This window comes from Microtus oregoni, unplaced genomic scaffold (genome assembly GCF_018167655.1).
Source record: "Microtus oregoni isolate MIOR12 unplaced genomic scaffold, Mior012 000022F_ref0000154, whole genome shotgun sequence".
Taxonomy (NCBI): Eukaryota; Metazoa; Chordata; class Mammalia; order Rodentia; family Cricetidae; genus Microtus; species Microtus oregoni.
In genome coordinates this window covers 8,441,043-8,722,880 of record NW_024543081.1, presented here as the reverse complement: position 1 = coordinate 8,722,880, position 281,838 = coordinate 8,441,043, and the positions used below count along the sequence as shown (strand labels likewise).

Sequence of the window (281,838 nt, the reverse complement as noted above, 5' to 3'; positions counted from 1 at the left end):
TTTTTTTCAGACAGTTGTTAAAATCGTAAACACGCTGGGTCAGTGTGACATAAGACGGTCATAACTACGCTGAGGAGATGGTGTTTCAGAACTCCCAGTTCCAGAGCTGGGGTCAACGTCTCGAAGTGGAGATTACGGCGGTGGAGTTTCCTGTCCTCATCAATTACTGTCGGGGGAGGGCGGGGGGCTTTGTGCCCTGCTGGGCGCTAGCACGCTAGCACGTTGCAAAGAGGCAGGGAGAAAGGGGGGCCTCCGTGTCAGAGTAAATGTGAATTGATGGCGACTCATAACTGACTCTTTCCATGGGTCACCAGGAAGGAGGGAAAAAAGGGAGGGAGAAACAAACAAACCAAAAAAAAAAAAAAAACAGGCTCACACAGTCAGAAATGCCCCTTCAGTGGGTGCCAACACTCTACACATTCCCTTTACCCCTCAGCAGCAGAAATCAGTTCCTCTCTCTCTCTCTCTCTCTCTCTCTCTCTCTCTCTCTCTCTCTCACACACACACACACACACACACACACACACACCAGAACACCAGTGTTGTTAGGGCTATATGCAGCGTGGGTCACAGATGACTAAGATGAGATCAGACTAGTTCCTCCCATTTCTGGGTTAGCCCCAGTTCAAGACAATGTCTCCCACTGCAGAAAGGAGCTGTATTAGCGCCTTTTATGTTGCTGCAATGAAACACCGTGCCAAAGGCCATTTCTAGAGCTGTGTACGTGTCAGGGCTTACTTTTCCAGAGGGATAAGAGTCCATCATGGCAGAGGAGAGGTGACAGAAACAGAAGCTAAGGGCTTACCTCTCCAACCACAAGCAGGAAACAAGAGAATGACCGGGGAATGTCCAGTTGAAACCGTCTGCCCCTGGTGATATTTCTTCCTCCAGTAGGGCCACACTTCTAAACCTACCCAAATAGCACCACCAACTTGGGATCATGTATTCAAACACCTGAGCTTATAGGGGACATTAGTACTCAAACCACCACAGGAGCTGTGCCGGATCCGGAACCAAGGTCCACGTCAAGACTGTGGAAGGGACAGTTGTCTGTAGATGAGCTACTATATACCCTGGCGTGCGACTCTGGTCGCCAGTGGTCATCCAAAGACTTGAACAGCACAACCTCTGCACACAACCTTTCAGGCTTCTAGCATCTGAAACATGCACTGAACATTCACCGAGCTGAGCCTAGAGCCCCTAACAGCAGTTCCAGACCCTGCTCCCCTCCCAGACCCACCCTGTCTCAAGGTCCCCTATCGCATGTACTCCTAGTCTTCCTGTGTATAGCAGGCAATGCATCTGGTTGCCATCTCTAGTTCCTGGTCCAGAGCTTCTATGATTCTTGACCTTTCCTGAGAAGAGTAAATGAATTCTGTCGTTCATTAGGATCCCCCTTAGTCTCAGCATAGCCTCGGGATCAGGCCAGGAACCAAGGCAGGAGTCCAGTCAAGTTCTGGAGCTGGCTCACAGTGGCTGCCCAGCTCTGCTTAGGGCATGAGGAAGGTACTACAGAGATCATGAGGGCTGGGACAAGGCAAAGGAGAAGCTGAGGACAGAGACAAGGAGTAGCTATCACACTGTGCTAGCCCAGGCTAGCCAGGCTTTCTCACCACACCACACTCAGTAGCTTGTCGTACTTTTACAAGCACGATAAACTCCAGTCCCAGCCACAATATTGCAAAGGATGTAATTCCTTTATTTTTGCAGCAGAATAAAACTCCATTGGGCATAACTACCACATTTCTTCATCCCTCCATGGCTAATTTTAAGACTTGGGTGGGCAGGTATTTCTGTACTAGTTGACTTGTATTTCTTCAAGTAAATAATTGGGAGTGGTACCCTGGGTTGCCCGGTTCTTCTGTTCTTGAAGAACTTCCATGCTGGTTTCCACACGAAAATGACACAATGTTAGGACGCAGGATTCAGAAACCAGAGACTCTGCTTCCGTGTCCCCAAGGATTTCTGGGAACTCTCCAGTGGCTAATGGCCCTTTCCAGTCAGCTGCCCAACAATATCTCAGAAGAGTGGATCTGTGGGGAGACACTGCAGGCCTGGCCTGTGCTACCATGTGGGGTGAGCGCCCGTGGCTGATGGGACCCCTGATGGTGACCCTGATGGTGACCCAACCACACAGCTGAGAGGGGATCTTCTGTGATGTCACAAAATATCTCTCTCTCCCTCTTCTCTTCTTTGTTCCCATCTTCCTTTTCATCTTTGTCATCGTCTTTGTGTATGGGGGGGGGGGGGACAGTTCCCGCTGGCGTGGAACTTGCTATGCAACAGAGGGTAATCTCAAATTCCTTCTGAGTGTTTGTCCTCATGCAGTGGTTCTCAGCCTTCCTAGTGCTGTGGCCCTTTGACACAGTTCCTCATGTTGTGGTGATCCCCTTGCTCCAACCATGAAATTATTTCCGTTACTACTTCATAACTATAATGTCGCTACTGCTGTGAATTGTTAGACAAATATTTGTGCTTTCCCATGCCTTAGGTGTCTCCCGTGAAAGGAGTCGAGAGCCACAGGTTGAGGTCACTGGACTGGAGGAATGTCCCACCTTGCCTGGTTCATGCGGTACTGGGGATTGAACCCAGGGCTTTGTGCTAGACAAGCCCTCCACCAACTGAGCTGTCTCCCTGCAGAGTCCTCTCCTGGTGCACGCATTCTATTATCTAAGACTCACGGTTTTGGATGGGCAGATTAGACGTGTAATTTCATGCTTAAATAAAAGCCAGCTTTTGTGCATTGCTGACTATGGCAGAGCTTGGCTCAGCCCCATCCTTTGAGCCATGTGGAGTTGATGTGTCATCCTGACACTGTAGAGTGACCACGGAGATGGAGCTTGACCTCTGTGTCACGTTGTTGAAACCTCATTTCCTGTGACAGCATAAGGACAAGGGAACTGAGGGTCAGAGATGGTAATGAGGGCCTCACCCTGCAGTGGCAGGCTGGTGGCAGAACAAATACGCAAGCTGTGACTGCTGTCTCTGCCATGCCCTGATGCTGTGTGGAAGAGCATGAGAGGTGGCTCTGAGGAACCCACCAGAGCCTGCCACCGACACTTCCTGCTCCTAGCGGGTGTCAGCATGAGGGGGCACAGGCAGAGAGATGAAGACCAGAACCGGGGAGGTGGTGGCTAAGTATGGGACTAAGATCTGGAGAGGGCATTTAAGGAAAGTAGTGGCAAGGACTTGGTAGAGTATGTTATGTGGTGGAAGGCTTGTCACAGACCTAGAGATGAGAATGCTCTACCCCTTTTACAGATGGAGCAACCAAGGCCACCCAGCCATGTGTTGGGCTGTATAGACCTGAATCCAGATTAGATACCAAAGCACAGGCTCTTTGAATTCAAGTGGTTCCTGAGCAAATGAAAGTAACCCTCGGGGTTGGGGGGCAGCAGGAGGGAGCAGGAGCTGCTTTCCCAGACCCAGCACGGGGTGGGCGGGAGGGAGTGACAGCAGGTCAGAGGCCAGGGGAGCCTGGCTGGTATAGGAATTTGGGGGATTTCTGATGTGAGGTGTGGCTATTACTACCTCACACAAACATCCTTCTCTCAAAGATGGCTGGCTTCTCAGTTTCTTTGGAGCAGAGAAAGCCCCAGGGGGAGAGGCCTCCATACCTCTGAATAACTGATCACCTTCAGAAACTGCAGCTGGGATTGGAAATCTGGCAGGCGCTGGAGGTTCCTTGCTTCTTTTCAGGAGTCTGGGTTTCCTCCTGGGTTCAAAAAAACAAAACAAAACAAAACAAAAAAACCAGTGTAGGCTGAGGAGATGAAGGGAGAAAATGGTTAAGGAGCACGAGTGAGGTACAGCCTTCCCGCCCCAGGGTCCCGCAGTAAGAGCCATGAAGCAGAAAAAACCCACCCCGCGCCACCTGAGGATGCTCTGTCCCTGGGGTTTTATTATTAGCAGACCACCCTAATTAGTCCTTTCACACGTACGTCATCATAGATCCCAAATCAGCTGCTCAGCTCGCTTTGGGAATGAGTCAATGTGTGGCATGGAGACGTGGGCCGCCCTTTAAAAGGAAAGGGACGTTAGCGGGAACACGTTGAGTCCCCACCCTCTCCCATCTTTGCACCTTGAAGCTGGCAGAGCAGGAAGAGTGGAGCCCGTTTGGGTTTTCCTTCCCACACTTCCCACTTTAAAAAAGCATGTGTGTGTGTGTGTGTGTGTGTGTGTGTGTGTGTGCGTGCGCATATGTGTGTGTTCACATGCATGCACAGCGTGTTTGTGGATATCAGAAGACAACTTTGGGGAGTCTGTCCTCTACTTTTACCTAGTGGGTCCCAGGACAGTCTTGACAGGCTTGACCGTTACCACCCATGGAGCCATCTTGACAGCCCTTAGTGACATTTTAACTTCTGGCCAATAGTAAACCTGACCCTGGGCCCCTTTTGCAGAGGAACAGTGAGATGCCTGCTCTCTGGTCCAGCCCTGAGCTGATTAGCAGTTCACCCTTCATGGAGTCATCCACAATGGTCCTGGGGAAACCACTGGGAAAGCCAGGAGGCAGACTAGCTTTTGTTCCAGCATCATCCCTTAGGTCTCCCCGTGTCTTCTGGAGTAGCCCTATCCACAGTCTGATGAGGACAGACAGTCGTCAGCCTTCATCTGACAGGACACTATTCAGGGATAAAGAGGGACAGAGTGACACCAGCTGGCCTTCCTCTCCATCATGTAATGAGCATTACACTCACCTAGAGGACAGAGAACACCATCGCCATTCTGCATCTAGAGAAACTGAGGCTTGGGGTAGATGGGTCACCTCTTGTCACTTGGCTGGTGAGTTTCAGCAAGGATTTAGCCTCGGTGATGTTGGCTTGAACTGGGACACTGCTGTTTCAATTGACAATGGGAGACCAGGACCACTGAACACACGGAAAATGCAGGGCACAGCAAACTTTGTTACTGTACTGGCTGGGTTTATGTCAACTTGACACAAGTTCCAGTCATCAGAGAAGAAGGAGCCTCAGCTGAGGAGATGCCTCCATGAGATCTCAATTAGTGCTTAACTGGGGAACACCCAGCCCACTGTGAGTGGTGCCATCCCTGGATTAGTTGTCTCGATTCTATAAGAAAGCGGGTTGAGCTAGCCAGGGGAAGCAAGCCAGTAAGTAGCACTTCACCACAGTCTCTGCATCAGCTCCTGCCTCCAGGTTCCAGCTCTGCTTGAGTTCCTGTTCTGACTTCCTCCAATGATGGGCTATGATCTGGAAGTGTAAACCAAATAAACCCCTTTCCTCCCCAGCTTGCTTTCTGGTAGTGGTGTTTCACTGAAACACTAAAACCCTAACTAAGATAGTGGGGTGGAAAAAGTGTGCCGTTAGGCTGTGATAGAGTATGACTGGACGTGGGGGAACACGGGGGCTTAGTTTGTGTTTAAGCCAGATGTAAATACTGAGCTACCATAGAGTGAAAGTCTAGGGAGGAGGTGACCCTAGCTAGGAGGTAACCCCAAACTAAGAGGCGACTCCAGTAGAGGTGACCCCAGAAAGTACCCAAAGAGTATGGGAAGCATGCGGAGAAGACAGAAAGGGTTTGCTGCTATATTTTGTAGACCGTGAAGGGTCATGTCCCTATGCAGGGCAGGCAGAAAGGGCAGTGGAGTTTGTGACCAGCCTTCCTTTGTGCTATCTTGCCTCCTTTCCTGCACCGAGTTCTGAGTCCACTCAAAAGTGACGGTCTGTCAAGCATGCTGGTGTGTAGCTGAAACTCCAGCTTCAGCAGGCTAAATTAGGAAGGTTCCTACAAGTTCAAGGCCAGCCTGGGCTGCATCTCAAGACTCTGTCTCAAAGCAAAAAGCAGAAATGAAGTCACACACCCTCAGCAAGCTTCAGCGCATCGCTTGATTCTGAAATAAAGTCATTCAGATGAATAAGTTCCAGCCAGTTCTTCCCAGGTCAGGTGGTCCCATAGGACAGAGAGACATAGGGAGAGCATTGCATGATAGCAGCTGTGGGGAAAGCCAAGGACCGGAGCAAGGTCGGAAGCTGAGAGAGAGGCCTGGTTCAAGCCCCAAACATTTCACATGGAGCACAGCTCTGCCTGCACACCCACTGTGGACTTCTGGCTTCCAGATACTGTATTGTTTTTACTGAGGCGCCCAGTTTGTAGCAGGAGACTGTTAGCTCAGCCTGAGGAAGCCAATGGCTCCTTACTCTTGCTCAGTCAGTACTCTTGTCTCCTTCTCTGAGGCATGGGATCAAAGCCCCCAATCTCTCTGCATGAGGGACAGTTTAAGATTATTTTGCCACTATCTGGCCACAAATCTAGGCCTTCATTACACCTGGCCTTTCCTCACTCTAGGAAGAATGGGCTGCACAATGGCAGGAGATGCCACCTTCAAACTCAAAGCGCTTATTCTCAAATCCTAGCACATCTACAGCTGTCTGTGCTTGCAGGCACAGAAAGTTGGTTCAAATGTTCATTCACAAGTGTAGACCTTTTTCCAGTAGTTCATTGAAAACTTTCAAAGACGTTTTAGGACAGGGTTTTTCCTGCGTAATAGCCCTGACTGTCCTGGAACTCATTCTGTAGACCAGGCTGGCCTTGAACTCACAGAGATCCACCTGCCTCTGCTTCCTGAGTTCTGGGATTAAAGGCATGAGCCACCACCATCCAACTTCAAAGACTTTTTTTTTCAAAGAAAGGCTCCTTTTTGTCTCTATTAGTTTTAATCAGCCACATACAGAAGCAAGAGAACAAAACCAGGTTTGGCTTCGTGTTTCTTGTCCTCTCCTTCCCCTATTCCTGTTTGTGCATACAGATCCAAGCTAAAGAGCATTCATCAAGGTCTTATTGGGTGGCCACCACACATCAGGTAACACTAAAGACACTTATCACCATCATCACCACCACCACCATCACCACCACCATCATTATCACCATCACCACCACCACCATCACCACCACCATCATTATCACCATCACCACCACCACCATCATCATCACCACCACCACCATCACCATCACCACCACCACCACCATCATCATCATCACCACCACCATCATCATCACCACCACCACCACCACCACCATCATCATCACCACCACCACCATCATCATCACCACCACCACCACCATCATCATCATCACCACCACCACCATCATCATCACCATCACCACCATCATCATCACCATCACCACCACCACCACCATCATCATCACCACCACCACCACCATCATCATCATCACCACCACCACCATTATCACCATCATCATCACCACAACCACCACCATCATCATCACCACCACCACCATCATCATCATCATCACCATCATTATCACCATCATCATCACCATCATCAACAACAACATTTCTGTCTAACATTTGCTGAATGAGAATATATTAGATGTCATACATCATGTGTGGGGTCCCCTTTTTCCTTGAAGTCCACTGGCTTTGTCCATGAGGACAAAGGAGCAGAAGTAGTGACAGAGAGCTTTGTACAACCCATGAAAATGGTGGAAATAACCTTCCAGGAGACAGCTTCAGTGAGGCAGCTCGACTTTATTCCAGGGGATAGGGATATATAGGATTGGGGACGGTAGCTGGGGAATCACCTAATTTGCATTAAGTGGCACTCCTATCATATAACTGAACTAGTAGCAGCATGGCCCTATGGAAATAGCTAGAGCATGGGACCTAATTACCATATGGGCATCCAGGGAAGAGTGTCTGCAGGGAACTGTGTCAAGAGTCACACTAGAGATACGTCAGGCATCCAGGCCTAGCGACATTCTCCAGATACGGTCAGGTAGAGAACAGGAAGACCTCCCCAGTGGGAGGGAGTTCTCCATGTTGTCAAGCTCAGAAAGACCACCAGGTCGTGGCAGACTGCCACCTTTGACCAGCAGGGCCTCCAACAATCATCCACAATACTGTCTCTTTTTTTCATCTTTCTTAAAACCCACTATAATAGGTATCTTAGTTGGGTTTCTTCTGGTTTAATAAAATATCATGCCTGAAAGCAACTCGGGAGTCGGGGGAGGGTTGGTTTGGCTTACACTTCCACGTCATTGTTCATCATCATTGGAAATCAGAACAGGAACTCAAACAGGGCAGGAACCTAGAAGCAAAAGATGATGCAGAGGCCGTGGAGGGGTGCTGCTTACTAGCTTGCTCCTCATGGGTTGTTCAGCCTGCTTTCATAAAGAACCAGGACAATCAGCCCAGGGTGGTACCACCCACGGTGGGCTGGGCTCTCCCACATCGGTCACTGATTTTAAAAATGTTCAACAGACTAGCCTACAGTTCAATCTTATGGCAGCATTGTTCAAATTTAGGCTCCCTCCTCTCAGAGACTATAGTTTATGTTGTTGCCATATAACTAGCCAGCACAGTAGGTATCATTAACCCCTCATATACATGAGAACAATGGATGCTGGCTGATGTATCTAGAAGACCTTAACCACTAAGCCATCTCTTAACCACTGAGCCATCTCTCCAGCCCCACTTTTTCTTTTTTAACCTCTCTTCCATTCTGTATGTTCTACTTTCCTGCTTCCTCTGTGTCTGGCTGACTGGCCTCTGGTGTCTCCCTGTACTCTCTTTTTCTTTATTCCCCAAGCCTAAATTCCTCCTCCTACTTAATCTCCCTGCCCAGAAGTCCCACCTCTATCTCTTCCTTCTCTATTGGTCCTTCAGCTTTTTATTGGACCAATCAGGTGCCTTAGGCAGGCAAGGTAAAACAACACATCTTTAGATAATTAAACAAGCCCACAATTAAATGCTTTCAGAGAGAGAGAGAGAGAGAGAGAGAGAGAGAGAGAGAGAGACCCACTCTGCAGATGGAGAAGGAAGCAGAGGAAGAGGATGCTCCTGCAGAGACACAGGGAAAACAAGCTACTGCAACTTTCTTGGCTGCTTTGCTGCAGGAGCACTAAGCCTCGGTGTGTGGTATGTGCCCTGTAGGGAAGTTCAGGCCCCTCCCCATCCCCCTCACCCCAAGGCTCAGGGATGAAGTGAGAGGCAGCAGGAAAAGGTTCACTGTTCTGCACGAGGGAGAGAGAAAAGAGCTGTAGGCAATTGTTAGGTGGTAGAAGATGATTTTTAGGCACGTGGGATGGGCCCAGACACCAATGATGGCCCCGGACAAGGGACCTTGGGCTCCAGGGTGTTGCTGGGGTGTAGTCTCATCTATAGTGGGGAGCTTTCCTGGTTAATGGGGTCTCAGGATTAGGACAGGGACAAAACGGGCCCTTCTTTGGGGGATGGTCCCTGGGTTCACAGGGAATTCTGTAGACGTTCCCCTTTCACCCTGCTTCAGAAGGGAAAGATACCCTGAGAGGTGCCCATGTATCCAGGTGCCTTTTGGTGTCCTGAAGAAGTCACCTGAAGGGATGTCCCCAGGGAAACTCAGACAAGAAAAGGCTAACACTGAGGGAGACACGGGTCTGTTGGATGCATCACGTGTCGTCCCGGAAGCTGAGGGAAAGGTGGTATTTATAGGACTGAGTGATAAACTGGTTTTTATATCAGAGAAAAACACACAGATAGGAATGAGCGCCTCCGAAACGGGCCTGCTTATGGTTTTCCAAAAATAACACCAGGAAGCGGAGACCCAGATCTCCTTAGAGGAAAACTGGCTCGCCTGTGCAAAGCAGTTGATGCGGTGGTTCTCTTGCTTCATACGGATGGGATCTGTGCATCAGTAAGGTCGTTTTAAGGAAGTCGTACCTACTGACTGGTGGCGCACACCTTTAGTTCCAGCAGTCAGGAGGCAGAGGCAGGTGGGTTCGAGGCCAGCCTGGTCTACATGGAGCTGCTGCAGGTGAGTTTCATGCCAGCTAGGACGGGCAAGCAAAGACGCCATGCTTTTCCAAATCTAAGGTGATTTTTTTGTTTGTTTGTTTCTTGAGTGTTTGGGTTTTGTTGCTGAACCCAGAGCCTAGTGTGTGCTAGATGAACTCTACCACTGAACTACACCCCAGCTTCTGTATTACTTATTTGGTACAGTGTCTTTGCTAAGTTACCCAGACTCATAATGAGTTCACTCTGTAACCCGGCCTGGTCTTGAACCTGTAATCAACCTCCTGAGTAGCTGGGATTTTTCAGCCTTGTGCCCCTAGACCTGGCTTTGAGGGGGTGTTCTATTGGAATATTTAATGCAGGAAAGCCAGGGGTAAGGAACAGTGGTGGAGGGGGAAGAGATAAAGATGGCTGACGTGGTGGTGCTGCATGTGAACGGACAGGTGGAGTATGGAGAGGGGAAGGGGTCTCCTCGCTATCTGGGTGTTGAGATGTGCAGCAGACGTGGAATCGTCAGTGGTCTACCCTGAGGCCCTCCACACCCTCTGCCCTCCGTTCCCCACCCTCCACTCTTCGCCCTCTGCCCTCCCACCCTCTGCCCTCCGCTCCCCACAATCCGCCCTCTACCCTCTGTCCTCCGCCCTCTTCTACCCTCTGCCCTGTGGGAGGAGCAGCTCCCTTTCTTGCTTCAGCAGTGGCAGGGCTCTGAACTCCACCAGGGCTTTTTTCCCTGTGAGAACAACCCAGGATCATGGGCAGAGGAGGTGGGACTGAAGGACACGGGTCTGAGCCCCGGACCCAGAATTAAGCTCTAAGATGTCCTGTCCTTGCGATGCAGATGACCGAGATGGGTGACGACAGCCACTGGGTGGCAGAGCTGCAGGAAGGGACCGCGAGCTGTTTGCTTCTTCTCTGCCTGAAGTGATGTCCATTCCCGAGGAAGAACCAGGACATCTCTGCTACCACCATCACCTTAAGGGTGGATTTCAGCACTTAGAAGGGGAAAAGGGACAACAGAGCCAAGTGGTCCTTCCTCCCCACCCTAGTTCCTGCATGCGATCGTGGTCTCCTTAAACTTTTACTGTATCACAGAAAAAGGAGTATTAGGGTTCCCTGTTGATAGAGGCTACTCATTCATTTCTCAGCGTTCAGACCCAAATAATCACTCAGAAACTACATTAATTACAACATTGCTTGGCCTATTAGCTTATGCATATTTCTAGATAACGCTTACATCTTAAATTAACCCATTTCTATTATTTTATATTTTACCACAAGGCTCATGGTTTACTGGCAAGGTTCCAGGGCATCTGTCTCCTGTGGTGGCTATATGGCTTCTCACTGACTCTGCCTTCTTTCTCCCAGCATTCAGTTTAGTTTTCCTGACTAGCTCTATTCTGCCCTGTCATAGGCCCAAGCAGTTCTTAATTAACCAATGGCATTCACAGCATACAGAGGGGAATCCCACATCAGTTCCCAATTTTTTGTTATTGTTGTTTTGTTTGGGGATTGAGGTTTTTAAATAGAGCCCTATTCTATCGCCCAGGCTGAGTTTGAACTTGTGATCCTTGTGTGAGTCTTCTGAGCACCATTTACAGGTGTGTACCAATATGCCCAGTTGTTGGATCTGCCTTGTGTGGCTGTGAACACATGTGAGTACAGGTACATGCCCAGGCTCATTCAACAAGCTGTCAAAATCCAGCTCTTTGCCATCCTGTGTCCAGAGTCTGGGGTTTTTGCTGGGTGTCTGTCCCAAGTAGCTCTCAGCCCTGGGGGCTCTCACCACCAAAAGGCACCTGAGATCCTCAATGTTGGTTTAGACGACATCCTGTATAACAGGGTCAAACCAACCATGAGATACACATCTACCACCTTTACCCAATGACATAGCCCAGGAGCACCAGCATGTTCCTGCAATGAGAAGCATGCCATCAAGGGGCAGTGCATACCCAGGGTATCACCCAGGACTGTCTACTGTCATCTTGTGTGTCCTTCTACCATACAGATTCTCAAGTGTCCTCTCCTGAGCCTCGGTCCCAAGTCTTATCTGATAGGGAAAAACACTGTGACCACTGCAGAGACGGCTCCATGTGTCCTCTCAGTGAGGACGGTTCCCAGGGAGACAGCAGGTTTCTCCTGGGTCAGGTAACTACATGAGAGGCGCAGTGTGGGAGTCTCGCAGCAGCTCACTGGATGTGATGTTCCTGCCACAGTAGGAGGTACGTGGCTTCGTTTCTGTCAACAGTACACAAGTTACAGTCACCAGGAAAGAAGGAGTGTGTATTGTGTTGTGAGTGTGTTGCATGTGTCTGTGTGTGGTATGGTGTGTGTGTGTGGCATGTGTGTGAGGAGTGTGTATGTGTGTGATATAAGGTATGTATGTGGTGTGTGTATTGTGATGGGCCTCTGTAACACAATCTCCCAATTCAGGAATTCCAGGACTCTGCTTCTGGCCTGTGGCCCAGGTAGAACAGCAGGTCCCTCAGCCCACCTTCCCACCCCACTCGTGAAAGCGTTTTTAAATACCATGCATGCTCTGTGCTCTAAAGACACTGACGTATTTAGGCAGAAGCCATGAATCACGGTAGAGTTCTACAAATAGCACCCTACTGTTGACAGAGCAGTCCCATACCCCAATCTCACTGCCAGATCCTGGCTCCAGCACCTGTTGCCTTCTGCACTGGCCCCTCATCTACTAGGCATACCTGTAGTCCTGTCCCCAAGGGCTTGAGTGGGCAGTGTCCACAGAGGAGCCACAAGCATCATAGCTGACACCAGGACGAACATTGTGATATTCTATGAGAGACCCTGCCAATAAATAAATAAGAATAAAAATAAAATAAGATGAAGAAAACTAGAAGACAGTGCCCGAAGACGACCTCCGGTCTGCATATTCACACACAAACCTCCAGATGTGTCTGCTCTAATACAGCATAGTCGTTCTGTCTGTGTCCCTGCTTTGGCTTATGTCATAGACTGGATTCGTCCATCTCAGGAGTTCCATGTCAACTGAGCATGGAACCATCTGGCTTCCAGGCAATGTGATTTCTGGAACATCCATCTATATCCTGAGTATATTTAGGCCTTTTCCTAGTTGCTTCAAGACATGGCTGCTTGGGCCTAAGTTTCTAGAAGCCTGTGGCTGTATGACTTATGGATATCAGTGTCTAAGCACCTACACACTGTTCTCTTTGCTAACAGGAGCCATCTGTCTGGAGGGATCCCAGACCTTCAGAACCCAAGTGTACCCACTGAACTCAACCCTCCAGAGGACTCTGTGTACAAGAATAGTACAGTCACTACTGTAGGGATACTTGCTCTTTAGAGTCATTTCTATTCACCCCTGTAGAGGAGGCAACAACACAAGCACCAGTGAAGGGTGTTTACAGGAGCCTGGGTGACATGTGCAGCTGTGGTCCTCCAAGACTCCTCTCAGTGTGGGACTCCCAAAGCTACTCCCTGGAGGTCCCTGCCCAGTGTGCAGGCATCTAGACCACTAGAGACAGTCCTTGCCAGTTCCTTACTGTCAGGGAGGGATCTGGTGAGCTTAGTGAGCTTCCTTGGTCATGCACATTTCCTGTGAGTTTCCAGAGCTTTCCTCTCCCCTCAGGAGGAACTGTTTCAGCCAAGAGGGACATCTGAGGGATAATCTTTTACCAGCAGATGGATGCCAAAGCCAGAGGAGTTTCTGCAGATTATGAGGAAGTAGGAATTTCTTGCTTCCCATTCATTGGACAAGACCCAGACAAGAATAGGTCAGCAAAGTGTCATGGCTAGTTTAATGTCAACTTGACATAAGCTAGCGTCACTGAAGGAGAGCACACCTCAGTTGAGAAAGTTCTCTATAAGTTAAGGCTGTAGACAAGTGTGTAGGGTATTTTCTTAAGTAATGATTGATGGGGGAGGGCCCAGTCTATCCCTGTGGTGGTCCTGGGTTCTGTAAGAAAACAGGCTGAGCAAGCCATGTGGAGCAAACCAGTAAGCAACACTCTTCCATGGCCTCTGCATCAGCTTCTGCCACCAGGTTCCTGTCCTGTTTGAGTTCCTATTTTGATTTTCTCCAATGAAGTACAGTGACTTCCCAAAGAATAAGCAAAATAAACCCTTTCCTCCACATCTTGCCTTGGTCATGGTGTTTCATCACAGCAATAGTAGCCCTAACGACAACAGAAAGTCAGCAAATGTTGTCCAGTTAGCTGGCAAACAAAATTTCTCATTCACCCTGAAATGCAGCAGCCTGGGCTGCCATGGTATCCCCTCCATCAACAAGGGATGGAAGTAGATTTCAGTGTGGCTTATCTACTAATTGGCATGTCACTGGGATGACAGCAAGGTTTGTCATCCTAGCCTGGGGAAACTGGTTAGGCTTCTGACATGGAAACCCATACTAGCACCCACTTGTTGGTAGATGTTATCTAGTAATTCCCTCCTAGATAACACTGTCAATCTTGGAGGGAAGCTCCTTGAGACACAGGATATTCTAAATGGAGGTGAAACACTCCATCTTGCAAGGAAGCTCCTAAAGTTCAGGAAACAACTCAGAAGCTTCAGGAAGTCCATGAAACTAATCAGATTCACTAGGTCCCTCCCTCCCCAAGTCTATATAGCAGTAAGGACTACTGAGAGGGCTCAGCCAATTCCAGACACTCCCCAACCTGTTGAGCCTCCTGGTGGTTGTGCAGTGTGTTCTAGGTTTCCATCTTTAGTGAGCTGTTACCATGCTGAGGTGGCCTTTGGCACAGTTAAATGCCTTTGAGTCATTTCTGTTCTGTATGTAAGCCCTAAAAAACTCATTGATTCACCAAGCTGGACTCTGGTGAGTAAAGTCTCAGGAAGAGTGTCACACAACAGTAGGCAAGCAGTCCCAAGCCACATCACTTTCAGGGGAAGCCTTGTCTCCCACCACAGACAGACAGCTGTGGCTTCGTGTCGCTCACAGGCTGTATCGCCTGGGCCAATGTTTCTCTTTCTTGGAAAGTTTGGTAGGTGGGTGGTGACATTTTCGGCTGCTATTTTCATGCATCATTCTTAGTCACTGTGGGCAGCTGAAAGCCAGTAGAAAGCCCTCCCATTATCCAGGGCTGGCTCCTCCCCGCTCTCCTACCTTCAGGAGAAAGTGACAAGACTCAGTAAGGAGCCCCACAAAGACAGAACCGTGACATCTTCCAGATGAAAGAACGATAAACATAGTCTTCGTGATGGAGCTGAATCCAAGGTGACACCTGGCATTTTAGAAGATCTGATATAGAATCTATCTCTCTGAATCATCTAGAACATTCTTAAGATTCTCAAGTATGGGGTCTTATTCAAAATAGATGCTCAGAGACCATGTCCTAAGGTCTGTGTCCATAACTAATAAGGGCCCCTCAGGACCTAATCCACTCATTTGGACCTGATTTCATAACCCTGAACTTCTCACATGTGGTAGATTAAAAGCAAACAAATCCCAGGACTGGAGAGATGGCTCCGTGGTTAAGAGTGTTTTCTGTTCTTCCTGGAGAGTTCAGTTCAGTTCCCAGCACTGAGATTAGGTAATACATAAGCATCTGTAACTCCAACTCTGAAGGATCTGATGGCCCTTTCTGGACTCTGAGGGCAACTGCACTAATATGTGCATGCCCACACATAGACCTACATATATTGATGCAAAAATAAAAATCATAAAAATAAATATTTAAAAGCAACAATTCCTTAACATTTCCATTAGCATACCTGTTGTAGAAGTTATTAAAGAATTTCATGGCAGGGTCCTGATGAACCTAGAGGTCCCAAGCCTTCAGAATCTTCAGCCTGACAAGCTGTCCATAAAATCAGAATTTACATGGTGGTGTCCTACTTCACTGGGCACTGAGCAAACCAAACATTTCCACAAACATGATTTTTATTTTAGGAGCCATCTTAGTTGCTTTCCTATTGCTGTGATAGAAAAAAAAATACTACCATCCAGATAACTTAGAAAGGAAAGCATTTATTTAGGCTTATGATTTCAGAGGGTTGGAGTCCTTGATGGTGGAGCAAATGCATGGCAGATGGTAGAAACAAATGAGAGTCCACATCTCAGTTCATCAGCACAAGGTAGAGAGAGCACACAAGGAATGGCATTGGCTTTGGATACCTCAAAGCCCACCCCTGTGACACACTTCCTCCACAAGGCCACGCCTCCTCCTAGTCCTTCCCAAACAGTTCCACCAACTGTGAACCAAGCATTCAAATACATGAGTATATGGGGAGAGGGGACACTGGATATGTCAGTGGTTCTCAACCTGTGGGTTGCCACCTCTTTATGAATCATGAATCATATGTCCTGCATATCAGATATTTACAATATGATTCAGAACAGTAGCAAAATTACTTATGAAGTAACAATGAAATAATTTTATAGTTGCGGGGGCACCACAATAATTTTATAGTTGTATTAAAAGGTTGTGGCATTGGGAAGGTTGAGAGCCACTGAGATAGACTGTGAAGACACTGTAAGAACAGAAGGATGGACCAAAGGGGCACTGGCAAGGAGGATGGGCTAGGACACCGTGGGGACAGGAAGATGGGCCACAGAAACACTGTAGAAGGAAGGAGCTTTCATGAGAAACAAGGCCTAACCAACCAGCAGGTAGAAATAGACTTTGGGCAGTTGACTAAGTGTGGTGTCCCCACTCTTCTGAGAGGCAACAGGAAGCAACCTGGAGTTCATCCACCAGGCATACAGTAGGAAAGGTATCTGTGAAGAGGATGGCAGAACGCTGGGTCCCTGAGGATTTTCTTTTTTTTTAATTTTATTTATTTATTTATTATGTATACAATATTCTGTCTGTGTGTATCCCTGCAGGCCAGAAGAGGGCACCAGACCCCATTACAGATGGTTGTGAGCCACCATATGGTTGCTGGGAATCGAACTCAGGACCTTTGGAAGAGCAGGTAATGCTCTTAACCACTGTGCCATCTCTCCAGCCCCCCTGAGGATTTTCTTACTCTGTTTAGAAGTCCAGTCATATGTCCCCGGGATGACCTTCCATTGTTCTCAATCCCTCCTCTGTGTAGAGTCCTCTCCTTCCCATATATCTTAAACTTATGACACTGTTTTATCTAGTTCTAGCTGGCTGGGTGTGATTGGTGCACCTTTCATCCCAGCCCTTGGGAGACAAAGGCAGTCAGATCTCTGGAGTTCCAGGCAAGATGGTCTAAATAGGGAATTCTAAGTCAGCCAGGACTCCGTTTTGAAACCCTGTGTAAAAACAAAAATAAAATGAAAAACAAACTGAAACTAAACACTTGATCCCACTGAAGAGCGGCTTACTTTGTTCCAACTCAAAAGAGCGAGTCTTGACCGTCTTCACACATCCTTCCACTGAGGACAGGGCCAGTGAAGCTGTTCAAGGCACCTCTGGACTGTCTGAATGCAGCCAGAGGTGAGAGAAGCCTAGCTCCAGGATCTCCTCTTTCCACATTCTCCATCCCTTGTCTGACTTGGTCATCCCCAGAGCTCTTCTCTGGTTCCCCAGAACCTGACTCAAGTCAATTCAAATCACAAACAGGGAATGATGTCCGTCTGAGAAAGAATCCCAACCCTAGATCTCAAGGATCTCACTTCCCCCCAGGACACAGATGGAAGAGTCTAAGGGGGAGCTCAGCAGGAGGTACCTAGCACTCAAGAGCTGGCATTTCTGTGGAACCTACAGGGCTCCCATCCATTGAGGGTACAGAGTGATGATGATTTGGTAACACATCCTTCGATGTTCCACAGCAGTGCCAGCTCTGTCCTAAGCTCTGCCAGGCTCCAGCACTGCCGCTTGCTCGGCTGGACAGCATTTGCCAAGCCCAGCAGAGTCCCCAATAAGAACAAGGACGAGGTGCGTACAAACGAGTTGGCTTTTGTCTGTGTCTCGTGTTGCCTGAATCTGTGTCACCTCTGCTGCTTTTAGGGTGGGTCCCACTCTGAATCTAGGTTATGTCAATGCTGCTTTGGCTTTAAAACCATAAAAAATGAGGGTTTGGAGGCCAGAGGCATGGCTTGGTAAATAAGCCACGCGTTTCCAAGTCGGAGGACCCAAGTTTAATTAATGGTAATATGAAAGAAACAGCTCCTACAGGTTGTCCTATAAGCTCAAGTGTCCCCCACAACTAAAACACACAACTATGTTTTTAGGTTGATTTATTTTATGGGTTTCGCCTGCATTTATGTCTGCGTACAATGTGTGTGCCTGCTACTTGCAGAGATCAAAAGAGGGCATGGATCCTCTGGAACTGGAATTACATCCAACTGTGACCCACCATGCCTCTGTAATTCTTTTGAGTTTTGTGTGTGTGTGTGTGTGTGTGTGTGTGTGTGTGTGTGTATACAGATGCACATGTGTGTGTGCTCATGTGCACACATCTGTATGGAGGCTAGAGGATATCTGCAGGCATTGTTTCTCAAGAGAGCACCCCCACCTTTCGCTGTTGTTTCTCTTCTCTGTTTGTTTTGGAGACAGGGTCTCTCACTGGCCTGGAATTCACCCAGTAGGCCAGGCTGGTTGTGCAGTGAACCCAGGGATCTGCCTGTCTCTACCTCCTTGGTGCTGGGATCACAAGTGAGACTACAACACTTGGGTCTTGTTAACGCAGGTTCTAGGGATCGAACCTGGGTCCCAGTGCTTACCAAGCACAGTACTTTACTAGCTGAGCCACCTCCCCAACACTGCCTCTATCATCCTTAGCTGCAGGACAGGAAGGTCCGGTCATCCTGCTCACCTCCATCTGGGTTGTCATAAGCACCCCCTTTTCTCCACCTTTCTCCTTGCACAGGGATACTGATGCCCCTCCCATTGAGAACAATCTGTTTGCCACCCGTCCCTCAGATGTGGGCAAGGCCACCTGACTGCAGAAGCGACTGACTGTGTTAGTTCCAAGCCTGTGGATGCTCTGCCACTCCCATGGGAATCAGCTGTGATGGATGTCATATTCAGTCCAAGACTCGGAGACGTTAAGGGGCCTGTTTAAAGTTACATAGGAGGGGAGCCGGTATGAGATGGCCTAGTTCTCCCAAGCCCAAAGTGTAGGTATGAAGGACAAGAAAAGATGCTCATAGCTATGGGTGCACTGCAGCTGCTCAGAAACATTCAAGGAACCCAGCCAAGATGGAAAAAAAAATACCCAGCAGAGCCTCTGAGTCCCAAGGAATTGGGATGCTGCTGTGAGCCATTGAGGTATAGGGATGCTATTGGCAACAGCTGATGGAGCATGAATATAACTAGCTGGAACCTCAATGTGGTACTCTTCCAAAAGACAGCCAGTGTCATCCTGGTCCAGGACACAACAGGCAGAGGGTCTGCTGTTGGAGTCATACCGGGGTCCTGTCGGTGAACATGAAATGTGCTTTTTCCTGGGGATCATGTATATTTCAGCGAAGGAAGATTCTTTGAGAGCAGGGATGCAGGGAAAAGGGCTGTGATTAGGAGACTGCTGATCCAGTCCCAGCAAAGGCTGATGTCCTTTTGTGGAGGCAAGCCCCATTAAGAGAGGAGGATGGGAAGGGGAAGGAGATGAGGTTATCACCAGGCTGAGAATAAGGCTGGTCAGATTGCAGGTGAACGAACCAGAAGGTCAGGACTCAGCACTGGAACACTCAAGGCTGAAATCTTCATCTTCTGTGGCAGGAGCATCCTGGACACCAAAGGTGGGGGCAGCATCTCCAGGCTCTGCCTGTATCCCCTGCCCAACTATGATGACCAAAACTGTCTCTAATGTCTCCTGATGTTCCTGGGGACAGAATGATTGTCCTCTCCAACTCCGCAGTCCCTGGGGAGAAGGCAGACATGTTGATGGGGCTTGTCTCAGTTACCTGTCTCATTGCTGTGACAAAAACCAACAAGAGCAACATAAAAAGAAAGAAAAAGTTTCTTGTGACTCAAGCAGTCAACTTCAAAGTACTCAGATTCTCTTAGTGCCAAGAGAATCTCCTGGAGGAGGACTTACAGGAGTTTGTGAGCCGTCTGGTGTGGGTACTGGGAACCGACCTTGGTTCCTTCATCTGCCAGAGTCGCCAGTGTTCTTAACTGCTGTGCCACCTCTCCAGCAGCTTCAACATGGATCTTGGAGGGACACAGTTCTATCAAAAACATATAAAAATAGTAATATTATGTGCAATATATATGTTGGTATATATTTTTGAAATGAAAGAAAGTAGCTGGATTTGGTAGCCCATACCTACAATCTGTGTGCTTGGGAGATGGAGGCAGGAAGGTTGCCTTCAGTTCGAGGCCAGTTTGGGTTACACATTGAGTTCCAGCCCAGCCAGAACTACAAAGCGGGATCCTATCTCAAAACAGACCGGGACTGGAGTGATGACTCAGTGGTTAAGTTCCTCTTCCAAAGGACCACAGGTTTGATTCCTAGAACCTACACCGTGGCTCACAACCATCTCTAATTCCAGGGAATCAGACACCTGTGGTTCACAACCATCTCTAGTTCCAGGGGCTCAGACACCTTATTCTTGCTTCCACAGGCATCAGGCATGCATGTGGGGTATAGATATTATGCAGACAAAACACCCATAGGTATAAAATAAAAATAAACATAAACAAACCCCACAGAAAGCACGTTTTCCGCTGTGTAAAGTCCCCATCTCAGGAGTTCCATTGAGAAACGGGCTTGCCTGGGAAGGCGCGATCAGCCCACTGCTGCGAACGCAGCGTGTTTGCCAGCTGCTGGACGACGGCCAACGTTAGCTCCTCTTACTGTAACTGGATTAGCTCCATTAAAAGTGTTTTTAAAAATTAATCATAGAAATCTATTTGTACCCAGGGCACTGCGGTCTCATGGGCACGGAATTCTCATATGTTAATATAATCAGCGTTTATTAGATTCCGCGACACTAAAAGGAACAAATCGCCTTAGATTTTCCCTTTAGATCTTCACACACTTTCTTCCAGGTTCTTGACCGTCCTGCGAGGCCTTCCTACACGCTAACCTGCAGACCTCTGTGGAAAGACAGACGTCTGTTTTTCCTATTTATCAGGTAGAGGGGTGGGCATGTTTCTCCCAGCCATGCTGCTAGGGCAGCCCCACTGCGCCAGGTAAAGACATAGCTTCCAGCTAAGGAAACTCCTACAGGGCTAAAGCGGCTCCACTGGGCTCCCACCAGCCCATGCTGAGCAGACATGAAGAGGAAAGGAATCTGTCCCTGCCTCTCACAAATCCCAAGTCCGCTGATGGAGATAGCTCAGGCATAAACGCTTCAGCTTGGAAGGACACCTTGTTGGCCTGTCATAGAGATATTAGGAAGGGAGATGAACCAGGCGGTGGTGGTGGTGCACACCTTTAATCCCAGCACTCGGGAGGCAGAGGCAGGTGGATCCCTGTGAGTTCGGGGCCAGCCTGGTCTACAAGAGCTAGTTCCACGACAACCAGAACTGTAACCCAGAGAAAGCCTGTCTTGAAAAAAAACGGGGGGGAGGATGGCCCAACTATGAAGAAGACGCACGTCCATAAGAGAACACACACACAAAATGTTGTTCTAAGAAATTTAAATTACAAGGAAAATGTAAAAGTTAATTCTACAAATTATTATTATTGATGGTGAGGCTGGACAAATGGCTCGCAGTCACGATAACAGGATTCTTTCCTTCAGATACTGTCTGTGTGATGGTTAATCTTGATTCTCAGCTTGACTGGATCAAAAGACATCTAGATTAGTAAAGTCGAGCCCAGGCTGTGTCTGGAAGGGCATTTCTGACCTAAACCCTGGGTTAATCCATCAATGGGTTCAAAGACCTGAGTGGACTGTGGGGCGGTGGCAGAACTGTGGAAGGTGGGGGAAGTGGGTCTCTGGAGAGGGCGAGGGGTGCCCAGTAAGAGTATTTATAACTCACCTCTAGCCTCTTCCTGCTGATCCTCTTTGCTTCCTGGCTGCCACAAGGTGAGCAGCCCTGTGTCTCCAAATATTCCCACCTTCATAGATTCTGCCTCACCTCCCAGACAAAGCAACAGGGCCAAGGGGCCATTCCCTGAAAGCTTTGAAGCAGGGGGCCACACTAAGCCCTCCTCCCTTTGAAACTGCTTTTCTCAGGCATTTGTGATGTACCGCTCTCCCCTACCACAGGGGACTGGTTCACATCTAGACACCTGGGAGTGAGGAAAGGGTACCTCCTCAGATACAGGAGAGCACGCGCGCGCGCGCGCACACACACACACACACACACACACACACATACACGCGCACTCGCGCGCGTTGTTTCTAGCAGCCTCAGACTGGAAGCAACCCAAGAGTCCATCCACAGGGAAATGAGTTAGGAGAGGATGGTGTCGGAACACCGGGACGATGGATGAATCGGATGGAATGACGGATACACGCAGTCATGATGCTGAGAGCACATGGGGCCTGGCAGAAAGTGGCCTGGAGATGAGGGGCTGAGAGGGGTGGGAGGAGAACCAAAATGGGGCTTCGGAAACCAGGAAGTCGAGGTGTTCTGTTGCAGTAGAGAGGAGGTTCACAAGCTGAGGCACCAGGCTGGATAATGTGAACGGGTGCTGTGTGCTACACTCAGTAAAGTAATCGTCAAGCCACAGGGGCCAGATGCAGCGTCACACCTCCAATTCCAGCGTGGAAGGCAGGGAGGTCGAGAGTTCAAGGACAGCCTCTGCCACACCGCAAGGTGCTGTCTCAGGTAAACATAGACATTTAAAATGGAAGGGCAAAAGGAGGGAAAATAAAAACAGAATTTTTTTTTGAGGTGGTGTGTGTATGTGTGTGCTCAAATGTGTACATTTGCACATCTTTCTCTACATAGATGCCAGAGTTAACACGCTGGCTGTCTTGGCCAATCGCTCTCCATCCTGTGTGTTGAGTTAGGGCCTCTCTCGTGAAACCAGAGCTTGCTGATTTTGCCAGTCTAGCCGGATAACCTGTCTCCACTTCCCAAGTGCTGGGATTCCAGGTGGCCCACCACACCTGCCTAGCATTCGTGTGGGTTCTGGGGATCTGAACTCGTTCATTCTCATGCTTGCTTGGCGAGTACTTTACCGGTTGAGCCATCTGCTCGGCCCAAAGTAATAGTTAAAAAAAAAAAAATCTTAATTGAGGTGCAATAATATATTTTAAAACTGCATATTTGGTATCTCTAATTGGATGTTTTTATGAAGAAAGAATTCCCTGGGGATGGGCCTGGCAGATGGTAGGCGAGGGGGGGCATTTTATTCAGAAGTTGAGGGCAGTAGAGGCTGTACGAGACTCGGTGTTCTGTATGAGGGGGGCTTACTCTGTTAGAATGGGGTGGGGGGCTGCCCCTGGGAAGACCAGCGAGTTCAGGATAGGTTATCTTGTTCTCCTATACTGTGAGAAGTTAGGAAGTGAATGCAATGCATGTGTCACCCCTAAAATCTTGTTGAGACCATAATCCCCAATGTAACCACACATGGCGGTAGGGTCCTTTCAGGGATATTTGCAGTTAAATGAGATCATGAAGGTGGAGCCCTTGTAAAATAGGCTTAGTGTCCTCTCCAGAAGTCTGGAGTACTTGTGAGGACCAAAGGGTACAGTCTGCAAGCTGAGAAGAGAGACCTCCCAGGAGCCGGACCCTGTGACACCCCGACCTTTGTGATTTTTCAGGGAGGGTAATGGAGATGGGAAGGACCTCAAATGGCTTGTTGACGGACCTGGGATTTAAATGAAAGGTTTGCGGCAACGTCCCCAAAATTGACACACCCAGAACCATTTCTGCTCATTGCCAAACTGCAGAGGTTTGTCTACTAAAGGCATTTGAATCTATTGCCAAGTTGGAAGGTCACATGACCCAAGACAGGGACACGGAAAAGCCACCCCATTCCACCTAGCCTGAGTATCCTTCTCTAACCCAGAAGAGAAGACTCTAGCTTAGGCCAAATTCAAACTGCTCTCCAGCACCATCTGGTGGCCAGGAGGCATGCAGTTCAGGGTTTTGGGCTTGGCAATGGTCTGGAGGTGGCAGGAAGGAAGTCCTCAAAAGTCTCCACAGAGGCAGTCTGTCCCCATGGAGGTGGATCTTGGGGACAGTAGGAATTTACATGAATATTGAGCATCTCACTGAGGAAAAAAAAAGAAGGTAAGCCTGTGTGTGCATAGCAACACTACTTACAACAGCCGAAAGGTGGAATCTAGCTTAGACAAACTCCTGCAAGATGAAGAGGAGCATCTGTGGCCGGCCATCCAAGGGAATAAACTTGTCCTTAAATAGGAAGGGGATTCTGACACATCCTATAAGGACCCTGAGTCAGGTTACACAGGGACAAACACCACGTAATCTCACTTTTATAAAACAGGCATATCTGGGGATATGGTTTAGTGGTAGAACATTTGCCTAGCATGGGTGAGGCCCTGGGTTTAATCCCTAGCACAGCAAAAAAAAGGGGGGGTTGTTTTTTTTTAAACCTATAATCACATACAGTAAAACTGAGGTTTGCCAGGGAGGAAGAAATAAGAAATGGTGATTCCAGCAAGAGGGAGAAGAGGTGGGGCCAGGGGAAAGAGCTATTATTTAAATAAGGGGGGGCTTTCTGGCAGAGTGACATCTGGCATAGGGCCTTGGACATCAGGAGCCCTAGTCAGCTCCCACAGAGACTGCTGAAAACAGCCAAGCTGAGCCCCACCTCTAGAATACACCAAGGGACAATGTTGCTTGGGGCAGCCCTCACCAGAGCCCACATCACACACACCTTTTCCACTTGCGGTCTCAATAACCGTAGGATAAACAAACCCCTCTTCTTCATAAGTTAGCCTGCCTCAGGTGTTTCATTACAGTCCTGGAACCCGACTGACCCCACGTGCGATTCAGAGGCCAAGAACAATCACAAAGCCCCCGTCTCCTCTGGATGGAAACACAGAGCCCAGCCTGTCTACTGAGAAGGTTTGAACCCTGACAAACTGATCCAGACCACAGCACCGAACAGAGTGCCTGGACTGTGATCTTAAAGTTCAATTTCCACGAAAGAAGAAGAAGGAGAAGGAGAAGGAGAAGAAGAAGAAGAAGAAGAAGAAGAAGAAGAAGAAGAAGAAGGAGAAGGAGAAGGAGAAGGAGAAGGAGAAGGAGAAGAAGAAGAAGAAGAAGAAGGAAGAGGAGGAGGAAGACAGAAAGAAAGAAAAGAGGTTTGTTTTTTTTTTTTTTGAGACAGGGTTTCTCTGTTGCTTTGGTGCCTGTCCTGGAACTAGCTCTTTGTTTTTTTTTTTTTTGTTTTTTGGTTTTTTTGGTTTTTTGGGGGTTTTTTTGCTTTTGTTTTTCGAGACAGGGTTTCTCTGTGACTTTGGAGCCTGTCCTGGAACTAGCTCTGTAGACCAGGCTGGTCTCAAACTCACAGAGATCCACCTGCTTCTGCCTCCCGAGTGCTGGGACTAAAGGCGTGCGCCACCACCGCCCAGTGAAAAGAAGTATTCTTGAGGAAATAGATGATGAAGAAAAAAATCTTGTGCAAGAGAAGTGTGAACTGCTTTGTCACAGGAGACAGGCGGGAAACTGCTGGGTGGGGCTGAATCATGCTGAAAGGACTCAGAAGATGATGACATGATTTCCTCACTGCCTGGGGTGTCCAATTTGAACTTTGACTAAGGGGAACTGTGGCAGTGGATTGAGACCTGCAGAATACCTTACACTCATGAGCTCACCGTGGTTAAAGGAAAGCGTGTGATCACCTGTGGGACACTTGAATGGGGCCTCGTTTGTTACCACGAGACAACATGAGTGAGGGAAAGAATGGGGCATTTCCTACACAGACGTTACCACCAGGTACCTAAACAGGATGAATGGAGGAATCTGTTGTTAAATATTTTAATTTTTATTTTTAATTATGTCATGTGCACATGAGTGCAGGTGCCCAGAAGAGGGTATTCGATCCCCTGGAGCTGGAGTTGCATACAGGTAGTTGTAAACCATGCAGTGTGCATGCTGGGAACTGCACTCTGTCCCTCTGCAAGAGCAATACATGCTCCTAGCCACTGAGCCAGTTCCCAGTCCCAAGAGCTCCATCTCTTAATAGGAGGATGATACTCGCTAAAAGAATGATCAGATATTGATTGCCATATTGTAACACCAACTACTCGCAGATCTTGGCATCAATCAGTACCTGCCACTATCACCAAAAGAGACCCAGACGTTATGAACCCTCCAGTGGAAAATTAGCATGGACCCTCCAACAATAAGAAATGTGGCGGCTAATGCTTGTAATCCCAGCACTGAGGAAACTGAGACAGAGGAATCATGTGTCCCAGAAAAACCTGGACTACACAGAAAGATTTTACCTTGTAAACATGTGAAATGACTCAGTAGGTTAAGTCACTTGCCACCAAGCCTGGTGACCTGAGTTCAGTCCCCAGGACCCAATGGAGCCAACTTCCATAAATTGTCCTCTGACCTCCATGCATGTACATGTGACACACCTTCCTCCACATATGCACAAATTAATAAAATAAGATGTAATACATTTTTAAGGATTCTGTCTTCCAAAAAAAAAAAATGCCTGACGATTTTGTGCCCAGCGTCCTGTCAGAGGCACTGGAGGGAACTAGAGTCATGGCGAGGACTCGCAGGGAAGAGCGGGTAGATATGCAGAAAAGCCCTTGAGAGACCCATCTAGAAGTCCCAGGCAGGCTAGTAGCCCTAGCCCCCTGCAAAAGGGAAAAAATAAAATAGAAAGGAAAGTTGTAGATTAAAGACTCATTTCTATCTAGGCAAGCGTTACCTGTATGTTCTTGCTTGCTTTGGTGATAAAACAATTTAGAAACATTTCAATTCTACTTCCTGCTCTCTTCTGGAGACAAATGGATATCACTGGTTCCTTCTAATGCAACTATGACCAAACACCTGAGAGGACAGGGGAAAGGAGGGAAGATCTCTCTTGTCACACATATTAAAGGGTGTGGTCCTGGCCTCTTGGTCCTATGCACTTGGGCAGAGCATGGTGGTGCTAGGAACATGTGGAGGAGGCTGCTTACCTCATGGCGGGCAAGAAGCGGAACAGAGCAGCAACAGGAAGGGGCTGGGGCGAGATCCGGTACCCACACACACAGCCCCATAACCCACCTTCTCTAACCAGTGCCAATACCTTCAATAGTCTATTTGAAAGGTTTAGAAACGTTACTTGCTTTTTTATTGAGGCAGGATCTCAGCCTCACAATGGAGGAGGAGGCTAGCCTGAAACCACAGCAGGCTGGCCCGAACTCCTCAGCAACAGTTCTGCCCCAGCCTCCTAAATTGTTAGAATTACAGATTTGCATCACCACACCCAGCCTTACTTTTCTTTTTAATCCTGTGTCTATGTGGGTGCCTGTGCGTGAGTGCTGGTGCCTACAGAGGCCAGAAGATGGCGCTGAATCCCCCGGAGCTGGAGTTTCAGGCAGTTACAAGCTGCCTGCCATGGGTGCTAAGAGCTGTCTGCGAGCCGGGCGGTGGTGGCGCATGCCTTTAATCCCAGTACTCGGGAGGAAGAGGCAGGTGGATCTCTGTGAGTTCGAGACCAGCCTGGTGTACAAGAGCTAGTTCCAGGACAGGAACCAAAAGCTACGGAGAAACCCTGTCTCGAAAAATCAAAAAAAAAAAAAAAAAAAAAAAAAGAGAACCCCCACCCCAATACACTAGGGTGTTCCTATCTCCTAGACATCTTTCAAGCTAATCAAATTGACAATCAAGATTAATCTAGAAGTATATCCAGGCTTCATACTGGTCTTGGAGAGTTCAGATGGTTTATGGGGCCTTCTAGACTCCCTGGTCTGCTGTAGGCAATTGTGCTGAGGTCAAGAGCTCTTTTCCTCTCTTAGGAAACTCCTGCCTGTCCTTGTGCTAGGATGGGGATGCCATAGCAGCGTGAGCCTCTCACCGGGGTTCAAGAACCCACTGTGTGCCAGGCTCTGTACATGAACTTCCTCCTGCAGCCTAACAAAAGGCAGAGATCAAGGCCTCACCTCTCTCTTCCCAAGTTCTGTGGTGTATAGAATTGTTATCTGGTTTCTGCCCCTAGTCAGAGACTTCGGAGTGCTCTGGGTGCTAATGGATGTTGTGTTTTCTGCATCTGTTAGTGTTCTAGCACTGATCAAATGCCATGACCAAGGCAACTTACGGAAGGGTTTACTTGGCTTCTGAGACCAGAGGGTTCTGGTCCATCGTGGCAGCCAGAGCAGAAGCTGAGGGTTTATACTGTAAACTCTAAGTAGGAAGCGAGAGAAAGAGAGAGAGACTTGGGAATGGCATGTAGCTTTTGTAACTTCACAGCCCACCCTCAGTGACATCCTACCTCCAGCTAGACAACACTTATTAAATTTATTCAAACAGTACCACAAACTGGGACAAACTGGACCCTGGTCCAAGTCAGTTTACCTGAACCAAGTTTCTGCTGCCCTTCCAGAACTCTGGCTGATCGCCCCAGCCAGCTGACCCAGAGCCAGGCTCTGTGTTAGTCCTGCTGGTCCCCCAACTCCCACTCCAGTCTCTGGGGGCCCAGCCCTTGCAACTTCCCAGTCCAAAGCTCCCATTGTGACCCTCAACACACCCTTCCAGACATCCTCTTGCCTAATATGCCTCGATCTTCTTCCTCCTGACCACGTAGCTTCATATTTGTGGCAACTCTACCAATCTTGGGCGAGGCCAAAATGTTCCCACGAAGCAGATGAGAGCCAAAGAAGGGCCTGCCACTGTGCAATAAAAATCATTTTGCTGTCTGCTCGGTGGGGTCACTGCCAGGTGTTGAGTGTGAACTGAGCACTTACTCTAAATGTATGGGGGACAAGGGATGGCTCTTAGCTTTGAGACACGGGGAAGTTATCTGTAGAATTGGGAGCTAAGAGTCCCAGTGGGGATACAACTGCAAAGCCAGTTGCTATGACCCCTGAAGAGTCCCCTAGACTGCTGGGTAAGTGGCTAACTCTCAAGGCCTGTGATCTGGGTCTGGACCCTTGTTCTGCTTCTGACCAGGCTCATAGACAGGGAGAGTCACTTAACATCTCCTGCCTCAGTTCCCTCATTTACAGAATGGATCTTACGTTAGGGGGCTTCCCTCAGCACCCCATTGAACTACACTGGTTAACGTTTAGGATTTAGAAAGGGTTTCATAGCAGGTGGTCCATGGCCCACAGTCTGTGCCCAGCACATGTTGGCTGTCAGAGTGACAAGGGTTGCCACTGTCACTGGTAAGGAAGAGGGACAAGGAGAAGTATTGTCCACCAAGCAGCACTGTGGGGCTAACCTCTGGCTGTGTGCTGGATGGCATTCACAGCACAGTGCCCACTGACCCGACCTGCTGTTCCCCGGGGCGTTACAAAAAGCTTGCTGAGAGTGGGGTCTAGACGCCAGCCACACAGAAGGCTGTCGGTAGAGTCGTGGAAGAGGACTCGGTGATATTTACAAGCCCATTACGTGCAGAAGTGTTTAAGGGCTGGAGTTCCACTAAACTGTCTACCAATTTTCATCCTGCTGGGTTTGTGCAAGGCTGAGCCCTCCCCTTCTCCCCTCCGCTCCCTCCCTTCCCAAGCCCTGGACAGACTGCCAAGGTCTTAATGACTCTGGAGAGCTATTATGAGCTACGAGGTGAAAAAGAGGATTTTCTTTACAAAGTGGTGTATGTGCTTTTCACCACTGATGGCGAAAGCGGTTAAGAATCATCTGGGTCACCGTGTGCGTTAAACTTCTCCAAGCATGGACTTCCATGGTGGAGGCAAACAGCCTCCCAGGACCACTCTGCCCCACAGAGAAATCCTGAGCACTTTCAAAATCTCAGGCTGAGCACAGACCAGAGCCATTGCCCGGGGCCCACCAACTTCTGTCTGGGAGATGTGGGATTCAGACACTGTCTTCCCTCCTTCTGTGACAGCTCAGAGAAAGAGACACGAGGGGGTGACCAGCCCAGAAGGCATGCACCCTGCCTCTCCTACTGCATCATAGGACAGACAGGGCCAATAAAGCTGGGTGTTAGTGGAGCCAGTCCTGGCCCTCGATGCTATTGGTGCAGCCATAGGGTTATGGTCTTCTAGAAAAGTGGTTGGGGTTACAGTTTGACGGTGTTTTAGGATCCACCTGGCCCCTTGCCCTGTCATCTCCCTGTCCCCTGTGTGGAAGTCCCCAGGGCCATCATCACAGAGCCGCACTCAGCTCCAGAAGCTGGTTTGTCTTGTCTTGTCTTGAGGCAGACACTTTAGTGGGGCCCCTCATCAATTTCCCAATCACGGTTACTGGGACATCGACTCAGGTGGTGTGAGCCAAGCCAGGGATGAAGGGAAAAAGATGCCAGCTGCTGGGGTAGCTGGTGAGAGGCACAGCGCATGCCTGCTAGAGGGCCTCAGCAGAGATGCTTCTGTTCTTTTGCATTTCTTGGGTTTTCTGCAATAAGTTTGCACACACCAAAACAAAACAAACAAAAAAACCCACCCGATCTTAAGAAACAAATTCTGAGGCTGCACCAACCTCCTACTGCAGTAAGAAGACTCGGGTCTCAGCACAGCGTAAGCTGCCCATATCAAGATGGAGACATATGATGAGCGTAGCGGCGCACACCTTTAATCCCAGCACTTGGGAGGCAGAGGCAGGCGGATCTCTGAGTCTGAGGCCAGCCTGGTCTACAGAGTGAGTTCCAGGCCAGCCAGGGCTACATGGGGACATAACAGAACCTAGGATTTTTATCTCTCTCTTTTTAAAATTTATTTATTTAGTGATAATTTTCCAGAAGTTGGCTCTCTCTTTTCACCACGTGGGTCCCAGGAATCAAATGCTTGGCTTCAAGCACCAAACCCCAAGTATTTTGTTAAAAAGTGCAGGGGTGGGTCCTCAGGAGAAGGGGGAAGAGGGGAGGGAAGAGGCCAGTCAGTAAAATGCTTTGCCTTACAAACATGAGTCCTATCCTAGGAATCTGTGTTTTAAAAAAAGAAAAAAAAAAAAAAAACAAGAGTCAGGTGTAGTGACTTTTTATGCCGGTGCTGGGAGGTGGAGTTGGGGACATCCCTGGGGCTCTGTGGCCAGGCAGCCTCACCTACGTGGTGAGTTCCACATCAGCCAGACCCTGTCCTCTGTGGGCGAAAGAAGACACGAGGGTGTTCTCTGACCTCCACATGGACTTGCACACACGCACATGGACCCTCCCACAACATGGACCCTAAGCACAAACACGCACACACACAAATGTAAGGGAGAAAGGACACAGCTGAGAACCAGAGAGTCCTTGGGTTTCTGTCCCACGAGCAGAAGCCACTTGCTGATGCTTAATCTCATAAATCCTTACCTGTGTGCAAGTGCTGGCCCAACCTCCAGCACCCCCTTCAGTTTCCCTGCCCAGATCCCTTCTCTTTCCATTGGCCACTGCCCCTTGTCCTATCTCCCGCTCTGTCCATTTCTGTTTGGATGTCCCTATTCCTCCCAGGTCTAGTTGAGCTCAGGAACAGCTAAACTAGAGAAGGCACAAAAAGCCTGAAGTGGGTGGCACTAAAGAGTATAGGATATGGGGGTGGCTACTTTTGTGGGTCCCTAGGGAGAGCCTGTCTGAGGGTGAAGCCAGCAGGTGAAAACTGAGCAGAGATGAAGAGGAGGCTATCCCGGGGCTGTCACCAGAGCCTGAGCCCTATATCTATCCTGGATGACCCTTTGCAAGCCTTTCAGACCTCTTCTTTGCCTGAAGGAGTGTGGGGAACACGGGGAGCCATAAACAGAGGCTTATGACTTGTAATCCCAGAGTCGACATGGGACTGAATATTTAAGTCAACATGTTAAAGTCTGGATTTCTTCTAAAACAGTTCCCCTGGGAACCATACAGACAATCTGGTGACAGGAAGCCTGTGCCCTTCACAGTTCAGTCAGGGACCTGCCAGTGAACGGTCCCCCTAACTTCCCATTTCTCTCCCCATTGACACCTGTGACAGTCTGCTGGCATTCAGCTTGAGGTCTCAGTCTATCTTCTGGGGTAGTTTGTAGAGAGGCTTGCAAGCCTGTGCTAAGATGAAGACATGGCAGCAGCTTCTGCTTTAGAGGCTGTGCTCTGCACACAAGAGTTACATCTTTGCAGTCACAAGAGCTATGCTCTCCTAAACATTCCCCTCTTTGTTGAACTACACCTCCCAACACCATTGCATTGCGGCTCAAGCTTCCAGTACATCAATTTGGGGGCACATCCACACCATAGCAACACACACACCATAGCAACTTATACCATAACACTCCCCCACATATATTCACTCATATGCACACACATATTCACAGACATATACATGTGCCTACACATATACGCACATATATATTCACACACATATACACAGAGACACAAATATACACAGATGCATATATACACACATGCACATGTTCACAGACACACACATACACGTGCCTACACAATACACACAGGGACACAAGCATATGTAGACACATGTATACATACACAGACATACACATACGGACATATACACACAAGTATACACACATGAGCATGCACACATATACATACAAGGCACATATACACATACACACAAATACACACCCTTATTAGTTTTACTGAAGGCCACATATGAATCTGAACTATGAATTTTAATAAAAAAATTTTAATATTTTTGAGACAGGGTTTCTCTGTGCAGCCCTAACTATCCTGAAACTCTCTCTGTAGACCAAGCTAGCCTCAAACTCAGAGATCTGCCTTCCTCTGTCTCCCAAGTGCTAGGATTAAAGGTGTGTGCGCCACCACCACCTGGCATGAATTTTAACAAATGTTTAAATCTTTTTTTCTCCATAAGGATCTCTAAGATTCAATGACTGGGTCGTTCAGCAGCTAAGTTTTCCTGCCACCCTGATCTACAATTCCTTATGTCCTGCTACAGAGTCGGCTGCCCCAGACAGGGCACAGCCTTGTTGAGAATCTCTGAGGGTGCCAGCTGAGGAGGCTGCTAGCAGTCAGTCTCCCTGCAGCCTCTTAGTAGTCTCTCATGGAGACTGTCACTACAAACTGTTAAAATGTAGCCACTGGCATGGCATGAGGTCCACAGATCTCAGGACGATGGGGGCTGGCCAGCCATGAACCACAGATAGTGCCTCCAAGTTCTAATGGCATGGTCCGCTTCTGCGTCAGTACCCTCAGCAGGTGCTGGCATGGTATGTCTTGGAGGGAAGAGAACAAGGAGACCTTGGCCCTTTTTTCCTCAAAGGCCATCAGGTACTCCCCTGACAAACCCCTTCCTCATGGCTTTACCCCTGCCAGCCCCAGGGAACTGAACTGGCAACACACCTTGCTCTCCTCAGAAGTGATTAGAGCAAACCTACTCTCTGGGGAAGGTGATGAGGAGGGGAGAAGACAGACTAAGTATCTCAGGCTCGTCCCTGGAGAGGTAATTAGTCTATCTCGGCAATAGCTCATTTTTAACTCTGTCATCATTTTCGTCAGCAGGTTAAGCTGCTGAGAGAGAAGTAACAGCTATTAATTAGTATGCAGATTCATCAAGCAATATGAAACAGAAAAGAATTGGTTTGGGAGTTAAAGGTATAGATTATTCCAAGCTGCCTCCCACCCCAGGGTGATGGGTCTGGTGGCTGGACTTGAAGGAGGGTCAGTCTGCCATCCTCTCAGGCCTGGTGACAGCAAGACACACTGGTCACAGGATAGTGAAGGGTCAGCCTCCTGAGTTACAGTATTGCCAGCTTGGCCACAAGTCTTGAGATCTGTTATTCAGGGGGACACACTGTCCTATCCAGGTCCTGTTCCCTTCTATCATTGTTAAATGCATACTGATATTTAACTTGTCATTTAAATTTTTCTTTAAAAATGTATTATATTTGGAGAGAGAGAGAGAGAGCAGGTGTAGCCACAAGCACCTTCATCCACTAAGCCACCTCTCCAGACCTAAATAATATTTTTGGTGAGAATATAAACTTCAGGGTGAAATCCACAGGCACCTCAACCCAATTCAAAGTTGATTTTTTTTTTGGTTTGGTTTTTTTGAGAGGGGGTTTCTTTGTGTAGCCCTGGCTATTCTAGAACTCCCTCTGTAGACCAGGCTGGCTTTGGCTGCCTCTGCCTCCCAAGTGCTGGGATTAAAGACATGCACCACCGCTGCCAAGCTCTGAACTCTTATTCCAATGCTTACTGAAGTGTCTTTCGAACTTTGAGAGACACACACTTCATGGCCAGTGAGTGGGAAACTGTGTGTGGTAAGTTCCAGAGCAGAAGGAGGCTGTAGGGTAAAGAAGAACCAGAGGATGGGGAGCTCCCCTTGGAGACAACCTCGGGGCACTGGGACTCTGGAACCCCTCAGTGGCTCTCCGAGTATGGTGGAGGCGATGAAACGGTCTTCTATGCCTAGTTCTTCACCAATCTATTTGGACTCTCCTGAAACTTACTGTTTTGCCTCCCAATGCTCAGCAAGTCCTTCATGATGCGTTTGAGTCATGGGGTCACCTAGGGTCAGCTAGGGGAGAGATGCCAGTCTTCACAGGGCAGTGTCTTTGGGACCGGGTATTCAGTTAGCACTGAGTCTCTACCATGAACAACACATGGCGCTAACTCCTGTGTGGAGGGGGACGGACTGAACGGTGAAAAGGAGAACAGACAGGCAGAAGAATAAAGGTCAAACCCTGCTGACTGAAACTTGGGATGGGGATGGCAACAGCTTTAGCTAACAAGTAATTACAGTACAGTGGGGAACAATGAGAGGAAGGGCAGAGACAGGAGGATTCCAGACGCTCGTTGGCTAGTCAGCCTATCCAAAAGGGCAAGCTTCGGGTCACCTGGAGATGCTTTGTTTTTGAATAAGGGGAAGAATGATGTAATAAGACACTTAATGTTGATCTCTGACCACATGTACACACATGCATTTAACACACACATGCACACATGCATGCGGGCAAAAATTGTGTGGCTATACATAGAAAGGCAGTGGGAAAATTCATAAAAGCCAGAAAGTATACTAGAGGCTTCCAAGGTCTGGAAAAAGAGGGGCCATGGGCTATTGTCTAATGGGTAATGATTTCTTCTAGAAATCACCAGAAAGTTCTGGAAAAGGATAGTGATGGAGGCAGCATTTCCACTATGAATGTATTTAATGGCCCTGAACTGTGCACTGAGCCTTGAGTACTTAAACATGGCATCAGGACAGGACTGCCAGCTCATTCCACAAGACCAGTGGTCACTCTGAAACAAAACCCAGACGAAGGCAACACAAGAAAACAACCCTTCTGCATCTCTTCTGAATGCCGTGCTGCAGAAGTCAGCAAAATGCTAGCAGACTGTCCAGAAACCCATAGGGAGGCATTTGCACCGTGACCAAGTGGATTTGTCCTGGAATTCACAAGGATTCTTATCCTGGGGATGGAAATCTGGCTTAGCATCCAAAAATCAATTATGATATGCCACAGTAATAGGATAAAGGACAAAACCCCCAAGATCATCACAGCAAGAAAAGGCATTTGGCAACTCTCACAGCCTTTCACAAAAACGCTTGGCAAACAGGATATGGGAGGGGATGCCCTCAACTGGAGAGAGATGCTCCGTAAAAAGCTGGTTCCACTGCACTTCCTAACAAGAGGCTGAACCTCTCCCTCTCAGGTTGGGAACAGGATGAGAGTGTCTGCCCTCACCACTTACACTCAGAATGCCCCTGGAGGACCCAGTGGTGAGACAGTGCTAGAGACATGGAGCACCCAGATGTCACAGAGGGCTCGAGCCCAGGCACAGAAAATGGTAAGAGACTGGCAGCTATGGGGGAACAGGGAGCAGATTCTGCAGAGTTCCAGACTTCCAGATCAGGATCAAGTTCAACTGCATTTCTCCAGTGAGGTTGTGACACTGGGATAAAGGAGAGGATTCTGGTGACAACAGCTTCAGTAAGGATAGACGTTTAGGATGACACTGAACAGCAGTAAGGAGCTAGACACTAAAAACTACAAACACTTTTTTTTGTAAACAAGCACTTTATTTATTTATTTATTTATTATGTATACAATATTCTGTCTGCATGTATGCCTGAAGGCCAGAAGAGGGCGCCAGACCTCATTGCAGATGGTTGTGAGCCACCATGTGGTTGCTGGGAATTGAACTCAGGACCTTTGGAAGAGCAGGCAATGCTCTTAACCGCTGAGCCATCTCTCCAGCCCCCTACAAATATTTTTCATAAAAATTAAAAACCAAAGTCGTGTGTGGTGATGAATTCCTTTATCCTATTACTGTGGCATGCCATAATTGATTTTTGGATGCTAAGCCAGATTTCCACCCCCAGGATAAGAATCCTTGTGGAGTCCAGGACAAATCCACCTTGTCACAGTGTGAATACCTCCCTATAGGTTTCTGTACAGTCTGCTAGCATTTGGAAGGCAGAAGAAGGTGGATCTCTGAGTTTGAGGCCAGCCTGGTCTACATAGCAAATTCCAGACCAGCCAGAACTACATAATAAGACTGTCTCAAAAAGAAAGAAAGGAAAAAAGGAAGGAAGGCAAACAAAAAACTCAAACAGATAAAAAGTTATCCATGTTGGAGAATTTATTGTTTGGTGCTGTGGAATAATCCTTCTGTACACTGTGTGAATATATATCACTATGATTGGTTTAATAAACAAACTGTCTGGCCAATAGCTGAACAGTATAAAGTTAGGCGGGAAAACCAAACTGAGAATGATGGGATGAGGAAGGGCAGAGTCAGAGGAGTCTCCAAATAGATGGATAACGACTCAGACATACCAAATGGGATAGAGGTATAAGTCACAAGCCTTGGGCCAGCACATAGATTAATAGAAATGAGTTAAGTTGTAAGAGCTAGTTAGTCACAAGCCAGAGCTATTGGCTGAGCTTTATAATTTATATTAAGTCTCTGTACTGTGATGGTTATTTGGGAGCAGTCAGGACAGGAAAACTCCACCTACAAATGGCACCCAACATATGGCATAAATCTACATAAGACCTGAAAAGTTTTTAAAAGGTTCTAAACCCACAAAAATGGTGCCAGCCATAGCAGAGAGACGCATCTCCTGGCAGGTGCTGGTATACCATGAGCTAAGCCACATGGCAGCTCCCACAGTCTCTTACCCAGGCGGTGATACAGAGAGGCCTATTGATTCTGTTGCTGTTGCTGAAGAGAAGTCAGCAATACAGGCTGCTCCTTGGTCTCTGTGGGGAACTAAACTCCTTGGATGGTCCCTCTAGTTGGTCTTCTGTGTTAATAGCCTTCATGTTGTGGAATATTAACTATGTAAAGATGTGTGACATTTGTTTATGCTGTATTTGTTTAACAAAGTAAGGATGTGTGTTTATGCAAAACTGAGTTGCATTTGTTTCACCTTGCCTGCCTAAGGCACCTGATTGACCTAATAAAGAGCTGAATGGCCAATAGCTAGGCAGAGAAAGATAGGTAGGGTTGATGGGGAGAGACAAATAGGAGAAGTTTAGGCTGGGGAAGAATGAGGAGAAGGGAGGAGAGAACAAGGGAGATTCCCTGGGGGAAGAAGCCAAGCAGCCACCAGCTAGCAGATGGGAGAAGCAGTGAAAGTACAATATACAGAAAATAGGAAAAGTAAAAAGCTTCAAGGCAAGTGGTAGATAAAGAGAAACAGGTTAATTTAAGTTAAAAGTGCTAGCCGGACACGAGCCTAAACTGGCATGAACATTCATAATAAGTCTCCCTGTCATGATTTGGGAGCTGGTTGGTGGCCTAAAAGCAAAAGCCTGGTACACCTTCATATCCAGAATCCACCAACCATAGAAAGAAAATATGTTTAGATTCAGAGAACTGGCTGTACTCCACCCATAAAGTAGCTTTGGGAAAACTGGAACAGGTAGGTGTCACCTTAAGACCAGTGTCTGAAATCCTAGCTCTGTCCCTCTTCATTAAAGCCTTTTCCCGCCGGGCAGTGGTGGCGCACGCCTTTAATCCCAGCACTCGGGAGGCAGAGGCAGGTGGATCTCTGTGAGTTCGAGACCAGCCTGGTCTACAAGAGATAGTTCCAGGACAGACTCCAAAACCACAGAGAAACCCTGTCTCAAAACAAAACAAAAAAAAAGCCTTTTCCCTTGGGAAATCTGGACTACTGGAAGATGCTCAATTGGGCACTTCTGAGCTGCTTTAGATACACAAACAAGCACTCATCAAGTTGATCACGGAGGTCCTGTGCTCCGGGAATTTGCTCAAATGCTCTCTCCTGAATCCAGTCTCCCTGGAGCTCCCAGTCCGGGGCTGGCTTTTAGCTGGACTCAGTGGGACCCATCTCTAACAGGAGATATTTTCTGGTAAGCCATAGTCCATCCGGGGATATTTCAGGAACATTCTAAGTTCTGATGGAGCTCCTCTACCTTTGGTTCACAGAACAAAAATCTTCCTTCTTCAGAACACTGCCATTACAGGGCTTTAACGGGTTAAAACCAGGTTATATACATAATAGGCTTTTCGAAAAGGATTTGTTTTTATTTTATGTATATGTCTGTGTATATGCATGTGCACCACACACGCAATGCCTGTGGAGGCCAGCAAAGGGCCCCCCCTGGAACTGGGGTTACAACTGGTTGTGAGCCCTCATGTGGGTGCTGAGATGTGAAGTCACTCTTGGGAAGAGCAGCCAGCACTCTTAACCTCTGAGCCATCTCTTGGCCCCATGTATTAAGTTTTCAACGTACACTAATGAGAACAGTCGTGAGATGCTTGTGTAGAAATGGCTTTAACAAAACCGTGAATTCTTGCCAACAGACATTCCAGGACCCCAGACTTCCTGCTGTCATAACAACGAACACAATTTAGTTCTGATATAAATTCTGAATGGACCCACCTCCTGGAAGAACCCTAGAAATGCCAAGGAACTGAACGATCAATGACGGGTACTAGTCTGATGTGTAGGGACATTCAAGGGCAGACAGCAGCGCTCCGTTTCTCTCTGGAAATGTTTCCTCGTGGTAGAATGGAGTACTGCTCTCAGAAGAGGTAAAGATGCAGATGGCAGATGAATGCGCCAGATTTGGCATGTGTCACCTTTAGGTAGATGACAAAATGACCTCTTAGCTCTTCTTCCCTCATCGCTGGTCTTGGGATTCTGGAGGCCTTGCGCAGCCTGTCCTATGCCTGCTCCATGAGAAAAAGTTAAGGTGTCCCCGACCTTCAAGATAAAGGACACTAAGTTACTCAAGATTTACTCTAGAAATCCAAAATAATGATATAATTATGGCTTGCAGGGAAAATCAAGGCATTTCTATAAATGCGAGATCTAAAAATTTGGTATCACTCTGTGTTAGGCATTTTTCTATTGCTCGGATAAAACATGATGACCAAGGCAACTTATAGAAGGAAGCATTTATTTAGATTTACAGTTCCAGAGGGTAAGTGTCCATCATATCACGGGAGGGAAGTGTGACAGCTGGAAGGCGTGGCAACTGGAGCAACAAGCTAACAGCACACATCTTAAACGGCAAGGAACCTCCAAAGCTGGTGACATACTTCTTCTAGCAAGGCCGTACCTCCTAAATTTGCCCAGACAGTACCACTAACAGGAGACTAAGTGTTCAAATGCCTGAGTGTTTGGGGGGGGGGGAATCTCATTCAAATCACCACACGGCAAAATGCAATCAAGACGTTCAGGCCATGCTGTGCTGGCCAATGTTTAACAAGTGACTCTCTCAATAAAGTCTCAGTTTGCGATGTTTGCCAATTACGGTGGTGTAAACATGCCTATGATTACCAATTCAAACCAAGAGCTTGGTGTAATTACGTGAAGAGTGGAAGAGAGAGGTGCACAGCCAGTTTTATCATGAGAGCACACTCTGGTCTTAGGGGGACATGGGCCAAGGATGTGACTTGTAACCATATAAACGTAAATCAAGCGTCAATTGCATTTTGTCCTATTTGAAGGAATGCCGAATAGACTAAAGAAATGGCGACCATAGGAAACAGAAGAGGAAAGAATAAAGAGCTGAACTGGTCGTGCCTCTCTGGGCAACTCTCCAGGAAGAGGGAACCCCACCTGGGGACACAAGCTGCACCTCTCAGAGACACAGCCCATGCCCATGGTGGTTGCATGAAAAATGGAACTCTACTGGTACAGTTGAAGTCCCTGATCACCAGGCAACTTTCTGATTAGAACTTGTTCTCCTGAAGAGTCATGGATGTCCAGGGGAGAGAAGCCAGGTCCTATGAGCCAGCAGTTCACTCAACAGTTCGTTCCCTGTTCACCTTTCACTAATGACTGCCATTCGCAACCACGTTGTCCCTCACTCTTTGATCAGGCTGTGATCACTTTTGGGGAAGTACATTCTAGACATTCCAGGGTTCTCTACTATCTTGAGACTCCTCCCTGGGCAGCTCCTCCCTCTGCCTCCAGTGTCCACCCCCGCCCCCCCCTCCCCCGCATCCATGCGGATCAGCGGATACCTGGGGTGGGGGGAGCAAAGGCAACACCTTGGCTATGTGGTCAGCCATCAGTGCCTCCTAACAGGTGTTTTTCCTCCCCCATCAACTTTCGTGACTGTTCTAAGGAGGTGGGTCTGATACAAGGTACCTCTGAAAATACTTTTCTCCACACCAAAGATGTTTTTTAATGCCATGGCCTAGTTCAAATGACAGCCCTGTATGGTTTTTTCCTACACAGAAAGAATTGCTTCTGCAAAACCAGCTCCCCAATCTTCTTTCCTCCCCTGTGACAGGGAGGAAAAGTAAAATGGGTATGCAGAGGCTGCTTCAAACCTCCGGATGTTTTCTATTAACAGGCAAGAAGAGCAGGAGAGAGGTCGAGGAAGCCTAGCGATGAGACCTACCTTCAAAGTTAAAGTCCGGACGTGAGGCAACCTCTGCCCTCCTAACATTTAACTGCTTAAAATTGGACTCTGCTCTGTGTCAATGTTGCCACCTGCCATAGGGCCATGGTGCTTGCTGGGAGCCAGAGGGCACGTTAATTAGCTTTAATACCATTCATCTGGGCAACTTCAGCGTGCAAACACCAGAGTGGGCAGACGGACTGACAGCTGGGAATGGGAAGCACAGTCAAGACACAGCTTTAGAGAAGACCATTGTTCAATCAGCAGAATAAAACAGCCTGGTCCGTGCCCTCACCACCAACGCTGCTGGTGTGGTGACTCCTGCATATGAAGGTCTACGTGGTCCTGGATGGGAACACAAAGATAGGACAGCAACCTAATTCTGGGGACCCTTAAGAGACAGTGTAGAAGGACTTGTTTTTAAACATCCTGACACACTTGGCAATCAAACATTTCTCTTTGTTAAAATCCCAGGTCCTGACAAAGGCGATATGCAGCCGTAAATGACCCCCCAAATGAAAGGGCTCTTGGATCGCATTCATCCATCTTGCTTGTGTTAGTATTTTACACTTCAGCTTTCAAGTTCTTCTTTCCTTTGGAGAAAAGGTTTAATGTTTCCCAGTCTGGCCACAGACTCACTATGGAGCTCAAAGATGACCCTGAATCTCTCATCCTCCTGCTCCTACTTCCCAGGTGGTGGTACATCACAGGCAAGTGCCACCTGCCTGATGTATGTGATGCGGGGGGGGGGGCAGGGGTTGAACTCAGGACTTCATGCCTGGCAGCAAGCTCTCTTTGAACTGAGCTACATCCTCATCCTGGCTTTGAAACTCAACTGTCTTTTTTTTTTTTTTTTTATTTTTTTTTTTTATTTTTTTTATTTTTTTTTTAAACTTTTTTTTTTTTACTTATTTATTTAACTTTTTATTATGTTTGTTGGTGTGAAGGTGTCAGATCTCATGGAACTGCATTTTCAGACAGTTGTGAGCTGCCATGTGGGTGCTGGGAATCGAACCCGGGTCCTCTGGAAGAGCAGTCAGTGCTCTTAACCGCTGAGCCATCTCTCCAGCCCCAACTCAACTGTCTTTTATACCTTAATGACGATGGTGTGAAAACACCTGGAGACAGTGACCTCTCTCTACCTCTAACTCCCTCCATGAGCCTGTGGTCCATTGTTTGTGGGACCTCTGGATTCCTTCATCTTTGCGGTGTTGCACACACCACACATAAGAGAACCTTTCCTCATTCCATTGGGAGCCCCTGCTGCAGAAGAAAGGTCCTAAGTGACGGCTGCCTGTGTTTTCCTGCAGGAAGGTGCAGGGGCGTTCCAGTGTCTCCTTGGATACCTTCCCCACCGACAGCATCCCTTGTTTTGTGCAGACCAAGGGAAGGAAACTGTTCCTGAAAGTAAGCAGACGTGAGGATAACAGCATCCTGTGGCCACTGCCACCCTTCACTCACAGTGTACTCCAGTTGCTCCCCTATAATTTTTAATGTTAACCCCACCATGGGCATGTGTGTACATGTGCCCCGGTAAACCTCTGGCGGTCAAAGGACAAGCTGCTGGAATCTGTTCTATCCTCCTGCCACATGAAATTGATGTCAAGTTTGGCAGCGAGTGCTCCACTGACTGTCCCGTCTGTACACACTCGTTTTTTGAGACAGGGTCTCTTATTGAACCTGGAGCTTGTTTGCCTAGACAGGGCTGGGCAGTGAGCTGCAGGAACCCGCCTGCCTTTCACTAGCTCTAGGGTTACAGACATGCCTGTGTGAGACTTCCGTGTGAGTGCTGGGAATTAGAGCTCAGGTCCTCACGCTTGTGGGGTCAGCTGTCTACGGAATGAGCCGTCTCCCTGGCCCTCTTAGATGCTTCAAGAACTCTTTCACTGAACTTGACCTTTAACCATGCCATGCGCATATAAAGTGCATTACGATTGCTCACCCTTTCCCGTCGTTTTCCCACCCCTCTATCCCTGCACTCTACAAGTCTTTCCCGTAGTCATGTCTTTGATGATCTTTTTAACTGGGATCACTATGTGTATTTAGAACTATTACTGCTGAAGACAATAATTGCCACCCGCAGAATCCATCAATAGACAATAATTCAACGGGGGAGGGGGGCCCATGAGCCCTACCCCAATCCATAATTGACGGTTGAGAGGCCCAGTCTTGTGCAAGCCCACAGTAGCCTGTCACAGCTCCTGGAAGTCATGCTCAGCAGACAGCATTTCACTGCCCCCTCCTTAGTCTCCAGCTCCTACCTACATTCTTTCTGTCCCCTCTTCCACAACGACTCTTGAGTCTTAGAGGGGGTGGTATAAGTGACCTGGCTAGGGCTGAGCACTCAACCATTGCTCCTCCATAGCAGCTTTTGCAGCCATGTATCTCTGCCCTCACCATCATTCACAGCAAAAAGAAGCTTCTCTTAGACTGGGAATAGCGTTCGTCTATGGTATAAACATAAGCATCTAGCAGGCAGCTTAACACTGTGGCAATTTAGCTAGACCACAGTTATATGCTTGCCCCTAGGGCCTAAGACCTCCTTAGCTATAGGGTTTACAACCTGAGGCCTGAATTCCTTCTTAAGGAGCATAACTTAATTAAGAGTGCCACTCATTATTGCACCAGTGGGCACATCTTGCCTGGAAACTTTGTGCCGTGGTTTGTAGGGCTCACCTCTGGGTAAAGTGCCTGATGCTTTTTCTACCCCCACCCCACCCACCGAAACCTGTGTAGCATCTTCTGGTGCTATAACAGCTAGGTAGCAGTGCAAGATGTTTTTAGCTAAATAAAACTAAAGTCATTTTTGTCACATCCAGACAGAGCTTTCTGGATCGGTAATAAAACTTATAAGAACCCTTACAGGAGACCTCATGCTATACCCCAACCTGCTTTCTCCCCGCTCCCCACATCCGGCAAGCTGACCTATGGTGATGCCTACGACCTGCCCTGTTAGAACTCTCTGCATTGAGTTTTGTTATTTCCTTAACCTAGAATGTCATTCTGCCCCCGTGTTTCCACCAAACAAACTAATGAATGCTTCAAAGTCCGTCCTACATAGCCACTCACTGATTTATTCATAGCTTAGGCAGTCTTGGCACTGATTTAGATGGAGCCTAGTGGGATGGGGGAACATGACAGCAGAGGTGATGAGAATGCTCTGCTACTGTATTATTTAGTCAGGGCTGACAGAAACAGAACCAACACGGGTGCTCACAGCCATGTGTGGTCTAGTGGGTAGGGTTCTAGAAAGCAAGGGGTGGAAATGGGAGCAACATTACTATCTATTAACATTAGTGACTTGCAAAATTTTTGCTTCCTGTTCCTGCTGGCCTAGAGGTCTTTATCCCAAAGGCAAGACGCTTGGATGCTTCTACTGGGAATCACAACAGTTCCATTGAACCAGCAGCTATCATGTCTTGCATGTATACCAGGATGGTAGTGTAGGAATTGAAGGTATGAGCCATGATACCCCATTCTTATTGAATGTTAGTAAATGTACTGATTAGGAACAACCCTCTTAGATGTTCAGTATAGGAGTTACTTTTTAAGATCCTCAGTGTCAACAGGAAATTGGTTTTAGGAGTGTCCACATTTGAGGATCTTTGCAAATACCAAGGCCAGCAGAGTAACAATCCCTTGAGGTAAGATCCGATCCAATTCAGCAATCCATGTTGGTTCAAACTTCTAAGGAAGTTTATTTTGGGTATATTTACTTACAGTATAATTTGGGGAAAAGTAACACAATCCTGTATAACAATAAAGCTTCTGGCATAATTACATTGAGAAAAAAACTAAATTCTTTTCAAAGTACATGTCACCTTTTTCATGAAGATGGGATCCATAGATAGACTACATATGTTATCTTAATAACCTGGGGGAGTGATATAGATATGAATAATTTGCATTGGTATGGATCTTGGTTTATTGATACAAATTTAAGGTCAATTTTGGTATATGTTGGTACAACTTAAGTTTTAGATAGGGCAGGCAAGCAGAAAGTACTGTGTATACCATAGTAATGGCGCATCTTAAGTTTTAAGAGGCGCTTAGCATTTTAAAAAGCACTCCTGGGCCAGGCTGTGGTGGCACACGCCTTTAATCCCAGCATTTGGGAGTCAGAGGCGGATCTCTGTGAGTTTGAGGCCAGCCTGGTCTACAAGAGCTAGTTCCAGGACAGGCTTCAAAGCTACAGAGAAACCCTGTCTCTAAAAACAAAACAAAACAAAAAAGCGCTCCTGGACAGTAAAGAATTACAGATATGCAATAAAGACAAATCCAGATGAGTCATAGTGTTGGATAAATATACAAAGCTTGGACCTTGGACAAGAGAAGAAAAAGAATATAGAGAGTCATAAAGGTTAATGCTTAAAAAAAGGGTAAAGTCTTTAAAGAGACAGAGTACAGATAGTCATAGATTAAAAGGAGTAAAGAAAAATAAGCCACGTAAAAATGGAAAATTTACAGAGTCTGGATTATGTATATTATTATGTCATCTTGGAATTTTTTGACTGTGAATGAGCTAAGTACAGAGAGACATTTCATTATATGGGCTGCTAAGCTAAACCAGCATATATATTATAAAGGCATCATGACTTCCAAATTTGGGTCTGAGGATATGTTGCTTTGGAAAAGAGGTTCTTCTCTTGTTTCCAAAGAGGATGAGAACCTGTGGATTGCTTCTATACTGGTATGGTTTAATGAAACAAGACCCCCCTCCCCCAAAGGTCGCCGTGAACACTCCCAAAAATTACTATGCCCAACAATCAGCAGGAAGCAGTATGGAGAAAACTACACCCATATTCCCAAATATTGTCTATAAATGTTTGTTTACATTTAAAGGGGGATATGATATAGATATGAATAATTTTGCATTGGTATAGATCTTAGTTTACTGATACAAATTTAAGGTCAATCTTGTTATATATATATATATATATATTTCTGCTCTCAATTAAGGTGTTGTGTAGTTCATTTAAAAAATGTAATGTATAATTAAGAAATATAGGTTAAGCCGGGCGGTGGTGGCGCACGCCTTTAATCCCAGCACTCGGGAGGCAGAGGCAGGCGGATCTCTGTGAGTTCAAGGCCAGCCTGGTCTACAAGAGCTAGTTCCAGGACAGGAACCAAAAGCTACGGAGAAACCCTGTCTCGAAAAATCAAAAAAAAAAAAAAAGAAATATAGGTTAATAGATCATCATCTATAATAGTCAAGCTTGTACTAATGTTAGTTAGATTTTCTAGATGTATAGAGATGTATTTCAGTTAGAGAGGTATTCTTTAAATCTTTCAGAGACCATCAGAATATGGCATTTAAAATGTTTAAGAACTTAAGACTTTTCATGACAGTGAGACACATCTGCTCTTGGCAGCACCAGTTACTTCAAAAGGAAGATGGGCATCGAAGAGGCTCCTTATGGAGTTTGCCAGCCATTTGGGCAACAAACTGCTCTTGCCTGTACTACTTAACTGGGCAAGCAGGACCCACAGAGAAATGACTGCTTAACTTGCCTAAAAGTGAGATAATCCTTCAGGGTTCTTGATACATGAAAGAGTCTGCCAGACATTCTGCAGGGCACAGAAAAACCGACAAACTGCCAATATAGGCAGAACTGTCTTTGAAATTTCCTGCTTCATGGAAAAGCCTGCTGGATACTATGGGCCTGTAGGCTGAAGATGGATGTCCCAACAGTACAGACATTGGGCAACTGTCCAGGCAGTGAAATGTCTCTGTCAATTCTAGAATTTTGGAAGTTGGTTGCAATGCACTTCCTGTTTACTTAGGTAATAATAGCTTTCTGTAGTCTTTGACAGAGTTGAAGAATAGATAGTAATAATATAGTTTTCCCTAGTTATGATAAAAAATAAAATAGATATAACTAATTCTTGCTTGATACCTATTTTGTTATATGTAATTTTACTATGATAAAGTTAAAACCTTCCTTTTTTATTTAAACAGAAAAGGGGAGGTAATGTGGGATTTCCCTCTGTATGCTGTGATTACCATTAGTGAATGAAGAAAATTGGCTTGGCCTGTTGATAGGGCAGAATTTAGGTAAGCTGAATGCTGGGAGAAAGAAGGGTGGAGTCAGAGAGAAGCCATGGAGCCGTTGCCAGAGTCAAGCATGCCAAAACTTTGCCAGTAAGCCACTGCCATGTGGTGATACACAGATTAATAGAAATGGACTAAATTAATATGTAAGAGATTAGCCAATAAGAAGCTAGAGCTAATGGGCCAAGCAGTGATTTAATTAATACAGTTTCTATGTGATTATTTTAGTTCTGGGAGGCTGAGACAAACAAGTGGCACCCTCCTCCAACAGGGGAGGATCTGGTGTCATCTCTGGTCATACAGTTAGCACAAGGTCACTAGACTACTAGATACCTCCTGCTTATGAGGGTCTGCAAGGACCAAGTGTAGCCTGGCTGCACAAATAGCACAAAGGTCACCTAGGCTATTAATCACCTCCATTCACAGCCTTGAAGGTGGAAAACAGATTATACGTCTCTTCCTTTGAAGAGACAACCCTATATATTCACATTCCAGGTAATGCTTATGCAATGAGCCCAAGGACCTTTGTACCCACACCTGCAGATATACAATCTTAAGTTGTGTTGTCTCTCTTTTTCTAAATTTAGATTATTTGGAAGTATGAATGTTTTGAATTCCCAGAGAAGATGCTCAGACATGGATTTAAGCCAACAGAAAGTCTTTATTTGCTGACCATTGACTACGCTGAGTGTTCAGGATCCCACTGTAGCCCTGAGTTTTGCTCAGGGTGAGCTTTAAAACACAAAAACCATGCATTGGGTTGATGTACTTCAGTTAAGCAAGAATTGAACCCAGGTCCTCTAAAAGAACAAGTGCTTTCAAACACTGAGCCGTCTCTCCAGCCTGCTCAAGGCTCTTATATGAAGTGGCACAGTGTTCACATATGTACTTTACTTACAGGTTTATCTGTTGGAGAAAAGGACCTCACTTGATAGTTCAACATGGCCTTGAACTTGCAATCCTGTCCCAGTTCCCAGATTATAAACAGCTGGATTTCAATGTTTCCTAAAACTACTATGTAAGACTGCCCATAACCTGGACTGCAGGCAGGATTCACACTAACATCTAATGCCAATGAACCTGGCTTCCAGCCGGGCTTTTGTTCATCAATACTGAGTAGTGGAATTACAGGTGTGGGCCACCACCTCTAATTTACTTATGGCTTATGTTTGGTATTGGGGCTTGGATGTAGGGCCTCACAAGTATAGCAAGTGCTTTACCTCTGAGCTGTATCCCCAACTCTTTAGGTTAATTTTGCTATTGTTGTGTTTTAGAGACAGGGTCTTTTTGTGTAGCTCTGGCTGTCCTGGAACTAGGTAGATCAGGCTAGCCTGGAACTCACAGAGATCTGCCTACCTCTTAGTCCTCAAGTGCTGAGATTAAAAGGGTGCACCATCATGTCCAGCTCTGGTATGTATTACAGAAGAAAGAGAGGCGGTGGATCTCTATAATCCCAGCACTCAGGAGGCAGAGGCAGGTGGATCTCTGTGAGTTCAAGGCCAGCCTGGTCTACAGGCGTTAGTTCCAGGACAGGCACCAAAGCTACAGAGAAACCTTATCTCGAAGAGGGGTTTTGCATTTCTCAGGCTGAACTGGGTTGATCCTCTTGCCTCAGCCTTCCAAAAACTATGACTTTGGTTGGAAGTCAACATGACCTGACTGGTTTTAGATACTTTGGAGTATTTGTATTAGCGAATACAATGTTAATACAATGACATAGTTGAAATGTGTAGAGATTGATAAGAAAAATTCTACACACGTTCAACACAATTTTTCAGAATATGCTTAATTTGCAGTCAGTTGATTGCAGAACCCATGTAAGTAATAAGTGCAATCATTTTTTTCTTTCTTTCTGTGGCTTTGGGTTTGAATTTAGGATTTCCCATATGCTAGGCAAGTACTCTACCACTGTGCCAACTATTCTCTATTATTATGAGGGCGCTTGATCATTTCTGGCTGCTCAGCCCAGAATTAATTACACAGAATCTATATTATTTAAAACACTGCTCTAGCTTCTTATTGGCTAACTCTAACATATTAATGTAACCCATTTCTATTAATCTGTGTTTCTCCACATGGCTGTGGCTTTAACTGGCTCAAGTTCCCGTGTCTGTCTCTAGCGGGGCTACATGGCTTCTCTCCAACTCTACCCTTCTTTCTCCCTGCATTCAGTTTAGTTTTCCCCACCTACCTAAATTCTGCCCTATCAACAGACCAAGGCAGTTTCTTTATTCACCAGCGGTATTCACAGCATACAGAGGGGAATCCCATATCAATTATTTCTCTGTTCTTGTCAAGGGGTTGCTAGATGAAATAGCCTGAAACTAAGAGACTTGATTTCTGCTTGGAACCCTTTTTCTCCTCTCCTAAAAGTTAGGAACTGCTGCTCTAAAAATGCTTATTTTTCTGAAAATAATTTCTAGATGGTTAATGATGGGTCTAATGACAACAGTGTCTTCTGGTTGACATTCTCTTTAAACCTTAATCAGAAGAATTCGACCACCCGGAATCCCTTTGTGCAACTGAACCGCAGTCAGCTAAAAGCACAAAACCAGGAGTCCTAATGCAGGACGCAGGTGTTGGTCCCGCAGCCGAAGCATCCCCTGGGGGACTTCATCTCCTGTTGGCCCCAACTGGTCCTGCAGCTTTGGGGAATTGACTTCACCTCCACAGCTCCCAAGGAGGCAATCGGAGGATGTCTATCAGGTGACAGCAACGGGGGCAGGCGACTCGTGAGAACCTGTCCCTCGGGGATCTCCAGCCCCATGCAGCAACTTTCAGCTTCCACGCGCGCGCTGAGACGCCGCAGGGACATCCGCGGGAGAAGCACGCTGCACTCGCCTCCTCTTCCCCGGCCTCGATCCCGCTGCCTCGGCCGCCCAGCACAGCACCAGAGGCGTCCAGCAGAGTCACTGGCTGACCGCACGAGTCCTCCCACCCGCGCCTTGCCCGCGATTGGCGCGCGGACCGCCTCAAACCGGGAAGGCGGCCGACACGTGACCAACGTGTTTCACCCGCGCCGCCGAAGGCGCCGGCTCTATTCCCTCCCGCCCCGCCAACAGCCTGCGTCCCAGCGCCCCTGCGCGAAACTCATGCTCCTCCCAGCGGCCGTTTCCAAGGTGGGGGGGGGGTGCAGTACGCGCGAGCCACGTGACACGCCGCGGCCCTTAGGAAGCCGTGCTGGCTGCTGGGGCCCCGACGCGCTTGCGCAGTAGTTGGACGAGGGCGTTTCTGGCTTCCTCCTCTTTTTATTTTATTTTTTTCCCCTTTCGAATTGGTTCCGACGGGTATTTTCGAGTTACAAAATGGCGGCTCCGAGCGCTCTCTTCAGCGTTCAGTAGCGGCTTCCAGGCTGAGCGGATGTCTCTTCCCCTCAGTGTCGGACTCAAAGACGCACAGCTCCCAGGCCTGCTGACTACGAAGTCCTCGGAGGCGCTCAGGGCCCCGGAAGCTCCCCGCGGCCGCGACCGCCGCCTCGGCCCTGCTCGTCGCGGCGCCCGGCACCCGGCGCGATCTACGGCGGCCGCCCAAGAGGTGAGTGCCGGGCAGGCCGGGAGGGCGGGGCGGCGTTGGCCTTTGGCGACGCGGCCGGCTGTTTGTGAAGCCGGGCCTGCCCAGCGACCTGCGGCGTCCTCCTGGCCAGAGGAGGGCTCGGCGGGGCTCGGGCCCCGGCCGGGGCGGCGACGGTGGCGGCGTTAGGGCTGCCCTAACCCACCCCTGGCCTGCCTTCCTCACACGTCGTCCTCCGCCCGCCCCCGGCTGGCCCCGGTGACACCGCAGCGTTCCCAGGCCGTTGGTCACTCGCGTTCGTGCAGAGCCGGTTTTGAGGTTAGGGCTTCCCGGGCGGTTTCAGTGACCTCGATCTGCGCTTGGCTGTCGCGGATAGCCCACGTGAAGTTCCTCTCTGAGCACAAGACTGTACCCGGTGCACACGCTCACTGCAGGAAGCGATCGCTCACGAATAATGCGCTTCTCCGAATATCTACAGCGCTTCCTTCCGATCTAGAAAGCATTTCATAACTTGGTGCCATTTTAGCCACAAACGCGGACATTTGGCAAACTCTTCCTGGCTGCTGGTAACTCATTTGTTATGGGGATTAGATTTCCCCGGTATCACAGTGGTCGAAGGTTGGACTAGCACGGACCTGAGTTCCGTCCCCAGCACCCCCAAAGAAAAAAGTAAAAGCCTTAATAATAGCTATAATAGCTAGCAAGTAAGTCTCTAGCGCCAGGACGTGTTCCAAGTACTTCGCAAAGATGTCTTTTCGAAAGAGGAAAAGAACTTTTTGGAGGAATAAGTAGGTATTTGGTATCTATGTTTTTAAAGGCAAGGTTTTGCTATGTGTGGCTCCAGTGCTGTCCTTGAACTTGTGTGACTTAGACTGGCTTCAGCTCTCTCATCCTGCCTCAACCTCCCCATTGCCTTCACCCCGGTTGGGGAAATGTGTTTTAAAAGCTTAACCTATAGTTCGAGTTACTTTGTTTTCCCACACTACACCTTTTGGGTTTGGGAGTATAAATTTTAATCGAGCATGTTTATTTTTTACAAAGCACTTCCTGTGTTCCAGGCACCATTCTAAGCAGTGCTTTTTATCTACTTAGTAGTTTTTTGTAGCACTCCTTTCGTCCCACCAAACTCTGTCCTGGATCTTGTAATGCCACTCGTATCTTGTATTTTTCTCGGATATGTAATGCCTCAGATCACTGATGCAGCAACAGTTAGTCATGAGTCAAGCAGGGTTGGGACATTTGGAGTCATCAGTAAACCGAACTAAAATTCTTGCCTTCTGGTTTATCTGACTGAATAAATATGAAATGGCCTCAGCTTCATTAATTTGTTTTATTATGGCAGTTACTTTTTAGTTTCAAGTATGAGTTAGACGCTCAAGTTTTACTTAGTATTTTATATGCTTCCACCATCCATCCCTTTTGTCCACATCATGAAACAGTGACTCTAACTGGTCCACTGCCCGCCTCTTTTGCCCTCTGGTGTTGATGATAGGTAATGACTAGAAAATCTCCCGATGGATCCAGAGACCTTCCTTACCTGTGAAGAATTCTATGAAGTATGCTATTTCTGATTAGGTCAACTTTGCACTTGGGGGTTGGGGACGTAAAAGAAGAGGGTTCCCAGTTACTGGTGTTATCACAGCTCATGCTGTGTATTTTAGAATCTTCAATTTTAATCATTCGTTCTGTAATCAGAAAAAAGACGTACCTATAAGAGAAATGTAAAAGATTGGGATGTATTAAAAGCCAGAGCCCTCCCTGCATATCAGATTGTGAAGGGCTTTGGAAATCTCTGATTTAAAATGAATTCTGTAGTTGCTAATCTTCTGATAGAGAGCATTGGACGATGGGTAAGATGGGATCTAGTGTCTGTTCTAGGATGCCCACTGTGGTGGGTTGCTGTGCTGAGGGCAGGGGAATGGAGAAAGTGTCAGAAAGAGTCCTGACAGATACTGCCAGCCTGGACAGGTGCCCTGCTGCTGCTGCTGAGACTCGAAGAACCCACACAGCGCTTAGATCAAAGCCCTCAGTCAGATCTGATGGAGCCTAATTTTTTTTCCATTTTATTTGGTGTGTGTGTGTGTACACAGTACCTGTGAAGGCTAGAAGAGGGCACTGGATCCCCACAGCCTTTGAGCTGCTGGACATGGGTGCTGGAATAAAGCTCAGGTCCTCTGCAAGAGTAGTTTGTGTTCCGAACTGCTGAGCTCTCTCTTCAGCCTCTGTTGTTGCTATTGAATTCACAGAGATTCACCTACCTCTAACTCTAACCTTGAGGTTAAAGGTGTGTGCCACCACCATCCCTGGCTATTGCTGTCATCGTCATTATTATCATTATTAAAGATTTATTATTTGGGTAGTGCTTACTCAGCTGTGGAATCCAGAAGAGTTAGGTACCCCAGGAATTGGAGTTACGGGTACTTGTGAGTTTCTGGTGGGTGCTGGGGATCGTCCTCTACAGTACCAGCGCATTCCCTTACCTGCCAGGCCATCTTTCCCACCCTGAGGGTGTATTTTTGAAGCATGTTATTTTCTGAATTTGTGAGTAATGTCTTACCTTTTCACAATATGTAATTCAGAGCAATTAAATGTTAGTTGGAAGACATTTATATCAATTGTAGCCTTAAGAAAATTACTCATTGGCTGGAGAGGTGGCTCAGAGATTAAGATCACTGTCTGCTCTTCAAGAGGTCCTGAGTTCAATTCCCAGCAACCACATGGTGGCTCACAACTACTTTTAACAAGATAGGGTGGCCTCTTCTGGCATACAGACAGAATACTGTGTACATAATAAATAAATCTAAAAAAAAAGAAAAGAAAATTATTCATGTTACTAAAGTATTTCCAGTACATTATTAAATCCTTAATCCAAGAATAAACTTACGGATCATCTTTAAATTTTAAATATTAAAAATGTTTTGTTTATGACAAAAATATTTACTTTGACTTAAGGACTTTACTGTATGTATAATATACTGCATAAATATTGTAGATTTTGAAAGATCAATAGATGTTTCATCTAATCTTTCTGAATGGAGTTGGCTTCCTGTTCAGAAAGAGTGCCAGTGTTCCTCAGGTGTCTTTGCCTGCCTCTTCAAATAGAGATAGAGTACGCACCACTGGAGTCCCACAGCCTGACAGAGCTCTCACTGAAGCCGTTTCACTGCATCAGGAGCCTGCTTACCACATTCAGTGCTGGACTAGATTTTTTAAATTACTTGTAACGAAAAAATTAATTAAAAAAGTAAAATTAGCTTCTCTTAACTCCATATTTTCCTTAATTTCCTACTATATTTCCCTCCCTTTGAGCAAAGTCCTCTAAGTAAAGCTCATTGGCTTAAAACCAGTTAACTGCTTTTTCTTACGTTTCTCTATTTTGTGATTTTATTACAAAATAAATGAAGACAAAATTATTTGTAAGACCTATCTTGGTGCAGAAAAGCAAACATCTTATTTCTATTTTCTATAATCTAGGTTCACAAAAATGGCCAAAAGAATTGCTGAGAAGGAATTAACAGATAGGAATTGGGATCAAGAAGACGAAGCTGAAGAGGTACAGAGCCGTTCCCTTAGTGGTTTCTTGCTGTCCGCGTTTATGCTCATGTTGTGTTCCCCGTGAAGAATGTGGTAGAATTTTAAAGCCTTTAGGAATACACAGCAGGAGAGGTGATGCTTCCTCATGAGCTGTATGCATTTGCTGTAGGAACTTGTTCTTCATATGTGACTGTGCTTTTCTCCTAGTGTGTGCTCCTGATGAGTGTGGAGAAGTATCTTCCTGCAGAAATCAGACATTTGCAGCATCCTTTGCTGTGGTTTCGTGTGTTTTAGTCATGGAATTAGCAGTCTGTAGTTCTCACCTCAGTCTGCTCTCTCCATGCTCCCCCTCGCTCCTGTGTTTCTCATGCCCACTGTTTGCTGTTCAGATCCTAGCTCTGCGCCCCAGCAGTTGCACTGATTGGACTAGAATTTCTATCAGTGTTGTAGTTTCTTTGCTAGCAAAATTAAAGTTGTCTTTTGTGAGGAAATCTTTGCAGTTTTAGGTCTCTTGTGCAAGTTAATACTTGTAGGCCAGTTCACTAAGAAAATTTGTAGCAAAGCTAACTCCAGCTCTATAGCACACAGCTAGGTGGTAAGGGGAAAAGGAACGGAGCATAAACAGTGTTTTGCATAAACAGTGTTTTGCAGCTTTATTCATGGGGTCTTCCTTTTTGATACTGATATGTTTAGGAAAGCAAACCACTGGGAAGTTAATATTTTTCAGGACCTTTAACTGACTTGGTCTTTAATCAAGTCTTTGGTCTTAAGCACAGCCTTTGGGTGGAACAAGCTATACACTGCCATATAATTGTTTGTTTTGACACTAAAGTGTCTAATAGTGAAAAAACTCAACAGGATCTACTGAGTGAGTATGGAAATCAATTAGATTAATTGGGCAAATATAGCCAAATGGTCTTTGTTCTGGGTATGGAGGTCCTTTTTAATGTTGACACAATCCGAAATATCTGTAGATGAGGGTACTTTTGTTTTTGAGATAGTCCCACTTTGTAATTCATGCTGGACCAGAACTGTCTATCAGTCCTGCTGTCTCAGCCTGCTATGTGTAGGAGCTAATTGATTGGAGCTGACACACCTAGCTGGATGAGAATTTTGTACAGGAACTAGTTAGTTCTACCCTATAGGTGAGAGAATCGATGAGATAAAACTTTCAGCACATTCATCACACGGTGAAGAGCTATGGTTGGCTAGGGTCATTGTGACCGTGGTAAGGTGGGCAGGACCAGGACTGCTCTCCAAAACAGTGAGCGAAGGCTGTGGCTCAGTTGTAGAGCTTAGCACGTGCAGGATCCCAGTCTCTAAAGAAAAAGTGGATGCTATCTGTGTCAGCTTTTGTTTTGGTTTGGTTTTTGTTGCTTTGGGTTTTTCTCTTTTTCAAGACAGGGTTTCTCTGTGTAACAGCTCTGACTGTCCTGGAACTTGGCTTTGTAGACCAGGCTGGCCTCAAACTCACAGAGATCCACCTGCCTCTGCCTCCCAAGTGCTGGGATTAAAGGGGTGTGCTGGAGACAAACCCTGCCTACTCCCACTCTCTTACTTTCTGCCATTCTCTCTGAGGAGACATCTCTCAGTCTCTCTGTCTCTCTCATTCTCCCCTTCCCATTTCCTTTTTCTCAATAAACTTCACACTCAAAAAATAAAATAAAATAAAGGAATGTATCACTACTGCCCCACTTTCAACTTAATGTTTTTAAAAATGTAATAGTAAGGTTCAGGCTCCTGGTTTCACTGTCTACCGATCAGGAGCTTTTGGATGGTAGCTCTTATGTCTTGTTGATAGAAAATTTTACTGTGACCTTGTTAGTGCCCCCCCCCCCCCTTTTTTTAAGGACTATATGTCTAAGATGTGAGGAAACCAGCCATGACCATTAGCGCACCAGACATGCAGTGGTGTTTATCTTTTCAGAAATCACATTTCTATCTCTGGGTTGGAACTCAAAGTATGGATTTGTAGATTGCAAAAGATTCATAACACCTGACTAGAATTAAAATCTACAGAAATCTGTAGATATTAGATGTGAGCTATTTCTTAATGTGTTAGCAGTCAACTCTTAAGATCATCAATACCACATAAACGTGTCTGTTCTGGTATTTATATTTAGCTTTTAATCCTCTTTTGCACTTACTTTTCTGCTAATTTGTCTATTCTTGCAGGTGGGAACATTCTCAGTGGCCAGTGAGGAAGTCTTGAAGAATAGAGCCATTAAGAAGGCAAAGCGTAGGAACGTTGGATTTGAAGTGAGTGCTTCTTGCAGCTTTGGTGTCTTGCTAATTTAATCAAGAAGATGAATCACAGACTTGCCTATAGGAGGCATTCTCTCAGTTGGGGTTCCTTTTTCCAGATGACTCTAGCTTGTGTCAAATTGACAAAAACCAACCAGAACATGGACTGTCTAGGAAATTAAGAAGGTTTAGCTATGTGTGTGTGTCTGAATCTGTGTCAAATTTCATAAGGAATGTAAATTTCACAGCATCTCTGCTGACTGAACAGGCTAGCCAAGGGAAGAGCTTACTAAAGACAGAAATAAGGAAGCAGGAAGGAAAAGACAGATACTGCACTGGGTTGCTTAACAGTAAAAAGGCTGGAGTCTGCAGTGTGGTCTCCTCAGATTTCTGTAGGCTGAGAATAGCTTGGAAACCCAAAATTCTTGAGAAATTAGGTAAACAGTGAAATTTTTAATTAATCTAATTTTGTATTTCTAGAGCTTTTTTAGGCGAATGCTCTTTGAAAAAGATGCATGAGGTTTAATTGTATTGGGAATATTTCCAGTTATTCTGGAGCTCAGTGGCAGGTACATGAATATGTAATGTTTGAATATATGCAATGCCTTTAAATACAGATCTAGCGATTGCGACCATCTCTCCTGGCTATTCTAGGAAGGCAACTGTGAGAGCTTGTCCTTAGAAGCACTGCCTCTCCCTCGCTCCTGTCTGGGCTTTGTTAGTAGCTTCTCTTAGGGGCAGAGCCACCACTTCTGAGCTCTGTGCTCTTTCTGAGATCCTGTTGTCACTTATTTGAGGGTGGGAGGTCTACCTGTCTAAAATGTGCTTTCTTTATATTTCAGTCTGATAGTGGAGGAGCCTTTAAAGGTTTTAAAGGTTTGGTTGTGCCTTCTGGAGGAGGAGGAGGGTTTTCTGGATTTGGTAGTGGCGCTGGAGGGAAGCCTCTGGAAGGACTGACAAATGGAAACAGCACAGCCAGTGCCACACCCTTCTCCAGCTCAAAGGCAGCAGCAGTGGAGCCCAAGGCAGCATTTGGTGAGTAGCCCTCCCTCTCCGTCTCCCTCTGAAATAGATGCTGAAAGAGAACTCTGCTACCAGGTTGTTTATTTTTTTTTGTCTTTGGCCCAGGCTGATCTTGAATCCCGTTCTCCTCTTCCACCCTTCTGAATACTGGGATACTGTAGGTGTATGCTATCAGACCTAGCTGGGGAAATGTTTCTAGCACTGTGTCCTCAGGCAGCATAAAAGGATGAGACTCAGGGAGATGCATGGAGCAAGTGGGCCAGCAGAACACACCTTTGCACCAGCACACAGCGATTCTGTTCTCAGCTCCCCAGTTATTTTACTTTACCTCATTGTGCATTGTAGAAAATTTAAATATAATATAGACATATATTCAGTGAAAGGTATGATAGAGACAAAAATATTTATGAGGTAAAATCTTTCCTAAATTCTTTCTTCTTTCTGTCCCATGCCAGATGGCTCCTGATATGAGACAGAAACTCTGAATTTTTCTTTTAACAACATGCTTGGATTTAGAGAAGGATAGCCATTGTCCAACTTCAAAGTCAGCTTTAATTTTTAAGTAGAGATATATATGTGTTCAGGTAATGAAATTTTACCCTGCAGATATGTCATCAGAAGTCAGATTTCTCTTCTCTTGGAGATCCTTTCTGGATAGTTATCTTTTTTCCTTTAGGCATCTAGATGTCCAAGATCTCTGATATTCTGAAGATGAGTATTTTTCTGCAGACAAGAACAGAACTTTGCCCCAACCCTTATGAGGTTTCCTTACCACCTGTGTGATTGTCACCTCTGTGGATTGAGCTGTTACTTCTCTTTCTCAAGAGGTTTCTCTTTTTCAGACCAAATGTTTATTAATTTTTATGGTATCCATAGCTTTTCTTCTCCTGTGGAAATAAGAGTGAATACTGAATACCCAGTCCTGATTTGGATGAGCTAGTCAGCAACTTCTGGGACTCACATAGAGAACTGGCTCTAAAAGTATATGCTGCCTGGTGTTTGTGGGTTTGAGATGGGTTTTCAGCTCAGCTACAGAAATTCAGGCTGGCCTTTAGCTGGGTAGTGAGAATAACTTTGAACTCTGGATCCTCCTGCAGGCACCCACTCGCCTGTTTAGTCCTTACTAAGCAGAATGAACTTCTGCATTCAGCATTGGTTTATGATACAAGCTTGGTGAACAGTAGCAGGGAAAGCAGAGCATGATAATAGCCGTACAAAAACCTAGTTGTAGCTGAGCCTGGTGGCACACTCCTGTTGTCCCTGCTCAAGAAGTTGAAGCAGAGTGGTGAGTTCCAGCTTGTCTGGGCCTACATAGCAAGACTCTGTCTAAACACAGGAAAAACATGTAACCCCTAGGTGGTTTGATCAAACTGCTTTTAAAGTGTTTGGACTTTACCTTCTTACAGGTTCTTTTGCTGTGAATGGTCCTACTACCTTGGTTGATAAGCAGCAATGTAATAGCAGCAATCAGCTGTCCTCTGGCCCCGCTTCCAGTACAGCCTGCACTGGGAATACTTATCACAAGCAGTTGGCTGGCTTGAACTGCTCTGTCCGGGACTGGATAGTGAAGCACGTGAATACCAACCCACTTTGTGACCTGACGCCCATTTTTAAGGACTATGAGAGATACTTGGCAACGATTGAGAGGCAACTTGAGAATGGAGGCAGGAGCAGTCCTGAGAGCCAGACTGATAGGGCAGCGACTGGCATGCAGCCCCCCTCTCTTCTCAGTTCAGCAAAACCACAGCAAGAGTCACCGTTTCCGTTTCGTGACAACAAAGCAGAGGACACTTCTGCAAAGGTGGAGTTTACAGCAGAAAAGAAGTCAGACATAGCACAAGGAGCAACAAGTGCCTCATTCAATTTCGGCAAGAAAATTGAGAGCTCAGTTTTGGGCTCCTTAAGTTCTGGCTCCCTGACTGGGTTTTCATTCTCCCCTGGAAACTCTAGTTTATCTGCCCAAAGTAAAGCTGCCTCTTCACCATTTTCTGCATCAGAGAGTCAAGCAGGAGGCAGCAGCAGTGAATGCAGAGGTAAATACAAAGCCACTGGTTCATGTATGTGCAGCTCTAATGAGAACGTCGCTCCATTTTCTGTGTGTGTCACGGTTGCTTCATCCTTATCCTTAAAGTAGAGCAAGGCCTGTTTTATAGGGTGTTCAAAGCTCCCAGAGGGTGTGGTTCTTCAGGAGAGAGGTGACGTGGTGTGCTCCAGCAGCATAGCCTCTGTCTTCATGAGGTGGGTGGGGCTCCAGGTGCGTAGTGAAGGGCTGTGAACAGGTGGCTGCAGAGCAGGCTGAAGTTCTATCGTGCTGACTGGAAAGCGCTGGGCAAGTGGTGCTGTGTATAGAAGCAGCAGATTAAAAACAGTTTGAAAAGTTGACATTGTACTGAAAAAGCTCAACATCAATGCCCATTGGAGTTGACTGTATTTAGACCTGCTAAATTAATTAATGTTGGGGCCAGACCTGCTAAAAAGGAGGGTCACTCAACCCCGAAGGAAGGCTCTGCTGTTGTGAATCACACTAGTGTCCTTGGGCCTTTTGTACCCAGTGTGTCAGGTCTTGGCGATGGGCACAGTTGCAGGGTTTCTTCTGAGATTTGGTACCCGCAGTGCTCATGTTTGTTCTTCATAACACAGGACCAGTTAGTTCATTCAGTAACACTTTCTAAAATGATAGGTATGCCTACTGTGTGCGCTGTACAGTGTGTTGGTCACGAGCCATTCCTAGGCAGTGGGTACTTGCATTGGGACTAGTGGTGCTGAGGGATTACATTTCTAATTTTCAGGGGCAGGGATTTTGTTTTTGTTTTTCTTTATGTATCCCTGGCTGTCCAAGAGCTTGCTAAGGTAGACCAAGCTGCCCTTGAACTCACAGGGATCTTCCAGCTTCTATCTTCCAAGTGCTGTGATTAAAGTTGTGAGCCGCCACCACAGCCAGCAAGTTTCTAATTTTTGATAGAACTAGTTAAGTGTTTTAAATAGTTAAATGTCCCTCTGTGTAAATGAGAACCTTCCACTAGAACATGTCTGAGGGAGGGGAGACGACGACAAGAACAACGTTGGATGACCTGAGGCCACAGCAGAAGTAAAACGAGAGAAGCAATTGCATGAAGCCTAAAAGCCTCTGGACATCCAAGAACACAGTCGGCAGTGGAGATGCCTGTGGAACAGAGGGGACATCTCGAAGCTGAACAGCTGATGGCCCTGATGTCCAAAATATAAAAATGTGGGGCTGTTAAGAGCTCTCCTTGCTATTCCATAGGACCCATAGAACCCAAGTTTAGTTTCCAGCTGTAGAATTCTTCTGACTTCTGCAGGCTCCTGCACACACATGTGCACATACACTCACAAATGTGTAAATAATACAAAGATATAAGGAAATCAGTACAAGTAAACAAATAGTAAAAATAATTGTGAGGATGACATAATAGGGTTGGCTACTTTCCATGGCAACAGAACAAAGCCAGCGTTCCCCTCAGGTATGGATGTGGCCTTCCCTCCAGAAGGCTGCATTGCATCCTCTGGGTGACAGTTCTGCTGGGGTGCCTGAGCCTTGGGTAAAGTCAAACCTAGGGACCAAGTCCCAGCCAGCCCCTTGACTTCCTCTGCTCTTGGAGTAGGCCCTACCACTGAGTCATCAAGGACGCATGGTAATGTGCTGTTCTCCAGGGGAGCATACGTATGTTTGACTGCACCACTGCTGTCCAACCTGGGCCAGCCACCAGTGCTCCTTGTCTGAACTCCTCTTTAGTGTATGCACAGGCCCTCAGGGTAGATGGTCCAATAAGCACCACCTCCCTCCTTTTTTAAAAAAAAGATTCATTTATTATGTCAGAAGAGGGCACCAGATCTCATTACAGATGGTTGTGAGCCACCATGTGGTTGCTGGGAATTAAACTCAGGACCTCTGGAAGAGCAGGCAATGCTCTGAGCCGTATCTCCAGCCCCAAGTGACCCCCTTTTATTTCTCCTCCGCCTCTAAATAAGAGAGTCTCCCCATCATAGGCAGCTGTCTCATGCCCTATCCTGCACACTGCACCATCCGACACTGTTGCCATCTTGTGGTTACCATTAGAAAGACTTGGAATTTGTTGAAACTTCCCCAGTCCTGGGAGGCTCAGCTGAGTAATCAATTTGAAGCGTGCCAGGAGATAGATCCTCATGGTCTTTAGTTCAATCTTGGGATCCAAGTCCTCAGTATTGCTTTAGTCTGGCAGGTTTTACACGGCTGCCTTTCTTTTGAGGGTGTCCTTCCTGTTTGTGTGTCAGCAGTGTCTCAGTACCCCCTGTGGCTGAAGCTTTATTGGAAGAATGTGCCCTTCCTGCTGTCAGTGAGCCAGGTTCCTGTAGTGCAAGACCCTTGAGCTCTGTGACAGTTTAGTCAAAGCTTTGCAGCAGCTTCTCTAACAAGCTTGACCTGTAAAACAATCACTTTTGCCCTTTTGGCCATTGCTGATGCTGGTTATCCCTGAGCACAGTGTGGCTCTGGACACAAGAATATTGGCAAGGATGGTGTTGGGTGCTCTTTTTAGGTTAGATTCTCCACTGGGCAACCTGAGTATGTATAATTTTATACTTAAGTGTGTTTTGGTGAATGTCATAAGCAAGAATGGTTTTTATTCTAGAGTTTCCTACAAATTGGATGTAATTTTATAATAGAAATGGCTTACCATTAAATATTATTACGTCTGGTGAGACGGGCTCAGCAGGTAAAGGTTTTTGCCTCCCAGCCTGATGGCCTGAGTTTTATTTCAGGAAGCATCATGGTAGAAGGAAAGAACCAAACCCTACAAGGTACACACACAATAAATAAATTTAAAATTTCACAAAATAAAATCCAGCTGGCACCTCTTCCCGCAAAACAGTAAGGTGTTCACAGTCTTATTTACCAGCTTCCATGGATATTCCTGGATGATGTTCAGGGTGGGGAACAAGCGTCGCTGACTAAGTTGTTTCTGTGCCAGGTGGCGATGAAGAAGAGGATGATGAGCCGCCCAAGGTGGTGGTGACTGAAGTGAAGGAGGACGATGCTTTCTACTCCAAAAAGTGAGTGTGCTGGGGCTGCCCTCCAGCCACACTCTGAGCTGCAACAGGGAAGAATGATTGGCCTGTTTGGTTATTTTTGTTTTTTTCAAGGCAAGAGTTTCTCTGTATAGTCCTGGTCTTCCTGGAACTCACTCTGGCCTCCAACTCACAGAGATCAGTCTGCCTCTTCCTCTCAAGTGCTGGGATTAAAGGCGTGTGCCACTACCAGATGGCATAATATAGCCTTTTTGTTGTTTGTGTTTGCTTTGAGTGGGGGGGTCCTCTAAATTAGTGGCCTTGACTGACCTTGAATTTACAGACCCACCTGCCTCTGGCCACTTTTTCTTAATAACCTAAGTATCTGCGTTTAACATACTGGCTAGGAAAACAGCACACTACTTTATTCATAGTCACAGCTTATCCCAGATTTTCTCAGTATCTTAGGGGATCAAAAATGGAAGGTCAGAAGAAAATTTGAAAAAATAAAAAGGGGAAAGCAAGGTGGGAGAGAAGTAGGACAGACTGCTATGTCTGTACCTGTCCTTAAAGGGCCAGTCTGCTCTGCCACGCAGGACCAAGACACATGATTTGAAAGAGGGCAGAGAAGTGGATCAGCTGAGATGTTGACTGACTAAGGAAAGGTGGCCTCTGGTATTAAAAGGGTTTGGAGGGGACTGTGTTTAGCAGAGTTTGTGTAGCATGCCCAAGATCCTGGATTCCATGCCCGCACTACACAGAAAGGTCTGTGTATGGGGTAAATTGTAGAATAACTGTTTGGTTTTTAAACTCAGATACCATCAATCTGGTAAAGAAGGGTTTATTCTTTTAGCCACTGCAGTTGGCTTTCAGGAAGGTAAGCAATGGTTATCAGCAAGCTAACTTGTTGACTATCTGATCATAACTGTTGTTTTTCCACAGGTGTAAACTATTTTACAAGAAAGACAATGAATTTAAAGAGAAGGGAATGGGAACCTTGCATTTAAAACCCACGGCCAATCAGAAGACTCAGCTCTTGGTGCGGGCAGACACCAACCTAGGTGGGTGCACAACCATCACAGTTCCTGTAGAGAGTTTTGCCTTGACTCTGGTTCTTTGGATTTTGAAGCTCAATAATGAGGGGTTTGTTATGTCTTATGAAAGTGATCATGAGGTCAGATTTATCTTCTGGTTACTAATATGTGTGTGGTTTTTACTGTCTGGAACATTGTGTACACAGTATAGGTGTATTGTTAAAAGCTATAGTAGAAAAGTACCACAAAGGGTTTCATTTCCATATGCTGGAGTGTGACGAGTGGCATGTATGTGGGACAGTTTGATGAATACAAAGGAGAAATATACAGGTTTCAGTTTACGGGGGTCTTTGTGGGAGGAAGGATTTGTAGGTAAAGGCCCAAGGTTTTTAGGTCTCATTCCTCAGTCAATTTCTACCTTTATTTTTGGGACAGGATCTCACTAAACCTGAAGCTCACTGATTTTGGCTTGGCTGGCTGGCCAGTGAGTTTCAGGGATCTACCTGTTTGTGCCACAGCCCTCATTCCTACCCCCCCCCCCACACCCCTTCTCTAAGCTAAGATTACAGGAATGTGCTGCTCTCCCCAGCTTTTAGCATGTGTTCTGAGAATTGGAATTCGTCCTTGTGTTGCGTGCTTAGCAATGGGACCATCTCTCCAGCCCTGGGAATCTTTCTAGAACAAGAATGTCCCCTTTACCCCACTCAAGCTGATCCTTGCCACAGTCCTTTAGAAGAATAGCTGTGATAGCGGTGAGCCTGTGATGTGTGGTCAGTAGTGGGAGATTGCCGGGCAGCACCAAAAGACTCCTGGGGTTCTCTCTCTTAGGACTTGACTAGCTATGGCAGAATCACCATAATGTCATTCTGGCCTGGTGAGCAGTGCTGGTGAGAAGCACCGTATCTTTGCCGACCACTCATCCAAAGTTCCATGAAATGATGAAGATCTGGGCAAGCCAGTGCTGCTTTGAACAGGCTCCTGCCTGGGAGATTGTGGCGGAATGTGCCTGTCAGCCCCAGCTCCCCTCTTGCTTGTCACACCCCAGCATATAGGAAAATGAAAGCCTTTCTGGCCATAACTTTTAACACATTGAGAAGTTGTTTCATTGTTGAATCTTTAGCCTCTGAAAGAATCCTACAGTATTGATACATTTGTTTTTCTATGTTGTTTTGATAAATATTTTCCTTTGTTTATTTAAAGGCAACATACTGCTGAATGTTCTGATTCCACCCAATATGCCATGCACCCGAACAGGGAAAAACAATGTCCTCATTGTCTGTGTCCCCAACCCCCCACTTGATGAGAAGCAACCCACAGTCCCAGTCACCATGCTGATTCGGGTGAAGACGAGTGAGGATGCAGATGAACTACACAAGATCTTACTGCAGAAGAAGGGTGCCTGAGCACTGAAGCCGACCAAGGGATGTTACAGCCACATTGCTGCTTCTCCTCTGCCCCCAAACTTAGTCACATTCTTTCTTCTTCTTACTGTAACATTCTGAGAACTTCTAGGTAACGGGAAACTTCTGTGAGGAAGATTAAGGCCAATAAAACCTGGGTGTGTCAGCTCTTTTCCCTTCCTGAAAACTAAGCAAAATACATTCAAGTGAAAAATTTGGGAAGATTTTTTTAATGTTGGTTCATTGAGTAAACTAACCGAAGTGATTCTTAGTGGACTGCAGTCAGGGTACCAGTTAACACTCCAAAGGCTCCTGCAGGCAGCTGTGGGCTCTGCTCTCTTGACTGCCCCAGGAGACCCATGGCAGTGTCCCACAGCACCCCAGATGACACCCATCTGCTCCCCTCCTGTGGGCTTATCTGATCCGTGATAAGCACTCCTGCCAAACGCCACGCCGCCACACTGTGACCATGCTGAACTGTGGGTAAGATGTCTCTGTCATCAGCCTGTTGGCAGGTGATGGCCTCTGACCTGGGGCTGCTTGACTGATCTAGGAACTGCCTTTTCATGGAAAGGACATGAGTGGCTCGTTGGGAGCTGGCAGTGTAGATTGGGTTTTGTCGTTTTTATCCAGGAGGTGCTCTTTCTTTACCCTCCTCAGTTAATGTGGAAGGGGATGTCAGGAATAATGGATTTTAAAAGCACAAATTTGGTGACTTTTTAAATATCATTTCTATACCACAAATAAGCCTTTATTTTAAAAGAAAAAAAGTTGAAAGAGGATGTGTGCTCATGGCCGTTTTTGCCCTGGTGAGCCCCGTGGGCACAGTCTGAATGGAGTCCTCTCAGGAACCGTGCACTCAAAAGAAGAGTGTGGGAGTGGCGTTTGCCTGTTTGTCTTACAGCTTCAGACTGCAGCATGGTACTTGGCATCTGAAAACTTGTTTATTTTTTTTTTTTAAGGATGAGGTACTGAGTGTGTCCATTTGGAATAGAACCATGGTTCTGTGCGGGCCATTCATGTCACTACAGAGCAGTGAAGGTTACTAATACTTGTATTCTCTGAAGACCAGACTTCAATTAAATGCAAGCTTTGTTGCCTAGCTGGTAATCCCAGTGCTGGAGAAGCCAAGGCAGGAAGATGTTTGAGTTCACAGCAGCCTGAGTTACCTAGTAGCTCCCCCCCCCCCCCCCCCGCCCTTCAAAAAAGAGAGAGATTGAATGAAGTTGCACTCTGATTCCTCATAAAACCATTCATCACTAGGACCAGATCTTTTCTGAAGGCTCAGGGTCAGTGCCCAGGGTGCCAGAGTGCTCAGCTAGTCAATAAATAGACAGTGCTCTGACCTGGGCAGAGTCACGAAACCTGACATCACAGTTGCTCTCTCAAAACTGCACTGCTGTGAGTGAGAATGAAACCTAATTAACTTTTATTTAGGTAGCCATGGCTAACCTTGAACTCAGAGATCCGCCTGCCTCTGCCTGGGGGCAGGATAGGATTTATCACGTCACACCTCTGCTCAACGGGTTGGCACATGTCTGCAGATGGCCTGCTTGTGCTTGGGGGGGGGGGGGTGTGAACCTGGGGAGGTGCTGTGCATTTATTTGCCATTTAGCATTGAGAATTGGTTTCTAGCAAGCAATTTGCTACTTCTGTTATCACTGGCCTTGCTCTGTTCACATTGGGTTTGCCCAGCTTTCCAAAGATGAAATGAGGGGAACGCATTTCAGACAGTACCGTGTAGCCACATGCCCATGGGGCTGACCGGTGTCAGACTCTCAGGCACTTTCAGGAACTTGTCTATTCATGGTGGTGATGCTCCATGAGCATCTGCCCAAGCCTTGCATATTTACCAAAAGAATATAAGCAAAAAAGGTTGCGACTGGATTGCCTTCTAAGCTCCGTAGTCCATTTTAATTGTAAATTAGTGAGTCTGGCTTCCCTTTTCCTAACATTCCCAGCACATTTGCTGCTAAGACTATCACTTTTGGAAGCGAGAATTACAGGGGAGAGGTGGTGTGACCAGAACTCAGTGTGTCTTGTCTTTATGCTTTAGGAGCTCGCTCAGCATTCTGCACTTCACCCAAGTGTGAGTCACTATGAAGTCTGTCAGAGGAGGCCCCTGGAGGGCTCTCCGTTCTCCCTCCATTGTGTTAGTCGCTGGTTCCATGGCTTAAACTTCATTGATGTTTTAATGTGTTATAAATTTACCTATTGTGTGTTTAATGTGAATTGAGGTTTTTATCTCTAGTTTGAAAATTTCCCTGAGGAAGTGTGTGTTCTCTATGGTGAGGGTGCAGACTCCGAGCCTGGGCCTTCCCACACTGTATATCACACTTCCGCACATTCCCAGTCAGCAAAGTTTCAGCCCTGCGCGGTCTTCTTCAGAGAGCCACACTGTATAGACCGTGACTGTGTCAGCAACAGGTCCGACTGCTGATGGGCTGATTTCTGTTCTACAGTTTCAGTTCTAAATCCTATTTTTTACATGCTGCGTGCCAAAAATAATACCTGCTGCAGCGTAGGGGAAAATTCTACCTTGTCAGGGTTTTCCCTGAGAGCCTCCTCTACCTTTTGAAGGTTAAGGAGTCTGTTCTTGCCAGTTTGTTCATTATATTACTATTTCTGAAGATGAGAAATAGCCCCCTTTAGGCTACAGACTACCTGCTCAGACCAAGTCTAATTCCGGAAGTGGGATTTTTAAGGAAATGACCTGTTCTGTTACTCGTAGGTGAAGTTGGGAGCTCTTCAAGGCATCTTCTAGCCCCACGCTCTGCACAAGGCCACCATGTGCTCTCCAGAAGCAATTGCAAAACTGAGGACTGTCCTCTATGCAAACAGATTTGTAAAGGGGATGTAAGACTTCTTAACAATCACATAGAATAATCTGCTTTTTACCTGAAAGAGGAAATTGTTTTCTAAAGCTAAAATACTTGAATTGTCAGACAGTATAATCTCAGTGTGTGTGAGCTTTTGAATGGGCCTGTGAGGAAGTGTAACAATCCATGAAATGTGAATAAATGGAACGTTAAAAACTGGGCCTTTGACAGTTTTGTTTCTGTGATACTCTTGGCAGATCAGTGGAAGAAGAAGCTCATGGTGGTAGTGTACAGAAACATCTCTGAAGTGGGGGCTGCCAAGGAGAGCTGACGAGCAGCCTGCATTGAATTACAGTGGGGTACAGAGTCTTGTGCTGGGCAGTGTCCAGCCTCAGACTAGAGCTGGGGGGGAGGGGTAGCCTTCTACAGAAGTAACACTGAATTCTAGTCCATTCAGTGATGTGTTAGAGCTGTGTTCAGATTCTGAAATCCCCAGGGTTCTGAGCTGAGATTCCTAAGTGACAGGTGCCTCCTGAAGGGTAAGATTGTACCTGAGTCATTGGGGAGACTGGCTGATCTGGTGTGGGTTCCCAGTGTGGCCCTGGGGCTCCCACAGACTTTGTAGAACTGACACCTTTGGGGGCTACCATCCTAAAACCTCTGAAGCAGACCTTGGACTAAGTCTTTATTTGATATAGTTAGTGGTTTGTACAATCACACCATGTGTGAACAGGACTGGTGCACAGCCGTGCTTGAGCTCCACTGGCTGGCAAGTGCCCCCCCCCCCCCCCCCCCGTCATTCCAGGTATGGCCATGAAATGAAATACCCATGAGCACATCCCAAGAGGAAATGGCAGTGAGCACCAGCATTCCCAGAACTGCATGTCCTTGTCTAATGTCATTGTCAGGGACCCTGAAGGGATGGGTGTACTAGGTTTACCTTTGAAAAGCCTCAGGCTCTGGGTTTTGTGACATGGCTTGCTGAGGGGTCAGGTCTACATGGCCCTTTCCAGTGTACCCCTTGAATCACTCAACTTCAGTGGTTTCTGGAATTGGCTTAAATCTGGAGTAAAATTGTTTATTCAAAATATAATCAAAGCTCACCAGAAACAATGGTTATTTCAAACTGAGCAACCTAATTGCTTTATTAAAGTCAAATTCCAAAATGAAAGAGCCATCCACATAAAGAAGAGTCTTGATAGCCCGCTGGCTTACATGAGGCTGTAGGAGGCAAGTGAGTGACAGTGTAAGATCAGGGCCCTTTCCTTCATCGCCCACCCCCCAAGCACGCTTCCCCTTCCTCTCCCAGCTTTCTGTCACCTTTAACAAGCACAAAGTCCGATGTTTCCAGGTGACATGGTATATACAATGAGCTACAAGGAGTGCATTATTTTACATTGCTCTTTTTTCCATATGTTCTGCAAGGTTGTCCTTTTCAGGGAGAATTTTCTTCCAACCTAGGGCTGACAGGTGCTCCTAAAAGGTATGGATTTGCAGAACTGCCTTCCCAAGCATCTCCTGAGGGAGGCTACCCAGGGGTTGATGTGGATAGCAACCTGCTAAGCCGACGCCTCCTTCCCACCACCTTCAAGTTGGAGATACCAATTCAGAAAATTCTGGTCCTGCCGGGCAGTGGTGGCGCACGCCTTTAATCCCAGCACTCGGGAGGCAGAGGCAGGCGGATCTCTGTGAGTTCGAGGCCAGCCTGGTCTACAGAGCTAGTTCCAGGACAGGCTCCAAAGCCACAGAGAAACCCTGTCTCGAAAAAACCAAAAAAAAAAAAAAAAAAAGAAAATTCTGGTCCTGTGTTTCTAGGGTAGCAGCTGATTCCTTACTATGTCCTGTCAGAACCCCGTCCTCCACTGCAGTTCCCATCTCCAATGTATATAGTATATTAGGCCCAATTCCTTGTGACATAAGGAAGCCATTTGGCATGTTTCCTATGCATGAAATGTAGCTGTGATATTTTCAACCTGTGATGACTGCAGGTGCCTGCTCAGCAGCCCTCCGACACAGAGGTGCTGGGCCACAGGAACAGTATGGTCCCTGCCGGGATCTTTCCTAAACTCCCTAGGTTCCCAGCTTCTATTCCAGTTGTCTTCCCACTAATATAAGGGTTTTTATGGGATTTTCTTAGAAAAGCTTGGGAGGTTTCTGTCCAAACACTGCCAGGGTATATTTCATAGGAGCACAGAATTGAGCCCAAAAGGCAAATGTGATCAGCTTTGGAAATGCCTACACCTCTGGCCAGGATGGTCACTGTCCCCCCTCACAGGGTCTTCACAGACCAGCAGCCAGCAGGACAGCCAGTGCATGGAGTGGCCTGTCAACCCCAGCTGGAACCATTTCAGAACAGTATCTTGTGGCAATGCTTGCAGCAAATCAAGGCCATTCCCTTGACTTGCTATAGTGTCTTGTCTTAACCTGAAATGGATATTATTAAAAGAAACAGGTACAGGTCGGGGGCACTTGTAAGAAAACATTTTAAATGTCTCTAAATGCAAAGCAGTGTCTCAAAGAACCAGGAAGTCATAAAGCAAAATCAACAGCCGCCACAAAGCCTCCTGAGAGCCCTTGAGAGGCATTCTGTTGGGTTAGTCCCCACACTAACACGCTCATATACTCATGGCTTTGCTGAATTCATTTAATTACTCCTATGATAATTTTGGAAGAGGGAAATTTACTATTTGCATCTAAGTGTCCTGACCTACACAAAGTAAGGGGCTGAAGTCAAAAGAAGCTAAGAAAGGGCCGAGGGGTGCAGTCCAGCAGATAAGAGAGCCTGCCCAGGGGCACAAAGCCCTAGGTTCCACCAACACTGCATAACACCAGGCACAGTGGTGCAAGCCTGGAATCCCAGCACGTGGAGGTGGAGGCAGAAAGCTGTTAGATCGAGGTCATCCTTTGCTAATACAGGAAGTTTGAAACCAGCCTGGGCTATGTAGACACTGTCTCAAAACCAAAACAAACCCTATTGGTAGCTAATGGTCTGTCTTAACCTGAAACATGTATTATTAAAAGAATCAGGTACAGGTCGGGGGCACTTCTAAGAAAACACAGTTTAAATGTCTCTGAAATGCAAGGCAGTGTCTCAAAGAACCATGAAATCATACAGCCTTGGAAACAGAAACCCGTAAACACAAACTGTCAGCAGGCCATGGCTTCCTCCACTTCCGGGAATATATCTGCCGCAGATCTCAGATCCCTACCCCAGCTACGGGTTTGTCAGGTCACTTAGCTTGGTGTGGTGTTGCAAGCAGAGGCCTGGAGGCCCATGTCAACAATCCCATCGGTGAAGGCCTTTCAGGTACTGCCACTCCTCACCTAGAGGGACAGGCATTTTGGCTACTTCCCAGGAGGGCCATTACAGATGCCCCAAAAGGCTACTTCTGTTCAAGCTTAAGATCTGTACACTTGGTCTTGAGGCCCATCCAGGTGATGCCAGGGCTAGTGACTTCTGGGACGCATCCCATGGCACTTGCGTGCTCGTGTCCTTAGAGCCCTTAGTCCTTTTGGGTCCTATATTTACTTTTCAGGGTAGCTCCATCCAGAGGTGAGAGTGAGCCTGAACAGAGAAACCATGTGCTACCAAGATACTTGGATCTTGAAGCTGGACTGGACTAAATCATCAAAACTCATTATATCCAGAGTTTTGGGCAAAACTTAAAACTTATGACACTGCCAGAAAAAAAAAGATATAGTTAGTAAAATAGGCCCACTACACAGGGGCTGGAGTGCCTTTTAATGAAAATATTTTGTTTGAGACCGGGTCTCACTATGTAGCCCTAGCTGTCCTGAACTCACTACATAGACCAGGCTGTCCTTGAAGTCATAGAAATCCACCTACTTCTGCCTTCAAAGTGCTGGGATTAAAGGCATGTGCCACCACACCTGGCTTATTTTATTTTTCGCTTATGTTTTAAATAATAAGCTTTTGGAGTGGAAATGAGCCTGGGCTGCCTTTGTGGAGGCAGCTGGGATTCCAGCAAGATCTCAGGAGGTAAGGTGGACATTGCCTGAAGAAACAGGGACGCAAAGTGAACAGCGCTTTCTCCTTATTGTCCTAATACGTTGAATGAGGACAGGCATGTTCCCAGGAAAAAATTAAAGATGGCCTCAGAAGCCAAACTATCAACTCCAGGATTCTGGGGGGTGCGTCTGCCATTTGTCACTCTCAAACTTTGAGACGGGGTCTTGCTACGTAGCCTAGGCTGGCTGAGAACTCTGTCCTCCCTCAGCCTCAGGATTGTGATTTGTAGACACGTGCCACCATGTCTGGCCCACCAATGTCAGCTATTTGAAAAAGTAAACATCAGACTTCTATCCCAGTTTTCAAGAGCTTCTGAACATGCTTGCAACTCAAAAGTGCCCTTTGGAGAAAGCTGAAGGTTGACCAAATGTCTGGCTGTGTACCCAGCGACTGGGGCTCAGAACAAGCTTGCCTCCTTCCACTGTTCCTCATGGTTCAGTTTTGAATTCGCTCAGACTCTCTGGGGTGCTTTCCTCCTACAAAGGGATGGTGGTGCCGAAGCATTAGAAATGGGCCTGCGGATATCAGTTATTTCTGTGTGCCGCACAGAGCCAAGTTGCATGACACAGACTCTGTACTTTCCTATGGCCTGGGAAGCACTTGTCACAGTTACCCCAGCTTTGAGAAGCCAGCCTTGCCCAAGCCCAGCCAAGAGAGCACGGCTGAGCTCTGGGGGAGTGAGGCCAGAAAAGAGAAGCCATGGGATTGCCGTGGGTCTAGGACTCTCCCAGTCTTCCACAGAAGACACACCTGGCTCTGTTTCCCCCAAGATAGCAAGTTCAGAGTGTACAGACCACCAGAATGGCTGGGTCCTGAAGTGGCAGGATGCTATGACCTCCCTAGAAACAAACATGGGATCGGCATTCATGGGATCTGCAGAAGAAATGGTTATGCTAGACTGCAGGACCACACTCATAGACCTGAGGTACTCTGCATTCTAGGGCAGGCTGGGAGTCTGCTTCAATGGTTAGATTAGAACGTGACCCCAGGCTCCAGCAGATCAGTGTGTAAACTCACCCACTACTCATCCCTTTGGAAGGAGTTATTTCAGAGCAGGCCGCCTAACACCCACTCCTAAGACCCAGCCTGAGCTGTGCAGAATGACATGTGGTCTAGCCCAGACTCAGCCATGCACTTGAACCCTGGAGACTTCAGTGAGGTAGGTGGTATCAGCCCCATTTTACAGGTGGGCAAACTGAGGCAGAATGAAATGCAATAGCTCGCTTTTAATAACAACATACAAAATCTAGGGAAAGCCCCAAAGTAGTCCCCACTCCCAGAGACCAAGGAATGGAGCCGTGCTCCTGTGCCTGCTTTACAGCCCAGAGGAGCCAAGCTCTACATACACAGCTGAGTTCTCCGGAACCTGGGACACTAAACCCAACGACTACAGGGCCCAGCTTCCAGTTCATTCCAGTTGGGTAGTGGAGGCCTGAGCTAGAGCACACTGCCAGGGGAGCCCTGGGCGGCTGGCCTGTGGCCATTTGCACTCACTGAGGACAATGTCTGCTCCTCTGCTTAGGAAGCCAGGCTGAGGACAAGACCAGCATGCTGACCAAGCACGGGGCAGAAAGGACAGCACCAGCCTCGCTCTGAGCTCTGGCCCCAGGGTGGTTCTACCTGACACCTTCCTGTGAGGATTCCAATCCCTGTCCCCATCAGACATCCTCAGCGCAAGTTCCCTCCCACATTGCTTCAGAACCAAAATCTGCGTCCCGGGGTCAGAGGTGTGTGTGTTGGCGGTGTTCTTTGGATGGAAGCGAAGGCCGTTCTGGGGGATCGGGCCTGTCTGCCCAGCTGGAGCTTGAGACCCATTCTGAGCTGGGCATGGGGCGAGGTATTCCCAGCCGACAAACAGCTCATGTCCCCTGACTCCCAGCTGGAACCCACTGCAGCAAGTAACTGTGGGGGAGCAAGTTGGGGCTGACTCGCGAGCTGAAGTTTGTCAGTACTGCTTTACAAAATCTTCAACTGGCTTTGTGTAGGATGCGTGGACAGTGGCCTGGCACAGAGCCCCAGCAGGGGGACGGGAGGTGAGGTCGGGAGGTCTAAGAACATTCTGGAAACTGGCAGCCCCTCATGCTCTCTATGACCTCTTGGTGTCTCTGGCCCTCTGGGAGCAGAAGACTCTCCAGAGATGGGCTGAGGGGGCCGAGTGTAGGACAGGGTGAGAGCAGAGCCAGCAGAGGAGGAGGGCGAGGCACTTCAGTTTGGGCTGGTGTTCATGGAGTCGGCCCTGGCCCCAGGAGTCGAGTGGCCCTGCCTGGCTGTAGCTCCAGCGCTGGCTTGTCACAGAAGACCCCCGTGGTGGTGACAGGTAGGCACTTGGCAGCATTCCCAGGGCCAGGCGGGGCCGGGGCTCCGTGCAGGCTCCACACACACTAGGTCATCAAGATGGGTTTCTGTCGTACTTCCAGGATGTCTAGGATGACAGGAGGGGGCAGGCAGGGTGAGGACACTCTTGGGAGAGAGCCACAGCTGTCCTGTACACCCACCATCTCTGATCATGCCTCACAGGCTCCAAATACCAACACCACCCTGCACTCCCATGACCACTCGAAGAGGGGCCAGTGAGGACATCAGGGACACGTGGAGGGAAGCCACTGGCTATGGGAACTACAACCCACTAAAGCTGGGCAGGGAAGCCATGGAGGGCTCTGCCTTCACGTACCTGTTAAGATCCGATGTAGTGGCAAGGTGACGTAGGTCAAGTGTGCATAGAGAAGGAAGTTTCCATCAGCTCTGTTCAGCTTCAGCCAGGACCCAACCAGGGACCGTCCTGTGCCCGACAGGGATCGAGACCGCAGGTTGGTGGCATTGTGCAGGTCAGCTGCAGGGAAGAAGGGCAGGTCAGCCTCCCAGTCTGTGCCAGGGAGCGTGGGGGAGGGTTAACGAGACCTATGCCTCACTGGACTGATGCCACACTCACAGATGCTCCCCACCAATGTCCACACCCCCAACGCCCTGCTCCAGGCCCTCACACCCCCATCTGCCAGGCCTGGAAAGCACTCACGGTTCACCCTGGTAAAGTCTTTTCTCTTCCAGCCACTCACTACAACATAGAACTGACGTGGTACCAGCTCACGAGGGATGCTAGGCATTTCCCCCACCCCTGTTACCTGAACCCCATTTTCTCCAGAACTGATGGAGTGGCCAGTTTACCCACCAACCCCCAGCATTCCTGGTCCAAGACTGAAGAGTCCCGTTCCAGGCTGTACAAGTCCCCGGCAGTGACTGACCACTGGGGAGGGGGTTGTGCACACAGAGCAGATGAGTGGGTGGACCAAGGGTTTCAGGGACCTCTGGGCAGAAGGTCATTGGTGGGGCCACAGGAAGGATCTGGGAGTCAGCGTGACTCACGGGAAACCACGAGAGGTAACAGAGAAACCCTGCGGGTCACCCAGGACAGAAGTTTCTAGAATGAGGAGAGCTAGCCCAGGAAGCAGAAGAGGAAGAACAAGACAGTCCTTGTATGCACCCAGGTCAGCGGAAAGTTCCAGAGCCTCTGAATATGAGCTGGGTGAAAACAGGGCTCAGATGCAGACCCCCAATCTACACATAGCTTCACCGCAGCCCTGGGGCCAGCACTCTACCCCTGATGCGGCTCTCTAAGCGACACTGGGTGAGGGGTGGAGGCACAGGACACAGCCAGAGCAGGGACCATTAGCCACCTCCACTGTCGTCCTCTCTGAAGAACTCCTCACTGTCGTTGGCCGAGTGTGACTTCTTCATCTCCGCGATGCGGTTCCGGGGCACCTTCCTCTTGAGGGACGGAGAGAAGAAGGTGGGCCGGTTGTTTCGCTCCGGGGTGGGCGGCGTGCTAAAGGAGGTCACCTGGGAACAAGGAGCCCAAGTCACAAGTGTAGCAGGAGCAGACCCTGCCATGAGACCCCAAAGCCACCTGGATCAAAGCCAGCCCAAGCAGGGGCTGTAGTTATAGCTGCTGACCCTGACCATGGCCTGAGGGCCATCTGCCCTAGATGAGGGGGATGCTGGGCACTGGGGGCTCGCCACACACACAGCAGCCGGACCTGCCTAAGGAGGGAGCAGACTGCCACCAACACTGACAGAGGGGCCTCACTTCCACATCTCAAGACAAATGCCGGGTGATGGGCTGCGGGGTGTGGTTTAAGCACTGCCATGTTGCATGGGCCCATCTCACATCCAAGCAGGTAAGGCCCACAAACGGCCACCTTGACCTGCCTAAAGCCACTGGGACTACGCCCAGTCGCCCCCTGGACCTTTCCCTCTCACAAGCGCCAGACCGAGCAGCTTTCTGCCCCGTGTCTCCTCTCCTCCCTTCCAAGCACATTCAGTCCCAGCCACCAACATTCTCCACACTCACTTGGAGGTAAGGTGGGCACAGACAGGCACAAGACAGAGATCCCCTGCCCTCAAGGAGCTCACAGTCTGCTGGGGGTGACAGACTCAAGTGACATTCACAGACTGCATGCTGGTCACTGAGACAGAGAAAGGGAAGCACAGGACATGGAAGGAACAGTGGAAGGAGGGACAGACAGCCTGTGAAATCAGAGTAGGCTTCCTGGAGGAGGTGCTGCGTGAGCTGGGTCTTGAAGGACGAGTAGGAGTTCGCCAGGTGAAGAAGGGGGGGAAGGGCGTTCCAGGCATAGGGAACTTGGCCCATCCCCTCCCTCCTCCCCACGCAAACAAGAATCAGAGCAGCAAGATGAGCTGGGACCCAGACTTCGGGGCCCCATCAGCCTCCTCGTCATAGCTCCGACATCCACCAAAGTCCCGGCGGCTGCTGGGCTCCAGACGGTCCTCCCTCAAGTCAGGGAAGGTTTTAAAAGATAAAAACAAAACAAATACCAGAAACCACAATACACACAAGTCTGCATTTCTTGAACACTGGTTACAAGTGACCCCTAAGGACAAGAAGACAAGCAACAGTGTGTACATGGGCAGTGGACTTGAGTCCTGTGGTGACCTCACGACTCCTCCCCAGGGGTCCACACCTCCCTGCTATGAAGGGCATGGCTAGGGGCCATCTCATCCCTCATGGCCACTCCCACTTGGTAGGTGGGATGATCAAGGCTTGGGTGGGTCATCTGTGGGCACCCAGAGTTGCCCAGCTGGGCCCATATCTGCACACCTGTGCACACACACCTTTCAGTGTCCAAGTGCAACAGAACTGGGCAGAATCAGGCTGTCACCTGGAAGCTCGGAGTCCAAGCTACCTCCATTCCAAAAAGACGAGAGGTCTCCTGCCTGAGGTTCAACACTTCACAAAATCCCAGCATACTTGGCTTTGTTTGGCTTATAAAACACACTAATTATAGAAGATTCCAAAAGAAAGAAAAAGAGGCACCCAGGAACTAATGCAAACAGCAGTCGGGAAGGCACTGTCTGCTCTTGAAAGTCTCCTCCCATCAACTGTAGACAGTAACCACTGTGGCTGCCACTTGGGACACTTCACAGGGGCAAGCCCCACATAAGGCATGAGTAGTGCTCCTGGAAACCCCTCACTGCCCAGTGAGAAACAGAAGCATAGGGAAGGAAGGGACTCATCCAAGGTCACATGAGCAGCAGAGCCCTGGGTCTCTTGGACAAGGGCTGACTCACTCACCCAGCTCTGATTCCATGGGCAGAGCCTTTCTCGTGCCTGAGCCTGGGGTCTCTATGGCCACTGACATCAGCTCCCCACTGAGGACTGAGAGAGCTCAAAGGAAGCAAGAGTTGAGGCCCTATGCTGAGCCCTCAGAGCTGCGGCAGGGGCAGCACCCCAGACAGCATCCTTACGCCTGTCGGGGAATACTGCTAACAGATTGAGTACCCTGTTAACAGACTGAATAACAAACGACCAGGCCCAGAGCGAGCCTTGTGCTTGCTGGCTGTCCTTGTGGGACAACCCAGGATTCCGCCCCTCCTCATCCTATTGGCTCACGGCAGAAAGGCTGTGTGGTCATGGCTGACCAGCAGATCCAGGAGGCAGGCACCAGGCCTACTTCCTAGTCAACTTTTTTCTCTTCCTGGACCTAGGGACCTGGGGACTCAGCCTCGGGGAAGAGCAGCTCAGGGAAGCAGAATCAACCTCAGCCTGGGTATGAACCTCCCCTCTGAGGGCCTCAGGTTCCTCATCAGCAGTGGAGGGGGCTCCCTCACCTGGGAGCTGTGGGGTGAACGAGCCATGGGAAGAGAATCCAAGGGACAGGAGGTCCCTCCCGCAGTGCGCAGCCCTTACCCGCTCATGCATGGGCGAAGCTGGGCTTGAGTCTTCTTCGGTCCCACAGGGGGATGTGTCGCCTGTAGACACGCGACTGACTGCCATCTCAGCATGGCCCTTGCCCTGAGGCCCCTTCATGCGCACAAACTCCATGTTGTTGTACTTGTAGAAGCCAAATGACATCTTCTGGGCCATGCGGGCCGCCACACTCACCTGTGGTAGGTGGGAACAGTTAGTTTCACAGGCCCTCCCTCTAGAGACACAGCAGCCAGTATTACCTTCTCTGAGGCCATCTTGAGGGAGTCTGAGCCACAGGGAAGCCAGGGAGCCCAACAAACAGGCATGTGTTCCAGATCCCTGGCCAAGGCTGTTCTCACTGCCCTGAACGCTCACACTACTGACCAGGGCACTCACCCCAGGCCAGACAGCACCAGCTGCAGGAGAGTGGCCTGTCCATCTGGACTCCTGTCCCTGCTAAACTACTCAGGGGTCAATTCTGGGCGTGTCCCCAGTACTAGGGTGAGTATCCCTTACCAACTGGCTGGCACCTCACAGGGACATGGGTGGGAGGAGAAGTCCCCCTCCCGCACCTCAGACAGACACAGGTGGACCGGGATGAAGAACATGACAGAAGGGAGAGACTGTGGGCCCCAGAGGAGCGGATGCCCTGCTGTGGGGTGGTCTCAGCAAAGCAGGCCTGGGGGGGACATGTGAGGAAAGAAGGGTCAGGACCCCCCTGCTGTGGGGTGGTCTCAGCAAAGCAGGCCTGGGGGGACATGTGAGGAAAGAAGGGTCAGGACCCCCCCCCCCCCCGCAGCCCTGCACTCACGCGGTTGTCGTACACCTTCTTGAGCGCCTCGTAGCGGATGGACCCCTGAAAGATGACACCCTGGAACGTGTTAGTCTTGTCGCTAGCCACCAGCTCAACACAGACCATCTCTCCTTCCCCCACGGTCATGTCGCTGAACACCTGAGGGTGGGGAGGAAGAAATGGGGATATCAAACAAACATCAGCGCCACCACCCACACCATCCCCCGACCCGGCTGCCGGGAGGACTGCTGAAATCACTGAGTATGGGGCAGGCTGTAATCCTAGCACTACAGAGGCTGAGGCAGAAGGATCAGTATTTTGAGCTCAGCCTGGGGTGGACAGGGACAGTGTGTCTCAAGACAGGGAAGATGGGGAAGAAAAGGAGGAAGGGAATCGGGGAGGAGAAAGGAAGGACGGACAGGAAAGAACAAAAACAAAGGGGGTTCAATTTTACAGAAGAGGACGCTGAGAAGAGGCCAAACTACCTGTGCACAGCCACCCGCCGTCCACCGTCCCACCTCCAATCCTACCTGTGCACAGCCACCCGCCGTCCACCGTCCCACCTCCAATCCTACCTGTGCACAGCCACCCGTCGTCCACCGTCCCACCTCCAATCCTACCTGTGCACAGCCACCTGCTGTCCACCATCTCCCCTCCAATCCTACCTGTGCACAGCCACCCGCCGTCCACCGTCCCACCTCCAATCCTACCTGTGCACAGCCACCTGCTGTCCACCATCTCCCCTCCAATCCTACCTGTGCACAGCCACCCGCCGTCCACCATCTCCCCTCCAATCCTACCTGTGCACAGCCACCCGCCGTCCACCGTTCCACCTCCAATCCTTGCCATAGGTAGGAACATACTCCACCCCAAGCTGAACCACCAGCAAGACCCTTATCTGACTTCCTAATGCTGAGTTAAAGTTACAAGGACTCTAGGGACACTTGGGGACCTCCTTCATCACAGCTTGGTCCAGCCCACCTTCTTCTGAGCTTGGCTGTCCAAGCTAATGTGACTAATTGTGACTGCCTTCCTGGGAGAATACCACCCAAACACAGGCAGTGTGACCACACCCTGCCACATTCCTGAACTGCTGTTCCTAATAGCTGCCGGTTAGACATGAGCTTCCAGATGAGAGACTCTGGGCAAATGCGCGTGCAGTGTGAGCCCAGGGAGGCCCCATCTCCTTCCTGTGCTTTGGGTATTTTCAGACACCATCAGAGCCCAAGGGGACCTTGAAAGGCATGCCCAACTTCATGGGCCTTCCAAGAAAATCGTGGCTGATTCTGGGCAAGCACGCGCACACACACGCACACACACGCACACACACAAACTCTCCACCATCAGCCTTGGCAAACAAGCAGGAAGTGGAATGGCAGCTCCCTCCTCCGCTCCTCCCAGTACGGGTGAGCTAACGTGTCTGGAGCACATTTTACCAATCTTGAAACAAAAGCTTGGCCATAGAACTGACAGGGTAGAGGCAGTCACTCACAGAGCACCAGAGGATGACTCCTTGTCAGGCAGCACTCACTGTGATTGCACTCGCGCTCGGAGTCACACCCGCTTTACAGATGACTAAACCAAGGCCCATAGCAGGGAGAATGCACTTCTACGTCAATCACTGTGAAGAGGGGAGCCCCACTGGCTGTCACCGTGACCATCCCCTGCTCCTGCTACCAACATCTCCTGGGAGGCTTTGCAGGTCCTCAGCCTGACATCCCATCTGATCCCCAAGAGGAGAGGAAGGGGAACGTGGCCAGCGGTGAGCACTTACCTCCTCGAAGCTGTCAATCATGAAGAAGATGTTGGGGTAGCTCATCTTGGACTCTTCTCCTTTGCTGTCCATGGGGTGTTTGCTGGGGGATGCAAACACTTGCTAAAAGGGAAGCAGGAGGAAAGGGCTGAGAAGGCGGCCTCAACGGAAAAGTGATCTCAGATACGGCTGGGAGACCACACTGCTCAGAGCCGGGAATGTCCTCTTCAGGAGCCATGGGGAAGGCCGGGTGCATACATACGATGAGACTCCTAGAGTCAACCCCTCACCTCGGGGAAGGGAACATGAAAGGGGGATGTCTTACTAGAAGAGGCAACGGGTAGTTAGAGAGTATGGACAGCTAGCTAGTGGGAGGTGGGGCTCACCTGGGATTTCTTCCTGTGAATGTGGATGTCACCTCCATCAGCACGTGTGCACACAGCACAGGTCACCATATAGTCCAGCTAGAAGAGAATGCAGTAATGTGTGTTGTGGGGGGCAGGGGCTTGCTGTCTCCCAGACCCATGATCAGCCATCACCACCCACCCCATACCTTCTGCAGGATGAGGTTCAGGCAGACACTCTCTTCCCAGTCGATGTCAGGGTCTCCCAGGCCTGGAAGCTTCTTGGAGTCCCTCCGGTATACTTCCACCTCCACCTCAGGCTCGGCCTCGGCCTGTAGCACAGGATGGAGTGAGACCCTAGGGCCCACCGGGGCCTCCACTCCCTGACTGCTGTGCCAGGCAGACGGTAACATACAAAGACCCCATCCCTAGTGCCCACTCTTCTTCCTTTCCAGCCCCAGTTCTCTATAATTATGACATCGTATTTCCCAAGTTCCCAGTAACAGTGACATCTACTGGGCTCACAGGGGGCAGCAGAGGCTAGTCTACATGTTTTACAAATTACTAACCTTTTATCTGCAAGAAAGGAACCATTAATCCCACCGTAACTGATGATGAAGACATACCACACACTCATCAAAGAGAGAGCAGAGCCCCATCTACCCCTACTCCAGGCAGAAGAGGCAGAAGACATCAAAAGCAGGTTTGAAAGCAAGCTGTCCCTAGGGGTCCTGAGCCCAGATCCTAAGTAGGCCCAGGTGGGTTCCTATAGGGTCAGCTCCAAGAGGCAACAGTCACCTTCTGCTGGGCAGCTCTGGGGTTACTTGTAGGGGTGCTACAGGGGTGGGGCTCTTGTCTCCCATAGTCCATGTGGCTGTGGACATCACCCCGACTCCGAGCTAGGAGCCACCACACTGTCTGCCTTGTCTCACTCCACTGCCTGCTTGACTGTTCCATGCTTGGCACCCATCTTGTTTACTGTCCGGCTGGAGAAGCCACACAGGCAGGTGTTCAGTGCCACTGGCTCAGCACGGGGTGGGGAACACCCACAGCGCAACTGCACTCCTGTGTTAGGTCAGCAGGCTAACGGAACGGGTAGCTCATGTGTCACTAGAACACGCAGGGAACACTCAGACACCCACCCACAGCGGAGCAAGCAGGTGGTGGGAACAGTCAAGCAACAGCACCCAACAACCAAACTGAAAAATTACAGCCGCCTATGTCAACAGGCATGCTCCCGAGTAAAATTACAGCCGCCTATGTCAACAGGCATGCTCCCGAGTAAAGGACTGAGAAGCAGCCAGAGGATACACTGCAGCGCCACACATTAGCTCAGGGTGGGGAAAACCACCCGTGGCGAAAGTCCAGCTGAGCCCAGGGAGGGAGCGGCTGGAGGCCAAGGTCCCTTGAGCATACTAGTCATGTTGGATCTCTGGATCTTGAAGGCTGGTGACCCTAGCACTCACACACATAGAAGGTCATCAACCCAGACACCCTTGCATGTACATGACAATCAAGAAAGGCTACCAGCTGGATGTGGTGGTACCCATCTTTAATCCTAGGACTCAGGAGGCAGAGGCAGGCAGATCTCTGAGTTTGAGACCTGGCCTATACAGAATCCCAGGCCAGACGAAGCTACATAGTAACACACACACACACACACAAGAAAAGCTACCAAAAGAAAATATAAGACTGGTCTACATAGAGTTCCAGGCCATATATAGTGAGATACACACACACACACACACACACACACACACACACACACACACACCCCAAAAGAGTAAATATAAGACTAAACACTGTAGGACCAGAGAAACACCCTCGCTGCTCCCGAGTTCTGGTTTCTAAGTAGGTTTGGGGTAATCTCTACCCCAGGATCGCCGAGGATGTCAACAGGAGGCCACCAGCATAGATGAGGACACAAACAGATGCCAGTGCTCATCAGTGCCAAAGACAAAATGGGCTGCTGAGAACAGGGGTGGCATAACAAGACTGTGCAGAAAATCTAGGGCACACTGGGGAAACCAGATCCAAACCCCCATGGTGATCCTGAAGCAGGGTGTAAGAACTCAGCCCTATGCCCACCCACACTGCAGGTCTGGCTCTGACCACCCACCCTCCTCAGTTAGGCAGGGAGCCTAGCTGGTTGCCATGACAACCGGCATGAGCAGGCTGGGAAAGGGAGGGAGGCAGTGCGGTGCTTGCCGCAGAACACTTCTAGTGCGCAGGTGCTAGCGTCCACATCTCGGCAGCCCTGGCTTCTACTTCTTGGTATGTTGGGGTTCCTGGGTATATCCACAGCCTGCCCCTTACAGGTCACACTGCAGACTGCCAGGTTGGAAAAGATGTCCAGACTGGATGGACTTGAGTCTTGCCTGACCCTAGACTTGGTCCTCCAAACCCTGTGCCAGACACCACCAGTCAGCCCTTCCTGGGACCCATGTAGAGGTGCAGGAGGCCAACCAAGCACAAAGAGGATATGTGTGTGTGTGTGGGGGGGGGGTCCCTACTTTCCAACACCTATGCGAAGCCATCTGAGCAGCAAACTACGGTTACTCTTGGTGTCACTCCCCTGCACATATGGCCCTGAGGTCAGGTGCGCACCTGGCACTATGTTACAAACTGGGCCAAATGTGCACACAACCCTAGTCTACCACGCAGGTGCTATACCAGCCCCGGGGTGTGTCTCCAGTCGGCAGCTGCCCTGCAATCCTGGACACAGATGTCACCTCTTTTGTGACTGCCACTACACGATGCTGTCTGTCTGCCCGCTGAGGGCTTCCCAAAGGCAGGAGCAGCTGGGGTCACTGCTGTGCTTTCGGAGCCGAGAGCCAGCCTTGGGCTCACTGTTCTTCAGCAGGCCTGATAGATTCGGGCTGCCTCCACTGACCTCAACACCCATTAAAACGTTCAAGAGCGTCTCAGAACAACCCCAGGGACCCTCCTGCTGTAGACATCTCCATCTGGGCCCAGGGCTGCTTCTCTCAAGGAGTCTTCTTGCTTACTTCTCTTCCACCCAGATGCCATCAACTAATCATCCTGCTTTCCTCTCGACCTGGCCGCTCAACAGTGCACACTGGCCTGACCCCCTCTCCCAGAATCGCCATGCATGGTCCACCCGTAAGACAATGCCTCACATGTGCCTGTCTCAGAGATGACAGGCTGGAGGGAGTGGCTGGAGACAGAGATGGGGCTCCCAGTCCTGCTGCTCCAAGGACCTTCATCCCAAGGTATGAGTGAAAGCAATGCCTATGACCAGGGTGCACCGGTGCTGGATCACCAGCACGCAGAGGCTCTGTAGCACCTGTCCCTTCCTGCCAAGGGCATCTCTGTGGCCACATCACCCCAAACATTCCAGCCTCACATGTAGCCAATGGGAGGTTCAGCCTTGACTAAGTTCTAAGTTCCAGAGATGTCTGGGTCCGGGCCACAACCGTAATACTGATCAAGGGGAGAAAGCTGGACTCGATCGGTATACCAGACAGGAAGGGCATAAGGGGTAGGACCAAGGAGCCCAGGGCTGGTCCCCCTACTGAGGAAGTTCCTGCCTCACTGGTGCCACAACCAACAGATGCCAGATGGACCCACCAGTCGGGTCTCTGATTTAGCTTGTGCACAGAGCTTCTCCTGCCTCACCCACCTGTCACTCCTGGGCCCTAGTCCAGTCCACGCATCACATACGTCTCCAGATCTACCCTCCCCTGGTTAGTGGTTCATGGGCTCCTGCAGGCCCCTCCCACGCCAGCCTGGTAAGAGAGCCACCAAAGGTCTCCTTTGCAGCAAGTGCCCAGGTGACCACTCACAGCAAAAGCGCTATAGATGTGCAGCATGTGACAGGAAGGAGCTCCCGGCACTCAAGGGTGGGAGTCACGCCTGAGAAACCACAGAGCCTGAGCTGCTGGGCGCAGGGAAGCAGACTGGCTATTAGTCACAAACCAGCCTCAAACTCTGACCACTATTTATTCTTAAAGGTAAACACATTATCCCCATGCCTCACATGTGGGCTGCTTAAACTTCTATAGGCCACTAAGAATTCTGAAAAGAGAAGAAAGCATGCAAGATCTGTCTCAAGAACTCCACACTGACATACTTTTTTTTGACAGGGTTTCCCTGTGTAACAGTCCTAGTTGTCCTGGAACTCGCTTTGTAGACAGGCTGGCCTTGAATTCACAAAGAGGCCTGCCTCTGCCTCTGCCTCCCAAGAGCTGGGATTAAAGGCGTGCGCCACCACTTCCGAGCCACACTGCCACACTTAGAAGACGAAATGCCCTGGGTGAGTCGCTTCTCTCTAAGCCCTGTTTCCTCATCTGTCTATCTGCCCAGTTGCTTGGAATTTAGAAGACCAAGGACAGCCCTGAGTGATCCCCCTAGTTTACAGTAAGGACCAAGTCAGAGAAGGACACATTATCACCATCACTACCGTCCACCATCACCATCACTACCATCCGCCATCCGCCATCCCTACCGCCTGCCATCCGCCATCACCATCCCTACTGTCCGCCATCACCATCCCTACCATCTACCATCACTACCGTCTGCCGTCACCATCACCACCGTCCGCCGTCACCATCACCACCATCCAGCTACTGTCCTGTCCACTCCAGGAAGTGTCCCGGACTTGGGGCTCAAAGCCCTGTACCCCCATTTGCTCACTCACTCTAAGAGGCTAGTCACATCAGCTGGACCCCAAACCTCAGTTTTCTTTTAGCTACAATTACTGCCTTTTGGGGTCATGGCAAAAACAATTCAACAAACCCAGAAGAAGTCTCCTGGGTCCCTCCAATGTGCTGGGTACTCAGTGCGATCTTCCCTTCAGCTGTACATGAATGCTGCAGAGAGGAAGGAAACCCTACAGGATGTTCAGGGCACAGGTGGGGGGAGGTTGAGGGTGTCACCCACCTTCCTCCCGTCGATGCTGCTCTCACTGCTTGGGTAGGCTCGCTTCCTGCGCACGTAGAAAAGCATGTCGTCCTGCCTGGGGGCCAGTTTCTCCATGAAGTAGGTAGAAAACATCCAGGTCCAGAAGACGATCCGGTCATCCTTGAAGCACCCTACAGGAGGAGGCCAGAGGAGTGAGAAGGGGCCCTCCTGGTCAAGCCTGGTCCTCCCCCCTGCATTTCTGGTCAGAGATCTGACAGGGCTGGGATGCTCTGCCCCTTCTCCCTTGGAGCCCGCCACCCTGACCCACGGGTATCAGAGAGGCTGGGGATGCCTCCCTGGAGGCCAAGGACTCCACCCAGCAGCAGCCTGACAGCCAGGACTGCCAGGCCCTACTGCCTAGCCGATGAATCAGCGGCTTGTGAGGAGAGGAAAAGGGAAATCTAGAAGCGGTGAGGACGTCACTGGCGGGCTGGCTATGCTGCAAGGAGAAAGGCTTTGCTGGGGAAATCTTCACTGCAGACATCCTTAGCCCTCCCCCTCTGGCTGCGGTGGCAATCCCAAGGAGAACCCGACTTAAAGGGACAGCCAGTGCAGCTCAGCTGCAGGCAGGAAGGACCTGAGAGGACGCCAGACTGAGTCCCATTAGATTCCTTCAGATTTTTATTACAAAAGGTATTTCTGCATGATGAGTGAAATGTGAAGTCCTTTCCTGTACAAGACAGAAGAAACTCACCCTCCACATATTGCTAAGGAAAATCTGGGTTTCCTCTTCGGCTCTGCCACTTTATTATGTGACAGAGGACAGGTGCCTAAGCTGCTGAGCCACAAAGCTCCTTACATGAGGATGAACGGCCGGTGCTGGGCACACAGCATGTCAGCAAATGTGGGCTCGCTCTCTCTAGGTGGATCAACACAAATCATCACCCTGTGCTACTCAACACATTAAACTCCTGAGTTTTTCTCTTTCCCCATCTCCCCCCACCGACCATGGAGAGCTAGCCCTAGTGCCTTGCTTCTGGGAAGGCCTATGTAGTAAGACACCCTCCACCATCCTCCGAAGCAATCAGTGGCCAGACCAGGGACTGATGGCAAGCAGAAGGTGCCAGCCATCACAGAACCGGGACTTCTCCCCCACCCGCTGAGAGCAATGTGTGATCCTCCACGCCTGTCTGGTTCAACACACAGTGGGAGGGCTCAGGGTCAGCACACCTTGCCAGCCTCAAGTGAGGGGGTAGGGCACAGGCTCACAGGCAGGGGTGAGGGACACATCCATTGGCATTGGAAAGTCCTGCCTCCTTTCTGCACCAGGCAATGTCCAACTATGCACACACCATGAGATGAGGCAGAAGCATCTGTGGCCTGACAAACAGGGACCTGTGATTCAATCTAACCTGTGTCCCAGACAGGCAACTCACAGGTGTCAGTCACAGAGGAAAGTACTGCCCTTTCTCGAAAGGAAAGGTCACTTGTGTTCCCTAATACAAGTCAGCTGTGGGACCAGGCTACAACTCTGTGACCAAGCACTTGCTGAGCATGGGCAAGGTCAGGGGTTCTGTCCCCAGGACCACAAAAGGTCACCTGGTGGTAGCTTCTAGGGCATCCAGGCAATTTACAATATTAACAAAACAGAGATAATGACCTTGGCCACGAATGAGTTAGGCAAAGACCTGTGTGGCCTGTAACAGTAAACCCTCACTGTCACTCAATGTCCCCAACTAACAGAGGAAGCTAAAGGATGTGCCCAGAGCTGCCTCATGGCCACACTAGGGCCTCGGAAAACCCATGCTCATGGATTTGCTGAGGAGCCAATCACGGAAACTGGGCAGTTCCATGGCCCAAGGAGCAGAAGGTGGGAGAGCCCTTTTCAGGGAAAGGTTGTGGGGCCAGGCAGGCGCACGTAGTCCACATACTTCAACACTGGAGCTGGAGCCACGGCTTTTTCAGAGGACTGGGATTTGGTTCCCACATGAGTCGGCTAACAATCGCCTGTAACTCCAGCTCCAGGGGACCCAATGCCCTCTTCTGGCCTCTGTGGGTGCCTGCACGCATGTGCACAGACACACATAATTGAAAATAATAAATCTTTAGACCTACCCCTCATGATTCAGGGGTCCTTGGGCCTCTTTTTCTCCTAATCTTCACCATGTGGTCATATTGAATAAATGTCCTTTTCCTACTCCTCACCATTGTCTTTTTCTTAACGTGTATTTATCTGTGTCATGTATATGGGCATGTGTGCATCATGCCGTGGTGTATGTGGAAACTGGAGGACAACTGTGGGAGTCTGTTCTCTTCTTTCACCACGTGGGATCTGGGGGGGGGGGGTCACACTCAGGTCACCAGACTTCGGCTAAGTCATCTCGCTGCCCTACTTGTCTGTTTAATGGGACTTCTATCTCAGCTTCTCCAGTGCTCAGATTAGAGGTGTGAGCCAGCATGCCTGGCCTACATGGACATTTTATTTTATTCTATGTGTATATGTGTTTTACCTGTATGTATGCCTGGGCACCACATGTGTGCCTGGTATCTAGAGAAGTCAGTGAGAACATCAGATGCCCTGGGACTAGAGCTATGGGCGGCTGTGAGCCACCATGTTCAGTTTTGGGAATTGAACTCGGGTCTTCTGCAAGAGCTGTCTGTGTTCTTAACTACTGAAACATCTCTCCAGTATTCTGGGTGGTATGTTTAAAAAGAATTTATTTATTTTTATTTTATGTGCACTGGTGTATTGCCTGCATGTATGTCTGTGTGAGGATATCAGATCCCCTGGAATTGGAGTTACAGACAGTTGTGAGCTGTCCATGTGGGTGCTGGTATTGAACCTGGGTCCTCTGGAAGAGCAGCCAATGCTCTTAACCTCTGAGCCATCTTTATAGTCCCTCAAGTGGTATTTTTTGTTGTTATTTTTGTTTTGTTTTGGTTTGGTTTTTCTATTCAGGGTTTCTCTGTAGCTTTTGAGCCTGTCCTGGAACTAGCTCTTGTAGACCAGGCTGGCCTCGAACTCACAGAGATCTGTCTGTCTCTGCCTCCTGAGTACTGGAACTAAAGGCATGTGCCACCACTGCCTGGCGCCTAGTGGTGTTTTTAAAGGAAAAATTTGCCTTCTTAAAAATATCAGATTCAGCCAGGCAGTTGTGGTGCATGCCTTTAGTCCCAGCACTCAGGAGGCAGAGACAGACAGATCTCTGTGAGTTCGAGCCAGCCTGGTCTACAGAGCTAGTTCCAATACAAGCTCCAAAGCTACAGAGAAACTCTGTCTTGAAAAAGCAAAACAAAACAAAAAAGTAAGATTCCTATAAAGTCATAACTCAGTCCTCCCATGTCCAACTAGAGAACGAGGCGTGTATCCACAGAGAGGTTAGCACACACATGTGCACAGAGTTTTTCCTGAGAGCCCCTGTGGAAACTAGGAAAGTAGACACAGGAAACACAGCTGAACTGGCCAATGGCTTACAACTCCCCATAGCACCATGGGAGATCAGAATGATCACACACACAGGCCGGGCTCACAAGCCTAAATCCTGTGTGATTAAATTCATATGGTGTTTCAGAAAAAGGAAAAAGATTAAAGGCTAAAAAGCAGATGAAGCTGGATATAACCATATACACCTGTAACCCAGACTCCAGAGTTCAAGGTCATCTGGCTTATAAAAGATCTCATCTCAAAAAACAAAGAAACAAACAAACATCAAATGGGTGATTGTTTTAAAAAATAAAGTAACAGAAATGGAGAGAAGGCTCAGCAGTTAAAAGCACTGGCTGCTCTTGCAGAGGACCTGGATTCAGTTCCCAGCACCTGCAAAGAAGCTCACGACCATCTCTGTAACTCTGCTGCAGGGATCCAGCACCCTCTGTGAAGATCTAGCCTCCTTGGGCACTACACATATATGGGCACACTTACATACTTGCAGGCAGAACACTCATGCATGTAAAATAAAAATATGTAAACCTTAAAAAAGTAGAACAAAGCAAAACAAAATGTAACAAAAATAAACACACTGTTCTGTGGTAACGAGAGCAAATTAACAACTTTCAGAAGGTGGGAAGGATTCTGCAATTATTGGCATTTGCCAGTTATTAGGCAAATCACAGAATCACAGTATGTATGCTAAACCAAATGTCTGTTGACTATTTGATTATTAACTTACTTGAAGATCTGGGAACCAAACCAAGAGCCTCACTTGTGCTAAACAAGCCTTCTATTCTATTCCTAAGCCACACCCTCAGTCACACCTCCCTGTAAAGGCTGTGAAGACCACAAACAGACACAGGAATGTGGGCCACCAGGTAAAAAGGCAAAACTTAGCTGTAGACACACTGACTGCGCCACAAACCACAGGAAACCAGGAGCTGCAGGGACAGGACAGTGGGATCTGGTCAGCCTCCCCGCCTGTCTTCCCTTCTCCATAAACCTAATCTATGGTTTGGTGTCACAAGCCTGGAGAGCATCCAGGGGGAGGGAGAGAGTCCTCTTCACAGGGAGGGAAAGATAGACACAGAGATGTGTTCCATGCCCAGAAGCTGAGCAGGGTAGATCTGACATAGAATTGCTAACCCCTGGGGACACAGAGCAATGCAGGCTTTGAAATCCTACAACATGATCCTGGTCCCAACTGTTTCCCACTCGGACTGCTCCAGTAACCTTCCACCTTCCCAGAACCTTGGTGAGGAACTTGGATGCAGCTGCCCTGTGTGCCTCTCTGACCACACAGGGCAGATTGTAATGAATGACAATCTCCTGGCATCCTTTGGTCCTGTGGCACAGTAGCTGTCAGTGAACACACAAGAGGCAACTGAACTCTTGGCCTGCTGTTTCTCCCATAATAAGCGCTTCTTTCTTCTTTTCCCCAGGCCAGCCCAGCAAAAAATCCCTTGGGGGAGCTGCCTGGCTATCACAGACCTTTCTCCAGAACCCTATCTGTTCCCACCCTCCAGCCACCTCTGCTGGCAGAGGCTGCAGGTTTACCAACCAGAGTTCAGTGAGCGCAAGCCCCAGGGCAGCAGACACAGCCAGAAGCTGAGCCACTCACTCGGGCAGCACCACGGACAGCTCTCAGCCGCTGGGCTCTTCCCTCCCAAGCTGGAGTCCTGATGGGCAGTTTTCCTTGCTGGGTGGGAAATCAGTGAAAACTGATTTCTAGTTCCAGGAGAACTCGAGGGGCAGGCTAGGAGCGAGCAACTCTGCCCATGCTGTCATCAAGCAATCGATTCACAACCTTGCCTTATGATGGCTTCTGTCTAAGGCATTTTACTTAATGTGTCCTTGACTAACATCAGGTGCATTCAAGCCCAAACAGAACAGAGCCGTGAGCCTGACCTCTTTGACCTTTGTGGAATTCTGAGGTGTGTCTGTGAGCCAAAGACCAGCTGTCTGTCAGACAGCTCTGCTGTTTACTGTCTGAGGTCTGAAAAGCAAGAGCAGTGCCTGTCACCTTGTTCGGGCCCAGCTGGAGACCTGTTTGTCAGGTGATGGTTCTCAGCACTTTGCAATGTCTGTCTTTTGTCAGGAGAGCAGGGATGTGGGACCGGCAACAGACTCTCCCATGAATGATTAGGTTAAAAACTAACTCTAGCTGAAGGAGGAAATGGAGGTGGTAAGGATGGAGTAGCGAACTTGCTCAGGAAATACTGTTACACAAAAGTGAAATTTAACTAAGGGAGTGTGCCTCTCCCAGGCAGTTCAGAGACAACCTGGGCTGACAACACAAATTAAGCCCTGTGCCTCTTACTGGGAGGAGCATAGTTCTGCCAGGTGGGGAGGACAACCCTGGTACTGGCTCAGGAAAAGCAGCCTTGGTCTGTCTTGGGATAACTATGGCAGTATTTCTACATTGTAAATCTCCCCGTTTGTCCCGACAACCAGACCTTGAAGCGCTGTCTCTTGGAGCACATGTCACTGCTCCAAGTGTAACGGAGGCCATGCACCTATGTAGACAAAGATTCCCTCTCGGGGCCAGCTCCCTTTTGTGTATCAGCCAGAATAGGTTGTGTGCTTTTATTAAAGAGTTTTCCCTTTATTAGATCTCTGAGTGCTGGAATGACTTCTCACTGGGAAGGCATACAAATATTATAACACAATAGCCAGCTCCAAATAGGGCCGTCAAACAGCTGCCTTTCCTGCCCAGCAACTTCTGATTCTCCTGAACTGACAGGTGGAAAGGGCACACAGTGAGGAGCACCAGGCCTGGGCCTCCCTGAACCCTAACCCTTGAATTCTCTGCCTCTGCAGGTGCTCCACCTCACTATGCACTGTCATGGTGAAGAGGCGGGTGAGGGACCAGCAGCTCCACAGCACAGAGCTGAGCAGGATAATGGTGCCCCATGTTCTGTGGTTTATAAAGAACTTTGGCTCTTACCCTTCAGACCCCCTTGTCAACCTCAGGAGGATAACCTCAACATAATGTGAAGTCAGTCATTCAATATATGATATTGTGGGTGGCTGGGTGACATAGGATCTCTCTACAGAGCCCTGGCTGTCTTGAAACTTGCTATGTAGACCAGACTGTTCTTGAACTCACAAAGATCTGCCTGCCTCTGCCTCCCGGGTAATAGAATTAAAGGTATGCACCACAATGCCCAGCTTTTTTTTATTTTTATGAAGACACTGCTTATGTGGGCCAGGTTGACCTTCACATTGCTATGAACAGGGATGGCCTTGAACTCCCTCTACCTCACAAGTGCGAACATGACAGGCATATACCACTACACTGGGTTTATGTGGTCCTGGGGACCAAATTTAGGCCTTCATGCATACTACGTAAACACTCTACTAACTGAGCCACACTCCCAGCCCTAAACCTGCCCTTTTTTTCAACACGAGGCCTTAGTGGCAGACTGGAGAGCTGAGACTCAAACCCAGCTCCTCAAAAGAGAACTTGCTTTTTCCATCGTCCTACATAGAGACATGGGCAGAGCCAGGATCCTCCTAGCTGATAAATCATGAGACTAAGGAGCCCCCGAGGTCGTGTGAACGGCTGGCTCCTCCTCGCGCTCTGAGCCCCAAAGAACAGCTCTGCCCTCCCTGCCACTGTGTGAGTAGCCACAGCAGCCAATGTGCTCCGAAGTGCTTGGAGCTTCAAGGAACACAGAGAAATATGTGGGCAGGATGCTTCCTGTGCCAGGGTCTGCAGATCCACTTCTCTGCAGTGGACCAACTTACAGACTCCAGTTATCCTCCACAGAGATGGTTCTCAAACACTCAGTGAAAAGAAAGGGGACATGCTATCTCATGAGGCTTGTCATGCACAGGCCATCTCACTGCCAAGCTGGAGAAGCCTCTATGGGACCAGTTAGGATTGCTTTGGTCCACGCTCCTGCCTTCTGCCTGTCTGGGTAAGTGACCCAACCATCAGCAAGATTCCTGCAGTCGCCATGGAGAAGACCACACGAGGTGGTCAAGGACTGCTATGTTGCCGCAGTACTGACTCCATACACCCACAGGAGGGCAGTGCTGTCGGCTCACAGGCAACTCCAGCTTCTCACACATTACTAGAGCCCACAAAACCTGCACATTCTTTTTATGAGATAGACAACTGACTCCAAGACAACATGCCCAGGCACATATACTCAATAAAACCACATAGAGATCAACATTAAAACCTTAAACGCAGACCTGGTGTGACAGTTAGCAGCCATAATCCCAGCACAGGGGCAGGAGGATCGGAAGTTCAAGGTCATCCTCAGCTATGAATGAATATGAATTCAGGACCAGCAATAAATACATAAAACCCTGGCTCAAAACAGCAACAATAAATCTTAACTGAGGTACTAGACAGGATCCAGAAATCCACTAAGAACATGTTACTGCCTAAACAAGATTTAATTAGCAGTGCAAGAATAATCTTATATTAGGCTTACCAATGTATTCACATCTATTTATAGTTCAAGAGAGAAATAAGGCATGATCATAGATGCTGGGAGAATAGTCAAGTCCAATTCCCATTCCTGATGTTAAATGTAGTGTCCTTGTGCCTAGAGAGGAGGCTCAATGGTTAGGAGCACTGGCTGCTCTTGGATGACCCAGGTTACGTTCCCAGCACCCATACGACAGCTTACAACTGTCAGCTGGATCCAGGAGATCCAGTGTCCTCTTCTAGCCTCCAGCATCTGTGCTCTTATGATCATACCCACACAAGACATGGGCATACACATAATTAAAAATAATAAAAAAAAATCAATCTTTTAAAGTGAGAAAGGTGGAGAAAAATTGAGGAAAATCCTTAATATCAGTCTCTGGTTCCCACATGAATATACCCCCAAGTACACACACGTACACACTGCCACAGGAACATGTACGCACACATGCATAAACACATGTACACAAATATGCATACACACATACACGTTTTCAGTGTTTAAATAAATACAATTTGTGTGTTGTTGTTTTGGGTGTTAAGCTAGCTGTGCGGGAGCCGGGCGGGATGAAAAGCAGGCCTGCTCGCCTCCTCACTACAGCCTACAGAATGGGAAAAGATTTCACCAACCCCACATCGGACAGAGGACTGATCTTCAAAATATACAAAGAACTCAAGAAACTGGTCATCAAAAGAACAAATAATCCAATAAAAATTGGGGTACAGACCTAAACAGAGAACTCTCAAAGACGAATTTAAAATGGCTGAAAGACACATAAGGAAATGTTCAACATCCTTAGTCATCAGAGAAATGCAAATCAAAACAACTCTGAGATTCTGCCTTACACCTGTAAGAATGGCCAAGATCAAAAACACTGATGATAACTTATGCTGGAGAGGATGTGGGGTAAAGGGAACACTCCTCCATTGCTGGTGGGAGTACAAACTGGTACAACCCCTTTGGATATCAGTATAGCAATTTCTCAGAAAATTAGGAAACAACCTACCTCAAGACCACTTTTGGGTATATACCCACAAAGGATGCTCAGTCATACCACAAGGATATGTGTTCAACTATGTTCACAGCAGCATTACTTGTAATAGCCAGAACCTGGAAACAACCTAAACGCCCCTCGACTGAAGAATGGGTAAAGAAAATGTGGTACATTTACACAGCGGAATACTACACAGCAGAAAAAAATGACATCTTAAAATTTTCAGGCAAATGAATGGATCTAGAAAACACCATATTGAGTGAGGTAACCCAGACCCAGAAAGACAAATATCCTATGTACTCATTCATAAGTAACTTATAGACATAAAACAAAGAAACACCAGCCTCAATTCACAAGTCCAGAGAACCTAGACAAGAAAAAGGACCCTAAGAGAGACATACATGGATCCAATCTACATGGGAAGCAGAAAAAGACAGGATCTCCTGAGTAAACTGGGAGTGTGGGGATGATGGGAGAGGAGAGAAGGGAAGTGGGGAGGAAAGGAGGGGAGCAGAGAAAAAAATATAGCTCAATAAAAAATAATTGTCTTATATATTTTGAATTTTGTATCTTAAGTTGATTTACTGAAAAAAAAAATAACCAAAAATAGCTGAACATGATGCCCACATATGATCCCAACACTCAGGAGACTGAGGCAGGGGAACTGAGAATTGGAGGTCAGCCTTGACTGCTCAGTAAGATCCCCAATTCAGAAAACAAACAAAAGGAACCAAAACAGGGATTCTGGAGATGGCCCAGTGAAGTGACTGCCACAAAAGCCTGACAATGTCCCAGAACCCATGTGCATATGGAATGCCAGCACAGGGATGAGAGACAGGCTAATCTCCAGGGCTTGCTAACCAGCCAGCTAGTCTGGCCAGATCAGCCAGCCCAAGATTTAGTAAGAAACTCTGTCTCAAAAAATGAAGTGGAGGGAAACTGTGGAAGATACCCATTGTCAGCCTTAGGCTTCTACACAATACACATACACACACACAAAATAAAAACAAACCAAAGCACGCAAGCACGCACACACACAAATAAAAAGGAACCAAGACATTTTCAGCAGCTATAGTTAGCAAATGCCAGAATGTAATACAACTTAACGACTAGAAAATTACTTACATCAAGAGAGGGAGACAGAACACAGAAAGTGAACATATATAATACTTATAAGAACATGTTTTGTTTTGCTTTGCTTTTAAATGCCTACAAAGACTGAAAGAACGTATTCAAATGTCCAGAGTGATTCCGGAGCCATGGAGCTGAGGTTCCTTCCTGTTTCCCAGTTTTCTGTCCCAGATTTAGAAACACATTAAGGCTTCCTGAATGCCAGGCACCATGCTAAACTTCCCTCCCATCTCACAATTCCATCGGCAGGTGTTTTGTTTTTTGCTTTAATCAGACAGGGATGCTGCAGCAAGGAAAGGCTACCTAGGAGCACAGTTAGCCCCAGCTGGACTAAGAACTCAGCACCCACCCAGCACCTATCACTGCTGAGTGTGGAGCACTCCAAGTGCCCCCTGATCAGGCTGTTGGCAGATGGAGCCCACAGCTAGGCTAGGAGCAAGGGCTGGATGCAGGGTATGCGCCCTGGCCCACTGAGGGGAGTTCAGCTGGGGGCTCAGTGGAAACTGTAAGATCAGAAGGCAAAGAGGGAATAGAAGTGATTGGAGCAGCATTCAAGGTCATTGCAGGGGAACCTGGGCCAAGGGAGGACAGGAAAAGCCCAGAAGCCCAGCCTAGCCAGGAACTGGAGCTGGAGGAGCCGACCTCGGACACTCTGGCTGCCAGTCAGTGCTTACCCTCCAAGGATAAACCTCTGAACAGTCTGACAAGGGATGGTATCTCTCCACTGTGGCATGTGTATGCTAGCTTCTGGTCTGGACCCAATCACCCCATGGGTTGCACAGACAAGGTCCTCCCGAGAGCACACCTGGCTAGCAGTGGCTTCTACTGGGTTCTGGACGCCTCCCAAGAGCAGAGGCCAGGGAGTCAACTTTCTTTGACGAGAGTCCAAAGGGTGACCCTTGGTCCTCTGGGCAGGATGAATAGGCTTCTGTGGCCTCAATAGGCCTTTTATCATCTTGTGCCTGGGCGCTGAGGGCCCTTCCTCACTGGGACACAAAGCACAAAGCTGTCCTAGGAGGCCAGGCTGCCCTGATGAGGCCCTGGATGAAGAACTGGTCATTCAGGTCCCATGTGAGCAATCCCAAGGGAAGTCGGGGGTGTGGGTGATGTGGATGGTCAAATCAGGCTGAGCTGGTCAGGTATCTTCTTCAGGAAGTCCAGGCTCCCGTACCACATGAGCTACACTCTCCAGACAGCACCCACAAATCTGCCTTGCATTCCCTAAATGCAGTAGCCAGCTTTGGCCCAGTTCCCTGACCAAATACCTCCTCAGAGGCCACACCTCCCTGTGACAGCAGCTCTGGGCTCAGCTCCTGGGGTCCATCTGCACACTCATCTCCACACCAGGGTGCCTCTGACTGGCTACACCCTGGGGCTGGATCCCTTTTGAGCGCCCATTCTGATCTGATCTTCATTCATACGATGGGAAACTGAGGCACAAGGCCCGAATCACCAGTCAGGCATGCCATAGCAGCTTTGTGGCAGGATCAGACCACTGCCCACAGACATCTGCCTTCAAGGCCACCCCTTCGGCCCCTTCCCGCCTTGTCATAATGATTTCTCACTTCCCACCTATGAGGGTCCTTGTACCTGGCTAGACAGAGGTAGGCGGCCAGCAAATGTGATGTCAAACACATGAACACATGGTGTATACTTAGAGACACTAAGGCAAATTTACACACACACACACACACACACACACACACACACACCCCAAAACCACCATCCACAAGAACACAATGAAAATCCTCAGAACCCACTTCACAGTCAGGAAACCAAGTGCTGACTTCCAAGCTGCCTAGCAAGGTCAAACACTCTGCAGCCCTCCCCTTGCTAGGGAGGGTGTGAGATTCCTCTGGGGCAGCCTGTAGGATTCCAGGTCCCACAAAGCCATCCTTTATGCTCCCTGTGCAGCAGCAATGCCACAGAACCACCCATGTGACCAGCACGGCAGAGCAACTGCCACATCACCACCCACGGCCTGCCTCCAGACTGCTGTGATGTTCCCTGGCACATCTTGTCAACTGAGAGGTCTCCAGATGCAAACCCCCACCTCTGGGGTCACCACTATAGTGGCCTTCATCTAGTTCTATAACACTTCCCAGGGTGCCCTGACCCAATGGGAACTGTGGGCCTCCTGAGATAACCACCTAGCACCTCCATCTCTCCAGGCTGGAGGCTATTTTTCCACAGCCCGGTCCCTATCCCCCTCCTCTCATTTCCTTCCACTCATGCACTGCAGGGCAGGAGTTGAGTCCCAGGCCTCAGACACCAGAGCCTACCCTCCCCAGACTCTCCCTGACCAGTGCAGAGGTCAGCATTCAGGCTAGGAACTTCGACCTCACTATTCATTTATTCCTTCACCGTATGGTCTGTGCCAGGCACCAGTCAGGATCCAGGCACCCTAGCTCCTCCATCCATGTAGCTACACCTTGTCTACACTGGGCCCAGCACCAGCTAGCTGCAGGCTCTGCGGGCCCAGGTGTGCCCAAGTGCGCTAAGCTTTTCCCACGTGCTCAGATAAAGAACCAGTGCACAGAACAGGGCTCAGTGCACCTACAGGCCTGGGAAGACCCCAAGTGCTAACCAGCCCTGGTCTTCCCCTGACCTCACAGTCATCTAGGCACTCCCTTCGGGAACAAAACAAATCCAAACACGCCTTTCCCACTGCCAGGTGATCCTCCCTGCAGGCTCTTCATCTCTCGCTCCACACAGAGCTACTTCCTCCTCCTGGAATGGACCACTTCATCACCAAATCTCTTTCAGTTCCCTCTTCTGCTCTCACTTCTGCGACTACCCACCCTCTGGAAACCAGGGTCTGGTGCTTCCTCACGTGCCAATCCAGGACAGGGCTGTCCAGAAAAGAACAGAGCACCAAGGGGCAGCCTCCGATACAGCTGGGTCCAAGTGCGAGCATGGACAGCCACAGCTTCAAATCCAGGAGATTTAGGTTCCTGCCTACTGCTCCTGGGAGTGCCTGAGCAACCGCCTCAATCCCCCTAAGTCTCACTGGCTCCCTGTGCCAGCTGGGGTGGCACTCCCTACAGAAAGGGAACAGTGCAGGTAGCTGAGAGCTCTGCTGCTCAGAGCACTCTCCTGGGTGCGGGGCTCCCCTGACAGAGCCCTGGGAAAGAGGGTGACCTCAGCTGAGCACAGCTGCTGCACCAGCTGAGGCTGATTCATCCCACCAGGTTCCCTGCAGGGAGAGGACTCCCAGGAGAGCTGGGGGGAGGGGGCAGGAGTACTCTGAAATCCCAGCCCCACCTCCCTGACTGGCAGAATCTGGATCTTCTGAGTCAGCAGCCCTAGCAAGTCAACCGGGACTCTGTCTGAGGCTCCAAATGTGGAGTCCCAGCTCTCACAGGATGGTAAAACACCAAGGACTGAATTGCACCTCTAACTTGTCTTTCTTCCTTCGAGTCTGTTGTCCCGGAACCCAAGCACACACATGGTCCTACTGATGGCCTTAAGCAATGGCCCTGCTGGCCAACAGTACTTTCCACAGGGGGTGAGGTTTTTAGCAGTCTTTAAGAGCATAACAGGTAAACCGGGCAGCACACACCTTTAATCCCAGCACTCGGGAGGCAGAGGAGGCATATCTCTGTGAGTTCGAGGCCAGCTTGATCTACAGAGGAGTTCCAGGGTAGATTCTAAAGCTACACAAAGAAACCCTGTCTTGAAAAAACAACAAAACAAATGAGCATAACAGGATATCCTGGCAGTGGTGGCACACACCCTTAATCCCAGCACTGAGGAGGAAGAGACAGCAGGATCTCTCTGAATTTGAGCTCAGCCTTGTCTACAAAGTGTTTCAGGACAGTCAGGGATACACAGAGAAACCCTGTCTCAAAAAAACAAAACAAAAAATCAACAACAACAAAGAGAGAGAGAGAGAGAGAGAGAGAGAGAGAGAGAGAGAGAGAGAAATAGGCTTTGAGCAGATGTCCCAGAACTTCAGGGGGCAGTTGTGACTGGTTCCTCATTCACTTAAGAGGAAACCAAGAGTTGATGGGAAGGAACCATGCCCTGTCCCCACAGACCATCTCTGAGATGCCGCTGAGGCTAGTGTAGTTTACCCCTCATTCCCTGAAGATAGACACCCAAAGCCCAGCCCACCCTTAATCAAAGAAATCTCTTTTCCCACTGTGGCTCTGCTCAGAAGGAAGCCCCCGTCAAAGGCCTGCTCCCCAAGACCTGACACCCTCTCCACTCAAGAGGCCTCTTCCAACAAACCCCACACCCGATACAGCTCTACATCCCTCCCTGAGTAGATGGAGAGTGATGGCTCAGCAACACCACTGAAGTTGGCACTGCCCAGTGAACATAGGACAAGGAAGGCCATCTCTGGGCTTGTGGCCTAGGACATACTGAGGGTGCTGTGAGAACTCTCCCCATGGAAGAGGAAACACACTTCTATCCCTCCCTTCCTTATAGGTCCCAAGGCAAAGCCAAGGATGATTCCACCAAAGGCCAGCTTGGGGACCAATGAGTTAACCTGGCTTAATTACAAAGAGTAGTTGACCCCAAAGTAAGCGCACCACTGAGAAGTCTCACCCAGCATAGAGGACTTCTCCATGGCTGTGTGGATGGAATCCCCCCTCAGTTAGCTTCCGCACTCCACCACTTCCCAAGGCCAAGAGGCCACTGTCCGGACATCAATTCATCTATGCACAGGGCAGTGGAAAAGCCACAGGTGTGAAAGCTCAAGCTCTGCCCTCCTGCTCAGGCCTCTCCTTTCCAGTAAGCTCCATGCTCTTGGCGGCAGGGTGAATCATGGTTCAGCTCTACACGCTGGCTTCAGAAAACCATGAGTTGCACAACTCAGGCGACAGTGACAGCTGCACACACAGATGTGCACTGGAGAGGGGATAAGGCTCTGTAGGTAGAGTGTTGTGCTTATCGTTTGCAAAGCCTTGGGTTCCATCCTGGCAACATACAGGTCTCAGTGTGGTGGGTCACAGCTGTAAACCTAGCCCTCGGGAAGTAGAGAAGGATCATAAATTCAAAGTCATCCTCAACAATAGGGTGAGTTTGAGATTATGAGCCTGTCTAAAAACAAATGAACAAAAAGACATGGGCTGGACAGGCAGGAACTGCAAGAAGGTGAGACTCTCTCAAGCACAAAGGTCTCTTATGGTTCTTGCTGCAAAGGCACCTATGAAGCAAAGCTTTTAGAAAGATCTAGAAGACACAAGTCCAGCCCAAAGCCACCTCAAGCACACTGTCTATCACTGAATTTCTATGCCATCCACTACAGGAACAGCGACCTGGTAGTGAGGAGAGGTGAGTGTGGAGGTGAGAGCCTCTGGTGAAGATTAGGCTTCTCTCTGAGTCTACAGGCAATCCCAGATGTTGAGAGGAGAGAGCTTTGGGGTCTCCTTTCATCCCAAGTGTGGAAAGTATTGTCAACATTCAAATTCTGCCCAAACACTCGGGTTTCCATAGACAGGAACAACACCATCACCCAGCAGAGACCAAGACTACACTCTCCCTTCACACACACACACACACACACACACACACACACACACACACACACACCCTGCTTCAGGCGGACACTAGTCATTTGGCAGCAGCATTAAATAGTATTGAAGACATCAAGCCCATGTGTGGTTCACACCTGTAATCCCAGTCCTGTGCAGGATGAGGTGGGTGGCTTGCCATGAGATCAAGGGCAGCCGGCTCTCCATATATACCACAACCCTTTCTCATATAAATGAATAAGCCAGCTGGGGGTTTGTCTCATCCCTTGCCAGGGGAGAGGCTTTGGAGTTGAGGAGATGGCTCAGCTAGGAAAGTGCTTATTACAAAAAGATCTGAGTGCTGGGATTAAAGGCAGGAGCCACTGCCTCCTGGCTTCTGGGCTCCATTTTTTTTCTGTTAGTTTTTCTACAAAATGTGGAATCTGTTCTTATTTCTCAGGGAGTTACAAGGATGGAAAGAGACATGGCTTACAAGACTGCACACTTAGAAGCCCTGCTGGGTGTAAGTGTAACCAGGAGTAGAAGGGAGGGGCAGGTGCTGCTGGGTACTGGTAGGCATGCAGTGTGGGAGGGAGTCAAGTGGACATGCAGGTGTCATGGGGAGCCAGACGGGGCTGTGATCACAGGCCCAGCTCCCAGGGCTCAACATCCTTAGCTGGGAACAAAGGGCTCTGAGCACCAAGAAACAGGACAATCCAGAGATCCAAGGCAAAGCTCTCACAAGGGAACAGATTGAAAACTAACAGATCAACAGGGTGCCTGACTGTGAGCCTCATCTGGTGCCACTACTTTCTCAGCTCCTTGCACACACGATCTCTCAGTACACTCCTTCCTCAGCTCCTTGCACACACGATCTCACTACACTCCTTCCTCAGCTCCTTGCACACATGATCTCACTACACTCCTTCCTCAGCTCCTTGCACACATGATCTCACTACACTCCTTCCTCAGCTCCTTGCACACACGATCTCTCAGTACACTCCTTCCTCAGCTCCTTGCACACACGATCTCACTACACTCCTTCCTCAGCTCCTTGCACACACGATCTCACTACACTCCTTCCTCAGTTCCTTGCACACATGATCTCACTACACTCCTTCCTCAGCTCCTTGCACACATGATCTCTCAGTACACTCCTTCCTCAGCTCCTTGCACACATGATCTCAGTACACTCCTTCCTCAGCTCCTTGCACACATGATCTCACTACACTCCTTCCTCAGCTCCTTGCACACACGATCTCAGTACACTCCTTCCTCAGCTCCTTGCACACATGATCTCACTACATTCCTTCCTCAGCTCCTTGCACACACGATCTCAGTACACTCCTTCCTCAGCTCCTTGCACACATGATCTCACTACACTCCTTCCTCAGCTCCTTGCACACACGATCTCTCAGTACACTCCTTCCTCAGCTCCTTGCACACACGATCTCACTACACTCCTTCCTCAGCTCCTTGCACACACGATCTCACTACACTCCTTCCTCAGCTCCTTGCACACACGATCTCACTACACTCCTTCCTCAGCTCCTTGCACACATGATCTCTCAGTACACTCCTTCCTCAGCTCCTTGCACACACGATCTCTCAGTACACTCCTTCCTCAGCTCCTTGCACACACGATCTCACTACACTCCTTCCTCAGCTCCTTGCACACACGATCTCACTACACTCCTTCCTCAGCTCCTTGCACACACGATCTCACTACACTCCTTCCTCAGCTCCTTGCACACACGATCTCTCAGTACACTCCTTCCTCAGCTCCTTGCACACATGATCTCACTACACTCCTCCCTCAGCTCCTCGCACACACGATCTCAGTACACTCCCTCCTCAGCTCCTTGCACACACGATCTCTCAATGTGGGCTTCTTCCCAGGTTCCTTGCATGCACTACTACTCCCTACTTCAGTTCCCCTTCCTTTCTGTTTGGCGCCAATGTTTAAAAATTTTCCCTATGAATTTGGTGAGCATCTGTCCTCTAGCAATGGCCCTAGCCCAACCCTTGGAGGTCAGACTCTAGGCCAATATAGAAACCTATTTATGAAGCTGAGCTAAGTTACTAACAAGATAAAACCAATTAGATAAATTAAGTCACAGCCACTCAACTATTGTTGAGTTTTTAATACTTTTAAAGATTTATTTATTTGTTTGTTTGTTTATTATGTATACAGTGTATTGCCTGTACATATGCCTGCAGGTCAGAAAAGGGCACCAGATCTCATTATGGATGATTGTGAGCCACCATGTGGGTGCTGGGAATTGAACTCAGGACCTCTGGAAGAGTAGTCAGTGCTCTTAGCTGCTGAGCCATTTTCTCTAGCTCCTGGGTTTTTTAATTTAAAATGTTTGATGTTTACACAATTTTGAGACTGGGTCTCATAAGCAGCCCAGGCTATCTCAAAACACACTGTGTAGACTGGACAGGCCTCAAAGTCAAAGTGATCCTCCAGTGTTTGGGGAATACAGTTGCATATCACTGTATCCAGAAAAATTGCTTATCTTTTAAAAATTATTTTATTCATTCATTTATTCATTTGTTAGACAGGGTATCAATCACTATATAGCCCTGGCTGGTCTGAAACTCACAGACACCAACCTGCCTCTGCCTCCTGAGTGCTGGGATTAAAGGCACGTGCTAGCATAACAGCAAATTAGCTCTTTTTAATTGGCTAGCTTGTTTGGTGACTTGGAGCATGCTTTTTAAGAAGCGTCCCATGGAGCTAGCTTCTCAGTGGACTCCTGGCTCAGCTGATACTCAGGAGCTTTCCCAGCTCAGTGAAGGAGGAGGGAGCCTCTGCATCAGAAGCCTGAGGGTGGGAAATGACTCAGCCAAGCCACGGAGCAGGGCAGCACAGTATTGCCACCCAGGCCCGCGATGCCGAGAAGGCTGGCTGCAGATGGCCGTGCAGCTGTGACCACGGTCTCCTTAGAGCCCAAAGCCCAGAGTCCTCAGGTGTCCTCGAGGACACAGGGTTTCCACTTCACCAGTGCCTCAACATTGCTCCAGTCCTAGGACTAGCAGAAGGCGGAATCACAGGCCTGAAAATAGGTCCAGGAACGGAAAACAGTGTGCTACCACCCTGTACAGACACACTTCCTCCACCATGCTGGCCCACAACCAGTTAGCAGCCATCAGGTTGAAGAGCTGCCATCCCATGAAAGACCTGCCCAGTGACCGCAACACAGCCTGAACTTCGGAACAAGAAGCTGTCTCTTCAGAGGCTTTGCCCTCAGCTCACTAGCCCACCCCCATTCTTGGGACTACCTTCCCTTTCTTAGCAATCCTATGAGCAGACATTCCAAAGACGTCCTTACCCCGGGCATCAGCTCAGCCTGGGCTGGTCCACCAGAGCGTATGCTGGGCCGTTATACCATGGTTCATTTTCTACCTGCTGCTTTTCTTTCTTTTTTTTTTTTTTTTGGTTTTTCGAGACAGGGTTTCTCTGTGGTTTTGGAGCCTGTCCTGGAACTAGCTCTGTAGACCAGGCTGGCCTCGAACTCACAGAGATCCGCCTGCCTCTGCCTCCCGAGTGCTGGGATTAAAGGCATGCGCCACCACCGCCCGGCTACTTGCTGCTTTTCTATGTAATTCCAAAGTATCCACAGAGCCTGTCTCCCTGTTCAAAGTCAGGACATAGAGGTAGTGCTTGGCTGGGGTCCCATAGTCCTCTTCCCTTCCAGCCATACCTCCCACAGAATCCCCAGCCACCACTTAAATCCAGCTACATCTGCCTAGAAAAATGCCAGGTCAGCTGGGGTTGCACAGGGCCCACCCCAATTCAAAAGGTGATCCCAGGAACCTGGCACGTGAGAGCATTGCCTCCCTGAAGGCATAAGCTCCTCCGTCTTTCCTCAACCTTCTCCAGGTTGCCTCTCACTGGCCTCAGCTGGAGCTGTCCAGGCCTCCCAGCTCTGTGACTCCAGGAGAGCCCATCCCCTCTGAAGTGCAGCTTCCTTGCCTTGTGAAAGGGGGTGAAGGGAGAGCCAAGCTACAGAAAATGCTATAGATGCAAGAGCATCTGGCCTATGGCACAGTGGGTGCAGAGTTCCATACGGTAACACCTGCCCAGGCCCAAAGTCACACCTACAAAGCTCCCAGAAGCCAGGCCTGAGGAAGTACCAAATTATCAGACTCAACCCAACCACTGCTCCAGCCTTAACTCTCACAGCCCAAACGGGCCACCATCTCCTCCTCCATCCAGGCCCGCCCAGACTCAGGTCGGCCCAGGGGCCAACAACATTCACAAACCCCTCGCCTGGGTAGTCCAGTGACTTTAATTCTTGTGTCTATGACCCTTTCCCTTGGTCCATCTCAGCCAAGTAGCTGTATAGGCCAACTGCCAGACACTGGACATACTGGCATGATGAGGACAGGTCTGGGGGGGCTCTGATCTGTGCACAGCCTGACCTCAGGTATATCTCGCCACTTGTGGTTGAGGCACAATACCACCCCTCCACACCTGTGTTCCAGGCAGTGCCGTGAGACCTACCGCTTAGGTACACTTCAGGGGTAAACAGAAGGAACGAACATAAAGCACTCCCCCCGACCTGCAGCAATCTACACAATCTGCAGGGCAATGAAGCCCAACACTGGGGCATGAGGCCTCCAAAAGTACTCAGCCAAAACAGGGACAAAGGCAAGCAGCAAGACGTGGGCCCCAGCCCCTCCGAGAACCCACACTGGTTGGTGAAGCAAACTGCCTACTTGAGAAGGACCCTGCCTGTGTTGCCACCCAGGGCCCAGGAGAAGTCCCACCCCTACGAGAAGCAGTGGGCCTCTGGGTGGCTGCATCAGATGCGTGGGCACCAAACCACTCAGGGAAACCAGAGCTCCCTGGGAGCCATAAGGAGTTTCCTAGGGAAACATCAAAATCTTTTTTTTTTTTTTTAAAGACGATGGAGAAATATTTTTTATTTATTTATTATGTATACAGTGTTCTATATGCCTGCAGGCTGGAAGAAGGCACTATATCTCATCTTGGATGGTTGTGAGCCACCATGTGGTTGCTGGGAGTTGAACTCAGGACCTTTGGAAGAGCAGCCAGCCCTCTTAACCTCTGAGCCATCTCTCCAGCCCGAAACATCAAAATCTTATATGGGCAGCCACAACCTTGGCTGCTTGCAGCAGGGTTTTTACTTAACCTAGCAATCACCTATGCAGCTCTCTTCTCTCTCCCGAGAGACCGTGTCCTTGCAGTGAAGGAAGGACCAGCCTCAATCCCTGGCACACAGCAAATGCTCAAAAAATTATTTTGACTGAGACCATCATAAAAGAGAGTTTAAAAAAAAATCAGATTTGTATGTAGCTACAAGGTGCCTTTCATCCTGAGAGCCAAGTGACCATCCTTATGCAGGTAGGGCCAGCAATTTCATCCCAGCTCATAAACACACACCGACTCAGACAGGACAATAGCTGCCCCTGGACACCTCAGAACCACCTCAGGAGGAGGACACTTCAGCCTGAGAGGACACTGCATAGCTCTGAGTAACAAGCTTTACTTAAACACCTAGATTCATTTAGAATGGGCTGGGAGTGTCACTCAGTGATAAAGCATGTGTTTAGCACTAAGCATGAGGCTCTCAGTTCAATTCCCAACACCAATAAATTTATTAATAAACCCAACAGGTTGTCACAGCGGAAAAGTGAGGATAACAAGATGGAATCTGAGGTACAAAACTGAAACACAACAACCAAACAAAACTGCACTGCGACCCACAGGCTGAGCGGGCAACTGACTGCATGCCAGGTGTTGACTCAGACAGAGTTCCGAGTTCCTACCTTCTGAGCGTATGGGCCAAGCATCAGGCCTCTGATCGATAATCTCCACCATCAACTTGACGGCATCTAGAGTCTCTTAAAAAAACAAGCTTCTGGGCAAGTCTTCGAGGGATTATCTACATTGGGTTAATCAGTGTGGGGAAAGCCACAATGAATACGGGAAGACCTAACTCATGGGGTGGGGTCCTGGACTGAATAAAAAGGAGAACATGATCTGGGTGCCAGCGTTTATCCATCTCTCTCTGCTTCCGGTGCAGACCAGGGACCTCAAGCACCTGCTGCCACGATGAACTCTATCCTTGAATCTTGAGCCAAAACAAACCAGTCCTTCCCTACGTTGCTTTTGTTAGGTACTCCATCACAGCAACTCAAAAAGTACCTAATGCAAGGCTCTAACCCAACTGGGATGTAAGCCCCTATCAGGCTTGCCCCTTCCTCTCTGAACGTCAGAGTTCTCATGTGAAAAGAGCAGCCTCTTCTAAGAAGCAGAGGCTCTGTTCTCCTTGGCCATCCACACAGCAGGGAAATGCTTCATTTGTTCCCGACATGTTTACGGGGCTCGTGCTCTGTCTGTGTCCCCAAGTTAGGCACCAACAGAAGGACTGGGAAATGCCCTCCTGGCTCTTGACTGCCGAAGGGACAGCCACACAGCTCATTACAATGCCATAGTCGTGCCAATCATCTAGGGCAAAGGGGACAGGGCTGTAGGACTAGGTATGGAGGATGGGTTCCAGGCAACAGCAAGGAGCAAAGACTCAAAGGAGAACTTGCAGTGCACGACGGGCAAATGCGTAGGAACAGCTTCCCATGCAGCCGTCCCATGCAGCACACACAGACGTCCAGAACCTCAAAACACTAGTGTCTAAGAACGGGAGAGTGGAACAGTAGATGAGAGAGGACTGAAGGGTGGGGGAGGTGCCGGTCATTGTGCGAGCTAACAGGCACAGCGGGATGTGGGGAGGCTCTGGGGTCAGACTAGGCAGCGGTCAGTCAGCTGTGCCACTTCCTCCCTGGGTGCCCCTGAACAAGACTCCTTATATTCCTGCTTACCTAAGGCGGTACTGTGTCAGGGTTGAACTGACAGGACATGCACAGAGCACCTGGCATGTGGGGAGCTCCCAGGCCAGGCCAGGTGCTGGGCTTACTGCTCTTAAGAGAATGACCCTACAGGCTGTCCAGGGGTGAGTAGAGGCAGAGTGATGATGCCCTCAGGTCAAGAACAAGAGAGGTAGGTGTGTGCAGAGGGGAGTGTGACAGGGCTGAGGAGCTTGCAACAGATGGTCCCCCGGACCCTCCCCAATCCAGACATTCTGTGCCAAGTGACAGCTGCCTGTGACAGGCGGGCACACAGTAGGTGCTCAAATACACGTATACTGAATCCATTAATAAGGGTACTTCGATTAGCTACAAATCATTCTCTGAACACCTTTTGGAAGAAACCACTAAAAGCCACGTTTTCATTCATCCCCACCTCAGAAGACACCCCCAGGTGGCTGTACCTGCCTGACAAGAGAATTCCACTCAAGGTGCGCTGTGTTAGACCCCGCAGCTGAGAAGGCCAGGTGCCAAACAGGCCTTGTTTCAAAAAAGAATGAAAATCCACTTCCTGTCCTCACCAAGACTCCAGGGCGTGGCCTACCAAGGGACCTTGAGTGCCAGGCTTTACACTGTCCCTGCTACTCTGTGGCCTTCCCAAGGTGTACTTCCACTTTGGGGCATTAATACAATCTAGAAGGCTGTCACCCCCGCATCTCCATCCCTTCCCCACCCCACCCCCCAAAAAAAACTAAGTCAAGCCTACACTGGGAGGGTGGTTGGGGTGAGGGGACACTGACAACAGGGAATGAAGTCATTCCTTGCATGAAGAAGGGAGGGGTCTTTTTACAGAGAAAATGACAAGCTCGAGACTATAGTGGAGGGGGCTCCTCTACATGGGTAGAGGCAAATGTATCAGAAACGCATTACCTCGCGCCCAAGACGACCCCACCCACACCTACAGTCCCTTGCCCTTTCAAAAAATGAGACACCCCCACCCCAGCCAGCAGATGAATGATTCCTTTGACTAGAATCGGAGAGGCTTCAATAAGCCCTGATTCCTGTGCCAAGTAGGTGGGGTCAAGGGGCAGAGGCCCAACAGGTCCCTGGTAGAGCTAATGGACAAGAGGGCCTTTGGGTGCAGAAAGACAAAGGCTACAGCAAACAGGAGACACGGCCCTCCATGTGGGCTGGGAATGCGATTAGGGCACACTGTCTTATGCGCTGGACTAAAGACCTTCTGAAATCTCACGCCCACACTCCCCGCAGCAGCAGTGGGCTCCCCAGGTCTTCCTGGAGAAGACAGAGGAGTAGCAGAAACCCGAAGAGGAAGGAGGAACTGGGATAGACATCCTGACGGTCAGAGGGAGACAGAGAAGCAAAGACATAGGGCTCGGGGTTTTGTGGTAACGAAATGAGACTGAGACTTGGAGTCCCAAGAAATAGAGCGCAGAGCCGTGGGAACGCACGGAGGACAGGCAGCACAGGGGAGGCGCGGAGGTGGACACGCGCGGACATTCGCGCGCGCTCCCGGCACTGTCACTCACCCAGGCCGCAGACCTCGCGGCGCAGGTTGAGGCGACCGCGCTCCTCCGCTATGGCGCGCAGCATGTGCTGCAACGAGCGCTCCTCCGCTTCGGCGCCGTCCGCGGGCTCCCGGGAGGCGGCCGGCCCAGCCCGGAGCCCCGCGGGCGCGGACGCCGAGGCACAGGCCCGGCCCGGCGGCCGCGCGGAGGCCATGCCGGGCCCCGGCTCATCGCCCGCGCCGCGCCCGCGGGGGCCCCTGGCACGCCCCGCCGCCCGCGCCCCGCCGCCGCCCGCCGCGAGCACCAGTGAAGCCACAATCCGTTTTTATGCGCGTCGCCGTCACCACCACCGCAGCCGCCGACCTCGGAGCACAGCCCAGCACTGCGAGGCTCCGCTCCGCCGCCGCCCGCGCGCGCGCCCGCCGCCGCCCAGGCCACGCCCCTAATACGGGCACGCCCCCTACCCCGCCTCCGACACGCCCCGTATTCTCAAAACCCCGCCCCAATCTCCGGCTAAGGCGGTGAGTTGTCCCTGGTCCTGCCCCCTCTCCTAGCCCCGCCTACTTCCTTGCGGCCAGCTTCTGCCAACTTCGAACGCCCACCGTGGCCTCGCTACAACCTGTCGCGTCATGTCTACGCCACACCATTCTCATACCTTTCTTGGCCTCCAAACCTTCCCAGCTGCCCGTGTTCCCCCACCCTGCGCCCACCTTCTCCCGGCTCCGACTTCCCTCCACCAGAGTCACGCCTCTGAGCCTCCCCCTCTACACCACACCGATTTTGCGCTTTGTCACCGCCCTGTGCATTCCCTCTGTCTCCACCACACCAGCTTTGCTCGTTTCTTTCTGAACCTTCCACCGAGGTTCTGCTGGAAACTTGCTTCCCAGAACACAGCGAGAAGTAGCCACCTCCAAAAGGTGGTCGGTCTCCTGGGGGCCACGGTGTGGGATAGGAGGCCTCAGTTCCCACGGTGTGGGGAGGAGGGGGAGCTGGGGAGTTGTTCTCTATCAGCGCCTGTACTGAGACGGTATGTGGAGGCCAGAGGTGGATGAGGTCAGCTGACACGTGATTCTGATGAAGGCCAAGGTCCAGCTGGGCATCCATTCCTAAGCTGAGAGAGGAGGATCCAGGGAAGCAGCGGCCAGAGGTTGTCTTCTGACCTCACCCTGTGGTCCTTTCCCAGTACTGGGGTAAGTGGCTGTGTACTGCTGCTGTCTGCCAGCTGTGTCTCCAGTGTCAGCTCCCCCAGTTACACAAAGCGTTAAGCTCTGCCCCAACTCTCCACCCCACCTGGAGTGCCCTTCTCCCCAATTTCCTGTTGTTTTCTTCTTTCCTTTGGGTCACAGTGTCCTCAAGTACATTTACTGAAAACCCTACCTTGCCCGGTTCTCCTGTTCTTCTCCACATAGATGCACACTTACCCCTCCCGCCATTGCATTGCCTAGCTGCAGGAGGCTTTGAGGCCTCACCAGGAACCAAATCACCCAGCACCGTTACTTTCTTGAACTTGGCAGGCATCAGATGGTGAGAATGCAGCAAGCACCTGTTGTTTAAGCCGTGGTATTTTACCACAGCGACACTACGTGTTCTGCAAGCCTGTCTTCTGACAGCTGTATTCCCAGTGCCCAATAAACTCAGGCTACGTCACGGAGAACGGAGGAGAGAGGCCTGCCAAGGAAGAATGCCATGGGAGGTATGGCAGTAAAGTGGGTTGGGACCATGAGGTATGGAGACCACTCCAGAGTAGGAAATGGGCAGTTACGACTCACTGTTCAATCCTTGCCTGGAGATTTGTGTCTTCGTTCCCTAACACCCTCAGGGCAGGACCTGAGTCCGATTCTTTCCAAGGTCCCAGAATGACGTGTGTGTGTGTGGGGGGACCACACACGGGGACACGACTAGGTAGAAAGGTGTGCATGGAGGAAATTAATGGCTTTTTTGTTCTCTCCCCTGGGCCTGTGGCTGCCCCCACCCCCCATCTGCTAATGAGGACACAGCATGAATGTTGAGGTAACCAACTGTGAGTCTGGAGAGCTAAGATTTGGCTGTTGGGGAAGGGTATGGCCCTCAGCCAGCGTGTGCGAGGTCTCCAAAGCTGGCAGCGCTACACTTACTTCCGCGGAAGCCATGTCACCGTCTTCGCACCCCCACTGCCAGGCCAGGCTCTTGCCTGAAATCCTTGCTGCTTCAACACCATAATCACCTTCAAGGCTCACCTTCCCTGGGAAGCCTGCTGGGGAGTTTGGCCAAAGCACTGTGTCCTTAGCCACTTCGCAATCCCTCTCCCTTGACCCCGCACAGTCGCCTCCAAAGGGCCAGCATCAAATCAATTCATTCCAGTTTCCCTGGCATCCATTCCAGGACAGGTGCCAGAATGCATTTGTTGAATAAATACATGAACATTACTGGGGTTTTCTCATCAGTAATCTTCGTTGTCCACGTGGGGACTCCTCTGAGCAGCAGGTATAGGATATCTTGCATTGGATGAGTGAGTCACAGTTTCCCGGCTCCAAGACACTGTTTCTTGGTCTGGGTGCTAACCAGTTAGCCCATACTAAGTAAAACGAGTTGAATATGAGTGTGGTCAGTGCATGTTTCTAAGGTGGGAAAGCAACCTGGCTTGCTGGTGCACACCTGTAATCCCAGCACTCAAGATATGAGGGCTGTGGGCCAGTGAGATAACTCAGCTCATGTGCCTGCCACCAAGCTGACCATCTGAGTGAGTACGATGTGCAGGACCCACATGATGGGTGGGGAGAACCAGCTCTGACTAGTTTTCCTCTGACCTCCACATGGGTGTTGTGGTGTACACACACACACAAATATATACAAAACAAAAGGAGTGGGTGGACAATCAGCCTGGGTCAGTAAGACGTAAAGAAACCTGACCGTCAGAAAGACTTAATGATAAATTCCTTATTAGTCCAATGGGGCTCAGCTGGATTCCTAACCTATAATACATAATATAATATATAACACAATATAATACTCATAACTATGATAGTCTAGAACCATAAAACAGTAAATGTGTCTTAGTTGCATTCAATACTAATTTGTTGGGGGCAGAAAAGCAATAAAAAGTAAGTTATAGATAACCTGAATTCACCTTTGGCTGACCAGTCTCTTGTTTTTCTTTAGTTCTGCTCTCCACTTACGGAACACACCGAAGGGACTCCTACTGCCCTCAACTGTGGCTCTTCATTCCATGAAGTTTCAAACACCCTGGAAGAGTGAAGCCAAGGTTGACACAACTGGAAATCAACCACAAGTCACGCTCTTTAATGGGTCAGTTGCTTCATTTTTCATGTTATTGCCTAGATGCTGAGGTGACATCTATGCTTCCATTTTTAGCACTACCTGTTTGGGGATAATCTTACTCTAAGACCCTTCGGATCCTTTTCTCATGCTTTGAGTGACAGGGGTGGGGGGAAGCAGGAGACAGGCTAGCAACCTGTCAGAGAAGACCCTGGTTCAACTGAGATCCCCATGCCACCAGCTCTCTCCATCAGCCCTGTCTGCAGTCTGTACAATGAGGTGAGAAACTGAATAATCCCCATTGCCCTGACCTTACCATCCTGTGGGTCTATGATTGGGTCTCCAAGAGGGGAAAAAACAACAGTCAATGTTCAGAGTACAGAGTAGGGAGATTATAACCAGCCCACCAAGGAACAAGTTCAAGGGTTCTTCTGTTCTCCCCTGAAAATCTGCTAAAAGCAGATTTTAGTTTGCTAGGTGGTAGTGCACACTTCCAGCTTCCTGGCCAGACGTTCTCATGACCCAGGATTCTCCTACTTGCTCAGAACCTGTTCCTTGGCTTTGAACTCCTGATCCTCCTGCCTCTGTCTCCCACCACCACTAGACAGGGCTCCCCAGCCTCTGTTTCATCTGGGAAGTTAAATGCCTGCTAACCTTGCCGATCCTAGACTGCAAGGGTCCCTGTGATAGAACATTATTTTAACTAGGCAATGTTGTATTAAATTTGGTTACACCACAGAATATTCCTTTAACTGTGTAAAGGTGTGTTACTTTTGTTTATGCTGCATTTGTTTAATGATGTAAGGATGTGTGCTTAATTATGTAAAGATATGTTGCATCTGTTTCACCTTGCCTGCTAAGGCCAGTAGCTAGGCAGAGAAAGGATCGGCAGGGTTAGCAGGCAAAGAGAATAAATAGGATAAGAAATATAGGCTCAGAAAGAAGAAAGGAAGAAATAAGAGAGGAGGAGAGAATGAGGAGGATGCCACCATAGAGAGAAGCAGTGAAAATAAGAAAGGGAATTATACAGAAGTGAGAAAGGTAAAAATAGATGAAGAGAAACAGGTTAATTTAGGTTAAAAGAGCTAGCTAGAAATGAGCCTAAGCTAGGCCGAGCATTCAAAACTAGTAAGTCTCTGTGTCATGATTAGGGAGCTGGTTGGTGGCCCAAAGAAAAAGTCTAGTACAGGCCCTCCCTGCTGCAAGTGAAACAGTCACCTGTACAGTTTCTTTTGACTCCCTTCTCTCTTCCACTCCTTTTCTAAGGTCATGAGACAAAGAATATTCTCTTTGTGTGTGTGTGTGGTGTTTGTATGCATGTGTGTGCATGCTTGTATGTGCGCACTCGTATGTGTATGTATGAGTATGTAGCGAGCAGAGTGTATGCATGTGTGTGCATGCTCGTGTGTGTGCACTCATGTGTGTATGTATGACTATGTAGTAGACAGAGTGTATGTATGTGCATGTGTGTGTGCCCATGTGTGTATGTATGACTATGTAGCAGACAGTGTTTGTATGCATGTGTGTGCATGCTCATGTGTGTGCACTCATGTGTGTATGTATGACTATGTAGTAGACAGAGTGTATGCATGTGCATGTGTGTGTGCCCATGTGTGTATGTATAACTATGTAGCAGTGTTTGTATGCATGTGTGTGCATGCTCATGTGTGCATACTCATGTGTGTATGTACGACTCTGTAGCAGATAGAGGCTGATTTCAGGTATCTTATTGCTCTCCATCTTATTTTTTGAAAAATAGGTGACCCTAGAGCTCACTAATTATGCTAAACCATCTGGCCAGCCAGTCCCAGGGACATCTGCTCAGTGCTAGAACTGAAGGCATGTGCTACTGTGTCCAGTTTTAAAAATATATGGATTGTTATTATTTTATTGTATATTTTGTCTTCATGTATATCTGTGCACCACATGTGTGCCTGGTGCATGTGGAGGGCCATAAGAAGTTGTTGGAGCCATGGGAATTAAAGTTACAATGATGAACTGCCATGTGGATGCTGGAAATTGAACCTGGGTCCTTTGGAAGAGCAACCAGGACTCTTAACCACTGAGCCATCTCTCCAGCCCCTAAGTTTAGCTTTTTATGTGTGCGCTGGGATCTGAACTGAAGTCCTCATGTTTGTATGGCAAGCATTTTGCTGAGCTATCTCCCCAGCCTCCAAAGAATATTGTCCAGTGTTATCTAGAATTCTCTCATTGGCACTCTATTCTTTTAATAGCTCCTACTGAAACTGCCCTGGAGGGGACAAGCTTACAATTATAATTAGATACCCATGCCTTGGTAAGAAGGAAGGATTCACAGATTTTAAAAGCAACACCTTATAGACTTGAGATCAGGAAGATTTGGGATAACATTATTAAGCATTTGAGTCCAGGGGCTCAAACATGCTGGCAAGTGATCTTCCAATGAGCTCATTTTCCTCCGCCATTTTGGATGTTTTATTTTGAAACTGGATCTTGCTAATATACCCTAAATGAGCATGGAATGTTCTTGCCTACTCTAGGATTACAGACACAGACAGATGCACATAAATAAAATGTTTTTGTTTGTTTGGTTGGTTTTTGCTTTTTTTTTTTGTTTTTCGAGACAGGGTTTCTGTTCTCTGTGTAACAGCCTGAGTTGTTGCTGTCCTGGAACTCACTCTGTAGACCAGGCTGGCCTCAAACTCACAGAGCTCCACCTGCCTCCATTTCCCAAGTGCTGGGGTTAAAGGTGTGCACCACCACCCCTGGCTGGAGGGACTTTTTCAAAGCCCAAATCTGCATCCTTCCTATTCTGAAGGTGGGACCAGATACCCTGGGTCCCCTGCCTCTTCCTATTGTTATTTTGACATCTCTACTTGTTTCCATCCTTCCAGCCATGAACTCTTAGTGTTATTTCCTCTGTCTGGAACGTTCCTTCCCATCAAGTTCAGACATCATTTTCTCTAGGGAAGTGTTGAGAGTCTGTGACCCAGCTCCAGGTCTGGTTTTCCTTGATCTCTAAAAGCCAATTCCTGCCCAGAACCCCTGTGTCCTTCTAAGCCACTACAGCACTATATTGGAGAAAGAAGTGGACTAGTGAGGGGGGGGGAGGGCAGGGGGCGGGTAGTTCTTGGGTGTGATGCTGGACCCTCCAGGAAGAACACAGCTGTTTGCCTTCAGGAGCTGACACACAATAGGCCCTCTATAAATGCATGTGAACCCGTGAAAAGTAAGTGAACAAGAGAAGGATTGTAGAGGGCATGGGGGTCTTTGTACCCACAGATAAGCACTAGGGAAACCAGGAATGTTAGATATGCAAGCTTGTCTCTTCAATGGAAGGGTTGTGTACCTGTTTTCCACCCAGAAGGCTAGGGATGGATGTTGTTGATAGCCTGGTGATCTGTGCTATCTGTAGGGTCAGGCCACACTTGAATCCCCCAGACTGTTATGCTTGTCTCGGACCCTTCCTCCCTAGACCTTTATCTTGAGTATTGTTTCTCAGTCAATAGATCCCATCCCTGGGGAGACGTCAAACACGTCACATGTACTTTGTAGTTTGGTGACTGTGGTGGTTTAAAAGAAAATGGCCTCCCAAGGAAGGGGCACTAATGGGAGGTGTGGCCTTGTTGGAGTAGGTATGGTCTTATTGGAGGAAGTGTGTCACTGTGGAGGTGGGCTTTGAGGTCTCATATATGCCATGCCCAGTGAGACCGTCTACTTCCTATTGCTTGTGTATCACAGTGTAGTAGGTATCTATCTAGCACCTTGTCTACCTACGCACACCATGTCCTGCCATGATGATGATGATGGACTGAATCTCTGAACTATAAGCAAGCCACCACAATTAAATATTTTTGTTTTAAGGTCCTCTCTTACGTGGTATCTTTTCACAACAATAGAAACCCTGAGACAGTGACCTCTTGATGACCTAGGCCACACCAGATCCTCCCCTAGGCCCTTAAGCTATAGAACCTACCCTTCTAGAAGAGGTCATGCATACTTTACAAAGGATTTGATGGCTTCATTGAAATAATTGTTACCAGGAAACATGCTTCCAAAATTGCCCTGTCCACAAACATGCTTATAGTCAACAGCTCGGGGTCAGACTTTAGAAGTTTGAAACAATGCCAGCTAATTACTTTGTGTTGAACCAGATTTCCTTCTTGTCTCATGCAAATTGTTACCCTGCTGGCTGTGGTGTTTACAGTGACCCTCCTCTCCCCACACACACTGGGTGAGGCTAAAGCCACAGTCCCAAGATTGTGAAACCCCCTGCTGGCTGTAGGGGTGGCTGCTGGCTGTCAGTGACAGTCGAGGAGGTCACAAGAGGGACAGGTCAGCAGTGATATATTGTTCTAGGGGGTATGAGAGGCACCCTCATGTCCAAGGTCCCTCTCTAGGACACCTGGCTCCCTGACTGCTGTGGACCACAGCTGGACCTGGCAGAACAAGAGTCAGAAAAGGCACTTTCAGTGTAAGAAGCTATAGTAGGCTTTAGATAAAGAGACCTTAGCCTTCTCAACTTTCTCTGAGGAGCCCCCAGGTCATAGCTAGAGGGGCCAGCCTGAGGGTCGCGGAGCCTTGGTCAGGGGCAGTAGAAGAAGACGGCTGTAGATCAAGAACAGCAGAAAGAGCAGGGGCTTGGGTTCAAGTCTTATCCCCGCCCATCGTGCACAGTGACTGCCAGCCCCTTCCCTGCCACAGACCTCAGTTTCCCCTTGAGTCAAGAAGGAAGTGCACGTTAATGGAGTGTTTCTTCCTTCTAGGTTCTGACAGCCAGGAGGAACAGGGAAGTATCCTCCCCAGTTCTGCCAGTACCACCCCCTCCCCCCAAGAGGGAGCACAGCCCAGCCTCAGAGCCTCAGCGTCCTCCATTGCAAGCTGGGATGGAACTGGCAGCTCACATGGGACTCACATGGCCCTAGGCAGGCTCCATGGGAGGACACCTGGCAGCCCTTGAACACCTAGACTCTGTGTGGTCTCTGTATTCAGAAAAATAATGGTTTCGTTGGGTCCTCCTTTGCCCGCAGCCTGTCTTCTCCCAGCAGGTCCTTGAGGGCTGGATGTTGGTGAGACTGAGGGGAGTCGCCCCCATCCCACCCCACAACTGCAGACCCAGACTTCACATGCTCCTGACTGTTCTTATCCTAAGAAAAAGAACACATGCCTATGGAGAGGCCAGAGGGCTGGGTGCTGAGTGGGACCAGCAAGTGGACAGAGCTCTGGGTGATTGGAGGCCCTGGTCCTTCGCGGCTTCCAGTTGTGTTGGTGGCCTCATTGTTCCTGAAGAACAGCCGAAGATTGCAATCTGGCCAGTACCAGGCATTTCCAAGGCCTGACCAGACCGGATCCATCTGCCAAGTTCACCCTGGGCTTGGGCAGCAGAGACGGGACCTGATTTCACAAGTCGGGTTCTGCCCACGTCAGTGACTCACCCGTTGCTGCTAGGAGGAACCAGAGGCTAATTAAATTCAGGGTTTGAACCCAGCCCTCTTCCTCTTCCTCTCAAATGTAGTCAAACCTGAAGAGCCCTGAGTGGATGCAGAGGAAGGCTGGCAGCCTCATGGAGGATGCAGCCCTGCCTTCCTGAGATTCCAGAAGGAGGCCAACCATTGGGAACCTCTCTTCTCAACTCTACCATCAACACCAAAACCTTGTGCAGGACTGTCCTCCAAGCCCGCTGCCATCTTCAGGAGTTCTGCTGTGCCTGGGCAAAAAAAAAAAAAAAAAAAAAAAAAAAATACAGCTGATGGAGGGGGCAGGGAATGTCATGGGTCTCTCACCAAAGTGTCTAACCCCTCCCAAGCATCTGTATTTCCTAATTCTTCCCTAATTGCACAGGACTTAGGGGTCTTGGGGAGTTGGGGGAGGGGCTAAAGGATATAGGTGGGAGAGGGCTCCATTAATTCAGCTGTGGGAAAGTCATCGTTCCTGCTGCGCACACTGTCATGTGCAGCCCTTCACCAAGAAGCACCCACAGTCCTGCCAACAACCATCACCTCTGGGTTGTGAGTAAGCCCAGTAAACTCATTGGTGCTCCTTCGTGAACTTTGGTGGAATTGCTGGGATCTGAGGAGGAGGGGTAGGTGCGGGCCACATCTCCCCTTGGCAAGGAATTTTAGCAACAGGACTGCTTTGATAACTCGATAGGGTCCCAGGCCAGGGAGTGGTCATCCAGAGACCTGTGACTACCAAGCTTCCCTCTCCAGCCCTGCCTCCATGCTGCCCCCTTCTGTTCACTTGAGGCAGCACCCTGCGCCACACTCACCCAGGTTGGATCCACCAGAGGAAGAATTGAAGTGGCTCCTGTGTGGTAAGAGGCTGTCAACGCATCTGAATCTTGGACCCAATCTCTAGGGCACCATCTGGGCAGGGTCTTCCTCACAGAGAAGGAGGTGGCAGCTTCAGGGTGCTGAGGCCGAGCAGGCACAGCCTCTGCGTGGGAGGACAGGTGAAGCCCATACCACAAAGCCCAGGGTTCAACCCCAGGCATGGTGGTTCATGCCAGTCATCCGAGCACCCGGAAGGCAGGGGCAGGAGAGATAATTCAGCTGTTAAGGGTTCTTGCTCTTTGATCGTGAAGACCAGTTTGGGTCCCACAACCACATGCCAAACTCCCTCAAAGGAAAAGGCAGAGATATATATGTGGAGGACATCAGATACCCTCGTATGGCCTTTATGCGAGCACACATTCACAAATGCACACATACACACGCACACACACATGCATACACTAAACAGGAAATGTAGCATCGAGACTATAGAAACTCCTACAGACAGAAAGTAGGGAGACAAGCCGTTGTCGAACTGGAGTGCAGCTCAGCGGTAGAGCACATGCCGTGTGTGAGACTCGGTTCCATCCTCAGCACCACAAATAAAGCAGTCTTTTAGTAGCAGATTAGAATAAACTGGGCCCCAAGGCAATAAACTAGAAGCCTGCAAGAAGAGACTCAGCGTCCTTTAGCAGGGAGGGAGCTGTGTCCATGACACATGGCTACACCCACTTCAAAGCGTTCAGAAGTCAGACAGCATGACAAGTGTGGGTGGGTGTGTCGTGAGATTTTGAGGACTGAGACAAAATACCCAAGGAAACAGTTTTAAAGGGATAAAGGTTTGTTTGGGCTCCTGGTTTCCGAGGTGATGGCCCGCCACTCGCTGCTTTGTTGCTTTGGGTCTAAGGTAGAATGTCAGGTGGTGGGCATGCGTGGCAGAGGCAGCTCACCTCACAGCAACCAGGATTCAAAGAGCAAACAGAAGGGGCTGGGGACAAAATGTCCGTAGGGGAACACTCACAAGGACCTGCACTCCTCAGCAAGGTCCTACCTTCTAAGATCACGTTTTTTTTTTTTTTTCTCGCAGTAGCCTGTCAATGGGTCCACCTATGGGAGGGATCAGAGCCCTTCCGATCCAGGCACCACCTCCCCATCTGTGGACACTGCCACACTGGGAGCCAAGCCTTCAAAACACAGCTTCCCAACCATAGTGAGGGAGCACAGGGTGGGACTGGGGTTCTCAACACAGCAGCTGGGATGTAAGTGCCCGGGCACTTGGAGAATAATTCAGGGTTTTTGTTTTCATTATTGTTTCTGTTGTTGTTTTGTTTGTTTTTGAGACAGGGTCTCTCCAGGTAGCCCTGGCTGGCCTGGAACTCACTATGTAAACTAGCTTGGCCTCCCCAGTGCTAGGATTAGAGGGGTGCACCTTTAATAAAAGTCTGGCTTATGCCTCAGTTTCTTAAAAAGTGAAACTCATGTCTGCCCCATGACCCAGCCATTCTGCTTGTAGGTGCACAGAGACGATTGAAATGTGCACAGCAGTGTCACTAGTAACAGCTAAAGGAGAAATGCGTCCATTCGTGGACAGGTAAATGGGCCAACCGACTGCAGCTTTGTCGCCTGACAGTGCTGTCCTACTCAGGCATAAGAAGGAACAAACTGTCAATACCATGTAACAAAATGAATGAATTGCTAAACGATTTTGCTGAGTGTAAGAAGTCAGGCTCAGGCCGAAGGAGAGCTTTCTGTGTGGTTCTATTTACATGTAATTATGGAAAGTGCAACCTCAGGGCTGGAGAGATGGCTCAGTGGTTAAGAGCACTGGCTGCTCTTCTAGAGGTCTTAAGTTCAAGTCCCAGCAACCACATGATAGCTCACACCTTTCTGTAACGAGATCTGGTGCCCTCTTCTGGCCCGCAAACAAACATGCAGGCACAACACTATATTCATAATAAAAAAAAATCATGAATCAGAATAAACCTTTCATTAGGAAGAAAGGAAGAAAGAAAGAAAGAAAGAGCAACCTCAATCTAACCTGTATCCACAGAAGCAGACCTAAAACTGCCAAGGTGGAGATGAGCTGGGACAAAGAATGGGGAGAGGAAGAGGAAGAGGGATGAGAGTCCACCGTTATGGTTTATGTCTGTAATCCCAGCACTCAGACTCTGAGGCAGGAGGATTGCCATGAGTTTGAGGCCAGCTAGCAGATAAATTCAGACACACACACACACACACACACACACGTTGTGAGCTACCTGGCATGGGTGCTGGAAACCAAACTCTGGTCTTCCGCAAGAGCAGCCTATGCTCATAACCACTGAACCACCCCTACCAGGGCTTCAGCTTACTCTTAAAACTGTGTTTTTGGGCCGGGCGATGGTGGTGCACGCCTTTAATCCCAGCACTGGGGAGGCAGAGGCAGGTGGATCTCTGTGAATTCGAGACCAGCCTGGTCTACAGAGCTAGTTCCAGGACAGGCTCCAAAGCCACAGAGAAACCCTGTCTCGAAAAAGCAAAAAAAAAAAAAAAAAAAAAAAAAAAAACAAACCTGTGTTTTTGATTTTTCCCAGGGAGGAAAGACTGGCTCGTAACACTCTTTCTAACAGCATAGAGGTCCACCCAGTTCTTTGGGACCCGGGTTCATGATGGCATCAGTTTCTTAGCTCCACATGGTGGCCTGGTTGTAGAGCGAGCAGACGAGATGGAAGAGGCAGAGGATTTTGTTCCAGGCTCTGAACTTGGGTTCTTACACTTGCAGCAAGGAAGCATTTTACCCATGAATCACTTCTCCGGCCCCAAATTAAACTCTAAGGTTGAGTTGATATAAGGACAACTGGGTCAAAGTCATATGTTCAGGGGTCGGGGAGATGGTTTAGCTGGTGATGGCATTTGTCAAGCAAACTCTGAGTTCAACCCTGAAACCCACATGGAGGTGGAAAAGGAGAACAGACTCCATAAACTTGTCTTCTAACTTCTATATGTGTACTGTGATGTGGACATGCGTGCATACACACTCACAATTTAAAAACCTTTTAATTATATGTTAAACTGGTGTCATGGCACAAGCCTTTAATCCCAGAACTTCTGAAGTGGAGCAGTTATTGTAAGGTCATTCTTGACTACAAGGCCAGCCTTAGCTACATAAGATCTTGTATTTAGCCGGGCGGTGGTGGCGCACGCCTTTAATCCCAGCACTCGGGAGGCAGAGGCAGGCGGATCTCTGTGAGTTCGAGACCAGCCTGGTCTACAAGAGCTAGTTCCAGCACAGGCTCCAAAGCTACAGAGAAACCCTGTCTCGAAAAAAACCAAAAAAAAAAAAATCTTGTATTTAAAAAAAAAAATAGAAAACTCCTGGGCATGATGGTGCACCCCTTTAATCCTGTGTGCATAAGCAATGGATCTCTGAGTTTGAGGCCAACCTGGTCTATGTAGCAAGTTCAAGGATAGTCAGGTCCGTGTAACGAGGACCCTGTCTCAAAACAAAACAAAAAAACCCAGAAAACAAAGGATGTGTTTATGATGGTGGGTGTAAGTTGTCAGCACGACAGAATCTAGAATGACCTGGAAGTTGAGCCTCTTGGCATGGCTGTGGGGCACCATCTTGTGTTAACTGATGCAGAAGAGCCCATTTTAATTGTGGGTTGTCGCTTTCTCTGGGAAAGGGATTCTGGGACATATAAAGTGGAGACAGCGAGCGGAGCATAGCATGCATGTGTTCACTCCTGTCTCAGACTGAGGACGTGGAAGTGATGTAGCCAGTTGCTTCAAGCGCCCACTGCCTTGATGTCCCCATCGTGAAGGACTCGTACCTTGAGCTGTGAGCCCAAATAAGTCCTTCCTTAAGTTACGTTTGTCCGGGCATTTTAGCACAGCAGCAAGAAGGAAACTTAAGATAACGATAATTTTTCTATCGCAAAGCTTTCTTTTTCTAGTTCTGATAGAACTTAGGCGGACCACCACCCCTCCGTGGCCGCAGAGCCCATGAGCGCCGCCAGAGGGCGCTTGACACCTGCGCTGGGTGCGGGCGACGCAGGGACAACGCTGGTCAGGGAATTGCTGCCCAAGGGCCTGCAGTTCCCAACAAGCCTCCCGCACCCTGCACCCTGCTCTTCTCACCCCACTATAGCACAAGCAATTCCCTCTGCCAGGAACATTGACCTTCCTTGAGGCATCCTGCCTCCAGGGAGTCTTCCAGTCTTTCATTGCTGCACTGGCTGGCATTCATTGCTATCTTCTAAGAAACAGTGGTCAAAGAGTCACAGGCTGGAAATAAGATTGTATCACTCACCAGCCTGGAATGGTCCTCAGGGGATACCCCTGAGGCCCAGAGTGTTTTACAGCACTCTGATCCCTCTTGGTGGAGCCTTGCCTGTCAACCTTCACCTCGTCATGTGCCCAACCCAGGCTGTCTTGACCAACAGTCCCAGAAAAGGAGCCCTCCAGGCCTGCTCTAACAGGACCTTGGTGTCAAACCTTGGCCTTGCTTATATTATTTTTCAGAGGTTCCTTCCTCCTACTGAGACTCTACCTGCTGGGATGGAAGGTTCACTTGAGAAACAGGTCCTTGAGCAACAACAAGGCTCAGAGGTGCCTGAAAAGGAACACCTGCAGGACTAGGTGGCTTCCTGTCGTCTCTAGAAGAACCCATCTCTCAAGTTTGGGTTTGGATGTGCTATGGTTCTCAGCCGTAGGTCAGTGGTGGGCTTCCGCTCACACATGCGCAGTGAGGCTCAAGCCGAGCGTGAGATTGGATTCACATTCCAGCTTCAGTTCTCCACGGCTGTGTGACGTAGGCAAATGGTAAAAACCTAGCTGTGCCAAAATTCCCAGGGCTTGTGGCTCAGGTAAAGGTTAGATGTAGGCCCAAACTTTTCCCTTGGACCCACAAGCCATCACCACATGCCCAGGGAGATGGGAGAGGGAGGACAAAGTCGGCACGGACCTGGGATGGCCGTGGACTCTGAGAACTATGGGTAGTAATGGCCTAGGCTGTCCTTGCCTGTTCCTAGACGGACAACACCCGGGGGTATGAAGAGGGTCTGTCCTCTATCCTAGAGAGGACCCTGCCCAGGAGTCAGAGTTCAGTCCCTTTCCCCAGGACATAGGTGAGCCAAATGACCACTCGTAACAGGGCTGGGCCTTGGGCTTGGCTTCCCAGTCTTGGATCTAGACTGTGGCCCCTCTGCCCTGAGCCATGGCTGGTTCTCCCAGACTGCCCCATTCCTTGCCCAAATTTCGAAAGGTTTTGTCATCGTTTTTACAAACACACACACACACACACACACACACACACACACAAGTATGTGCACTGAGCACGGGTTCCCTTGGAGCTGGAGTCACTGGCGGTTGTGAGCCACCAGACTAGGGTACTGGGAACCAAGCCTGGATCCTCTGCAAGAGCAGCACAGTGTCTTAACCCGAGTCATCTTTCCAGCTCCCAAATTCTGACAGTGTGAGTGACCCCAAATTCATGAGTTGAAACCTCACCCCAGTGTGAGTGGTATTGGGGATGGGACCCCTGGGGAAATCGCTAAGGTTAGAGGAGGTCAAAGGGTGGGTGCTCAGATCAGTGCCCTTGTGTGGTAGAGATGACTAGGAACCTTTTGTTTTGAATGTCCCCTCCTGTCCCAAGTGTGCCATACGTGGACAGGATGAGGAGGTGTGTGGCACACGCTTAGAATTCCAGCTGCTGGGAGAGCAGAAGAAGCGGAGTGGAAGCTTCAGGGCCAGCCTGGGCTACTTAGTGAGACCCTGTCTTAGAATAAAAAGTAAGAGGGCTGGGGATGAAGCTGGGTGGTAGATTGCTTGCCTAGAAAGTGTGTAGTCCAGGGTCCCTGACCCAGCAGCAGGATTGTGTGGAGTTGGAGTCTACTCTGGGTTACTTAGCCAATCCCACACTAGTCTGGGCTACAGAGACGGCTCACACCACAATCATAGAAAATAGAACTGGGTGTGGTGGAGCATACCTTCAACACCCAGGAGGCAGAGTCAGGTGACCTCTGAAGTCAGGTCTAGCCTGGTCTATATATTGAGTTCAGGGTCAAAACTACACAGTGAGACCTTGTCTATATAAAAAGAAGGAGAAGGAAGAGGAGGGGGAGGAGGAAGAAGAGAAGGAGGAGGAGCAAGAGGAGAAGGAAAGGAGAAGAAGGAGAAGAAAAAAAGAAGAAATAAAGAAAAGAAAAAGAAAAAAAGGAAATTGGAAAGTTTAGAAATTAAGAAAAAAAAAGAAAAAGAAAAGAAAAGAAAAGGGTTCTTATAGCCCAGCCCCCCAGAGCTAAGAACTGCCATCTGCAGGTGTTTTATTTCTGAGTCAGTTCCCTACTGGCTACTGTACCAAATGTTATATGAGTAGTGGTTTAAAATAACACAACCTGATCCTCTCCCTTCTGCAGGTCAGAAGGCAGATCTGCTCAGTAGATGGAAGCTGGGCCTTGGTAGGGCTGGTTCCTTGAGGAGTTTCTGGGGGAAGATCCCTGTCTGAGGCATGTCTGTCTCTAGAGAGGGAGTTCCACTGTACCTCCAAAGTCCTTTCCGTGCACCCTGGATTCTGGGGAGACATGCGGCTCTGAGGGTGGGGGCTGCTTTTGCTCAGCTTTTCAGAAGTTTCTTTTCTCTGGTTGCAGCTTGTTTTCCTTGTGGTCTGGCCATGGTCCTGCTTGGCTTGAGACTTTTTTTTTTTTTTTTTTTTTTTACCTAGTTCTGTGCCTCCAATGGCCTCCAGGCTGGACCCCCAGCCTGAATTCTTGTGGACTAAACATCATTGCTGTCTCCTGGGAACTCCACATGCAAGGCCTCACCCTATCCCTACTCACCCTTCCCCTATCACTAGGCATCCTCGACCCTACTCCCACCACCCAGTCTCCCCTGAGTTCCCCAATTCCATTTCTTCCCTAGCTTCCCCCCAGCTTCCTTGCTCTTTCTTTCCTGGGTCCTTTTGTACTCACACTTCTTGGAAGGTTCTCTGAAGAGTTTCCCGTCTGCGGTGAGTGAGATGGCTCACCAGGTGTCTGCTGCCAAACCGGATGACCTGAGTTCAATCCCTGGGGCCCGTAGGTGAGGGGCGAGAACTGAGTCTCAGTGGTTGTCACCTCACCGTCACGCTTGAGCTGCGGTGTGTGTGCAGCCAGATATATACACCCATATATATATTAGCAAGCGTAGTTAAAAAGCGTGGCGAACAGAGTTCTGGGCTGCCCTACTTCTTTTGCTTTGCTTTCCCTCCTGGACCCTCCATTCAGCAGACCCCTGTTCTAGGTTCCCCACCGAGGCAGGAATATCATTCAAATCGTCCACTTTTTTGTTGTTGTTGTTGCTGTTTTTGGTTTTTCGAGATAGGGTTTCTCTGTGTAACAGCCCTGTCTGTCCTGGAACTCGATTTGTAGACCAGACTCTCCTCAAACTCACAGAGACCTGCTTGCCTCTGCCTCCCAAGTGCTGGGTTTAAAGGCGGCCATCGCTGCCCAGCTCACAGTCCTAACGTTTTGTGATCACCCCGAGCAGTTTGGTGCCAGGACATGAAGCCTAAAGTGGATCCAGATGCCACCAGCATCTCAGAGTTAACCTGCGTGACTCCCCAGTCTCTCTCCTAGGTGACAGAACACCAGATGTGCTGGTCCTGATGGACACGCACCCCATAAGAAGGCCCAGAGCTGAAGCAGGGGCCATTATGCTATCCACTCAGGTTGAGTTACACCACCCTCAGGGACCTTCCTGCCTTGCCACTAAGGTGGCAAGCCCAAATGATATTCTGGGGACTTATTCCTCCCCTCTTGTGGCTTTACACATATTTGTGTGATTATGTGATTATGTGACACCTCTGGTACAGTATCCTGAGGGCTGGCTCTCTATAGTAATTGCTAGGATAACAGCACATAGAAGGGCACTTCCTACATACTAGCTCAGTGATACTTTTGTTTTCTTTCTCTCTCTCTCTCTCTCTCTCTCTCTTTTTACAAAGCTAACATTTTTATTATTTTTAATGATAATCACAATAGAACAGCACTTAAAAATAAATCACGTTATGACTCAAACTAAAAACAATGTCTAAACGTGCTGCCTGCCCCTGGTCAGTGTACACGAATGTGCTCTACCATGAACCAGGCATGTAGATACAGGTGTTCCTTGCTCGCCTGTGAAAGTCTTAGTTAGCGCTTCTTCCAGGTGAACTTCCTTCTGGCACCCTCCTGGCCTGGCTTCTTCCTTTCTCTGATCCACGGGTCAGGAGTAAATAGTCCAGCTGGTCTCACCCACTCTATCTCGTCCTCGGTGATGAAGCCGCACAAAGTGCTGGCCATTGCCAAACGTACGGCTGCCGCATGCGCTGATCTCCCACCCCCGGAGATGGTGCAGGTTGCATTGTGTTTCTCCAGCCGGTCCAGGAAGTGGAAAGGGAACATCAGCTGTTCTCTGTCCTGTGTGACAGGAAAGGGAAGCCGATAATCAACTCCGTTCACAGAGATCTTCCCACTTCTGTGCCTGTGCTGTGGCGCTCTTCCTCCTGCCTTCGCTGGCGCGGCTCGATCACCTGCTTCTTTGATTGGACGGTTAGACTTTTGCGTAAATTCTGCATGAATTCTTCCTCGGCAGGACCATACGGCAATGTCAATAACTTTTCCAGCAGCCGAATGAAGTGCACATAATCTTGATCTGACAGTTTCCCCACTAACAGTTCTTCTAGTTCCTCCTTAATCAGCCATCTGCTGCCTATCAGGTGTTTGGACTCAGTTTTCTCTGAAAGTGGACTTCTGTGCGTTTCTAGCTGGAGGACCTTTCCACACACTTCATGCATTAATGAATAGTATGATTGGTCGACAGTGTAGAAGAGAAAATTAAATGGACGGCCATCTTTTCCCCAATGGATTGCTCTTTGTTTTGGAAAAATTTGTTCAGGATGCTTCATTATTGGCCTGGCTTGCTTCTCAAACAAACCACTTGGAAAAAGGTAAGCAATAGCTCTGTCAATATCCTCTTCGGTAAAAGTTTCCAGGTCTTCTCCCATCATGTTGGCTACGTGTCTCTTCCCTATGTTGAAGTCTTCAATCTGCTTTGTAATAAAATCCTCTGTCTATGATTCCTGTCTTGAGGCTTGGACATTCTTCTTTGTTGTTACAACTGCGGTACGGATTAGCTTTAATAGCTAGATCACAGTCGGTGTGGTGTGAAGTCAGAGGTGGTCCAGAATTAGTGCTCTTATGCAAGGAGCTTCAGAAACTTGCCGCCTTCCACCATGTGAAGATTCAGTGAGAAAGTCATTGTCTAAATACCCTCAATAGACACCGAATCTCCAGAAACCCTAACCGTGGACTTGCCAGGCCTCGGAACTTATTCTGCTTCGGCAGGCAGCTAACTTGTTCCAAGTGCGTTTCAACAAATTCCCCTATTGCTTCACCGTCCTCTGTGGTCTCTATGAAATCTCCAGACTGAAAGAAAGTGGTTTTGTTTTCTAAACTTATTCTTTGAAGGACTGGAGAGGTGGCTTGGGAGTTCAGAGAACCTGGGGCGAGTTTTCTGCACTCAAATGGTTTATAGTCATTCATAACTCCAGTTCCAGGGGATCTGCTGGCCTTTTTTTGACTTCCATGGGCACCAGATACACATGTGGTCTGCATACAAACATGCAGACAAAACACTTTAACACATAAACATACACACACACATACATATGTGTGTATTTGAAACAGGGATCTCTCTATGTGGTTCTGGCTGTCCTGGAACTTGCTCTGTAGGCCAGGCTGGCCTCAAACTCAGGAGGCCTGCCCCTGCTTCCTGAGTGCTGGGATAAAAGGCGTGCACCACTTACCACCCAACTCTACTTTTCATTTGTTTGCTTGTTTTAAATTACTTGTATGTGTATGTGCACATCAGTGCAGGTGCCCTGGGGGCATCAGATCTTCTCTGGCTACAGTTACAGGCAGTTGTGAACTGCCTGGTGTGGGTGCTGGGAACTGAACTCCATTGCTCTGCAAGAAAGGAATAGCATCCTCTAACCACTGAGCAACCTCTCTAGCCCAACTCCTTCATTTGAATTAGGGTTGCTGGCATGAGTATGGGATTATAGGCATGCACCGTCCTGCCCCACACATTATAAATCCAGCAGACCTCAAAGGAGACATGATGGTCATTTTAAAATAAGGACATTGCTCAGGAAAGTGTGGGGACTTGCCCGGGTCATTTATACATTCAGATGCCCCGTGCACAAGGGCCCTTGTTTAAGGGTTATAAGGGTATAGATGTTTGGCTGAGGACAAGGACATGAACTGGAGCTGGCATGGTGTTCTGACATCAGGAAGTAACTTCTCAGGGTTGCAACAGAAAGGATCAAGTCAGAGCTGATGTCTTGCACCTGAGCTGAGTGGATGGCAAGAGGGTCTGGGAGAAACCAAGGGAATGAAGGGGCAAGAACAAAGTTCTAAGCCCTCCTGCTAAAGTCCTACTTATTGGTTGGTTAGACAGCGTCTTCCCTCTGGGCCTCAGTTTCTCCACCAAACCACTATGGAGACAGTGGATCTAGAGATTCATGGAAACCCCTTGCAGACAGTCATGAAGTGACCCAGATGGACAGGGTGGGAACAATAGTCAAAGCACACAGAGTTCTGGGGACCCCCCTCCCCAACCATATTCTCTTTCCAGCTTGCCTAAGAACTTCAAAAACAGCCTTTGGAGATGGGAGTGCACAGAACCAAGCTGCAGCCTGGCACCAGATGCAGGCTCTCAAGAGTCTAAGAAGGTCACTGGGCACCAAATACAGGCTTTCAAGAATCTGGGGAGGTCACCGGGTACCAGATACAAGCACTCAAGATTCTAGGGCGGTCACTGTGTCATTTAGCCCAGTGAGGCCAGGGTGAGGCTCGTCGTCAGCCAGATTGTCTCATGGGGTTACTACAAGAGGCTCCCTAGAGCCTGCATTCATGCTCTTCCCCCCACCCCAAACTATAGCTGTTATTTATGTATATATCACCACAACCTTCAATTCTCTTTTTTTAATCTCAAAGCAAATTTTAGTTATTTTTTTCAGTCGAAGAATTTTTTTATACAATATATTCTGACCCTATTTTTCTCCTCCTCCAACTCCTCCTAGCCCCTCTCAACCTCCCCACCCACCCAATTCTATACCCTCTCTGTCTTTAAAAAACAAAAACCAGAAACGTCCACAGAACTTCCACAAAAGCACAAACATAGAAGCTAAAATATACAAGCAAAAGACCAGTAAGACAAAAAACGCCCAAATGATGCAAAACGCCTGCAAAATGCCTGCAAAACCACCCCTGAGTTCATTTTATGTTGGCCAACTACTCCTGGGCGTGCGACCTCCCCAGAAGTGTGCTTAATATACTCAGTGACACTCCACCGGAGAAAACTAGCTTTTCCTTTGCTCAGTGGTATCAATTGCACTTGGCATTTTGGTTAGGGGTGAGACCCTGCGTCTAGTTCCCCCTCTCAGTGTGGGGCCACCTCTGCCTTGAACCTGTGTCGGCCCTGTGCACGCGGCCATAGTGTCCGTGAGTTCATATATCTATCAGTTGCATTCATTCTTCTGGCTCTGACCCACTAGGGTGGGCCCAGGATGTGGGGGCTTGTGGGAACCTGGTGATGAGATTTAGTGGGAGATAGGGGGACAAGGGAGAGATCAGGAAAGGGTTTCCAGACCTCACAGATGACAGATAGAGCTGCGTCTGCTGCAGGCTTCATTCCAGGTGTTGAGAAACCAGTTTTGCCCTACTGACCCAGAAGAGCTAAGCTTTCTGCTGTGCTGTAGTCAAGCCTGCTGGTCCCGCCCACATGCCCTTCTGGATTGTCATGTAGGCTTCTCCAGGGCTCTGGTGAATCTGACATAGCTCAGCTCTCTGTGTCCAGCATGGGATGGGGCAGCAGGCAGGCCAGCGACATGTTGCCTAAAGTCAGGTTGTCAATCAGTGAATCGACCTGTGGCTGTCACTCATGAAGCTGCCTCCAGGGACTGCCCCTGCCTTGAGAATCAGATCCTGACCCAGATGGACACTGTCAGGAACAGGAAATCGCTGACCTCTGACCTCCCTCCTGACTTCAGGTCCTCTCCTGTAGTATGAAGGGGAGCAGTAGGCCTTGGATCCCCCTCCCTGGATCTGTAATTACCCCAGTCCTCTCTCAGTTGGCAGATTCCAGTTCCACCCTCTGACTCCTCCAGCCAGACCTGGATTCTCTAGATATCCATTCCCTTATTTTGACCCTACATCTAATGCATCAATGGTGACCTGTTAGCGTAACCTTCAAAATACACTTACAAACTTTCCTCTCTTCTGCTCCAGGGTCAGTCTGCACCAGTGTCCTATGGATCCTTCCAGGGTACCTTGTCTGGCATGACCTGAGATAAACTTGACACCCACAAAGAGCTTTTTATTCCCTTCTAAGCTATGTCATCTGTGAGGTCTGGAAACCCTTTCCTGATCACTCCCTTGTCCCCTATCTCCCACTAAATCTCATCACCTAAGATGAACTTGACACCCACAAAGAGCTTTTTTTTTCCCTTCTAAGCTATGTACACTGATTTGAAAGTCTATTTATAATTTGTTATGTGCATTCCATGTTTGGCCTACATTTTTTTCTACATGAGGGAGTCGGGGGACATTGGGACTTGAGTGACAGACAGTTGTGAGCTGCCACGTAGGTGCTGGGAATTGAACCCGGGTCCTCTGGAAGGGCAGCCAGTGCTATAACTGCTGAGCCACCTCTCCAGCCCCTTTAAAACCATATTCACTCATCTAGTATTAATAAGCTTACATACCACACAGGACATGGGGTCACTGTCACAAGCCCCTATCTCTACATCAGTGGGATTTTGCTCTTGGATGTGACTCCCCAGCAGGAGCTGCGTGGGACAGTAATGCCCCCTCTAGACGATGTTGACTCTCTCACGGCAGACAACAGAATGTGGGTCCTTTGTAAGAGCTGTACGTGGTTTTAAGTGCTGAGCTGTCAGACAGTTTCTGAATGTATTATGAAAGTTGAGCCCCAGGAGAGATGGGATTGTTTAGAGCCACTTGGAGATTCTCAGAGCAGGGGCAAGATGTGTGGCCATCAGAAGCCTGGGACTTTGGGTTTCTTCTGTTGAGTTGTAAGAAAGAAACAATTATAACCCATTTTCCACATGAGGTACAGTGAGATCAGAGAAGCAGGAGGCACCGGACCCCTGTCTTCTGTAGCTGGCTCCGCACATCTAGAAGCTCTGTAGTTATTCTAGGGTTCAAAGTCTCAGGCAATGGACTCTGTAACTGAGCCCATGATAAGAAAAAGCACAGATGTTGAGCCTCATCATATGCATTACGTAAGGCTTTGTGTGCTGAACCAATAGGATGGGGTCGCTGGGGAGGGGGCAATGCTAGAAACTCCCTGAAGAACTTAGCCAGTGTGGAATCCAAGCAGGAAGGGTAATGCATCAGGGATATAAGTACCAGTTCTACTCCAAAGGGACCCACCAGCCATTTTTGCCATTTCGATTTCCCTATTATGAGTCTCCAGTACACTTATTACAAAGTGAGGACTCCCATTTCCCACAGTGTCTTTCTGCTTACTTAGAGGGATGGAATCCCATAGCCTCCACGTCACCAGGGTCAAGAGACTAACACTGAAAGCCTTGTCCACCATTGCCGGCAGTCTCCCTAGCCTGTAAAACCCACCAGGCAGGTCTGTCTGGCCTCTTGGAAAAGCAGTTCAGGGGCAAGAATTTCTACCCCACAATCTGCCGATGTTGAACTTGAAAGAGGCCTGCACAGGGCTGGGCTGTTCTTCACCTTTCTCAGCACTGAACTTCCTGATGCCCTGACTCTGGTCCTGGAGGCCAGGGTTCAGAAAGCAGTTGACTGCATTCTGGTACACAAACCCAGATCACGAGTGCAATGAAGTTCAGCCACTTTCAGCCAGGCTCTGGTTGAAAAGGGAAAATTGGACTGAACTTCTGATCCTCCTGTCTCCAACTCCTGCCAGATTTATATCGGGCTGCTAGGTAAGTACGCTGTCAGAAGTTCAAGGCCATTCTCCATTACACACAGAAGTTTTTCTGTATTTTCTGTAATTTGAGGCCAGCCTGCTACTTGAGACCTGGGATTTGTCAGAAAAAAAGAAAATAAAAAAGAAAAAGCCTCAAAGAGAGAGAGAGAGAGAGAGAGAGAGAGAGAGAGAGAGAAAGAGAGAGAGAGAGACAGAGGCAGGAGAGACAGAGACAGGGGGATCTCTATGATGAGCTCAAGATCACACAGTGAGTTCTAGGCTACATAGTGAAACTCTCTCAGATGAAAACCACAATAAACCAAGATATTATTAACTTGCAAAAAGCTTTTGAAATGTTTACATGGGGCCTTGACCACCACAGGGGCATGGGCAGTATCAAGGCTGGTTCTTTGTCTTTTGCGATGTCTTCATTAGTCCCCCTTCCTTTGAGATCAGCACCAGTCATTCCCAAAGGAACTGGTTGACATCATTCCTCGTGAATCTCCTAGCCAAGTTCCAAAGCCAACAGGCTTTAAAGTGGAGACCTGACTACAAACACAAGGAGATTGTGTTTTATTTATCTTGCTGAGCATGTTTGGGCCCTTGGGAATTATTATTTAAACATTTCCCCCTTAATCGGACAAAGGGGGAGATGAGAAGATGTTGTGTTTGTTTTTCTCATAGGAAACAGCAGGCCTGGAGAAGTCATGGGATTGCAGGCCCGCTGTCTCTCACTAGCGGCTGCGCCAGTGACATCAATCCCCAGGACCCCCAGGAAAAACCCAGGTGCACAAACAATCACAAAGTCAGAAAAGCCAGCCAGTAAAAACTCTTGCAGGAAACTCCGCCCCTGCTCTGGAGCGCCTATGGCTGGGACTTTCTGGCTGCCTGGAATAAATTGTCTACCCAGCCAGTCAAAGCCCAGGGGTGTCCAACCCCACCCCATTCACAGAGGGAAACCGATTCCTAGAGAGGGGACAGTACAGAACAACCCCCAGCAACCCAGAGTCTCATGCGCGCTAGACAAGTGCTCTGTCCCTGAGCTACGTGCCCAGCCCTTCCCCTACATTTTTACACTGAAAAATGTCAAGCCTGTAGGAATGCCCTGTGCAAACTCATTTCCATTTACAACTGTTGACAAGACGCACACTTCCTTCACCCTTCATCCGCTCTCTCTTCCTGTCTGACTCAGGACGCTTCACCCTCGCTCCCGCCCCAGCCCTGCCCCCCAGCCTGCGTTGCCTTTTGCACAACCTCGTCACCACTATAAAAATTGAACTTCTTTAAAAGAATAAAGAAAAATTATTTTTCCTAGGCTTGGTGATGTACACCTTTAATCCCAGCACTCTAGGGGCAGAAGAAGCAGGAACTCTCTGAGTTCCAGGTCAGCCAAACATCACAAGTTCCAGGACAGCCAAAGTTACGTAGTGAGATCCTGTCTTAAACTTTTTTTTTCTTTTTTTCTTTCTTTGGGATAAGATATGTGTGTGTGTGTGTGTGTGTGTGTGTGTGTGTGTGTGCGCGCGCGCTCGCGCGCCACAGTGGTCTCATGGGAGGCAATTCTCTCCTTTTACTGTTACCAGATTTGGGGACACAGACTGTACTCCAACAAATCAGATTCAATCCTCTGTCAGTGATAAGGCATTTAAAGCTGCCCAATTAACATCAAAAGAGAGAAAATGATATTTATTCTACATGACGGTGGTAGGTAGAGGGACAAAGAGATTCAGGGGTTCCAGGTTTATCTTAGGGGCCATGATAAGAGGTTCAGGACTATACAGTTAAGCAGTGTGGGTCAAGCTATGGCCCCACACACCACTGATCCAACACTGTCTCTTCTCTAAGGTAGGCTGACAAGTTATGAACGTCTGTCTTGGAGAGAAATGTCTCCTCTGGTCAGCCCAGGCTTTGAGTTTTCTCTCCTCCCAAAGTGAGATTCCTGGTACAATTCTAGTGTCTTGGGATCCACCGTTCCTATAGTCCTACAGTCAAAGTGAAGGACCCCCGCCTCAATTTAGAATATCTGTATCCTGTCGGGTAGTGGAGGCACTGCACACCTTTAGTCCCAGCACTCTGAGACAGGCGGATCTCTGTGAGTTCAAGACCAGCCTGGTCTACAGAGGAAGTTCTAGTACAGTCAGGGCTATATAGAGAAAATCTGGGGGGGGGCTGGAGAGATGGCTCAGCGGTTAAGAGCACTGCCTGCTATTCCAAAGGTCCTGAGTTCAATTCCCAGCAACCACATGGTGGCTCACAACCATCTGTAATGAGATCTGGTACCCTCTTCTGGCCTGTAGACAGAATACTGAGAATACTGTATACATCATAAATAAATAAATCTTTTAAAAAAAAGAGAGAGAGAAAATCTGTTTCAAAAAAAAGAAAGAAAGAAAAAGAAAAAAAAAGCAATCATTCAATTAGAAATATCTGCATCCCTGGCAGATATAGATCCTGGGAATCAGACCCCGGGTTGTCAGACTTAGCAGCAAGCCCCTTTACCCACTGCTCAAGCCATCTCACTGGTCCAGAGATTTAATGTCTGTGCACTATTGCTATTTAATATGCATCACATGCTACTAGTTGCCCTTATTACAGAGATTATAACAGTGTGTGCTATGTGGTGTTCCATGTGTGCATCTGTGTGGCACCAGGGGCAGAACCCGGGTTTTGTGCCTGTTATCCAAAGTGCTCTACCACTGAACTGCAGTCCCAGCCCCTGGACCGGGAGACTCAGGCAGCTCAGGCTGGCCTCGAACTTGAGATTCTCCTCACTTCTCCGAAGTGCTGGGACTACAGGCCTCTGCCACTGTGCCTGGATAGACTGCTTGATTTTAGATGCATAAGCCGGAAGTTTGCTAAATGCAAACTCCGTATAAGCTCCATGCCCTTAGTCCCCCTGAGCTGGCCTCAGTTCTCAGTCTCTGTTTGACTTTCTTTTTCCTCTCTCAGGATGCTGACATTTGTAAAGCAGTGTGGCCGGTTGTTTGGCAGACAGGCCTCAGTTTGTGTCTGTTTGCTTCCTGCCGAGTAGACCCAGGTGAAACTTTGGGGGCAGAACACCGCATAGGTGCCTTTGGCTGCTGTAAGTCCAGGAAGCACATGCTGTCTGTCTGTTCAGGGATGCCTGGCTAGGTCACTGCATTAAGCTAGTATCTCTAGATCTCTGTACAGAATCAGTACTGACTCAAGGACTTGTATTTTATCAGATGGGCTAAATGTAAAATATTACCACCTTTGTTTATTTTGTGCTCAAAGTTACTCAGATTGGGTGACAGGTGCCTCTTCAAGCCGGTCTAGACTGGCTCCTTTGACATGTGTTCACCATTCTTTAGCAAATTTCAAAAGTCCAGCTTCTCCTGCCTTGCCCATCCCGGCCTGGAGTCAGCCCTTCTCCAGGGTCCAGGAGACCTTTGCCAGGAAGTAGATTTTAGAATGTAAGCATTTTACCTTTGCTGGGGTATGGGAGGGTAGGAGTGGGAAAACAGCTAGGCTCTTTAAGTGGTCAGAAAAGGTAAAAACAAAACAAAAACAAAAATACCAACATTTTGATTATTTATTTGTGTGTGTATGTGTGTTGTAAGCATGTGCATGTGTGTTTTTGTGTGCGTGTGTTTGTATGTACATGTGTGTTTGGGTGTATGTGTTTGCATGTGCATATATGTTTGTGCATGCGTGTGTGTTCATGTGTGTTTGTGTGCTTGCATGTGGGTTTAGTTGTATGTTTGCATGTGCATGTGTGTTTGTGTGTGCTTGTGTGTTTGCATGTGCAGGCCAGAGGTCAGCATCAGGTGTTTTCCTCTATAGACTGTATTTTTTTTTTTTGAGATAGTCTCTCACTGAAAGTCGAGCTCATCTTGACAAGACTACGTAGTCAGAGAATCCCAGGGTTCCTCTGTCTCTGCCTCCTTGGCACTGGAATTCTAGCTGTGCCTCTGCGCCTGGTTTCTCACCTGGGTGCCAGGGGTTTGAACTCAGGTCCTTATGCTTACAAGTCAAGCACTTTACTTGTCCTATCTTGCTCTATAGAGTTCTTTCTCTATCCCAAAACTTCCTCGTTCTCTAGCAAGCACAACTTCAGTGCTAGGGTACCACAGAATTTGCCTTCCCCTCCTCACCACCAACAAGTAAGGTCCTGGGTTCTAACTCAGGAATTGTATCCTTAGAGGTTTTTCCAAGAAGGGCCTGAGATAGTTGTTTGCACCTTTACTCAGATCCAGATTCCACACAGATGAACGTATTATCCATTCCACACTATATTAATTTGCTGGTCCTGCACCCATGCTTGTTGATCTGTATGCCTTACTTATAAAACTGATTTAAGACGCACTTGGAGTTGTGCACAGATTCCTGACCCTGGAGGGAACTGGTTAATTTAGGTGAAGACCCCATCCTTTCTCTCTTCCTTTTTCAAGCGCTGATCATTTATCTGTTCCTCTTAAACACTTACTTTGGCTGGACTCAGAAATAGAAGCTCTCGGCGAGGACAGCCCACGTCTCTTGGCAATCTGTTCCTAGGGTTTTTCTTTAATTTCCTTCATTCTCTTGGCCAAAAGTTTAGCACATTCTGCAGCCTCCTCCTTGTTTTCCTTAGTGTGTTGTTACGTTGGTGTTTGTGTTGCAGGATGTGTGGGTAACAAGATGCTGGTCTGCGTGCTTTGGTGTTAAGTCTCTTACCCTCTTCGTTTAAGGGCTTCCAGACAACATGTTCGTGGACATCATCTTCTTTAGAGAGAGCAGTGTTGGCAGATTTTTGCTAGCCCTTTTGGGTCCCAAGAGCAGAAGCACCCAGAAACACTGTAGTCTCTCTCTCTCTCTTTTACAGGAACATTCAGATTGGCATCCGTCCACAAGGCATCCTGTGAACACACTTGTGCTTCCTCTCTCCCGTTCTCCTTGGCTCACAACAAGAATACCCCATCCTCAACAGCAGGAGCTCTCTGCCATGGGTCAAGACTCTTCGCTTCACAGGAAAACCTTGCTTCTTGTTCCCACCACAGACTGGGAGCCGCTGTTCACCCAGGGCATACCCGGGGCATCAGCCCTCTTTCTGGGACCATGTGTTTCTCATTGTCAACAAGTTCTGACAACAGTGGCTGAGAAGACTGTTCAGCTTCATCTAGACAGACCCATCAGCTGAAGAGGCGCCAAGAAAAAGAGTGGGGTTTCTTCTCTCCCTCGTCCTTCAGTTCTGCTGGGGGAGGGGGAACAACCCAGGGTCCTACTTGGCCTAGGCAAGCATCTACCACTGAGTTGCACTCCAGTCCACCATCACTATTGTCCACTGATTCTCAGGAAGCAGTGAGGAGTTAAAGACTCTATTCCAATCATTTGAAGCAGCCCTTGTCTCTCTGGACCTGTCTTGCATGGTCTGAGAACAGAAAAGAACTATCATCCAGGACTTCATTTTTCCACGAGGGATAATTTTACCAGCATCTGGCACATAGTATGAGCTTATGCTTGTCGGAATTAGTGTCTCTACTTTACAGTGTTGAAACTGAGGTTCCAAAAATGAGGATGTCTCAGACCACTGTGAAAGCATCAGCTCAGCTTCAGCACGCAGTAGGAGTTTTGGGGAAGGGGCAGGGATAGTCCGGAGCTTTTTGGTTGAAGGTCCCCAAAACAGCACTGGAGGGAGGAGCCCAGGGCGTATGCAAATACAACACTGAGAGCCTTCGAGTTGTCCCGCTCCAGAGGGGCGGGGCGTGCCGTGAGGTTGCTGGTGGCAGGTGCTCAGGGTTGCGCAGGGCAAGGAGTGGCTCTGCAGGTTGAAGTGCCAGTTCGCTGAGGCTCATCTCAGGCAATGCTCCTGCTCTGGGCCCTGCTGGCCCTCGGATGCCTGCGGTGTGGCTGGAGTAAGCGGGGGATGAGAACACCGGGACGTGTCCAGGGAGGGCCAAGAGGAGCGAGCGGAGACATGGAGTGGCACTAGGAAGCTTATTTAGGAGGTCTATGATTCCAGCAATAGGGACATAGGTATTAGCTTCCATGGGCAGGCCTCGACCCCCTGAGGGGTGTTGCCGGAGAACATTATACTGCAGTGAGCAGACCCAGTCCTGTGGCTACCCCCGGACTGGGGGAGAAGGGACCAGTCCCTGGAGCGGGAGGGATGGCCCATCTTGGGATAGCATTAGAGGGAGCCTGCAGGGGCTGAAGCTGAGAGTAGACATGGAAGAGCCCTGAACTTCTGGACCTCACTGTTTTTCCTGAGAGACTGGACCTCCAGGGTCACCAAGGGTCCTAGAGGGAGGAAAATGGATGCGGTTTGCATGTTACAGTGGAGGGTTCAAGTGAAGAATTGGTGCGGTGGAGGGGGAAGGGTCCTGGGACAGAGAGAACTTATAGAGGCAGATAGAGGGCAGCTGGGTGGGTAGGGATGTGGGGTAGGATGTGCAGGGTGGGCACAGCAGCACTGATTATCTCCGAGAGAAGTTTGTGAATTGGCCCATCGGAAAGGCCAAGCTCAGGGCAGGACACGCAGTAAGTGTTCAGATACGCCTGTGCCCAGAGGTCAGCTCCAACCCTCATTGCCTTCACCAGCTGTGAACCTCCAGCCCCAACTGGCCAGCGTGACTTTTGCCACCAATAACCCCACCCTCACCACCGTGGCCTTGGAGAAACCTCTGTGCTTGTTCGATAGCTCGGAGCCACTCAGCGGTACTTACAACGTTTACCTCTATGCCATGGTAGACTCAGGTAAGGTCCTTGAAGGTCCACAGGGAGGAGAAGGGAGCTGGGTGATGGGACAGTGCATGCCTGGGAAGATCTAGGGCCCCTTTGCTCATCACTGTCCATGCATACACTGACACCACTGGGGCTGTGCCCCACACCTGCACTTGTGCTGGCATCCAGGCTGGTGGGGGAGACATCAAATTCTGAGTACCTGCCTAGCACCCGCTGCCCCGCCCACTTTAGAGTTGATGTCTGCAAGCAGCATGCTGGGCATTATGGCAGAACAGGGGATCAAGGCAAGAGTGTTGGGGGTCCTTCTCTGGGGTTCCTACAACTGCATTGTGATCTCACTGACTTTTAAACCTAGGTTGTTTCAGGGTTTTCCCCAGGATTGCGCCCCATGACCCAGCCCACAGCCCTTCAATGCAAGCTTCTGGGTTTGGGAACCAGGTACCCACTGACAGTCTCCTGAGATTTCCCAGCATTCCATCCTGTGAGCAGGTCTCTACAGCTACCTATGAGTGTCCAATCTGTAGGCATCTGGGATAATTTTCTGCCATTTCACAGAAGCCCAGAGGCCAGAGATATCAGGTGTTTGGTCCAAGTCACCCATATAGTAAAGAAGAAATGTGAAATCCAGTATGGGTCCAGTCACATGCACCTTGGCATTACCCCACCCCTTCCCATTTTACAGGGGAAAGAATCCAGGGCTGCCAGCTGCAAGTGGCAGATGTCTGTTGAGCTGGGGGTTACAGGGCATTGCCAGACAGAGCAAGTGAGAGATGAACCCACCACCTCACAGTGAAGCGCTCCTGTTCCCATCCCACTGAGTTTTCCCACATGCCAATCATCCTAGTGCCCGGAACCAACCTGGGCAGACTTGGGCTTGGGAGTGTTTGATGGGTGACTAAGCAGTTACCGCTGAGTTGGAGTGGCCAGGGACCTGACTCCCAGCATTGCCTCTGCAGCCAGCTCCAGGAATGTGTCTGTACAGAGCAGTGCCGGAACTCCACTCAACACCACCTCCCAGCAAACCCAGGGCGGGAGGTCGGGCCCCTACAAAGCTGTGGCCTTTGACCTGACCCCTTGCGGTGACTTGCCCAGCCTGGATGCTGTTGGAGATGTGACCCAGGCCTCAGAGATCCTGAACGCATACCTAGTCAGGGTGGGCGACAATGGGACCTGCCTTTGGGACCCCAACTTCCAGGGGCTCTGCAACCCACCCCTGACGGCAGCTACTGAGTACAGGTGGGTGTAAGCCTCTGTGGGAGGACAGGGGGCCCAAGGAGGGGATTGAATGAGGGAGGTCATACTACTCAGGGACCAGGTGTCCTGACCCCACCCATAGCTGTCTCCTGGAAGTCTTCCAGTGTGTACCCCATGGTTCTCCTCTCTTCTGTTTCCAGTGGCTGGGCACAAAGGATACATGAATGTCACTCTTAATCCATCTTCTTCCAGGTTCAAATACGTCCTGGTCAACATGTCCACAGGCTTGGTACAAGACGAGACTCTATGGTCGGATCCCATCCGTACCAACCGGCGTAAGTGCGTGCTGGGGGTGGTGGCAAGTCAGTCCTGGGATACTCCTTAAGGGACCCCAGCAGTGCAGGGCTAGGGATTGACCCAGAGGAGAGTTGACTGTCCCTGGGGAAAGTCTCCCAAACAACTGGCCACTGTGCTGTTGAGGACACTGCTTCTTGAGATACATTCATCGGAACCATCCCTTCCCTCTTCCATGCTTGAGATCAGTCCAGGCTGGGTGTATTAAAGTCAGGGTCACCTCTCTGGATTCAGAGACGGGTGGCCCTATGAATTCTCACAATAGCAAGCATCCCTGACAGCGCAGGATGGCAGCCCAAAGACGGGAGATTAGGTGGAAGAACTCAGGAAGAACCATGTCTCTCCTTGCCCAGAGTTTTTTTGAACCCCTGAGGCAGGCAGCAGGGGTGAGAAAACTGCAGAACAACCAAGGGTCATGCTTGCACCCCTAGTCCCACCCGAGTTCTCAGGAGGGAGTGCAGGGTCGCACAGACTTCCATGCAGGGAACATCCATGCTTTGTAGAGATAGACCTCATCTGATCATGACTGTGTGGGACCCCAGTGCAGAAACCTCTGCTTCCTACTTGTGCCCCAGCAGGAGGAGGGCCACTTGAGGCTCCAGAAGGTTGCCTGAGCTCACACACTAGTGAGGGACATGAAGGTGTGAGGGATCTTGATGGGTGGATGAATGTGTGAATGTACCTGACTGTGGGTATGACTGAATCACTTGTGAGTTCAAGCGTGTTGTGTGTGCCTGTGAGGCACACGGTGTGCGGCACACATCTATGAGTGTGTAATGAGTGTAGTGTGTTTAAGTATAGCCTATTTGCTGTATGTTGTATGTGGGTATATGAGGCATGCCTGTGCTGCTGGGTGATCCTACCCATGCTGCCTCCCCATCACGACTCCTGTGACATTCCCATCTATTGTGGTCTTGCAGAGAGCAGCCTTGAGATCCTTGGAGCTGAGTCCTGGCTCTAAGCCTGGTCTCTGTCCCTCACACAGGGGACACCTCCACCTCCTCGTCTGGCCAGTGTGGTGGAATCCCTCTAGGAACTCTGGTGGAGGCAGGAGGGCCAGCGCTCCTGAAGCTGGTCCTAAGGGTTAGCCTCCAGGTTTCAGTGTGGATGTGAGACTACCCAGACCTGGGGTACGGAAGTGGAGTGCGAACTCAGTCAGGTCTCCAGGGATCTGTGTAGGCAGTGCCACAAGTCCCTTGCTCACTGTAGGACCTTTCCGTTGTTTTCCAAGGGTGACACTGACCAGAAGGATTGAAAGCCACAACCCCTCTGAGCACTTTGCTCAGCTTTATTTTGTTTAGAATAAGTATGCCATCCATGTCACCAGAAGTCTTGAGTTAGTATATATCTAACCTTCTGCACGCAGAGAGAGTGACCAGGAACATGGAGGTTATGGAAGGGGATGAGGGGCAGGCAGGCTCTGGGTATGTAGGTCACCCTGGAGTTCAGGCAGCCAGAGCAGGGGATTCCTGTACTGGAAGAAGACCAGGGTGGGGCATTTTCTCGGGAGTAAGTGGTTTGTGGTCCTCGGCAGCTATCCCGTACTCAGCCATCGACACGTGGCCGGGCCGGCGGAGTGGAGGCATGATTGTCATCACTTCCATTCTGGGCTCCCTACCTTTCTTCCTGCTCGTGGGCTTTGCTGGAGCCATTGTCCTCAGCCTTGTGTGAGTACCGCCAGCTGAGAGGGAGGGCTGGAATCTGAGCAACACCCTCCCCAGGAAAGATTCAGTACTGGGTCCTTTGAGACTGGGCAGGGAATGGAAGCCAGGGGCTACTTGCAGTGGTCCGGTGAAAGCAAACAGAGCCCTAGGATTTCAAGGTCAGGCCATTTACCAGGGTTGAAGGAAGGGCTCAGGTGCACCCCAGGTTGTCGGAGTGGGCCCATTGATATCTCAATTTTTGGATGGGGAGTGTAGCTCAGTGCAGCACTTGCCCAGAATGTAGGAGGCTCTGGATGCAGTCTCAACATCCCCCACAAAAGACAGGCTTGAGCTGTGATGGAGTTTTGTGACCTCAGGAAGGCATACAGGTCCTTGGTTTCCCCATCTGGAAAATCAAGGTGACAATAACATGTACAATAGAATGGCAAAGGTCACCTGGAATTACTTCCGTGAAGCCCTCAGAGCAGTGCTTGGGAGCTGCTATTTAACTCACCCATTCCGGTGGGGAAACTGAGGCCTGGTAGAGGGGAGGATATCTCATGGTCAGAGCCTGGGCCTAGAACCCAGGTCTCAGACTGCAGAAGCCTGGGAGGGTGGAGCATGGCATGAATCAGCACCCTGCCACACACACACACACACACACACACACACACACTGCCACTCAGTGAGCCTGTAGTATGCTCACTGGGGAATCCGGAAGCATTGGGAGAGGGCTTGCAACAGCAGTAGGCTGCTTTCCTGGAGGAGGGTTGAGCAAGAGCAAGCTCCTTGCACAAGAGTGGATCCCAGCCCCACACAGTGTGCTCTTCAGCCCAGCCCTAGCAAGCCTGGAGAACTCAGAGGGGTTCGGGAGACTGGTAGGGGTTCTAGTGAGGGTGGGGAAGTAGATGGGAAAGCTTGTCTGAAATTGACTAGGTCCCAGAAGCTAGCCAGGCTAGAATGGGCTCAGAGAAGGGCAGTGAAATCCAAATATCCCCTGGCATTTAAGTTAAAGCATCTATGATAAATGACAGCAGCCAACAAAAGTCGCTGTCTTGTTAGCAGCTGGACCGTCTTTCTCTCCTTGCTTCATCCCCTAAGCCTCTTTCTACCCATGATCCTCCTTTAGGATCAGAGCATCTGCCCCCTCCTCCAGGAAGCCTCCCTCTTGGACTTGTCCACCCTGTGTGATCACTGTTGACTGTGATCTGTCCCCTTGATGATTAGGGCACTTTGAAGGCCTGGAACAATGGCCTCAGATTCTCGAGCTCACAGGCTTGAAGCTATCCTCATACTTTCAAGAAGGGTGACACTTCGTGGCCTTATTCCCGTGACCTTACACAACACAAGGGCTACAAAAATACTGTTGTTGAGATTACCTCCTCAAAGGCAATGGACTAAGTTAAGGCCTTGAGCAGCCGCAGGGTCCAGGTTTGCTCTGCTCCCCTAACCCTGGCTATCTCTCTTTCTCTGTCAGGGACATGGGCAACTCTGATGGGGAAACAGCACACGACTCACAGATCACCCAGGAGGCTGTCCCCAAGACCCTGGGGACCTCCGAGCCTTCCTACGCATCTGTGAACCGTGGCCCATCCCTAGACAGAGCTGAGGTGTTCACCAGCAAGCTCCAAGACTGAAACGAGTCCCCGTCCCAGGTGGTGGCCTCTTCTCAGCCTGGTTTTGCAGTCTGCGCTGATGGTGTTTATGTTCTTACCAGACCAAAGATGAAACAAAGGTTGTCGGTCCAACTTCATGAAAATCTGTAATAAAATCTTCAGTGGCGATATCTAGAATGAAAGCATAAGCACAAGATAGATATATGAGTGACATCGTATTGGGCATTGGACACTGGGTCTCAGGAGATGGGGACATTGTTGTCAAATGGTGCTGAGGGCATGCGAGTTACTCAGCTCTCAACCCCGAGTCTCACCATCTTCCCCGTCTGTTAAATGAGCCGCTGGATCTGGGCTGTTATGGGGGCAGCTTGACCTAGCTTCCTTAACTGCTTTCCCCGAGGGCATCATCATAGCCTCTGTAATGTACCTTCTGGAAAATGATCTCTGCTTTCAGTTTAGAGTGAGTGAGTTTATTAAGTAGATAGCAAACCCAAGTAAAAGATTAAATAGAAAGAAGTAGGTAGCTAGGGATGGATAGATGATAGACAGATGATAGATAGATAGATAGATAGATAGATAGATAGATGATAGATACATTATAGATGATGAATAGAGAGTTAGATGGATAGATAGATAGACAGACAGATAGATGGATGATAGGTAGATAGATAATAGGTAGATAGATGAGTGATAGGTAGATAGAAATTAAAGCGTTATCAAGTCAGGTGCTCAGTAACCCAGCAGGAATCCACTAGAGAAGCCCCTTTAAGCCGCCAGCTTGGGCTTCCCATGGAGAGTTCTGGGCAGAGGGGAGGACCCTTTCAGGTGAGGCTTCCAAGTGAAAGGACAAATAGCAAGAGAGCAAATGATGTCATCAAATTGGGCCCTCCCAATATCTAGCAGGAACTGATTAGGGAAGTTGTGGCAGTCAGCTGGAGCTCCCAACTGGCTCTTCTCTCCAAGGCTGAGCTGCCAGACTCCCTTTCCCACTGCAGCCATTTTTTTATACCTTGGGGTAAGCAGATGTAACCCCGGTGGCGTTGGTTTATGCTCTAGTCCTGCCCCATTTCTGTCACAGTTAGAGGGGCCTCGGAGGGTTCTCACTGGACTCTGAAGTAGGAAGGGGGTGACAGCCAGCTTGCAGAGTGTATATAGTGAATGTTGGACCCTAGGGTCCAATCACCAAGGAGGAGGAGGAGTCGCCCTAAGAGACCATCTCTCATCACAGCTGATGTAAAAGCATGAGGATTTTATAAATTCTGTCATGACAGGGTCTTCCAGCAGTCGGGAGGCTAGAAGACCCTGAATGTCTAGTACAGGCTATTTTTAAAGGGAAAAACCACAGAAGGGAGGGGTGTCTGGGGGTTGTTCTTTAACTATTATGATTGACCTATTCAAAATGGCTATTACCAATAATTGGCTGGAGAGTGGTTGCCAGATCAGATGAGGTAAAGGGAAACTTCTGAGGGTCACTTTGCCCCTTCCCAGGGACTAAGTCAAAACATCAGTAACTGAGTCAACATCTAAGGGTTATCATGCCCCTATTCAGGGAGATGGAAAGTTCCCAACATCTCAGTATGTGCATGCATAGCTGTTATGTCCTTGGTTCCCAGGGGAGGAGGGGAAGTACTGAGAGTTGTCAGAAATGGCTTCAGAATTGTCTTAAAGTTCTGCATGAGTACAAATAGCACATGGCATCTGAGCAGTGCAATGGAATTACGGGATCTCAGACCAGCAGGAAGACCAGGAGCCAGTGAATGTGACTGGTACAGAGCAAGCCCAAGAGGCTGCAGGATACACAGGGAGCAGGGAGGGCGCCGCGTTTGCCTGTGCTCATGCATGCATGGAAAGGCACTGTTCCTGTCCTGGGTCTTGGTTCAAGAGACTCATTTCTCTTTTCTGAGTCCCATACCAAGATGCTTCCCCTTTTGGGGTGTGCAAAACACGTCCCAGCCCACCCCTCATCACTGGAAGAGGAGCTCAGGAGCTGTTTATAGTAGAAAAGTTATAGCTGAAGGAAGGCCATGTTCTCTCTCTCTCTCTCTCTCTCTCTCTCTCTCTCACACACACACACACACACACACACACACACACACACACACTAGCAAATAGACTCTTCTTCCCAGGGCACTGCAGAACGATACAAGTCTGTGCCCCCCACCTCACTCTTAGTTGAAGTCTTGACTCTGGGGGGGGGTAATATTACCATGGGGCTTTTGAAACTTTTGCTGTTGAAGGTGGGGTCCTCACCACTGGGATCCATGTTCTTATAAAAGAGCCCAGAGCTGGTGTGGTGGCACATGCTCGTAGGTGTGGTGGCACATGCTTGTAATCCCGGCGCTCAGGAGGAAGAGGCAAGAAAATCAGGAGTTCAACATTGTCTTGGGTAACACAGTCAAGCTGAGGATAACCTTGGCTATACAAGAGACCTATTGAGAAATAGGGGTGGGTATTAGGAATTTTTCCTAACGTGAGCTCTCTGCCGACGCAAATTCCCAATCAAGCCAAATCAAGACAAGCCAAATTAAAAAATATCCAGGTTTGATGGGATTCCTGTGCTCTCAGGTGGCTATGAATGCGACCACGGGTGTGTGTGTGGGGGCGGGTGTGGAGGGTGGGGGTGTGGGGGTGTGAGGAGTGGAGGGTGGAGGGGATTGGGGGACCATGTGTTCCTCTTTTGGGAGTTCACTTTAATACTCTGTGGGAGTGGTCCTGACCTCTGATCCCCCCCCCCCCCAGGGAGGGGTCAGAACCTGGCATGCTGGGATTTGGAGTCCAGACCAATACAACTCTCAGGCCTGGGGGCTGGGATAGATGCAAGGGGCTGGGGTCTATGCTCCCAACTGAACAGTGGAGGAATGTAAGCACCAGCCCTGAAAGCTCCTGCCACAAAAGGATTTAAGGACTCAGTCTCAAAACACCTAGGCTAAGCGGGCATCTTGATCTCAGTTTCCCAAATCATAAAAAGTAGATTTCTGTCACTCATCAGCTACCCTGAGTGTAGTAGCTTATTACAAACATCCTGCACAGGCTTGTGCTGGTCCACTCATGGGTGTCAACCCAGACTGAGCCCCTGGAGGGCAGGAAGGCGCCAGGCTCATTTCTGTGTCCCCACCCCAGCACAATGCAAGGGGAGAAAGGAGTCTGGCAGCCTCAGCCCTTGGTTCACTATTCACTGGACAATGGGCACCTGCAGGAATGACTTCAGAGACAACACTTTGCCAGTGTTTGACACCCTCAAGGTCAGCAAGAGGGTGTGGCCTACTGGCTAAGAGATTGAGATAAATGAGGTCAGTGAGCCAGAGGCCTTGAGGCCTTCCACTGTGACACAGGCTTTTATTCTGAGTGTGATAAGCAGACCGTGGAGTAGTTTCAGGAGGAAATAAGCCTGACAAAGTCCACTTGGGTGCCCTGTGGTGGATGGATCATTGAACTTTCTGTTGTGATGACGAAATACCTGAGGGCATCAACTGAAAAGAGGGAATTTTTACTTTGTCTCTTCAGGAGTCTTAGCCCGTGGCTGCATCGGTCCCATGTGAGGAGGCAGAATATCGCAATGGAGAGGGCAATGTGGAGGGAGGACGCTACCTCGTGGTGGCAAAAAAGGACCGGGTGGGGGAGGATGGGGGAGGAAGGAGAAGAGAGACAGACACCAGGGACAGATGTCGTTCCAAAGAGCACACTCCAAAGATCTACTCCTTTAAACTATATCTCACTTCCAATACTGAGTCCCAGGAGCCCATCACAGTATGGACACATCAATGAATCAGTCCGGCAAGTCAGCTCCTCATGAGCCAATCACGTCTCAAAGTGCTGCCTTTGTTTGAGGATCAAGAGTTAACAATATGCCTTCAGGGGACATTTCTAGATTCAAACTGTAGTGGAAGTTTTGGGATGGGGAGACTCCCAAGACAAGCATAGATTCTGCAGTAACCCAGGCAGGAGGGATGAACAGCCAGCCCAGCGGGGAAGGGGGCAGGTGGGAGTCAGGTGAGGGTGTAACTCTGATGCGGGATGAAGAACATGCTAATGGACTGACCATGAGGTGGCAGGAAAAGGGGCGGGACTCGTGGATTCAGGAGTACTGGGGATGTGATAACGCCAGCTCAAGGTGGGTCGGGGGGGGGGGGGGGGGGGGAATTGGGCAAGCTCAATGTAGGCTGCTTAGGCTGCATCGGCAGAGCCAGCAGGAGTAAAGGATGTGGGAGCCCAGCACCCAGGGGAGGAAGGGAGACAGGTACATATCGGATTTTATCTGAGTGAGGAAGAGAGACCATGGCCCCCAGATACCCCTCAACCTTTACTGCGGAAGGATTTAGCTTACACCTCAGTGCCCTTGGGGACAAGTTGCAGCACGCCCGTGCATACCAAGGTGCGTCAAGGTGCAAATCCCTGTGTGCACATATTTGCATACGTTACTTGCACATGCCCTCCCATATCCTGTGTTATTCTCCGGGTGGGAGCCCAGGAGCTTGCACACGCTAGACAAGCATTCTACCTCTGAGTATACCCCAAGTACCTTCTGCATACTTTAAATTGCTGGTAGAGTACTTAATGCCTAAGACACGGTTATGTTTATTTGCCTTGAGACAGGGTCTCGCTGTGTCTCCCAGGTTCGGCTCAAACTCTTGGGCACAAGCGATCGTCTGCTTTCAGCCTCCTGAACAGCTGGGCAGCGGATGGGAAGCAGTGCGCTCAGCTTCTGTCTTGCACAGAGACTGTCTTAACAGTTGTGTTCAGAGAACAACAAGGGAAAAGCCTGTACGTCCTTAGCCACAGTTCTAGTAGCTATGCATACATGAGCAGGTGCTCCTGTCTAAGCATGCATAGACAGAGGCTGGAGGTCAATGTCACGTGTCTTTATCACTCTGCACCTTATATTTTAAAAATGTCCTTTTATGTTTCTTTATTTTGTGGCAGGGGATGTCTGGAGGTCAGAGAGCAACAATCAGGAGTCAGTTCTCTCCTTCCATCACATGGGCTTCAGGGATGATACCTTAGGCTGTCAGAGCATCCCTGACTGATGACTCGCTTGCAGCCCTCTCCACCTTTGTATTACTGTTATGGGGTCTTCTGTTTTCTCCTCCTCCTCTTTCTCCTCTTCCTCCTCCTTCTCTTTTCTTCTTCTTTTTTTTTAACTTTTTATTTAGTGATTTTCGAGTAGGGCTTCTCTGTGTAGCTCCGGTCATCCTGGAAATCACCCTGTAGACCAGGCTGGCCTCACCCTCAGAGATCTGCTGCCCTCTGCCTCCGGAAGCTACGATTAAAGGTGTGAGTTACCACACTCGGCTCAGCTTTTTTCCTTTTTTTTTTAAAATTATTTAATTCAATATACATTGGTGGAGGGTGTCAGGTCCCTTGGAACTGGAGTTACAGACAGTTGTGAACTGCCACATGGGTGCTTGGAATTAACCCAGGTCCTCAGGAAGAACAGACAGGGCTCTTAAGCACTGAACCGTTTCTCCAGCTCTTCTTTTTCCTTTTTTTGAGACAGGATCTCACTGTGTGACCCTGGCTGGGCCTGAAACTCATTCTGTAGACCAGGCTGGCCTCAAACTCACAGCGATCCACCTGCCTCTGCCTCCCGAGTGCTGGGGTTAACAGCACCACATCTGGCCTCTACCCCAGTCTGGAGTTACAGGTGTGCACAGCCACACCTCGCTTTTGCAAGTGAGTTGGGGATCTGGACTCAGGTCCTCATGATGGTACAGACAGCACTTTCCCCACCAAGCCATCTCTCCAGCTCTCCCTGAATCTGTTTGATCCACATTTGGTTGATCCATGGTTGAAGAATCCAGATATAAAGAGCCAGCAGTATACAGGCAGCCATCAGGCTGGCCCTCGAGGCGCTGGGGGCTACTTCTGAGGGGGGTTTAAGAGTTTTCCACGGTTGTGTTTGTTAACTTATTTTTTCCCCTATTCTAGAAAAGCAAGCCACTTCAGTCACGTGTGCAGCCCCTCCTCCATCCATCCGAAGAGCAACCCTGACCTCTCAACAGGAAATAAGCCCTGGCATTTTTATGGGCACTCCAGGACACTCCCTGGTGACCTGCCTCCCTGGCAGACTGCCACACAAGCCTCATGGACTGGGATTCCTCACCATCCATACTTGGCAGAAAGCTGCCGCTGTCCTGGGAGAGAGACAGGCAGAGATGGGACCCACTGCTCCAAAGCCCTGAACCCCATCTTCCTGGAAGTTGTGGTGACAGCCTTGTCCCAGCAGGTGTCCCACTTGGCATGGGTAAGCCACCTGTCCTCAGGAATGCAGGGGTGTGGGGACAACAGCTCTCATCTTTCCTTTGCTGACAAACTCTCTTTGGTCCACCTCCCCCCACCCGATGGGATCATTTACCTTGTCTTGAGAATCAAGCCTGGACAGCAATATGTACTAAAGGTTTTCTGATACCCAGAGCAAAGATGGAACTGGCGGATACCTCTCAAGCCAGGGCTGGAGATACAGCGAAGGTGACCCTGATGTAATTTGGGCAGAGGAATGAGTGAGGACACAAGAGAAAGATTGCCAGCCCCAACCCCGGTGGCTCACTGTAGGCCCTGCCGTTCTTTTCTTCCCTGAGCACCAGAACCTCTTAATCATCAGGATGACCCCTCTTCCCATCACATTTGAGAACAGAATAACCCGTGTGCATGGGTCTGTCTTGAGGGAGGAGGTCGCTGTGTGTCAACAGTAGCATAAAAAGAGCTAAATCTTCCAAGTACGGGGGAAAAAAAAAGAGCTAAATCTGGATTTGGGAGCTCTGTAGACTTAGAACCAGTTCTCTCCAAGCCTTGACTGTTGGAGCAGAGTGGGCCCTACTGGTGGGGAGAAGTGGGAAGAAGAAACATGCCCCACACTTAAATTATACAGTCTAGGGGCGGGAAGCCTGGGTGTTGGGAGTCAATGCATGGCTAGTAATGTCAATACAACCTCCCTGGGCCCCCGCCTCTTCTGTAGTTAATTGCAGTAAATGAAGTGCCATTCACCGGGTTGTTCTGAGGACAAAGGAACATTCAAAGACTCGGGTAGGTGCCCAGTACTGCATGGGAAACCACTGAAAGTCGTTAAGACCAGCGCCTATCACAAATGCAGTTTCCTTATGGGTTGGAGGAATGCTAATAGCAAACCCAGGTAGAAAAAATGAGGCAGAGAGAGAGGAAGTCCTAAAAACTTGCCTGGGTAGGGCGGATCCGGGAAGGTGGAGAGGAGGAAATGGGTTTTGGACTGACCTAACCTTATTTAGAGAAAGGAGAGGTGAAACCGGGTTTTTAGGTTCCCCAGGTTGAGTGCTCCAGCGCAGAGTCCACCCACGTGTGCCCCCCACTGTTCAGGGCGGGTTCACTGATTGACAGGCGCGGAACCTGGGCACAGGGGCTCCGAAGTCCCTGGACCCGAGCCTAAGCTGGACATGTCCAAGATAGACCCCGGGGCACACCGGGAGGGCCAGACGCCAGGCCTGGCACGAGGTGGGAGAGACGGTCACTGCGGGAAAGCAAGCTGAGCCCGGTAGGGGCACAGGCGGTGCAGCCTGTGGCTTGAGGTGCCGAGTGCCCGGCTGGACGCGGCTGCCGAGGGCTGGTTCCGACCGCGTTCGACAACCTTTCGCGTTTTCACAGGGCCGTCCAGGCGCGCAGACAGGAAAACTGAGGACGCAAAGCAGTGTAGGTGAGCCCAGCCACAAGCTCGTAGGTCGTTTAGTCCTCGCTCTCTCTACACACGACTGCGCAGACCGCCCGGTGGCAGCCTCTCTGGGGGGCGGGATGTACTATGGCCCCGCCCCCTATGGGCGGGACTTCCCGTTGCCGCGGGGCAGTTGATTTCAGGGCGGAACGTTCGCGCGGCGAGTGCGCGCGCGCGGGGGGAAGGCATTGAGGGGACGCTGCGGGTTCGTCTCGTCAGGCTCCGCGTGGTGCGCGCGCAGCGCCATCCGGCGCACCGCCCGGCGGCTCCACCCAGCCTGAGGGGCGCGGCCTGGGTGGGAGGCGGCAAGAGCGCGAGCGACACTTGGCGACTCTGCTGCGCGGCAGGTGAGGCGGCGGGTCGGGGCCGGGTGTCAGCACTCTGTGTCTTCCCAGCCCTCAGGACCCGCCCTGAGCGCTCGGGACCCTAGTTCTCTCTGATGTCCTGAGGACCCCTACCTCCGGCATCCCCTGGGACTGCCCGGATCCGCGGCCACCTATAGACTGGACCACCTTTTAATCCCGGGACCCCCTGACCCTCCAGTTTTCCCCTAGACTCATCACACGGAGGACCTCGGCGTCTTCAAGGCCTGAGACCCTGCCACCTTCTGCTCCACATGCCCAACCGAGTCCCCTCTGGCCCCGCCCCCAAACCTCCTCGGGGGGCGGGGGTCTCCCCGGCTGGTGGACTCCTCAACCTTTCTTGGGTGGAGGTCTTCAGGGCCATCTCTCCCCAGCGTCCTTCCTGGGATCTCCTGCCTCCTGCTCTCTAACTTGAGGTTCACAGACCCTTGCAGCTTCTCCTAGAGTGTCGTTGAGGTTTGTGATTTGTTAACAGGAATAAAAGTAGCAACATGCGACAGGTCAGCGGAGGGCCATGTATAACCAAAGAGGAGGTGAGATGTGCTCTCCGTGCGGTGGAGGCCAGTGTGGAACCGCGCTTTAACTCGTGAGACCCATATGGTAGAGAGGCATCACTGGGAGTGAAGGAGTTGGGGAGAAGAAGGCTCTTTTAGGTTGTGTCCTCAGTGCGCGGTAGTTTCTGTTACAACACACAGCCCACCAAACCAGTCCAAGAGAACAAGGCTTCATTATGGTGGCCTAGTTGCTAGGAAGGTGGCAACCTGAAGGACCATCCTGGGATCTTGATTTAGGGGTGGCTTCCATAGGACATGCAAGTCTGTGGCTGTCTTCCTCGAGGTGGAGGTTTGGGGCCAAATGGTACATGTGTCATCCTTTTCAGTCCTGGAACTCTAGAACAAAGATTACCATTTCCTCAGGCTAATGCAAGTCTGTGACTGTCTTCCGCGAGGTGGAGGTTTGGGACCAAATGGTACACGTGTTATCCTTTTCAGTCCTGGAACTCTCTAGAACAAAGATTACCATTTCCTCAGGCTATTGTCATTGATCAACAGGTATGGACTTGCGAAACAGTGGACAGTCTGGTGCCCTGAAGTACTGCTACAAAAAAGAACATACTTGATCTGATGCTTGTGAAAGACAAGGGTCAAACCTTGTTAAAGAGGGAGTGGGGTGCCCTATGTGATCCAGTGTGCTTTGTGCTGGAGGCAGAGGGCACAGCCCCAGCTGGTAAGGCTGGGAGGTGGGGATCATTGCCCAAGCTTGTGGTACATGGTACTTATGGTGCAATGACCTTAAAGGAAGCTGAGGTGGGATTACTTATTTATTTATTTATTTTGGTTTTTCAAGACAGGGTTTCTCTGTAGCTTTGAAGCCTGTCCTGGAACTAGCTCTTGTAGACCAGACTGGCCTCGAACTCATAGAAATCCGCTTGCCTCTGCCTCCCGAGTGCTGGGATTAAAGGCGTGTGCCACCACCGCCCGGCCTGGGGTGGGATTCTTGAGAATAGACTTTGGTGAAGGGAAGGGATGTGAGAAGTGAAAGAGAAGCCGACTCTCAGAGGCTGAGAAGTTGTTGAGGGTCATTTCAGGCAAAACGACAGAAGGGATGAAAAGTCAGAGAGATAGACCCAGCACACCAGATTTTAGAGCCTTGAGGAGTGGGGGGCAGAGCTTTGTCCTTGAACTGATGATAAACAGAACCTGGCATTGAGCTTCCTGTGCTGAGCAGAGGCCTGGGTGGTTTAGGGGAACAGGAAGCCATTAAAGGGCTTATGGAGGAGTAAAGTAGCTTGTATGTTTTTTGAATGCAACAGAACTCATATGAGAACTTTCCTGGGGAGGAGGGGTGCAGAGGTGTCCTCTGAGCAAGAGTGCAAGAAAGACTGTTGTGGAATATTCTTTTGTACTGTGTGAAAATGCATCACTGTGATTGGTTTAAAGTAGCTTGGTTTAATGTAGCTTGTATGATTTTGTTTTTGGTGTGTGTGTGTGCGTGCGTGCTCGCTCGCGTGTGTGTAGCAGGGTGGAGAGCAGGGGACAGCACTTACATCTGTGTGCTTGTGGAGGCCAGATGACAATCTTGGGCGTTGTTCCTCAGGTGCTGCCGCCTGTGTTATTTGGAGGCAGGGTCTCTCACTGGCCTAGAATTTACCAATTAGGCGAGGCTTGCTGGTTGAGCTCCAAGGACCTGCCAGTCTCTGCCGACCCAGCAGTGGATCACTAGTGTACACCAGCACAGGAGACGCTTTTTAAAAAGTTGTGGCGAGGATCAAACTCAGGCCCTATGTTTACAGGCCCAATGACTGACTGATGGAGCCATCTCCCTAGTCCTGGCTTACATATTTTCCCAATGGTCACTTTTGTTGTTGCAGAGACTTGCTTGTAGGAAGTGAGACAGACCCAGGTGGTGTGGTTCAAAAGCTCTTTAGGGCTTAACTAAGCTTCTGAAAACCCGGGCCCAGGACCGGGGCACTGGCGTGGGAACTTCTTAGGTGAGATTCGATCTGTTTGCTCTTAGGTCGTAGTCACCATAGTGTCTCTCCAGGATGACTGTCTGTTTCCCGCATAGGAGACATGCTTCCAACGGGGATGAGGGCCTAATTTGTAGAGGTCAGCTGGGGACCCTTGAAGGAAATGGAAAGGTGCTGAAGGGAACACACGTGGATGTGTCAGCGTTGTCCTCCGAGGGACTGGAGGGGCTGAAGCTGCAAAATCAGTGTCCAGACAAGCACTTTAAGGCAGGGACACAGTGTAGACTGTGGGTTTAGAGATCATGAAGAACAGGGGACAAAGCCTGGATTTGGGAGACAGAGAGGGAACTGGAGATAACCCGGTGCAGGGGGATTTTCTGTGGTAGAGTAATCGGACACCAGCCACACATGGGTGGCAGTCACTTAGAGTATGCCTACAGTAACAGGACTGGATTTTAATGGATTAAATCTAGGGGTCCTGCGAAGCGTGCGCTGAAAGTCTCTCTAGTGTTGTCCCATGGAATGCCTCTGGCTACCCGGGAGGTGCACACACGTCCTCTTTCACTGTCCAGGAACGGACTTAGGGCTGTGTAGGCTGTAGGCAGCACAGCACACCTATATTGACTGGTGCTTTCTGGGTTGCTTTCCTTTCCCCATAGCCTGAAGCCTGGAGCCTGGAGCCTTCTGCCTGGAAAAGTGGCCACACCTCTTCTCTTTTAGCCCTCCTTATCAGTTCTGCTAGGGTTACTGTAGGCTGCTGTGTGATAGCACTGTCTATGCTAGCTGACTGGCTGTGCATGTCTGTTCCTCCCAACTTCCCGGACGCCCTGTTTCTGGGGAATGACTGAAGGCCAGCAAGCTAAACAGAGCAGCCAACCCAGGAGCCCAGGTATGGGAATGAACATGACAGGGAGTCTTGGGGTTGCAGAGGTGCAGACAGTGCCTGGGATAGTCATAGGAGTCTGGGGTGCCAGCTAGGAGCGAGTTATTGCTGTCCCCAATGCCTGGGGAGATGTTGACCAAATTATTAGAGGCTCAGCTTTCACCTCAGAAAAATGAGGGCATTTGGCATTATATAAACCTTAAGATCCCTCCAGCTCTAAAATTTTGTGATTTTTAAGTTGCTTCTGCATCTTCCTGAGGTTAGGGGGGGTCATTTGGGCTCTGTTTGGGTGTTTTACCATTACTGACTTACTAAGTTAATACAAACAGCGGTGTTATGGGATGTGTCACCTCTGATGGGCAGACTAAAGCGGTGGGAGGCGGGTTCCTGGGAAAGCATCCTGTGTATTATTTGTCCTCCCAGCACTCTGGTGTGAGGATGAGCAAGACTGCAGCTTGGTGGATTGGACTCAGTGTGAGTCGTGCAGGAAAGAGCTGTTGGCACTGAAAGATGGAATGAGATTATGCATGCAGAGTGCTTCGTGTTTTGCCCTCAAAGCAGCAATAATCGATTTTTTTTTTTGGATATGCTCTCAAGTCCAGACTTGCCTTAAACTTAATATATAGCTAAGGATCACTTCCAACTCTAATCTCTAAAGTTCTGGGACTGCAGCTGTGTGCCAGCATGTCTGGATAATACTGTCCTCAGAAGGAACTGTGATCTTAAGCATTTTGGTTTTGGTACTGGTGGGATTTTTGCTTTTTCTTTATTAGAATTTATTCATTATTATGTGTGTGATACGTGTGAGTGCACGTGGCACAGCTGTGCAGAAGTGAGTGGACAACCTTGTGGAATCGTTTCTTGCACCCACCTGTTATGGGGGGTGAGTCAGGGTTTCTCTGTTATGCAGCTATTTCTTAATTTGGGCTCAAATATGTAAGCAGCTTGGGAGCACTGCTTTCAAGACGCCAGTTAGCACATTTTTGTTTTGTTTTGAGAAAGTGTCTACAGGGCCCTGGAACTCACAGAGATCACCAGCTTGGCCTTGAACTCACAGAGGTCCACCTACCTCTGCAGCCCAAGTGCTGAGATCAAAGGCGTGGGCTACTGCCCAGCTGTAGGTGGATTTTCTGTTGTTACTTCTTTTAACGATTGGTCTTGTGCTCAAGGTCAGGGTTTCTGTCTCCTGTCAATTGTTTTAAAGTGTGTGTTTGTGTTCCCCAGAGGCCAGGGGAAGGTGTCAGATGTCACTCTCTGCCTTATTCCTTATAAAATGGCTCTCACTGAATCAAGTTCCAGGAATCTTCCAGGCTCTGCCCCCTACAAAGGTGGGTGCTGGAGGTCCTAGTTCTTGTGCAGCAAGTAATTTTACCTACTGAGCCGTCCCCCCAGCCCCATTGTTTCTGTTTTAGGGTCTCACTTTGTAGCTTAGACTGGCCTGGAATTCACAATGTGGACCATGGTGGCCTTAATTTAAACTTTTGATATCTTTCTTCTGCTTAAGCTTCCTGGTTGCTAGAATTGCAGACATGAGCAACCATGCTTGGCTGTCTTTGTTGGGGGAGGGGACACATGAGCAACTATGCTTGGCTATCTTTGTGCGGGGGAGGGGATGGGGGTTGGAGGGGTGCTGAGGTCATCTCATGCTGTATGCCCAGACTGGCCTTTTACTCAGCAGATGGCCACAAGTGCCTGCTGCCTAGCTGCTGAGGTCTTGGTGTAGTGAATACACCAAGTGGCAGAGACCAGCTTCCTCTTCTCTTTTGCTTTTTTGAGATAAGGGCCTGCTTTGTCGCCTGGGCTGCCCTGGAACTCATTGTGTAGATAAGTCATTATCTTAAACTTGAAGTGATCCTTCTGCCTCTGCCCCCAAAGAGCTAGGATTAAAGGAATGGCCACCATGCTCGCTCCATGTTAACCTTCTCTGAGGACCTCCAGGCTTTGGGTCTATGGTGGTTTGAATAAAAATGGCCCCCGCAGGCTCATATATTTAATGGCTAGGCACCAGGGAGCTGCACCATTTGAGAAAGACTGGGAAGTGTAGTCTTGTTCTTGGGCCTTCAGAAGAGAGCTCATTGCTGGCCACACTAATCTTGTCTGACTGTAAGTGGTCCTTTTCTTGTGTCACGTTTGTTACAGACTGCAGATGATTTACAGGTCTGCGCTTGGCTGTGGTGCTGGGAGGCAGGGAAGGCATCATGGATGCTAGGCAGCTCTATCACTGAACTACCTCTCTCGCCATGTAAGGGTCTGTCCTCAGAGGCACTACTGCCTGCTCAGTGTTTAAATGTGATGCCTGCCCTCGCTGCTGGGGGAAGGGGGTAGGTTTTGAGTATCTGTTAACCTTCCCTTTGGTGTGATGGAACTGTGCAGCCTATGGCTGCACATGTTCCTGCAGGACTATGTGTGAGATGCTAGAATCTAGGGTTTTGAGCCTAGTGGGCAAGCCTTGATTACTGAGCTGTAACTTCCTGTATCTTTGTACTTAAAGCCTGTAGAATGCTTGTTTGGTGTAGCACTGGCTGGCCACAAACTCACAGAGATCCGCCTTCCTCTGCCTCCTGAGTGCCGAGGCTTGCACAGACTTGGACTTAATTTAGTTATTTGTTATGGCACTTTTAATGTAGCCCTCACACCCACCTCGCCTTATGGACACTCTCATGACGACTCTGACTTGTTCATTCTCCTCTCTGATCTTTGTGAGTGTAGAACCTTGGTGGTAGCCAGCCTTTAAAATAAGGCTGCTTGTATAAAGCTCCACCAGCCATACTGGGTAGCTCACACAGTGCTCTTGGACCTGAATGGTTCAGGGTCGCCTTGCTCCTCAGCTGGGTGACGCTCATTCTCCCAGGAGGCTGGTCCGGCTTTCCAGGGTTGAGTTGCAGAGGACAGGCTGCACAGTGCTTGTCAGACTTTCATTTGTATCCCATTTGGTGGTGTGCAAGTAGCCAAAGAAATCACAACCCTACAACCAGAGTCGTGTAGGGTGTGGCTAAGTGGAGGCTTGATGGGAATTGTCAGTGGTCCACCATGGTGGGTAGGAGGTGGGTTCCTCATCACAGCTGCATGAAGATGATCAGTTCCTTTTCTCTAGTCTGTCATCTTTTGGACTCTGATGAACATTGTAAAAAACTAAATGTTTTAAAAATTTATGTATTTAATGTGTATGTGTGTCAGTGTGGGAGTATATGCATATGAGGCAGGTGCCTGTGGAGGTCAGGTGTTAGAGCCACTAGAGCTGGGGATTCCTGCGAAAGTCTGTAAGAACAGTATATGCTCTTAAGCACTGAGCCATATCTCAGCCCTTCTAAATAGATGATGAACACATATTTAATGCTGGATGCCAAGGAATAAAATAAAAAAAAAATCAAGGCAGTTTAGCTACTACAGAATTCATTTGCGTAAAATAGCTGTGATTTCTTATTCTAGGCACAAAACATTCTGCTGAGACTTTGCTGAAGGTTTTAGATTAAAAAAAGGACAGTAACTGCTTCTAAGAGTCTGCTTTGGACCTGAATTTACATTTAGAAAACACTGGTAGGTTTTTATGAAAAAAAAAAAATGGGTTGCTATGATGACTTGGCTTTGAGACTGCAAACTGGTGACGACACGGTCACCTAGGAAACTGAAAGCTGCAGCATCCAAGAGGCCTCCGAAGGGTTTTGTTGCTGTTGTCTGGAATGTGATTGGCTTAGAGGAGTGGCCGTTGAGGAGGGAAAGGAACACCAGAGGTAGAATGGCCTCCAGAAACTTCTAGGCACAGATCAATCTGGGCAAATCTCCCGCTTGGGCCTTGGTCTAAAAACAAAGGGGAGATTTTGGGCACTCTGGATTATTATGAGTTTGGCGCTGATCTTTTGGCTGCTGAAAAACAGGAAATGAGGTAATGTCTTTAAGCATGTAGTGTTTATAAAGAACTGTAAATGTCTAAATATGGGCAGCTATGCAGTTTATAACCGCGCGGTTCCTGTACTGAGTCTAAGTGTCTTGTGCATCCCCTGCTGGTTGCTTTCATCCCTAGAGGCCCACAGCAGCCTAAAAGCCCAGAAGCCCCTCTCCCTGTCCAGGTGGGACTCCCTGTGAGACTGTGCACGGGCTGACTGCAGAGACCTCTCCAGACCACCTAACTCAGACCGAGACAGAGCCGAGCAGGAGCCAGCCACAGTGTGCCTGCCCAGAGCAGAGTTCTGTCCTGTGAGTGTCTCGTTCTCTCGGAGAACTTGAAATCGTTTGTTTTTGTGTTATTTTGCTGAGGTCTGGGTGAATGTGTTTGGATGTTAACTGTGATACCTACGGTGTATGAGAACAAAAGCAGTTGAACAGTAGGAAGGAGCTAGAGAGTTTTCAAGTTCAGGCTGTGTCATTTCTAAGGCATGCTGGCTGCTTGTGCCTGTTTGAGGTCCAGCTGTAAACTGCTGGGTAGAGGTGGTCCCCCAGGCAGGAGACATAACCACTCTGAAGACACCTTATTTTGGTGGCCTTGAGTGAGTCTGCTCCTGTTAACTTCAAACAGGAAGTGTAGCAGCATCTCGGTGTGCCGTCTTTCAGGGACTCCCCCCACTCCTCTCCTCTGCTCTCAGCTGTGGGGCACAGCTCAGTTGCTTGGTCCAGCAGTTTGGTTTGTAGAGCACTTTCCCTCTGGAGAAGACTGAGCTGGGAAGTTTGGCCAGTTATAGGAATCTGTACCTTAGAGTTGGTAACAGAATCGATGACTATGAATCTGCTCATTGGACTCTTGGGGTGGGACTTATGGGCTCTGTGTGCAGCGGACAGACAGGTTATGTGAGATGGAGTACTTGTGACTTGCTTTAGAAAATCTCTAATAGAGCTGGACAGTGGTGGTGCAGGCCTTTAATCCCAGCACTCAGGAGGCAGAGGCAGGCGGATCTCTGTGAGTTCGAGGCCAGCCTGGGCTACAAGAGCTAGTTCCAGGGCAGGCTCCAAAGCTACAGGTTTTTCCCTGTCTCGAAAAACCACTCCTCTCCCCACCAAAAAGAAAATCTCTAATAAGTCACAAAAACAAAGTAGACTCGGCCATGTGTGGGGACTGCAGTGAGGTGGGCACCCACACTCCGCCAGCCCTTCTTCCCTTGGGGCAGGTGGCATTCTCGTCAATTTCACTGCTTTGGTCCATGGACTAGTTTCTTAGCACTGAAGAAAGGTCAGGGACCCTGGGGGACTTTGGAAGCCGTGAGTGCCCCTCTCCATGGAGGGAGGATGGATGCATTCACATGTTTCTAGGGGTGACTGCAGGGTCCTATTCCTCCATCTTGAGGGTAGAACCTGTAGACCCATTGAGCTTTGTGGTTTCTCCTGGACAATTATTTTTGGTGCCCTAATTAAAGAGGAAAAAGATTAGAATGTGCACAACAGTTTTCAGTCTGGTGGGGGTTGGCAGGGCTGGTGTTCCTCCCACCGCTGACCCTCCGAGGAGCGCTGTTGCTGCGCGTGTGTGTGTGTGTGTGTGTGTGTGTGCGCGCGCGCGCGCGCTGATGAGTGGAGGGCTCCTTTTCCTCATTTGTTTTGAGCTGGAGTCTCTACTAGTTTAGGCAGGCCTTTAACTCAGGGTCCTTCTGCTTGTGCCCTTCTAACTGATGGGATCGTCGGTGTGCCCTGCTCATATCTCTAACTCAGCAAGCAGTTCTGCCGCTCAGAGGGCTGTCCTTGATGGGCAGGGTCAGAGTCATTACAAATTTTGCACACAAACTGCTCACTGTGCTCCTGGCATCTTGCATTAGTGAAGGACTATTGAAGATGGCGTTATCAGTCAGTATACTGTGATCCTACATGTGACTTACTTTGAATTTTGAATAGTTTCTGATAACACGGGACTAAAATTAGGATATGTACTAGGCTCTCAAATTACATGAAAAATATCAGTAAAAATCCTGGTAGAAAATGGGTAAATGTACCATAATTCTCAGTGATAGTAGGATGTAGGCCTTCAAACCAAATTCTCTGCATAGTTCCTTGTGTTTTTTTTTTTTTTTATAATGTATACATTGTATACAATGTTCTGTCTGTGTGTATGCCCGAAGGCCAGAAGAGGGCACCAGACCTCATTACAGATGGTTGTGAGCCACCATGTGGCTGCTGGGAATTGAACTCAGGACCTTTGGAAGAGCAGGCAGTGCTCTTAACCACTGAGCCATCTCTCCAGCCCCAGTTCCTTGTTTACAGTAAACATTAGTTCTAGAATCAAGGGAGTTGAGAAAAGTGTGGATGGTTTTTGTCTTAAAGAGACACAGGGTAGGGGCTGGAGAGATGGCTCAGTGGTTAAGAGCATTGCCTGCTCTTCCAAAGGTGCTGAGTTCAATTCCCAGCAACCACATGGTGGCTCACAGCCATCTGTAATGGGGTCTGGTGCTCTCTTCTGGCCTGCAGACATACACACAGACAGAATATTGTATACATAACAAATAAATAAATAAATACATATTTTAAAAAAAAAGAGACACAGGGTAAAAAACACAGTGTGGAACTAGCTCACAATAGCTGCTCACTCTGCCTGCTGTGTGACTCTTTCCTTTCTGTCTGCACGAGACACTCGAACCCTTGACCAGTGGAGGCCAGGCAAGGGTAGCAGTGGCGGTGGAGGAACTGTTTGCATGGATCTTTTCATAGATGGCATTTTTCAGGTATTCTATAGATGGAGAGTCAGGACCTTTGATTTCAACCCTATCCTTTACTGTCTTCCAGGGTACTTGTAAAAACTCTTTCCTCTGGGGAGTAGAAACTGGTCTAATGAATTTCTCTTTAGGATTCACAGATGGAGTCAGTGGAAAAGACAACGAACAGAAGTGAACAGAAATCAAGGTAAATAAAGTCAGTTAGGATATAGAGGGACTGTGCTGGGAGGAGAACCCAGAGCTGCCTACCATGGTTTCCTCCGACGCAAGAAACATACCAGAAGGTGGCTTTCTACTCACAGAAGCCTTCCGAGTCCCATCTCCAAACCAAGCAACATGAAACTGGAGGGTAGGGAGGGGCCGAGGACTGTGAGTGGCCAGCAGGTCCACTTACTGGCAAGCGATGCCGAATGAGCAGCTGCCCCTGGAGAACACAGTGGGTCTTCCATGGCAGAGAACCCGTATTTTGTCATTTGTTCTCACAGTGTTTACAAGCTACATTCAGCTTCACAGACACCATCACGTAAATGTCACAGTGGGCGACAGGGACTTTGTCTTCTGGCAGTGAGTGGAAGGGCAAATGTTTGACCTGAACATTCTAGATGTTTCTAGACTGGAGCTTGCAGTACTTCCAAGCTGACTGTTGTCTTCCTCCCTTGTTTTTAAATAGAAAGTTTTTAAAGAGCCTCATTAGGAAGCAACCTCAGGACCTGCTCCTGGTCATTGGGACTGGTGTGAGCGCAGCGGTGGCCCCCGGGATCCGCGCGCTCTGCTCTTGGAGGAGCTGTATTGAGGCAGTGATCGAGGCTGCAGAGCAGCTGGAGGTTCTGCACCCTGGGGACGTTGCTGAGTTCCGGAGGAAGGTGATGAAAGACCGGGACCTGCTGGTTGTGGCCCATGATCTGATCCGGAAAATGTCTCCTGTGAGTCTCAAACACAGGACTTGCTTTGGGGTCTAGGCCAGGTTGAACTCTAGGCCTCCATGAGCAGAGGCACTCATTTTTGTGTACTCATCCTAGAAGGTCACCATCCTTTTTTTTTTTTTTTTTTTTTTTTTTTTGAGACAGTGTAGCCCTGGCTGTCTTGGAACTCTTTCTGTAGACCAGGCTGGCCTTGAATGCGAGATCTGCCTACCTCTGCTTCCCAAGGTGTGCACCACCATGCCCAGCAGGATGCCACCCTTTTAACCCCCTCACATTGGGCTGCCTGCAGGTGCTGGATGTTGTCCTGCTGCACTGTTGGTGTGAGGTTTGTGAGGCGCTGTGAATGTGGCGTTGGCTAATCACACCTCTCTAGATGACAGTGGTCCTCAGAAGACATTTTCAGGTGGGGAGTCCGTGCTGTTTGCTAGTAGAAATGACACAGCAGAGCGGGAACATAGTCGGTGATGCAGGAGACAGTTAATGAGGTGCCGCCAGCTCGTGAGTTTCTGTGTCTGGTGGGTGTTGAGCACCGTGTGTGAAGCTGGAGTGGGCTGCTTCCCACTGGTCTGTGCGCCTGCCGTCAGTGTTTAGAGGAGGGGAGGAAACTGGAGGTGGGAGAACGTGAAATGGTCAGCGTAAAGGACGGGAGGTTCTGGGTTAGAAACACCCAAAGGGTGTGGTTTTATTATGTTAGTAACTCTCATTCGTACACTGAAACCTGGGGGTACAACCCAGGAGAGTGCAAGAGCTCCATGGTTTTGGGGACCTGGGCTCTGCCACCCTCAGCATGAAGTTCCCTGTCTTTGCACAAAGTCAGCTGCCTGACTCCCTGCTGCTCCTTTCAGTGGGCAGTGGGAGATGGGGCTGTCAGCCTTCACCCTTCCATGGCTTCCCTTGATTCCCTTGGTCAGTGTCTTCACGCCAGTGCTGACCTCACCTTCCCAGGCTGTGCCAGGTGTGAGTGTTCTGTTAATGAGGGGCAGCTGCCCTTGTAGGCAGGGGCTGGCCCAAACTGACCTGCTAGCCATTTTTATAAAGTTGTTTTGGCATGTGGCCTTACTCTCTTGCTGGCACACTGTCTATGGCTGCTTTCCTGTCCAGAGGAGTAGTTACAGTAGGAACTGTGGCCACAGGCCTAAAAGGTTGGTAGACAGCAGGTGCTGGCCCCTTCCTTATACTTGAAGATGAAAGCTAAACCTGTGGATGGTTGGGCAGCACTGAGGATGTGTGGCTCATGCAACGAGAGGCTGTCATGTTGATCATTGCTGGTCAGGAAATGTGTCTGAAGTGCCGTCTGTTACTTCTTAGCCTGTGCACTGTTCTCGATCTCCCAAGGAGTCAGGTGAGATGGTCAGCAGGCCTTTCCTGCTGTGCTGGCAGGTTTTTGAGGTGGGCTTTGGTGCCACGGATAAAGATAAGGGCTAGCAGGTACTGCAGGGGAGTGGCCACAGGAATGAGATTCCCCACAGCCTCCTAGGAGAAGCCGGTCTAAGGGAAGCTTGCCTGGTGGCTGTGACTTGCGGGCCTTTGAGGCAGTGCTGGTTGTGAGACTAAGTGCTGCTGCAGGAAGCTGTTCTTCTGGGGAGCGTGTGACCTCTTGACCCCATGTATGTCCACCTCAGCCCTATCACTCTGGTTCTCTACAGCAAACTCTGCTGCCACCACTTCTCCCTGCTCACGCCCTTAGCTCCCTTCCTTCTCTGCCCACTTGGGGAAAGTAGAGACTTTCCACGTACCTTATAACCTGGCTCTGGTTATCTGGTTATCCCCTGCTAATCTTTCCCCTCCCTCTCCTAGCCACACGTGGGCTCTTTTCTGACCTTGAACCCATTTTCACTAATACCCCCTGTGCCTTTGTACTTGCTCTGTGTGCTTATAACATTCCCATTCTCGTGGCTTTTCCACGAGGCCTATTGGGCCCTTGACTGCCCGCTCTGCCCCCAGGGCACCTACACCTCCTCTCTGCCTTGCTTTCCCATGGGATTTATTGCTGCAGTGCTGCATCCTGGCACATAAGCTGTCGTCCTCCTTGGAGGCTGCCTTCTTTCTCTCTTCTTGTAAGAATGTGCCCCTACTCATGTGCCATGTCTTTGTCACAGTCGAGCTCTGGTGTTCCTAACTTCTTTTTGTTGTTTTGAAACAGGGTCTCTCTGTGTAGACCTGGCTGGCCTGTATAATTCACTATGAAGACCAGATCGGTCTCAGACTCACAGAGATATGCCTGCTTCTGTCGTGTGCATTGCCACACCCAGCTTGTGTTCCTTTTTTTTTTTCCCCCCTGAGGTGGGGTTTCTCTTTGTAGTCCCTGGCTGTCCTGGAACTCACTCTGTACACTAGGCTAGTCTCAAACTCACAGAGATCCACCTGTCTCTGCCTCCCGAGTGCTGGGATTGAGGGCTTGCTTATCGTTTCAGAGGGTAAGCATGACAAAGGAAGGTGGGCAGGCATGGCACTGCTCTGCATGTGTTCCTAACTCTTGTCTACCCCTCCACAGCGCACAGGTGACACCAAGCCCAACTTCTTCCAGGATTGTCTAATGGAGGTTTTTGACAGCTTGGAACAGCACATCCAGAACCCTGTGGTGCTACAGTCCATCCTCAGCCTGATGGACAGGGGCACCATGGTGCTGACTACCAACTATGACAACTTGCTGGAGATCTTTGGGCAGCAGCAGAGCAAGCCCATGGAGTCCCTGGACTTGAAGGACAAGACAAAGGTATGGGCTAGGTGGGCAGGAGTCAGGGAAGTCATTGCTGTGGACATGTTGCTGGCGTCTGCATTGAAACAAGACTCTGGGGTCCTCCTAGATGCCACTCTGCCATTTCCTCCAGCAGCCTGGGAGTCGTGCCCTTCCCCTCTTGTGGTGCTTGCTTTTGTCCACTTGTACGCCCTTTTCATGGCCCGTCCTCTGCCCTGCCCCCGTTTCTCGTCTACATTAGTTTGCTAGCAGTCATGGTGGGAATATGGTGGTAAAGCAAGTGCAAAATGAAATGATTTTATTCCTCCCAGTGTGAATTTTTACCTGCACAATTGGGATTGCAATGTATATAAACATTTCAATCCTGCTTTCACTTTTTTCCCTTAATATTTATTTTGGAGACAGGGTCTTAACTGTATTGCTCAGGCAGATTTCATACCTGGGATCCACGTGCCTTTGCTTTCAAGTACTGGGGTTAAGATGCGTAGCACTGTGCCTTGCTTCCACTAGCTATGTAGTTGTAGCTGGGCTGCAGCTCAGTATATTGACCATGCTGGCTTTGAATTCATAGCAGTCCTTCTGCCTTTGCCTCCCAGGCTACTCCACGATGGCCAGCTTAATTAAGCTATTTGTCTTACTTACTGTGCTATTGCTGTGACGAGACACCATGACTAAGGTACCTTGTAGAAGAAAGCATTTATTTGAGGGCTTGCTTATAGTTCCAGAGGGTGAGTCTGTGACCGTCATGGTAGAGAGCATGGCAGAAGGCAGGCAGGCATTGCACTAAGCCCTAGCTCAGAGCTTACATCTGATCTACATATTGGAGGCAGAGACATACAGACAGACAGACTGGGCCTGGTGTGGGCTTTTGAAACCTTAAAGCTCAACCATCGTGACACACCTCTCCCAACAAAGCCACACCTAATCCTTTCCAAACAGTTTGAACTGGAGACCACGTATTCAAATATATGAGCCTATGAGAGCCATTCCCATTCAAACTGCATTATTTTTATTTTTAAAAGAACAAATACAGATTTATTAAGGAAAAGTGAGGAAGAATTCTGATAGCGTGTTCTAAGGGAGAAGTGCCCAGTTGTTGACAATGGTTTGGCCCTGGTGTGGTGGTACCTGTATCCTCGCGCTGGAAGGCCATCTTACGGCTCCAGCTCTGTGGAGCAGCCATGCTCTACCCCTTGCCAGCAGTAGAGTTCTTAAAGACAAAGCAAGCAGGCATTAGCGCTTTGGAGGCTGAGGTAGGAGGATCACTGTGAATTTGAGCCTGCCCCGAGCTACATAGTGAGTTTGAGGCAGTTCTGGGGACCTGTCTTAAATATAAACTAAAACAAAAAAGCCATGCATTTCCCTGTCTGGGAGGTAAAATCCTAGTTGTTTCCCCTCTGTTGCTGAGGTTGAACATAGTTTCACTTTAGGAGCCATTTTCATTTTTGGCATGCTTGTGCCTTTTGTGATGTGCTCATGTTGTGGGTTATTAGGGATTCCCATTGCCACCTGAGCTGGTGGATAGCTGAGCTGGTATTGTGGCTCAGGCTCTCGGCTTTAGAACACTTCATCTAGCATATGTGAAGGAGGACCTGGGTTTTACCTGTATCACCATGAAACAAAAATGGAAACAAACACAACAACAGCCCCTGCAACAACCCAGAACGATTAACTGCATAGAACTGCAGAAGGTCCCTTCCCCTGCATAGTCACAACAGCAGAGGTACACTCCTCAGACTGTCTTTAAAGATCTCGCTGAGTTCTGGAGCAGGAATAACTGCCAGCCACAGTTTGTTTTAAAGGTATGAGTGGAAACATTTACCTTTTCAGGTAGTTTTATTTTTTCTTGTTTGAAGTAACACCATGCTGTTTCTTTGTCTTGGTTTGTTTTTTGATAGGTCCTTCAGTGGGCAAGAGGCCACATCAAGTATGGTGTTCTTCATATTCATGGCTTGTACACAGACCCCTGTGGGATGGTCCTGGATCCATCGGGCTATAAAGACGTCACTCAAGATCCAGAAGTAATGGTATGCTAGTTTTCACTAAGTCTTGTGTACCTACCTGTTCTGGGGAGTCTCTGGTGGCAAGCAGCCGCCTAGCTATAGCTGAGTGTTTCCCAGGCACTGATTCTCTGTTGACCCTCCCTCCACATGGTTGCTGGGGATAGGACTATGTTTTCCTGTTCTTAGTTATGTTTCTGTGCCCTGAGATGATGCCTGCATTTTGAGTAGATGCTCAGGACATACTTGCTGGAAGAGGAAATGTGTGCTTCCTTAGAAAGTACAGAACTTCTCTCTTGGTGCCAGCACTAGCTCACAGTGATTGCTTTGCCAGGGACTTGGCAGGAACCTTGCTTGATGCTGGCAGTCTGTGGTCTTCCTCTCTGTTTTTCCCTGTCGGTCAATTTACGCAGGTGTTCAGTCTTCAGTCTTCACCTTCCTTACACAGCTGTCTCTTCAGCTTTCCAAACCTCATTTTAAAATTCGGCTAAGAATGGAGCTCTGGCTGAGCTCCTGCCCAGCATGTGCATGCCCTTAGTTCCATGCCAGCATGCATGGCAGACAAAACCAGTTAACACCTTGTTTTCAGGCAGCTTTTCTTCACTTTTGAAAGTTGTAGTTTTTTTTTTTAATATAGGGCCTCTCTATAGAGCCCTAGCTGTTCTGGAACTCACTAAGTAGGCCAAGCTGGCCTTGAACTCTCAGAGATCTGCCTGTTACTGACTCCTGAGTGCTGGAATTAAATGTATTTGCTACCACACCCAGATTTCTTAATTTTTTAAACAAAGAGTTGTGTGTGTGTGTGTATACATAGTAAGTGTAGGTGCCCCCAGAGGCATTGGAACCCTTGGAGCTGGAGTTACAGGTGGTTGAGCTACCTGCCATGAATGCTAGGAATTGAACGGGGTCCTCTAGGAGAGCTCCCATTGCTCCTTCCTAACTACCTGCAAGCCTTTTTTGATGTCCTCACAGATGTCCATGTCAAGTGTGTGGAAAAGCCCTGTCTTGGCAATGTTGCCAAGTTTTTCTGCCCTAGCCACCACCCTCCCTCATTTCTGAGATGGCGTCTCCTTTAGTCTATCTGACTTCAAACTTGCTAAGTATCTTTGAACTCTTGGTCTTCCTTCCTTTACCTCCCAAGTGCTGGAATTACAAGCATGTGCCATCATAGGCTATCTAGAACTCTGACTTGAGTCTGTGTTCACTTGTAATACTCCCTGGGTCAGGTACATGTTCCCCAGAGCTCTTCTCTGGACTCTGCAGCAGGGATGGTGTCAGCAGATGAGTGCTGGGCCGTTAAGAGTTGATGCTGCTGAGGCCCTCATCATAAGAAAGTGCTGTGCTGGTACTGGACCTTGCTGAGAGCCTTCCTGTTTGAGTGAGTGACCACTGCTGCTCTGAGTGACCCTCATAGTCTGTGCTTGGCTACTGTCTCTGTTCCTCTTTTGCTGTCACTCCCCAGAATTTATCTGCCTATGTCCTGCTGTGGGAGGCAGTTTATCCATATATTCATTGCTTTCAGGGTGTTGTATGTATACAACTTGGAACTGAGCAAAATTTTTTGAGATAGGGTCTTACTATGTAGCCCCACCTGGCCTGGTACTTGCTATGTAGACCAGGCTGGCCTGGAACTCACACAGAGATCCACCTGCTACTGCCTCCCTAGTGCTGTGATTAAAGGTGTATGCTACCATACCCAGTAGAACTGAGAACTTTTTAATGTTTTTGTTTCATGTTTTAGTAATTTCAGATCGTATGTAAGTCTAGGAATTGACTTGGGTGAGTCAATCTGGGGAGCCATAGGTGTACCATAGGCTGTCCTTGCTGTGAGATGCATTCGTGCTGGGCAGGTTGGCCAGTGCCCAGGCTCTGCTGGTTCTTTTCCTGGTCCCTCCGAAGAGGTGGATCTCAGCCTAGCTGCACTCTGGTTGCACAGATCACTGCATGGGGTCAACCTGAGTATGTCAAGAGCTCATAGCCTTTCAGAGCTCCTCAGGGTGGCTCTTGGGAAGCCTGGTGGGTACAGGATAGGATGTAAATGGATATATAGGTAGCTTTGTGTTAGCTGTGAGCTCCTGCTGTCTTCACAGAGGTGTCTTCCTTTGTTTATTGGCTTTCCCCAGGAAGTCCTGCAAAACCTGTACCGCACCAAGTCTTTCCTGTTTGTGGGCTGTGGAGAGACCCTGCGCGACCAGATATTCCAAGCTCTCTTCTTATACTCGGTGCCAAACAAGGTGGACTTAGAGCACTACATGGTAGTGCTCAAGGAAAACGAAGACCACTTCTTCAAGCATCAAGCAGACATGCTTCTGCATGGAATTAAAGTGGTGTCCTATGGGGGCTGTTTTGATCTTTTCCCAGGCTATGTGCAAGACCTTGCCACTCAGATCTGCAAACAGCGAAGTCCAGGTGTGGAGTTCTGTTGTTACTTTCCAAGCACGATTTTTGGCTTCTTCCTTCAGTTGTTCCTCCTCTCATATTATAAAACTTACCAGTTACCAATAATCTAGTTAGTTTTTAACGCTCTAAATTTGATGATTGGTATAATAGTGACAGTCTGTAAGTAGAACATGAGACTGCTCACAAATGTGGGACACACTGATTCCTATTTCAGGTCAGTTTTATTGGTTGTGATACATGTGTATTCACATGATACATAACATGTGAACAGCATAGACCTTTATCTTGTCACTCCATTTTAAAAGCTAAAGCTTGAAAAGCACAAAAAGTGTCTGGTGGCTTTGAGTTTTCTTTCCTCAGAGCACATCTCTGCTGGGTGAGGCGTGGCATGCATCTCATTTGTGCTCTTTGGCCTTTCTAGGGAATCGCAGCTCTGCCAGTTTAAACCACAGTAATGGCAAATACTGAGCGAGTCACTTTTACATGAGGGAACTAATGCTTTTGAATTCAATGTCATAAAACATTGAATGATAGCAAGCATGGAAAGTTCTGTATTGACTGGCCTTTCACGGTAACAGGAAACCCAGAGGCTTTCCACTTGGTGGAATGAGGTTAGCAGAGACCAGTGAGAGACAGCTGCACATAGTACAGGAGCCGTGCGTTTCTGCCATGGCGTTTCGGCTGTTAAATGATGAGTAGGTGTATACTTAGGGTAGTCGTCAGTTTCTCAGGGGGAGTAGGGACAAGACAATTCATGTTGTGGAGCGATGTCATGCACACCTACCAATTTTATATTTTTGCCATTATTATTTTTTTGAGACAGGGTCTCACTATTTTTCTCTGGCTGTCTAGGAACTCACAGAGATCTGCCTGCCTCTGCCTCCCATATGCTGGGATTAAAGGCGTGCACAACCATGCCCAGCTGCCCTTATTTTTTAATATCAGAACCTTTTGCTACTTAGATGATTGTAAGAGTTACCAGCTGAGGGAGGTGAGTATTTACCCAGTGTGTGCCAGAACTTTGAAGCTGGGATTTGATCCTGGACTAACAGAAATATCTTGGTTCCAGTTGTGTGCATGGGTCTTTAGAGACCTCTCTCATCCTGCCCACCTCTGTCCTGCCCACCACTTCTTCAGGCTCCCCAGCCATGACTCCCTAGAAGACAGCACCCAACCACTGAGCATGCTATATAGAGTAAGCAGCTAAATTGCTTCCCAGCCCCAGTGAAGCTTCTTTTCCAGAACCTGGTAGCTGAATGGACTCAGAGCTGCTAGAGAGTAAAAGGTCACTGAGGTTTTTATCTGTGCCTGTCATGAGTGTTCTCTCCTGATGGGCAGGGTTGCCTCCTGTTTCACTCCATGTGCCTGCAGCTTCAGTTGCTTCACGTGGTCATGCAGTGAGCTCTTGCAGCCATCCTGCCAGGTGAAGAAGGGAGTGACTCAGGCATTGCTTCATGGCTGGCATGCGATGCAATTGTTACAGAAGCCTGTCCCAAGCAATAGATGGCCGTGGGGTGGCCGGTGCCATCATTGCAGGCCTGAGGAGGAGTACTCCAAGTCTTGGCTTTGCTGACTGTTTCCTCTCTTCGCAGATGCTGAGCGAGTGGACAGCACCACTTTATTGGGTAAAGCAGATCTTTACTTTTGCTCACCTGACTTTTGCTTCCATATTCTACTGGTCACCATTGGTAAAATCATGAAAGTGTTCCTTACATTCAATAAGGTGATGTATTAAATAACACAGAAAGGACAGATACCAGTGCCTTCAGATGGTTCTTGTCATGGTAAAAGCACAAAAGTCCATCTCTCTCACTGGGAAGCACAGCCTAATAATGGGCTGTCTGCTGACACCGGAGAATAATTTCTGCCCCAGAACCAAGGGTTACAGGAAGTCAGAGCAATGCTCTTTTTGCATTATGTCATTCAGTGAAGGATCCAATAATCTAGGGTGACCTGCCCCTTACTTACACTTCTGTATAAATATATATTCTTTTAGTACTTGTTTGAAGTATGAATGCTCTTGTTGGGTTTGGTACTACCAATTTTTAAACTAACGAGTTAGCAGCTACCAGCATCTTCCAGTGGGCAGATTAAGTGGGAGTCAGCTGGGCTAAAAAAGATTCTAACCCGTGAATGCTCAGGAGCCTCTGTGTAACCTGCCATTGCTGCCTGTTGGGCCAGCTAGTACCCATCCATGTCAGTGGTGGAGTTGGCTCAGCCCAGGAGTGCTAAGAGCTGTCCTCTGCCTCCCATGTCATGTGAAAGGGTGTTACTTTTGCTGTGTTTTCCCTTTTAGTGTGAATCCAAGAATTATATTTTTCCTTTGAAAGCAGCAGTAACTCGGCTGATAAAATATGCAGTACCTGGCAGGGAATAGAATCAGATTCAGAAATTGACTCCTAGAAATAGATTCATCCGCCGGGCGGTGGTGGCGCACGCCTTTAATCCCAGCACTCGGGAGGCAGAGGCAGGCGGATCTCTGTGAGTTTGAGGCCAGCCTGGTCTACAAGAGCTAGTTCCAGGACAGGAACCAAAAGCTACGGAGAAACCCTGTCTTGAAAAATCAAAAAAAAAAAAAAAAAAGAAATAGATTCATCCTATAATAGTATGTTAGCACATGACAAAATATTTGAGAACACTCGAGGAAGAACTTGCCAATAGTTTCCGAGGTTTCAGCCCATGGTCACATGGCTCCCTTACTTCTGTCCTGTGCATGATAAGAGTACAGAGTACAGAGGAGGGGTGAGGAACAAGGCATGCTCCCAGTGACCTGTGTTCTCCAGCCATAGCCCACCTGATAGCCCATTCAGTAGAGGCTCAGTGCACATTGGCTGGGTTACAGTGAGAACATCTGTAGTTTGAATAGGATGTTCCCTGCAAGTCTTAGGCATTTGAATACTTGGTTTCCGGTTTGTGTTGTTGTCCTGGGAGGCTTAGGAAGTGTGGTCTTGCTGGAAGACGGGTGTCACTAGGTGATGAGTAGGTTTGGAGGCTTCAAAGCCACAGGCCATTCCCAGTTCTTCCTGCTCCTTCCTGCTTGCAGTTAGATGTGAGCTCTCAGCTTCTGCTCCAGCCACCATGCCAGCTCATTGCCATGCTTCCCTGCCATGATGTTTATAGACCCTAACACTTCAGAACTGTAAGCCCCCAAATCTACCCTTCCTTCTAGAAGTTGCCTTTGTCATGGTGCTTATCACAGCAATAGAAAAGTAGCTAATAGTAACAGTCTCAAAAACAGCAAAATCAGTAAAGGCCAAAGCCAGATTCTATTCTGACATGTGAGGTGACTTTTAGCTGCAATCTGTAAAAATTAAATAAAAGTGTACATGTTTCTAACATAGAGCTGGCAGAATAAACAGACATTTCTCATTCCAAAAGGAAGGAATTAGGTAATAAGAAGTAGCAATTAGACCAAAGGACCTAAATTCAGCAGGGCAAACATTAAATCCCATAGCTCCAGGTCTGATATATAGGGCACAAGGTACAAGGCTGACCCCAAATGGTTTAGGTAGCTGTTTTGTGACCTTGTCAACTACAGCTCATACGGCCTCTTCCTGGGCTGGCTCTGCTTGTCGCTGGTAGCTTTTCAAGCAGATATTTCATATTCCTGCCGTTTGGTTGCTTACATTACAGCTTCGCTCAGCTTCCTGCAACCACCCTGTCAATGGTGAGGGGCTCTGGCCCTTTCATATTGGCTCCTTTGACTTCATTATCAAATTTAGGTTGAAGTCTTCATGCACTCCATAACTCATGCAGCCTGTTTCTGCAAAACCAGACAGGAAACACTGTTTCCAGGAACAGCAGCAGTGCCAGGCCCAGCTGGCCCATGGTTGTAGTGACTTCTGTGTGCCTGCATGGGTGAGTGGAGCTTACCTAGGCACCCCAGAGCAACAGCCCTAGAGCCCTTCCCCCCCAGCCTGTGATTGATAGCCCTGCTTTCTGAGAGACATTCAGGGCATCTTTCCTGTTGTCTTAGTATAACAGCATGGGACTTGCTTTTAACGGTGCTAATCTTTTTTTTTTTCCTAAGATTTTATTTATTATGTATACAGTATTCTGTCTCCATGTACACCTGCAGGTCAGAAGAGGGCACCAGATCTCATAGATGGTTGTGAGCCACCATGTGGTTGCTGGGACTTGAACTCAGGACCTCTAGAAGAGCAGTCACTGCTCTTAACCTCTGAGCCATCTCTCCAGCGCCTTACAGTGCTAATCTTAATTGGCAGCCTTCCTTAATCCTAATTTTGAATGTCCTGCTTTTCTAGCCGAACTGTAAGGTTTCCAATTCTTTTCTGCTTTTTGCTTTTAACTCTCACTGTGAAGCTGGCTAAAAGCAGCTAGTAATGCCCATGCCAGAGCCTGAGTACCACCCAGCCTTGCAGTTTTCTTCACCAGATTATATTGTCAGTTGCTTTTAAATTCAACTTCCTACAAAATCTTGGCATAGACAAAATGTAGACTTTTAATTAATTAATTTATAACTTTTCTAGAGTGTGAAATGAATGCCTCTAGTCTAATCCCCTGGAGTTCTCATTTCACCAGATCCTATTAGTGGTCCTTACTGTTCGTATTCCCATCAGCATCCTGGGCTTCTGAATGCTCAGCATCTCTAAGCTTTTCCTAACATGGTTTTCTAAACTCGTAAGTCACTCCTGCATACTGGTTCTAAAGGTGTGCATGCTCACATAGAATCATGCCCTCACTTGTTAGCACTACTTCCCTACTGGCCTTTCTGTGACAAAATTCTGGAGAAAAAGCAAATTTGGCTCTCAGGCTTGGCCTTGATCACCTGGTTCCATTGTTTCTGGACCTGTGACGGGAGGGAGACAAGGCAGAAGAAAGCTGCTCACCTCAGAGTAGCAAGAGAGGGAAGGGGAGTGAGTGCAAGGGTCCAGGGCATGCCTCCAGTGACTGTCCAACAAGGCTGCCTTCCAGCAATGCTCCATTAGGTGGGAGACCTCAGGATCTAATCACTACCCCAACAGCCTAACTTTGAGGTTCTGTATTGGGGACCCAGCCTTTAACCCATGAGGTTTGAGGAATACTAAATATCTATACCATAAAAGTAGGCAAACTATATTTTCACCTATGGGCAATTTCAAGGCTATGCAAGGATAACAAGTGAATTCCCAGAGCACCCCCATCTGTTACCATCATGCTGCTTTTCTCCCTCCTGGACTATTTTAATGTAAATTCTTTTCAATTTATTTTTTAAAATTTCTTATTTTTTTAATAATTTTTTTAAAGGTAATGCATGTCAGGATTGTGCGAAGAGGAAGTTGGAAGAAAATGGAATTGAAGTTACAAAAAAAGTCAGACAGTCAGATACTGGTAGGTATTATTTGTTTTGTGGGGACCCATCTTAGCTCTGTACTGTAGTTAGTGCTTTGATAACACCCACCGCTGCCTCCTTTACTTCCCCTCTCCAGGTTTGGTAGTGTGTGTTTCTAGTTACTCAGTACCCCCGGGGAAGTTGGGTTTGAGTCTGATTGAGCTCTGAAGGGCTCTCCCTTCTCCTTCTCACTCCCCCAGCTCCAGCCCTTAATACTGCCAAAGTCAAGCATCTAGACACGGGATAAAAAGGAAGCAAGGCCTCTACTCTGTGGATTCTAAAAGGCGGAAAATAAAAGTGTTTCCTTTATTAAAGGCATCTGTATTCTTTCCTTTCGACTTGTTTATGGTGTTAGAAGGCCAAGGCTGTGACTTCTTAGTTGTAGGATGTGTGTTGACTGTCTTGTATTGACAGTTGTTTCTTCTTTGCATCTTCTCCTCTCCTCTTATGCTGGGAATCTCCTCCTGCTGCTTGGAGTCTCTTGGATTAGTTCCACTATCTTTTATGTTTCCTCTAATGGTTCTTTTGTATTTGTTTTTCGAAGCAGGGATTATCTGTGTAGCCCTGGCTGTCCTGGAACTCACCCAGTAGACCAGCCTGGCCTCAAAGTCACAGAGGTCCACCTGTCTCTGCCTCCCGAATGCCTGGATTAAAGGCGTGCGCCACCACTGCCTGGCTCCTTAGTGCTTCTTAATTTTCATTTTCAATCTCTATTAAAACACTTTGAGAAATTCTCAATATTATAGTTTTAGCCCTTAACTTTTGTTATTTTTGAGGGTATGGAGCTGGGGCTATAAAGCAGGGGCTTGTGCATGCCAGGCACAGTGAGCTACGTCTTCATCATCCAAATTTTTATTTGTCTTGAGATAGGGTTCTCACTGTTTCCTTGGCCGGCCTGGAACTCACCATGTATAAATCAGGCCGACCTCAAATTCAAGAAATCTACCTGCCTCAGCCTCTCGAACCTGGGACTAAAGGTATATGCCACCATGTCCAGCTTAAAATTCTTTTTTTTTAAATTTATTTATTTATTAAAGATTTCTGTCTCTTCCCCGCCACCGCCTCCCATTCCCCCCCCCCAGTTAGGTCCCCCCCCCATCAGCCCGAAGAGCAATCAGGGTTCCCTGCCCTGTGGGAAGTCCAAGGAACCCCCACCTCCATCCAGGTCTAGTAAGTTGAGCATCCAAACTGCCTAGGCTCCCACAAAGCCAGTACGTGCAGTAGGATCAGAAACCCATTGCCATTGTTCTTGAGTTCTCAGTAGTCCTCATTGTCCGCTATATTCAGAGAGTCCGGTTTTATCCAAAGGGCCAGCTTAAAATTCTTACATTAATAGTGTGACCTGAAGTTTCTGAGAGTTCTTCTCATTTTAATCTTGCTCCTATCATTTGTTGTATAGTGCTGTGATAAGTCTTTCAGATCTTTGGGGATCCCAGAGTCTGCTCTGATTATCTGTTACCACCTCATTCCTGAGGCCTTTTTTTTGGGGGGGGGGATAGATTTCGATTATAGGCGTTTTCCTACTAATAGAAAACTCAGGCTTCAGCACTATGGAATGCATCTCTAATCAGTCATAGCACATATGAGATTGAGGTTAGTCTGGACTATGTAAGAGCACTTGTCTCAAAAACAAGAGAGGAAAGGCAAGGAGAAGAAAAGTGAGGGCAGAGGTTAGGGAGAGAGAACACGACTTACATGTGGCTGAATACTACTTAAACACTTATGTAAGTCTTCTCTAATAATTTTCCAGAGCTATGGAACATTTAGCATATTGATGACATACTGAACATTTAAAGTTATAAAAAAATTGCCTGGTGTCTGATGAGCACTGTGACAGAGTTTCTTGAGCATTCCTAGTGTGAAATCCTCTCAAATTTAAACTTTTTGTTACTCAAAATTTTTAGATTTGGGGGAGAGATGATTTAGTGGTTAAGGGTGTTTGTTGCAGCCGGGCAGTGATGGCGGACACCTATAATCCCAGCACTCGGGAACCAGAGGCAGGCAGATCTTTCTGAGTTTGAGGCCAGCCTGGTCTACAAGAGCTAGTTCCAGGACAGGTATCAAAGCCACAGAGAAACCCTGTCTTTAAAAAAAAAAAGTGTTTATTGCTCTTGCAGAGGACCCTGAGTTTACTTCCCAGTACTCATGTGGCTCACAACCACCTAGCTCCAAGGAATTTGATGCCCTCTTTTGGCCTCTGCAGGCATCCTGTCTGTCTGTCTGTCTGAAGTCACCTGTTACTGAGTCACACTGAACACAGATAATCTAGTCAAATAAAACAAGACAACTTAAAAATATTATCTGCAGTGTGAATTATTCACACTAGGAGGTGGCAGGGGACCAGAGGCTGTGGAGGCTCACTGTCCAGAGGTATCCCAAGGGAGTGAGCAGAGGTCCTGGCATTGGCTGGAGACAGCTGCTGAGGCTGCATGCTTCCTTCAGATTTTGTGTAACTTTAGTGCATTTAGCAATGTTATCTTTAAAGGGAAATTTCATTTTTGGTTGTGTATGGACAAAATTCATTGGCATCTTTCATTTGGCTTGTATTTTTAGTTGGCAAGGACATCTATAAAACAGAACAGACTAGTTCTTTAATTGTTGCAGGTGTTTCTTTTCTGTTAGTCTCCTTAAATGGTCCTGGTTTTCCTCACATCTAGGCATCCTCCACCGTCTGCTGATGTCTAAGGTCTCAGTAACTGCTGTCAGTAGACAGTTGTGGGTTTTTGGTTTGTTTATTCTGTCATCACCTGTATACATGTAGGCTTGACATGTTCATCATCTCTCTGAATGCTGTTTGTTCAGGTGCCAGGGCTACTGCCTGGTAGACAGTGCCATAGAGCCAGAGATCTTTGATGCCCAGAAAGAGCTTTTCCCTGAGTAATAGCAACTGTATCAGCCTTGCATCTCCCTGGGCAGTCATGTTTGCTTGAGGAAATGCCTCTGGTCTCGAAAGTACAGAAAGCCTTGGTCTGTTCTGCATATGGGTGAGAAAGGCTAAAGGGTCCCCTTCTTAGTCCTGTTGTCTACACCTGCAGCCTAAAGGTCACCAGAGGAATGGAGTTTCTGGGTTGCAGTATTGTGTGTGCATCCTGAGTTTTCATTTTCTTATTCTACCTTCCTTTTTTTTCTTTCAGTTTTTCAAGACAGAGTTTCTCTGTAGCTTTGGAACCTATCCTGGAACTAGCTCTTGTAGACCAGGCCGGTCTCGAACTTAGATCTGCTTTCCTATGCCTCCCGAGTGCTGGGATTAAAGGTGTGTGCCACCACTGCCTGGCCTTTTCTTTTCTGATCTCTCTCTCATTTTTTTTTTTTGTACAAGTTTTCTCTATGCAGCCCTGGCTATCCTGGAATTTGTCCTGTAGACCAGGCTGGCCTTGAATTTACAGAAATCTGCCTGCCTCTGCCTCCCAGGTGCTGAGATTAAAGGTGTGTACCACCACCACTAGGCCTGAGCCATCATTTCATATCAATACATAAACAGGCTATTACTGCCTCTGTGATGAAAATACTGACTTGATTCTACCAGAAAACAGCACTGAAGTGCATGGGTAGATATTTCCGTAGGTCTCACACATACATTGGCTTGGTCCTTGGCAGTACTTATAGCTCAGCAAGGCCATTTCTAGACAGTGGCTGCTGTTCCTTTTATGGAAGGTTTTCAGAATTATCAGCATGTGAGGCAGTTTCTGAAACAGAAATCCTGATACAATTTTTAGTGAACTGAAACACTTTGGTATTTCTTATGTTTTAAACAGATGATGCTGGAGGGTCTTGAAGATTTTAAAACTTGAAACTTGAAAACCAGCCTTCTGTAACCACAGTGCCATGCCCGAGTGATGAGGAATGTACAGAGGACTCCATATGGATCTCTCAATAGAGAACTGTACATACCCCAAAAGAGCCATGTGGGTGTGTGGCCTTCGTGGTTGAATGACAGAGTTCCATTATGTGCTTAGCTGCTCAGGAGGTGACATGGACACACTTCAGGTATACTCTGTAAGGACTAATGGACAGCTACCTCAGGGACCATATTGGGAGGTGGGATGTACCTGGCATTGTTCCCTCTTCTTGTTTGACATGTTTTCTTATGTCAGGGTGTTATTTTTCCAATACATGGAGGAGAGTGAAGACTGTCCAAGCAACAGTAGTTGCCAAAGAGAAAATAAGACGTAAACATTATATTTTATACCTTTACGTAGAAACATCTTTTACTGTAGAAAGTTTTTTAAAGATGTGTTGGTTTCATTGTTAAATGGTAAAGAGTAAGTGGAAAGTAGAGACACTCAACCCACTAGAAAAAATGGTTGCTTTAAAGGGATTACTCAGTCAGCTGGGTTTCTTTGGAATTGTGACATTTTAGTAATTTCTCTTTCAAAGAAATGGCAGACTGCCTGGTAGGAAGCGTTAAGTCCAGAGTCTGAAGAACTTTTCAAAGTCTTCCATGCTATCTAGACCACTTAGTGACGTAGAAGTTAGGAGTAAAAGCGAAGCACAGCAAAGCTTTAACTTTCAGATCGTAAGTTCTAAGCTTTCCAAGTCTTGTTTCTTCTCTAGGATAAGGCCCATCTTTTCTGTTCTCCTCTTTCCATGGTTTCTATTAAGATTTACATGGAGTGGGGTAGGCAATACTTTGAAAGGGCTTGCCACATTTTAACTACATTCAAAGTTTCCTTCTGGAAAACACCCATGCTCAGAGTTCCTCTGATAGCGACGATGGCAAAGGCTCCCATGTTATGCAGAGTGGTCCTGAAAGGAAGACTCCTTACAAACAGGTCCTGCATGGCTCATTTGAGGCTACTAATCTTTGATATGATGGCAGGTTCTTTGATATCTTGCCAAACCCTGCCTGTCACATTGCATGGATGGCACTGTAGCTCCCAAGGGGACAGGGATAATTAAGAACAGGAAACATAGGTTGCGACAGGGAATGAGGGAGAAGCGAGAAACAGGCTAAAGACTCCCCCCCGCCCCATTTTTAAGTGTGGGAAAAAAACCTTTTATGTCACTGGTTATAAATAAAATTTTAAAGTCAACCCTGTGTGCTCAATTTTTTTTTATGACAAGATATGGTAATATAATGAGAATATTTAGTCACTGAACTGTGAAATCAAGCAAATGATTACTTTTGAATGTCTCTAATTAAAAAAAAACATGAATTTTTGAAAATTGTTTTTTGGGAGCTAGAGAGATGGCTTAGTAGTTAAGAGTACATACTGCTCTTGTAGAGGACCAAGTTTGGTTTCCAGCACCCACATCAGGTGATTCTCAACCACCCAGGGAATCTAATGTCCTCTTATAAATTCTGTGGGCACCTGTACTTATATATGCATAGACCCCAACAGAAAGAGATTTTTGTTATTTTGAGATAAAGTTTCACCTTGTAGGCCAGGCTGGCTTCTAACTCATGGCAGTTCTCCTGCTCAGCCGTTAAATGTGATTACAGGTTCAGCAGTGAAACTTCCTTTCTTAAACACATTGACAAAATGCAAGTGCTATCAGGGATAGCTAGATTAAATATTAAAGTTGATCTTTGTTTAGCAAAGTTTAGCAAAATTACATTCTGCTGGCTATAAAAGCAGGATGCAACAGATTCAACGCAATGCCCATCAAAATTCTTCACAGACCTCGAAAGAACGCTACTCAACTTCATATGGAAAAGCAAAAAACCCAGGATAGCCCAAACAATCCTGTACAATAAAAGAACTTCTGGAGGCATCACAATCCCTGACTTCAAACTCTACTACAGAGCTACAGTACTGAAAACAACCTGGTATTGGCATAAGAACAGACAAGAGGACCAATGGAACCAATTAGAAGACCCGGATATCAATCCACACACCTTCGAACACCTGATCTTTGATAAAGAAGCAAAAAATATCAAATGGAAAAAAAAAGCATATTTAACAAGTGGTGCTGGCATAACTGGATATCAACATGTAGAAGAATGAAAATAGATCCATATCACCATGCACAAAAAACTCAAGTCCAAATGGATCAAAGACCTCAACATAAAGCCAGCCACACTGAACCTTATAGAAGAGAAAGTGGGAATGCATTGGCACAGGGAACCACTTCCTAAATAGAACCGCAGCAGTACAGACACTGAGAGAAACTATTAATAAATGGGACCTCCTGAAACTGAAAAGCTTCTGTAAAGCAAAGGACACAGTCAACAAGACAAAATGACAGCCTACAGAATGGGAAAAGTTCTTTACTAACCCCACATCAGATAGAGGTCTGATCTCCAAAATACACAAAGAACTCAAGAAATTGGACACCAAAAGTTCACATAATCCATAGACCTAAACAGAGAACTCTCAACAGAGGAATCTAAAATGGCTGAAAGACACTTAAGGAAATGTTCAACATCCTTAAGTCATCAGAGAAATGCAAATCAAAACAACTCTGAGATTCCATCTTACACCTGTAAGAATGGCCAAGATCAAAAACACCGATGACAACTTATGCTGGAGAGGTTGTGGGGAAAAGGGAACACTCCTGCATTGCTACAACCCCTTTGGATGTCAGTGTGGCGATTTCTCAGAAAATTAGGAAACAACCTTCCTCAAGACCCAATAATACCACTTTTGGGTATATATCCAAAGGATGCTCAATTGTGCCACAAGGACATGTGCTCAACTATGTTCATAGCAGTTTTGTCTGTCATAGCCAGAACCTGGAAACAACCCAAATGTCCCTCGACCGAAGAATGGATAAGGAAAATGTGGTACATTTATACAATGGAGTACTACACAGCAGTAAAAAACGACATCTTGAATTTTGCAGGAAAATGGATGGGGCTAGAAAATATTATTTTGAGTGAGTTAACCCAGACACAGACAATTATCACGTACTCACTCATAAGTGGTTTTTAAACATAAAGCAAAGAAAGCCAGCTTACAAACCACAATCCCAGAGAACTTAGACAACCGTGCAGACAGTAAGAGAGACTTACATAGATCTAATTTACATGAGAAGTAGAAAGTAGAAAATGACAAAATCTCCTAAGTAAATTGGGAACATGGGGACCTTGTGGGAAGGGAGAGGCAGGGAGGGGAGCAGAGAAAAATGTAGAGCTCAGTAAATATAAAAAAAAATAATAAAAAAGCAGGATGCAAACTACAAAACTAATTCACAGCCCATCAGAAGCGTTAGTGTCACATTGAAGGATCTGAGTTTTCTTGCTATAATAAACTAATATAACTGTATTCAGTCTTTTGTTATGGTGTGTGTGTCTTTAATAGAAGAAAGCATTTAATGGGGCTTATAGTTTCAGAGGCTGACTCCATGACCATCATAACAGGGAACATTGGCAGAGGCCAGCAGGCAGGGCCCTAGAGCAGTAGCTAAGAACTTACATCTGATCCATAAGCAGGAGGCAGGGAGAGAGAAAGCTAATTGGGAAAGGTGTAGTCTGTTGAATTTCAAAGTCCACCCCTAGTGACACATCTCCAACAGGGTCACACCTCCTAATCTTTCTCACACAGTTCCATCAAACATATGACCCTACCAGAGCCATTCTCACTCCAGCCAGGTTTATAATTAAAAAGTCCTTTAACTTATTTTTTAAAAATTATTATTTGTGTGTGTCCATTCCCTCAGCCATACTGAAACCTGTCAGTTGTATGGTGTTTTTGGATGTTCTTTTATTCCAATATGATTCATGTGTTAGAAGGAAACAGTCTCAGCACAGGGTATTTGCTTCTCACTTCTGCTAGTGAGAAACACAAAGCTAGCCAACGAGCTCTGACCCTCTCTAGTGGTTACTGTCCAGAGCTCAAGAGTCAGGTAGTTCATATGAACTACTTGAGAACCTCATTATAGCCTCACTAAAGCTGGAAACTGGTCCTTCAAGAATCTTCTGATCTAAGTGGATGCTGCAGATCACACTCAGTTCCTTGGAACTGAGAATACCCTGAATCTTCATTCTGCAGCTCTCTAAAGCTCAGAGGCTCTCTAGCTCCCATGTGTACAATGAGCCTCCTCCACAGTAGACTGAGCTTCAGACATCCCTCTTCATACCCACTTTTCCCAAAGTTAACATCAGGGCTCTTTCAGGGTAAATTGACTTTTAATTATAGCATTTATGTATTTCATAGCTATTTAATGTATAAAACTCTTTGCTTTTCTAGGGGAGGTATATAGTTCAATAACATTACATTTTATTTTGTGTATGTTTGTGGGTATGTGTATGTGTGTGTATGTGGGGTGGAACTAAATCTTGTGACTCAGTCTACTAAGCAGTCATAGAGCATGTTCTGTTTACAAAAACCAAGTTCTGTTCAGAAGTGACCCTTGGCTTTAGGAGGCAGCTCCTGGGTTGGCAGTTGGACCAAATTTGACTTCCATGAAGATCTGCAGAGTCCTTCCATTCCACTTTGAAACAGGAACGAACACTGCTGAAAACTGTCCACATTCCTTCCTCCAAGCAACAGCATTTATATAAAGTTGCTGTTACCAGGCAGCGCCTTACAGTTCTGTACATCCTTAAGATAAACTAGATTTGGAAAAATTAGTATTATACTAAAGCAGATGATTCAGTTTCACCATCAGAAGTTTCCTGCTTTTAAAACTTGTGGAGGTTATTTTACCTGTTTTCAGTACTGACACACACTTCCTCTGAAATAATTTCCCATATAAGCCAGGTTCACTAGTTTACTAAACTGCACTATGATTGCTGTCTTTAAAAACCATTAAGGTTGGGGAGGTACTCAGTGGTAGAACACTTAAACAGGGATCTGGGTTTCATCTCTAGGACCACAAAAATAAAAACTCCAAACCAGCTGTTTCCCTTAAAGATAAATGCAAGGCAAGACCAGAGTACAGATGCTGCAGAGTTCAAAACTTTAAACCAATTTATTTCAAAACAGAAGTTCTTAAAAAAACAAAAACCACACACTTCATTCACTGCTGCTATAGGAAACTTATTGGAATGGGGCTGAGCACTCCTTAACCTGAGTGGGCTATCAACCTGTTTTACTAAAATTGTAGGAAATTTTCTCCCATGACACATGGGACCTAAACAGAGACTGACCTAACTCTACAGGGCCAGAGTACAGCTCCTATAGCTGGCAGCTGTTCAAAGACATGCTCATTTCTAACGAGACTGGGGGGACTGCGAGGACTGGGATGCTTGTGATGCTCTGGGCTTCCGGTGTCTCCTGCTGCCTTCTTGGTCTTCAGTCTCTGGATACTTTGAGAGGTCCAGAGTCAACACGTGACTGAACATGCATTCATTGTGCTGCAATGGAGGGAGGCCAGTTTTAGTCAACTCTCCTGCTTAGAGGAGAAGTATTTTTCAAAGTGAGGTCACTAGTTAATCTTGATTTACATTTAAAAGGGATTAGTTACTCTGTTTTTGATTCAGGGTTTCTCTACATTTCTCTGTCCTGGAACTCAGTACATAAGATCAGGCTGCTGAAATTTAGAGAAATTTGCCTGCTTCTGGCTCCTGGGTGCTGGGATTAAAGGCATGCATCACCACACCTGGCTCAGTAAATTAATTTTTATGTTAACTTAAAGGGGAACTGCCTAAAAACTGAAGGTCTTGAACTATTGCTCTACTCCCTTGCCTCAGGTTTTTAATTATTTAAAAATTTTATTTTGTGTATGTGTGTATGTGTCTGCAGGGTACAGATGTGAAGGTTAAAGGACAACTTGCAAGGCTTAGTTCTCTCCTTTCACTGTGCGTCTGGGTGATGGAGCTTACGTTGTCAGGCTTGGCAGCTGGCGCCTTTACCAGCTGAGCCATCTCAATGGCCTTACGCTCAATTTTTCAGTTAAAAAGTATTTGTTTGAATGGCTTTAAGACAGGTGTGTTGGCCAGGTGGTGGCGGTGCACGCCTTTAATCCCAGCACTTGGGAGGCAAAGGCAGGCAGATCTCTGTGAGTTAGCGGCCAGCCTGGTTTACCAGAGCTAGTTCCAGGACAGACTACACAGAGAAACCCTGTCTCGGGAAAAAAAAAAAAAAGACAGGTGTGTTGAAATTATAAAAGTTCCTGTACCCTTTGGAGCGCTGAGTGAACTTGTTTTTTTGATAATATTACATCTTTGCACTTCACAAGTTAGAAAGGAGAAACACAGTATTAACCGATGTTACAATGTACCACTGTTTGTAAAACACAACTACCACACTACCATGCCATTTTAAAGATACTTTTTACTATACATATTTGTGTGTGTGTAGGGGATGAGTTAGTTTTCTTTCTTGATCATGTGGGTCTGGAGGATCAAACTCAGGTCAACAAGCTTGGTAGAGCAAGTGCTGAGCCATCTGTGGCCATGCCCTACAGTTTTATTTTCCTTCTTTCACTTAAAATATCTTAAATCCGTTTCTGTAAAGGGGGGTGTCTGAGTAATTACTCACAAATACTACTCTTTAAAAGTCATTTGGTTTATATTTATCCACTATGGAGACCCAAGAGTGTCTGCAAATTCTTGAACTATATGGATGTGGAAAGAAATCCCAAGAATGGCAGGGCCTGAGGAGTTTATGGGGCCTGTCCTTGCCCCTGTTCTCTTACCTCTGGGTAGATGCCTATCAGGGCATCAGCTCTGGAGTAGAACTCTTCTTTCAGGGAAATGATTATCATCTGAAACTGTTCCTGACTCTGCTCTTTGATGTAACTTGAAACCTGGGAGGAAATAAAAAGCACACATTTCACCAGCCTCCTTTGAGCTCTGGGAACAATGATTCTCTTTCTTTTCCTTTTAGTTTTCAAAATCACATTTGAGTTGATAACTCAAAGGTTAAAGATTAGGAAAATGTGGAAAGTGTATACAGTTTCATAACCAAGTTTTGGTTAAATATGAATTCTAGCTCATTCAAGAAGCTCAATTCCAAGGAAATAAGTAAAATAATTGGGGTGTGGTGGTGCACACCTGTAATTTCAGAGAAGCAAAGGGTCTAAGGGAAGTCCTGGTATCCTCAAGGGAATACCTGGAACCACCTAACATCCTTCCACCTACCCTAACACCCTACCCTTTAAAGCTTCCTTTATGAAGCTCAATTGAAGAAAATCCATTCCCAGTGCCACAGGCTTTATGTGGGGGACATTTTATATCCAGACCACCACATAACATCTCTATTCCAAGACTTCCATTCCTGTATCATGGTTACTATCATGGCCCCTAAAACCAGAGTTCCTTCTGTGGATGTGGACTTTTAGTCTATCTCATTACTACACTGTAGATGGCACGTCAGAAACAAAGTTATTCTGAATTCAGAGCAGGTAGAACCAGTGTACTCTGACCCAGACCAATGGTAGGGATTTGGCAAGTACTATCTTAATAAAGTCTGAGTCTTAGTTCTCCTGCACCCAAGTTTTGAGTGGTTTGTTCATTTTATGTTGTTTGGCAAGCAAGGCATCAAATGGTCTAGCTTATGCTTGAGTGTTTGTCCTGACTTTCCTTAGTTATGGATTATGACCTAAAGTACAAATAAGTTCTTTTTCCACTAAGTTGTCTTTGGCCATGGTTTTGTCACAGGAACAGAAAAAAACTAGAACAAAAATGTTCTATTAGAAATTGAAAGCAGAAGCCCAAAGTGGGAGTGGAGGGTAGTGCACACCTTTAATCCCAGCACTCCAGGCGGCAGAGGCAGGCAGATCTCTGAGTTGGAGGCCAGCCTGGTCTACAGAGCAAGTTCCAGGATGGCCAAGACCACACAGAGAACACATTATCTTGAAAATCCAAAGGGTGGGAGTGGGGAAAAGAAATTGAAAGCAGAAAAAAACTTACTTTGCCAATGTTAGTATTGTCCAGGGCTGCATCTACTTCATCTAATACAAAGAATGGAGCAGGCCGAAAACTAGAAAAAAATGACACACATATGAGTAACTTCCTATTTGCTTTATGAAGACTTAGAGGCAGCTACTTGGAGTACACAAAACCTTTGTGAGACTCTGGGAGACTTTTGGTGCCATCATGCCCAGCTCCCACACATTTCAGGGAGTTCTCTTCTCACATGTCTGTATACTGGATTGCACATGAGTATTAAACCATCATCTCCCTCCCTTCCACCTCTTCTCTCCTGTGGGCAGTTAGTGGCAGCAGTTATTATAGTTATTTAGGCCAAAACCATGGAGTCATAACTGACACCTTCACATTCCATGCCTGTTTGTAACAATCTCTCTCTCTCTGTCTCTCGGTTTTTCAAAACAGAGTTTCTCTGTAGCTTTGAAGTCTGTTGTGACCAGGCTGGCTTCAAACTCAGAGATCCACCTGCCTCTGCCTCCTGAGTGCTGGGATTAAAGGCATGCACCACCACTGCCCAGCTCAACCTCTATCTCTCATACTGTCCCAAGCCACCACTACCTTTCACCTTGCTTGGTACAACAGCATCCTAACCCTGTGCCTATCACTCTACACATGCTAAGGCCACTTTGGACTCAGGGTTTTTGCACTTGCTATTCTTTATTATATCTATAGCATTCTTGCCTTAACTACACCCAAACAGCTTGTTTCCTTAATTCTTACCTATTCTAATTGTTTTATTGCTGTAAAGTGCTTCAGGGCCTCTCATATCTCCATCTCTTTATTTTTTTTTCCTATGGGATTTGTCATTTTCAAATATTCTCTATAGTAGGGAAATAGTTTACAAATATACTTTATCTCCTCCAATGAAAAAAAATTTTTTTTAAACAAATGTGTTTTCAACACCCCACAATGGTGTTGTAAATGAGCCTAAGATCTCATACTTGGGAGTACATGTACTCTATTGCTCCAGCAAAAATGAAATTTTTGTTTTGTTTTCCTTCTCTCTAACCCTGGCTGTCCTGGAACTCACTTCGCAGACCTGGCTGGCCTCAAATTCAGAGATCCACCTGCCTCTGCCTCCTGAGTGCTGAGATTAAAGGCGCACGCCATCAATGCTGGGAGTAATGAACTATTTACAGGAAAGACACTTTGTTTTGTTCACAGGAATCTCCAGAGTCTGCAACAGTACCTGAAAGTGTGAATATTTAGTAGAGTGAAGGGAAAGGGTGCTACCTAACGAGAATCGCATTCTGCTGTGATCCTGCATCTGGAGTCCCTCCCCAGCCCACATGGTTTTTCTCTGTACCTCTCCTGGGGAGCCTGTCCCATTCTTTTCTTGAGACCAGAAGTCAGATTCCTATGTTCTTTCTTAGTAATGGGAAGAGAGCGGCACTTACACTGATGCTGCCTACTGTGAATGCTGAAGGCTATAGTTTGTCTTAATTTTACCCAACTTTTATTTCTTGATTTATATTTCAAAGGAAACGGTATAACCATCATCAATGGAAATGAGAATGTTAAGCCCCCCTACTCTCTTTTTTAAGGGAAGAAATATTTTGCTTTTATTACACAGCAGAGCTCTGAGTAAAGTAATTTGTAAATTAGGTCATTGCTTATTGTTCATTTTTTGCAATCTTGAGATCATATTTAGATTATCCAAATACTTTCCTTTAAAAAATAAAACCAGAAAACTACTATCAACAACATTTTTCAAAGACTATACTTGAAGATTTTCTAACTTGCCATAGACCTAAATCAAACTTCAATTTATGACTGAAAAAATGGCTTTGGTAAATATTATTAAAGAAAATAATTATAGATTATTTTTTGTAGAAAGATGCCGTTGGTAACTTGTTGTGGTCTTACCTGTGTACAGCAAACAGAAGAGCCAAAGCAGCCACACACTTTTCTCCCCCTGACAAATTGTCCATAGGCATAAACCGTTTGCCTGGAGCCACACAGTTATAGCTAATTCCATCTAAATAAGGTTCTTCAGCATTCTCCGGGCTAAGAAATGCCTGAAACACATTTACTTAGCCATATTAGAAAAGTAAACCAATACATTTCAAATTGAGAGGCAACATATTTAAGTGAAAATATTCTTTCTCTTGGTTAGGTTTTCCTCAATTTAATGATAATACCTGTAAATACATTAAATTCTGCAATTAACCACAAACATCAAGGTTATCTGGGATGAGGGAAAGAGAATGTTCAAAATATCCAAGGCCCAGGCCTTTCCACCATAATTCCATTCAAACCTTAGCAGCAGAAGCCGCAGACTTACAAAAACAGTCTTCGTCAACTTACTTGTTACTCCATCTACCTGGTATTTACGATGGGCCACATATTGTAGGTATTTGTATGATTCCTGTTTTCAATGAGCTAATATGCTTATTTTACTAAAAATAAGTTATGTTTAGTTGAAATTCTAACATTCAGAATTAGTATCATCTCAGTCATAATGTACATATGATACATTTATGTATCAGCAGAGCTGGTACATAAATCCTGGCCTACATCTTTCCCCACACTCGATTCTACAAGTATTTGCTGTGGCTATTGATAATACAACTGGAGTGGATAATACAGTGGGCCAGAGATTTGATCCCACATTTTAGTCTTCTTTTGATGTGCTGATCATTACAACTATTTCTTCTACCCTGATCCCACCCACCTTTACCACAGAGACAAGTAGTTCCATAAAGTCAATTTAGTAACAGAGAATAGAATTTCAGTGTTTTTGTTTTTGTTTTTTTTTTTTTTTTAAAAAAAAACCTTAGAAATCAAATGATCCAACTCTACTCATGTTTCAATGGAAAAATAGACCCAAAGTGGCTCTAATTAGTCAGTGATGTCAGGATAGTGGTGGAATCCAGAACACATGTCTTGAGATGAGAAGTCTTCTAAATTGACTTTGTACCTATATCATTCAAGGACTATGCAGTGGTCATTTATTTCTCACCAGAAAACAACAGACACCATCAGTTACTCTAAGCTTCTGTGGTATTGAGGGTTGAAAAACACACCTGGGCACTGCTGTTCCTGCAGAGCTTCTTGTAGATTTGATCAATTGAGACTGAGATGTGCTCAAAGCACTGGCTGAAAGCATCATATCTCCGTCTTTTCACGTGTTCAAACTCTTGCCTACATACTCTGGCTTCCTTTCTGCTGGCTTCAAAAGCTAAGGGAAAAAAAATCAACATTCTTTATTTTTGAGACCATTGGGTGCTTCTCTTAAAATTTATTATGTAGAATATTTCAGAACTGTTTTTTGAGTTTGGCTGTCTTGAATATATCTACCTTCAAAATAACTGATACTGAGTTATAAGAAGACATCTTTTAAACTCAATGACACTTTTCCTGGTGGAACTAATGTCTAAATAATATTAGTAAATCCTGACAGTGTATTTAATATACTTTCTTGTATGAAAAATCTTAATTATAGCCGAGCGGTGGTGGCGCATGCCTTTAATCCTAGCACTCAGGAGGCAGAGGCAGGTGGATCTCTGTGAGTTCGAGACCATCCTGGTCTACAAGAGCTAGTTCCAGGACAGCTAAGACTGTTACACAGGGAAACCCTGTCTCGAAGAAAACCAAAACAAACAAAAAAACCAACCAAAAAAAAAAAAAGAAAGAAAAATCTTAATTATATGTTTTAAAATAGTAAGCCTACTTTTTTTTGTGAAGACAGAGTCTCATGTAGCCAGGCTAGTCTCAAACTCACTATGTGGTTGAGGGTGACCTTGAACTTCTGATGCGCCTGCCTCTATCTCCAAAGTTCTTGTATTATAGGTGGGTTCATGCTTCTAAACCAGTTTATGAGGATTCGGAAATGGAACCCATGTTTCATGTACATTAGATATTTGTCCAACAGAACTATATTCCCAATCCCCAATAACCTATTTTTAAAGTAAAGCAGAATGTTCTTCATGAAGGAAGACATTTTGTATTTCAGAATTAAACACATATTAATATAAGGCAACATAGAAAAATATATAATAAAATAAAGGTACAATTCAAGGAAGCTGCTGGCACATACAGAAATACAACATCCAAGCATATATTGCTAACAACTATAAACTCAATTTTACCATCTGCAGATTCTTGAAACTTGTCTCTGACAGCTTTTAAGTTCTCCTGTGCTCGTAAGTTTGGAGCTGCGGTCTTCAGTAGAGTATTTTCTTGGGATGCTACTTGCTCTAGAAGGAGTGTAAGGTGGTCCTTCACTTCCTTATCTGATTGTAGAGCCTATCATTAGCAAAGAACAACATTGACAGACATGCCTTTAACATTCAAAGGTAAGGCCTAAGTACAAGGCTTACCTTACCATTCTTTGTGTGTGGGAACATATCTCTGGAGGTGAGAGGACAATTTTTGGGACCGATTCTATTCTTCCATTATGTATGACCCAGGAATTGGACTCAAGTTCTTAGGTTGGTGGTAAGTGCCTTTATATGGGGAGACACTTTGCTGGCCTAATACTCCTGCTATTGCCCATCTGTCCATCATCTATTTTGGTTTCTTGAAATAGGGTCTTGCTATATATCCCTGGCTGATCGGGTATTCACCATGTAGCCTGGATAGGCATCAAACTTGTAGTAATCCTCCTGCTTCAGACTCCCAAATGCTGAGATTACAGGTGTGTAATCTACTTGCACCCTCTGCATCTCCTTGCTCCTACAGAAGCCATTCTGGGTTTGGTACTGCAGTCACACAGGCAGTGTCTGCAGCTGTGCCTTTCTTGCTCTAACACTGTATCATGCTGCTCTGGGAACATTCTTTACCTCCCTAGATTATGCCCAAAAATGTGAAAATTCATTTATCATTTGTTTTTTTGTTCATTAAAAATAATATTGGCCACCTATTATGGGTTAAATACTGAACTGTTAATCATGAAAATTATTCAGTCTTTGCCTTAAAATTGCCCACAGAGGTGTTGGAGAGATGGCTCAGTGGTTAAGAGCACTGTTTGCTCTTAGGACCTGAGTTTGATTTTTAACATCCACATGGCAGCTCACAACCATATCTGTAAACTCCAGTTCCAGGGAATCTGACACCTTCTGACCTCTGAGGGCACCAAGCATATGTATCAACAAAACACCCATATGCAAAAAACACTAAAAAAACCAACAACCACAGAGAAGTCAAAAATACAAACTGACATTTACACCGGGATGAAAAAGCCTCCTCACAGTATGAACATAGGTGCAACATGGCAGAGAGAAGAAATCCAAATGACCTAGAATGTGCAATGCTTAACTCCAAAGCCAATGAATAAGGAAGGGAAGGGGAAAGTGTAGCTATGTTCTTCCAGGAAAACTTTCTTGACTCCTAAAGTGGGTTAATTAATATATAATAAAGATAATATTTAACCTACTGAGAAAAGATTATTTGAAAACTGAATAAGTTGATTATCTGGGTGACTTGAAAAAATAACAATAAGGTAAATTTTAATTGAATGAGTATGATAGTTTCCTGCTGAAATACTATGCTTCCCAGCTTCTCTTGCAGACTATGGAGGTCATTTTCACCCTTATAAGAGACCCTTCATCCCATCTCCTTCTGTGGGCAATCTGGTCACCCATACACATGGGTGACAAAAGTGCCCCACAACTGTGAATAAACATGGCCCTGCCTAAGGTCAGAGCAAGCCTCTCTGTCTCTCTACAGCTGCCTTTAAATAATCTAACACACCGGTGCCAAAAGACCTAGGAAGGAATCTGGAGTTGGAAGTTGTCCCCAACCTCCCCTGACTGGCAGCTCCAGGCTTTATTTACTCTAGGACCTGAGGGCCTTTCTTTTCACTCTCCATCTCAGCCCTTTCTTTCACCTTGCTGTCTCACCGACAATTTGAACTTGGTGGATGGCCAAGATGGGACCAAAACACATATGCAACGTAACAAAATGCCAGGACAAGGTAATGGGTTACACTTAACTTAAAGGCCCCTAGTTAGGTCTGGGTGTTCACTTGAGCTTTCTTCTGCCTTAAGACCCACTGGGTCAAAGGCACCAGAGACTTTACATTGCCTGTGATGATCAGCCAAAAGCTCTGAGAAATTTCCACTAACCCTGTAGTTTCTTAATCCTGAAACTATAACATTTAGAGACACCCCCTTACTTTCTAGATGTATTTAGTTACTCCAAGACTTAGAAGATGCTCTATACACCTGTATTTGACCCATTTTTTTTTGTCCGTGTCCCTCATCTGCTTCAATTTTTTCTGTAGAATTTAAACTAGTGATTTTCTTTAGCCTTTTCATGCAAATCTGGCCTCAAAATACATTGGAGAAATAAATGACCACTGCTGGCTCATTTGGAGCTTTTGATTTTTAGTATCTAAAATGATTTAAATAATGGAATGGAAGCATGGTCTGAGGCTCCCTCCCCCATAAAACTCATAGTTAACTTTAATCTTTCTCAAGGTTCTGGCTTACAACCACACTCAGAATGTCTCCCACTGTTTCTTCTGCTTTTGGCCTAGCCTGTATCTCCCAAGCCTAGATAATCTTGTTTGTATCTTTTTTTTTTTTCAAGACAAGGTTTCTCTTTAGCTTTGGTGCTTGTCCTAGAACTAGCTCTTGTAGACCATGCTGGCTTGTTTGTATCTTCAAAGCTAAGAAGTAAGCATTTTTGATTGTCTGCCCCATCTGCAGATACATACAAACTGGTTATGGATATGTAGATCACTGGGTTCAGTCTTAAAGAGAACTGAATGTCCTTTTGGGTATGGATAACATTGAAAATTTTTTTCCTGGTCTACTCTACCAAAAAAGTGAGCTCTGGAGTTGGAATTTGTCCTGTCTGCTCTAGTCCCGGGCATGTTTAAAGTTTCTTCCAAAGTCTGTCCTAGGTAGGCTGGCCACCTGACTCTGTGACAGGAGGAGAGCAAACGAAAAGACACTTTGTTCTTGAGAACTAAGAAGAAAACTAGTTTCCTTAGAGGTTACAAATGACAAGGTGTTTTATTTTTAGCTTTTAAAGACAGGATTTCACTGTGTAGCTCTGGCTGTTCTGGAGCTCACTCTGTAGACCAGGCTGGCCTTGAACTCACAGAAAATCTGCCTAGAGCTAGGATTAAAGGTGTGCACTACCACTGCCCGGCAGAAGGAAAGATGTTTTAACTCCTTGAATTCACCCCACTTTTCCTTTGTTTTGTTTACTATCCTTTAAAGCTTTTGTTGAAAATTTAATTTTATGTATTTGAGGGCTTATAAATTCATTGAGTGTGATTTTAAAAGGATTTTAAAAGGATAATCTTAATTTGGTAGAATATACCATGCATGTAACTTGGAATCAACTCTTGTTCAGGAAAACGGTGTGTGCCTGACAGCTCACCTGGGAGTACAATGTGGCTTGCTAGAGTCAACAAATGATACTATTAAGTGATATCCCTTGATCCATAAGCCCTCAGGTTCATTAGGAAAGAGGGAGATTGTTTCTAACCTGGGCTCACCTGCACTGCTTTGAAAATATAATCTATTCTCTGCCCAGATAGAGTTCCAGGGCCAGAGCCTGCACTCTTACCTTGAAACCTTCAAGGAGTACACAGGCATTGGCAGTGATGCTTATGGATATTTTCTTAGAAATTCTAAAATCCAAAAGCTTATTAAATTTGGTTATCTTGCTTTAAAAATTATGCCTCTAAACAATCTATTTTTAAATAGAATGATGTTAAGATATGTTCTCTCTGCTGTTGATATGTGGTGATCTACAGATCATCAACAAAAGGAGTCAAGAGTTGGCCTTCTTTGTTAGTTCAGTACATGTTACATGTAAATTGTTACAGATTTGTCAAGACTGACTGCTTTCATCTTTCATCTATTGGTTCACTGTATGGAATAAAAATGTTATAACATTTTTACAAGGTTCTGTTAATAGGGTTAATTTTAGAAAACTATAAAATGAATCATTTACTCTTAACTAGGTAGTCCCTGTCTCTGGGAATACACTTTTTATTAAAAAATTAAAAATAATTTCTTTTGGGGAATACAATTTAGAATAAAAATGTCTCTTTAAAAAACCTAGCAATATAAAAATGTTTACAGTTTAATCCTGAAATATAGATATAACAATTTGATGTTAACAAAAATACTGTCATGTTTTCAAATACTAGATTTAGTCATTTAAGGTAACAGTTCCAACTTTATCAAATGGTTTCTAACTAGAACTTTTGTATTACTTTAGATACTGTTTTTGTTCATTAAATAATAGTTGGTACTGGAAAATTTGGTACATTTACACAATGGAGTACTACACAACAGAAAAAAATGACATCTTGAAATTTGCAGGCAAATGTATGGATCTAGAAAGCATCATATTGAGTGTGGTAACCCAGATCCAGAAAGACAAATATAATATGTACTCACTCATAAGTGGCTTTTAGACATAAAGCAAAGAAAAACCAGCCTAAAATTCATAACACTAGAGAACCTAGATAACAAAGAGGTGCTGTGGGACATTGATTTATATCCTGTCAATTATATTTTAAATAAACGCTGATTGGCCAGTAGCCAGGCAGGAAGTATAGGTGGGCAACCAGACAGGCAGTAGAGGCGGGTCAAGTAGAACAGGAGAATTCTGGGAAGACCCGACCAAAGAAGCAGCAAGATGTGACTGCCCCACTGAATAAGGTACTGAGCCACATGGCTAGCACAGATAAGAATAATGGGTTAATAATAGGCTATATAAGTTATAAGAGTTAATAAGAAGCCTGAGCTAATGGGCCAATCAGTTTATAACTAATGTAGACCTCTGTGTGATTTCTTTGGGACTTAACGATTGCGGGGACCGAGCAGAACAGAAACCTCTGACAACAAAGAGGACCCTAAGAGAGAAATACATGGATCTAATCTACATGGGAAGTAGAAAAAGACAAGATTTCCTGAGTAAATTGGGAACATGGGAACCATGGGAGAGGGTAGGAGGGGAGAGGATGGGGGGGGGAATGGAGAAAAATATATAGCTCAATAAAAACAATTAAAAAATATAAACAAGGTTCATCACATGTAAAAGCAAGGAATATCACTTAACACACTTTATGTTCAAATTCATTCCCTGGATGCTGACTTTAACTGACTTCACAGCCTCCGGGTCCTCGATCCTTATGCAGGAGTATAATGTAAACAAACAGCTAATTACAATCACCTCATTCTTCTACAGAATTCCAGTACATGGTTCAGTCAATTGTACAATTTCATTTAATCTTATGTTATATTGACGTAAAATTTCCATCATTAACCTACCTTTCTTCCTCCCTCCCTCCCTCCCTCCCTCCCTCCTTCCTTCCTTCCTAGTCAGGGTCTCTTTGTGTAGCTTTGGTGCCTGTCCTGGAACTTACTGTGTAGACCAGGCTGGCCTCAACTCCCAGAGATCTGCCTGCTTCTGTCTCCTGAGTGCTGGGATTAAAGGTGTGTGCCACCACTACCTGGCTAACTCTGTTTCTTGATATTCCCCACAAAATTGTAGTTATTACCCCCTAACTTATGTGCTGGATCTTTGGCAATAGTTAAGTTTTACTATGACCCCTTGGATGGCTGTTGCTCCCCTTGTCACCCTTCTGTGAGCCTTGAAGCAGTTACTGAGAGATCCACATTCCAAAACCCTTAAAAGCAGTTTGTGTGACCTCAAAAAGGGGCCTACTGGGCAATGAGCCATCCAAATTATTCCTCTTCTTGTCATTCTAGACATTTTTTTGGAGACTCAGAAGTAAAACAGTTGGACTTAATGAAGCCTTCTTTGCATCAATTAACCTCTCTGTTTCATCAGCTCAGAGCTCTGACTACTGAGTACTCCAAAATTAAAAAGTACTAGATCTGACTACTGGTAAGGATGGGATTTGTGCTCTCCTCAAACAATCCTGCTTCCATGCCAATAAATCCTAACTGGTTTAAAGTGGGGCCCAAAGCCACAGAAACCGAACAAAATTACTCTAGCTCCTCCCCCTTGATCACGTTTTCCTCCTTATTATCTTCATACCTATGTTTTTACCCTGTCTTTTATATGTTTTACTGAACTTCATTCTATACCCAAACAAAATGTTTCAGGTAAACTTGCGCAGTAACGTTCACTCCATTTGTTCCTGATCCATCTGCCAAAAGACCTTTTGGATGCCGTGGGAAAACTCTAGTTAAATGGACCTTCATCTCTTTCACCTCAGGCCAGATACAATCCTTTTACATTAGTCCTCTACTTTCCCCTGTCCCCTTTCTTTGATGCTCTGTAGCTTCCTACTACTTCTGCTAGCTTTGCTGATGCAACAGTCCCACCAATGTAACCGATCAGTCACTGTTATCTCGAATCAACATTTTCTCTCACTGGACTACTCTGTTCCTTCCTACCCCTTAACCTTCCCCCCAAATTTTCTTTTTCTTTTTTTTCTTTTCTTTTCCTTTTTTTTTTTTTTTTTTTTTTTTTGGTTTTTCGAGACAGGGTTTTTCTGTAGCTTTGGAGCCTGTCCTGGAATTAGCTCTTGTAGATTGTAGACCAGGCTGGCCTCGAACTCATAGAGATCTGCCTGCCTCTGCCTCCCAAGTGCTGGGATTAAAGGCATGCGCCACAACCACCCGGCTCTCAAAAAAATCTTTCAATTCTACTTTGTAATCACATCCTTACAGTCCTGTAATTATTTTTCAAGCCTCTTCAGAAATAAAAGATGGCAAATGCCTGATCCATCAAAGTCAATCAAATTAAGACACCCCCCCCACACCACATGACAAGAGGAACCCTTCTTCAATGGATCCAGTACTAATCCCTCTAACAAAGACCCTTTTCAGCAGAAAGCAGCTATAACATTCCTGCTGTGGATTTTTAAATATCCATTTTTAAATAGTTAAGAATGATAACTTCCTGCTGAAAGACTACACTTCCCAGTTCCCCTTAGGGGTTAAGGAAGTCATTTCCATCCCTATTAGGGCTGCATCCCATCTTCTGTAGGCATTTGGCCATCTACACACATGGGTGACAAGAGTGCCCCTTCACCATGAATAAACATGGTCCTTTCTAAGGTCAAACCAAACCTCTTTCTGCCTTCTGTCTCTATTCAGCTGTCTTTAAATATTCTAACAAAGTGGGCAAATGAAAACTAAAGAAAATATCTGCTGGGGATATAGTAGAGTGTTTTCCTAGTATGCACAAAGGCCTGGGTTCCATCCCTAGCATTCCCTACATTGGGTATAAGGAGGCATGCCTCTAAACTCAGTACTTGGGAAGTAGAAGCAAAAGTATCAGAAGTTCAAGGTCATCCTTAGTGAATTTGAGGCCAGCTTGGGTCACACAAGACCCTATCTCAAAAAACCCAAGAAAATAAAACTAAATAATCCAGAAAATCATCAACAAAAGGCAATTTACTGGATAATGAGGTAGAAAAGGACTTTTCTAAACTAATGTAAAATGAGAAAGCAGTAAATAAAAACTGTAGAGAAGACAAAAGCCACAATATAATCAAATAATCCAACAAGTCTCCCAAATACATTAACACATGTTTAAAGATGTGGGCTTTGTTACTCAGCATCGTTCTTGCATTTCAACATTGCCCATGCTTTGAAAAGGTGAGCCATTCTTTTTTTTAAAATTTATTATGTATAGTGTTCTGCCTGCATGTTTGCCTGCAGGCCAGAAGAGGACACCAGATCTCATTATAGATGGTTGTGAGCCACCATATGATTGCAGGGAATTGAACTTAGGACCTTTGGAAAAGCAACCAGTGCCATCTCTTCAGCCCCAAGGTGAGACATTTTTACTGTGGGATCGTGTTGAGGAATAGAAATGACTGACTCAGAGGAAGGCTATGTTCACTTTAGCTACTGGCTCAGGAATGAACATGTGACCTTGTTTAGGTCACAGTATAACCAGGGGATAATGGCTTAGGCTTTCTAGGAACAATTTTAGTTCTGGAACAGTACTACCCCAAAAGAAAGGTTCATTTCTCCAAAGATGCTGGCAGTGTAGGTAGGCAGCCTAGATGGCAGTAGTCACTGTGCCCAATGAGTTCAGGTCAGCCAGCCTAGAGCATGACTGTCTCATAAAAAAGAAAAAGGTTATCTATTTTCTGCTATTTATGAGAGGTACTCAGCATTTATCCTGCTCCAGGCTCAGAACTAACACTCTTAGCATTTACCCAGGGATGAGATGAAAGGAGCTACTACTTTTATTCAGTTTGCCCCTTTCAACTGTAATGAGGCAATGCTAATAAACTGACTTCTGAGGGATGAGAACTGATTGCTGATGTATCAAATGCGGTTAGAAGCTTATAACTTTTATCATGTCCTCTCTGGTAATGAAGAGAAATTATGGATTTAGTTTGATCACCAAAGTCACCAGCTGAATCAGTCATGCTCAGAGGAGGTGCATTCAGGTTGGTGGACACATGGACAGGCTGGCAGGGCAGCACACCTACAGGAGGCAGAATGCATGGGAGCTCTGTACCTCCTCCATTCCTGTCCTACGCATCTCTCTCACTTGGCTCTTCCCATGTTCTATTTTTCATAACAAATTGGTAAATGTATAATAAATTACCCTGAATTCTGTGTGTGATTCTAGCAAATTACTGCACTTGATGGTTAAGGCATCCTTAGGTGACTGGCATCTGAAGTGCTGGCAATATGTGGCCTGAATTTGTGGAATCTGATGCCACCCGAGACAGGCAATGCCAGACTGGAACTGAACTCTAACATTTCCAGCTGGTGTTCAGAGATCTAATACTGCTACTTCTCTGGTGTTGAAAACACTGTTAATATAGATATTTGGTGGTATATGCACATATTTGTGTGTGTGCCCATATATGTGTAGAGGCCAGAGGCTGACTTGGCTATCTTCTTCAGTTTCTCTCCATTTTATTTTATGTAATTAATTAATTAATTAAAAATGTTTTGCAAGCATTTTTGCCAGCATGTGTGTCTGTACACCACTTTTATGCAGTTCCATGGAGGACAGAAGAGGACATTGGATCCTTTGGAACTGAAGTTACAAATGCTTGTTAGCTGCCATGTGGGTAAAGGCAACAAAACCTGGGTCCTCTGGAAGAGCAGTCAGTACTCTTATCACAGAGTAATCAATCCTCCCTTAAAGGACTGTAGTCTACTTGGATGGATGCTTCTTTTTTCATAGATATCAGCTGTTATTGGGTACTTTCTGTTAAGTGAAAAAGACACTTGTAACCTCTACTCCAGTCACTTGAGTCACTCAGATCAAAAATTAACCCCATAGAGCAACCAAACGGGGTCATCTCTACAGCCCTCCACCTTATGTTTTGAGACAAGATCTGTCACTGAACTGGAGCTCACTACTGACTGGCTAGACTAGCTGGCCAGTGAGCTTCAGGGACCTACCTGTCTGACTCCCCAGTTCTGGGATTACAGACTTAAAACTGTGGCTTTTTTCTATGGGGGCTAGGTAGCCAAACTCAGGTTATTATGTTTGCTTGGCAAACACTTTACTGACCGAACCACCTCTGCAGCTCCTATTTCAGTTTTTGGAGACTGGGTTTCATGACACATGAGCTGACAGCCTTTTTCCCCTCTCCTGCCTCTATCTCCCAAGTGCTGGGATTGCAGACATTTGCAATCATCAAGGTAGCTTTCTTTTTTCCCTCTGATGTCTCTTCCCCCACAAAACAACAAACCCTACCAACCATCCACCCCAATATCTTAAAACTAACCATATTAAAATGATCCTATAATATTTTAATAGCCAATATTACTGTTAATCACAAACAAATCTTTAAATTACCTTCAAATCTTCCCTTAAAGGACTGTAGTCTACTTGGATGGATGCTTCTTTTTCATAGATATCAGCTGTTGCTTGGGTACTTTCTGTTTCAGTTAACTGAAAAAAAAAGGGGGGGACCCATGCCTGAATAGTAACCTCTACTCCAGCCACTTGAATCACTCAGATCAAAAGTTAACCCCATATAGCAACCAAACAGACACAAAGGCCTGGTCTCAGCCATTCCTGACATAATCATGCACCAGTGTCCTGTCAGCATACAACATTATTGACAAACTATCGGGAGCCACTCGGAGGGCTGACATACTTCCCTCTATCAGTGCAGCCCACCCTACATGATGCTCAATTCTTACCTCAGCTGCCTTCTAGATGCATTCCCTTCCTATCTAAGTCTCTGAGAACCACCATCACTAGGTTTTCTCCTGTTTTTTTTCCTGTTAAAGATGTATCAATGTCTAACTTAAAAAAAATTAAAAAAGAGGAGTAAATTACTATTTATTCAACTATTGTTTGGCTGTTGGTGATGAAAACCAAAATTTACAAAATGAAAGAAGAAAGCTTTATTCATCCCTTAGTAGACTTCTTAGCAGTGTAAACTCAATGAAACTACTTTTTGAATTAAGTTTACATTTTGCATATTATATTTGTTAAAATAGCTGAAATGCAAGTTAAAGCTCAGTACTAAATGTAACGCAGAAGCAATACATCTCATGAGTGTGATGCCATTGCATATGTGAGAAGACATGGCATTGTTTGACTTATTTTGCTTATTGTCATGATTTCAAGTTCTATTTTTCTTCAAATAATATATCATTCTTTACAGCTGAACAAACTTTCATGTATGTATATACATTTTCTTTACCCATTCATCTGTTGACTGGAATCTAGACTGGTTCCATTTTGACTATTGTGAGCAGTATTGTGATAAATACAGATATGCAAGTGCATCTATGGTATGCTGTTTTCTCAGGGCACATAGAGAGTAGCAGCATATCTGTATCAGATGGTGGGGTTATTTTGTTGTTTTACTTTTTTTGAGAAACCTATATACAGATTTCCACAGTGAATACACTAGTTTACATTTCCACCAGCATTGTATAAAGTGATCCCCTTTCCTCACATCTTCACCAGCCTTTGTTGCCATTTGTTGTTTTGTTTTGGATGGTAGCCAATATGATCTAGTGTTAATTCCTGCTGTTAGTTATTGAGTTGTTCAAATCCTTTGCATTAAGTCTTTGCCTCTATCCATATTTCCAAGTGTTCTGTTTCCACTAGCAGTTTCAAAATTTCAGGTCTCACATTTAAGTCTTTTTCTATTTTGAATTTATTTTCATATAGTAATAGGGAAGGAAAATTCCATTCTTCTACATGTGACATAATTTTTCTAGTGCTTTTTGCTGAAATGTCTTTTTACCGATGTTTGACTTTAACCTTTTTTTCTGAAAACCAGGCTGCTAAAGTGTATGTGTATGCTTCCCTCTGGATATTCTATTCTGTTTCATTGGTCTGTGGATTTTTTTTAATAATAGCAGCATACTGTTTTATTATGGCAGTGTCATATAATCCGAGATCAGGTATTATGGTACTCCAGCACTGCCTTTTCTGCTTAGGATTACTTTTGTTATTAAGTTTTTTTGTGCTTCCATGTAAACTTAAGGTTGGAGACACCTAAGACAGAGAGGGCCTGAGGAAATTGGGAGCAGAAGCCAGTAGCAATTCCAGTCCTGGGAGCCAACCCAGTCCTGGAACACTGGCAGACTAGGATGGAGCCAACGAACTGACTCAGAGTCTGCAATCCCCACCAGAACCAGAGTGGGACTGAACCAGTTACCCAAGACACAGAGAGAACAAGCTCCACCAGAAGCAGAAGCCAGGAGCAAAACCAGTCCTGGTTTTAAATCTTTGAAGAAAGAAATTGAAGACACCAGAAAGTGGAAAGATATCCCATGCTCTTGGGTAGGTAGAATTAACATAGTAAAAATGGCAATCTCACCAAAAGCAATCTACAGATTCAACGCAATACCCATCAAAATCCCAGCAAAATTCTTCAAAGACCTCAAAAGAACGCTACTCAACTTCATATGGAAAAGCAAAAAACCCAGGATAGCCAAAACAATCTTGTACAATAAAAGAATTTCTGGAGGCATCACAATCCCTGACTTCAAACTCTACTACAGAGCTACAGTACTGAAAACAACCTGGTATTGGCATAAGAACAGACAAGAGGACCAATGGAACCAATTAGAAGACCCGGATATCAATCCACACACCTTCGAACACCTGATCTTTGATAAAGAAGCAAAAAATATCAAATGGAAAAAAAAGCATATTTAACAAGTGGTGCTGGCATAACTGGATATCAACATGTAGAAGAATGAAAATAGATCCATATCTATCACCATGCACAAAAAACTCAAGTCCAAATGGATCAAAGACCTCAACATAAAGCCAGCCACACTGAACCTTATAGAAGAGAAAGTGGGAATGCATTGGCACAGGGAACCACTTCCTAAATAGAACCGCAGCAGTACAGACACTGAGAGAAACTATTAATAAATGGGACCTCCTGAAACTGAAAAGCTTCTGTAAAGCAAAGGACACAGTCAACAAGACAAAACGACAGCCTACAGAATGGGAAAAGATCTTTACTAACCCCACATCAGACAGAGGTCTGATCTCCAAAATACACAAAGAACTCAAGAAATTGGACACCAAAAGTTCACATAATCCATAGACCTAAACAGAGAACTCTCAACAGAGGAATCTAAAATGGCTGAAAGACACTTAAGGAAATGTTCAACATCCTTAGTCATCAGAGAAATGCAAATCAAATCAACTCTGAAATTTCATCTTACACCTGTAAGAATGGCCAAGATCAAAAACACCGATGACAACTTATGCTGGAGAGGTTGTGGGGAAAAGGGAACACCCCTGCATTGCTACAACCCCTTTGGATGTCAGTGTGGCGATTTCTCAGAAAATTAGGAAACAACCTTCCTCAAGACCCAATAATACCACTTTTGGGTATATATCCAAAAGATGCTCAATTGTGCCACAAGGACATGTGCTCAACTATGTTCATAGCAGCTTTGTTTGTCATAGCCAGAACCCGGAAACAACCTAAATGCCCCTCGACCGAAGAATGGATAAGGAAAATGTGGTACACTTACACAATGGAATACTACTACATAGCAGAAAAAAATGACTTGAATTTTGCAGGAAAATGGATGGAGCTAGAAAACATTATTTTGAGTGAGTTAACCCAGACACAGAAAGACAATTATCACGTACTCACTCATAGGTGGTTTTTAAACATAAAGCAAAGAAAGCTAGCTTACAAACCACAATCCCAGAAAGCTTAGACAACAATGAGGACACTAAGAGAGACTTACATAGATCTAATCTACATGGGAAGTAGAAAGTAGAAAAAGACAAGATCTCCTGAGTAATTTGGGAGCATGGGGACCTTGTGGGACGGGAGAGGAAGGGAAGGGAGCAGAAAAAAAAATGTAGAGCTCAATAAATATCAATAAAAAATGTATGAAAGACCAATTTTTAGATTGTTTACTTTTCCTAGTTCTGTGAGAAATTATCATTTAAATTTTGATAGAAATTGTACTGAATTTGTACACTACTTTCAAATATGATGGCCATATCCAAAATATTAACTGATGATCCATGAGCATCAAAGGTTTTTATGTTAACTCTCTTTTTCAAAATCTTCAGAATTTTAAAGCTTTCATTGTAAAAGTTTTCTACCTTTTTGGTTTGGTTTATTCCTAGGTGTCTTATTTTTTGAAGCTATTGTGAACGTTCTCCCTTATTTCTCAGTAAGTTTATTATTGATATGTACAAAATTTTTACTGAATAGATTTTTCTATGCCTTTAGTTTTTAATCTCAGTTCCTTCTTCTAACACATTCTGTTTTTATTGGTGTTATTTATTCATTTAATAATAACTTGACTGCCCAAAGGTAGGAGAAGCATTTCGCCAAAACATTATATCATATAGTTTTTTCTATTGGAAATAAACTGTAATGAACTTATAAATAAAAACATCACACCACTAGATTAAGCCTCTCAAACACTTGCCTAGTCCCAACTAAACAGTATATATTTTAGTTTTGTTTTTTTTTTTGTTTCGTTTATTTAGTGTGTTGGGGGTGATAGTCGAGACAGGATTTCTCTGTGTATCCCTAACAGTTTTGGTACTTGCTCCATAGACCAGGGTGACTTTGAACTTAGAGATCCACCTGCCTCTGCTTCCCAAGAGCTGGGATTAAAGATGTGCACTGCCAGGCCCAGCTAGAGTTTTACATTTTCACGACTGATTACACTTTTATATATTTATCCACCCACACACAAATGTACAAAAACCAAAACAAAAAAATAAAACCCACCAATTAGCTTTATATCCTCTTTCCCATGTGTCCTTCTGCCTGCATTCTACCCTTTCTTATCACATAATGCTACTCTGGGGGAACACCGTTCAAGAATGGAGTCATGTGAAATTCTGAGTGCTTGTGAAAAAACTCTCAGAAAATCAGTCTTGTGACCTCAGTTTCTTCAAAATTTCTTCAAATTGAACAGAGAATTGTTCGTGGAATATGTTTTTGTACTCCTCCCAGGTGTAGAGGAAAGGCGTGAATTTACTTCAACTGTTGTTATTCATATGCCTTTACGGACAATTATGTTTTGACCACATGCAGCTTGTTGTTGTGACTGTACACTTTATTGAAGTGACTCTTCTTAACCCTGAGTATAAATCATACTGATGCTCTGAATTGCACAAATCTTTAGTCTGACTCATTTTCAGCTTCAATATCCCAGGTTTACACCTCCAACTGGAGAGGTAAACACTTTCTTAGTTTATTTATTTATTTTTTTCATTTTCTCTTTCTTGAGATAGGCTTTCACTGGTCCAGAAGTCACTATGTAGACCAAGGTGACCACAAACTCAGTGATCCCCTGCCTCTTTTGTCTCCTGAGTACTGGGATTAAAGCCATCTGCTACACCACATCCAGGTCTTGGGTCTCCTTTCTGAATGTTAAACTGTAGTCCTGCGCTTATACCAGTTATATACATATGTATGTATATATATATAAATTATAGGCCAGAAAGGATTTATATGTGAAGGAAAAGTGACATTTTCTTCCTGACTTTGGATCACCATCTTTCAAAACCTGGTAAGTGTTAAACACTGTGCTGAGTGAAAGGCCGAGAACATCAGATATTGCACTGAATCTCCAGAATTCTCAGTTTTATCAACAGTCAGTCTCATAGAAGATAGGCAGCTTCAAGAACTGAACCCAGATTCCAGTTATCCTCAGGTGGTGGGCTCAGCTTCTTGCCATCAAAAGCAGGTCTATCAAACACTTTATCTTTTCTTTTAAAACTTACTAGATTTTGTGGTGGTTTGAATGGGAATACCTGCCAAAGGGTCACAGAATTGAATACTTGAGTCATTAAGGACTGGCACAATTTGAAAGGATTAGTAGGTGTGGCCTTGTTGGAGGAAGGAAATGTGTCACTGGGGGTGGGTTTTGAGGTTTCAAAAAGCCCATTCCAAGTCCAGAGTCTCTCACTCCCTTCTGCCTGTGGATCAGGATGTAGAACTCTCAGCTACTTTACCACCATGTCTGCCTGCAAGCTCCTAGTTTGATGCAGGGATGCAATGATGACAATGGACTAAACCTCTAAAACTGTAAACAAGTTTCAATAAAATACTTGCCTTCATAATGGTGGCGGCAACGCACCTTTAATCCCAGCACTTGAGAACTTGAGAGGCAGAAGCTGGCAGATCTCTGTGAGTTCAAGGCCAGCCTAGTTTACAAAGCAAGTTCCAGGATAGCCAGAGCTGTTACAAAGAGAAATCCAAACTCCAAAAGGAAAAAAAAAAAAAAGGCTGTTATGGTCACGATGTCTCTTCACAGCAATAGAACACTGACTAAGATTTATTCAATGTCTTGACTGTGTGCATGTATGTATACCATGTGCATGCTTGGTACCTGTGGCTATTAGAAGAAGGGAATGGATCTCCAAAAACTGGAGTTTAGAAAAGAGGGCATGCATCACCTGACGTGGGTGCTGGGAATTGAACTTGGTTCTCTACAAGAGCAGCAATTGCTCTTAACTGCTGAGATTTCTCTCTAGCCCCGCACTGTACTTTTCATTGCCTGAGCTAAGCCTCCTTTCATCTAAACTTTCTGGTGTGTTAGCATCTAGTCTTCCATTCCACAATGCCTACTTGAATGTCTCCCATTGTGGGGCTGTGGAGGTTGAACCAGAGACCTTTACTTTTTTTGACTGTTCTTTTTTTTTTTTTTAATGGTTTTTCGAGACAGGGTTTCTCTGTGGCTTTGGAGCCTGTCCTGGAACTAGCTCTTGTAGACCAGGCTGGCCTCAATCTCACAGAGATCCACCTGCCTCTGTCTCCTGAGTGCTGGAATTAAAGGCGTGCGCCACCACTGCCTAGCAATTATTCTTATTTTCAGGCTCCCAAACAAAGTAGCTCAGTCTTAAATAGGTTTCTTGTCAAGATGACACTGAGCCCATGGGAAGTGACAAAACAGATTTACTTTCTTTTCTTAATTGAGTTTGATAGAGAAGTCACTATCTCACCACACTTCTCAATAAGATTCTAAGCTTTCAAGATCTTTCGTGGGCTTGTCCTAGGGCACGATTGCCAGTTTCTTTTTACCTGGGCTGTTTCTACTCTGTGTCTTCCATCAAGTAGACATGGCTAGTACTACACAGTTTGGTCCTGTGTGTTGTGATACTTCTGGTTTTTTTTTTTCCATTTTCCGTCTGATGGTCTTCCAGTATTTCTCTTGGAAAGAATCTGTTATCTGTTTCTTCTTTCTTAGTACATTTTCTACCTTTTGTAATTTTCCCAGAGTACATGGAAAATCTTTCTGCCTTTTTTTTTATGTTTGGGGGTTTCTTTAAAGCTATCTTTAAGCTCAGAGATCTTTAGTTTTGTTTAATCTATTAGTAAGCCCATATAAAATATTCAATTCTGTTAGTGTTTCTTTTGATTGTGCTTGAAATTCCCATCTCTGTTTAAATTATCTTGCTTACACACTGATTATCCAGTAGAGTTCTTAGCTTATTAATCACATTAGTCTTAAACTTCTCTACTGATAATACCAACAGCCCTACCCATTTCTTAGTTTAAGTCTGATGCTAGTTCTGATACCTTCCCTGATAACCAGACATGTGCTGAGCAAAAGTAGCTACTACAAACACTCAGTCCAGTGACTAGGTGACAATCCTTTGGAAGCTTCTGTGACTGAACTATGAATTTCACAAGCTTCTCAGTACGTTTTTTTTTTCTCCCTTAGGTGGGACAGGATAGTGAGTGTTATATGAATTCTAATTGGGTCTTAATAATAAGAACTCAGAGCCAGATATCGGGCGGGGGAAGGTAAATGCTAAAAGATCAGAGAAATAAAGGAGCCTTCAGAAGGTTACAACATAAGAAAAGTACAAGATTGCTAGTTAGTGGGCTCATGCTTTTAAAAGCAGCACTCAGGAGGTAGAGGCAGGCAGATCACTGTGAGTTTGAGGCCAGTCTGGTCTACAGAACGAGTTCCAGGACAGTCAGGACTATTACACAGAGACACCCTGTCTCGAAATACAAAAACAATAAATAAATAAATAAATAAATAAATAAATGCAAGATCCTGAGATTGGCTTTCCCTAGAGTTCTCTCTCTCTCTCTCTCTCTCTCTCTCTCTCTCTCTCTCTCTCTCACACACACACACACACACACACACACATTATTGCCCAGGATGATCTTGAAAACTTGACCCACATCTCAGTCTTCGAATCCCTCAAGTGCTAGGTCTATACAGTCTTGCACCATTACAACCAATTTAGAAACCTTTTCTTTTTAGATAAAGATTCAATATTAATTCATCTTAATATTTTAATATCTGCCTTGAAATACTCTATCACAAACATTTTCCCTTTCCTACAAGGAGCTAAAGAAGCTAAGATAGCATGAGCAGTTGAAGACATAATATATTGCATTTTTGGCTAGATACCTCCACTTCAATGATGTCCTCCAATGATCCCAGCACAAGACTTAACTCAATGTCTTGAACTTTGCAATCCAGCAGCAAATTATGTTTCTCTAGTTGCTTTTGTTCCAAAGAACCCTGAATGATTATAACTTCTTTCTGCAATTTTCCCACTTCTCTGTAAATACAGGATATGAAAAAGTGACTTTACTCATTATGTAATTATACCAAAGAATAACATTACATTATAAACTTACATGAAAACATTACTTTCCTATAAGAGCTCTAAATGTCAGTCCCTGATTTATGCATTATCAGTTCTGAAAAAGACTATCAATGTATGCATTCGATCTAAGAGAACTTTTCCATAGACATTTCTTTAATCAGAGCTAGCAAAGACCCTGCTTTCCTTCCGTTAATGATTTCTTTGAAACAAGGTTTTGCTATTTAACTCCAGTTGTCCTCAAACTTTGTATTCTTCTGCTTCTAATTCTCAAATGCTGGGATTACAGGTGAGTGTCACCATATCCAGCCCCAAATACTTTATTTTTAAATCTGTGCAATTTCAACCTGCATTTCCTCTTTAGTTAGACTGTATATTTTAAAATCTTAGCCTAAGAGAATGTTCTCTTAGCAGACAGACACCACCAGATCAGTTACTGCATCCTTGACAAACTGTTTCCATCATTCACAGAACGTCTTAACTTAAAGTGGGGCATGAAGGTTAACACTAAGTTAACAAGGACCTTTAAACAGAAACAGAAAAAGGACAAAAAGAGAAAAAGAAAAACGAAGGAAGAAATCAGCATACAAGAGGAGGTGGAGAAAGACAGGTGGTTTTCAAAAATGTAAAGAGAAACAAACGATTCTGTTTAAATTAAATTCAAAAGGCTGAATCTCAGAGCATTGAAGGTCTCTAGATAGTAAGGAAAATTACGACAGGCCAAGGGTTGAGCAAAGAAAAGAGCTCATGGTCCTGTTAATCACAGGAAAGCAGATATCACTTTGACACAAATCAGCTGATTCAAGGCACTGACTGACAGTCCTCATCATGATGACAATACACTTGTCAGATACCAGATACTGTTTTAAGTGCAGACATAGACAAGAGGGAATCCCTGGAACGGGAAAATACCAGTATCAAAAGAGACTCAGGGTAAAGGACTACATGTGGGTTCATGTTTTCAGCTGCCAAAAAGAATTCACTGTAAACTGTCCTGGTTTTTCCCTGTTTAGAACATTTGGAAGCTGTTATGTGGGACCAAGAGCAACAAAGGGTGAACATTCAAACAAGTTTAGATAAGAAATATCAAATTGGGGATATTCACCTTCCTAGATATGGACGGAGGGGGGAGGACCTAGGACTTACCACAGGGCAGGGAACCCTGACTGCTCTTTGGACTGGAGAGGGAGGGGGAAAGGAGTGGGGGGAGGGGGAGAAGAGTGGGAGGAGGGGGAGAAGGGTGGGAGGAGGGGGAGGGAAATGGGAGGCTGGGAGGAGGTGGAAACTTGTTTTTTTTTCTCATTTTCTCAATAAAAAAAAAGAAAAATCAAAACAAATAAACAAACAAGAAATTCAGAAAAAAAAAGAAATATCAAATTGGAAGTATAAGTTTAAAATATTAGCCAGGTTTTTCAAACTGAAGTATTAATTACCTATCAACAGCCAAAAACTTCTTGCGTTCCTCTTCAATTTGAATATGAATTTTCTCAATGTTAGAACTCTGAGAGGCAAGTACTTCCTTAACTTGTTCTTGCTTTATCATGAGTTCATCCATGCTTTTCAGATATTCTTCTTCAGTCTGAAAAGAGAGAATTCGTGTGTCTGTATAAAACATTTTATATTAATACAAAAAAAGGTTCTGCTATTATCTGTAAGAATGCTTACTGATCCTAAGAGAAATCCCCTTACCCTGTGGCTGCTCAACTGTCACAGATTGTGACCCTCTTTGATCTTACAGGTTTTGGAAGCTAGTAATAATTTCCTGCCTCTGTCTTTCATTTTGAATCCACTCTTCAATCTGCTGCCACCCGACTTGTGTTCAATCTGTCCAGTGGAAGTGCTCATGAGACTATAAAACACTAGCCTATCTTAACAGTTTTCATCACGTCTTCCTTCCCACAGTGCTGGACTTCTTCACTGCCTTCTCTTCTGTCTTTCCACTGTTTCTCAAATGTACCATGTTCTCCACCTCCCTTAATTTCAGCCCTTGTCTGAGATATATAGAACATATCTATAATCTAGCTCTCAGGAGGCTAGGACAGAATTCTGAGCTTGAGACCAGCATGGCTATATAGTGAAACTGCTTCTGAAAATGAACAAACCAGAACTCAACCAGTAATTCTGAAGTTTGTAGTTCCAGTCTTGAATTCTCCTTCCATTTACATGCTTGAGTCATCTCTGGCACCCTCTTTCTCTTCCCACTTAACATCCAATAACTCATCAGTTCTGTTCATTTTACTTTAATATTTCTGAAATATGTTGCCCCCATCCCAACCATGCACCATTAGGCGCTCAAAAACTTGCTACTCAGTGAAAGAAGCCATAACTTCAACAAAATGGTACTTCAGCCATCTATAGTAAATTACCTTCTTTAGGTTATCAATGTCTTCTCTGCCTTTCTGGATAGTCATTTTTAATGTGTCGATCTTATTCAGTTTCTTCTTAAGCTGATTTCGACTATATTCAAGCTGAATACTAAGACGAGTTTTTTGTTTTTCAAACTCTAATCTAGTATAACAAAATCAAGCATTATAAGTGGTCATAAAAGTATGTTGATTCTTTTAATTTTTTCCAGATTAAAAAATTATGTATATATGTAGGTTTATGTGTACCACATTTGTACAGATATCCACTGACGCTAAAGGGCATCGGATCTTTGAAACTGGAGTTACAGGTGATTGTGAGCTGCCTGATGTGAGTTCTGTGAACCAAATGTAGATCCTCTCCAAGAGCAGTAAGTGCTCTTAAACACTGAGACATTTCTCTATCCCTTATTAATTTTTTTTCGTATAATTTCAAAAATAAAAATAAAATGCTATTATGAACCACATGCAACTTACCCAATCTAATAATCATCAATTCATGTTGACTTGTTTCACCTACAACACCATTCATAGCTACTGGATTATCTGAAGCAAATACCAGATTCTAGGTAACTTTATCAGTAATGTTCTATTAAAGTGACTGTTAATTCACAACCATAAACTACTATACCCTAAAAATGTAAAAATATGCTTAACATAATTACTGTCATTGCCAAATTTTTTGATACTATATTAAAATCCTAGTTGTTTGCATCAGGATGTGTTTATTGGCAGTTCTCTCTCTCTCTTTCTTCCTTCCTTCCTTCCTTTTCTTTTCTTTTCTTCTTTTTGAGACAGGGTTTCTCTGTAACTTTGGAGCCTGTCCTGGAACTAGCTCTTGTAGACCAGGCTGGTCTCGAACTCACAGAGATCCACCTGTCTCTGCCTCCCGAGTGCTGGGATTAAAGGCATGTGCCACAACCGCCTGGCCCCAGTTTCTCTCTTTTTCACGTGTCCCTTTCTTTCTTTCTTTCTTTCTTTTTCTTCTTCTTCTCCCCCCCTTTCTTTCTTTCTTTCTTTCATTGAGACAGGGTTTCTCTGTGTATCCCTGGCTGTCCTGGAACTCACTCTGTAGACCAGGCTGACCTCTAACTCATACAGATCCACCTGCCTCTGCCTCCCAATAAATAAATGCCGCAAATAAAGGTGTGCATCACCACTGCCCAGAGATAGCTGACAGTTTCTTAAACCTTTTATAATATATACATTATCTACCCACTTTTTCTTTAAGCTATAATCTATACATTTATTCTCAGTCTTTGTGAATAGCTATTCATACATAAACTTCAAACTTGGGAAAGGATAGTTAGTACATGGTGACTAAATTGGGCACTTTTTATGTATGCAAGATTGTTGACCATTTGAAAATCAATGTAATTTATTAATGAAACTTAACATATCTTTTAAATGCTAATTGTATAAGGATCTAAATAGTTACCAGAGAAAATATTTAAAATTCAACACTTTTAAAATTTCATATACGGTGAGAATTTCCATGAAGAATTCCTCAACTTGACAAAAGTATCTTAAAGTTTATATAAATTATACATTACTGTAGAAGTCTGAAAACTTTTTTCCTTAAGAATTAGTATGTCTGTTGTAACCATGTTTATTCAATATTATGAAGTTAGTGTAATAGGAAAGAAAAAGAAGTAAGAAAAGAATACTAACCAGTAAGAAACAAAACTTTTTGTTTACTGAGAATATAATTCTCCATGTAGAAACTCTAAGGAATCTGTCTAAGGGCTAAGAGATCTAATGATTTAGCCAAGTTTTAGGATACAAGTTTAAGTAATACTAATTTTATTTTATTAAAAAGTTTTATAAGGCCGGGTGGTGGTGGCGCACGCCTTTAATCCCAGCACTCGGGAGGCAGAGGCAGGCGGATCTCTGTGAGTTCGAGGCCAGCCTGGTCTACAAGAGCTAGTTCCAGGACAGGTTCCAAAGCCACAGAGAAACCCTGTCTCGAAAAACCAAAAAAAAAAAAAAAATAAAGTTTTATAATTTATAATTTGTGTGTGTGTGATATGGGGGTGGAGGCACATATACCACAGTGCAAGTGTGGTCAATGAACAACTTTGTGGAACTATTCTCTCCTTGAACCTTTCCAAGAATTCTGGGGCTTTCAGGTCTCAAAAGTTTCACAAGTGCTTTACTCATAGAGCCGTAATTTTATTCAATATGCTACCAACATACAATTTTAAACTAAAATTTAAGAACAACTTAATTTGCAAAAGCACAGATATATTATATGCTGAGAAACAATATAATGAAATACACACAAGACTGAACTTATATACTAAAAACTACAGTTCATTAATGAGTGAAATTAAAAATGACCTAAAATAGACACCATGTTTGTGGTTAGTTGTTAATTCTTCCCAAGTTGATCTCTAAATCAGTATGATCCAAATAGAAACTCACAAGTTCTTTTTAAGAATATGTGGTGAGGGCTGGAGGGATGGCTCAGTGGTTAAGAGCATTGGCTGCTCTACCAGAGGTCATAAATTCAATTTCTAGCAACCACATGGTGGCTCACGAATCATTTGTAATGAGATCTGGTGCCTCTTCTGGCCTGCAGATGTACATGCAGACAGAACACTGCATACATAATAAATGAATAAATCTTTTTAAAAAAGAATATGTGGTAATTTGTAAAAAAAAAAAAATGGCCTCCATAATAGGGAGTGGCACACTTAGGAGGTGTGGCCTTCTTGGAAGAAGTGTGTCATTATGAGAAGGTGTTTTGAGGTCTCCTTTGCTCAAGCTACCCTAGTGTGACTCATAGATACCTGTTGCTTGTGGATCAAGATGTAGAACTCTCAGCTCCTTCTCCAGCACCATGTCTACTGCACCATGTGTGCCTGCAGGTTGCTATGTCCTGCCATGACAATAATGAACTGAACCTCTGAAACTGTAATCCAGCTCCCTTAAATGTTTTTCTTTAGAAGAGTTGCTGTGGTCATGAGTGTCTCTTCACAGCAATAGAAACTCTTAAGGCACAATAGCAATTGAAAAACTGATTCTAAAATCTATGGAGAAGGGGCTGGAGAGATGGCTCACTGGTTAAGAGCATTCCTGCTCTTCCAAAGGTCCTGAGTTCAATTCCCAGCAACCACGTGGTGGCTCACAACCATCTGTGATGATTCTGGCGCCCTCTTCTGGCCTGCAGACATACATGCTGACAGAATATTGTATACATAATAAATAAAATATTTAAAAAAGAAAAAAAATAAAATCTATGGAGAAATATAAAGGACCTAGGAACAGGAAAAAGGATCACGACTCTTCTTCATTGTTGTACTCTCAGCCCCTAGGGAAAGCACCTGGCACATGAAGAGCACACAATAAATACAAACTGAATGAATGAATGGATGGATGAATGGATGGATGGGATATGAAAGCATTATAGAGATTAACAGAAAGACTTTGAGACAAATGTTGATAATTTTGATTTGAAAAACATTTCTCTTTTCAAATGTTTCAAATGGGGGAGGGTGGGTGGAGAGATAGGGTCTCCATCATGGAGCCCTGGCTGTCCTGGAGCTCTCTATGTAGACCAGGCTGGCTTCAAACCTCACAAATATCAGCCTGCCTCTGCCTCTCAAGTGCTGGGATTAAAGGTAAGCACCATCACAGCCTGACAACATGATTTACTAAAAAGTACAACTTTTGTCTATTGACATTAAATATCAAATCCCTCCTTGTAGATATGAGTATATTTCTGGACTCTACTTATGAGCTAATAGCTCATGATTTATATTATGTTTTAAAATTTGGGAACTGAGGCAAGAGAGATAGGTGGTTAAAACTGGTTAAAAACTCTTGCTGCCTTTTAAAAAGAAAGAAGACTTAGGTTCCCAGCACCCACACTGGGTGACTTCTAACTGCTTTAACTTCAGCTCCAGGGGTTCTGACTCTCTCCTGTCCTCTATAGAAAGTTGTTACCCATGTGCACATAGCATATATACAGACATTCACATATAAACTTGAATCTCTAAAATGAAATAAAGTACAATATAAAAGTTCTTGTCCCACTATTCACTAGTTTCCCTCGTATTTTTCTTTACTTCCTATGTGAACTTTAGAATCAGTCTATCAAAAAAAAATCCATATAGGTGGTATAGATTAATTTAGGAAGAAATCAACTTTTGTTGTTGTTGTGTTTTCGAGACAGGGTTTCTCTGTGTATCTCTGAAGCCTGTCCTGAAACTTGCTCTGTAGACCAGGCTGGCCTTGAATTTAGAGATCTGCCTATCTCAGCCTCCCAAGTGCTGGGATTAAAGGTGTACACCACCACTGCCTGGCAAGCTAACTTCTTTATAAAAAGAACGAGTATGTTTTCCTTTTTGTTACAGTTTCTGCTAAATTTCTTTGTAAGAAACTGAAGTTTTACTAGCTTCTCCATCCTCTGTAGTACTGAATATGAAACCCAGGCAGAGCCTTGTATATACAAAACAAGTGTGATCAATTACTGAGCTATTTTTAAGCCCAACATTACTAGCTATTTTTTGATGAACTGAAATAAAGTCTAGCTCAAGCATAATTCCTTTAAATTAGGGAATAGTTTTTTTTTTTTTTTCCGAGACAGGGTTTCTCACAGAGATCCGCCTGCCTCTGTCTCTGGGATTAAAGGCCACCACTGCCCGGCAAGGGAATAGTTATTTTTGACATGTATACAATACTGCTTACCAATATTTTTTAAGCAAAAATACCTTTTTTGATCATTTTCTTGTTGCTGTTTAACATGTTTGTTCTCAAATTCACGAATATTTTCCACACCAATTTCTTCACAGAAGTCTTGGAATATTTCATCTTCTACCTTTCAAATTATTTTAAAATAATTGATTTAATAACCATTTTTAAAAATACATAAACAATGCTATAATTTTTTACTCTTAGTTTTTCCTGAATTAGTCAAAAAGCTAATCAGTGCACTCAGCCCAGTACATTCTCTTCCTTATCTCCATAAACTACACTCGTATGTTTTCACAGCTCTTATTCAGAAATCTACATGAAAAAGCTCATGAACTGGATTTACAAAATGGTATTACGCACTGTCTGATATAAACCTGTGGAGATTCTATTTACTTTAGCCCTGCTAAAATATAATGTTCTACATGAAAAAAGAATATATTCTTTATATGAGTAAGATGAAACATCTTGGATAGTAAAAACAATTCAAAATTAGAGCACAGAGTCACTAATAAATTCCAAAAATCTGGTACAATCTCAATCCAACAATAATATCTAGCCTCAAATACAACAGCATTTCAATAATAAGTCATGTTAAAAACTTGTGGATTTCAGTCGGGCGGTGGTGGCACATGCCTTTAATCCCAGAGCTAGTTCCAGGACAGGCTCCAAAGCTACAGAGAAACCCTGTCTCGAAAAACAACAAACAAAAAAACCCTAAAACCAAAATAACCCAAACTTGTGGATTTCAGTTAAACATAAGTATGATAAAACTTAGACAGTAGTAAGTAACATTAATGCCAGTGCATAACTGAAACCATGGGAAACTTCAGAGGTCCAAATCCTCTGTACTGATAGATCCTATTCTGATATTATGCTCTATTCTGGGCATGAGTGAATAACAACATCCAAAGGATGATTTTCTGAGCTAATCTTGAATCCACAGTTATGTATACACAGTCAAGAAGCCCTAGCTCTGATCTAGAACTATATTCTATATGCCATTTAAAAACAACTACAATATTTATCACCTTATCTATTCTATCTTGAAATTCTTCAATTTTTTGTTGCTGATTGTTGATTCCTTCATTCAGCATAGCACACTGAGACTCAATATTCAGCAGTTCACTTTGTAGCTGAGATTGTTCCTAATAATAAAAAAAAATTTGCTTAAGAACATGACTATTTTATACAGTAAAGCTAAAAACATGATAGATGTCTTTTACAATGAACAAATGAAGAATTGTTAGCAATGGACCCTGGCACACCCAGACAACATGATTACAAAAATCATCAAGGACTGTAACAAAATCTTAAACATGGCAAAAAGTACCTACAATTACATAACGTTATGTAAATATCATTCTTTTTTTTTTTTTTGAGACAGGGTTTCTCTGAATAGCCCTGGCTGTCCTAGAACTCCTTCTTTAGACCAGGAGGGCCTCAAACTCAAGAGATCCACCTGCCTCTGCCTGCCAAGTGCAAGGATTAAAGGCATGTACCACCAGTGGTATCATAAATACCATTCTTAAATTCTATGCTGTGATACAAATTTCCACCAATCTTTAGAAAAGTCTACATTACCCGGTAAAATGCAGCAAGGTGCTTCTTTTTAAGCATCTCTAGTTCATTTTGTGAATATTTGAGTCGTGTATTAGTTCCTTGTACTAAAGTCTGTATTTGTTTCAGATCTGTTTCCTTGCGGAGCGTCTTCATTAATTCCTAAACAGAGAAATGTGAGAACATTTTACAGTGTAAAAGCACTTTTACTATTCAGTGCTTTCATAATATTCACTGATTTTACACACAACCATTCAACTTCTGAAAAGAGATAATGTGTGTGGAATGTAGGTAAGAGCCAGTGGCTGGCTGTTTTACTTGTCGGATCCCGTTTCTGAGTTTTTATTAATTGTGGCTCATATATATACACACATTACATATAATAAAAATAAAAAAGATTTGGTGCATAAGTACATTTGTAATCTGGAATAAGATAGCATACAACGTTCACAAAAAAACTACCAAACTTTCCAACAAAAAATACAGACACGAAAAGTGAAAAACGGGCTGGAAGATGGTTCAGTGGTTAAGAGCATTGCCTGCTCTTCCAAAGGTTCTGAGTTCAATTCCCAGCAACCACATGGTGGCTCACAACCATCTGTAATGAGGTCTGGTGCCCTTGTATATATAATAAATAAATAATATTTTAAAAAAGTGAAAAACAATGTTAAACAACACACCCGTGTTTATATCCCAAGTATTGGTGTTTTATTTAATGCAAGACATTCACTATAGTGAGATTTGTCAAAGGTATTGTTGTTCTTTTGTTTGTTTTTCTTTTTTTTTTTTTGGTTTTTCGAGACACAGTTTCTCTGTAGCATTTGGAGCCTGTCCTGGAACTAGCTCTTATAGACCAGGTTGGCCTTGAACTCACAGAGATTTGCCTGCCTCTGCCTCCCAAGTGCTGGATTAAAGGCATGTGCCACCACTGCCCAGCGGTATTGTTCTTCTTATTTAACGTCTGTAAGCAGTGGATGAATATTCTTTTCCTTACACTACACTAGAACCATGTATTGAAAATTTCAAGACTTATTTACAAGAATAAAGCAACCTCAATTTGTATACATTTGAGAGCATGTCTTCTTATTTCTTGGTCATATAGGTGTTGTCTTTCAGTCACTAATAATTGTGTGTGTGTACATTCCATGTGTGTGTAGTGCCTGTGGAGGCTGGAAGGGGGCATCATATCCGCTGGAGCTAGAGTTACAAGTGGCTGTAAGCTGCCCAACATGGGTTCTGGGAAACAAACTCAGGTCTTCTGCTTATAGCAGCAAGATCTTTTTTTTTTTTTTTTTTTTTTTTTTTGGTTTTTCGAGACAGGGTTTCTCTGTGGTTTTGGAGCCTGTCCTGGAACTAGCTCTTGTAGACCAGGCTGGTCTCGAACTCACAGAGATCCGCCTGCCTCTGCCTCCCGAGTGCTGGGATTAAAGGCGTGCGCCACCACCGCCCGGCTGAAATTTTTTTGATTTTTACTGAGCTCTACGTTTTTCTTTGCTCCCCTCCATGCCTCTCCCCTCCCCTCAACCCTCTCCCAAGGTCCCCATGCTCTCAATTTACTCAGGAGATCTTGTCTTTTTCTTCTTCCCATATAGAGAAGATCTATGTGTGTCTCTCTTAGAGTCCTCATTGTTGTCTAGGTTCTCTGGGATTGTGTTTTGTAGGCTGGTTTTCTTTGCTTTATATTTAAAAACCACTTATGAGTGAGTACATGTGATAATTGTCTCTCTGGGTCTGGGTTACCTCACTCAAAATGATGTTTTCTAGCTCCATCCATTTTCCTGCAAAATTCAAGATGTCATTATTTTTTTCATAGCAGTAAGATCTTTTAACTGTTGAGCCACCGTGTATTAGTCAGGGTTCTCTACAGTAATAAAACTTATAGAATAAATCTATCTAGAGAAAGAGATTTTATTAGAATGATTTATAGGCTGTGGTCCAGATAACCCAACAATGGCTATCCATGAATGGTCCAAGAATCCAGTAGTTGTACAGTCCACGAGGCTGGATGTCTCAGCTGGTATTCAGTATACACTGGAATCCTGAAGAAGTAGGGTTTAATGCCAGTAAAGGAATGGACTTGCCAATGAGAGCAAACTAGCAAAGAGTGAACCTTCCTTCTTACATATCTTTATATTATAGAGAAGTACAAAAAAAAAAACCAAACACTTTCTAGTTCAATAGCTGTGTCTTAGGGTTTCTCTTGCTATGAAGAGACACCATGACCACAGCAACTCTTATAAAGGAAAAAAATTAATTGGGGTGGCTTATAGTTTCAGAGGTTTATCCTATTACCATCATGGTGGGACATAGCAGTGTGCAGGCAGACATGGTGCTGGAGAGGGAGCTGAGAGTTCTACATCTTGATCCAAAGGCAACAGGAAGCAAACTGTGCCACACCAGGTATACAGTGACATGTTTCCTCCAACAAGGCCACACCTTCTCCAACAAGGTCATAACTCATAATAGAGCTATTCCCTATGGGGGTCATTTTCTTTGGTATCACTACAAGCTACAGACCATGTACCAAGAGATGTGTTAATCTGTTCAAGTAAGGACACATCTGGTACAGCAGCTGAAATTGGAGTGAGTGATTGAGTTTTTGATAGTCAACTGTCATTTTCCACAATCCATCTAACACTCCATATTAGTCAAACAGAGTTAAAAGGAGATGTGATGGGAATTATTGCCCTGTATCTTTCAAGTCCTTGATGACAACACTAATTTCTGTAGTTTCTGGGGATGTGATGCTGTTTTTGATTCACTATCTTCCTTGGCAGAGGCAACTCTAAAGGCTTCCATTTAGCCTTTCCAACCAAAACAGCCCTCATTCTACATGTCAGAGAACCAGTGTGATGCTTCCGCCAACTTCTAAGTATATCTACCCCCAATTATACATCCTGGGAGTGGGGGAGAAGCCACATGATGAGTTTGGGGATCCACTGAACCTACTGAGTTGGACTTCAAGCAAAACTCCATTGATCACCTGATCCCCATAAGTCCCTACTTTAGCTGGAAGGCTACAATGTTTCTTGAGATCTCCCAGAATCAGTGTCAGTTCAAAACCAGTATTCAACAGACCCCCCAAACTCTTGTCACTTCCTTTCCCCCAGTGCACAGTTAACCTTGTAAAAGGCAGTAGGTCCCTCTGGGGAAGGTTTGGGGGAAGGTTAACAGTAAAACTTCTAGGTATTTCATCAAGATCCTTCTTCAGGGGAACTTGGCCATCCCTTCACCCAAGGAGACTAGGTCTGTAAGCTGGCTCAAGTCTGGAAATTAGTTCACGAGTCAAGATTCCCTTTTGTCATAATCCAATGTAAACTTTTTTTCATTTGTTTGAGAAGTTTTACACTTCTAGAGATTGAACAAAAATACAATACACTTGTTATCTATTTCATACCAAGAAACACCATAACTGATTAGCCAGTACCAAAGGGCCATACAAATCAAGTCACTATAATATTCAATTTGCCTATGCTAACCATTACAGGTCAGGCCATTATGGACACATTCCTTTGTGCTGCCCATTACGATAACTGCAATCACTTGACTTTGGTGATTCAGTGTTGCCACCTGGCCCTGCTACTTCAGGGCCCATAGCATTTAATTCATCCAACAGAGCATCAGCGTCTCTAGTCCTAAGGCCTGGCACAAGGTAAAGGTTGATGGAAAAGCTCTTCAAATGTGCTGGTGCCCCTCTCACAATTTTAAATCTTAGAGAATTAGTGAAGAACATGACTTCTAGGATTTCCCATGGTAGAGGATTAGGTTTTAACAAAGTGTACTCACTCTTTGCATTGCAATTTTACCTGAGTCTTTAAAATCCCTTCAATAACGCTAGGCCAAAGGATATCAGGCATCTCTAACTCCTCTTCAGTAGGCCATCTTTTGAAAACTGCTTCAGCCAACCTTTCAAACAGACTCTGGACACCTCCCCCACTTTTATTTTAACTGTCCAATCTTCCATATTAAACCCAGAATCTCTACTCAGGGGGCCCATATCACCTGATCCAGTTTTATGTTTCATTGACCATTATTCCTCACCCTTAAAATACATTCCCACACATATTCCCTCAGACTTCTGTTTGAATGAATTAGCAAACTCGCTAAGTTCTCTATTAATATAGTGCACCTCTTCATAGACTACACTTTCTATCTCCCCTCTAGGAGCCTGCTTTGCCTTAAGTCTGGTTGTAGGTCTAGAGTCAACTATTGGTGGGTTTCAAAGGATATCAGTATTGTCAGTCAAAGACAGAAAAGGCAACATTTCAAGGGATGGCAGCATATCCTCTGTGAAGAGTGGAGAAACTACTTCCTTAGATAAATCCTTTAGAATCTGAAGGTTCAAAGTTCTCAGCTTCAATAGGGTTCTCCTACACATCCCCATTTCAAGTTATAGGATCCCATTAATTTACCAATTAATGCCCATACTTAAACTGTTGACACCCTCTGACTGAGACTTGAATTTTTGCTGTAATTCAGCTTTATTTTTATTTTCTGCAACATGAGCTGTGGCTACTGGAGAGATTCTCTTCCAGGACACAGTTAAGAATTTAGATTGTTAATGCATATCTGGAGCTGGTAAATTTTATCACTAAGTTCATTGCTGCCTTTCATCATATTCTGAGATGTGTAAGTTGGTTAATTGTATGATGAGTCTTATTCTTTTTCTTTGTCAATTTATGTGGAGATATTAGGAGCAAGTGACCAGTATCATCATTTTCCCTATTTTTCCACAAATTGTCAAAGTTTTATATATAGTCACAAAGTCTGCCACCACTCACAATTGATGAACCAGGATAATTAAATGCATTTGTCTCAAGTTTGAAAAATAGTTCATACTATGGGCTTTCAGTATTCTCCATGCTTCTAAGAGAGGCTTCAGTAATTGGAGAGGGTTTGGTAATTTTAAGTGCTGGCAAATAGGGAAGCCTATTACAGATACTAAAAATATTCATCCTTATACTTCTGTTACTCTAGAACCACTTTCTGATACCAAAATATGTATTAGTCAGGGTTCTCCAGAGTTAAATGAAACTTATAGAATGAATATCTACCTACCTCCTTCCTATCTATCTATCTATTCACCCATCCATGGGATTTATTAGAATGACTTATAGATTGTGGTCCAACTAATCTAACAATGGCTGCCTATGAACAGAAGGTCCAAGAATCTAGTAGGTCTTCAGTCCACAAGGCTTGATGTCTCAGCTGATCTTCGGTATCTGCCAGAATTCCAAAGAAGTAGGTTCAATGCAGGTGAAAGAATGGACTTGTTAGCAAGGTGAGAGCAAGCTGGAAAAGATTGAAGCTCCCATACACTTATAGGCTTTCACCAGGTGTGGCCCAGATTAGAGGTGGGTGTTCCTACATCAAAGATATGGATTAGGAGTGGATCTTTCCACTTCAAAATAAGTAAAAACTCCCTCCCAGATGTGCTCCTTTATTTGGGAGTTTTAATTTCAGAAGTAGTCAAGCTGACAAACAAAAATAGCCGACAACTAAGAATAGCCATCATACATCTCTTCAGTCCTGAACCAACTACTCTTTTACTTGGCATTTTAATTAGGCCTAGCTGCTGAATTTTATAAAATATCTTTTCTATACATAAGCATACTTTTATAATTCATATGCTGGATTACATTATCCATATTACATTATGTGCCCTAATTAGGTTGTGATAAAACCACTATGACCAAAAACAACTTGAAGAACAAAGGGTTTATTTCATTTTATACTTCTAGGTTAACAGCCCATCATTGAGGTAAGTCAGGCAGGAACTCAAGGAAGGCAGCAACCTGGATGCAGGAACTGACACAGAGGCCATGGAAGAACTCTGCTTACTGGTTTGCTCCTCATGGCTACCTAAGTCTGCTTTTGTATAGCACCTAAAACCACCAGCTCAGGGGTGGCACTGCTCACAATAAACTGGGTTCTCCTGTATCAAACATCAGTTAAGAAAATACATCACAGGCCAATGATAGGAGTATTTTCTCAATAGAGGTTTCCTATTCTAAAACAACTCTAGATTATGTCGGTTTGACAAACCAATCAGCAAAGTGTGACAGCAAAATATCCATGTGTTTTGGGAACAAATTTTATCTACTCATATATATTCTCTTACTATATTGATGAAGATTCTATACTAAAATTTTATTTAGAAATTATTAGAAATAATACACTTAGAGTTGAAGAAATAGCTCATAGGTTAAGAGTACTGGCTGCTATTGCAGAGGACCTCAGCACCCACATGATGACTCATATCTGCAAACACAGTTCCTGGAGGATTTTTCTTTTTGACATAAGTCTCAATATGTAGGTCTGGCTGTCCTAGAACTCACTATTGTAGATCAGGCTGACTTCAACCTCATACAGATCCACCTGCCTATGCCTCCAGCATGCTGAGATTAAGAGTGTGTGTCACTATGCCTGGCCAAAATAAAACTTTTAAAAATGCAAAGAAATGTACAACATATATGAGTAAGTACTAATTTAGTTATTATACAAATAACTTACAATAGTTAACAATAAATAATACAAAAATGTGTGCAGGGAGCCAGATGTAGTAGCACACTTTTATAATCCTAGCACTTGGGAGACAGAAGCAGGTATCTGAGGTCAGGTTGGTCTATATAGTGAGTTCCAGAATAGCCATAGTCAGCCCGTCTCAAAACACCAGGAAAGAAAAATAATAAGGCACAGGAAACAAGCAACTCACAGAACTTAATAAGGAAAATGACTTGGTTTTGCACAATTACTTTCCTTAATACTTTGTAACTTGTATGATAAGGATTTACCTTTAACTCTTGGACTAGTTGGCCTCTTTTGTCTCTTAGGCTGTGCAGCTCCTTCTCATCCCAGCATAAAGCTTTGTGTTTTAAGTCACTTGATCCTCCAGAGATCACTCCAGATTTTAAAAATAGCGTTCCATCAAGTGCTACTGCCTGTATCATAAAAACATTTTACCTTAGAGAAATGTATTTTAAGACAATTTTTGAAGTTGAGATTTTATAGATGTGAAAAACACTTTTCAAACTTTACTAATAAAATACTAACTTACGAAGGAATACAACTACAAATATAAAACCCATTTTTACTAAGGCTAGGCAAGAAATTAAAAGCAACCACAGAGGTTTAAAATAAGTTGTATATGTGAGTTTGAGACCAGCCTGGTCTATAAGAGCTAGTTCCAGGACAGGTTCAAAACCACAGAGAAACCCTGACTCAAAAAAACAAAAAACAAAAAAAAAGTTGTATAAACCCATTCTCTTTGGAGTCATACCTTGCTCAGCCTAGATATAGTAGGGAGGGCCTTGGACCTTCCCCAAAGCAATGTGCCTTAACCTCTTTGAGGAGTAGATGGGGGAGGGGAAGGTAAAGGGGACATGGAAGGGAGTGGGAACTGGGATCGGTATGAAAAAAGATAGTTTATTTTTTAAAAAATAAAATAAATAAATAAAAGACCAGGATATGTAACGCATAAAAAGCTACATATTAGTTCCAAACTTATATATAATACTAAGATGCAAAAATTATGTTTAACATCAAATAATTTGTATTACATAATCCTGTTTTGACTATTCTGCCATATATATAAATAGCCTACTATGAAAACTACCTTAATAACCTTAGGATACTCTAAAACAATTGTATTCTCCAAAATGAATATAGAAAGCAATTTAAAGTCAAGGTATAAAATTGCCCAGAGTTTATAGTGTTTTAAGTGAGTACTTTAATGGAATAAATTAATCAGTTTTCAACATCTTATAAATGTTTCTACTTCATTAGAACGAAAATCATTTCTGGTCCTAGCCCCCAGCTGCTTTCCCCACATATAATCAAAATTTGTGTATAAATTCTTAGATATTTTTCTGGAAATACGCTTGTACAAATGTCTTCAGGGATCATACTTCACATTAGTGTACATATCTCAGAGAAAAAGTAAGAAAGAACCTAAAGCCTTAGTCAAGTATACTAGGCAAGTACTCTACCCTCAGCCTTATATAGTTATTCTATTGATATCCCTTTTCCTTAGTTTTTAAAAATTTCTGTGTATGAATGTTTTGCCTGTATGTATGTATATATGTGTACCATGTGCATGCCTGGTACCTATGGAGGCTAGAAGATGGCATCAGATCACCTATAAAAAGAGTTGTAGATATTTGTGAGCCACTATGTCGGTGCTGAAAACTGAACCCAGGACTTCTGGAAAACAAGTGCTCTAAATGCTGAGCCATCTCTCCAGCCCTGTGAGAAGTTGTGTCTTTTGTGCTTGCCTTTTTTGCTTATTTATTTATTTATTGAGACAGAGTCTTAAGTAATTTAAACTGGCCTGAAACACAGTGGATAGCCAATGATGACCCTGAACTCCTGACACTCCTGCCTCCATCCTCCAAGTCCTCTGGGCTTACAGATATGTACCACCATGCCTAGCAGAACTGTTGATTTTACATTACTGTTTGTAGGTATTGTTAGTAGTTTATACATGCTGCCCTTTTTTAAGTAAACTAGATTATTTTGCAATGTCACTTGAAATGTAAAACAAAAGCACAAATTGCAGATGAAAGAATTTCTGTGAAAATGTGGTATTTATACAAATTGTTTTACCAAACCTAAAAGGCAGAAGAAAAAAAGTTTACAATTCTGGAATATAGTTGAGATACAAATAAACCAGATTAAAATTCTGAAAAACTATGAACATAATATAATGAGATAAAGAATGTTATTAACAAGAAATGAAGTCTAAATGTGTGTTAAATGAAAGGACAAAAAGCTTTAACCTAGCATATAATCTTTAAAAATCTCTTTTAAAGGGGTTGGAGAGATGGTTCAGTGATTAAGAACACGGGCTGCTTCCTGAAGACCTGAGTTTGAGTCCTAGCAACCACATTGAAGCTCACATGTAACTTTGTAACACCAATTCCAAGGAAGTTGATGCCCTCTTCTGGCCTCCATGGGTACTGGCCACACACACAGAGCACAGACATACATTTATGCAAAACAACCATATACCTAAAATAAAAATCTATTTTATAAATATACAATTTTCACGCAATAAGATATCTTAATAGGTAGCATTAAATTTGTTTATGTTTAACATATAGAAATCAATGATGGTGGTTACTAAAAGATAGTGATCATGGAGCTAGAGAGATGGCGCAGAGGTTAAGATCACTGGCTGCTGCTCTTCCAGAGGTCCTGAGTTCAATTCCCAGCAACCACATGGTGGCTCACAACCATCTGTAATGGGATCTGGATCTGCCTGCATGCCTGTAGGCCGACAGAACACTGCATACATAATAAATAAATCTTTTTTTAAAAAAGAGAGTAATCGGGCTGGAGAGATGGCTCAGAGGTTAAGAGCATTGACTGCTCTTCCAAAGGTCCTGAGTTCAATTCCCAGCAACCACATGGTGGCTAACAACCATCTATAATGAGATCTGGTGCCCTCTTCTGGTATGCAGGCAGGCATGGAAGGAATGTTGTATACATAATAAATAAATAAATATTTAAAAAAAAAGAGAGTAATCATGTAACCCTTAATAACATGAAGGAGCACCAAATGTATGTAGCACTATGTTAAAAATGATCAATTTAAGAATGGAAGTTCTTCTTAAAAGAACAGCTTATTTTGTAATGATTTTTTGATGCTAAGCATCTTAGATAACTGTTAATTGATCATGAGGACTATTTACAAGGACTATTTGCTCCAGAGGGTGAGGTCAGTCTGGTCTACAGAGTGAATTCCAGGACAGTCTAAGCTATACAGAGAAATCCTCTCTTGAAAATAAAACCACCTGGCTGGGTGATGGTGGCGCATGCCTTTAATCCCAGCACTCAGGAGGCAGAGGCAGGCAGATCTTTATGAGTTTAAGACCTGGTCTACAAGAGCTAGTTCTAGGAGAGACTACTCTAAAGCTACAGAAAAACCCTGTATCAAAAACAAAACAAAACAAAAAAAGCCAGGTGGTGGCGGCGCACGCCTTTAATCCCAGCACTCGGGAGGCAGAGGCAGGCGGATCTCTGTGAGTTCGAGGCCAGCCCGGTCTAAGAAAAAGAAAACAACCACCACCAACAACAAAACTTCAATATTTAAAAACATTCCTATTGGGGCTGGAGATAAGAGCACTTGCTGCTCTTCTAGAGGTCCTGAGTTCAATTTCCAGCAACCACATGATGGCTCACAACCATTTATAATGAGATTCTGGCGGTGTTATGCATGATGCTCTTAATGTAAGCTTCATAATCGTATGAAAGAATATTAACTCCTCAATTTTAAATAAGAAAAATATAAGAGGGGCTGGAGAGATGGCTCAGAGGTTAAGAGCACTGACTGCTCTTCCAGAGGTCCTGAGTTCAATTCCCAGCAACCACATGGTGGCTCACAACCATCTGTAATGAGATCTGGTGCCCTCTTCTGGCCTGCAGGCATACATGGAGGCTGAACACTGTGTACATAATAAATAAATCTTTTAAAAAAATAAGAGTTTAGGAACTTACCTAAAGTCACGGTAAGTAATTACTATATAACACCATTAGGCTTACTTTAGGCACTTAAATACTGATATACTTTATAAAATAATATATAATTACTTGAGCAATATTTTAGCATTGCTCAATGAAACACAAACTGTTCAGGTGAGACAATATATTTGCGTGTGTGTATGTTCATGTGGAGGTCAAAGCAGAAAATGGAGTGTCTATTGCTCTCTGCCTTAATGTTCTGAGACAGTGTTTCAGAACTAGAGGCTTGTTATTTAAATTAACCAAATTTTGGGATCCAAATGTTTCTGTCCTCTAATGTTAAGAGTTACAGGCATGTGGAGCCATTCCTGGCTTATGTGTGTGTTATGAATTTGAAGTCAGGTCTGTGTGCCTGTAGAGGAAGCATTTTTACCCATTAAGCCATATTCACTGCCCCTAAAATATTTATTTTTGAAAGGAAAGTAACTCCTTTGAAGGACTAGTATTCAGTACATTTCAATCATGTTAAACTTAATGTATGCCTGGTGATGATAGTGCACGCTTTTAATCCCAGCACTCAAGAGGCATGGGCAGGCGGATTTCTGTGAATTTGAGGTCAGTCTGGCCCACAGAGTGAATTCCAGGACAGTCAGAGCTACACAGAGAAACCCTCTCTTGAAAACAACAATAAAACTTCATAATATAAAAACATTTCTATCGGGGCTGAAAAGATGGCTCAGAAGTTAAGAGCGCTGGTTGCTCTTCCAGAGGTCCTGAGTTCAATTTCCAGCAACCACATGGTGGCTCACAACAATCTATAATGAGGTCTGGTGCCCTCTTCTGGTGTGTAGACACGGTATATATAACAAATTAATTAATTAATTAAAAACACATTCCCATTTTGATACGCATGAATAGAGAATGTAAAGAAAGCAACAAAACTCCTTCCTGTCATTCAAATGTAGTACATAGAAAAATGCAAGGAAAATACAGGGATCAGCAGTGAAAAACTCAACTACCTTAGGGTTTTATAATAAATCAAATTTCTAAAATACAATTTGTGATAAAGAGAACGTTACAGAAGTTAATTTTATAAGAGTCAAATGAAGAGCTAAAGATGTAGCTCATTTGGTAGAGTGCTTTCTTAAATATACAAAGCCCTGGGTTGAATCCCTAGCACATATACAACTAGGCATGATAGTGCATGCCTGTAATCCCAGCACTTGGGAGGCAACAGGAAGATCAGAAGTTCATAGTTATCCAACATCAATGGAAACCATATTAGGTTGTCCTACCTAGGGTAGTTTTCCTTATTAAAAATAACATACAAAAGCAAGGGAGAGAGGAACAGATGGAGAAAGGAAAAGAAGGAGAGGGAGAGAGAATGAGAACACTTAGCTGGAAGTGTGATCAAGTCTCTCACCTTCCGTCTTTCGGGTCCACTGAATGCAATATGTCTTGCTTCTTCCACTGTCTCACAGACAAGGCCATTTCCACAAACAAATTGAATCACTTTCTTTAGCTGAGGAAACTGAGTCTTTATAACATCAATCATCATTTTACAGCCCTTAATTTCCCTTAGTCGTTCATTTATTGGCTTGATCTAAAGGGTGAAGGGAGATGTAGTAAATTAGCTATACTAAAATAAAAACCAAATGCCTATTATATTTTTTCACAGTATATCCAAGGGTTAACAATTTGTTCTTATATGCAATGAACTTTCAATAAGAACATAAGAAACTTATGTTCCACATTATATGATAAAATATTTTTCAAAAATATAAAAATTTCATCAAAAGCCAGAAAAAAAGAACTTCCAAATTCACCTGCCACTTACTAGTTGAAACATACAATATATAAGAAGTGATTTGTATTCTTTAAATCATAAGCCATGGTGGAAGGCAGTTGTAACTTAGCTATACCCAAAAGCAGTATAACACTTACAGAATTAAAACCAAAACCAAAACCCCTCTGGGCTGAAATGACAGCCTTCCTATCATAGATGTACTTTCAGGTTTCTGTCTACAAGTCATAAATATATCCATTGTGTATTATTGAAAACTAGCAAATATGATCTCATTTCTGTTAAAACAAAAATCCTATGTATACTAAAAGGTGTATATATATATATATACACACATACACATACATGGGATAGATATATACACATATATGCATACATATGTTCATATGGCCTGAATGTATAGAGAAACCCTCTAAAGTAGAATTTAAGAACTGTGTAATAAAAGGAAATATATATATATATATATATTTTTTTTGGTTTTTCAAGACAGGGTTTCTCTGTGGTTTTGGAGCCAGGCTGGTCTCGAACTCACAGAGATCCGTCTGCCTCTGCCTCCCGAGTGCTGGGATTCAAGATGTGCGCCACCATCGCCTGGCTTAAAAAGAAATATTCTTTTTATAATTAATATATTTCTACATAAGGTTATTTTTTACATTTATTTTTTGTGTGTGCATGTGCGTGTAGCTGTCCTCTGGATGACTCTGGAAGTCAGAGGACAACATATGGGAATTGGCTCCTCTCCTTCTACCATGTAGGCAGAGGGACTGAACCTTGAACTCAGGTTGTCATGCTTAGTGGCAAATGCTTTTATACACTGAGGCATTTGATGGCCCCGTGTAAGATTTCTGTTTATTGTCATTGTTTTTTCCTATATAAGATTTTAATTTTTAAAAAATTTTGTCTGTATATATGAATGTGCACCACATGCATGAAGTGCCCACAGAGGTCAGAAGAGAGCTTTATATGTATGACCTATGACTAGAATTAACAGATGGATCTTAGCTGCTATGTGTTGGGAACCTAGCCCAGGTCTTTTGTAAGAGCAGTCAGTACTCTTAAGTGCTAAGCCATTGCTTCAGACTCTCCTGTATCAGACTTCTGTATAATATGTGTTTGCTTTGAAAAATGAATAACAAAAATTATTTTTACCAGGCATGGTGGCACATGCCTTTAATTCCAGGACTCAGGGGGCAGAGGCAGGCAGATCTCAGTGTTCGAGGTCAACCCGGTCTACAAAGCGGGTTACAGGGCAGCCTGGAATGTTACACAGAGAAACCCTGTTTCAAAAAACCAAAAGCAAACAAACAAACCAAAAAGAATTTAAAGCCAGCCTGGTCTACATAGCAAGTTCTAGGTCAGTCAAAGCTACACTTTAGAACTTGTCCTCCCTAAGAAACAACAAAAAGATTTTAACAGGCAAATGAGTTAAGAGTAAAACTTTGTCATGGGCATACGCATAAGCAAAACTATGGAAGCAGAGCACAAAAGGTGAGCGTGACCTTAAATAACACAAAGTCACTAAATTAAAGACATAATAAAATAAAGACTTACTAAATTTGGTAACTAGTAAATACCAAACATTGAAATTTCTTACATCAAGGTAATCTAGAGCAAGGAATGTCTCAGGTTCAGCTCTTTTCTCCTTCAGGACTTGAATACAATCTTTTGCTACCTTTTCTGAGGCTACAACAATGGCAACCATGTACTGGCCAAAAAGCTTAGTCACAGCGAGTTGGTATTTCTTATGAATAGGATGACACAGATCAAGCAGTCTTCCAAACTTAGTAAGTTTCAAAACAGGAGAAGAAAACAAATACATTAATGAAAAACATATAATTGTTTTCTAATGTAACAAAGCAGTATAAATAATTTATATACAATTTATATGTCTAATTTAATAGCCATATTCAAAATTAAACTGAATGCTTAAGTACTTTTAATGTGAACGGGTGTTTGCTTTCTCTAACGGACAATCTCTTGACTGTTTTTCTACATTATGAACCAACTGCCTTCTTTGAACAGTAAGTGACTGAATGAATCCATATTCCTATTCTACTAACTCTCCTAGGAGGACAGTACATATAGGTGGGGACTCAGCCAATGTTTTGTAAAAGTATACTATTTGAATATCTCATGCTCTCTCTGGAGTTTTTAACTAGCATATTGTTACAAGGCAATTCTATCCTGTTTGGAAAACACATTTTATTTAGTGGGAGGGATTAAAAATGGCTTCCTAACTTAATGTAAAATCCTGGAGGAACCCCTTATTGAGAGAACATTTGAAGTTGCCCCCTGATTTTCTAGCTTTTAAAATTAATTCCCTCCACATGGGAAAGAAAACACATATATATGTTGTGCTTCTTCCCAAATTAAGACACACTACGTTAGAATTTTCAGAATTTAGTCAATTAACCAGTTTGGCTTCTACAGAGTTTGGAACAAGTAATTCTATATTTAAACTGCTGAGCCATTTCTCCAGTCCTTTTTCCTTCTTTTAAAAAGAAATCTGGCCAGGCAGTCATGGTATACCTTTTTAATCCTAACACTCAGAAAGCAGAGGCAAGTGGATCTCTGTGAGTTCAAGTCCAGTCTGGTCTACAGAGTGATTTCCAAGACAGTCTTCAAAGCTACAGAGAAACCTTATCTCAAAAAAGCAAAATAAATAAATAGGTAGGTAGGTAAAAGAAATCTGTACTACAGCCATTTTCTGCTGTAAGTGGCAAATGCACATTCACTTCCTGGCCACCCAGACCCAAATAGTAACACAAAAACTATATTAATTAGAACACTGGTTGGCCGATGGCGCAGGCATATTTCTACCTAGCTCTTACATCTTTTTTTCTGTGTATTTTCCATCTTTATGTAGCTTATGTTTTTATTACTCTATTTCATTTTACTGATTTTACTGAGCAATACATTTCTCTCTGCTACCTCTTCCTTGCTCTTCCCATTGAACCCTCTCCCATGGTCCCCATGCTCCCAATTTACTCAGAGAGCTCGTCTTTTCTAGTTCTCCTGTAAGATTGGAAACCATGTATGTCTAGGTTCTCTGGGATTGTATACTGTAGGCTGGTTTTCTTTATGTCTAAAAGTCACTTATGAGTGACTACATATGATATTTGTCTTTCTGGGTCTGGGTTACCTCACTCAATATGATGTTTTCTAGATCCATCCATTTGACTGCAAATTTCAGGATATTTTTTTCTGCTGTGTAGTACTTCACTATATAAATGTACCACATTTTCCTTACCCACTCTTTGGCCAAGGGGTTTTTAGGTATTTTCAGGTTCTGGCTATGACAAACAATGCTGCTATGAACATAGCTGGACACATGTCCTTGTGGTACAATTGAGCATCCTTTGGGTATATATACACCCAAAAGTGGCATTGCTGGGTCTTGAGGAAGGTTTCTGAGAAATCACCATACTGATATACAAAGGGCTGTACCAGTTTGCACTCCCACCAGCAATGCAGAAGTGTTTCCTTTACCCCACATCCTCTCCAGCATAAGTTGTCATCAGTGTTTTTGATCTTGGTCATTTTTTTATAAACTGGATCAACAAATGAAATATTTATTTACATTTTTCTTATTTTTTGATTTTTATTGAGCTCTACATTTTCTCTGCTCCCCTCCCTGCCTATCCCCCCTTCAACCCTCCAGCAAAGTCCCCATGCTCCCAATTTACTCAGGAGATCTTGTCTTTTTCTACTTCTACTTCCCATGTAGATTAGATCTATGTAAGTCTCTCTTAGTGTCCTAGCTGTTGTCTACATTCTCTGGAATTGTAGTTTGTAGGCTGGCTTTCTTTGCTTTATGTTTAAAAACCACTTATGAGTGAGTACGTGATAATTGTCTTTCTGTGTCTGGGTTAACTCACTCAAAATAATATTTTCTAGCTCCATCCATTTTCCTGCAAAATTCAAGATGTCATTTTTTTTTTCTGCTGTGTAGTAGTATTCCATTGTGTAAGTGTACCACATTTTCCTTATCCATTCTTCGGTCGAGGGGCATTTAGGTTGTTTCCGGGTTCTGGCTATGACAAACAAAGCTGCTATGAACATAGTTGAACACATGTCCTTGTGGCACAATTGAGCATCCTTTGGATATATACCCAAAAGTGGTATTATTGGGTCTTGAGGAAGGTTGTTTCCTAATTTTCTGAGAAATCGCCACACTGACATCCAAAGGGGTTGTAGCAATGCAGGAGTGTTCCCTTTTCCCCACAACCTCTCCAGCATAAGTTGTCATCGGTGTTTTTGATCTTGGCCATTCTTACAGGTGTAAGATGGAATCTCAGAGTTGATTTGATTTGCATTTCTCTGATGACTAAGGATGTTGAACATTTCCTTAAGTGTCTTTCAGCCATTTTAGATTCCTCTGTTGAGAGTTCTCTGTTTAGGTCTATGGATTATGTGAACTTTTGGTGTCCAATTTCTTGAGTTCTTTGTGTATTTTGGAGATCAGACCTCTGTCTGATTGTGGGGTTAGTAAAGATCTTTTCCCATTCTGTAGACTGTCGTTTTGTCTTGTTGACTGTGTCCTTTGCTTTACAGAAGCTTTTCAGTTTCAGGAGGTCCCATTTATTAATAGTTTCTCTCAGTGTCTGTACTGCTGCGGTTCTATTTAGGAAGTGGTTCCCTGTGCCAATGCATTCCCACTTTCTCTTCTATAAGGTTCAGTGTGGCTGGCTTTATGTTGAGGTCTTTGATCCATTTGGACTTGAGTTTTTTGTGCATGGTGATAGATATGGATCTATTTTCATTCTTCTACATGTTGATATCCAGTTATGCCAGCACCACTTGTTAAATATGCTTTCTTTTTTCCATTTGATATTTTTTGCTTCTTTATCAAAGATCAGGTGTTCGAAGGTGTGTGGATTGATATCCGGGTCTTCTATTTGGTTCCATTGGTCCTCCTGTCTGTTCTTATGCCAATACCAGGCTGTTTTCAGCACTGTAGCTCTGTAGTAGAGTTTGAAGTCAAGGATTGTGATACCTCCAGAAGTTCTTTTATTATACAGGATTGTTTTGACTATCCTGGGTTGTTTTTTTTTTTTTTGCTTTTCCATATGAAGTTGAGTACCGTTCTTTCGAGGTCTGTGAAGAACTTTGCTGGGATTTTGATGGGCATTGTGTTGAATCTGTAGATTGCTTTTGGTAAGATTGCCTATCTTGGCCATTCTTACAGTAAGATGGAATCTTAGAGTTGTTTTGATTTACATTTCTCTGATGGCTAAGGATGTTGGCTAACTCTTACATCTTAAATTAACCCATTTATACTAATTGATGTATCATCAAGAGACTGTGGACTACTGGTAAGGTTCTGGCATCTTTCTTCTTCAGCAGCTACATGGTATGTCTCTGATTCTGCCTTCTTTCTCCCTGAATTTAGCTTAGTTTTTCTGCCCGACTCTATTCTGCCCTGCCACAGGCCAAAGTAGCTTCTTTATTAACCAATGGTAATAAAACATATTCATAGCATACAGAGGGGAATCCCATATCATTCTACCATTAGATATGATTGCTGTATTAGATTTTTTGAAAAATAGGGTTGTTTCATTTTGCTATGAATTGAAGAAACAAGATTTTGCAACCCAGTCCTATTCTATTATCCATGATTCAAAGTAAAGATTGAGCATAACACAAAAGACTTGCGGATACATATCTTAGTTGGTAGAATGCTTGCCTAACATTCAAGGGGCCTTAGGTTTAGTCCCCAGCAAAATACAGACCGACAGACTGAAAGACAGACAGACAGATACCCCCCCACACACACACACACAGAGTTCCCTGAAGAAAAAAGATGTTTAAGAAAGACAATTTAAAGGAGATGAATTAGATAGCCATGAAAATGTAATACCATGAAGGCCAATGGCAAGCATTTTGAAACAGAGCAATGATTGTCAAATACTAAAAAACAGATGATAAGGAAATCAGAGGGCACACGGAGACATAAGTGAGGCCCCTGATATAAAAGAAAACAATGTTGCGAGGCTAACACCCATGTGACAGAGGTTATCATTGTATTTTGGCCAAAGAAAATAATTAAGTACTACTGGATACAGTCAGAAATGAAAATATGGCAAGGATGCTTGCCAAAAATCATGAAGAACTTTAGTGCTGAGGTTTCTTGCTAGGAGGACCAAGACTACTTCATACCATGTCTGGGGATATTGGTCATAATGTATACTGCCTAGGTAATGTGTTCATGTATATGTTTCTTTCAATAGTTAACTTACAAACACAATTTGAAATTACTTCTTTCTCTATTTACTATATTTTAAATATAAAATTGTCAAATATAGAACACATTTTTAAAGTATTTCTGCTTCTTTACAATGGTTATAATTTCAATCCCCAAGTAAGAGGACTATTTTCAGAAATGAGAAAGCATAGCATTTAAAATGAACTATTCATTCTAATTACCACGGAATCTGGGTAAAGTCTTTTAAGACTTTCCAGAACTTCAGCTTTCTTCCGCTGACGTTTTCCTTCATGGTTATCAATTCCAGCATTCTGTAATTCATTTGTAATAAGGCCCAGTTCATCATTAACTTCAGACATTCTTGATTTTGTATTCTCAATTTCTTTTATCAGGGCTTCTTCTTGCTGTTTTTTGTCTTTCAAGCAATCCCTGTAACAGTAACAACAACCAAAAATGTGAGAAGTAAAAGGTTAAAACAAGTCTTGTCTGGCACTGTACAAGAATGGAGTAGTGCTTTATTAATTAAAAAACAAACACAAAAACCACCCAAAACTAAACAGGCAAAGGAGCTTTTGATTATTCTTTGTTTATCTGAAAATACATACTTACTATAGAGTAAGTATGAGGCTGGAGAGATGGCTCAGTGGTTAAGAGCACTGCTTGCCCTTCCAAAGGTCCTGAATTCAGTTCCCAGCAACCACATGGTGGCTCACAACCATCTGTAATGAGATCTAGTGCCCTCTTTTGGTCTGCAGGCATACACGCAGACAGAATACCGAGAATACTGTATATATAATAAATAAATAGATTTTTTTTTTAAAAAAAGTAAGTATGGACCAATATAAACCAAGCAATCATCACATACTTAATATCAATCAAAATCAACTAAAATTCCTTAGTGATAGATTAAATACTATATATTAGCTTTCCTGATACAATTCATTATTTTTAAACTTTTTGAAATTTATTTTTACTTTATGAGTGTTATCCTGTACATATGTCTGTGAATATTTATATAGTGCCCATGGAAGCCAGAAGAGGGGATAAGATTCTCTTTGGATCTGTTACTACAGATGGTTGTGAGCCCAACTGCCATGTGGGTACTTTGAAACAAACCTGGGTCCTCTAGAAGAGTAGCCAGTGTTCTTAGCCACTGAGCCACCACAATTCATTATTTCTTCATAAAATTTCAATATCAAAATAATTAAGAATTGTCATTGTTATATATTTATATTTTCAAATTTAAACACTTATTTTTATTCTCAACTTTTAAATATATTTATTACATGGTAAGTATAATTTTTTTAGCAATTTATAAAGAAATGAAAGACACTGGAGTGAGACTATCACACAATAGTAACATTTATTCACTATTTAAAGAATACACTGGATCAATTAGATAAAAATGTCCTGTAAAGATTGTTTTTCTACTTACATGCATGTCTTCGTATATTCCTCCAATTTCTCTATTCGTTTTTTATGCTCTTCTATTTGCTCTTTTATTTGTTTTAGATTTCCCTATAATAGGAAATAAAACTAAAATCAATTCCAACATTCCAAGCCAATAAAATGACACATCTAGAATTTGTTATGTTGTAAGTAGTTAAAAGCCTGAAATTTATCAAAGTATATGAGTATATGAAATATGAGTATATGAAAATACTTAGGGCTTGTGTGATGGCTTAGCAGGTAATGAGCTGAGTTCAATCAATAGGACATAAGAGAAGGAAAATGCCAACTCTCTCAATTGTCTTGACTTCTATATGTGCATCACAATGTGCTTGGGCATTTACATACACACACACAAATACATAAATATATGTAATAAAATTTAAGAGAAAATATAAAAGAAGAATTTAATTTAAAAAAGCTATCTTATATAGGGCTTTTACATCTCACAGATCTTGGGATCACAGACTTAATATTTAGTCTCCAGTGATTTTATTCAAAAATTCAAACTTCAAGCATATTATTTTTTAAAAATTTCTTTTGATTTGTGTTATGTGTGTTAGTATTTTGCCTTCATGTATGTATGTACACCACATTCATGCCTGGTACCCACAGAAGAGGGTATCAGATCCTCTGGAACTGGAGTTATGGATTATTGTTAGCCACCATGTTAAGTGCTGGAAACTAAATCCTGAAATGCCAAGTTCTCTTAACCACTAAGCCATTTCTTTAGCTCAAAATCATTATTTTCAAGTACCTGTACAGTTCTTATCTGTCTGTCAAACTAATTCCTTCAGTAAGTATTTATTCACTGGCTACACGCAGTAGGAACTACAGATATAATAATGAGTGGGATAGAGTGTGTGTCCTCAGGAGAAGAGTAATTACAGTAGAGTACTTAAGTATCACTATGATGCAAGAACCTAACAGGCACAAGGGGAGGACTTCGTGTAACCATTGCTCTATTTGTACTCTGCTATTAAATTCAAACTATGCAGAGCAGCAACATAAGTCACCTGAGAAAAAGCAAGGTCTAAGATGCCTGAAACCACATGCAGCACTGAATCCGAAGCATATCGTGTACTAGTGACTTTTACAATAACTAATAATAAAACAGAACAGTACAACAGTTAAGTTCATTTATAAATTATTTATTTTTGAACTTCCCATTCAGTTAGCCAGGGATAACTGGAACCATGGAAAGGGAAACTGGAGGATGAGGAGAGTAGTCTCTACAAGATTATTAACTTTAACCTTTCTTCCATATAATCAATAATAATCCATGAAGCAAACATCTATTGTGTTAGGTACCAGAGTTATAAAAATGTGCAAGATAGGTTGAGGAGATGACTCAGATGGCTACACAAATATAAGAACCTGAGTTCAAATCCCCAATAGCCACATAAAGTCAGGAGTGGCTGTACACCCTTGTAACCCCAGTGCTATTGGGACAGAGACAGGACAATTGCTAGGGCTTGCTGGTTGTTAGTGTAACTTCAGGTTCAGCGTAAAACCTAGTCTAAAGGAAATTAAATTAGGACAATGATAGAGCAAAATACGTGCTGTATTCTTCTGGGCTCTGTACCAATACAAACAGGCACATGTACTCACATGCAAATACATACGTCTTCCCACTCAAAAAATAAATAAATACATGCAAGACAGTTTTTTTTCTAATGCAACGTACATGCCAAAATTAAGAAGCCTAACATAAAAATTCTACTATTTCACTTAATAATTTCATTCAGAGCTAACTATGGTGGTACACACTTTTAATCCCAGTACCCATGGTGTTGAGGAAGGCAAACCTCTGTGAGTTCAAAGCCAGCTTGATCAACATGGTAATCTCCAGGCCAGTCAGGGCTGACTCAAAAGGGAAAAAAATCCATTCAGGGCCAGAGGAATGGCTCAGTGATTAAGAGTATTGACTGCTTTTGCAGATGTAAACTCTCATAAGAGACATGCTTCCAGGAGAGAATAACTGAACAACTATAGGGGTAGCCCCAGCCAATCACCTTGCTTGTAGGGCAGGGTCACCCGAGGATATTTTTTACTAATAAATATTGCTGGTGTGCTCTCCCCCACCCCTTCTGCTTTCCTGTTCTCCGCTGGAACCATGGGTTCTGTAGGTCTTTTACCAATTAAAGCTGAATATAATTTCTGTCTGCCTTCATTTACGCCGCTACAAACAACAAATCAGGTAAGTCCATGAGGTCACTTATAGATTTTGACTTAAACTTTTATGCGTAACTAGGGAGCCTCTGGTGAACTTAAAGAGCCAACTTCAGATTTAACTTAAAACATTATGGGTGCTCTGCTGAGACTACTGTGCAGGATCAAGAGTGGTAGTTTAAAAAAAAAGGGAGGGTAGTAGTAAAGAAAGCTGGTAGGCTACTAAACTGATTCAAACCAACAATACAGTGATATGGTCAAGAGTGATAACAGTAGAAATGGAAATACAATCGGATTCTTGTTATATTTTCAAGGTAAAGTCAAAAGTTTCCTAAAAGAGAGTCAAAGGCTGGCTCCATATTTTTGGCCTAAGTAAGTAGTAAAATTAAAATGTCATAATTGGAGAGGGGAAAGACTGTGGAGTAAATTTTGGTAAAAAGATTAAAGTTCAGTTTGGGGTCCAACTTTGATATATTTGCTCAACACCCAAACAGGAGAACCCAAAGCAGCATTTGGAGAGATACATGATCGGAGTTTTGAAGATCTCAGATAGACGTTCAAAATTTTAGTGCAGTATTTAAATATGTATAACTACTGATCACCAAGTAAGTGGATACAGGTAAAAGAAAAACCGTAACTTAGAAACAATAACAAGTTAGGCTTACAGCAGCACTTAGCATGCTACATACACAAATATCAGGGTGGTTCAGAGAACCTTCATAATGCATAATGAACCATCTTTGCTCAATGTGCAGTAACAGTAGTTTTATACCCAACCCCTAGTCTTTAGAGTTATGAAACATTAAGAGGGAGTGGCTACTGAGTTTGTCCTTCACTGTGACATATCTACCCTCACTGTACAAATGCAAAACATAAGGCCCAGAGAAATCTAAATAATTTAGTTATTACTGAGATTATACACAGTAAGTAACAAGCAAGATGGGCTAAAAGCCAAGTCTACCTTACTTGAAGAAAATAACACCATCTTAACAGTTGTTCCCAGCTGGGCACTGGTGGCACACACCTTTAATCCCAGCACTTGGGAGGCAGAGGTAGGAGGATCTCTGTGAGTTTGAGGACAGTCTGGTCTAGAGAGCAAGTTCCAGGACAGGATCCAAAGCTACACAGAGAAACCCTGTCTCAAAAAACAAAAGAAAACCCAAAACAAAGCAAACAAATAAAAAAACCAGTTGCTATTCCCAACATAGACTAGCTCCTTCTGCTTGGGCTACAATCATTCCTCAGATATGTGGGGGAATGATTCCAGAACCCATGATTGTTAGCCTAATTTGCATATTCTCACAGTCTTACATAAAACGACAGATTATTTATATACAATCAACACATATCTCTTCCAGAATACTTTAAATACTCTCTGGAAGACTTAGAATAAATAGATGTTATATTGTATTGCTTAGGGAATGACAAAAGTACATAAAAATGTTCAGTAAACATATTTTTACCCTACTGTTGGTCCTCAGTTGACTCCATGGCTTCAGGACCCACAGATAGAGAGAGCTAAATGTATCTAACATCCTCAATGACCTTGCAGTTATTTATATTATGAGATTTACTTCCCCCATCCTCCTCCTTGCTCTACTGAACTGAAGTGCACGCTCAGACCATGTTCATTACAATATAGATGCACAGAAAACATTCCCTGAACAAACAAACAAAGGCACTGACTGCCTACTCTAACTATAAAAGTGTACTAATTATTTTTGCTGTGCTAGGGAAATCAAACCTAGGACATCAGTATTCTATCACTAATCTATATGCTCCTAGCCCCTCAGAATTTCTAAAATTTGATATAAATCTATTTATATATTGAGAAAGTAATATAAAGGGGAGTAACATCTTACTGCAAATAATTCTAAATTATGACCATATAATCTATGGTACCTGAGTGTCTCCATGCCTCCTCTTTTCAAATGCCAGTCTTTCTTTTTCTGCCTTCTGTTCCCACTGCAGTTTTTCCAGTTGTTGTGTCATTATAGCTACCTTCCGTCTTACTTGCTCCTTAAGCTCTTTGTAACGATCCAGCTACATAAACAGCATTGACACATTACTCATCTAATGAAATTATCTGTACGACATCCTGTTCTCATTAAAATCTTTATACAAATTAGATCATAATTAGACATCTTCTCCAGGTAAAATATGTGAACTTAATATGACAGTCTCCTTATTAAAAACTCTTTAGATAGAACAACAAAGTAATGAAGACAAACTCTATAAGTAAGTTCTCTGACAGAAAATCCTGAAAAAAAGCCAATCTGAAGAAAATGGTACTTTCTTCTGTCTTCTTAATCACAATTACTTTGGTGTATGTATGTTGTGACACAAGGCTAGTTTAACTCAATGAAAGAAATGAATAATGATACTTTAATTGAAAGAATGCTTGAAAACTGAGTTTTTTAGTTATGTTTTACTGATTAATAATATTAATCCTGTATACTGTCTTACATTGACTATTAACTCATAACTGTGTAGTTAAAATCATCTTAAATAATTTCCTCTGTCAATTAAGTCTCTTCAAAACTACATATATATGATCTTTAAGCTCATTTAATATCCAACAGAATTGTTTTGTCTTTAAGTTAGGAACAATTACTTAACTTTTATTACAGTATAATTCCAGGTAATACTGGGCTTTAATTAACTCATAAATATTATAACACCATCTAACTATATGAAGGAAAAATATCTTAGTTTCAAGATTAAATTTAGATTCTGTGAACAGATTAAAGAAAATTAAAAATTCCTATAATTTACATTCTAGGTATAGGTATAATAACAAATTATCAGAGATGTTATCCTTTAGATTTTTTTAATTAAAAAAGAAACTGAAATAAAAAATGTTTCTAATATTTTCATTTTTTTCACCTGAGTATTTTCCAATTCAATGTCTCGTCCTTTATGTAAGACTTTTTCTTCCAATTGCTTTTCAAAACTTCTCCATGCTCTATCTAAATCAACCAGTTCTGCCTCTAAGGTTTGAATGTCATCTTCCTGCTTAGAACATTGTTTTTCATTGTCTGTTATCAATTTCTTAGATAAGTCCAATTTCTTGAGATGGTGAGAAGTATTTTCTTTAGCTTTAATATACTGAGGCCTCTTCTGATTTAAAATTGCTTCAAGAGATCTAAAAAGGAATAAGCAATTCTTATGAATTTATTTTAGCATATAAAGAATGTAATTAATCTATTATTTATTTACATTTTTAGTTTTGGAGACAGGGCTCAAAATGGAGCCCTGATTGAACTGGAACTAGCTATGTATATAAAGCTGGCCTTGAATGAAAAGATATTCCTGTCTCCCATGTACTAGGAACAAAGGCATGAGGCACCAAACCTGGCTAAAAGAAATTTCGATTAAATATCATTCAAAAATAAATTCTAAAAATTAACTTGCAGAGACGGCTGTAGCCACCAAGCTGTAGCACATTCACTATGTTCCCTTTTAAAATGGCCCTCACCCACCTCCCATCTCTCTCTCCTCTCCTGCTGTTCCTGTCCCCAGAGACATCTCCCCCTCTCCCCTCCCTTTCTTTTATATTCTCTTTCCCTTAATAAAAGCCCCTCCATGCAAACTCTGTCTCATGGCATCGTTCTCTAGTGCATTGCTTTTTCTAAATTACTACCTTGTTTTCCTGAGCAGGGAAGGCTCTTCTGGCGCTTCCTCCTGCCTGCAGTTAGTTTGAAGCATGCCTGGATCCTGAAACACAGCTTTGCTTCTCCAGATAGCTGGGTCCCTCCATCCAAAACCGGCAAGATTGGTGAGCCCCTCCCACTTCCCCACCTTTGGCTATTTCCTGAGTGAGGACTAATCTAGTCTCTTGAGCGTGGTTTCTCTCTCTCTCTCTCTCTCTCTCTCTCTCTCTCTCTTTTTTTTTTTTTTTGGCAGAGTTCACTGAAAGGTAATCACTTCACGCTGGGACCATACCCACCTGCTCCACCTTTAACAGATCTACTTTCTCCTTCACTGGCAGCTTTGCCTTCCATTCAATATTGTCAATTGGGTCTCTGGCAGGGATACCCTTCTCTGACCATTCCCCTGGATGTGAGGCTTCCTTTCTCAAGAACAGCCTTCTCCTTGTCTTCTGGCTTTTCTCAAAGTCCTGGTACCAGGTAACTGTGTCCTCTCTTGGGCTCAGAGTCCTTGGCATCTGTCCTTTGCATGATAACCCAATGGACTTCCTATTCCTGTCTTGAAATTGATCCTCTCTGAATTCCTGGGACACTAGAAATTGTAGATCCTTGGTTCTTTTCTGCCTCATTCATGGGAACTGTGTGTCATTATTTATACTTCTTGCTCCCACTGGGATGCTTTTTTGGAGACCCACTGATCATTCCTAATCACCTATTTCATTAGGTGAATGGGAATATAAGAGGGAAGGGGAGGGGGAAGACTGGCCTCTGAGGACTGAAGCAGCAGGACAGAGAGAGAGGGAGGGAGGGGAAGGGAGGGAAAGAGAGAGAAGGAGGAGGAGGAGGAGGAGGAGGAGGAGGAGGAGAAGAAGAAGAAGAAGAAGAAGAAGAAGAAGAAGAAGAGACAAGAGAAGAGGAGACGAGACGAGAAGAGAAGAGAAGAGAGAAGAGAAGAGAAAAAAACAGAAGGCTAACATAACCTGTGGGGTAACAGATTAAAGTTGGGAGACATCAGTATGATTTTTGCTTATGTTGATATGAATACAAACGTCTACCTAGGAACTAGTTATAGAAATGCGTATATATGGATGCTCCAGTGATACAGCTGGTGAGTGATCAGTACTTAAACAGAAATATGTATATACAAGTTAGTATATACATCCATACTTCCTAATCTGCCAGATGAGAGAGTCTAGAAACAGTGTTAATGACCACTAGGATAGCCAGGATTACAGAGAAACCCTGTCTTGGAAAACAAACAAACAAAAACTTTACAAATGACTGAGATGAACCTCCTGTGCAGAAAAACAAATATATCATATGGACCTTGCCTCAAAATGGAGAAAATCTCACCTCTGTGTCAGTTAGAGGATTAACTTTACTGTAGAGAAACCTGACAAGCACAATCTTAACTTAGTCACCTGAGTCAACACGAATAGTGATATCATGTTGATATTATACACAGGATATGCCTAGAATATGCTGAATGATATTTTATTTCATCTTCAGAAAAAAGCTTACAACAATATTTCTTCAAAACTACCATGTTGATAAATTGTCACAGCCCAAAGGAGTCGAAGAACAAATAACTAAATGTAATACATGGTATTCTAGGCCAGAAAAAGCAGTGTGGGAGAAAGGTACCATATTTATAATTTTTCTGTATATCCAGAGATATTACAAACTAAAGTTTACATTTTATTTTTTAAGATTTATTTATTACACACAGTATTCTGTCTGTATATATGCCTGGGGGCCAGAGTGGGTACCAGAAATCATTGTAGATGGTTGTGAGCTGCTATGTAGGTGCTGGGAATTGAACTTAGGAGCTCTGGAAGAGCAGCCAGTGCTGTTAAACAATGAATAATCTCTCCAGCCCTCAAATGTACATTTTATAAAGTAAATATCCACTAGGGGTGGTAGTGCACACTTTTTATCCCAGAACTCAGTGATGTGGGAGTGTCATATATCAATCTGTTGATTTCATTGGTTAAGTAATAAACAAACTGCTTGGCCTCATAGCTTAGAACATAGGTGGGTGGAGTAAACAGAACAGAATGCTGGGAGGAAGAGGAAGTGAGCTCAGAGGCCATGCTCCCCTTTCCGCGGCACACGCGATGAAGCTCCAACCCAGGATGGACGTAGGCTAGAATCTTCCCGGTAAGTGCACCTTGGGGTGCTACACACATTAAGCACACGAGCACAAGCAGATTAAGTAACTGTCATAAAAACTTTTTAAAAAGTCTAACTGCTAATATCTATTTTTAAAACTTACCTCAGTTCTTTTTCCGTTTGCTGTAGTTGCCTACTTAACATGCCATGATCCTTTTTCTTAGCTTTAATTATGTTTTCATGGTGAGAAAGAGTGTCTTTTACAACACTCAAATTCCTGTCCATATGCTCTAATTCAGTGTTCAGAACATTAATTTTTTCCTCGTTGTAATATAGTTGGAAAAGCATCAGTTGTATCTTGTTTATTTTCAATTCTTCAAGAAGACTTTGGTAACGTTCTGCCTATAAAACAGTAGAAGAGAAGGTAAAAGGGTATATACTTAAGCGTCTGTTCATGACCTCTATTGTGTATTATCACATCACTGCTAATGAAATTTGTCATAGAAAAGCATTATCTCTTCCCTGTTCTCTCTGTCTCATTTTCTTGGAGAGAGGGACAAGGTCTCATATAGTCCAGCTAGTCTTAGACCTGCTATACAGCTGAGGATAACCCTGGACTCCTGATTTTCCTATGCATCTCCCAAGTGCTGGAAATACAGATGTGTACCACCACATCTATCCAAGAGAGATTATTCCTGACAAAGGTAGAATTATTGAAAGGTTTCTTAATATACTTCTAAAATAAAACAGCAATCAAGAAGTGAGTCTGCTTTCATGCGCTCAGTGACCAGGTTGTGACAGTAAAGTGCCACCTGTCAACATGGATTCTCAGAAAGTCTGATAAGTTCCTTAGCACTGATGGAATCTTCTTCATTCGAATATGAAAGGAATGTTCTATAAATAGGTCCCCAGCCACTTTACAGTGATTCTTAGTAAAAATTCTTGCTCTAAGAAGTAATTTTTACACTGATAAAACTAACAGGAATATTAAATCTTAATTACACACTATAAGGAAGAATTCTCAACATTTGTGCTAGCAATAAAGAAAATAAGGGAGTGGGCCACCAACTCATGAGGTAGGGTCCTAGTCAACAAAATTTCACTAGTAACTTGTAAACAGATGCCTGCCAAAACTGTTGTAAAAAAATAATCAGAAATTTGAACTATTCTAATTGTCTTTATGAAAATGTTTTACTCTCTGCTATTTTAAAAGCTGTTTCAGTATATTCTAAGTACTATGTTCTGACTTAAGGCCCATCCCTTTTCATTAACAAAATACAGAACATATATAAACATTTACAATATGAAGAAACTGAGCAATAAGGAACACATTCATCTTTCATTTATTTTCTCAAATATTTACTGAGCTACATGACAGATCCTGCTTTATGTGTTGGGAATATGATTGAGAATGAAATGAGATAAATCTTCTTTGTTCTTATAAAGCTTATATTCCAGTTTTTCTAATAGAAGGCAAAGGACTGAGAGACTGCTAAAAACGCAAACAAAAATAAGGCAATTTTATACAGAATTATGCTACAAAAGAAACTAAATTAGTAATATGATAGGAAGTAGGAGATAATTTAAATGGGGCTCTGAATAATAAATACTTAATGAGGAAGTGGTTTGGGGAAAGCTTGAGTTACAGTGCATTACCCATGTTAAAAAAATCAGAAATGTTTGTGAGAGTACAGCTATGTTCTATTAAGCTGGACATCAGAGAATATAAAAACATACAATGTTGTTCTTGTAATTTGTTTTGGAAATGTAGTTATTTTTCATTAATATATTAGCTATGCTAACATGAAATTATCTTAACCAATTAAAAATTATTTAGTCTTAATTTAAAACAGAACAAACACAGTTGAAGAGATGGCTCAGCAGTTAAGAACACTGACTGCTCTCCTAGAGGACTGGGCTCGATTCTCAGCTCCCACATGGTGGGAGTTTGCAACTCCAGTTCCAGAGGATCCATTGTTGTGTGAAGGCCTGCTTTTGGTCTTGGCTGCCCAGCTAGCTTATACCAGAAATAACCACACAGAAACTGTATTCATTTAAACACTGCCTGCCCCATTAGCTCTAACTTCTTATTGGCTAATTCTTACATCTTAATTGAACCCATTTTCATTAATCTGTGCATTGCCACCTGACTGTGGCTTACCAGCATGAGTCTAATCAGTGTCTATCTTAGGCAGGAGAACCATGGCTGCTGCCACACTGCCCTTCTTCCCAGCATTCAGTTTGGTCTACTCTACCTATCTAAATTCTGCACTATCAAAAGGTCAAGGCAGTTTCTTTATTCAACCAATGAAAGCAACACATAGACAGAAAAGCCTCCTACACCAATCCGTTATCTTCTTTTGGCCTCTACAGGCACCAGTCACATGGTACACACATACACACACACACACACACACACACACACACACACACACACACACACTTAGACAAAACATCCATACACATAAACATAATAAAATTGAAACATAAACATATAAATATTGGCAATACAATTTGTTATGAAAAATTCTTTGGGGGGTCTTCAGTAACTTTTACAAGTGTATAAGAATCAAGATACAGGGCTGGAGAGATGGCTCAGTGGTTAAGAGCATTGCTTGCTCTTCCAAAGGTCCTGAGTTCAATTCCCAGCAACCACATGGTGGCTCACAACCATCTGTAATGAGATCTGGTGCCCTCTTCTGGCCTGCAGGCATACACACAGATAGAATATTTGTATACATAACAAATAAATAAATAAATATTTAAAAAAAAAGAATCAAGATACAAAAGTGTTGAGTACCTCTGCTATACTGTCTTATATGGCATACAGAAAAAAATTTATCTTGGGGCAGCAAGATGGCACAGCAGGTTAAATGTACTGCTGCCAAGCTTAGCTATTTGCATTCAATCCCCAGGAACCACATAGTGAAAGGGACCCCTGACTCCTGCAAGGTGTCCTCTGACCACCACATATGGATCTATGGTGCTCATAAACATATAATATAAATGTTGAAAACTATTTACCTTTTTAAATTCTTATTGAACGCCAGGTTTTGTTTCACATTATTGATGGAATCTTTTAGTACAACACAGCCAATAATTTGGGCTTTTTGTGTGTTTGTTTTTAGCTTTTTTTGAGACAAACTTTCTCTGTATAGCCCTGTCATGGAACTAGTTCTGTAGACCAGGCTAGACTCAAACTAAAGAGATCTGTCTGCCTCTGCTTCCTGAGTGCTGGGATTAAAGGTGTGCACCACCATGCCTGAATAATAACTTAGAATTTTAACAGAATTTTTCTATTGAATATATACTTATTACTGTATTGTAAGATATTACTTCAGAACATCTTACCTCTTCTTTCTCAATTTTTGCATGCTTCCTCTCTGCAGCTACATTTTTTTTCCGATTAAAATGAAATTGTGCATCTTCTTCAGCTTTTTGTAACATCTTTTTCTTTGCCTCATATTCTCCTATAAACTCTCCTGAAGTACTGATTTCTTCAAAAAACTGAGTTCTCTCTTTGGGTTTTTTCATAGAAATTGACTCTACAGTTCCCTATTAACAACAGTAAAGCATAACAGCATGTAAAATATGGAAGCATGTTTTAAAAACAGACCAAATGAGTATAACTACTTACCTGGAAAACTAGACAGTTCTGTGCTTTGACTATTATGCCTATCTTTTCCAACTGTGCTACATATGCAGAACGAGTCACAGGTTTATCTCCAAAATGAAATTCTGAGCATCCCCCTAAAATAAACAAAATAAACCACTATAGAATGTTTTTACTGAACTAGTTTTACAATAATATAATTAATACACCTATACATAAACTCTTTTCATTACTCAACAAATATTATAATTATATGCTAAGATTATTTCATGGCAGAAACAGATAAAAAGTGTTCTATCTCAAAGAGTTCATATCTTAGAGATTAAAACAAAAATATTTAAATAAAATAAATAGCATGTGAGAAAGTGGCATCTTGCTGCGGGAAAATCCTTCTGTACTCTGTGCATATGTATCGCTCTCACTGGTTAAAAATAAAGCTGAGTTGGTCTATAGCCAGGCAGAATAAAGTTAGGTGGGAAAGTCAAACGGAGATACAGAGAGAAAGAAGGGTGGATTGGAGGGAGACTTAAGCCAGCCACCCATGAAGCAAGATACCAGAGGACCAGTAAAGCCACAGCAATGTGGAAATACATAGATTAATAGAAATGGGTTAATTTAAATGTAAGAGATAGTTACAAATAAGCCTGAGTTATCAATCAAGCATTCTGTAATTAGTAAGTCTCTGTATATTTATTTGAAACTGGGTGGTCGGTACAAAAGAAAATCTCAGCCGTAATTCACAGTATCTATAAGGAACAAAGGGATGTTTCTGCATGTGGAAAAAGTTAGTTCAACTTTGAATACAGTGAATAAAGAAATTTTTATTGAAATGGAGAATTTTCAAATAAAAAGCCAAAGGTTAGGTATGGTGACATATTCCAGCACCTTTAGGAGGATCACTTGCACTTGTGTTAACAGCACATTGAGAGCTCATCACAATCAATAAATGTCCAAAAGGGAGCGAGAAAATTGACCGAAGATTACTCCAAGTGGTAAAATGCAGAAATATTTAAATTATATATATAAATATATATATAATGTAAGTTAGTAATACAGTTTTCATACTTTAGAAATGTAGTGAAGTCAGACATGGTAGCACATGTGTGTGATATCTGCACTTGAGAACCTAAAAAGGATTATGAGATAAAGGTCAGTTAGACTACATATCAAGACCCTGTCCAGAAAGTGAGGGAGGGTGGGAGAGAAGATGTAATATTTATTCTAGTAAACGAGAAAGAAAACAGCAACAAGTAAAAATAATAAAATATATATCTACTTTTTATGACTTTATAGTGTTCTTGCATGATATAATTACAGATGAGCTATAATAGTAACACGGGGAATTCATGAATAAATAATAATAAATAAACATTTTATTCAAGTTGCTTTCATGTATATATAAGCCAAAATATATTTACAAGAAAACAGCACAAAGAAGCAGAGAAAGCAGTTTAATAATGTCTCTACTTAGAGACAGGCTCCCTCCTTCACCTTAAGTAAATATTCAAGTATAAAACTGCTGCTTCACAGTAAGAGTATTGAAAAAGTGAGTCTGCTTAAACAAGAGACTTAATAGGAACTAAAACAGGTTCTATTATTTGCTTCTAAGAAAAAGAGTCTGTTACTCACTATGCCACTGATTAGTCTCACACTTCAAAGAAAGAGCAATCTCACTCTAAACGAAAATACACACACACACACACACACACACACTACCTCGGATAATCCTTGTGAATGTTTTCTCTTCCCCACTGTCTTCTATGTATATAATTTTGACACTTGCAGAAGAAGAAACAGGTTTTCCAATATGTGCTCCATGAATAAGTTCTTGAATATTTTTTACTCTTAAATTAGTTGTTTTTTCTCCCATTACAAAACTAAGTGCATCCATTACATTTGATTTTCCTGGAAGAAGAAAGGAAGATGAAGATTCTTTTTATTTATTTATTTGGATTTTTTTTTGAGACAGGGTATCCCTGTTGTGCCCTAGAATCACCTTGTAGACCAGGCCGACCCCAAACTCACAGAGATCCACCTGCCTCTGCCTCCTGAGTGCTACTATTAAAGGCATGTGCCGCAACCACCCAAAGATTCATTCTTAATGACTGAAAAACCTTCTGAGAGTCAAAGAATTTAAATCACCACTGGAAGTGAAATATAGCCAATAAGTGAAATATAGACAAGAAGCCTTGTCTGTCAATGTTCAAAATCTATGTGATTGGGAAAACTCCAGGTAGGTGGATTATTTCTCCTATGTAGCTGTGGCAGGAAGGTGTGAAATTAAGGATATAAACACATGAATCAAAAACCAATTAACTACATAAAATTAAACAAAACAAACATGGACCTCAGATCTCTCCTATTACTGGATATCACACAGGGCAAATCACTTAACTTCCCTATTTCAGTAACACCCATTTTATAAATTGGGAAATGATCATATAGACATTATAACAGCACCATACCCCTCTGTATTTAAAAAAATTTAAAAAGCTAGCTGGGTAGTGGTGGCACATGACTTTAATCCCGGCTCTTGGGAAACAGAGGGAGGCAGATCTCTGCAAATTAAGAGGCCAGCCTGACCTACAGTGTGAGTTCCAGGACAGCCTGGGCTGTTAACATAGAGAAACCTTGTCTAGAAAAACAAAGACAAAACAACAACAACGAAAAAAAAAACATTAAAAGTTAAATGCTAACTGAATGTAAGATCTTCTCAAGGTATAAACTGAGACTGCTAGAATCTTCATGGGTTTTTTTTTGTAATATATATATTTTTTAGAGATTTATTTAATTATTTTGTATACAGTGTTCTGTCTGCATGCATCATTGCACACCAGAAGAGGGCACTAGATCTCATTGTAGATGGTTGTGAGCCACCATGTGGTTGCTGGAAATTGAACTCAGGTCCTTTGGAAGAGCAGCCAGTGCTCTTAACCTCTGAGCCATCTTTCTAGCCCCTGTAATATATTATTTATCATTGTGTTTATTACTTCATTAGGAAACATTTATTGAATCTTCATGTTTTAATACTTGGATCTGGGAAAGGTTTTCACATTTCTTGGTAAGAATGTAAAAAACTTGGTGAGAGCTGGGTGGTGGTGGCACATGCCTTTAATCCCAGCACTTGGAAGGCAGACAAGTGGATCTTTGTGAGTTCGAGACTAGCCTGGACTACAAAAGAGCTAGTTCCAGGACAGGTTCCAAAGCTACAGAGAAACCTTGACTCAAAAAACCAAACCAAACCAAACAAAAAAACAAAACAACAACAACAACAAAAAAAAACAACTTGATGAGACAGGACCATCTGCTTCCTTTCTAGGAGTCTGGAATTTGGGTACGTGCTAGGAAGAGGATATGACCATCTCCCAGTAAAAACCCTATGTATTGAGTCCATGAGGTTTCTTGGTGGCATTTTAACATGAGAACTTACTGCTGAAGATTTTGGCTTTTCCTGTTGCTGAGTTTGCTCTGTACCTCTCCACTGTCATGCATGACAATCCTGAGTAAACTCTATGCCACACACTGAAGATCAACCAGCAAATCACCAAACCAGAGGGTAGTCCTGGAAACCTTCAACCCCACTGGTAGATTCGCTATATGGGGAAATTTAAAGATGAGTTCTATAAAAACTATAAAATTTGTGTCTAAGTCAGCTGTGGTGGGGCACACCTTTAATTCCAGCACTTGGGAGGCAGAGGCAGGTGGATCTCAGTGAGTTTGAGACCAGCTTATCTATATAACAAGCTCCTGGACAAGGCTATATAGTGAGATACTGTCTCAAAAAACTAAACAAATCCCTTGTGTTTGAAACAAGGAATTCAAATATTTTATCTCCTTACCAAGTAAATCCTTTCCTATACAAAGGTTCTGCTATTTTCCTAGAACTTAAGCGAATTAATTGGCTGACTGCTTCCTGCTTTTGCCCCAATTATTTTCAAACTAGCCAGTTGTCAAGACTGTCAGGGTAGACTCCAGCTAATGGGAAAAAGACTCAGACACCACCTGCCTTAGAAAAAACAAATACACTTCCCGGTCTCAATGAGCTTGCTCTTCCAAGCACACTCACTTGATCAAGATACTTGTTAAGATACTTCAGCTGGAGTGGCAGTCTTTTTCTTTGTGATCCCAATAAGACAACATAAGGGGATCAAGGGGATTTGAATTGGAAAGGAAGAAGTGAAACTTTCGTTATTTGCAGATGATATGATAGTGTACATAAGCGACCCCCAAAACTCCACCAAAGAACTTTTACAGCTGATAAACACCTTTGGTAATGTGGCAGGCTACAAGATCAACTCCAAAAAATCAGTCGCCCTCTTATACACAAAGGATATGGAAGCAGAGAGGGAAATCAGAGAAGCTTCACCTTTCACGATAGCCACAAACAGCATAAAATATCTTGGGGTAACTCAAACCAAGGAAGTGAAAGATCTATTTGACAAGAACTTTAAGGCATTGAAGAAAGAAATTGAGGAGGATACCAGAAAATGGAAGGATCTCCCTTGCTCTTGGATTGGGAGGATCAACATAGTAAAAATGGCAATTCTACCAAAGGCAATTTATAGATTCAATGCAATCCCCATCAAGGTCCCATCAAAATTCCTCACAGATCTTGAGAGGACAATAATCAACTTTATATGGAAAAACAAAAAACCCAGGATAGCCAAAACAATCCTATACAATAAAGGATCTCTGGAGGCATTACCATCCCTGACTTCAAACTCTATTACAGAGCTACAGTAATGAAAACAGTGTGGTACTGGCATAAAAACAGAGAAGTTGAGCAATGGAATCGTATAGAAGACCCGAATTTTAACCCACAAACCTATGATCACCTCATTTTCGATAAAGGAGCTAAAGGTATACAATGGAAGAAAGAAAGCATCTTCAGCAAATGGTGCTGGCATAACTGGATGTCAACCTGTAGAAGAATGAAAATAGACCCATATCTATCACCATGCACAAAACTCAAGTCCAAATGGATTAAAGACCTCAATATCAGTCAGAACACATTGAACCTGACAGAAGAGAAAGTGGGAAGTACCCTACAACAGATGGGCACAGGAGATCGCTTCCTATGTATAACCCCAGCAGCACAGACATTAAGGGCAACATTGAATAAATGGGACCTACTAAAACTGAGAAGCTTCTGTAAAGCAAAGGACACTGTCACTAAGACAAAAAAGCAACCTACTAACTAGGAGAAGATCTTCACCAACCCCGCAACAGACAAAGGTCTGATCTCCAAAATATATAGAGAACTCAGGAAACTAGACTTTAAAATGCTAATTAACCCAATTAAAAAATGGGGCACTGAACTGAACAGAGAATTCTCAACAGAAGAAGTTCAAATGGCCAAAAGACACTTAAGGTCATGCTCAACCTCCTTAGCGATCAGGGAAATGCAAATCAAAACAACTTTGAGATATCATCTTACACCTGTCAAAATGGCTAAAATAAAAAAAAAACTCCAATGATAGCCTTTGCTGGAGAGGCTGTGGAAGAAGGGGTACCCTCATCCATTGCTGGTGGGAATGCAATCTTGTGCAACCACTTTGGAAATCAGTGTTTCGGTTTCTCAGGAAATTCGGGATCAACCTACTCCTGGACCCAGCAATACCACTCCTGGGAATATACCCAAGAGATGTCCTATCATATGACAAGAGCATTTGTTCAACTATGTTCATAGCAGTATTATTTGTAATAGCCAGAACCTGGAAACAACCTAGATGCCCTTCAATGGAAGAATGGATGAAGAAAGTGTGGAATATATACACATTAGAGTACTACGCTGCGGTAAAAAACAATGACTTCTCGAATTTTGCATGCAAATGGATGGAAATAGAAAACACTATACTAAGTGAGGTAACCCAGACCCAAAAAGATGAACATGGGATGTACTCATTCATAATTGGTTTCTAGCCATAAATAAGGGTCACGGAGTCTACAATTGGTGAACCTAAAGAAGCTAAGTAAGAAGGTGAACCCAAGGAAAAACATATAGTTATCCTCTTGGCTATGGGAAGTAGACAAAATTGCCGGGGAGAAAATTGGGATCTTGGGGGTGGGGTGGGATGGGGGTAAGGGGAGATGGGGAGAGAAAAGGGAGAAGGGGAGGATGGGGGGAACTTGGGGAAAAAGGATGATTGGGATAAAGGAAGGTTGGATAGGGGAGCACGGAAGCACAATTCTTAGTTAAGGGAGCCACCTTAGGGTTGGCAAGAGACTTGAACCTAGAGTGGCTCCCAGGAGCCCAAGGCAATGTCCCCAGTTAGTTCCTTGGGCAGCTGAGGATAGGGAACCTGAAATGACCCTATCCTATAGCAATACTGACGAATATCTTGCATATCACCATAGAACCTTCATCCGGTGATGGATGGAGATAGAGACAGAGACCCACACTGGAGCACTGGACTGAGCTCCCAAGGTCCCAATGAGGAGCAGAAGAAGGGAGAACATGAGCAAAGAAGTCGGGACCACGAGGGGTGCACCCACCCATTGAGACAGTGGAGCTGATCTATTGGGAGCTCACCAAGGCCAGCTGGACTGTGACTGAAAAAGCATGGGATAAAACCGGACTCTCTGAACATGGCGAACAATGAGGGCTGATGAGAAGCCAAGGACAATGGCACGGGGTTTTGATCCTACTTAATGTGCTGGCTTTGTGGGAGCCTAGCCAGTTTGGATGTTCACCTTCCTAGATATGGACAGGGTGGGAGGACCTAGGACTTACCACAGGGCAGGGAACCCTGACTGCTCTTTGGACTGGAGAGGGAGGGGGAGAGGAGTAGGGGGAGGGGGAGAAGGGTGGGAGGAGGGGGAGAAGGATGGGAGGAGAGGGAGGGAAATGGGAGGCTGGGAGGAGGCGGAAACTTGTTTTTTTTCCTTTTCTCAATAAAAAAAAAATTCTAAAAAAAAAGACAGTCATCTAATATGTAAAAAAGACAATTACTTATGGTAATATCTTGGAAAGATAAAACTGGGTGATGAAAGAATAGAACAATGGGAGAGAAATGTAAAGTGCTAATCTGTCCACTAATGTTAACAACCATCTGTTATAAAAAAAATGAACAAACCAAGACAGAAGACTAAAGATATCTGCCATGAATAATTTAAAAAGAACATTAGGAAAGCAGCTATTCTGAAAGAGATATATTTTAGACTACGGTAGCTTAACACAGATGAACCAAGATTTGAAAACTTTTATTATAAAAGTTACACTATTGTTATTCCAATCCTTTTTGATTCCAACTCCTCAAAACATAACTCTGTACCTCTCTTTTTGTCATTCCTAGTTCAAATTCTTAAAAGTTTCTTCAATTTTGATCTCTTAGCCATCAAAATATTCAATCATCCTACAAACATTTTCTGAACATGTGCCAGGCACTCTGTTAAGTACCAGGGTTAAAAAAAAGCAGTAAAATATAGGTTTTGCACTATCAAAACTTAATGGAGACCATAGCTTTGGACTATCCTCATAACTAGATACCAGACTATGAGACCAAACCAAATAAAATAACTCATATAATTTCTATACAGTCAAACTAAACTTCTAAGGAAGCCAGTAAATTCCCACATATACTGGCTTGTCCTGAAAGCTGGAAGGTCACAACAACCAATTAGAGAGTCCAATCTACCTCAGAAGGGTATAAGGAAAGTAACCTGTCATAACCTACTGTTGGCCAATCCACTTTTATTGTTCTTATAAAAGCCAACCGCTCTGTTATTCCTAATAGAATACTGATTCTACTTCATAGAATAATGCTACAATCACAAACAAAAGTCAATTAGCTCTTTAAATTTGTTGTAATTTTTCTTTGCACTGCCCTAAGGTGCTTACAGTGGGGTAATGGGATCAATCTGTTGTAACATTTTTGGTGCTGAACACCTACTATCTGTTATTTTATTTTTATTTTTTGTAACGATTTCTGTGAAATTGGTATTTACATTTTACAAATGAAGAGGCACAAATTCAAACATGTTTTAGAGCAAAATATTTGATTCCTAAAATACGTTTCCAATAAATTTAGCAAATACTATAATAACTTCTAAGGAAAATGTGAAATATCACAGAAACACCTAACAGAAGCACTAATAGCTAGAGACCAAGCTGTATTTTAAAAATAATTATTGTGTTTTTTTCTGCATGTATGTATGCATACTACATGTGTGCCTGGCGCCTGCAAAAGTCAAAAGAGATTGTGAAGATTCCTTGGAGCTAGAATTACAATGGTTGTGAGCTACCATTTGGATGCTGGAAACTAGATCCAGGTCCTCTGAAGAGCAGCTAGTACCTGTAACCACTGAGCCATTTCTCTAGCTTGAGCTAGCTTATTAGGAAATAATTCTAGGTTAAGTTTTAAGGAGCAAATCAATTGAGAGAGGGAGTGTTAAAGCTAAATATAACAGCCCAGGAAAAAAGAGTAACTTGATCATAGGTACAAAGAAATGAGAAAGCATGGTGCTATTCCAGTTTTTTTAAAACGCAGAATATTGCTTTTATACTTGGGGGTGTAAGAGGAGAAAGGCTAGGTTATCTAAGAATTACAACATACAACATTAAAGGAAATGAACTTTATGTTTAGATTATGGGAAGCCATGGAAGGATTTAAAAGTAAAAGCATTGTGCTAAATTAAGATGAATTTAAAGGATATAACATTCTGATACACTGTGCGAGTCTGAAGTGGAAAGGGTTCTGGCCGAAGGCTGCTTTGAAATTAATTGAGAAAACCTGAATTTGATCATCAGCTGAGCATTTAAGAAAAGGCTAATCTTCTGAAGAAGAAACATTACGTATTAACCGTTTTCAAAAGTTTAAAGCTTATATAGAGCAAAATCTGTATGGCTATGCCCCAAAGGAACAGAGTCATCATCTCTGAATTATAAATAAATGTTTGATTTTCTACTCTTTTTTTTTTTCGAGACAGGGTTTCTCTGTAGTTTTGGAGCCTGTCCTGGAACTAGCTCTTGTAGACCAAGCTGGCCTTGAACTCACAAGAGATCCTCCAGCCTCTGCCTCCCGGGTGCTGGGATTAAAGGTGTGCGCCACCACTGCCCGACTTGATTTTCTATTCTTAATTTGAAGGTTTTTATATTACGTGTATACTATTTTTATATGAATTTTTTTTTAAAAAAAGATCATATCACTAGAAATCTAAAATGGAAAAAAATAAGCTGGATGGTAATTCAGAGGGTAGCTTCAGATAGTATGGTTAGTAAACATTAACTGCTGGTTGGGCTTAACAATCATTTGTTGAAAAAGACAAACCGGTCTGTAGCGTTCAGACTGGAGACCACTGCTGCGAAGGATTTCACCTCAGCACCAGCCAGGAAACAGCCTTTAGAGATTACCTTGTGGGCACTACATTCCCTTTCTTTACATTAACCATGCTTGCACACGTGTTTTGTTTTGTTTTTCCCAACCAAGGTCAAATCCACTTCATGGGCACTTGCTGTCGTTGGGGTGGGGCGCGGCGCGTCGGGACGGGTGAGGGCGGCCACTGGCTGGCGGAGTCTGGGGAAACAGTAAAACCTCAGGCCACAGTCAGGCCTACAGTGGGGTGGGGTGTGGGTGTTCGGTACCCTCAGGGCGTCAGCAGGGATTGGGGGTGACCGGGTCCCCCTCGGGTCTACAGCAGTGTGTGTGTGGGACGGACTTGGTCCCCTCAGGGCGACAGCAGGGACTGGGGGTGACTGGGCGCCCTCAGGCCTACAGCAGTGGGGGGGGCAGACTTGGTCCCCTCTGGGCGGCAGCAGGGACTGGGGGTGACCGGGTCCCCCTCGGGTCTACAGCTGTGGGGGGGGGGCTCGGTCCCCTCAGGGCGACAGCAGGGATTGGGGTGATTGGGTCCCCCTCGGGCCTACAGCGGTCTGTGGGGGGACTCGGTCCCCTCTGGGCGGCAGCAGGGATTGGCGGTGATTGGGTCACCCCAGGCCAGCAATGACAAGAGCAGGCCCCCCGGGTCCCCTCCAGCCTACAGTGTTAGGGGTGGGGTCCCCTCCAGCCCACAGTGTTAGGGGTGGGGTCACCTCAGGCCTACAATGGGGGTTGGGGTGTCTGGGTTCCCCCAGGCCAACGACAGGCGAGAGCAGGCCCCCAGGGCCCCTTGGGTCTACAGCGGGAGGCAGTGTCCCCTTGGGCTGAACTGCTCTGGGGCGCTGGTTACCAGAGCCATTGGGGCCGATGATGCAGGTGAACCTCTTGAAGGGACCGATGACCTGGCGGCCTCGCCACGACTTGAAATTCTCCACGAGCAGCAACTCAAGGTGCCCCATGGCTGTCCTCCGTGCCTCAGCCGCCTCCTCGTGCGCCACGGAGGAAAAGCGCGGGAAGCGCTTTGCCAAGTCTCGCGAGACTGGCGCGAGCGAAGCGCCTTTCCCTAGCAACGGAGATTGTTGGCGTTTCCCGGGAAATCCGATTCCTGTGCCACCGCTTGTTGCCGAAAGCAGGCTCTTGGTGGTCGCTGGGACAGATCAGCTTCCAAACTTTTGGGAGTGCTGCTTGCTGCTTCTGGAAGCTGCAGCTTGCTTATTTCTGTGACCTTTTCCTACCGCGTTTGTTCTGAAAGCTGCTGAAGCCCCGCCGGATTCCAGAGCCATGGAGGTAGCGCTGGTTAAGGACCTGCAACAGGACGCCAGCCTCGAAAAGAAGCGTTACATGGAGCTGTGCAGACAGGGACGGGTCTTCAACGCCAGGAACAGGATTATTGGGGTAAGGCGCCGGGAGAGGGGGGAGGCAATGCTTGGAAGGAACGTTTATACCGAAGTACCAAGTTTGCCTGGATAGACTTGAAAAGCCTTACGCTCACCAACAGTGGCCCAGCGGGAGCCAGTGGGAGCCAGCATTTGCCTTTTTGCTATTCTCCTGTTTAGCTCAGTTTTCCCATTCTTCCAGGTGGCAAATGCCCTGGTTACCTGAGTGGGGTCCAGGAGGTGGGAGACCTTGCAGAGTTCACCACGTAGTGAAAGAGACAATGCCTTAAAATGGCTACAGAAAACGCAGTGGGATGAGCACCGGCACAGACTGGAGCCTGGAGGGGGAAATCAGAGAGGGCTTCCCAGAAGGGTGGTACCTAACCAGTGCTGGGGGGATGTGTGTGGGTTAAGGAAGTGGAGGAAGTCCTGGTGAAAACAGCACAGGCAGGACACCCAGGTATAAGCAAACCCATCCAAGCATGGGAAGGCAATTTGTTGATTCTGTGGCCAGATGAGGGGAATTGTAGCCTACTGAATAATACTAGCCAGCTCTTACCTCTCTTTCCTCGTCCGTACCTAGGGAGACACACAAGCCTGGGATGTCCAAGTTCAGGACCAGAAGATAAAAGAAGCAACTGAAAAAGCTAGGCATGAATCTTTTGGTGAGCATTTCTAAGATGTCCGTCTATAGCTTAAGACCTCTTGTCTTCATTTCTGTGGAAGCCAGAGCAAATGCTGTGTGTTCTCAGGGCCCTGGATTCAGTCTCCTGCATGTGCATGAATGAGAACACACACACACACACATACACACACAGAGTTATCATTCGCATGGTCTTTCTCCTTTTAAAATTCCACAATTTCTTGTGCTCAGTTAACTGAAAGAGAATATTCTTCCTCTCAAGAAAAAGCAGCTAATGAATTTCAATGTACATCTTAAGAAATGTATTTTAAATAAAAGGAGTGTTTTTCATTGTTTTCTTAAAAAAAAAACCTTTCTCTAAAAGGGAAAAGCTTAAACACACACATGTACACATTCTCTACTTCAGACTCAAAGCTGATCTTCTGTGGAGGACAACTGTTGATAACAAGTGACACACAACTCCGGGAGCTCAGATCTCTGAGCTGACTCAGTGATTTACATATGGTATGTAACATGTGTGCATATAGTATTTACATACATGTAGCTCAAATAGTGTTCTAGGTTCTAGTTCAAAATGTCAAACAGAATCCAGTTTTCCTACGTGGTTTTTAAATATAAAGCAAAGAAAACCAGCCTACAAACCACAATCCCAGACAACTTAGACAACAATGAGGACACTAAGAAAGACTTACATAGATCTAATCTACATGGGAAGTAGAAAAAGACAAGATCTCCTAGTAAATTGGGAGCATGGGGACCTTGGGGAAGGGCTGAAGGGAGGAGGGGAGAGGCAGGGAGGGGAGCAGAGAAAAATGTAGAGCTCAATAAAAATCAATTAAAAAAGAATTCAGTTTTCCTTTCATGGCCAGCAATTTCACCAATTGTTGAACACTGGGTTTTTAAAATGCCATAGGATTTTTTAAGTATAAAAAAGCTGGGCATATAATTGTAGAGACAAACGTGCTATCAATTTAGGCTTTAAGAAATATGGGCAGAAAAAGACAAAGTTTCTTATCAGTGGTTATGTTCAAGTGATTCAATTATGAATAAAGTTGCTTTTGTTTATACTATTGTACATTTTTCACACTTTTCGTTCTTGTTTGTAAAGTAGTTCAGACTTATCAAACCAATGTAGCAGACACACATGTGTCCACCACGAAGCTTGATGTCAACATTTTGCCTTGCTGACCTCAGGCATCTTCAAGAGTTCTTTCTGAAAACTATGTTGTATATAACACGAGTACCCCGTTATAGTTTCCCCTTTTTTCCTTCTATAGAAGTGTGTATTTCCAATGTGTTTATAGATGTACTATCTATGTTTCCTTGCTTTTGTGTGCCTTTGTGTCTGTGTATGGTGTGTGTGTGAGGGTATATGCACATGTGTGTGCAGATAGGCCTGCCTGTGAAAGCACAGACCATGTAGACCAGGCAGGCTGGTCTCTGCCTCCCAACTGCTGGGGACTGAAGATGTGCACCACCACACCCAGATTTTAAAAGGTTTTTGGCAAATACTGCTTCAGTTAATATCCATGTATCACATGCCTTGTGCACGTGTGAGAGAGACACTAGCGTTGAATTGATGGCTCAGATTGCTCTGTTAGAAGTACTCCAATTACACTTCAACAGCAGTGGGTGCAGCCGTCTCAATCTCATTCCTCATGTCGGGACTAGTGTGTGCATTGGTGGCATTTTAAGCATTCTGTCTGAATGTGTCCCATGAAAGGTTAGTGTTCTTATCTAAATATGTTATCCACTTGGGTTTCTTTATAGTGCTTTACCTGTGTTCATTTCCCAGTTGGTTTTCCTATGTACTTAAGATGTTTGTAAGTATTTTTTATATATGCGGATGCTGTTCCTTTAATGGTTATGTTACAGTCTGGGAACATTGTCCTTAAGTCATGAAAATCAGTTCTAAAGTAGATTCATTCTTATTCATCGTAGCTGATATGTGTCCTGTGTCTTTCCTAGCTGCTGACATGAAGCACAATGACAAAGTCATGTGCATACTCCATGACCGCGAACGGAGGGACAGGAAACAACTCTGTCGCGCTATCAATGACTTCCAGCAGAGCTTTCAGAAGCCAGAAACTCGCCGTGAGTTCGATCTCTCGGACCCCCTGGCCCTCAAGAAAGATCTCCCAGCCCGGGTGTCAGACAATGACATGAGGAACACCATATCAGGAATGCAGAAGTTCATGGGAGAGGATTTAAACTTCCACGAGAGGAAGAGATTCCAGCAGGAGCAGAACAGAGAATGGTCCCTGCAACAGCACAGAGAGTGGGAGAGAGCGCGGGTTGACCACAAGCTTGCAGGTAACCAAAGAGAAGTGAGGTTGATCTCAAGAGTCTTTCCAGTGCAGTGTTTGTGGATGCTTTTCAAAGCTCCACCAACATTACTACAAAAGTCAAAACCTCGGTCCTCAGAGTCAGCATTTCAAGCCTCTACAGTATAGGAAACACTTTCTGAGCACTCTTATTGCCTTCCTTTGCTTCCTGTTGCTGTGATGAAACACCATGACCAAAAGCAACGTGGGGAGGAAAGAGTTTATTTCACTCCCAGGTTCATTACTGAGGGAAGCCGAGGTGGGACTCATGTTGGGCGGGAACCTGGACACAGGAGCTGAAGCAGGGTCTGCTTAGAAGATGAATAAATGCATGGAAATGGAGGATCCACGAGGTCCTTTGGGAGCACAGTCACAGGCCCAGGGCTAGCAGGTCCTCATAGGACTCAGTGGACCCAGAGAACCTCTCCGTGGGGAACAACAAAACCCTAGTGAGATCTGCCTGCATGGAGGCCATCAGCCTCTCCTTGGCAGGCACTCCTAGCAGCATCTGGTCCTCTGAGCAGGCTACTAGTGACTGAACAGTAAGAGTTGCCAGGAAGATTGTTCTGACTTCCCAGCTGCTCCTGTTTGTGTGTTGATTCAGTCCCCCTGCTCAGCTTGGGCCCCTCCCAGCCTCTTTTCTCCCTGATGGCTTCCCTCTCAGACCCTTTCCCTGCCCACCTTGTCCACTAGAGTTGCTGTGGCCAGCAGGGCCCACGATCTCCATCTTCCCCTCTCCAAAGTCAGTTCTCAGCCTCAGCCCCATTGATACATTCATTTGATTTGGTTTTCACACCAGTTCTTTCCCTGGTTGCTCTGTTGGGTCTTCTCCTTCAGCCTCCCCCCTACCTGTCAAACCAGAGATCTGACAATCCTGACCTCATCTTCAGCCATCCTCAACTGTGCCCCTTCTGCCTCCTACATGTTCTTTAAGCCCACTTCTCACTGTCCGTTTGCCACCACTGCTGAGACTAGCTGTCAGATTTTCTCGCCTGGATGGACCTCTGCTAGTGGCTTTCTACCGTTACTCCCCCTCCAATCCATTCCCAATACATCAGGCAGAACAAAACTTCTCAAGAAATGCCACACTGAACCATGCCACATCCATGCCCTCACCCTACCTCAAAGCTGTCAAATGTCTTCATGGGATGTACAGTAAGTCAGTGCAACCCATAGACTGTACATGTTGGGCCTCTGCCACCATAGACAGCATCAGCTGGTGTCTCCACCTCCTTCATGGCACTTCAAACATTTTGGCTCGCTCACTTGGGATTGCATCATGTCACTCCCACCCTCAGGGCCTTTGCATATCCTCCTAGAAAAGCAGTTTCTTGGTCCCTACCCTCCAGCTTTCCCAGCCAGGCATTCCCAGCATTTCCTCTCTCACCCTTCCTTCCCTCTATGGACTAGCACACTTTGTATATCTGTTTGGAGAGTTTGTGTGCTTTGAACCCCCATTTATCACCTCTGTGTTGTGTGCATCCTGAGCAATGTGGGGCCCAATCTAGGCTCTTGATCACTCTCTGATGCATGACAGATTAACAGACGACAAGTGAGCTAAGGATGAAGGTTTGCAGAGGTCAGGAAGCCAAGGTTAAAGAGTCTGGTCCTTCGCGACTGTGGTAGAGCACAGTGGTAGAGCACATACCTAGTGTGTGTGAGGCCCTGCATCCCTAGCACCACAAAGAGTGTGCTCTTTGTTTTTGGAGATAACGAGGAGCCTCTCTAAGTACAAGTAGAGAAAGAAGAAGCTGCTGACCCTTGACTTTTTATTTGTTCATTGCATACTGGCACTGTGCCTCAGAGGAGGGTGGGCAGGGGAGGGGCACAGAGGTTAAGCAAAAGTGCTGCTAGCAGTGCTAGGCCATGTTTGGAAGCCTGTTCTGATTCAAAACCTTCCTACTTCACTCTGGTACCCTCCAGTTTCATTCTGCCTTGTCCCCCTCACTGACCTGGCAAATTTTTGCCGCCACTCCACAAGTATCTGTGACTTGGCACTCTACTCTGGGTCTTGTCTGGTCTCTACAGCCCTCTTTCCTAGTTCCTACCACTTCTTGCCTTTGTAAGGCTGAAACCATCTCCTGATAGACCAGTTAGCAAGGTCTAGCTAATTTACCCTAGGACTGCTGCAGACATCACCAATTCACAGCAGATATAATCGATCCATAGAGTTTATACCCATAGTACCATAGTACCTCTTACTCGTGAAGATCTATAGCTGCACTTAAATTATCCCAGCTCTCCCAGAACCTGTGAGCGGAGTAACTTCCCCCCTCCACGTACTCCTCCTTTTCTTCCATAGTAGAAATGAGTGTGGACCACCACACTCTGGTGGGCATACTCAGGCTGATGGCATCTTGTCTCCTGGCAGAGGACTTCCACACGCAGACAAGACTAAAGTTCGATGAAACAGCCAGAGACTTGCAGAAGCTAGAAGGCTTGACCAGGAAGGAAGTCTGTGCAGCCATGAAAGAGTTCAACAAGAACCAGGTATCCACACCCTGAACTCAGGCTGAAGGGAGGGACATAGCTGCTTCCTCCAGGTCTCCCTACGTTTGGAGGGGTCCCAAGTTCAGACTGCATACACCACCAGCTCTGACAAAGCCCTTGACAGGGCTCACACCATAACGGAGGTCAGTGAGATCTGGTTTGGCCTGACCCTCAACGCAAACTGAAACTGGTGAACTTCACCACCCGCATGGGTGGGGAAAGCTGTCACTTTTTCAGACCTCCAGAACAGAAGGAGCCTCTGCCCACGTGAGCACCACTTGGCCTGGGCTGGTCTCAGTTCTTACTGTATCACAAGCTCAGTCATGAGGCCGTCGGAGCAGACAAATGGCACCCTTCACTTCTCAGCTGCCCGATTTCCCCTAGGCTTCCTGTCCTCCAGCTCCTCTGAAGTTGCTGAGTTCCTTACTCCTTTGGAAACGGCTTTCTCCTCCAGGTTTTGGGGGTTTGTTGCTGTTTCCCCATGCAGTTCTGAGTGATTTACCATTCTCCCTGTCTCTAGAGATATGGTTTCAGGAAGAAAATGGCTGACTTTATTTCACATTTACTTGCTTTTTTCTTTTTTTAATCAAGACAGGGTTTCTCAGTATAGTTCCTGTCCTGGAACTCACTCTGTAAACCAGGCTGGCTTCAAACTCACTGAGATCCACCTGCCTCTGCCCCTCAAGTGCTGGGATGAAAGGTGTGCACAATGTAATAGTCAGCAGGAATGGCCATAGCACCTGCTCTTTATTCAGTATGAGGATGCACACAGTGTTAGGACAGTTTAGCCCATCCTCAGGACTCTGAACAGTAGCCACTACTTGTTTTAAGACCTATTATTTTTAATCGTGTGTGTGTGTGTGTGTGTGTGTGTGTGCATACATGTGTGTCGCGACTGCCTCGACCAGCAAGGATGACGCGACACCGGAGCTCTTCTTATAAACAGTTTGTTCAGGACCTTGTTGACAATCGAATCTCTCTCCCCGGGCAAGCCTCTCCCAGCCCTTAAGAATGCCTGGGCCGCCAATCCTGGATCGCCACATGGGCATCGCCCATAGGTTCACGCATATGCAAGCAGCTTACGATCATCACATGATGATAGCGTGAGCCTGGCCTTAGCCATATATGGAGTTGTTTATCCTAGAGAGCACTCGCTTTCGGGATCGCGGAGGGCGGAAGCCAGCGCCATCTTTAAGGTGCGGCTCCAGGCAGCTCTCTACACATGTGAGCCATGTGAATGCGGGTACCTACAGAGGCCAAAGTCAGATCCTCTGGAGTTGGAGTTACAGGAAGCTGGGAGCTGCCTGATATAGGTGCTGGGAACAAAACTTAGGTCCTCTGCTCTTAAACATTGAGCTAATCTCTCCAATCCTGGTGGCTGAGATTTTTAACTGTGGCAACAATTCCCTGCTAGCATGTTTGACTATTTGACAGCCCTACCACAGAGGCTGATTAATGCTTTTTCACTGGTAGAGAAAGGCTCAGAAGGATGAGCAAGGCTCTGAGGGATGAGAGATTTTCTAAGGATATCCAAATGCTAAATGGCAAGTATTTGAATTTGGTCTTGTCTGCCACAAAAGCTGTGCTTGATGACAAGGCAGCTGGCCTCTTGCAAGCCCCTGCCTTTCAAGTCCTCTGCTCATTCTTCTCTAAGAAGAGCAGCCAAGGCTGGGAAATGTCTCCCAATCCACCTGTATTAGTCAGGGTTTTCTAGAGAAACAGATCTGATAGACCGAATCTCTCTATATAAATGGGGTTTACTAGAGTGGCTTAGAGGTCATGGTCAGGTGATTCCAACAATGGCCGTCTTCTGAAAGAAAGTCCAAGAACCCAGTAGTTGTCCAATTGATCCATGAGGCTGGATGTCTCAGGTGGTGTTCAGTATACCTCAGAATCCCAAAGAAGTAGCCTCTAACGCCAGTGGAGGAATGAGCTTGCCAGTGAGAGTGAGGATAAGCTGGCGAAGGGCAAGGGCTTCCTTCTCCTGTATCCTTTATACAGGCTGCTACCAGGTGTGACCCAGATGTAAGGTGGGTCACTGTCTTAGTCAGTGCTCTGTTTCTGTGAAGAGACCCCATGATCAGGGCAGCTCTTAGGAAAGAAAGCGTGTAATTGGGGGCTTGCTCACAGTTTCCGAGGGTGAGTCCGTTTATTGTCATGGTGGGAATGGCGGCATGCGTGGCACAGGGGAAGTATCGGAGAGCTTTTCATGCTATCCCTCAGGCAGCAGGAAGAGAGACCCTGGGCCTGGTGTGGACTCTTGAAACCTTAAAGCCCACCCCCAGCAACACACTTTCTCTAACAAGGCCACACCTCCTAATCCACTCCCTTGTGACTAAGTACTCAAATATATGATCCTTTGGGAACCATTCTTATTCAAATCACTACAGTCTTCCTACCTCAAATAATCCAATTCTCACACACACAAAAAAAATCTTTCATACAGGTACCCAGCAGCTTGGGTTTTAGATAAGTCCAGATGTAGATGTAGTCAAGTTAACAACCAAGAATAACCATCCCTTGATTGTACAGAGAAATACCTGCAGTCCAGAGAGGGCAGGCATTCTATACAAATCACACAGTCCTTCACGTCCAGGCTTTGAGCAGTGAATCAACAGGAGTTCTTCTCCCCTGCCCCCCGAGATAGTATTTCCCTGTATAGCCCTGGATGTTCTGGAACTCTCTCTGTAGATCAGACTGGTCTCAGACTCACAGAGATCCACCTGCCTCTGCCTCCTGAGTCCTGGGATTAAAGGTGTGCACCACCACCACCAGGCAGGAATTCATTTGCAATGGGGGCTATGCTGAAACTGTTAGGACTGCTGAGGCAGCTGTGTGCTACCACCTTTAGAAGTCACCACTGTGGAGGCTTGTGGCGGTGGCCTACAGATGTCCACGGGTTTTAGGGACCATGGGGTACACACTGCCCTGTACTGGAAACAAGCCAGTGGGGCAGCCGTTGCTCTGACAAATTGGTGCAGAGCCTACAGTCGTACACACACCAGTGGGGAATGAGCTAAAGCCCAGCCACTGCCCAACAGTGCTCTGATAATCTCCAGCCTGCAGCCAGGGCCCAGATGTGGTCTTGACCCTGCAGTCACTCCAGAGGTCCTTCTCTACATAGGTTATGGAGTTGGCAGAACGGAAGAGGCAAGAGAAGCAGAAAGAGCAAGAGGACAATATGACTGAGATCACCAACCTGCTGCATGGGGACCTGCTCTCTGAGAACCCGCAGCAGGCAGCCAGCTCCTTCGGGCCTCACCGTGTAGTCCCTGACCGCTGGAAGGGCATGAGCAAGGAGCAGCTGGAGGAGATTCGCTTCACTCAGAAGCAACAGATCCAGGAGAAGCTGGTGAGCTCCTCCTGGGCCACAGAGCCGCCTCTGCACCCCCGAGCTGCCCCCACACCCAGCTCCTGTGTCAGTGCTCATTCTGAGAGATGCCTCTGCTGTAGGTAGCTTTCATTCCGGTGGGAGGGGAATAAGAGCCAAAAACTACGGCCACGCATGATGTGTGTAGCAGGTGTGAGAGATGAGCAGAGGATGACTGCGGACCTTTTAGAGGGTGGACCTGGTTTCTACAGAGATGGGAAGTTGGTGGGAGGGCCATACTGGTGGAGAGGGGCTCACTGGTACAACTTTGGATGTGTTAACTGTATAATGTCCACTAGACATCTGTGGGATTAGGTTTGCCTGATTTGGCAAAAGAAAAGGAAACCAAAAGCACTGGCTACAGCGTTTTAAACAAGGTAGAATCTGTCTGTATATAATCGGTCCTCAGCATAGTCTCAGGCTTAAGTAGAAGCTCTATGGCCACTGTATTCTGCTATCTTTGGCATCTGGGCCCAACTTTGCGCAAGTGTCTGCTTAAATGCCAGCCATCACATACATGAGCAAATGGTGTAGAAGGAGAAGTAAGTATACCATTTTTAAGGAGTTTCACTGGACAACATTTAGATTACTCCAACTGGAAAGGACATCGGGACATGCATAGTTAGTGGCTCTCTGTTAAGGATGAGAGAATGGTGGCCGCTGGGGACTCTTACCATTCTCTGTCTACAATTCCAGGTGAAGTGTAGGTGGGGAAAAGCTGAGGAGGAGACAGGGTGTCTGATCAAGATTCAGAACAAGGTCAAGGCCAGAGCCTTCCATTTGGGAGTTGTTGTCTGCAGAAAGTAATACGGTAGCAGTCCTGAGTGTGATCCTGGGTGAGGCAGACAGTGCGGAACACTCAGGTCTGCGGCTCAGGCAGGGCCATCATTTACAAAGAGGGGACCTGCCGAAAGCAGCCAAGGAAGGGGTGGGTAGACGGATGCCAAGAGAGATGTCCTAGAGGTCAGGGGAGGGATCCCCTACACCACAGTACTCCCAGGATGTGCTCTGCCCCCTCAGCAACCCAGCAGGCAGAGGTGCTGGGGTGAGGGCTGGCTGCTCTGGAATAGGGTGCAGGGGAGGCCGGCCTGGTGGAGAGCAAGGAGCAGAGTCTGTCACACATCTGCTCAGCTGGACTGTGGAATGAAGGTTGGCCTGAAACCCAGAATTTTGGTCCAGTTTTTATTCTAGAAGATTCAGAAGGCAGGACCACACAAAAGGAGAAAGAACACATTAAGATTCTCGCTTGGGCCCTTGCTCCATGCTTCTTAGTGCTTTTTCTTCTCCATGCTCTCTGAGCCCCAGGTGAGCTGAGAAATAGAGCTCATGCTAAGGCAAAAGTGCGCAACTGGCCATGGTGTCTTTGAACAGTCCTTTACAGACGCCACTGGCCATGGTGTCTTTGAACAGCCCCTTTACAGACGCCACTGGCTGTGGCGTCTTTGGACAGTCCTTTACAGAAAGATCTCTGAGATTCCCAGAAGCAAGGACACCCCTCCCAGGTGGCAGGTGGCTAAGCCAGTGCAGGCTGACTTTGGGTCCTGACATGAGACTATGCTGAACACCACTCATTCCTCTGGTGTAGATGTTCATCTAGCCTTCAACATGGCCCTCCCAGTTGCTTCTCCCAGAAGATCATTTGTGAGAAGTTGAATTGTCTTGGGAGTCAGTTCTCCACACTAATCCACACTAATCCAGTGCCCCAGAGGGCTCCATGCTTCGCAAGGAAGGATCTGACAAGCAGGACTTTTAGAACTAGGCTATTACCCACACCTTCATGATGACACTGTTGTCATAGGGTGTGTCATTGTGCTCAGTGTCATTGTGCTCAGGGATTCCACAAATGATCCCTACATTAGACAACTTGCTGGGGGCAACATTTGGCTTGCTAAGCCAGCTGGGAACCCTCCTGAGGATCTGATTGGGATCAGTCTGGCTGGGAGCACTATGGGAGTTCCAGGTCCTTCAGGAATAAGAGAACATCAATGCCATTTGAGGGCAGAAAGCAGCCAGACCACATAGGACAAGGGCAGGGTGGGTGAGGTCACCTCCCTTCTCCTCCAAGCTTCATTTTTTCCACTCATAAAAAGAAGCCAGGTTTCTCAGATGAATGCCCTGGGCTCCTGGGCCCCAAGAGAAGGTTGTAAATCCCTTTTCCTGCCTTCAGAGGCTTCAGGAGGAAGAATGCCAGCACAACATGGACTGGGACCGACGCAGGATCCAGAAGGCTCACGCCAGCCTACTCCAAGAGCGTCAGCAGCAGCGCTTGCAGCGGGAACTGCGCAGGGCCCTGGACTGCAGCAACCTCAGCCTGGCCAAGGAGCAGCATTTACGGTGAGTGTCAGGGACCTCACGTAGGTGCAGAGTAGGTGGGCAGAGCCATAGGTCACTCACTGTGTGTACCTTAGGTGCTTGAGGGACACTGAGTCACCTGGGGAATCAGGGAGACTTTCTGGAGGAGGCTTCATAGTTGAGTCTTGGGGTGTAGTGGTCGCCTACTATGTAGCCTTTCCAGGCAGAGGCAAGGAGGACTCTCAGGCTCTTTCACATGCTAGAGTCACCCAAATATAAACAGAACCCCAAGAGTGGCTCCAGGATGCAGCTATGGCAGATAAACTAACAACAAGATCACCAGGCAAGTATTTGCTCACTCAGCTATTCTTGTATCCTGAACCTAAGTCCTGAGGGGAACCCTGGGGTCTGCTCCAGTCTGACAGTTGTCATGGCGTCCACTGGGGCTTAAAGGAACACTCAGATATGACCTGACAAGACAGTCATACTCTTGGGTGATGTCCCCATGAGTCACTGATACCCAGTCCCTCATCTAACTTCAGTGTCACCGCTGAAGAATAGTGGAAAGGACTCTTACATATATATATATGTGTGTGTGTATGCATATATATGTATACATGTATATATACATATATTTATATACATATATGTATGTATATGTGTATATATGTGTGTTTGTATGTACATACATACACACATATATAAAATATTGTGCAGGGGTATTTTTGCATAAATCCTGTATGCCACTTGCATGCAGTGCATATAGAAGCCAGAAGAGAGCATCAGATCCCCTAGAACAGGAGTTACAGATAGCTGTGTGCCTCCATGTGGGTTTTCTGAATTGAACCTGGGTTTTCTGCAAGAGCAACAAGTGCTCTTAGCCCCCAACCGTCTCTCTAGGCCAGGGAACTCTTGTTTTGAGCTCATTAGTGTTGGAATGGATTCTGTAGTGTAGGCATCAAATACCTGGGCTTTACCTCACATATTTGCTTATCTCTTTTCTTCTGTTATCAGGAAAAAACAAATGGATAAAGCCTCCACAAGTCAACCCACAGAAGATTATTTCTCACAGTTTAATACAAGAAGCCGCTAATAGTTTATAGTAGTGTGGTCCCCTCGGAGTTACACTTATTTCAAAGTGAGCCTGCTCCTTGGTCTGAACGTTCTCATCACACTTCATCACCTGGGGAGTGTGCACTCTGGAAGCTCCGCTCTGTGAAGCTCTGGGTGCTGTGGCCTTAGGGCACAGCGGAGAGGACACGAGGGCCGGTGTGAGGCTCCAGCTCTGGGCTAGCTTCTACAGTCACTTGCTAGCTCAGTAAGCATCGTAGGTGTTCTGTGTGCTCCATGAGGTACCCTTTGTTCCACTCTCACCCCAGAGGCCGCTGGTATCTCTGCCGTTGTCTAGTGTGCAAATCTGAGTTAAAGGCACACATCCGGTTTATTGTGTGATCCTCCCCACACACACACCAGGAAATGTCAGCACCCAGCAAGTCTGGCTTTCAGCCTCTTCATCTCCTGGCTCCTGTAACAAAGCCCCAGGTAACAGTGGTTTCTGTAAAGCATCATTTTTTATTTCTTGCTGTAACGAAAGCAAGCTGACCTAGAAGCCCTGCTGGCTGGGGAAGGCCCAGTGCCCTCTGCTACTTGCTCAGCCTCCCTTGCCACTGTGCAGCTCCCATCCTAGGGTCTAGGTCTCTGCTCCAGTTTGCAGTCCTGTCACCAGAACCTAGCGTTCAGGGATATGATCCCAAAAGTATCTGTTTCGTCTCTGCTCACATCCCCACTCTGACAAGTTCTGACTTACAAGAGTGCTCCTTTTTGTTATGGCTGTCCTCAGGTTGGTAAGACTTGAAGAGGATGTCCAGACCAAGGAGACCTCCGCATTCACCCATTACAGATGTGTTCTCGAGGATATATGCCCCCACTAACACCACCAACAACTGCTGGGCTTTTAGGAAGGTCAGACCAAGTTGAAGTCACCAGTACAGCAGGGTAGTGTGCTGTCAGTGGCCATCACTGTTGGGCACAGATAAGAACAGGTACCCTTGAAGGCCTGTCCTTTACAAACGCCCATCTGGGCCAAGAGTCCAGGGGTAGTGACACAATGGCCCAGGTGTTTTTTTAGGCAATGACAGGATCTACCTATACTTTCCACAGGCTTCACTTTGCCTGGGTCTTTTCACATAGCCGGTGCCTCTGTCATAAAACTGGGACCCACTGTTCTACCTCATGTTTTCCGCAGGGACTCACACATACTCTGTGAATGCTCCAGCCACAAGTGGACTAGGCCTCTCTTCTCTGGAGCAATGTGGAGTCCTGCGATAGTGACCACCATATTGCCAGAGGCCCATAGAAACCAAAGCACCCATCAGAGAAGTAACTGGGGTCCAGCCCCTTCAGAAGCTCCTCTATGGGCTACTCTGTGCCCCTTTGTATGCTTGGGTGGCCCCACTACCAAGCCCAGGAAATCTACCTCTGGAACTCAGCCCTCGTTTCCTGAGCAGGAGTGTCTGGCTTCAAGAGTGCATTATGGGACAAGAACATGCCAGGAAGAAAGGGTAGGTGCGGATGCTTTGGGCTGGGAGCCTTAAGAGCACCATGGCAGACTGGGCAGCTTAAACAATGGACATTTCTAGTTCCTTAAGTTCTGAGGTTAGAAGCGTGTGGTGGTTAGACCACCGGTGATGCATGCCTTTAACTCCAGCACTCAAGAGTCAGAGGCAGGAGGATCTCTGAGTTTGAGGCCAGCCTGGTCTACAGAGTGAGTTCCAGGACAGCCAGGGCTACACAGAGGAAACCCTGTCTTGAAAGAAAGTTTGTGATGGAGATGCTAGGAAGATAAGGACAACAATCATAAGGGGTATGATGACTTCATGTTCACAACTGCATTGATTTCCAAGTAAGGTTACAGTCTAAGCTACTAGAGGGTAGGATCACAAGTCATCTCATCACAGAATAAAATGCTGAGTGCCCCCTGGGTATATCAATAATTCTATGGGGAACATTGATGAAGGGACCAGGATTTGGCACAAGGCATCTCAAGACCAAATTCTCAGCACAAAGATTTGTTTGTCTCAGAGGGACAAAGGGCAGGGAATAAGAGATGAAGACAGGAGATAGAAGAAGAGGGAGGTGGGGAAAAGAACAATGGAGGAGGGAAGGAATATTTGTGCTGGAGGGACAAAGGACTGCATCTGAATAGAGAGGAGACGTGTGGCCCGTAGGCAAATGGCAGTCTATAAGGGAAAAAGGAAAACCTCAAGTTAGGATAAGGTGTTTAATTTTAACTGGGCATGTTAATTAGGGCAACCAAAAGAGGCTTTTGATTGCTGGAGTTCAATACTTTGATAGCTGGACCTTGGTAGTCAGCCTCAGGAGGAGGAAGTGGCCAAATAAGGGAATAGACCCTTATTTGGGTCTTAAAGGCTAGCTTTAAGAACATAATATAGTGGTTTTTTAGCAAGGCAAGGGAACTTGGGCCATGTTTGCCATTTTTGGGCCAACTAGAGTTCCTTCAGTGGGTACCCAGACTAAACAAGTCAGCTTGGGGCAGCATTCTCTTGGTAGACAATGGACAGTCAACTGAGGTGGTGGATCCTCCTGCTTTTGAGGAGTGTGGTAGTTTGAATTAAAATGGCCCTCATGGGCCCATAGTGAATGGCACTGTCAGGAGGTTGGCCTTGTTAGAGTAGGTGTGTCCCTGTTGGAGGAAGTGTGTCACTGTGGGTGGGCTTTGGGGTTTCAAAAGGTCAAGCCAGGTCCAGTAGCTCTCTCTCTTCCTGCTGCCTGCCAATCCAGATGTAGAACTCGCAGCTCCTCCAGCACCATCTGTGTCTCCCCTCCCCTGCCATGACAATGGACTAACCTCTGAGCCTAAAAACCAGCCCCAGTTAATGTTTTCCTTTATAGGAGTTGTCATGGTCATAGTATCTCTTCACAGAAATAGGAACCCTAACCCTAAGACAAGGAGGGAGACACAGTGGAATATCCACAGAAGCACTATACGTCCATTAGGCAAATGGATCAATAAACTGTGATGTCTGCACAGTGATTATTCAGCCCTGGAGGGACACGAGATGCCGACAGAACACACACAGCATGGATGGCCTTGGAAACATGCCAAGAGAAGAAGCCAGTCATGAAGGGCTACACACAGTCTAACTACATTTTTATGTAGGACATGTCCAGAATAGACCTTTACAGACAGAAAGCAGGTTAGACTTTTGCTGGGGACAGGCTTGAGGGGTAGTTAAAGGGTACAGAGTTCCTCTGGGTGCTGAGAATGTGGTAGGATTAGTACCAACAGCTGTAGAACACCGAATATACCAAAATCCATAGAAATAGACAAATAGGGTGAGTAATATAGAGAATGAGTAAGATGAGGAAGTCACATCCCACAGCCAAACTGCAAGTTAGAAAAGGACTTTTGCAAAGTCAACCATGTGCTTATCCTGGGGGCCAGGAAAGAAGATGTCTGTCCACAAAATGACTGTTAGAGAAATAGCCATAATATCTCTATTTGTTAAAGTCCCAAAATGAGTCAACCAAAGTGTTTATCAACAGGTAGCCAAGTGCGCATCTGTGTTGTTTTCATAATACCACAGGAATAAGTTGCTGACGACGTCCACCCAAAGGCAGAGACGGAAACTATGAGCAGAAATCCCACACCAGATACGAAAGTGTACAACATAAGATTCTGTGTGTTCAAAGTTCCAGGATCAGCAAAACTGTTCTTTCAGGAAGGCAGGAGGATGACTGCAGAGAAACACGAGGCCACTTGCTAGGAGTGGAGGAATTGTACAGATAAAAACAGCTACTCAGCCCACTGCTACCAGGACTGCAACTGAGGGCCCCTAACAAATGCCAGCATATCTGTTGATTGAGCTCCGTTTCTGTCGGCCGTTGCCACATCACCAGCAGGTGGCGCTTCTAGCTCACCCGCTCCAGTCTCCACTGAGCCCTGGCCATCTTGTTTCCATAAGTGCTGGAGTGTCTGCAAATAAAGAGGGTTTGCGGGGGAAGGTCATTATGACTACTGAGCAACAGCCACTTTGGGTGACCGTGCAATGAGACAGTAGCAGCAGTCCTAATCCTCGCCACCGCCGACAGAGCGTGGGGTGGAGCTGGGGACTGTTGAAGACAGTGGGAGGTGGGAGCCAAGCAGGGAGCTAAGGGGAACACACTTTTACAGAACGGGACTTCATCTCTGATTACTCGCCCCACCCCACGTCTCTTACCTAACCCTTACCTTCAGGCATGTGCTGCCCATGGTGGAGTCCATGCCCTCTGCCAGATCTGGCAACAGTCTTCACAGTCCGTCTGTAGAGCTGCCCCCTTCTTTTTCTTCTGTGAACCAGGGAGGTCAACATCTTATCACAACCCTGAAACAGGACATGGCCAACAGAAGGCCCAGGACCACAGGACTCCTTTTTTTTTACAGTTATTCTAGAAAACACTCCAAACTTCCTTCTTTTAATGGCTCTAGAGAAACTTCAACTCTACTAGCCACAATTTGGGGACCAGAACACCCCAGAGTTTATTGAAGAAAGAAAATCCTAAGGCCATCTTCTCCACATCAGACTGGCTTCTCAATCACCCCAAAGGTTCCCTTCTAGAGCTTGGGTTCACAGTGTAGCTTTGTTGAGATGTCTGTGGAGAACCCAGTACAGGTCTTATAAGCATCTGGATCTGCTGGAGACAAGCATAGGAGCCAGAGTCACCACTAAGCCTTTTATCTAAGGTCACTCAGTGTCCTTGCCTTGCCTCTTTGTCCTGCCGACTGGCCCAGTGTTCATCCTCAACTCAGGTTCATGAAGATACACAGTCCGTAGGCCCCATCTCCAGCCTCATCCTCTCCGGGAGAGGGTTTTGTGAATCAGAGTTTACTCTCACAGGGAAGGAGCATCAGACTTTCACCTATAGAGTCTAACACCATGCTGGCCCAGTGTGTGTATATGCATGTATGTGAGCATGTATATATGTATGTATAAAACAAATTTTAGTGTGTCTCACCTCTATGGGTGAGACATCTTGATCCAAAGTGACACCTTGACCTAAACCTGCATCAACTAATCTCTTCACTTGCATGCCTGTTCCTCCCCGCCCCCATCCACCCATATTCTTTCTCAAGGCACCATAACTGCAGAGCCAGGGTTAAAATGGAAGGCAGATCTTTTCAACTGAGAGAGGAGCTGAGAGTCCATGTGACCATGCCACCTCCTTTTCTGCTTCCCTTCTTCACCCCTCCCCCAACCACCTTGCTGTGACCCGATCCTGCCCTACATTCCTGCCTTGGGCATCCTCCATACTCACCATTCCCTCTGCGTGCCATGCTCTTTCTTCCAGATGCAAACATGGCTAACTGTTACTTTCTTAGGAACTCGGCTTAGCAGTTACCTTACAGGAGGGAGAACACTTTTCCAGTCCCGTACATTCAAACGTTCTTCCCCCATGGACCCTTCCTATCTCCATGGTCCTTTTGCCTCATTTGTAGAAAATGAGATAGGCGTTCGTCGTCCTCTTGGCCACTAAGATGCACATTCTGTGAGTGCAAGGACTGCTTCATTTATCGCTATTCCCAGAGTCTTGAACAGAGCAAGACTTGGGTTTATTGCCCGAATTGTCTGGGAGAGAGTTTCACAGTCTGAACCTAAACAGCCAGGGTTCCGGTATTGTCACAGTTATCCCTGCTCAGCATCCTGAGAACTGAGAGGAAAACCGACCCACCAGGGACCAAATGATATGATGATGGAGAAGGCACCGGGGAAGAATTCACGCTGGGGGAAACAGGCCAGGCACAGTGTAGCCCGGTTATCTGACCCAGGTAGCTGATAATGGGGAATGCTGGTCCTGGGCAGGGCAGTGGAAGTCCAGTGGCCAGCACCTCTGTGGGACACAAGGGACACCCAGGCAGGAAAACCCCTGAAGTGGCACCTGAGAGACAGCTTGAGGTATCAAAGAGCATGCTTAGCCAGGCCTGGTGCCATTCAATGTGACAGCAACCTCCTAGGTTGGAAAGGCTGCATCAAGAGGCTGGCAGCGCTCAGTTTAAATCACATTCAACCTGTGCTCTGTTGGCAGCCCTTGTAAGTCATATGCTGTACATCTCTTCTCTGTACATTCGAGTTTGCTGGCTGATGGTGCTGCTGCTCCAGAGAGCTCACAATCTGGAAGGAGGGACTGGCTTTTCACTCATCTGACAGGTGCCACATGCTGTGGCAGGCACAGTACTATGCCCCTGGCTTGTAGCAATTAAGAGGGCTAGGGGGAGCTCAGTGGGGTATTAGTTACTCTTCTGCTGCTGTGACAAAAATGCCATAACCACGGCAACTTAGAGAAGGAAAGGTTTATTTGGGCTTATGATTCTAGAGGGGTGAGAGCCCATTATGGCAGGGAAGCATGATAGCAAGCAGCTGGCTTGAACAGGATGCTGAGGACTCGCATCTTAAATCACAAGCAGGAAGCAGAAACAACAAACTCAAAACTGGTACAAGGCTTTTGAAACCTCAAAGACCCCACCACCACCCGCGCTCCAGTGGCATACTTTTTTCTGGTAAAGTCACACCTCCAATACCTACCCAAACAGCTCCACCAACTGGTGACAAAGTATTCAAACATCTGAGTCTAGAGGGGGAACATTCACATCCAAACCACCACAGTGGGAGAACTCTTACTTCGCATGTGCAATGCCCTAGGTTCAAGCCCACCATTTAGGAGGAACATAAGAAATGACATGTAGTCTGGAGAACAGAGGGGCAGAAATTAATAAGCAAATGCTCGGACAGCTCGACTCAAATAGCCCCACGAAATGGCTGAGAGTGATTTTGATGTTTTTATTAGTAACTTAGATAAATGTCGGAAGCTGTCTTGGGAAGGAGGAAACTGTGGCTGATCCTTTCAGAACACACTGCAATCATCTCGACTTTGACCAGGACGAGACCTTCCCATTCCCCTGAGCCTGACCCGGGAAGTCATTCCCATGAGTCTGAGGCCTTGGTGTCTTTCCCATGGCCACGAGTCTGTTTTCTAGGAGTCCAGCCTCCACTCAGGGGCTACAAGTTGGCCATCCACGTGATAGGTCTGGCTGGATGGTGAGGGGAGCTGGCTGGTCACTGAGGCACCAAGCACGTAGCAAAAAGGAGGCTGTCCCAGACTCAGCTGAAACTTGCCAGGCAAGCAAGCCCCAGGGAAGGTGAAGAGCTGACTGAGTTTCTTGCCAGCTGTGCGCATAAGAGGAACAGTATGGAAGCAGTAACAGAAAGACTTTGGTCTCAGGATTTGGCTCCCTTCCATACGATCCAATTACACGTTCAGCCTCTTTTGCCTCTTCTCCAAGATTCCCTGAGCCTTGCCCGATGAAGCCATAACTTCACTGAGATCTAGAGTATTCCACGTTCTCAGAACTGAGGACTTGATGGAGCCCAGTTGTCTGAGGCAGGCTGTGTCATCTGCCTGCAGCAACACAAGTTGTGGATGCAGAAAGAGGAGTGGAATCCATGCCAAGTGGAGAACGTCAGGCCTGGGGCCAGGGTCGGCTTTCTCAGCTTCCTGTGATTGTGGCCAAGTTTCTGATCCCAGTCACTCACCTAAGATACAGACCATTGATGAGTAAGTGGGTAGGACATGCGAAAAAGTGCATACTGCCCATCCCAGGTCACCGTGGCCTCTGGGACTCAGCCCCAGTGTCAAATGTGTATGTACAGTCACATCCGACACCTGAATACCTTCTGTCCTCTTGCTGCCCGTACACTTTTGGAAACACAACTTAGATGTCTCAAGACTGAGTTTCCACATTTGCAAATGGGGTTAATACACACACCGTCATCCTAATCTTATTCCGAGAATTAAATGGCAATTACGTGAAAAATACTCACGGGAGTATCCAGGGCTCATGCACGTTGCATGCCATGCCAGTAATGTTACATGGAAGGAGCCCAAATCATTGAGATCAAATTTAACAGCAGAGAAGGGTAAAGTTCCTCATTATCGTACAAACCATGAGCCCTGCATAAATATTTTTCCATCTCTCTCTTAGAAAAGTCACCCCTCCCGGTAACAAGCCGCTGGAACCTTTGGTAAGCACCATCAAATGAGAACACATCTCATGTGATGACTGTGGCATTGGCCTGTTTCCTCTCTCAGTAAACAAGCCCTGATTAGTCCTGTCTGGGGGCCCCCCTGAGTGTGAGGCTAGAGGTTGGGGGAAATGCCCAGGCCTCCTCCCATTGGCCTTCCCGGCTGCAAGTTCAGATGACAGCCTTGACTCCCCGGAGCAGCTGGCCTTCTTCCACCCAGAAACCCTGGAAATGGATCTGCTGGAGAGTTGGCCAACGAGCGTTTCTTGGAATCGTAAATGTCTGAGAGCTGCTGCAATACTTCAGATTATCTTGTTTTCTTTATCCGTGGAAGCCAAGGTTTTAATGCAGCATCTGTGTGAGTATCTTTTGATAATAAGAACCAAATGTTGGTGGTGGAAATGACTGGAAATTACACCGAGGATCAGAATGTGGGCTTTTAGATTCCCTCCAGAAGGACCCCTGAGAAACAAACACGGGAGACATCTTTCCTACAAATCACCTAGGGATGTCGTAACCCTGGGGGCTCCTGCTACCTCCTCTCTCCAGGCCTGGGTGGGCTGCAGCCTCTTGGAGGCTTCTGCCAGCTGGTATCAGCTCCAATCAGATCTCCGACCCTTCTCTTCTGAGTTTCTTCCTTCGCCACATCTATGAACTTCTACCTAGACACCCCACAGGTGTGTAAAACCAAACCCATCATTTCCCCCCAACCTGGCTTGCTCTTCTATTACTAGATGCCACCCTGATGAAAGGCAACCCAGGTCCTACAAGAGAAACCTGGAAATCATTCCTGACCCTTCCCTATGTTGCCCTTACCAGCCAAGGCCTACCTCACTCTGAAGTCACTCCCTCTTTTTTTTAAATATTTATTTATTTATTATGTATACAATATTCTGTCTATATGTATGCCTGAAGGCCAGAAGAGGCCACCAGACCTCAGTACAGATGGTTGTGAGCCACCATGTAGTTGCTGGGAACCGAACTCAAGACCTTTGGAAGAGCAGGCAATGCTCTTAACCACTGAGCCATCTCTCCAGCCCAAGTCACTCCCTCTTATCCACATACTTGGCCCCTGTCCTGACATCCAGTAACCCTCCAGACACAAAACCTTGCAGGAGTCTCTTTTACTAGGCTCCAAAAGTGCTTCTTTTTTTTTTTGCCAAGTCCACCGCCAACCAAAATGATCTTTTTGGGGAGGGGGGGAATGGGGAACAGATCCTATTCAGCTATAAGCAAAACTGAAGGTGGTGCTGGGGAGACAGTTCAGCCAGGAAAGAGCTTGCTGTACAAGCATGAGGACCCGAGTTCAATCCCCAATGCCCACGTAAAAAGCCCTGCACTGTGATGCCCATTTGTAATTAATCCCAGGACCAGGGGAAGCAGAGGTCCTGGGGCTCATTGGCTAACCAGACTGGATGGATTGATAAACTGTCTCAATGAGAAAGCCCCTCTCAAAAAAATAAAGAGGACAGCCTAGTCGGAAAGCAACTGCCATGCCATCACAAAGAACTGAATTTGGGTTCTCTGCATCCATGCACCCACATAAAAAGTCAAGTGCTATAGCTTGCACTGATAACCCTAGTAATGGCAGGGTGGAAACGGGCAGATCCCTGAAGCTCACTGGACAGTCAGCTTAGCCAATCAGTGAGTTCTGGGCTCGGAGAGACCCTGTCTCAAACGCAAAGGTGGAGAAGGAGAGAGAAAGACTCTATATATTGGCCTCTGGCCTACGCACCCCGGGACTCACATATACTGTAGACTAAACGTACACGATTAAAAAAAATACATGAACAGAAACCAAAATTAAGGTCTGACACTATCAGTATTCTCAATTTGAACTCCTCCTTCAAGGAAAAATCGTAAATGGTCTCACTATAAACCTATCTAGGATCTATCAAGGAAGACTTTTCAGAGATTGCCTCATGCTCAGGGTATGGGCTGCACCC

General features: G+C 45.8%; 6 protein-coding genes, 1 long non-coding RNA gene and 1 pseudogene across 14 annotated transcripts; 5 read left to right on the top strand and 3 right to left on the bottom strand.

Moving 5' to 3' along the window:
• Positions 1-49,744: 49,744 nt before the first annotated feature.
• On the top strand, positions 49,745-64,445 carry Nup50 (nucleoporin 50). Its single transcript, XM_041672061.1, has 8 exons — positions 49,745-50,014; positions 53,465-53,543; positions 55,700-55,783; positions 56,611-56,803; positions 58,198-58,824; positions 61,759-61,840; positions 62,738-62,856; positions 64,030-64,445. The coding sequence occupies exons 2-8, from the start codon at positions 53,475-53,477 to the stop codon at positions 64,230-64,232; spliced, it is 1,377 nt and encodes a 458-aa protein (XP_041527995.1). The 5' UTR covers positions 49,745-50,014; positions 53,465-53,474; the 3' UTR covers positions 64,233-64,445.
• A 3,719-nt stretch (positions 64,446-68,164) lies between these two features.
• On the bottom strand, positions 68,165-109,272 carry Kiaa0930 (KIAA0930 ortholog). Of its 2 annotated transcripts, none has more exons than XM_041671945.1 (10): positions 108,880-109,272; positions 85,073-85,224; positions 80,380-80,502; positions 80,213-80,290; positions 79,848-79,949; positions 78,092-78,232; positions 77,281-77,475; positions 74,750-74,912; positions 73,750-73,908; positions 68,165-73,500 (listed from the first exon to the last, which is right to left on the bottom strand). In XM_041671945.1, the coding sequence occupies exons 1-10, from the start codon at positions 109,070-109,072 to the stop codon at positions 73,460-73,462; spliced, it is 1,347 nt and encodes a 448-aa protein (XP_041527879.1). In that variant the 5' UTR covers positions 109,073-109,272; the 3' UTR covers positions 68,165-73,459. The 2 variants fall into 2 exon arrangements, with proteins under 2 accessions (XP_041527879.1, XP_041527880.1); XM_041671946.1 differs by lacking the exon at positions 108,880-109,272 and adding an exon at positions 85,362-85,498.
• A 656-nt stretch (positions 109,273-109,928) lies between these two features.
• Positions 109,929-116,985, top strand: LOC121461051. Its single transcript, XR_005976148.1, has 5 exons — positions 109,929-110,048; positions 110,373-110,551; positions 110,849-110,868; positions 111,997-112,143; positions 116,859-116,985. It is a non-coding gene; the product is annotated as an uncharacterized LOC121461051 (long non-coding RNA).
• A 9,510-nt stretch (positions 116,986-126,495) lies between these two features.
• Positions 126,496-131,990, bottom strand: LOC121461447 (annotated as a pseudogene).
• Positions 131,991-138,096: 6,106 nt separating this feature from the next.
• Upk3a (uroplakin 3A) lies at positions 138,097-143,940 on the top strand. Its single transcript, XM_041672631.1, has 6 exons — positions 138,097-138,184; positions 138,870-139,025; positions 139,970-140,249; positions 140,460-140,542; positions 142,096-142,228; positions 143,682-143,940. The coding sequence occupies exons 1-6, from the start codon at positions 138,133-138,135 to the stop codon at positions 143,839-143,841; spliced, it is 864 nt and encodes a 287-aa protein (XP_041528565.1). The 5' UTR covers positions 138,097-138,132; the 3' UTR covers positions 143,842-143,940.
• Positions 143,941-150,827: 6,887 nt separating this feature from the next.
• On the top strand, positions 150,828-180,211 carry Fam118a (family with sequence similarity 118 member A). Of its 7 annotated transcripts, none has more exons than XM_041672121.1 (10): positions 151,705-151,842; positions 159,232-159,404; positions 161,971-162,026; positions 162,510-162,762; positions 165,257-165,478; positions 167,359-167,487; positions 169,584-169,869; positions 171,453-171,485; positions 175,108-175,191; positions 175,393-175,500. In XM_041672121.1, the coding sequence occupies exons 3-10, from the start codon at positions 161,980-161,982 to the stop codon at positions 175,437-175,439; spliced, it is 1,101 nt and encodes a 366-aa protein (XP_041528055.1). In that variant the 5' UTR covers positions 151,705-151,842; positions 159,232-159,404; positions 161,971-161,979; the 3' UTR covers positions 175,440-175,500. The 7 variants fall into 7 exon arrangements, with proteins under 7 accessions (XP_041528057.1, XP_041528055.1, XP_041528058.1 ...); XM_041672122.1 differs by lacking the exon at positions 151,705-151,842 and adding an exon at positions 158,859-159,093 and having other exon boundaries at positions 159,278-159,404; XM_041672120.1 differs by lacking the exon at positions 151,705-151,842 and adding an exon at positions 158,859-159,093.
• Positions 180,212-184,289: 4,078 nt separating this feature from the next.
• Smc1b (structural maintenance of chromosomes 1B) lies at positions 184,290-259,279 on the bottom strand. The gene is made up of 25 exons (XM_041672599.1): positions 259,171-259,279; positions 250,720-250,908; positions 249,028-249,140; positions 248,742-248,945; positions 245,554-245,792; positions 242,515-242,773; positions 241,531-241,671; positions 237,443-237,525; positions 236,229-236,436; positions 231,397-231,582; positions 229,422-229,601; positions 224,332-224,478; positions 217,562-217,699; positions 217,009-217,125; positions 215,998-216,104; positions 211,286-211,427; positions 210,353-210,498; positions 208,721-208,874; positions 200,676-200,771; positions 191,042-191,198; positions 189,977-190,131; positions 188,817-188,968; positions 186,933-187,002; positions 185,717-185,827; positions 184,290-184,433 (listed from the first exon to the last, which is right to left on the bottom strand). Exons 1-25 carry the CDS (start codon positions 259,277-259,279, stop codon positions 184,290-184,292), a joined length of 3,747 nt encoding a protein of 1,248 aa, XP_041528533.1.
• Positions 259,280-259,445: 166 nt separating this feature from the next.
• Ribc2 (RIB43A domain with coiled-coils 2) lies at positions 259,446-271,908 on the top strand. The gene is made up of 7 exons (XM_041672666.1): positions 259,446-259,715; positions 260,280-260,361; positions 262,308-262,652; positions 265,035-265,153; positions 268,278-268,505; positions 270,691-270,857; positions 271,830-271,908. Exons 1-7 carry the CDS (start codon positions 259,602-259,604, stop codon positions 271,906-271,908), a joined length of 1,134 nt encoding a protein of 377 aa, XP_041528600.1. The 5' UTR covers positions 259,446-259,601.
• The last annotated feature ends 9,930 nt before the right edge of the window (positions 271,909-281,838 follow it).

Excerpts from the sequence above, each read along its gene's own strand:
- Nup50 (XM_041672061.1), top strand. The coding sequence starts at position 53,475 with ATGGCCAAAAGAATTGCTGAGAAGGAATTAACAGATAGGAATTGGGAT. Across the intron at positions 53,544-55,699 it reads AAGAAGACGAAGCTGAAGAG|GTGGGAACATTCTCAGTGGC; the intron begins GTACAGAGCCGT and ends CTATTCTTGCAG. Across the intron at positions 55,784-56,610 it reads GTAGGAACGTTGGATTTGAA|TCTGATAGTGGAGGAGCCTT; the intron begins GTGAGTGCTTCT and ends TTTATATTTCAG.
- Kiaa0930 (XM_041671945.1), bottom strand. The coding sequence starts at position 109,072 with ATGGCCTCCGCGCGGCCGCCGGGCCGGGCCTGTGCCTCGGCGTCCGCG. Across the intron at positions 85,225-108,879 it reads CCGCGAGGTCTGCGGCCTGG|GGTGCTTCAAGGATGACCGG; the intron begins GTGAGTGACAGT and ends CTCCTCCTGTAG. Across the intron at positions 77,476-78,091 it reads AGAAGGTGTACGACAACCGC|GTGAGTGTGGCGGCCCGCAT; the intron begins GTGAGTGCAGGG and ends CACCTACCACAG.
- Upk3a (XM_041672631.1), top strand. The coding sequence starts at position 138,133 with ATGCTCCTGCTCTGGGCCCTGCTGGCCCTCGGATGCCTGCGGTGTGGC. Across the intron at positions 138,185-138,869 it reads ATGCCTGCGGTGTGGCTGGA|CTGTGAACCTCCAGCCCCAA; the intron begins GTAAGCGGGGGA and ends TGCCTTCACCAG. Across the intron at positions 142,229-143,681 it reads GCCATTGTCCTCAGCCTTGT|GGACATGGGCAACTCTGATG; the intron begins GTGAGTACCGCC and ends TTTCTCTGTCAG.
- Fam118a (XM_041672123.1), top strand. The coding sequence starts at position 161,980 with ATGGAGTCAGTGGAAAAGACAACGAACAGAAGTGAACAGAAATCAAG. Across the intron at positions 162,763-165,256 it reads TGATCCGGAAAATGTCTCCT|CGCACAGGTGACACCAAGCC; the intron begins GTGAGTCTCAAA and ends ACCCCTCCACAG. Across the intron at positions 167,488-169,583 it reads CTCAAGATCCAGAAGTAATG|GAAGTCCTGCAAAACCTGTA; the intron begins GTATGCTAGTTT and ends GGCTTTCCCCAG.
- Smc1b (XM_041672599.1), bottom strand. The coding sequence starts at position 259,279 with ATGGGGCACCTTGAGTTGCTGCTCGTGGAGAATTTCAAGTCGTGGCGA. Across the intron at positions 250,909-259,170 it reads CATCGGCCCCAATGGCTCTG|GAAAATCAAATGTAATGGAT; the intron begins GTAACCAGCGCC and ends TTCTTCTTCCAG. Across the intron at positions 248,946-249,027 it reads AGAACTGTCTAGTTTTCCAG|GGAACTGTAGAGTCAATTTC; the intron begins GTAAGTAGTTAT and ends TGTTGTTAATAG.
- Ribc2 (XM_041672666.1), top strand. The coding sequence starts at position 259,602 with ATGGAGGTAGCGCTGGTTAAGGACCTGCAACAGGACGCCAGCCTCGAA. Across the intron at positions 268,506-270,690 it reads AACAGATCCAGGAGAAGCTG|AGGCTTCAGGAGGAAGAATG; the intron begins GTGAGCTCCTCC and ends TCCTGCCTTCAG. Across the intron at positions 270,858-271,829 it reads GCCAAGGAGCAGCATTTACG|GAAAAAACAAATGGATAAAG; the intron begins GTGAGTGTCAGG and ends TTCTGTTATCAG.